The sequence below is a fragment of the Podarcis liolepis genome (assembly GCF_965112155.1).
Source record: "Podarcis liolepis genome assembly, chromosome: 11".
In the NCBI taxonomy this organism is placed as follows: Eukaryota; Metazoa; Chordata; class Lepidosauria; order Squamata; family Lacertidae; genus Podarcis; species Podarcis liolepis.
Window position 1 is genome coordinate 48,489,925 of NC_139565.1, and position 288,358 is coordinate 48,778,282.

Consider the following 288,358-nt stretch of genomic DNA (forward strand, 5'->3'; position numbering starts at 1 on the left):
TAACCTGAATATCTTCTAGCATGCTTGCAAGTTGAAGGGTGTTGAAAATATCACCGGACAAATATTGGGTGGTATTCATGTTTTACTCAGTAGACCCATTGAGATTAATGAACGTGACTAAATTTAGGCCAGTAATTTCAATAGGTCTACTCTGAGTAAAACTTTGTTGAATACCAGCCACTGTTCATTCTTACTGCTTACTGTATATTTTGGGAGCCAAAGTAATGGTGAAATAAGCATTGTTTTAGGGGAGTAAAGATTCCCATCAAGTTAATAGGTGATTCAGGTGACAACCTATAATCAATTTTTATTTTTATTTTTTGCTAGTCGCATGCTAACATTTCCTTCAAGATTTAAATACTTTTAAAAATGAAAGTATTATTATTATTATTATTATTATTATATTATATTTTATTATTACTACAACATCTTATTAGTCGCTTGTTACCTAAAAGCTTTCCAGAATTCCACTGAAACTTAAAATTATGCATGGCATGGAGACCACAGATAGAGAAAAGTTTTGCTCCCTCACAACACTAGAAATCATGGGCATGAAAGATTCAGGGCAGAGAAAAGGAAGTCCTTCACACAGTGCATAGTTAAACTACAGAACTTGCTCCCACATGTGGCACTGATGGCCACCAATTTGGATGCCTTTAAAAGAGGATTAGACAAATTCATGGACGAGAGGGCTGTCAATGGCTATCAGTGGCTATCAATAGCCATAATGACTGCGTTCTGCGTTCACAGTTGGAGGGAGCAATACTACTGAATACCAGTTGCTTGAAACCCCAGGAGGGGAGATTGCTCTTGGGCTTGTATCTTGCTTGCATGGGCATCTGGTCAGCCACTTTGGGACCAGGACACTAGACAAATCGGCCATTGACCTGAAGGCTCTTCTTCTGCTCGTAGAGTACCTATAGGTAAAGGTAAAAGTACCCCTGACCGTTAGGTCCAGTAGTGGCCGACTCTGGGGTTGTGTGCTCATCTCTCTCTATAGGCCGAGGGAGCCAGCGTTTGTCTGCAGACAGCTTCCGGGTCATGTGGCCAGCATGACTAAGCCGCTTCTGGTGAACCAGAGCAGTGCACGGAAACGCTGTTTACCTTCCCGACGGAGCGGTACCTATTTATTTACTTACACCTTGACATGCTTTCAAACTGCTAGGTGGGCAGGAGCTGGGACTGAACAACGGGAGCTCACCCCATTGCAGGGATTCGAACTGCCGAGCTTCTGATCATCAAGCCCTTGGCTCTGTGGTTTAGACCACAGCGCCACCTGCGTCGCAGAGTACCTATATCCACCTCTTAACACTGAAATTTTTAAATACCCTTTCTTCCTCTCTGTTCTTGCACCTATTGCTTCCCAGGAGTATTCTGGCAGTTGTCAATGTTTCAAGCTCAGTAAATTCTTAAGAATCTGTAGTATTCCCTTTGCCATACTGGTACCAGCCAAATACGTACAGTCGTACCTTGGAAGTTGAATGGAATCCGTTCTGGAAGTCCGTTCGACTTCCAAAACATTCGGAAACCAAAGCTCCTGCAGCCAATCAGAAGCCCCGTTAGACGTTCGGCTTCCAAAAATAGTTCGCAAACCGAAACAGTCACTTCCGGGTTTGCGGTGTTCAGGAGCCAAAACGTTCAAGAACTAAGCTGTTCGAAAACCAAGCTACAACTGTATATCTTTTAAGAAACTTGCTTTCAACTTATTTTTTACATTGCTGAAACTGTTCTGTTTTGCTCTATTGTACTAAATTTGGCTTTGTACACATTCGCTACTGACAGACATCCCATGGGAAAGATAGCACTTCCAAGTAAGATATGGAATGTGCTAAGGAGCAGTGTTAAGTTTCTGTATTTCTGTACACTTGCTCGGTCTGATTGCAGTGGATAGATCATTTAAATCTCTCCAGCTCTCTCTGTGCCTGAGCACAATACTACATTTCTTGCAAAAAGCACACGAGGGCTTCTGTTCTGCTGCTTTGCCCCTGTGTTTCAGAGAAAGCGTTTTCTTCCTGAATATAGCAAAGCCAAAGTGAAGGGAGAGGGCTGGGAGGAGCATCGCAAGCCGCAGGAACAATGAAATCCCTGGCAGGTTGCGCTAGGCCTTTCACAGCAAGCCATGTCTCCGTGGAAACAAGGTGATAAACTCTAGGCAGGGTAGCACTATGTAAACAAGTAATCTGAGATGGATGGACACTCCCGTCTTCCAGTCACCCTTCGGTGCTCTCCATGGTTCTGCATTAATTACCACAGTCTGTCCAATCAGAAGGGGGAGGTGTAGACCAGGGGCGGGAAGAGATGCTGGGAAAAGACAGGCCCACTTTCCCCAAACTGTACAAGGGAGCGTCTGTAGTTTCAGGTTAGGAGCAACAGGTAACAAATTAAAGGTAAATGGTTTTTTTCTTCATTCCTTTATTGATTGGCTCAGGAAGAGTATCCTTTAATTTAGGTTGATATAGTCCAGCTTTCCTGTGCTCTTTACTTTTTAAAGATACTGCCCATTTTAAAAGTTGATGCATATAGTAGGGTATGCTTCCGGGACCAGGAAGCTGTTTATATTTAAAGAATAAGCTCTGTGAACAAAACTGGAGGAAGAACCGATCTGGTTCTAGGGCTAGGGGAGGAAACCAAGCTGGCTTTGAATGGGACCTCCTCATGTTGCCGTCGGAGTTTGTGAGTGTGCTTATCTCTACTTTTTTTACCACCAAATTATTATTAAACTTCATTGGCATTCTGCTTTTGGGCCCCAAGGCCTGCAAAGCAGTGAAGACCAGATTGAAAATACAATAGACAAAACACAATAAAATGCAACAAACAGGCTGTCTGTCGAATTAGCAGTAAATAAATATGACCATGTAGTTGGAGATTTATGGCATGTTTTTGGAAATCAATGCACAAGGAAGTACACAGGGTTATTCTGTGTAAAGAAAGACTTTTTCCACCTTGCCCATTTCTGCTTCCTCATTTAAGACCAGACTTACTGTCGGGGGACAAAGCAAAGGCAGCTATTCATCCTGATCGACCATCTGTCTAAATCAGACTTGGCCTTCGAAGGGCTGCTGAGTCCAGGGGTTGTGCAGCACTATGTAGAAAGGTGTTTGGAAGAGATTTGTCATGACTCGGGATTTTCACCATGCCAGTGCAAAAAGAGAGACTGTGTTGGAACAGTAAAAATGGCTGCAGCCAAGGCCAGCAGCTTCCTGCTTTCTGGCAATAGCTTTCTGGCAATAGCCATCTGTGTGATTTCGGCTGTTATATAAGTATTTAAGAAGCAGGTGCATAGGACGATGAATCTGGTTCTTTTCAACTGGATCATAACTGGGTTATTAATGCACTGTTCCCAAATCACTGAGATAAGACTCACTTCTTTATAGCACGTCATCAGTTCCCAAGATGCTGCCACACCATGCTGACTGATGGTTTCAAAGCAGCAAAGAACTAAGAGCTGGTGCCTCCTTGAGGCAGCTCCTGTATTCCTCAACTTTGATTCACTTACGGAATTCACTGCCACAAGATATGCTGATGCCCACTAATATTAGATGGCTTTAAAGAATGGATAAAGGGTCTGTGCTACCCCTTTATTAGCTATGATGACTAAATGGAAAATTCATGTTCAATGGCAGCGCCTCTATGGATAACAGATGTTGAGGACAAACATCAGAAGTGAAAGCATGCACAATGGTGCCATATTAAGTGAGATGGCTCATGTAAGGATCTACTTTCTAGAACTTTTTTTTTTTAGTGCATCTGAGCCAAAACTTAAAGGAGGAATGGCTGACTTGCGTATACTTGGAGGCCATGTTATTCCAGTTGTAAGGTAAAGGGACCCCTGACCGTTAGGTCCAGTTGTGGCCGACTCTGGGGTTGCGGCACTCATCTTGCTTTACTGGCCGAGGGAGCTGGTGTACAGCTTTCGGGTCATGTGGCCAGCATGACTAAGCTGCTTCTGGTGAACCAGAGCAGCGCACGGAAATGCTGTTTACCTTCCCTCCGGAGCGGTACCTATTTATCTACTAGCACTTTGACGTGCTTTCGAACGGCTAGGTTGGCAGGAGCAGGGACCGAGCAATGGGAGCTCACCCCATTGAGGGGATTCGAACCGCCGACCTTCCGATCGGCAAGCCCTAGGCTCAGTTGTTTAACCCACAGAGCCACCCGCGTTCCTATTCCAGCTGTAGTCCTAATCAATTAATTTATATACTACATTTCCTGCAAATCCATCAGTGTTCAAAGCTATGCACATTCTAAAAACAGAAGTATCATAACCTGAAGGCCCTAAGTAGTTTTATTTTATTTGCCACACATTTTGAAATGCCTTCATAGGTGGCCATGCTCTTTAATAAATTCTCAATTGACTAGGAAACAAAACCTTTATAAGGGAAGCAACACCAAGCCTCTCTCACGCAGCTTTTGAATGTTTCCATTTGAAGAAATTTAATTTCGTGGCCATTGAAGCTGCAGTCCTATATGTACATGCATGTGGGAGTAAGTCCCACATAACTCCTTTTGAATAGACATGTATAGGCAGAGTCAACAAAGACACCGTGACACCAGAAAGACTAACAACAAATTGTTACAGAGGAGATTCAGTGACAGGGCACACGCATTGCATGCAAAAGTTCCCCTGTTCAGTCCTTGGCATCTTCACTTGAAGAGCGACGGCCAGAATAGCCAATCTTGGGCCAGATGGACCGAAGGCCTGCCTCGGGATAAGACTACTTCCCATGTTTCTTTCTTAGGGTACAATCCTTGCTTGGCGTGGGTTAACGTAGTAGTGGAAGCTGGTCAGGCAGGTTGCTGCACCAATCTGAAGCTGGCATAGTGATTGAACCCAGTTCAGGCCTGATGCTGTCTTGTGATGGCAGTGGGGCCTGCTAGAGATCCAATGGATCCCGGGGCAGCTCAGCCACCCTCACCCCCACCCCCAAACAACCCATTTCAGGGCTTTCCACTGGCTGCCTTCTATCCACCTGTAACTTCAGTGGATGGAAGCAGGATCTTAGAACCAGTGAAATGATGCTGTCGTCAATCTGCAAGCGGAGGCCAGCTAAGCTCAGCAAAGGAACATCTCTGCCCAAATCAACCCCCGACCCCAGCAAAAAAGGACGGGGTTGTTGTTAAGTTTCTTAGGTGCAGAAGTGCTTTCAACATTTTTCTTTTTTAAAAAAATTGCCACAGGATTATATTCACAATCCCTTTGGAAACTACCATATTTTTCTGTGTATAAGACGCCCCCATGTATAAGATGCCCCCTACTTTTGGGGACCCCAAATTAAGAAAATGGGCATATGCACTATCTGTGTATAAGACGCCCCCAGATTTTTAACCTTATTTTAAAGTAAAAAAAATCTAGTCTTATACACGGAAAAATACGGTACTTTCTTTTTAAACATTAAACTTTTTTGTCAGAAAAGTCTTGTGCAAGAAACGTATAAAGAAAAAAGAACAATATAAATATTTTTTAAAATATACAAGAGACAAACGAAAAATGAGACTTCCACAATATGAAAAAGATTGGGCCAAGGAGAAATTAAGCAAAGAGAAATATATTAGGAAAAACCAGGCAGAGGGCTTCCTGGTAGTGGCGCCCGCCCTATGGAATGCCCTCCCACCAGATGTCAAGGAAATAAACAACTATCTGACTTTTAGAAGACATCTGAAGGCAGCCCTGTTATGGGAAGTTTTTAATGTTTGATCTTTTATTGAGTTTTCAATATCCTGTTGGAAGCTGCCCAGAGTGACTGAGGAGGCCCAGCCAGATGGTCGGGGTATAAGTAATAAATATTATTATTATTATTATTATTATTATTATTATTATTATTATTATTTTATTATTTGATAAACTTAGAGAGTATGCTGACAATGAAGTTGACACGGACTAGGGACATAGTAAAAAAAGAAAGATGTTTTTAAATGTGCTGCGAAAAGAGCCTGTGGAACACAGAAATTCCACATGAAAGGGGGAAAATCAGTATTATGTTTTGTTTTGAGTCAGGGTAGAAAACCCCCCTTTCTGTTCCCAAATGGTTTGCCCTAGCACCCCTTGTTTGGCCTACTGCCTGAGGTTTTGTGGAGGAGGATGCTCCATCACCAGTGCTGAAGTAAGGTTCAGCTGCCAGTCCAGTCCATTTCTGTTGGGGGGGGGGGCTATCTTAACCTATAAATTATATGTATATATTATTAATTAACATTTTGGAGAAGATTTCCCCTTTTTAAATACCGCTTACAGCACCTTCTTGGGTTTCCAAGTCTAAGATGTGTTGCTACACTGAGGAAAAAATGTGTGCATCATTCAAAACCTAATTTGTTTGTACTATGTTCTTAGTAGATCTTTGTATTTCTTCTTAAGGGAAGGTTGACATTCCAGTTTAGCACAATGACCTTTTGGACTGATACTATCAGAGGGTTGCAAAACCATTTCTGAGAATTCATTAATTGGCTGTTTTGGGAAAAAAGAAATCTAGATTTCACTGCTAGCCAGATATAACAGCAGAACATATTTTGCATATTTTGCAAACATTCTTGAGTTGTACATACACACCTTGAAGAAATCCTCCTTTTCTTTTCTTTTCACTCCAACACACACATAGATTTATATTCTGGATTATTTAGCAGAAGGGAATCTTGGTGATGGATGGGAAAAGATCTATGCCAGATCCGTCCTCTGCCAAATGAAGGATTTCCCAAGTGAAGAGATGCTAAATCATTTAGGCTGCAACATAATGCACAGATTTGGTAGTAAGCTTCAGTGAAATATAGGAGTCGTTTTCAAGCAAACATTCGGAAGCTCTGGTTGTATACTTTGTAAATTACTATTGACCGAACCTCCATTGCTGTACAGTGGTACCTCGGGTTAAGTACTTAATTCGTTCTGGAGGTCCGTTCTTAACCTGAAACTGTTCTTAACCTGAAGCACCACTTTAGCTAATGGGGCCTCCAGCTGCTGGAGCATGATTTCTGTTCTCATCCTGAAGCAAAGTTCTTAACCCAAGATAATATTCCTGGGTTAGCAGAGTCTGTAACCTGAAGCGTATGTAACCTGAAGCAAATGTAACCCGAGGTACCACTGTACTGGAGAGACACGGCCAGGTTTGAGCAAGCTGCCCTTCAAGCCTGACAAACTATGCACATAAAATTCTACAAAACGTATACATTATGGAAAAGTGGCCGAATATTGTGACTGAATCCTTTTCTTCAGTTGACTGACTCACACATTGCATCTCAGAATTCATCCATTGCGTTTTTACATTCATCCATTCTGTTTTATTTTTAAAACTCCCCTTGCAAAAGCCTTTGCAACCAGACTCAGATATGTGTATGCGCTTTTTATGTACAGGTATGGACATACAAACAGAACATCTTCACTCCAGTAAATGAAACTCCTTCTTATGAGTACGGTTGCCAACATTTTTGCCATTTTTTTCTCTCCTAGATGCCCGGCACAGCGAGACACGACCGGGAGATGGCAATCCGGGCCAAAAGAGACCTTGCCAAAACTACAGATCCAATCGATAGACTTCGCCTTCAGTGCCTAGCAAGGGGCTCTGCTGGCATCAAAGGCCTTGCCAGGTAAAATGAGTTCATGAGGTAAATTATTAAACCAGCCCACATTCTTCTGTAGGCCAGGAGATTACTGAAGCACAGCTGGTCTTGCTTAATAGACATTTGGATTTCCGTGTTCTGTTTCAAGAAGCCCTCAAGCACTGATGTTATGAGGCAGCCAAACTGTCAAGAAAGAGAAAATACTTACCTGAACCAGTTGAAGGCTGCAGGGGCCTCATTACACCTGAATTCACTTCACAGCTCATGAACTCACGTAATGTTAAATATAACTGTAGAGTTGGAAGGGACCCAGTGAGTTATCTAGTCCAACCCCCTGCATTGCAGGAATGGGCAGCAATGGTAAGAGGGTTTGGAAATGAGGAATGAAGGAAGGAAAGTCATAGGCCCCAAACAACATCGCTTAAGGCAAAACTATTCATCTGTAGCTTGCAAAAGGAAGCATAAAATGCTTGGTTGTCAATAACAGCACAGCAGTACTGATGATGAGTTAAAGCAATGAAAGTAGGGTTTTTTTCTGTAGCAAACTCAAGCAACTGCCTTGAACCTTAGAAATAACATTAACTATTAACTATTTGGGGGACTATAGGACTTGAAGCTGCACATTTCATTTGCAATATCTGAAAACAGAGTCCAGATTTACTTATTGGTATGCTAGTCTTTGGCTGATAGGGCTCCGTGAATGACTTATATACAGTTAGAACAAGACAGGTCTTTTGTAATCTAAAAGGCATGACACAAAAGGAGAAAAAGAGAGGGAGGATGGAATGGAAACAGTTCAGATGAATGCTACACATTTATTTATTTTTACGTAGGAGCTGACTGAGCTGCCCTATTGGTTGAGAAAGGATTGTGTTGTTTCTTTTCTCTTGAATGCCTGTGTCCTAACTTCTTGATATCAGCGTCTGCTCTCTAGTCCTCTTCCATCCTCTTTTATTTTATTACTCTTTCCTTCAAAGTGGCCCTTCTTTTCTTCAGGGTCTTTCGAATCATGGATGATGACAACAGCAGGACTATCGATTTCAAAGAGTTCTTGAAAGGCCTCAATGATTACGCTGTGATGATTGACAAAGACGAAGCTGAAAAGATCTTCAAGATCTTTGATAAAGATGGGAGTGGAACCATAGACTTTGATGAATTTCTCATAACATTAAGGGTAAGGCTCTTTTATTTTATTTAAAAAAAACAGAAATGCTTTCTGTGTCATAGAAATATAGAATGGTAACTTTAGTGTAAAAGAGTCTTAAGCAGTGCTTTTTTCCTGGGGGGACGCAGGGGGACTCATACTCCTAAACATTTTGTGAATCTAAGTTTGGCCTCATTGAGGGGCAGTATTTAAATATGAGCTTTTTAGAAGAAAAGCACTGGTCTTAAGTGTACAGTGGTGCCCCGCAAGACGAATGCCTCACAAGACGAAAAATTCGCTAGACGAAAAAACTCGTGCAACGAATTAATTTCGTCTTGCGAGGCACCACTGTAACAAAAATATAATTTAACCATTGTTTAATAAATAAGGGCTTACTGTGATCACCTGGACTCTGTTCAGCAGCTTAACCATGGTTTATTAGCACACATAGGCCATGGTTTGTTGTTGGTTTATAAACTTTGGTTAATGTTAACAATGGCCATAGCTGTCAACTTACAGATTTGAAAATAAGGGACCAGCAGCCTTGAAAATAAGGGACCAGCAGCCAAAATAAGGGACCTGCAGCCTCACCTGTTCCAGGCACTCCAGTCTTCCTGTCCTCCTGCAGTCTGGTCAAACTCATGCTGGTAGCTTCGAGAACACTGTCCAACCAGAGGTTCAACAGAATAGAATCTGAATCACATGCACCACAAGGCCTATGCAGCCTCAACTTAAGATGGCTCCCCGGCCTGGCTTTGCACTGCAAAGATTGCAGCAGTACGTGCAACAAAATGGCATCCAGCATTCAAAAAACCCCTCAGCTTGCATTAACTAGCCACACACAAGGCATGCAAGCTCCACCCCCCAGTCGTTCTTAGACTTCTTATTGGGTGAGCAACACAGCCAAGCAACACAGTTGGAGCCTCCCTCCTCCCTGGCTGGCAGGGAGGGAGGAAGAGGAGCTGCTTCCTTTGAAATTTAAGGGACATCATTTAAGGGACATTTAAGGGACATCCATCAATAAGGGACAGTAGCAGGACATGGCGCTGGAATAAGGGACTGTCCCTTCAAATGAGGGGTGCTTGACAGCTATGACAATGGCTTCCCATTGCATGTGAGCCAGGCAATAGCTACCATATTCGCCCAAATATAAGCTGCATCTGAATATAAACCACACCTTTAAAATTGGAGGAGGGAAAAGAAAAAAAGAAAAAATATCCAAATATAAGCTGCTCCCTTCCTTGCTGTTCCTGGCTGCATACTGGGGGTGGGGTGGGGGGGCTGCGCTGCATTGCCGGCGGCCTTTCCCCTTGCTCGCTCGCTCTCTTCCTGGTCTTGGGAGAAGACGGGATACTATGCACGGGGCGGGCACTCCTTTGCCATGCTCCTGGCTGCATACCGTAAGGTTGCAAATATAAGCCACACTTTAACTTTTCACAGTCGGAATTTGGGGGGGAAAGTGAGGCTTATATTCAGGCCAATATGGTACTATAAAAGCTTATGAATTCTATATTGAAAACACACCTGCAATGTACCATTTCCTTTTGTGGATGGTGATTCATAAAAAGCTCCATCTTGGTGAAATGAAACAGTCATGAAAGGCCAAAGTAAGTTATATGAAAATACAATCATATGCAGCCCATATTCACTCTGGAGTAGGTCCCAGTATGTTCATTGGCCTCGCTCACTAGTAAGTGTATGTAGGCTAGTAGCCTCAGTATATTAACCAATCCTTTGAAATCCGTTTTAAGCTCCTTTCACATGGCTGTATGCATTCCACCATGCCCTATGTAAATGCCCATACATGAAGGGATGGTGTTCGTTTTGTTAGCTCTGCCTCAAACACTGCCTGGTTGTCATGTGCACAGGATTTTATGCCTGCCCATCTAACTGTATGCAAACTAGCCTCCTTCCGGTGTTATATTTCCCCCCTTGTGAACAGTATCGTGTGGGGGGAAGTGGGGCTGAGAGTGCTGAGCTCCAGCCCTGTTGCTGTCACCCTCCACAACTTGGAGGGCAAACCTCTGAACGCCCTGTACTCATGAAGCCTCTCCATACAATTTAAAACCCTGATCACAAATGATTATGCCTTAATAAATATATTAGTCAGTGAGGTACCACACAGCTATGCTGCTTTTCCTGCAGATGGCAACCCCTCTGATTGTATGGACACAGTGAATCACACTCCTATCCTTTCTATCATTTATCCCAGATCTATAAAGCAGGATATAAGTCCTTTATGATCAAATGGGTCCTGCAACCTTCCTTTTGGTGACCCAAAGCCCTATGAACACATTAAAGGAAACGCAGCCAATCTGCCAATATTTTTATAACAGTAATAGTGTTGGGAGGTACAAAGACCCTGCTGGACATGGGTGACGATCCAATGACTTTACTATGTTCATTTGTTGGTGTTGGTGTTGTTTTAAAGCCTCCCATGTCTAACGCAAGAAAAGAAGTCATCATGCAAGCCTTTCGAAAGCTAGACAAGACGGGGGATGGGATTGTCACCATTGAAGATTTACGAGGAGTCTACAATGCAAAACACCACCCCAAGTACCAGAATGGGGAATGGTCTGAAGAGCAAGTTTTCAGGCTGTTTCTGGATAACTTCGATTCACCTTATGATAAAGACGGACAGGCAAGTGAAATATTGCAGGTTGACAGGAAGGTGGCGCCTTTGTAACATTTAAGGGTTTTGCTTTAAAGAACAAGACAGTTGGCACAATAATTACACACAGTGCAGAAAATTAGGCATAGCTACTAGCCATGATGGGTGGTGCTGTGGGTTAAAGGGTGGTGCTGTGGGTTAAACCACAGCACCTAGGATTTGCCAACCAGAAGGTTGGCGGTTCGAATCCTGCGATGGGGTGAGCTCCCGTTGCTCGGTCCCAGCTCCTGCCAACCTAGCAGTTCAAAAGCACATCAAAGTGCAAGTAGATAAATAGGTACCACTCCAGCGGGAAGGTAAACAGCGTTTCCATGCGCTGCTCTGGGTCACCAGAAGTGGCTTTGTCATGCTGGCCACATGACCCAGAAGCTGTACGCCAGCTCCCTCGGCCAGTAAAGCGAGATGAGCACCGCAACCCCAGAGTCGGCCACGACTGGACCTAATGGCCAGGGGTCCCTTTACCTTTACTAGCCATGATGCAGATGGATGCTGACTGGCTTCTGAATTCCAGTTGCTGGAAACCACAGGAGGAAGCTATTGCTTTCTGGTCCTGCGTGCAGGTTTTTCACAGGCATCTGGCTGGCTGCCGCGAGAACAGGATGCTGGACTAGATGGGCCTGATCCAGCAAGCTCTTCTTATACCCTTGCTCTTTCATGAACGTTAGTTGGATGGGGGCAGTGGCGTAGCGTGGGGGTGCAGGGGGGGCCAGCCGCACTGGCTGCAACATCTGGGGGTTAGGGTTAGGGGGCGCAAATTACTTGCCTTGTCCTGGGTGCTGACAACCCACGGTACGCCACTGGATGGGGGGTGGGAATGGGATATGTGAACTCCATGGGGGTTTGACCAGTGAGCAGGAGTGGAGGAGACAACCTTTGTGTTTGTACGCCTTAACATGCAAACTTCCTATGGCTTTTACATCCCACTTTTTTTTACCATTATCCTTCAACAACTGTTTTCTATGTTCCAGTGCCCTGGGACTCTAAGGAGGATCAACGCACTGATTGCTCAATGTGCCTTTTACTAGCAAGGCCTTCCATTGCAAATAATAGCTGGATGACCCTCATAATGTGTTCTTTGCTGTAGGGAAAGGGAAAGAAGGACTCCATAATGGGAATTCCCATCTCATGTTCAGCTTTTTATTTTCTGCTGTCATGGTTTCTTCTCATAAGGTTCCTTCTGAAAACCGGACGCCTTCTAGATGTAGTTGGACTACCACCTCCATTGGTTCCAGACAGGAGGACTCAGTGGTGAGGGATGATGGGAGTTATAGTCCAAAACATCTGGAGGGAAAGGCATCAATACATATTCCATGTGGAGCAATTTCTTTCTTGATTTCTTGTCTGTGGTAAGACAAGGCGAGACAAATGAAGATATTAATTTTTTTCCTTTACAATTCCTCTACTTTAGGTTACACCAGAAGAATTTATGAACTATTACGCAGGTGTCAGCGCTTCAATAGACACAGATGTCTACTTCATTGTGATGATGAAAAACGCTTGGAAAATCTGATTTTGTTATTGTAATGCAAAGTTCTGCTGCTGCTGCTGCTGTTGTCATTGTAAACATCTCCTAAGCCTCATCATATACAGGACAGTGCTGCTGTATTCAGAGCAGTAACCAGCTGCACCATTCCTAGGAGTGAATTAGAAGAAGCAATAGCCAAAATTATCACCGCGCCTATTATTTTGGGAAGACTGATCTCACTGAGGAACTGTGCTTTTTGTTTCAGCAAACAGGGATTCCTAATGTAACAAATGTGAACTGGGGACAGGAGGACAGAAGTAATGCTTGAGTCAGGGATGATAAGCCCTTCCTCCACCTGCTGCTTTTCCTCAGCTCCTTTCCTTGCCCCCAGTTTCCTAGCCTCATTACTACCCCATCAGTCAGGCTCTGAGATCAGTAATAAGAGGGGGAAGCAATATCTGGGGAGGGGTTGCCGGAAGAAAAGTGGTGGGTGGGGAAGCATCACACCTGAAATTCCTCCCTGTACATTATTCAGCAAACACAAGGTTGGGAATGCTGGGTTGCAGCCAATGATGGTTTTGCCTTAGCGCAGGGGCGAGGAAGCTTTTTCACACTCCCCAGGGCCACACTCCCTTCTGGCCAACCTTCCAGGGGGGGGGCACATGGCAGTGGTGGGTGGAGCCAGAGGCAAAAGTGGGTGGAGCAACAAGTGAAGAAGTTACCTTTGTATGCAGCAGGCTAGAGTCTGCACACACATTCACACAACCCTCTTTATCCTCTAGTCCAGGGGTAGGCAACCTAAGGCCCGAGGGCCGGATGTGGCCCATTCACCTTCTCAATCTGGCCCACAGATGGTCCAGGAATCAGTGTGTTTTTACAAGAGTAGAATGTGTGCTTTTATTTAAAATGTATCTCTGGGTTATTTGTGGGGCACAGGAATTTGTTCATCCCCCCCCAATATAGTCCGCCCCCCCCACGAGGTCTGAGGGACGGCGGACCGGCCCACAGCTGAAAAAGGTTTCTGACCCCTGCTCTAGTTAGACAAACAAGAGGCGTTGTCAGAGCTGGAGGACATTTTCATCCAGGCAAAAAACACCTGGGGTTGGAAGCAAGCTCAGTGAGGGGTCTGGTCTGAAGAGAGGGGTGTGAGGCCTGGGGAGAATGTGAGGGCCAGATAGAAAAGCTTGGAGGGCTGCATTCCCCACTCCTGACTTTGTGCATGAACAAGGCCGGGCACCTGAATTTAGTTGATCCCTCATACCCACTTAATTTCCCTTTCCACTGAAAAGCTGTTCCTGAGGATTGTGGAGGACCCACTTGTCAGCATGGGGACTGATGCACAGGTTTGTGGTAGGTGAGTGGAGGGCAGAACAGTAAAAATGGGGTGCTTCGACTTGTGCAAGCAGAAGTAGGTAAAGGTAAAGGGACCCCTGACCATTAGGTCCAGTCGTGGCCGACTCTGGGATTGCGGCGCTCATCTCACTTTACTGGCTGAAGGAGCCGGCATACAGCTTCCGGGTCATGTGGCTAGCGTGACTAAGCCACTTCTGGCGAACCAGAGCAGCGCATGGAAACGCTGTTTACCTTCCCGCTGCAGTGGTACCTATTTATCTACTTGCACTTTGACGTGCTTTCAAACTGCTAGGTTGGCAGGAGCAGGGACCAAGCAACGGGAGCTCACCCCATCACAGGGATTCGAACCGCTGACCTTCTGATCGGCAAGTCCTAGGCTCTGTGGTTTAACCCACAGTGCCACCCGCGTCCCTTGCAAGCAGAAGTACTTTCTGCTAAAGCAAAGCCAGTGTTGAAATGCAACCCACTCTGATTGCTGAAGCCACAATTAGTTTCCCCCCCAAGAAGATGGGCACCTGAAGTAAAAAAGACGAGTGATGAAATCCTTGCCAGAGTGCATCTTTTGGTTTTTACCTGCCATTTCTCCTTTTGCATATGGAATCTGCTTTGGCTCAAAAATCTATGTGACCCCCTTGCTTCCAAAGTCCCTGGATTTATACAGATTTTTATGGTCCAATATGTCAGCAAAACAATTAAACGGGCTGTTGGTAGGATGACTCATTGCCTTTCAGTGAGGCAGGGAGGAGAGAGAGAAAAACCGCTTCTGGTACTCCTTAGTAATGTCAAGTGCATATGAATTAAAACTGCATTCACTGGGTAACATTGATGCCAAGAGTTTACTGCATTTTCATTTTCAAACATACATAAAAAAATAATGTAAAACATTTTCAAATGCCTCAGACCTTTTTCACCAGTAGAAAGATGAGCACATATGCATTCTAGCAAATTCTAGCATATCTGTATACGTCCGGGTGCATCTGTGTGTTTATGTTTATATACACACACAAACACACACACATATATATTAGAAGCTGAATGTGTCCCTTCTGGCCCATAAAATCAGAAAGAATATCAATACGCTGCAATAAAAACCACACAGTAATCTTTATATCCAACCCAATACATTTTCAGCAAAATCTTCAGCAGCAAAAACATATCATCAGTAAACAGCAAATGATTGGAATGTGGCTGAGCAGATAAACACTGGATTGCACTGTCAGCCTCCAGGATCCTTGGCCTTGTGAGAAATTAAGCAGCAATTCATGACAGAATTCAAGTTTTAACTGTTGCTACAGTAGCAGGCAATGAATTGGTAGCTGTATCAACCAGTACGTATAAAATGCACCAGTGAAGTAACATATGTAACCAAGAGTTATTCACACAACGCACAATTCATACACGGAATTCATTGGCGAAGTTGCGATGCCAACCACTAAGAACTGTTGCGCTTAGGCTCTGCTTGCAGGCACCCGTTTGGCCACTATGAGAACAACATGATGAACTAGATGGGCCACTGGCCGGATCCATCAGGGCTGTTCTTGTGTTCTTAAGAGGATTAGACAAATTAATAAAGGGCAGATCCATCTATCAGAGCTATGTTGACCAGCCAGGAGCCACCTTTGCAATAATAAAAAAATCCTACACAATTCAACACCATGACATGTGCCAGACCGATTTGGAATAGAGCTGTTAAAAGATCAACAATATTTCTACTGTCAGCCACTCTTTTCAGGATTACTGGAGAACTGGATTTTTGCAGCAAGGCTAAGGCCCCCCCCCCCACCAAGTGTGTACAAATCATTGGCAGCCTCCCCCACGGAAACCCCATTTCGACGAACGTGCTCTTGTGCAACTTTTCGGCTGTTTCTTCACAAAAGTCAATTGAGGTGGTGGATACAGCCAATGGGTGTCCTAAAAACTCTAAAGCGGTGCAATCCAGTATTCTGGAGGTGCAAACTTGTCTGGGTTTAATGAAATCTCTGCAAACATCCCAGTGTTTTGTACACATCAATGGTTTTAGAATGCAGCCCTTATTCTGGCAAGTCTCCATTGAAAAAACTGACAAAGCACTATCGTAAGCACCTGTTCTTTCCAGAGCATTTTTACTGCGTCGCTCAGAAGAAAATATTTTCAGTGACTCGTGTTTACAGCAACAGGCAACTTGACCTTAGGGAAATAGCTAAATGCAGACATAAGAAGACAAGAAGACCTGCTGGATCAGGCCCTGTGGCCCATTGAATCCAATATCCTGTTCTGATGAGCCAACCAGGTGCCTGGGGAAAACCTGCAAGCATAACCTGAGCACAAGAACACTTCCCCCTCCTGGTATTTGGAAGCACTGCTGCCTAAGACTGGAGGCTAGGCTAAAATACAGGTTTTTCAGATCCCACCTGACCTATAGTACTTTTTCATTCAAGAGCTTTGAAGCAGGCAGTGGTTCTGCTGGTGCAGCTTCCCAGTGTTGCTACAATGATGAGAAAACCAGAACCTGTCCCTGACCCACGTCAATTACAAAGCTGAGCAGCAAAATTCAGAGCCAGGTCAGGGCAAGAGATGCCAGCATGGAAAACCAGGCCATGCAATTCAGCCTTGCAAACAAGTCCACAAAAGTTACGAGCCTGGAAAAAGGTTCGAGCCCACCCAGGGATGGCTGCGGGCAGGATTCCTGTGTTGCAGGGGCTTGGATTAGATGATGCTCGCAATTCCAACTCTGCAATTCTATGATTCTGTGAAAAGTCGCTGGCTGATGGCTGACAGAAGCTGGACACTGAGGATAAGACTTATTTCCTCGAGCAACCCCCAAGGTTTCCATGCAGGGAGCACTCGCCTGCATGGAATTCCGAGTCACCTATGGTTACCAGGTTAGTGGTTAATTCAAGACTGGTGTAATCTTCTCACTGATCTGGTCAATGCCCAAAAATGATACTTGGAGAGCCCAATCATGCCATGTGCCAGAACTGCTAGTTTTGAAAATTCCCCTTGTTTTCGAAAAAACTCGCCATTGTGACATAGGCCTCTTCTTTATTTGGAACTGTTACATCTGCGTAAGCTTGAAGACAGTTATCAGACTCAGGTCCAGGCAGGATAGCAGCGGGATGCGTAGAAGAACTGGCATGGTTGAGGAGAGCATCACTACCGCCATCTTGGTCTCCAATACAACCTTTCTCGTATGGGTTGGCATTGATTAATGTGTCATCCTCAGGAGCGAGGAGTCTTCTGTCCACATGCTTATCCAGTGTCTCAGCCGGCCACATTCCTTCATATGCCAGAGGCAGTTTCAGCCACCCATGGTTGATATGAACCAGGTTCTTTTGTTCCAGTCCTTTCCCCATCTTTTCTGGAACATCAAAATCCCAGGCAAGCAGCAAACGTTCTGACTTGGCCCGAATGCTATCCACCTTATGGATGGGGGCGTATTCCAAACTCTCGGGACTGAAGAAGCTTACTTCGGAATTCTACCGGGATACGGGGATATTTCGTGTGACAGGGGAGGGGTGGGAAGTCAAAAAGAAAAATATAAGTGACTGTTATAGTTTTTTGTGATGTAAATTTGTTAAAACCTTTGAAAAATCTAATAAAAATTAATATGAAAAAGAGAGAGAATGGACTGCACCACTTCAGACTACTGGTGGAGAATGCTACTTCCAGATGTGAAAGCAAAACAAAACTGTGTGCAAATGGAAACTAACATCTCATGGCACAGTGGGCTTTGACTGCTGTATGGATTTATAATTTGTTGGGAGTTTTTAACTTGAAGGAACAGGTCATTCTACCACCTCAGCATTCTGCCTTCTGAGTCTACGGGATGAGTAGGCCTCTATGGACAGCAGGGCCGGATTAGGTTTGATGAGGCCCTCAGCTACTGAAGGTAACGGGGCCCTTTAGATGTCCCGCTGTCCTTTGTCAACAACAATTTGTCGCTGTTTTTTGTGTTGAATATTTGCTATATGGTAATTTATGGACCTAATAGATATCTTTTTAAAATATATATATATATTTGTTAGGAATTTCAACATAACAATTTATCAAAAACATGTCATCCTCATTTCCCCCCCCTATTTAACCCACCCCCTCCATAAAAGAAACCCCCCTCCCCCCAGACTTCCCTCAGCTCCTCTCTCTGTTTTTTTCAGCACGAGTTATTCTCTGCATATTATAAAATTGTAAAGATCCTTAATTTATCTATCTATATGTTACCAATAATAAATTTGTGTATGTTTATTCAAAACCTGCCAAGGAGTCCAGTTCATTTTGTTGGACCTAATAGGTATCTAAAGCCATTTGCACTTCACAAATAGCCAACACAACACAACAACACAACACAACACAAAACAAAACATTGTTGCTGTATGTAGGTTTTATTTTATTTGTTTTTCATCTTGTATTTTGGAAATGTGCATCCAGTTTTTCCCCCTTTAAATTTGTTTGGGGGCTCCCAAGAGAGTGGGGCCCTAAGCTATAGCTTGTTTAGCTTATACGTAAATCCGGCACTGATGGGCTGCCTCAGGCAAGCTGTGTCCTCCCAGCCTGTTCAGAGATCGTAACACTGGACCTCTTGGCAGATTTACTGCTCAGGGTAAACGAGACTACACTTTGAGCTCTCCGCATGGATTCCACTTAAACAGTTGAAATAAACAATAATCGTTTCTACTGAGAGAACTTCCCAAGTGCTGAGCGGTTCTGGGCCCTCCTCTAGTTCGTCCTCAAAATGAACAAGCCATTATTCATTTTCTGTTTCCCACATTTTATGGATAGGAAATGAGGGCTGGGAGAGAGTGACGAAGAAGACCACCCACCCAGTTCAGGGTGAAAGAGCTTCGCAGGCGGTAAATTTCCTATGTGGGAAGTACCACAGCATGAGAAACCACATGAAACCTCCTCCACTGGAAAGTAAAGGCTTGTGAGACACTTTCCTAGCCCTAAGAGCTCTCCTTTATGGAATCAGAATAAGGGCGTCATTGCTGTGGCTGGGGAAAGGCAAGTCTGTTGATTGTGCTGTCTTTCACTTTCTCATTCTTACATTTCTGCATCAGTTTGCAACAACAACAACAACAAAAACCAACCCTTATGAAAATTCGTCAGCACGTCAGTATGCGTTTCTCCAAATACACACATCTTTTAATCCTAATTTGCTTAATATGCCTGGACTCCATTCAGCCCCAATACAGTGCTTATTGGAAGAGGGAGGCAGTGGAGAGACCAGAGAGTGCAGTGGTTGAACTAATCTTGCACTTCTGCCACTGCACTTCCACCACAGCTGACAGGAAGCCTACCCAGACATGTAGTTTTATTATACATATCAGTTTTAAAACTGCAAATATTATCTACGTTTTGATATACTTTGGATCTACTTGTTTTTAAAGTTTGATTCCCCCCCCATCCATATTTTATATTGTTTTATGTAAATGGCTTGAAAGCTTTCATCAATTAAGAGGTATCTGAATCTTTTTGTTTTTTTTAAAATATAGCCAATAAAGAAAAGGCAATTTTTACAAGGAAGAAAACTGATAATGGGAGAAAATCCGCCCCAACCCCCATCCTGCCACACAAAACTGCTAAGGACTTGATGGTACTAGTTTCTACTATCCTGCAATGAGAAGAGGCAAAAGCACCAACCTTTCTTAGTTTGTGGCAGAGTTTATCCAAAGTTTTCTTGTGGTTAGGGAGAGTGGGCCACACAGCAGGCTTTATTCTGGAAAAAAGAAGAGATAACGCAATAAAGGAAGTGATAACGAACATTCTTACAACATTGCTTGTGAATGATTTATGAAGAACACCAACAGCCCTTGAGTGACTACCTCCATGGAAATGTTCTCAGCTTTCTAAATCCATAAAATTCTGTGGCAGTAGAACCTGCTGGGAACATCTTTTGGGCAGCTCCATTGGAGAGTCTCTTTTCCTCAGTGAGGAACATTGCAGGCCTAACCTCTTACTGAATATCTTATTCTATACTGGATTCTACCAATGAAACTTTCAGATGTGGATGGAAAACCCAGTGTCTACAATCCACTGGAGATATGTTTTGAGCAAACTCATCCTGGCATGCCACTTTTAGGGATGTTGCACCAGACAGATTGGCGGTGGGTTCTGCTCATTAGACAGCCCCTGGGTTAAAAGTTGGGGATATTTTTGCCAGTGTAGGCTCCCTTGTACCAGTGAAACCCTGGTTATGCCATATTCTAAACCCCTTGTGCATTGCACAGTTAGTGGTTGGATCATCTGTGGAAGTTCTTCCACACAAAACAGTCCAGGCCAGCAGTCAACTATGCCAACCCCCAACTGCTTGCTGTGATTTGTCCACCCGTACTAGTATAGGTTAAACCACAGAGCCTAGGACTTGCCGATCAGAAGGTCAGCGGTTCAAATCCCTGCGACGGGGTGAGCTCCCGTTGTTCGGTCCCTGCTCCTGCCAACCTAGCAGTTCGAAATCACGTCAAAGTGCAAGTAGATAAATAGGTACCGCTCCGGCGGGAAGGTAAATGGCATTTCTGTGCGCTGCTCTGGTTCGCCAGAAGTGGCTTAGTCATGCTGGCCACATGACCCGGAAGCTATCTGCGGACAAACGCCAGCTCCCTCGGCCTATAGAGCGAGATGAGCACGTAACCCCAGAGTCGGTCACGGCTGGACCTAATGGTCAGGGGTCCCCTTTACCTTTACCCTTACTAGTATAGGAATTGAGAGCCAGTGCACAAGACCAGCTCCCTATGGTAACACATCTCTTTTGAGAAGCACCTCTCATTACATTTCTGGGTTTGCAGTTACTGTAGTTACAATGAACTTCATGTCTGAAACAGCCGTTAGTTTGTATTGACTCCATGTTTTTCTGCTTTTTGCAACGTTCTCATTCACAACATTAAGGCTTGCATGGGAGGAAATTCCAGAAGTGAATTGTGTTCTTAGGACCACTCTTTTGATGAAGAGTGTTTAGGATTACCTGTTTTTCCAAAGTATTGGGATCAGAGCGATCACAGCGAAGAGCGCAAAGAAGCATAAAATGGATGCAGTCACCTCTCTAATGTTGCTATTATAATCTGAGGAAACAAACACCAAACAGGCTTATAGATTATGATGATGGTGATGATGACTAGTGTTATACCTAGTATATAACACTAAACATGTATGCCAAGGATGTGTGTTTTGAAACAGAACTTATTGCAGGCAACATTATTTCCTGTGCCACCAGCTCTCAGCAGCCAGGCTAGGCCCATAGGGTCAAATGAACTCTCTAAGCTACAGTCGCAGCTTAAGTACTGCCAGCTGACATCACATTAGGTGCTATAAAGTCTTTCCCTCCCAGCTAGTTCCCCAGCTGACCTCCATACCTGATCCAGTGCCAGACCTCCAACCTGTTCATGTCCTGTCTCAGGACCTCACTTTATCTAGGCTGAAATAAGACCTCCGTTGTGACCTGTTGCTCTGTTTCTTGGTAGAGCATGAGATTCTTAATCTCAGGGTTGTGGGTTCGAGCTCCAAGTTGGACAAAATATACCTGCATTGCAGGGCTTTGGACTAGATGCCTCTTGCGGCCCCTACGATTCTGCTAGGCCCCAGGCCTAACAATAGAATGTCCCTATTTTCTGAGGAATGTTGGACGTATGTTCAATACTTCATCACCTATCCAATGGTTTTGCCTTTGAAACAGAAACTGCAGGAGGGATCAGGAACCATGCCATTTCCCCGCAAAAAATTGCCCCCTAGAGCTACTCATCTCTGAGGAGAAACTGTGAGAGAATTGTGGTGTGACATGTCACACTCAATTGCCCCGGCTTTCTGCATTCAAGAATAAAGTCATACCAGGCACATTCTTGCCCAGGTGCTAATGCTTAAAGCCTTTTGTCTTGATCCAGTGCAACCGCCATTTTGTTGAGGGAGTCTAATGGACCCCATGGCCAGCTGTCCCATTAGCCACAAGGAGACCATTGTCTCATAGAATCATAGAATGATAGAGTTGGAAGAGACCACAAGGGGCATCGAGTCCAACCCCCTGCCAAGCAGGAAACACCATCAGAGCACTCCTGACATATGGTTGTCAAGCCTCTGCTTAAAGACCTCCAAAGAAGGAGACTCCACCACACTCCTTGGCAGCAAATTCCACTGTCGAACAGCTCTTACTGTCAGGAGGTTCTTCCTAATGTTTAGGTGGAATCTTAGTCAATCTCCGCCAGTGTCTCTACCCACCTACACTCAGGACTGTCCCATTTTGCCTTGCTGACCTGTTTACCAGGATGGGGGATCAAGGCGCTGGGGAGGTTGGTGCAGTGCAGATGCCAGCCTGAGGATGTTGTATTAGCTCCACCACATCTTTTAGGTGCCAGGCCAAAAAAAGGTTCCTCTTCTCCCATGCCTTTGGCTAATTAAACAATCTGTGGCCTTTTAAACTGTTGGGGTAGGGGCTATTGGTTTTGTTTGTTATTGCTTCCTGTGAAGGGCAGTATGTAAAATATAATAAATAAGCAAGCAAGAAAGCAAATAAATAAATAAATAAATAAATAAATAAATAAATAAGAAGTGCCCTCCCAGTTTCGACACAAAGCCCATCTAGTTAATGCTAGTGAGAAGCCTTCTGGGAAGACTCCAAGCAAGACCTGGGCACAACAGCGTTCTCACGGCTTAAGTTGCTCAGCAACTGGTATTCATGTTGGACCTGTTCCATATCTGCTATTGGGTCCCCGGAGCACAGATTCACACAAAGTGGCAAACGACCTTGCAGGGTACAACAGGGTTTATTTGAAATGCGTATGCATAGCAAAGGTGCAGCGCAATAAGCTCGCAATCTGCACACTCAATACTGAGCGTGCCAGCTTTTTATACATTTGCAGAATACAATATCACCTGATATCTTGTAAACCACCTGATTTCTGGGAAATCGAAAGTTATAGTAAGTTCCTATTTCCTTACATGGGCATCGCCCCCCCTCCTCCCTGCAATGGCCCCACCGGCCCCACCACGCCACGCCTCCTTATCTCTTTACAACCTTGAATAAACATTTGAGAGACCCCTAAATGCCAGCCTTGTTCTCCTGGCAGATCTCTCCTTTCTTAGAAAGGCCATTGGGCGTGGGGTGGGTTCTTATGGCCCTACATTCAGAGGGTGGGAGAACACAGCTACTAGGACCACCGATAGCTTCATCGTCCATGAATTTGTCTAAGCCCCTGAGGTGTGGAGATCAGTGATAATTTATGCAACAAGGCTCCCCCCCCCCGGTCTCAAACTCCAATCAGAATTTTACAAACTGAACGGCAATGAAGCCCTTTACTGGATGTGTCGTTACATTTAGCATATATTTGTAATGAGATACTTACACGTGATGCACTTTGGTTTGCAGTGAAGCAAAAGTCTGTACTTACTTTTTGCTGCAGTTTCGAAGGATTTCGAAGAGCTCCATTCACTCCACGTGCCCTTGAAATCTTTGCCATTGGGCTTTGACCGGGCTTTCATCTCATATGTTCCCAGCTGAAATTCCTTTGCCAGAAATTTTAATGTCAGGAATTCGGTCGGTCTGGACTAAAAAGGGGGAATAAATTTTTTGCTTATCAAAAAGTCAGGAAACAAAAATCGCTTTGAGAACCAGTAGGTTTCCAAGCTTTTGCACATAGTGAAACATTTATTTACCCCAAAGCTTCCTGCCTAAGAGAAGACTTCTGGCAGGGGGAACAACAGCCCATTACAAAGCTGTATTATTGGAATCCAGAATATAGGTACAGATGGAAGAGAATTTGATTTAGTCCCCGTAATTATGTGAGCTGACCCCACGTCCTGTGTGAGAGAGTGGCTGAGAAAGTGTGGGCTACACCAGCCCTGCAAAGTACCCCTGTATTGTTCTACCCATATTATTGAAGGGAATGTGGCCTTGTACATTTTGTTTTTTTAGAGAAGTGCAATAGGGAAAGGGCTGTGAAGTTGGTTGTAGCAGCAGTGCAACGAATGAAGGCCTAGAGGACATGAAGGGAGGCAGGGAAAGAATTCAGGGCTTCAGCGCTGAATCAGAAGACATTGTTTGGATGCCAGCTCCATCCATAGATAGAGCGCAGGTCTACCGCCTGAGAACCAACAGAGGGACAGACCTGGAATACAAATTTCACAAGGCTTGTTCTAACCAGGCCTTGGCACTGCTCAGTCACAAATAAGTGCTCTGACGTTCAGTGAATGTGTTTAATGGCATAGCTTTAGAAGCCTTGACTGGAGGGATTTAAGTGGTCCAGTGTAAGCTTAAGCAATAGTTAAATTGTAGTTGATTTCAATTTTCACATCTGTAGCCCTTCTATGTAATAGCCTCTTTCCCTGATGCTTTAATTGTTTCACACTTCCATATAATTGTATCCTAATCTCACCCTACCCTGCTTACACCGTTCCTTGTATTTTCCCTTTCCCACAGTTAATTTATGTATACAGTGGTACCTTGGGGTAAGTACTTAATTCGTTCCGGAGGTCCGTTCTTAACCTGAAACTGTTCTTAACCTGAAGCACCACTTTAGCTAATGGGGCCTCCAGCTGCTGGAGCACGATTTCTGTTCTCATCCTGAAGCAAAGTTCTTAACCTGAAGCACTATTTCTGAGTTAGCAGAGTCTGTAACCTGAAGCGTATGTAACCCGAGGTACCACTGTAAAGTACTTCTGATTTCCCTTTAATATCATTTGTGGGTTAGGCTTACACCTCTCATAAGCTGAAATACATTTACTGGTTTTCTCCTAGTGTATGCTAAATAATTTTTCCAAATTGATTTCAGCCATTGCTACCAACTGTTTACAACTCCCTCACCTATGGTGTTAAATTAAGGAGCCCACTTTGTACATAAATTAGTCCACTGTGGATATATAATTTTTCACAGGTTACATCCAGAGCAAACCCACAATCCTATAAACACACAGGGCTAAGGTTCATTGAATTAAACAGGACTTACTCCTGAGCAGTTATACATCATCATCATCATTTATTTATCTATTTATTCGTACCCCACCCTCCCCGGCTGGAGCCAGAGGATTGCATTGCAATTTAGCCACTTTTTTATTCATTGACAACAATTTGAAAAATTAGCCATGATGACTAACTCCAATCTTGTTCATTATAATGGGAACAAAGTGCAACTAACTTTTTCTGGATCTAACTGCATGTAGCTTTCAACTAAAAGCCAGATCTCAAATATTATCTGTTTTTGACACATACAGAACTGAAAATGGAAAGAGCACACTTATGGTCAATTAAAATGACACATTCTTACTCACAGTCCAGTGTTTATTTTGCTGCCGGTATGCTAGTTCATGCATTAGATGTCCCCCAAGATACCATCCATTGTGTGGAGTTGAGAAATTAACGAAATACTCATCTGCCTCTTCTTCGTAGATAATTCCTAAGTCAAATGGTGCTTCGGGTTTAACTGTAAATGAGAACATAGAAATCTAAAAAGAATTCTGGTCATGGAAGCGGACTGAGAAAGTTCTCTAGTAAGGAGACTTGTTGGAAGATGAAGGTCTTCGGTTGGCACCAAAAAGACAACAGAGATGGCGCCTGTCTAATGTTTAATGGGAGAGAATTCCAAAAGGCACGTACCACAACACCAAAGGCCTGTTTCCTATATTGTGCAGAATGGACCTCCTGATTTTGCAGGAGGTCGTCACCTGAGGAGTGTTAGTGATCAGTCGGGTGTATGAGGCACGTGGCACTTGTTGGATATTCTGTGTGTGTGAAAGACAATAATTTGTTCCAGAAACAGAGGAGAAAAAAGAAATAGTTTCAAGAAGCAGCAGAAGGCTGAGATTGTTTTGTTTATGCAAGGACATTTTATGTGGGAGCTGTTCTATGGACATGTGTAGTGTGACAGGAAGTACCAATAACAATGGTTCTGTGTAGCTTGTTGTAACTTGTTGTGAGTCTCTTGCTTGCGCCTTGCAGTGAGAGAAGAAGAGAGACTCTTGTTGGACTCTACGCATGCCTTGACCACAGCAGTGGTGAATGTCTATATATATATATTTGCTACCAATATGCTTTTATGCCCATCAAGTAATCTGAATCTTCATGGCTTCCATGAGTGTTTGTGGTCTACTGTGTGTACCTTCAACCCCGAAGATGCTCCCAAGGAAGGAGCTGTGTTGAGATGTAACTCTGCTGGGTATGGATACTGGCACACACACACACAATGAAAGTGATGCCGGACCCAAGAGGTTGATGGATTGATCCATCAATAATCTTTCAGGTACACATTCACTTGGGAATAAGCCTCAATGAACATAGTGGAACTTATTTCCAGGAAACTCCACAGAGTATGGTGCTTTATGTTTATCCAACTGTTTGCACCTATTAATCCATATAACTTTATAGGCCTCTTCTGGTAGTATCCTGAACCTCATAAGGCTTGGTTTCCAGACCCTTGATCATCTTAACTGCCAACCTCTGCACACGTTCCAGCTTGTCAATAGCTTTCTTAAATTCTCGCTCCCAGAACTGGACACAGTATTCTCTGTGTGGTCTGACCAAGGCAGAACAGAGCAGGACTATAACTTCCCTGGATCAATACACTATATGTCTGTTGATGCAGCCTAGGATAGCATTATCCTTTTGCTTTTGTTTTTTTTGCTACTGCATCACACTTTTGACTCTTGTGAAACCTGTGGTCTGCTAAGATCCCTAGATCCTTTTCACATGTACTGTTGCTAAGCCAGGTGCCCCCCCCCATCTTATATTTGTGCAGCTGGTCATTCCTGCCTAAGTGTAGAACCTGACATCTGTCCCTATTAAAATTCATTCAGTTAGTTGGGGCCCAGTTTCCCAATCTATTAAGGTCATTTTGAATCCCGATTCTGTTTTCTGCAGCATTACCTACCCCTCCCAGTTTGTTTTCATCTGCAAATTTGATGAGCACCCCCTCAATTCCGTTGTCCAAGTTGTTCAGAAAGCCTTTGAACAACAACTCGCCTAGGACAGAATGCTGCCGCACCCCACTTGTCACTTTTCCCCAGGATGACGAGAAACCATTAATGAGCACTCTTTGGGTTGAGTCAACCAGCTGCAAATCTACCTAACAGTTACCTCTTCCAAGCCCACACTTGACCAGCGTCTTTGCAGGAATATCATGGGGGACTTTGTCAAACACCTCACTGAAATCAAGACACATTATGAACACAGCCTTCCCCTGATCCACCAAACTTGTAACTCTAACAATAAAAGAAATGAGATTTGTCTGGCATGACTCATTTTTGAGGAAATCCATACTGGGTCTTAGTCATTCAAAGCAAATATTTCTGAAGACTGCATATTTCCAGATTTCGTGTAAGGAGATGGAATGTGAATGTGAATCTACAGCCAACGTTCATGCAACAAGCGGTTATGTGGGACTACATTCAGATATGGCAAAGCCTAGTAGTGTTGGAAGTGACAGCTCCCAACTGGTCACGAGCCTATGGAGTATTTATTTGTGCTATATGTATTGGCAATGTGCATCAGGGATCAGGGGAATGCTGTGGGCATAATGTGTCTTGATTTCAGTCCGGCTTTTGACAAAGTCCCCCTTGATATTCTTGTGAACACTCTGGTCAAGTGTGGGCTTGGAAGAGGTAACTGTTAGGTATAGAAATTGCAAACAAGTCTAAATCATGCACATGATAACATTGGGAAGGAGCTCACTGATATTGCTTGCTTTCAAGGTCTGGCATTCCACACATTGCTGTATCGTCGTCACGCTCAAGCAAACTTCCACGGGATTAAAGAATTCAACATTTTCGAAAGGACATTTGCCTTGCAGCTGGCTCTCCATTAAGCAACTGGAGGTTTTTTCCCCATACCTGTGAAGGATATTAGAGCTGAAATGAAATAGTTGAAGCTTTCAAATTCTATGAAAACATAACAATTTATGACTCTGTTTTTGGAAACTGACCATCAACCTAATGGTCCTAAATATACAGAATAGGAGAGGATTTCAGCACAGTCCTTTCATCACAGTGTTGGATGTGGTGTTGGGGAATCTCTTGTTTAGGTGGTTGTCAGCGGCGTTAGAGCATGGGTAGGCAAACTAAGGCCCGGGGCCCGGATCTGGCCCAATTGCCTTCTAAATCCAGCCTGCGGACGGTCCCAGAACCAGTGTGTTTTTACATGAGTAGAACATGTGCTTTTATTTAAAGTGCATCTCTGGGTTATTTGTGGGGCATAGGAATTCGTTCATTCCCCCCCCCCCAAAATATAGTCCAGCCCCCCACAAGGTCTGAGGGACAGTAAACTAGCCCCCTGCTGAAAAAGTTTGTTGACCCCTGTGTTAGAGGATATTTCTCAACGCTTTTAAATTTCTTTTAAAATGTAAAAATCCCCCTGGAGGGTTATGATGCCCCCCCTCCCAAAAAAGAGGACATGTCCAGGATTTCCCAGACGTATGGCAACACTACTGCGAATATTATTGCACATCCTTGCAGTAGCATCTAATACTGGATTAATTCTTCTTGATAAACTGTCAAGATCAAGAAATTCTAAGAAGGGGCACTGGAACATTGAACTATTAAGATAATTTGATTCAGGAATTATTACAAAAAAGTAACCACATTTTAATGCACTGGAAAGCTTCTTACAGAGTAAACTGAGTATTAGCTTCACTCAGGTTCATCCCAGTCTTCGTGATGTTGCAAAGCAAGATATTTGTTTGGATCGTTGGCATTCGAACGACACACGTGAAGTCCATGTCCATTTCACTTTCTGCACAGGTGCCTGAGGAGAGAAGACTATAAAAGTAATGCTGCGGACTGCAGTCTGACAAGTTGTAAGTACTTCTTAAGGAATGCACTCTGATAATATACCGTTAATATTTTAGTTTTTGAGTTCAGCCTCCCCCTCCCCCTTCTGTTTGCATTCTCTGATGGTCCATGGTTCCATTTTGTATTTACCTTCTTATAGATGGTGGTGGTGGGAAGCTGAGAAATATCCATTGAGATTGCAGGGGGCAAGGTTGCCCTCTGACCAGATTACCTGAATCTTGGCAGAATCACATGTTTGCCTTGAGCGTTTGCTGAGCTAACATGAAATCTTGTGTGCCGGCATCTGTGCTTAACCCTTCCCAGCCCCGCCAAATTCCATGGTATGGGGTGGCGGGAGGGGAGGGCGTTGTTAGCATCCATCATAGGCACACAGCTGGAGATGGGGATGAAATCCAGCTCGGTTCACATTTAAAGACAAGTCTACCCAATTCACTCTTTCTGCAGTCCTATCTCTTCTTAAATTTTTGTACTCTTTTTTTTTAAAAAAAGTGTGGGAAGTGCATATTTTAATAAGTACATAAATGCAATTTTTACTGCTTGCTCGCTGGAAAGGGGCTAGGCTGGGAGGTGGTGTGGATAGCTGCTTATGCACTGCCAAGAAGAAAGAAAAAAGGGCCAAGGCACTAATGTGCATTTAATTTGCATGTGCTAATTTGTATGTATAAACACTAGTTTTAAAAAATAATAATATAATTTATATCATGGGGGACTTTGTCAAAAGCCGCGCTGAAATCAAGGCACATTATGCCCACAGCCTTCCCCTGATCCACCAAACCTGTAACTCTAACAATAAAATAAATGAGATTTGTCTGGCATAACTCATTTTTTGAGGAAACCCATACCGGGTCTTTGTCATTCAAAGCAAATCTTTGTGAAAATACATCTTACCCTAGCGGGGGAAACTGGGTGCTTCCCCTGTCTGCTTGCCACCCCTTGGGGTAATTTCAAAGTGCCTCCTGTTCTTGCTTCTTATGCTTCTTTATGTTCAAACCAGACTTGGACTGGTAAATCTAAATCCCCTGACAGTCCTTCAGCTAGAGGACAATCCTCTGTTACAGCCTACCTTCGTGCCCTCCAGATGTTCTGGACTGCAATTCCCATCATCCCCAGTCAGCATGGCAGATTTCTATGGATGATGGGAATTGTAGTCTAAAACATCTGGAGGGCGCCAGCTTTGGGTAGGATGTGGGGTGCATGGCCACTTCTCTCTTAGTCAACGCGTTCCCTCTAGAAGAGGCAAGAGTAGCAAGGAAACTTTCAACAACAGATCTTTTCTCAATGACTCATTGTCCTTGCATTACACCTTTCGTTTGCATGTTTCCTAGAACGACTGCACAGCACTGTTGATCATCTTTTAATTCACAGCATTAACAAGTTCAGCACCACATGGTAAAGACGTGTGAGAGGTGTTAGGTTCCCTAACTCTAATTTAATCTGAAAGCTTTGAGAAAGGGGTGGAGAACGTGAGGCCCTTCAGGTGTGGTTGGGCTACACTTCCCATCATCCCTGACCATTGGCTAAGCTCTCCAGGGCTGAAGAGAGCTGTAGTCTGATGGGACTTTGGCTCCCACAGGGTCCCCACCTCTGGATAGGTGCTATGGTGACCAGATACAGAAAGGGACTGGGATCCTCAGAGGAAGGTGGTATTTTGGCTGAAGCAGCATAGTAAACAGGTCCCAGGTTATGACAGTGGCATTGCTTGTTAAAAGGAAGCAGGTAAGACCGCAGCCAGAGAGGTCCCTTGAGAGCTGCAGCCAGTGGGAATGGGAGAGAAAGTTTACCGTATTTATTTTTTGCATTTGAACGAGAAATAACTTAATTCGGACTTAACACAAATATCCTTCGAAAGTCTCACTTCCTTGAATTTTTCAAAGCTGATCTTCAACCAATATGCACAAAAGTGCACGTAGTAAGAAAATGTGAGCATTAAAATGCATATATTTGATAAAAATGTGCATACAGGTCATATATTATTTTAAAATGCACTGTATTAGGAAAATCTGCTTGCACAAAGTTGTGTCAAAACTGCATAGGAAAATGTGTTCATCAGGAGCACTAAAAATGCTGATGAATTTTCATGAGGATTTTTTTAAAAAAAGCAACAATGACAAATAATTGACAAATTTCTTCGGGAATATGGAGAAATCATTTTTAGAAAGGAAAAATTAGAAACAGGGCAATATCAAAGGGGATAGATTCATCCACCCATAGCTGGTACACACAACACCAGGCTAGATCAGCCTATAGTCTGACCTGGGAGCAACCGGCATCGCTTGTGCATTTGTACACTTCATGGCAAATCAAGGGCAACTCACCAGTTGCAGCATAGCATGACACACAAGAAAAGGAGGATTTGGCGTTTCAGACCAAGCTGTACCAGGACCAACAGCCTTAGCAAGGGATGAGAACATCTGCACCTCCTTGGGCCAAACTGGACATGATGTCCATCTGAATTGGGCCTAGAGTTTGCCACCAGCTTAGTTGCCCTTATGCAGCTGATGTAAAACAACAAATAGTTGGTGTGGGGCCAAGATGGATTGGGACAGCGGAGGTGGGTGGGAAGGAGATTCAAATAGGGTTGGGGAACCTGTGTCCCTCCAGTTGGGTTTATAGCTGGGGCTAATGGCAGCTGGGGTCCAATGACATTTGGTGAGCCACAGAATCCCCATCCCCAAGTTAAGCCTCCATTTCCAAACCCAATCCAGCTCAGACTCCCCTGCACTAGCTATTTTCTTGCAAAATAAATAAATAAGCGTAACAGCAATTCTTTTTGGAAATTCCACATCTAGTTTGGCCCTTTGATATAACTGTCATAGATACAAGGAGATCTGTACTCATTTGCCCCTGGTTAAAAAGCAGAGACATCACCTTGCCAACAAAGGTCCATATAGTTAAAGCTATGGTTTTCCCAGTAGTGATGTATGGAAGTGAGAGCTGGACCATCAAGAAGGCTGATCGCCGAAGAATTTATGCTTTTGAATTATGGTGCTGGAGGAGACTCTTGAGAGTCCCATGGACTGCAAGAAGATCAAACCTCTCCATTCTTAAGGAAATCAGCCCTGAGTGCTCACTGGAAGGACAGATCCTGAAGCTGAGGCTCCAATACTTTGGCCACCTCATGTGAAGAGAAGACTCCCTGGAAAAGACCCTGATGCTGGGAAAGATGGAGGGCACAAGGAGAAGGGGACGACAGAGGACAAGATGGTTGGACAGTGTTCTCGAAGCTACCAGCATGAGTTTGACCATACTGCGGGAGGCAGTGGAAGACAGGAGTGCCTGGCGTGCTCTGGTCCAGGGGGTCACGAAGAGTCGGACACAACTAAACAACAACAACAGTCTTAACAAGGATGACATGAATTCAGGTTATCAAGGAGGTTAAATAAAGTCATGGGAATTTTGGCTGCCACTAATTCTTTCCTGTGGCCCTCCAGAGCCCTATCACCCCTGAGCCTTGGCCATGTTGGCTGGAGCTAATGGGAGCTTGAGTCCAATTAAACCCGTGAGGCTGCAGGTTCCTGGCTCTTTAGAAAGGTTGGTCTGACTAGGCAGCTTTTCAGCTAGAAGGCTGGAGCTTTCTATGAATGCTTATTCATGAAGTGCTGAAGTCTGGTCTTTTCTGGCAGAACTCCAGGGTAAAACAAGTACCAGAAGGCTTGTTCACAGTTTACACTGAACACAAATGTCTCTACACATGTACCACTGTATGGGTAAAAGAGTACCCATGTTTATTAGCACAGCTTGACTTTTGTGCTGAGATTGTATATCTGCTGAATGTCAGTGTGTGAACACCCCGAAAATTATACTGTCAAGGAGGGGGAAAAACTGTGTGCCCTATTTGTTGGGGATTAGAGGGTTTTGCCCCAAATCTGACCACTCTGTGGCAGCTTGGCATAGCCAAAAATACCATTGGCAGGGCTTCCCCCCAACGGGAACTCACAGGAACTCAGTTCCAGCACCTCTCAGGTGGGTACCATTGGCATTATAAAGATAACAAGGGAGGCGTTCACGGTGAGCTCCGACACCTCTTTTTCTAGAAAAAATATTGTTACATTTTGGGTGACTGGATTCCTTTCCTTCCCAGTGGGGTGGAAGTCCAGGCCCCACCAATTAGAATGAGCAGGGGGGCCACCAAGTGGGGCAGGAATGGCATACTAGAGTGAAGTCATACACACAACCTTCTAGAGTAGGGATGGAAAAATCAATCCAGTTCCATCCACATTTAAAGGTGAACCCACCGAATTCACAGTTTCCAGCACAACATGGAAACTGAAACACTGCCATCCTCTGAATTTTGAATTTCGGAATTATTCCGCGCTTTAGAGAAAAGCATGAGATGACTCACCAGAGCCTGAATAGTCTTCCAGGCCACTTTCAGCAGCAATGGCAGGAAGGAGAATGAAGAAGAAAGCACACAGCACCGGGCTTGCAACGGCCATCCTGACTTCACATTCTTCTCTCCCCTGTTTCTGTGAGAGAGAGACAAAGGCGGAGAAACAGCTTTGCTTGCTATTTTATATCCTCGCTCTTAGAGAGAAGCCTTTGATAAGGCAAACCACAGGCGGGGGGAAACATAAACACAGAGACAAGTGGGCACAGAGCGAAACAGGAAACCAAGGAGTGTGTTCTTGTAGAGGGAAATCAGATGAAAAGATACCACCACAGTCTACAGATTCACACCCGTAGCTTTAGCATCACCTCCTGGTTCTGCACAAGAGGCAGATCATAAATTCCAGGGTCAGGACAGGAGCGGAGCTAAGTTCTGCAGCGTAGGCCAATGGATGCACTGGCAAATAAATAAATAAATAAATAGGTAGGTGCATTTAAGGGGTATTCCGGTTGATTATTTTTTTAAACACCCACATAAAATCACAGCTGCTGTGTTGCTTTGCTTTGTGTTTATGAAACCATGACAAATATTGCTTCATAAGCAAAGCAGTTTCTCCCGCTTGAACGCTCCTGTCCTCTGGTAATGAAAAGAGCATTCATTGTCCGACTGCATTGATATCTTAAGAAAGAAAGTTTAAATAGGAATAAAAAAAGGTGGTCCAAAGATGGAAAGAACATCAACAGAATCCTCAGAAACCAGACCAATATACTTCTTTCATTTTTTTTAGTTCTGTAATTAATAATAATAAATAATAACAAAAACAAACAAACAAAATATTATTATTTATACCTTGCCCACTCAGGGCAGCTCCCAACATTTTTTTTAAAAAAATATGATAAAACATCAAACATTAAAAACTTCCCAAAACAGGGCTGCCTTCAGATGTCTTCTAAAAGTCAGAGTGTTCTTTATTTCCTTGACATCTAGTGGGAGGGTGTTCCCCAGGGTGGGCGCCACTACTGAGAAGGCCCTCTGCCTGGTTCCCTGTAACCTTACTTCTTGCAGTGAGGGAACTGTCAGAAGGCCCTTGGAGCTGGACCTCAGTGTCTGGGCTGAACGATGGGGGTGGAGATGCTTCTGCAGGTATACTGGGTCGAGGCTGTTTAGGGCTTTAAAGGACAGCACCAACACTTTGAATTGTGCTTGGAAATGTACAGGGAGCCAGTGTAGGTCTTTCAGGACTGGTATTATGTGGTCTCAGCAGCCACTCCCAGTCACCAGTCTAGCTGCCACATTCTGGATTAATTGCAGTTTCCGGGTCACCTTCAAAGGTAGCCCCACATAGAGCGCATTGCAGTAGTCCAAGCAGGAGATAACTTGAGCATGCACCACTCAGGCAAGACAGTCTGCGGACAGGTGAGGGTCTCAGCCTGCATCTGAGATGGAGCTGGTAGACAGCTGCCCTGGACACAGAATTGACTTGCACCTCCATGGGCAGCTGTGAGTCCAAAATGACTCCCAGGCTGTGCACCTGGTACTTCAGGGGCAGAGTTACCCCATTCAGGACCAGGAAGTCCTCCACACCTGCCTGCCCCCTGTCCCCCCAAAACAGTACTTCTGTCTTGTCAGGATTCAACCTCAAACTTTTAGCCATCATCCATCCTCCAACTGCCTCCAGGCACTCACATAGGACCTTCACCGCCTTCACTGGTTCTGATTTAAAAGAGAGGTAGAGCTGGGCATCATCTGCATACTGATGAACACCCAGCCCAAACCCACTGATGATCTCTCCCAGTGGCTTTAGATAGATATTAAAAAGCATGGGGGAGAGGACAGAACCCTGAAGCACCCCACAAGTGAGAGCCCAGGGATCCGAACACTCATCCCCCAACACCACTTTCTGGACACGGCCCAGGAGGAAGGAGCAGAACCACTGCATAACAGTGCCCCCAGCTCCCAGCCCCTCAAGACGGTTTGGAGGATGTCATGGTTGATTGTATCAAAGGCTGCTGAGAGATCCAGCAGAACTAGGAAACAGCTTTGACCTTTGTGCCTAGCCCGCCAGAGGTCATTGACCAGTGTGACCAAGGCAATTTCAGTCCCATGATGAGACCTGAATCCTGATTAGAAGGGATCCAAATGGTCCACATCCTCCAGGTGTGCTTGTAGTTGTTCAGCAACCACCCGCTCAATCCCTTGCCCAAGAATGGAAGATTTGAGACTGGGCAATAGCCATATTGGCTGGGTCCAATTATTATTATTATTATTATTATTATTATTATTATTATTATTATTAATTTTAAGAAGTGGTTTAATGATCATCTCTTTCAGTGGGTCTGGGAAGGCTCCCTCACAGAGGGAAGCATTCACCACCCCACAGAGCCCATCACACATTCTGTTGGCTGGGGCCCACTCCCAGGCAGCCTTGACCCTCTCCCCTTAAGAACAGAATGCAAACTATACAATAAACCAGAGGTCAGCAACCTAAGGCCCATGGGCCACAAGCTGCCCACAGGGGTCGTTTAACCGGCCCATGAGCCGCTCACTCAATGAATCCCCACGGGCTGTGCTAAACTGGAACAGCGCAGTGCAGGGACTCGCTTCTGTGGTGCCGGAAATCACGTCTGCGCATGCACAGACACCGGAAACCATGTATATGCATGCGCAGATGCCGGAAATCGCATCTGCGCAGACACAGGTGCCAGAAAACTAAAACCTCAGTGCAGTGTTTACAATCAATGCAGTTTTGAAAGGTCCTGTCCACCATTTTGATTCAAAATGGCATCAAATTGTATCCAAATATAGATAAAAAACCATTCCTTCATCTCAGGAATCAGCGTGCAAAAATTATGAGATATCCAAATGCAAAGTGAACAAGCAAATTTCCAAGATGGTCTATAGTGGCCAATAACCAATCCAAGGCTGCCCAGTGAGCTCCATGACTGAGGGGTGGGGATTGAACTCTGGTTTCCCAGGTCCTGGTGTGAAACTCTAACTGATACATCACACATAAAGGTAAAGGGTAAAGGGGCCCCTGACCATTAGATCCAGTTGAGGCCAACTCTGGGGTTGCAGCGCTCATCTTGCTTTACTGGCCGAGGGAACTGGCGTACAGCTTCCGGGTCATGTGGCCAGCATGACTAAGCCGCTTCTGGCGAACCAGAGCAGCGCACAGAAACGCCGTTTACAGTCACGCCGGAGCAGTACCTGTTTATCTACTTGCACTTTGAAGTGCTTTCGAACTGCTAGGTTGGCAGGAGCAGGGACCGAGCAACGGGAGCTCACCCCGTCGCAGGGATTCGAACCGCTGACCTTCTGATCAGCAAATCCTAGGCTCTGTGACCACCTAATCACATGTAACTATAAGGTGAATCGCTGACTCCCAGAAAGGAGAGCATGAGCAGCCTAAATATGAGAAAGGAACCAAAACACTATGAGTATAAGGAGTCTGGGTGCCACCACAGAGACAGAGGACTTTCCCAAGGAAATTCTCATATATGGAAGCATCTCCTATGTCAGCTCCTATTAGGTAGTTTTGGTTCTCCATTTACTGCGTCAAGAATTGGTGGGTTTGGGGTTAGCTGCTGTCAGCCGCCCCCCCAATGTATGGTGCTCTCAGCATGGAAATCTAGATGGGCATCATTTCACAGACATTTCTTCCTGTTTTGAATTTAATACTGGTGCCCAGGGAAGGGGTTTTCCAAGCATAGGGAAACCAGTGTGGTAGATGCTCATTGCCTTTGTCTTTGGTGCAAACATGTCTGGATCTGTGATTTAGAACTGGCAGAGGATACCTCTTGCTAAGGATAACTGCTTTAACATGGCGCTTTAGTCTCTTGCAGGCGGTTCTGCTGAAATTACCCCACATGCTTAATAATGTCGCAGAGAGATGTGGTATATCGAGCAATACACATGCACAAACACACCACCCTCTTCATCTTTCCTGATGATTTAAAGGTAAAGGGACCCCTGACCATTAGGTCCAGTCGTGGCTGACTCTGGGGTTACGGCGCTCATCTCGCTTTATTGGCCAAGGAAGCCAAGCGTACAGCTTCTGGGTCATGTGGCCAGCATGACTAAGCCGCTTCTGGCGAACCAGAGCAGCACACAGAAACGCCGTTTACCTTCCCGCCGGAGAGGTACCTATTTTTCTACTTGCACTTTGACGTGCTTTCGAACTGCTAGGTTGACAGGAGCAGGGACCGAGCAACTCACCCCGTCACAGGGATTTGAACCGCCAACCTTCTGATCAGCAAGTCCTAGGCTCTGTGGTTTAACCCAGAACGCCACCCGCGTCCCAATGATTTATTCACATGCAAAAGCGAAATATGAAAACAAAGCCCATAGACTGGGTAGGAAGCTGAAGAGTGAGATAGGAAAGGAGAGATCCTGAAGACATGGGGGAGGGGAGTTGGGGGAGGAGTCTTAGGGTGATGGTGGATGAAAATAGAGAGAAACAATGGGCAGGGAGAAGAAAGGAACATAGCTGGTGAGGTGAGGTGTGCTGACTTCTGCACATTGACTTAAAATAATTCTGAAGACTCCTAGTTACCTGAAATGCCTCTAAGAAAACTGGTGCTCTCTGCCTCCCTGCCCCCTTAGCCGATGAAATGCACGCTGAGGAATGAATTCTGCTCTACATGAGAAACATATAAGCCACAGTCACTCACTTTTACCCTGCACTCGTCTGTATAATGTTGCTAATGAGCGCCAGCGGTTCTTCTGGTAAGGCAATTGTAAACAAATGTATCAACCACAGACAAGAGTGTCACATTCTGTGCGTGCACTCACACACATAAAGACACACACACACACACACACACACACACACACACACACACACACACACCTATAAGCAGTCTAAAAGCTGGGCTGGCAGAGATTAAAATTAGATTGATGTTATGGGGGATAGAGAAAAACAAGCTGTACTTTGTTTCAGATGCCCTGAAGTTTGAGAATGAAACTTTTTCAAAACTTTGATTCAATTATCTGAGGATAGTGCTACAAAGCTACACTATGCTCCATGTAGTTTTCTGATTCTCTTTTTTAGATTTAACCTGCCGCCCCTCAAACAATAACAACGCCAAAGTCGTTGTGGAAGACAGGAAGAGGGACTTTCTGCTTGCGCCATTTCCCAACTGCATGTCATTCCTCCTGGGGAAAAGATACACGGGTAAAATCCACTCCGGGAAGGCACTTTTCAATGGGAAAATAGCATATATCATTGTTTTTTGTTTTATTATTCATCAGTTGGATTTCTTATCTGCCCTTCGTCATAAGGTCCCAGGGTGTGTTACGACAATGCAAAAATTCAGTATTAAAATCAATTAAAACAATTCAGAATAGGGTGGGTCCTGAAGGAGATGAATCTCAGGTGTCAAAGGCCTGTTGTGTGCATCTTCAGCAAAGAGCATAAGCTATACAGTGATGATGCCAGACACACCTCTGCGGGGAAAGATTATTCAGTGGGATCAGAAGTACCGTACTTTTTGCACCATAACACTCACTTTTTTCCTCCTAGAAAATAAGGGGAAATGTCTGTGCGTGTTATGGAGCGAATGCCTGTGGGTGGCGGGGGGATCTGCTGCAGTCATGAGCAGAGGATCCATGGTTCCCCTTCCTTTCCTCCTCTGTGGTTACAAAGCATGGATCCACATGGATCCTCAGGATTTTTGCATTGGGCTACTCCAAACTCACTGTCAGATCACATGTCTGTGGCCACAGCATGAACCACAAAAATCATATATTCACTATTTCGTTTAGAATATTTTCCCCCTTGTTTTCCTCCTCTAAAAACTATGTGCGTGTTATGGTCTGGTGCGTGTTATAGAGTGAAAAATACGGTATATACAAGATGTCCTTCTGGCCTATAAACCTGCCATCAAGTTTAGCAGGCAGGAAAGGAGGGCTGCATAGTCAAGGAAAGGCAGCTTCTCCCCCCTCCTGCTGCGATCAGCTCCGCTCCCCCATTGTCTTCCAGAGCATGCAGAGAAACGAAGAATGTGGAACAATGAGATGGAGCCTTAGGCTGCTGGGGAAGAAACCAGGGAAGGAGCTTTAGAGAGCAATGGGAAGGTGGAGACCTTCAGTCTTGCCTCATTGGAGCCAGACCTACTGGGAAGAGTTGCTGTGATTTGTTTTGTTTCTTTGAATGAAGAGTTGACTTCATTGACATCAGGTGTTTTATTGCTGACCCTGTGCATGACTCCAGCTCCTGAGAGTGACATCAGGGGTAGAGCTCAGTCCAGCTGGCTGTAGGTGTCTGCTTCAGAATGCACTGGTGATGCCGGCCTCTGCTGCTAGTAGGATTGGGCCTTCCACTTGGTCAGCTGGTCAGCGGAGAGTGCAATCCTGGTGGCTGCATTGGTCTGGAGACCCTTTGCCCAACCCCTGATGGTCAACTTTGACAAGTGGCTGGGAACACCCAGCTTTTGGTCACCTGATGTCAGTATGATGCAAGGTGGTTGACAGGCGGATGTACCACAAACCTGTCCAAGTTGGCATGGGTGTGTGATAAAGATCTGGCCCATCATGTCAGAAAGGTTCCTTCACGTGAATTTAAGATGGGGGGAAATAAGAAACAGAGAGAAATTGAAATTCACCCATCCCTAGTAGAGTGTCAGGATCAGAACCAGGAAGATCACAGGGTTGTTGTGAGGATAAAATGTGTGTGGGGGGGGGACCATATACAGTGGTACCTCGGGTTAAGAACTTAATTCATTCTGGAGGTCCATTCTTAACATGAAATTGTTCTTAACCTGAGGTACCACTCTAGGTAATGGTGCCTCTCGCTGCCGCCTCGCCGCTGGAGCATTTCTGTTCTCATCCTGAAGCAAAGTTCTTAACCCGAGGTACTATTTCTGGGTTAGCCTGAAGCGTATGTAACCTGAAGCATCTGTAACCCAAGGTACCACTGTACAGCAACTTGAGCTCCTGGGAGGAAAGTACAGGATATAAATATAATTTAAAATAAAATAAAATAAAAACTATACATTGCTTTATAAAAATGGATTACTGCCAGTGTTAAAAGTGAGAGGACTGGTGATGGCAGAAGAAAGCAAGGAAGCGGGGAGAGCAGGAAACTTGTTTCATGCACAGCCAGAGTCAGAGGACAACAATTTCTAGTTCTATCTGATGAAAATTAGGTCATTGTATGGCTACGAACTGCCACATCGCAGCCACATTCAGAATGAGGACAACATTTATCTACCATTTCAGATCTGAATTAGGTCATCTTATGGCTGAGAATTGTTACATCCTTAGATCAAAGTAGGCCAGTCTGTACCTGTCCCGCTTTCAAGCTAGAGCAAGGAATCTAATAACATTTAAAAGAAGAGTGAAGTTCTGGTGCAAGCCTGAATTAGAGCAAAATTTAATAAAACACCAGGTCTTCTAGTTCTGGAAGTGTGTGTGGAAGGAAAAATGAGGGAGCCCAGGCCAGGTTTTTTGCTGTGGTCCTCTTGAGGAAATTGGGGTCATATTTGAACAGGAGCCTTCTGGATCAATGGCTCTTCTAGTTCAGGATTTGGGTTTCACAATGTTCAACCAGATGCCTACAGGAAGCCCATGAGGAGGATGTGAGTGCAATAACTTACTTTATATATTTTTTTGAGAAACTCTGCACAATTTGAAGGCAATGAGAGGTGTCACTTCCAGCATTTCTAATTTGATGATTTAAAGCAAATATGAGTGTGGTGAAGTTCTGAAGATGGCCTGGGAGTTTTGGCTTAGGGGTACAGCTGAATGAAGCAGAATGGAGAACAATGTGGTTTCTGCCCCAATTTAAAGCCATAAATGACAAACCATGGGGCGAAATCCAATGGTATCCATCTATCATCTGAATGGACACTGAATGGATTCATTTAGTCTGAACCAATCCGTTCTGAGCTTGGGTGAGAGTTCTCCCATAAGTACCCACAGTAAAATAAAAAGCTGTTGGACATACAAAGAAAATTGCATTAAAAAACAACAACCCATGAGGATAAATATAACCTTCTGAATTTGATCTTCACCTTTGAAACAAAAAGAGAATCACAGGGCTGGGCCAAATCAGCAAGACGATTACCAAATCATTGCAAAAACAGATACTTTTCTCATTTAAACACTGAAGATGGAGGAAAGCTGGGCTCAGGGGACAAGCTGGGCTCAAAAACACAGAACACACACATGGATGATGTGAGTTTTAATATCCGTCTGTTATGCGCAAAGTGCGGCTGACCCAACAACCAAGGCAAGCAGTTTGGTTTCACCCTTCCACTCTCCACAAGTGCGGCCTACCTCCGAGAAACCACTTTTGTGGTTTTTCTGGCACCTTTTGGATAAAAACTAAAGGTTATGGTATTTTAGACTACTGGGTGGTCCTAAGTGAATACCTCCCCCCTCCCCTTCTTCATTTTGACTGTAGCAGAAAGACATGGCTTCAGGCACCAGGCCTGTTGGCAGACCAACTCTGTGTTACAAAGATGTTTGCAAACATGGCATGTGCACTGGCAACATTAACCTCACCATGTGGGAATCCCTTGCAGATGACCACAGTGCCTGGAGAAAGTAAGTCAGGTTGTGCGTCTATAGCAATGACCAGAGGAGGAATGACTGCTGGGAGGACCGTAGAGAAGAAACGCCATGGCGCATCTGCAGCAACACAAGCGGATGCCTTCATCTGCCCCAGCCGCAACAAAACATGTCTCTCCTGCACTCCACAACCACAACAGGTGCTGCAACCATCCAACAGCTTGACCTCATCTACAAAGGCGTCCTCCTCCATTGTCTCCTGAGACAGACAGATGCCAACTGGTAGGACAGAGGTGCTTTTTCACTAGTGGCATCGGTGTTGTGAAATGCTACCCCATTGGTATTGGCAGTGTGCTGGCACAGCTGTTCAGACAAGCATTCCCTTGATCTCTGGGCTTGAGCCTCCTGTTTTAATTGCTTTTTTGGGCAACTGTTTTAAATATTATACTGTTTTAGCTGGCATGTTTATTGTACTTTTTGATAAATTTGAATGTTTATTTTAACGTTTTGATGAAATCGTTTCACTGGGTGGCTATATATTTAAAATTGTTCTTACGCTTTTAATGGCAACCAACCCAGTGGTATATAAATCAATAACTATTACTCTTACGAATACTAGTGACTCATTAGGAAGCCAGGCTTCCTTGCAGCTCCCCCACCAATAATAATAATAATAATAACAATAATTTTTATTTATATCCCGCCAAAGCTGGGCTGACCTGGGTTTTTATCACTGCATAACATGTGAAATGGCTTTGGCCCTGAGTGTTTAAGATCACGTTAGCATTGTATTGTTATTGTTGAAATAGACTTTTATTTAAAATAGAGTGAACACAAAACATTACTATGCTAATTGAAGTAAAGAGTTCCACAACGGAGCAAGGATCAACCCTCAAAATTCAGGAAAGCATTTGGAAATGCTTTTGTTGTATTAGAGAGCCTCCCCACCCCATAATATTTTAACTTGGGATGACAGCGGTATCTCCATCACTTGGATGTGCTTGGTCCGCTGTCTGCAGCATCAATTTAAAATCCTACAGGAATAAGAAAAGAATAAGTTAGAAGGAAGTCGCTATACAGCCAGCTGACTGCTGAAGGTTACTGAAGTAGGGTCCTCTTAATCAGCAATCAAAAATAGACATGTTGATCTACATAAATAATAGATAATACTTAACACTCAGGGTAATACTTAACTAATACTTAACCCTCAGGCGAATACTTAACTAATGGAAAACTAGCAAAAAACTTTCCTCTATGGTAGGAAACTTAGCACTGGAGTAAGGATCCCTCGAATACACCTAAGAGGTATTTGAAAACTTTTCAAATAATGCTAGCAACATATAATTTATTAAAGGAACATGGCTGCACCCCCTTTTACAAAATTAGAAGTATCAACATTCTCTATTACCAAAAATGATTTGGGTAATACAGAATGGTTATTGGTACACAATTATACACACATACCGTGGTACCCCCAAGGACGCAAATCACCTTACTCCAAATACTATGTAAAGGCTTACAACTAGAAAAGTAGTTATGAATCAGAGTTATAAGATTCTATTTTATCTAGCTTCTATGTTACCTGAATTCCAAACCAACATGCATTTCCTCCACCAATAATATTAATTTCACGATGTCACAATTTTGTAACGTCACGATGTCGAAACAAAACAAAACAGAAACAGGCTGTCGTGTGCAACAACCAGCCAATAACTCTACCTTTGTTAGTTCATATTTTAGAAGTTGTTACTTGTGAGGGTAAATCCTATTATTTGCCCCCTTTGAGCACAGCCATCAGTGCGCTCCATCTGCTCCACTTTGCCAGATTGAGCTTGGGCCATGTGGGCATTCCAGTTGGCCCGTAAATTGTCTGTAAAAAAACAAACAGGTAAACGAAAGGAAAAAAACCAACCAACCAAAACTCCTCCTGGGGGTGGTAGTTGCTGGATCCAACCACTTTCTCTGGGTGCAGAACCAAAGGCTCACCTGATGAGCGCAGGGTGGGCTCCAGTGGAGAACTGCACAGGCCAATAAAATAATAATAATGCACATGAATCACAGAAGGGGGTGGCCACAAAGGTGGCGGGATGGACAGTGGAGAAGGAGCCTGGCCTGGAGCATGAGGTCAAGCTCCATTGCTGGGCGCTGGGAGGCCTGGCCTGCCAATCAGGTTGGTGTGGGTTTGAAAATTCAAGGGGGAGGCTGAGTAGGAAGAGGCAAAGGATGCAGCAGGCTGGCTTGTGTGTCAGGAGCCATATTCATGGAATGGGGAGGGAAGGGATGTAGGCTTGGATCTTGGGAACGGAAAGGGAAACGACTGCTCTATGAGGGCTGCAGCACTGCCTCTGCCTGGGTATTATTATTATTATTATTATTATTATTATTATTATCATCATCATCATCATCTTACTACAAAAAATCTAAAGGAATATTCTTAGAGAACCTGTTCAACTTACACCCCAGCTGGCGCTATTATCAATATTTGACAGTAGAAATGAGAAAATAAAACTGAAGGGACTATTATTATTATTATTAGTGCCTTTGGAATGAACTACCATGTTTCAGAAGTGGAAGAACCAACACTGGAAAAGGGTGGACTAACATCAGGAATATAGCTATACAGGGAAATGCTTACATGGCACGTAAGACTTTTGTCTGGTAGGACTAAGCCAGAAGCCTTTTGGGCAGTTTGGCGAGATATTTTTGAAGTTATTAATAGGGCACGGCTGCCACACTCCTTGACAGCATATATGGAATATGTGAAAATGATATGGTTTTTGCAGAGCTATATTGATGCACACCCCTTTCCCCTTCTTTTTAGCTCATTTCCTGCATTTGTTTTCCTCTTGTGAAGTATAAGATATACTAGTCACTTATATTATTTATATCTACTATCCATCAATATGTGATTCAACAGTTCTCCCTATTGTGTTTTGTTTTCTAAACTATGTGCAAAATTAAAGAAAAGTCTTGAAGCAACTTACAATTGTAAAAAGAAAAGAAAAGCATACACCCACAAGAATGGAAAACAAACACCCAAAGGCATAAAACAACATTACTGACTGTAAGTGCTCATCCCACAATATTATAAACAAGGATAAATGCTACCCTACCCTGAATGATGAACACCAAACAGGCAGTGTCATCATAGAATATGATCCCAGTGAAGTGGGGGGGGGGATGTCCTGGGTAAACAGGAACGTCTCAGCCTGGGGCCTGGAAGTTGATAATGATGGTGCCAGGAATACTTTTCTGGGGAGAGGATCCCACAGTGGAGGAGCCACCACTGAAAAGGCCCGTTCACGTGTTGCCGTTCTCCATAACTCGTTGGAGGGGGCACACCAAAAGGCAAGGTCTAGGTATAAACTGGAGGCTGTCCACCTGTCCCTAGTACTGTGCACCTTGAGTTGCTGGCAAGGGGCAAGAACCACTTGCTGCTTTATCTCAGGGAGCAAAATGTGTTGGGCAAGCCCTGAAAAGAGAGGGTGGCTTTGTGGATGCAAGAGCAAAGGGAAAGAGCAGAGGAAGAGGGGCGTGGATGTCTCTGGGTGACAAATCGAAAGCTCCGGAGTATATTGTAAACTGATGCACATCAAAGGGAGAGTGAGTGGAGCAGAAAGAACTGGGCATGTGAACTGTGTGCGTGTGTTTGTCATGCAGCACCACAGAAATTTGCTAGAAATGATACAAAAGAGTACAACTGATTTCTTACTAACCCTTCATCAGATGTGTGCCCCGGGCAAGCTTATCGCCCAGGCTATTTTGCACACCAGTATCTATTAACGGGCAGGAGTACCTTTACCTTTACCTTTATCTACTAATCAGTACCTGCCTAAGAAGTTCTACTTCTGACACACAGAAAGAACAGAACAGTGAATGCTCTCTCTCTCTCTCTTTCTTTTTCAAGGTTGTGACTCAGAACTGAGAGGAATTGATTTCAAAGAAAAATGCCACTTCAAGGAACTGCTCCTTATGAATGAGGAATTGCAACAACCTTCAGAGTGACTCACAGCTCCCAGAAGGAAGGGATTAAGAAATTTCCACGAAATCTGTTGTTTCTCCCCACTCAGCTCCAGGGAACCCTGGGGATACTTGGAGGGCTTATCAGGAGTGCCTCAATGTTCAGCAGTAAGAGAACACGCTTCCCTGAGTTGTATCTCCGTATCAAGATGAAAGCAATATCATTAAAAGAAGAGTGATGCCATTAACCAAGAGCTGAAATAGAACTATCTATTGTATTCAAAGTTAGCCCTGCTCAGAGTGGACCCATTCAAATTAATGTCCACAACTAGTTTAAGTTCCTTAATTTCAACAGATCTACTCTGAGTAGGACTAAATTTGGATGCAACCCTATTTGCTTATACTTGTGGGTTGTGACTTGATTTAGAAGTGGGTTGCATCATGGGGCACCAAACCAAGTCCGTTTTTTTAAAATGGGGGGGAGTTGGAGAAAGAGAAGTGAAGTTATAGGGAACCAGCCAGGGGGTCTTCTCAGTAGTGGTACCCACACTGTGGAATGTCCTCCCATCATATGTCAAAGTGGTAAACAACTACCTGACCTTTAGAAGACATCTGAAGGCAGTCGTGTATTGGGTGTTTTTTAATGTGTGATGATTTATTGTGTTTTTAATATTCTGTTGGGAGCCACCCAAAGTGGCTGGGGCAACCCATCCAGATGGAAGGGGTATTATTATTATTATTATTGTTGTTGTTGTTGTTGTTGTTGTTGTTGTTGATATTGTTGTTGTTGTAATATAGGGTTCGCCACACTTTCACTTGTCCCATGCCTAGAAAGTATGGGTCCAAGTGGTTTTTTCCATTTGTTTAACACTTTCTAGGCAAGTTTCTGAGTGGTTTTGCCCTTGTCCCACTCCTTTCCTTGGGAATACCCACTATTTAGGCAATAAATCGTCTCAGGTGTCAATCCAGAGAAATCCCAATTGTTGTTTGCTCTGGTTCTGCAGTAAAGATGGGGTTTCCCAGGGGGAAAGTGGAGGGGCAAGGGCAAGTCTGGATGAGCCCATAGATATACCCAGTGATTGAAGCAGAAATGCCGTACTCCAGCTATAGAAGCGTTTCATGCTGCTTAGATCCCATGCAAAAACTCTGCATTCATAGCACTGTAGTTACCAGCAAATGAAGGAAATAGTACTAATAACATAAAAGGAAAATGTTAGCCAATGGAGGGCTGTAAATCATTATCAGTTCAAGGATGCTAGAAGAGACAGATACATACAATCAACATTTCATTAGCTTATCTCCCAAAAACCCAGTAAATAGACACATTAGTGAAAAATCAGACTTGCCCTGCTGTGAAATCTCAAACAATTAAACTTGCTTAAATACGATTATTTGCCTGTACTATACAGGATACACTTGATTCCTTAGAAACCAAAGAGGTTTGGGCCATTATTGCAAAATGATCTGGAACACAGATATATAACAAGGAAGGTCTGTTGTACTGACCAACGCAATGGAGAGAGAGAAAAAAAATTAAAGGGTGAACTACAAGCAACCAGCTGTCTTGAATTGCATATGGTGTGAAATAATGATGAACGATAAAAATAATGAGTTGTATCCAATGAAGCAATTGCATAATACGGACAGTCTAAGAATTTGGATGTACAGGAAAATTGTATACAATATTTGTATATTCTGTTGGAAGCCGCCCCGAGTGGCTGGGTTAACCCATCTCAGATGGGTGGGATATAAAAAATCATCATCACCACCAGCAATACTACCACTAATAATTATAAACTGCTTGATTAACTAGTTTAGAATCCTTCGTCTCTATACTTAAAAGCCTGCACAGACTATGACCCATCAAGGCAAAAAGTAGCCCAACATGGAGAAGATTTAAAGATGTTAATGTTTAATTTAAAGGGTATTATTGGAAAACCGCTATAAGGATATGCAATGAAATTCAACTAAGGGGAAACGAGGAAGTCATTTTACAAAGTAAATAACTGTTATTTTCAATAAGGTTATGATTTATGTTTGTTATGTTTTGTTTGTTTTATGTTTTTGTTTGTCGTTGATATTGTAAAAACTAATAAAATTTTTGCAAAAAAAAAAAAAAAAGTAGCCCAACATGGGGCTTGATGCACCTCCTAGTTTACTTTTCCTCAGAGGCGGAGCTAGCTTCTCCGGCATGCTGTGCACCCAGGGGCAGGGCTACAGGGGTGGGGCGAGCATCCCAGGAGTGCGCTGCCCATGGGGGCGGAGCGAGCCACCCATGGAGGGCTGCTTCCTGGGGGGAGAGGGAGCTGTGCTGCTTTGCCAGCAGCCTTCCTCCCTTCCCTCTTCCTTTTGACAGCTCGGGGGAGGCTCCCACCCCAGGAAGCAGCCCGGGAGTGGTCAGCAATGGCTCGCCGCCCGCCCACAACTCCCAAGCCTCCCCCGAGCTGTCAAAACAAAGGGGGAAGGGAGGAAGGCCGCCGGCAACATGGCGCAGCTCCGCCCCTTCCCCAACGGCTCAGGGTAGGCTTAGGAGTCATGGGCGGGCAGCGTGCTGAATGTCACCCCCCTCAGTGATGACACCCAGGGCAGCTGCCCCCACCGCCCCCTTCCTCTGCCCCCCTAAGACTCCATTTCCCACCTTCCTCTGCTGTTTCCCTGCATCTACCTTGGACGATAAGCCCCTTGGGGTGGAAGCAAGTCATGCCTGCCCTCTGCAAAGTGCCATGCACATAGATAGCAATATTTAATATGGGGTAATAAATAGTTATGGTGCCTGCCTGGGGCTTCAAAAGCTTGGGATCTGCCAAGCCCCAGGCGGACCAGCAAGGCCACAACTATATCGCTTCTAGGCTGGGTCACAAGCTGCGAAGTCTTGCTTAGAAGCAAGCACTTCATCCACAAAGGAGCAACGTGCGACATTACTCAGCAACGCTGCTTTCTCCTCTGGTTCCCTATCTGCTTCACAAGTGGAGATGCTGCCACCTTATAAACCACACCCGTTAGCTTCTGCTCCTTTTATCTCACAAGTGATCTCAGAATAACACAGCTCTATGGGGTTTGTTTTCGTGCACTTTTATTCTTCTTGAAAAGAAACCTCTGTTTTGTTTTGTTTTTGCATTGCTGTTTATTCGATGAGTCTTGGGAGAGGCAGGTGCAGAATACCTATCACCTTGGAACCTGACGTAAAGACATTCAACCTTGAACCTGACTGCCAGCATGCAGGACTAGCTGCAGGCTTTAGAGCTATCTAGGATGATGTGTTCTCAACACTTTGTCATAGTGGGCTTCCCCAACCTAAAGAAAACCATTGAACCCTCCCAAGCTCAAGGGCACCAAAACAATATAAAGAAATGACTTGTTAGATTGTCACCATTTATCAGCAGTAAGTATAAGGATACAGAGTGAGGAAGGTGGAGGTTGGTTCATAGCCTCCTGTTCCATGCAAAATTTGGTGATGATGTAGGGTTCCCTAGCAGCTGTCTTCTTCAAGGTTACAGTGGTGCCCCGCAAGATGAATGCCTCGCAAGACGGAAAACTCGCTAGACAAAAGAGTTTTCCGTTTTGGAAGTGCTTCGCAAAACGAATCTCCTATGGGCTTGCTTCGCAAGACGAAAATGTCTTGCGAGTCCCTGCAGGTTCCCCCCCCCTTTTCTAAGCCGCTAAGCCGCTTATCAGCTGATCCAATAAGATGATAAGCCGCTAAAAGCCGCTAAAAGCCGCTAAAAGCCGCTAATAGCGCTAATAGTGCTAATCCGCTAATCCGTCAATGGGCTTGCTTCGCAAGACGAAAAAACCGCTAGACGAAGAGAATCACAGAACGGATGCTTTTCGTCTTGCAAGGCACCACTGTATTTTAAATATTTTCTAGAAGCAGCAAGGGATGAAATTTCATGCTATGGGGGAGGGAGATACATATATTGATCTCCAGTCCTCACGAAGGTAGAGATGAATGTCCAGTGGGTGAATATGCACCTCCATCTTTGATGAGAAAGTGTGTGGGAAAAGGACATGCTTCTTTGTATGTGTGTTTCCAGAATACATCCATTGACCATCAAGTAGTAATTACTCCAAATGAGAAGATTCTGGCCTCCAGTTTCCTGACCTTTTCTCCTGTTTTGGGAAATTCTGGACACCTCTGCAAAAATATTTGTGGTTTTTAAATGCCACATTTGCCCTCATTGCCATTTAATTTAACTGAGCAGCGATAACTCATATGAATGTTGTCAATGATGTCACAATGCTATTATCTGATAAGATGGTATCAAGAATGGTACAAGAGCTGATTACGACCATCAGCTACACAGAAGGTCAGCGAGGGCAAATGAGGAAGCGGAGGAGGGCCGATGGCACTGAGAAACAATAACGAAGGGAACAAATGGGCCACCAAACCACGTGCCAATTTTGAGCTGCCTGTTGCAGAACATTCAGCATAGCCCCAGTAAATGCCCTCTCTTCCCTGTTCCAAGCAAAACGGTTGTTACAATTGTATATAGAAACTCTGTAAATGAGGAGGTCTGTTTTCACTTCACAGCACTTTGTATTTCCTGAATGTAAAAGAAAAAGACAAGACATTCCAGATCCCTGTGTACTTACAGTGAAATAGATACTTACGTGAAGCTTGTACTGCTGGTAGCTGTTAATCAAGTCTTGAATGAAGGGGTGCTGTAAAAGAAGCGCCACTGGGATGGGCGTCAGATCTTCGGAGCCAAGATCCCGGTATACCTTAATGAAATGCTTCAAGGGAACATAACAAACGGCTTACTGTATTAGGAAAGTGTAGCAATTTGGAAAGCAACAATCAGAACGCTGTCAGAAGCAGCTCACCGAGTGGGACAGAGCCTCAATGCTGGCTTCCTGGCAGCAGCATTGCTGCAGATTGCCAGCAAGGGGAAGAACAAGGCAATGGGGAGATTGAGCACACTGATGGGACCACCAGATTGGCTCTGATGGTGAGCTGTCAGCCCTGATCTCCCTACTACCCTCCATCCTAGGGAGTCGCAGTGATGCTGGGCTGCAAACCATTTCTGCAAAGCAGAGATGGACATCCTTTATGGCCACAGGGACTGCTCTATTCTACTGACAGTGGCCTAGGGGGCTGTGACTCTATTTTGCTATGCAACGGTTGGGCAGTCAGGCTCCATGAAGTATTTAGCAATTATAGAGAGTGCTTCAAATGTCTAACACTTGGCCATGAGGATGGTCACAAGCATTATCCCAGTGATCTTTACAACAGGTCTGTTAGGTCCTTAGCATTATCCCCATGCTGCAGGTAGGAGTCTGAGGCTGTGGCTTGCCTGTGCTCAAGTTCAGGGAACTGGTAACTTCCAGTCTCACAATGCTAGCTGCTATACTGTACACTCAGATTAAAGGCCATAGCATGAGACATCCGTGGAGAGAGACAACTTTTTTCAGGGCAACTGTAGAGTAGGGTAACTGTAGGGTAACTGTGCTATTTTCCTTAAAAGTAAAACTGTGAGGAAACTCTCTTACCACATCTTGATTAAAGTTGGTAGACTAAAGTCTATTTATTTATTTATTTAATTTACACCCCGCCCTTCCTCACAAATCAGCCTGAGGGGCTTCCAGCTGTCTGTCTGTGGTGAGCGTTTGACAACCTGATACTTGGAACTCTGTAATCTTACATGACACACACTGGTTTGTGTAAAAACAAAACAAAAATCCTTCCAGTAGCACCTTAAAGACCAACTAAGTTAGTTCTTGGTATGAGCTTTCGTGTGCAAGCACACTTCTTTTTCGTGCTTGCACACGAAAGCTCATACCAAGAACTAACTTAGTTGGTCTTTAAGGTGCTACTGGAAGGATTTTTTTTGTTTTGACTATGGCAGACCAACACGGCTACCTATCTGCAACTGGAACTGGTTTGTGTAGTTTTCCTATATTTATGGATCTCCCCATCTCTGGAGGTCCCAAGAGAACCCTAGCCTGGTCATATTTCAGAAGCAGCAGAAGGCCGTTTTGACTGGGCTGCTATTGGTTGACGAAAATTAAGCAATCCTGCCTAATCTTTAAAACTGTAATAAGTGACACATTACCTGCAACAAGCTTCTGGACAAGAGTAGGATACTAGATTAATTAAACAAGCATTGGAACCATTCGCTAGTTAACCAACCTCGTACGTATCCTCTGGTTTCATATAACCACTAAATCTGTGGTTGTCAGCAGCTTTGTTTGTTTCATGCTGAAACACTTTGAGTAGTGTATCCAGAGAAATGTTTCCTTCATTGGTGAAAGACTCAGCTTCCTCTTCTTTTTCCTTCTCTTCTTCTTCCTCTTCACCTTCCTCAGCAGCCTCCTCCTCTTCCTGCTCATCCTGTCCATCACTTGTTATCAGCTGCTCAGAAGAAGGAACATACTGGGGACGGAAAGTGTGACAGATTGGAATAGCTTTGCTAATGATCGGATGATTAAGCTTGGTGGCCGCTAAGGGAGGAAGGAACTATCAATTTCAGTTCTCTCTGTTTCTCATTTTTCTAATCTTAAATTCAGTTTGCCACCTTCTGCTACAATTCGTGATAGCCTTCATAAAAATTCATTAGAATTTTGTGCAAATTTCTCCTATTAACAAGGTTTTATAAGGAGTTTTGGCTAATGTGCACATTTTGGGAGCAATTTCCCCTGATATAATTAATTTTTGTATGCCTTTTTCACTAAAATATTATTTTTCCCACGATATATACATGATATTTCCCCCTGATATATGCATTTTCATAAATATTGTGTATTTGTAGAGCTGCATTGCAAAATTCAGACAAGTATGAATTTGTAATGCCAGGGTCTAATACAATTCTTTAGGGAGGGCATTCAAGACTGGCACCATCACTAGAAATCTATACTAGTTTTAAAATGGTTTAACTGGTGAGGATCCCAAGAACTGTAGTTTCGTAAGTTTGTTGGGAAGTCTATTGAGAAAAGCTTAGACTGCATTGCAGAAATGAGATTCTCACTGGTTCCTGAAGAAAGGCATGTACTCTATTATACTAATCTGATTAGAAATAGGCTGAATCATCCCTTCCTCCTAATATATATAGTGGAAACTATTCTTCTTTATTATTATTATTATTATTATTATTATTATTATTATTATTATTAACCCACCCATCACCCTAAGGTCCCAGGGCAGATTCCCTGGAATCTGTACAAACTAAATTTTATCGTTCCCTACTAGGGTTACCTACCTGTGTCTCTAACACTGCCATTAGGCTGGAGGTAGGCCAACTCCCTATTAATGCCAGGATATGGATCCTGAAGATTCACTTCTGGCTAAAACTCATATTTTTCCCAGTGGGAGTGGCTCCATTGACTCTACTAGACCCGTTCCAGTCTAAATGGAGATTGTCGCTTTATGAAAAATTGAGGGGCCTGGGGCTTTCCCCACAAGAACTCATAGCCTCAGGCTTTGAAAAGGCTAAAATGATGGTGAGCCAGCGAATAGGAGATGTAGAGCTCCAGGACCATATGAGCAAGATAGATAAATATCCAGCTATCCAAGATTATGGAAAAGGGTTTAATCTAACCCCATATTTGCTGGACCTACAAATCGCAAAATATAGGCGGGCGTTTACCCTTACCAGATTTGATGTATTGCCATCTGCCTTACTAAAGGGCAGATACGAGGGCACACCCTATGCTGAACGAGTCTGCCCATGTGGTCTGAAGGAGGTGGAAATGGCTTCACATGTGCTGTTACACTGTGACCTTTACGGGGATATCAGGTTACTGTTTATCTCCCCTATCGTTCAGAAATTTCCAGGTCGATCTGAATCTCAGCGGCTGAAAATCCTACTAGGAGATAAAAACCCAGAAGTAACACTGAAAGTGGCCAAGTTTTCTGCGGCCGCGATCAAGCGGAGGGCATTAGCTGTAAAAAAGTAAAAGATCTGACCCCTGGATAAGCCCCCCCCTTTTTTAAGCCCATACATATACTGTAGTGCATATATGAGTATGTATATGTGTGGGTGTGTGGGTGTGTGTGTATATATGTATTGTTTTTATGTATAATTTTACAACTTTTAATTGACACCATCATTCCCTTGTAAATTATTGCTGCCTTTTATGTTTTTTCTTTTCTTCTGGTCTATGACCGTAATAAATTTATTCATTCATTCATTACAACATGAAAACACAATATAAAAACCAATTTAAAACAATTTGCAACCACAAAAAATAGATGGGTCCGTGTGTGTGTGTGTGTGTGTGTGTGTTTGTGTGTTCACCATTTTCCAGAAGCCATACATTGAAAGTGCTGGGTGCACCTCTTTGCGGAGTTCTACAATTTAGGGGCTGCCACAGGGAATATTATCTCCTGGAAAGTCTCCCCCAACCCTCTGAGGGTGGAGGAACTACCAAGAGGGCCCCCCTCTGCCAATCTTAGCACCCAATAGGGTCTGACAGTTTTCAGATATAGGAGGCCTAAACTGTTTAGGGCTTCAAACACTAACGTGAACACCTTGAATTAGGCCTGGAAATGAAATGGCAGCCAGTGTGGCTGTTTTAAAACAGAGGTTGTGTGACATCTAAAAGAGATCTAAATGCAACCCTAGCCAGTAATGTAGCTGCTTCATTGTGGAGCAGTTGACATTTCTCAGCAGAAGAGATGTCCGCATCATGCCATGGCCTTCAGACACATGCAATGGGATTCTGAAAAGGCATCAAAAGCACTTTTGAACTCTTTAGTAACTGTTAGTGAGGAATATGGCGTCAACTTATGCCGTCAGGATGTCATTATTTGTTTCTCCTTCCACACCCTTTTCTCCTATATTACTGAAATAGTACAATTTCATTATCCAAGAAAGAGTCTTAAAAAAATTAAAAACATCAGAGGAAAGCAGTAATTAAAGAGGCTCTTTATCAACAACGCTACTGCCACATGCCGCAGGAAAAGACCAAAGAGTGGCAGAGCTTGCAAGCAGATTTTAATTAAAGGCATTTACGGCCCCTAAAAGCCTCCACAGCACTTGACCAGTCCACAATGGACAGGCTGACTGAACAAACTGCATTTCAATTTTTAAAAAAGTGGGGAATGGGAGGGACTGCACAGGAATCATCAGGATGCAATGGCATCAGCAACAACATCATCTTGATTCTCTAGAGAAAGTGAGTGAGCAGAAGATGGCAACTCCAGACTAAGGAGTAAGTGTGGAAACAACCCAGAACAGAAACGGTGATTAAGTGAAAAATCTGCAGAATAAGCATTCTCATTTCAGTTTGGTGCAGTTAGTGTAGACTGAAATGAAAACAATCTAACAGCCCAGCTTTAAGGAATAAGAAATTCAATTTTCACCAGCAAACCCTAAATTATTGTCAAGATCAACAGCACATTTACCTGTTGGGGAACAGGAGGGAGTTCCTGTTTTTTCCTGTGAATGTGTGTCCCTGTTGCGACACTGAGGGCCCGATAGACACCATCGACAGAATCAGGATCGGATGCAAAATAAAGGAGCAAATCTGTGTAGTTTAGCTGCGGAGGGTCTTTTTCAGGATCGGCAAATAAAGAAAAGAAAAACTGTAAAAGAAACATGCTTCAGTTAATTGATGTAGAGGATATTGTATGAGAATAATCTATGCAATGTCCGAATCACTTTGCAAGTCTTTCAGCAATGAGGAACATCTCTGCACTGGGAAAACTTTGTGTGGTTGTAATGTGCATATAGTGATCTGCAGCAATTTTGTGTTGGGTATTTTCATACTGAAGTTCACTTTCCATTCATGTGGGGCAATGTGGTTGCCACTGCAACCAGGAATGTATAAAAACTTAAGGGGGGGGGGATTCTGGAACAAATCTTAAAATGTCTGGCCATATGGCTGGCTTAGCTTTCTGCCTGTATGGTTGGGCTACCTTGTGTGTTAGTTCTGTCAGTTTTGTGTTATACAATTACACAAAGAACAAAGGAACCACATCACTATTCGATCTAAGTCTGTACTGTACTGGCACCAGCTCTCTGGGGTCGCAGATAGGTTTCCTAGATCCTGCAGGGGACAGCAGGGGTTTACCTCGGACGTTCTGACTGCAAGACATATGCTCTACCACTGAGTTATGGCTCTTCCTAACCAATGGGCAGTCTTTTTTATTTTTTGAGAAACAAAGTGTGAAAATATAGGATAGAAGGCCCTTTGATCCTCTCCAGAACTTTTTGTGTCAGACATGTAGGTTGTCAATTCAGGAAAGAACTTGGAATCAAAACCCAGTATGCATCCCAGTCAGTGCAAACTATTACCCTCGGATAAGAAGCTGATTAAAAACAGACCTGTGAGATTTAAGCCACACAGATGTGAAGCACAGACCGCCATTTTGTAGAGAAAAATATTTTTCCAGAGGTAAGTTCGCAATGCTCTCTTTCCTCTTAAGGAAACCAATCCTGATGAAGGATCTCACAGCTCAGCAAAAAAAAGGGGCACCTTTGTTATTGCTTTTTACAGTGAACAAATTATTATTATTTTGGTGGCAAGAGGTGTACATATAAGTTAAATACCACCACCTGACCAGAATGGAGAAGGCAAATGGTTCAGTGATTGAGCACTCATATTACATGTAGAACGTCCCAGGTTGAATTCATAGTATCTCCAGATAACAGACCCAGGACATTTCTATCTGAGATCTTGGATGGTGGCAAAGTTCAGCTTTTTTTGGGGGTGGTGGTGGCAAAATTGCTGAGCTTTTTTTTAAAATTGAGATTTCCTGGACATTGAAATGCCTGGTCTTAACTGTGCTTAGCAGCCTGTGATTTTTTTTTTTTACACTTACTTTTATAAGGTGCTCCTGGCGGTTAAATGGAAAAGGTTCTGTGGGGCTTTCTGGAACGGGTAAATCTTCACTGCCTTTAAACCACAGACCGACCTGGAATGACAGAACCACATAGTTGAAAGGGATTGTGTAAGTCAACTAGCCCAAACTGCTTGATTACTACAGGATCCACAATGCAAAAGGCAAAAACTATAAGCATCCCTGAGAAATGTCTGTTCAACCTCTGTTCAGATATCTCCAGCAAAGGATAACCCACCACCACATACCAAGGTAGTCTGTTCCACTGCTGAACAACTCTTACAATTATGATGTTTCTCTGAATGTTTAGCCAAATCTGCTTCTCCGCTAACCCGTTGGTTCCAGTCATGTTCTCTGGAGCAACTAAGAACAATTCTTGTCTACCATGTGGCAGCTCTTCAGTTATTTAAATACAACTACCATTCCTTATTCCACCTTAATCTCTTTCCTCAACTCTTTCCTCATAGGACTTGATTTCTATACTTCTCACCATTCTGGTCACCTAGACATAAAATGTTCTATCCAACCAAATCATTGCATGCACATGGAACAACTTTCACAAGTTTCAACAGAATTTCCCCTTCCTCTCTCTTCCCATGTGCCACTCAAATTTGGTCTGGGGCTTATCTGGGGGCGGTGCCAGGTGGTGCATAAAAGGAGGAAAGGGAGGATAAGTTCTGTTGCGTTCACAGATGTCGTTCTGCACGTGCAATGATTTACTTGGATACAACCCAAAGAATGGTTATTATTCATGACCCTCTTTGGACACTTTAAGAACTTAATACAAAAGCCCAGGAGGATCCAACCAAAGGCCCATTTAGTCTAGTATCCTGTTTCCCAAAGTAACCAGATACCTCTGGGAAATCTGCAGGCTGAGTTTCAAGGCCATAGCTTGCTTTTAACTGTTATTAAGTATTGAGGCTTATTAGGCAGATATGGAGGCCCTGCTGTTGCTAAGGTCACACAGTCACTTAATCATTGTTGCTAATGACTACAATGCCAATCTCTCTCAAGGCTCATCTGTTCAACTCTAGGATAGATATATATCCTTTGAGTGCAGTGATATATAATTGATTTTATGATTAAATTTTTTAACATGTTTGTGTGCACAGATCTATAACTGTGTGTGTATATATGTGGGTTAATATACACACACACTCCTTTTCTGGTGCAGGTATTTATCAAAACCAACATGTAACAGCAGGGTATATTCCAGGGAGGGGAAACTGCACTTAAAAAGATAGCAAAAATTGATTTCCATGCTAGGTCACATACAGCAACAGCAAGACTTCAGTGACTCATTAAATGAAACATTCTTGTGTTTCAAAATATGAGTCAGTGATTCTGGTTCTAGAAGCAAATCGGGGGGGGGGGATCAACAGCTGAGGAGGATAAAAAGAAAGTTGCAGTGGCTGGTTTTAGATGAAATGGGGCCACTTCTTCATCTACTACTCATCCAGCAGTAATCTGCAGACAGAGCTCCTTGCACAGGGGCCTAGGGAGGATGCCTGACCCAGGATGCAAGCCGGTTACCATAAGAGGAAAACTAAGCCTTAGCGGCTGTTATTGAAGAACGTTTAGGCACGCTATATTATCAGCCATCTAAATCTCGTCATGATTGCTGGTGAAGTTCTGAAGAATGTTAGAGCAGAACAGGCAACATTCTGAACAGTGAGCCAATGGAGCACGTACACAAAGTGCTCTTGCTGTCTCTCAAACTACAAGTTTTAGAATGTAGTGGTTGTGCACATGCATGCATGTATGTATGTATGACTGCAAAGATGTCTTGCAAGTTTCTTAGTTTTGCTGGCATTTCCTAGACATGAGGCAAGAAGAGCTAACTGTACTAGCTGACTGGCAACAGGAAGGAGGGGCTCACACCATAGTAAGAAGAGACCAGGTCCCCCTGTGTTATGGGGGGGGCGGTGTATGAGAGAAAAGCACAAAAGAAAGCACTTGTAGAGGAAACTCTGGGGAACAAACTTTGACAAGACACCATTCACACAATTTGCAGTTGCATGAATGGCTTTTAAATCCTGAATCCTTGTGTTGGACTGTGGGAAACTGTAATCCTTTGCTGTGTTCCCAGTTAAGGTCTCGCTCGCTCCCCTCTTGCCCTGCTATTAGGATTGAAGGGAAAGTTCCCATTGGAGTGAATTATAGCTCCATCCTAAATGCAAGCAGCAAGCATAGGAGGTTCAATACAGATCAAGACTACAACAGGAGGTGAAGGGTTAGGGCTCTCCTTGCCCTCCACACCAAAGTTCCAATTTGGATCAGGGCTTCTGCTGTTGCAATTTGCTTTCAAAAAGCCCTTCACGCAACTGCTAATTGTGTGAATTGCATTCTCTTCTAGTTTGGCCCTGCAATGCACAGTTCAAGAGGCAGGAGAGTGGCATGGCGGTCTACGTGACATGCTCACTGAAGAACTGTGTCCCAGAGTGCTTTCCTTCCACCATGAGTAGTGTGCAGAATGTGGCCACCAAAATGTGGCACCAGGAAGGCAGGGCAGCCATCATTCATCAGGGGTTTTGAAACCTCCATGGAAATGGAAGCCGATGCTGTTGATGCGCTCTGGAGCCTGTAAAACATATGTGAGTAAATGAGCTAGGCATCTGGTTTCCAGAGCACATAGAAGGACTAGCTCTAGATCCCAGGGCAAGGAACAGTGTGTAGAGCAGCTGGAATCCATCTCCCATCAACCCCAGCCGACATGGCCTGCAGGCAGGGATGATGGGAGTGCTAGTCCAGCAACATCTGGAGTGTGTGTTTCAGGTTCCCTTTCCTTGCTCTAAGTGGAGAAAGCTTTTTCTTTAGCATTTCCCCCTGCGTTACCCCAACATGCCTCTCAACAAATTTATACCCATATTCTGTAGTTTCTTCTCCCACTCTTCCCTTCACACCCTACTTTTGCCTTGTGTTGCCTGGACTACAGAGTAGTTGTGGAAAAGCTATATCCATACATGCTGTACTGTCAGCTATGGCTACAAACGCAAATCAGGTATGCATTGAGCAACAGGCTTAATCAAAGGGACCTAAAGAAGCTGAAAGGTACAAATCAACCCTATTTTTCAAAGCAGACATGGGGACCTGTTACAAGCTTGTCCCAGGCCCAGAAACTGTGATTTGTCACTGGCTGCAGCAATGGAGCTGAAGGGGGTATCATGGAGGCATTTTTGCGAATGGTGTGTGCACACTCATTCCTGTATCATGTTCATTTAGAAGTTTTGCAGTGTTTCAGACTTCTCTGACCCAAGAAATGAATGTTTACACCACAGGAAAAGATGTGTCTGCTTGGTATAACACTTTCAAGTCTCTGAAAAGAAAACCTGACTACTGTTTGTCTCCAGCATCAATCTGTTCTATGGCGAAAACGAAAGCAGTTGACTTGAAAGCTACTTATGTCAGAAGGGTTCTTTGCAAGTCTATAGATGATACTTAACATGGGAGGCAAAACCCAAGTCCACATCTTTAGTATATAAAAACAGATTCTTTTTCTTGTCAATATCATCTGGGACCAGAAGCACCGCAACTCCATTCCCAGCCCCAGTAAACTAGAAAACCCAGTTCATATTTTAGCCTCATGGACTTCTGTGGGATTTCAACTGGGAAGTAACCAAATTTTATGGGTGGATTTAGATTTTTAAAAAACATTTTTGCTCAAAAACAACATCACTTACACATTTTTCTTGTTTCACTCAGATTTACCAGCCCAAAGATCAGAGAACTGATACCAGATACTGAACCAAAGGATGTTCTACCTAGTTTCCTGTGTTGACTCTGGAGCTGTTGGTATGTTTTTAGTCTCTTTGCTGCTGAGCAAAATACCACAACTCTGCGTAGGTGGGTGAAATATTGAGAGCAGCATCTCTTTGTGGTTTTTCCATCCCTAGTGGTGACTGTTTCTTTTCCTTTTTCTGGTGACATGTGTTGCCACATGATGGGGGTTTGCTTTTCCTTTTTCTAGTGAAAAGTTGCCTTTGTACTGCCATTGAATAATGGCAGCAGAGAGCAGCAAACACAGGCATGAGCCATTAGCTGCCCAGGGTTGGCACCTAGGAAGCTGAGTGCAGAAAGGTGGGGGAGCAGGAAACAGGACTTAGCCTCTCATCTGTCTCTCCAGACCCACTTTTCCTCACATCCGCTAAGCTGTTCCCTCCCATGGATCAAAAGATATTGGGAGAAGATGCAGGAATTAGCCTTTTGGGATGACTATGATACATCTTACAGGGAATGCAATAATGTTCCTCACTCCCCAGAATGCAAAACCAACCTATTTGTTATAAATTACTACAGTGCTAGGGTGATAGGTACTCTGCAAAACTCTACCCCAGCCACATCATGCACTTCTGAAGGAAAGGCAAGGGAGCACCACATGAAACTGACCTAAAATAAGTTGGTATGAAATGTTTAATTTGAAGTAATTTAATTTATGAAATATTTTGAAACTGACATGCACTTCTGATTCGTTTCACGCATACATGCCCAGCCTACATCATTTCTGAACCACAAGCCACTTTTATAACACAGTCCTATGCCTGTCTACTTGGAAAGAAGTCTCACTGTGTTCAGAGCGGCTTGCTCTGAAGTCGGTACTCTGGCCTTACAGTTAGGATGTTGGATGGATGGGCCTGTGTTGGCTAAAATGAAATTAAAAACCACATTGGTGCATGAATGACTAGGGGCAGAAGGAGCTGCCAGTTTTGGTTCTCTCCACTTCTCATTTTTATTATCTTAAGTTTAATTTCCCACATTTCTGAAGCAATTTGTTGTTGTTTTTTAAAATTCTCACAAAACTTCATTAGCATTTTAGTACAAATTTCTTCTAAAAAACCGTATTTCTGTATGCAGCTTTGACTAATGTCCACATCTTTGCAAACTATGTCTCCTAACAGAATTCATTTTGCTATGCTATTTTCTCCAATACCTTGATATTTTTGCACATTTCCCCCTGGTGTATGTATGTCTGTGAACACGGTGTGCTTGGGGCACGGCACTGCAAAATTCAGATAAGAGGGAGTTTGGAAGGAAGCCATTGATTTGGCTTCCATATTCTGCAAATTTGGTAAACTGGGCTTTACATGTGAACGGAACTGAATTTTCCCTCCATCCCAGTTCAGGGCTTGTGGCCCAAAGGGTGTGAAGACTGGCTGGCTGCTTGTCCCACTGGTTTCATTGGGACTCACAGCCACAAAAATAAAACTGGAGAGAAGAAGAAATTGGGACCTGATCATATTCTTCCTCTGTGACAAAGCCCGATCCATCCACATCCACATCCTGGAATCTCTGCAGCGTTTCAAGCAGCTCCGTCACTGAGGGCAGAGGCCAAGGCTGGGAAGCTGCTTGCAAGAATATGCGCCAGTCCACAGTGTCTGAGTCCACTGTTAATGCTGCTGCCAGGCTCTGCAACTGTAACATCCAAAAATACACAAGTTTACTTAACACAGTAAAAGTAAGTGGAATGGGTAACTAAGGGCAGGGCCATTTTATGAACTGTGTATCTTATACAGACAGAAGAATCCTTTGGCTTCAAAATCACTGACTGCTCCCCAAACAGACAGAAAGCTGAAACTGGGCAGAAATATAGTCCATGACATCAATTGCAGGGAACTTTTTTCAAAAGAGACATTTTAACGCCTCGTCTCAACACAGGACTTCTGCTTTGTGACACGAGACAGTGCTCCAGCAGAAAGCAAGGTAGCCTTGCCTCCATTTGAATGCAGACATGTATTTGTAGCTGGTTGACTGACTGAACTCAAAGAGTGCTCACTAAAGGTTCCTTGTCATCCTGGGAAAAGTGATGAGGGGTGACACAGGGTTCTGTTCTGGGCTCCTTGTTGTTCAACGTCTTTATAAATGACGGATGAAGGAATTGAGGGGATGATCAAATTTGCAGGTGACACCAAACTGGGAGGGGTAGCTAATGCTGCAGAAGACAGAATCAGGATTCAAGATGACCCTTAGAAGATTGGAGAATTGGGCCAAAACTGACAAAATGAATTCCAAAGAAGGATATTTACAAGCTGCAATGTGTGCAGGGGAGGTTGACCAAGATGATCAAGGGTCTGGAAACCAAGCCTTATGAGGAATGGTTGAGGGAGCTGGGTATGTTTAGAAAATAGGAGACTGAGAGGAGATACGATAGCCATCTTCAAATATATAAGGGCTGTCAAAATAGAAGATGGGGCAAGCTTGTTTTCTCCTGCTCCAGAAGGTAAGACCAAAACCAACAGATTCAAGTTACAGGAAAGGAGATTCCGATGAAACATCAGGAGGAACTTTCTGGTGGCAAGAGTTGTTTGACAGCAGAACGGGCTCCCATGAGAAGTTATGGATTCTCCTTCCTTGAGGGTTTTTAAGCAGAGGTTGAATGGCCATCTGTTATGTATGCTTTAGCTGAGGTTTCTGCTATGCAGTGGATTGGACTAGCATGACCTTTGGGTCCCTTCCAGTTCTATGATTTCAACAAGCCCCCACAATTTTGCCTTACAAGCATTGGATTTTGGGAGGAAGAAATTTTCAGTGGCTGCCCGGCATACAATCAAATTGACATGGCAGCCAGGAACATATCTTTGCAGATAACAAGCTGGGTTTATTCACTAGTACTGTTGTGTACCTGATCAATTCCGTAAACAAAAGTGATGTATGCCTTACTTGTTAAACAGAAGTTGCAGCGCAATCTGGTTTGCTTCCATAATCATTTTTTTTATGCTAACTACATTTTATTGTTTTGTGGATGGCTAATGTAGTTACTTTTTAAAAATGCTTTTGCTGTATTTTACCTCTTTCTTTTTTAATCGTAAGGCCATTAGCCCTAAAGGCTATAAATTCTATAATAAAGACATGTATCCTATTCTAGCAATGTAAGCATCCATTTAAAATTGTAAGCATCTCAATTGTACATCTAGTCAACATAGCAAATGACTGTCAAAAATCACAAGAATAGCGGACACAGTGAGCACTCACATCATAAATGGAGAGGTGTAGCCAAGCATCAGGAAGCGAGTTTGAGCCAAGATTCAAAGTAATCAAGTCATAAACAATGTCAGTGAATGTTTTGCTTGGTATTAAACCTAGACAAATGACAAAAGAAAAGAAAAGTATCACATTGGGACTGATATGAACAGTTTAAAATCTGTTATAATCTTAAAATCTGACTTTTCCTGATGAGGCATATCACATCTACCTCTCGTTTTTATCTCCTAATTACACAAAGACTGTAATTGCACGCTGTAAATGTAGTTGCACACCGCATCATGGCTTTTTTGGTCAAAAATTCTATGTGTAGCCATACATGCTGTACAATTTACTCAATAACACTACAATAAGAAACTGAAAGCACAATCCTACGGATGTTTACTCAGGAGTAAGCCCCAGTGTGTCAATAAACATTCACTGTGTCTACGATTCTAATTTCTTTTTCTTTAGAACTGCAGGATAATTGGTTCTTAAAATCAGATAGGAAAATCTATGTGCAAATTAATTTGAGTCTTTCCTGACTTTGTAACACAAACAAGCAGTTTTTTCTTTGTTTTTGTTTTGCCTGATCCATCGCAAAGGTATGAAGCTAAAGATGGGAACTTGTATAAAATGCAGCTACACTTAAAGGGAAATCCTGTGCACAGCAATTTGGAGAGTAGTCCATGCTGAATACATTGCCATTGACTTCCGACTTCCAAGCAGGCGTGTGTAGGATTGAGCAGCTTGCCTGGGTGTTTTTTCTTATAGGCATCTGATGCAGTACTTGAACCTCAGAAAGTGCACCTTAAAAAAATCACATTATTCTGCATTGTGGGTGACCATTTAGGGAAGACCCACAGCTCTGTGATAGATCATCTGCTTTGCATGCAGAAGGTCCCAGGTTCTCCCAGTTAGTGCAGACAATTCTGAGCAAAATGGTCTTCGCTTGTGACCTAGCAAGTCGAATGTAGCCTGCCAGTTAGATACTGCAGCCGGCAGCCTATGTTTTGTCATGAGCCCAGGGGGTTTGTTGTAGTGGCTAGAGAGCCAGCCTAACTCCAGGGAGAACTGGGTTCAAATCCTATTCAACTATGAAGCTGACTTGAGTGACATTGGGCCAGTCTTAGCTTAACCCACCACACAGGGTGGATTAAAGCGGAAGGAGGCCTTGACTTCCTTGTAGGAAAAGTGAGATATACATGAAATAAAGTTGGGGGAGATCTGATCCAAATTAGGCAAGTTGTCATTTCATATAATTAAAGCTGAAAGCCGGCAATGTGTACAGTGGATCCTTAGAGGAAGTATGAGATGTTTGCAGAGGAATCAAAGCTGCTACAAGTAAATAATGTAACCTTATTTCTATTTTTATTTTTTTTAAAAGAGAAGCTCCCATGCAGCACAGCTTTTAGAAACTACGGATAGAAGCTTAAGCCAAGCAGTTTACAGAATAACAACTTAAGAATTATAATAGTGGATTTCCACCCAACGCAAAAAGCACCTTCAGGGGAGGTAATTTCCTCCAGTCCACAGTAGGGAGGGAAAGGGTGGTTCTAAGTTTCAGTACATGCCAAATGCTGCTTGCACCCACCCCACTTGATCTATGTGCACAATGGTGCATTTGATTATGTGACTATCTGAAATGTTGGTTGATTCCTAAAGCTTTGATTTCATGAGAGAGAAAAATGATAATGAGTTGGGTACTATTACTGTCATCCACAAAAATGTTATACATTTAAAAAAAGGTAAAGGTACCCCTGCCCATACGGGCCAGTCGTGTCCGACTCTAGGGTTGCGCACCCATCTCGCTTAAGAGGCCGGGAGCCAGCGCTGTCCGGAGACACTTCCGGGTCACGTGGCCAGCGTGACAAAGCTGCTCTGGCGAGCCAGCACCAGCGCAGCACACGGAAACGCCGTTTACCTTCCCGCTATAAAGCGGTATCTATTTATCTACTTGCACTTAAGACTGCTTTCGAACTGCTAGGTGGGCAGGAGCTGGGACCGAACGACGGGAGCTCACCCCGCCGCGGGGATTCAAACCGCCGACCATACGATCAGCAAGTCCTAGGTGCTGAGGTTTTACCCACAGCGCCACCCGCGTCCCTGTTATACATTTTACAATGTGTTAAAAGTATGCGTTTTTAAAATTATAAATTTTAAGAATGTATTTTTCTACAGTCATTTGACTACAGTGCATCTAAGTGGAAACCAGTATTTGTATGGACATTCACTATGCGAAACAGGTTGAGAAACAGAGCTATGGGGGGACCCATGCAATTTGTGCCCCATGGATTCTTCTCTGTCTTCTTAGCTACCTCTGCCAAGTAGTGACTATGGAGGGAAAAGGGAAATGGGTTTGTTCCTTTACTGCTGCTAGATAATGCACAATGACCTCTTGGGCCATGACTACTTTTAGCAAGCTCTACATTGGTCAACCAGTTAATCAAGCTACGCATGCATTCAAAAGTAGTGGCGTTCTACATCTATGGTTGCAGCTATTGAATCTGAAAGCATCAAGGTACAAGAGATGATGCTGCGATACCTTCTAGAACCAGGAACATTTAAGATGTCTTATCCGCAGGTGATATCCTTGATGTATAAAGGAGGCAATATCCTCAACTTATTTTTACTACAAAGATATTTCATTCTGCACGTTTCTGCTGGCACTGAAAGACTCATCTCTTCTTTTCTCTTGTTATTTTGCAGATAAGAAAAATTAAGTGTCTTGGCATCCTTCGTAGTTAGGCGTTTGATAAAAAGTGTTCTCTTCCATTGCTTGTTTTTAATCCAGTTAAACACTAAGTAGAACAGTTGCAGCAATTAAGAATGAAGAAATGCATGAATGAATACTGTGACTCTTCGGAACAATTTTGGAAGTCCAAATTATTGAGGGAATCAACCCTTATTTCCCTCCCACAGGCAATTATTTTTACATGTCAAATCTCCAGAAGAATGAAAATGAACAGGAAATCAGATGTCAGTAAAAACAGTAGAAATAATTGCTTATCCATAATAATAACTGTAACAGGGATAAAATAATTTCTGTAATACAATACAGGATAATAAACAGTTATTTCAAATTATTGTTTTCATTGTTCAGGATCTACCCAGAATCATAATATTCCTAAACACTTGCTATAAATATCTTGGAAAATTCCAAGCGCTTAGAAAGACAGTGATAAATTAAAATCAATTTAATTGCAGCTTAACAGAAAGAAGGAAGACTATGAAGTTCCATCAAGGAGTCAGGAGCGTACACTTCAAATTATAAAAATGAACCACACACACACACACACACATATATAGACAAAAATGATACTTGATAATTTCATATGCCAACCCAATACCACATATTTCAAAAGAAATACCTGATAAGCATATTCTGACAATACCTAGCAGTTTGATAAGAAATATATACAGCTTTTCCAAAAGACATATTTCTTATTTCTCTCCCTTCCCATCTCAGTGTATGTGTTAGTTTCATGACACATTATATGTGCTCTTAGATGTTCCATTATAATCAAGCAGTATATAAATTGTGGTTGAATAAATAAATAAATAGAAATTGTCCAGTAAATAGTTACCAAAAAAAAAAAAGGAAAAGGAAAAGGAAAAGTCAACGCACATTATTAAAAATATTTGAGGAGACAGCTGAAGAGAGTGTTTCACATCTAATAGCTTCCAAATGAGCTTTCCCTTTCCCTTTCCCATTCAGAGTCAGATGAACAATCTGGTGTCTCAGGCTTGACCACGCCCTGCTCAGCCTGTAGTCTCCTATTCCTTTGTGAGGAAATATTCCACAACTGGATAGCCTTTTGGGGGTCAAACTTCTTGATATCTGGAGAATTCATCAGAATGACCATGCGATCGGTCATGCTTTCAAACACCAGCTTTGAACGTAGCCTCATCATTGTAAGTTTCATCTGACAGAAGCCTCGTGCTGCCTCGTCAGAACTGGCAGGTAGTGTCAAGACAAGATCTACCAGAGTCAAGATGTTTGGATATTTATGAGAATAATCTGTGTTCACTGCTTCCCATGTCAATCTCCGGATGCTCTGATATCTAGAAAGGATAACAACTGTTACTAAATGTGTTTCTCCCACTGACATATTCAGAAAATTCATTTGAATTTCATGTCATCTTGCTTGTTATTTATTATACCTATTATACAGCTCTGCTTTTAACATGTTCCATTCGGTCTCCACTTCATAAACCTTCACATTGGCACATTCCAGGACCGGCTCATAATACTTCGTCAAGACCGACACTTCCACTTCACCAAATTCTGCAAGAGATTGAACATTAATTTTAAAAGCAAACAAACCACCCATGCATTTCGGAAAGAAACAATCCCTTTGGATGTAGTCTGGTTTTCTGTACCTGGCTCGATTTTGTCTGGCCATAGCTTAAAACTTCCAATAGCACTTGCTCTCAAAACATCTTCGCTAGCATCACAGAAGCAATCACGCAGCTGCTTCAAAAGATTGCTTATTAATTCTATCCGGATGGCTGATATGTCACTATCTCCTACAAGCTGGTGACCATGGAAATGTGTGATGGCTTCCACCAGACGCTCCCTTGGCCCCGATCTGAAAAAATATTACATTTAACGAATGTACTGTGTGCCTTTGATTTGGATACATCCAGTTAATATACAGTTTTGGTTAAGCATATACAACCTTGCTCGATACATTTGGAGTGTTTCCAGTGTTGACTGGCTTGTTGCGAACACATCTGCGATGGAAGAGTTTTGATCCTGGGCGACGCGGGAGAGGATGTTGAGGACATTAATGACATCAAGCAAAAAGTGAGAAAACTTGACAATGTCTGTTTTCAGAAGAAGCTTTAAGAGGTCTTTGGCTTTCTGGTGATTTGAGGAACATGGTTCTTCTTCTACCTGGATGCAAGAAAAAGAAGTCAGTAGAGCAATGACCAAACACAGTTTTTCACTTATTATTTCTTCAAATCATGCTTGGTTTTAAAGAGCCTTTACCTTACTCATGTGTAGGACAAATGCTGGGTATCCTTTCAGAAGGATCTGAAGAGCTGTCTGTAGGCGAGGAAGCCACCGTGAACCACCAATTCGAGAAGGAATGGAAGTTCTCAGATTGAGATCTTCATAGACTAGCTTGAGGTCGTTCTTGTTCAGTGGAGAGTTATAATAGTAGTACATGTTTTGCAAGAGCTCTGTTAGAATGGTGTATAGTTGGGTGCTTTTCAGTGCTGCCTTGTAAGCTATTTCAAGGTGATGCACGAGGCAATGCACACTCTGAACACATGGCTGGATTTCTTTTAACAGTTTAGCTACCCCATTGCTTTGTCCAACCATAATGTCTCCACCACCACTTCCAAAGCCAACAAGTTTCCTCGCCCAGTCTTGGCTTGGCAAATTGAGCTGCAAACTGGTCTGTAATGTTTGCACAATGGCATTCTTCACAGCAGCTGCATCACGTTTGTCTACTGACTGAACTCCAACAATCTGGCAGTGGATCTTCCCTTGGAGTGCAAAACGTACGTACACCAGGGCAGCTTCTCTTATTGTGCTGTCTGTAACGCCATCACTAATGAGTGAGAAGAACTTGCATTTTTCTAATTTCTCTTTCAAGGCTCTTCGTTCCACTTCAGCAATGAAATGAATAAAGATCCTTGCTGCCTTGTCATTTCTAAATATGGAACCAATATCCACTCCTTTCATATCATCCAGTTTACACATCCAGTCCAGGTCTGTGATGGGGCGTCCAGTTTTGGCAATGGCGTGGCATGTTCTGAAAAGGTTTTCTATTCTTCCTAAGGTTGTTTTGCTCATGCTCTTTAACATCTGCTCAGCGGTAGCTGTGTCTGGGACAGAGCCACTGGCTGCTTCCATACAGGTAGCCCATGCATGAGCTTCACTGTTCTGGTGGTCGTTGACTAATTCAAGTACAAAGTCATCAGTCCCAGAACAAAAATTGTGTGTTTTCTCCCCTAAATCCACGTTATGTTTCCGACACAAAGCACAGTACATGGTGCCCCTCTCACTGTCATGTTTTAGCCAAGGGTACTTTGACAGCCATATTTGTTGAAACTGGTGATTCTTTCCTGGTTGTTTTTGGATGCCTGGAGTTATATTCTTGCTTTTAAATTGTTTCAGTGCTGCTATGGCTATAAATATTTTAAATATAACTCAGTATTAGGATGCATTATTATTGTGGTTGCACACAACAAAAGATAGGCACAAATAAGTAGCCTAAGTGGCTAAGATCACATACTTGGAAGTAAGTCACAGACAGACACATTACCAAAGCTATGAATATGAACCTCAACAACTCATTAGAGTCACCTTAAAAATGAGGAAAGCACTAAAACCTCCAAATTCTTCTCCGGCTCAGGTTTTAACCTCAACTGCAGAATTCCCTTCTACCTATATGACTGCTGATCCAGCAGCAAAGGCAACACGGCCAGGAACTCTCCCTTTCCCTCCTCCTATCTCTGTTCCACCTCCTCCCTACCCTGTGCCTTGAACACTGGGGAGTGCAATTTTCACAGATTGCTAGACAACGTTAGTTGCTCACAGGAACTACCTCCCCCAACACTCCAGGTGTCAGGGATGGTAGGGAAGAAGAAAGGAAGGAAAAGAGGTGAGGCTAGGAAGAACAAGAGCCCCCCCTGAAATCCCACCCCCCATTTTGCTGCTGTAGGTGGAGGTTGGTGCAGGGGAGAGAGAGCACTCCCTCCACCATTTCTGAAGCAGCAGCAGTCATCAGCTAATGGTGTTTGAAGACTGCAGGAGAGTGGCTGGTGCTCTTCAGTGCTGCCTTTCAAGCCTTTTTAAGACAATGCACTAGACAACGCACCTTTGAACACTTGGCTGGATTTCCTTTAATACCTTAGCCACTCCATTGGTTTGCCCAACCATAATTGGTTTGCCCAACCATAACCATTTCAAATTCTCAGAAAAAGACAACTTCCCAAGCACTCTCCACTTTTGCCCCTAAGTACCGATTCCAATCCAAATCAATCCTGGGGGCGGGAGTTAACTGACTCCACTGCAAACAAGTCCACACAATTCTAATTAAGAGTGTGTTCAGCATCAAACTGAAAACCAACGGCAAAGCAAAAAACCAAGAGTACTGATTGCTGCAACTGTGCTCTGTAAGAGGCCAGAAGGGTTATCTTTCCTAGGCAATGGAAATGTCCTGAGGGGAAAAACACATTATTAAGATAGTCAATGTTCCACTTAATGCCATTTTCTTTCCTATAGGAAGAATCAGTAACAAGGCCGTTGGCCTCTTAAGCAAATCTGGGTGCTTTCCATGTTGCTAGCTAAGCTTCTCTGTATGATCTAATCTTCCTTTTGTGGCTAAAAGTACTCTGAAGCCACAGATATTGGTTGATTCTGAGTCAAAATACTATTTGGTATACAGCATGTAAGTTTCCTTCTACCGTTTCCCTTTTTTCTGCTGACTTCCTATATGATACTACAAATTTGTAGAGCAAAGCTCTAAAAATCCTTTCTGCTTGTTCATGCAGTACTTTTGAAGGGGTCTGCAAAGGCATATAGTGTTTTTACATATAAAAATGTCAGAAGATCTCTTATTCCTAGTTCAGATGGTACAGCAGTATGTTACACCCTGTATCAAGTTGGAGGCAAGCAAGGAGAAGGACCTCTATGCAAATAATTCTAGAGCTGAGATTATATCAACAGGGCTTGGTGTGGGGAGTGGCAAGGATGTCTTTGACCGATACTAAATATCTACCCCCTGATAGCTTTAAGCTGGGCCAGATACAAACAAGGACAAGGCTCCTGAACTTTTTAATAGTTGAGTGGAAGAGGGAATTTTCAGCAGGTGCAGCTTGCATGGTGAACTATAGCTACAGAAATCCCCCCTTCCTCACAGCTATCAAAATGTGCAGGACACCTGCCCACTTTTGCATCTGGCTACTCCAGATAGCGCAGGTGGCGCTGTGGGTTAAACCACAGAGCCTAGGACTTACAGATCAGAAGGTCAGCGGTTAGAATCCCCGCGACAGGGTGAGCTCCCGTTGCTCAGTGTTGTTCAGTCCAGACACTGAGATCCAGCGCCGAGGGCCTTCTGGCAGTTCCCTCATTGCGAGAAGTGAGGTTACAGGGAACCAGACAGAGGGCCTTCTCAGTAGTGGCGCCCACCCTGTGGAACACCCTCCCTTCAGATGTGAAGAAAATAAGCAGCTATCCTATCTTTAAAAGACATCTGAAGGCAGCCCTATTCAGGGAAGTTTTTAATATTTAATGATGTACTGTTTTTAACACTTGATTGGGAGCCGCCCAGAGTGGCTGGGGAAACTCAGCCAGATGGACGGGGTATAAATAATAAATTATTATTATTATTATTATTATTATTATTATTATTATTATTATTATTATATTATCAGTCCCTGCTCCTGCCAACCTAGCAGTTCGAAAGCATGTCAAAGTGCAAGTAGATAAATAGGTACTGCTCCGGTGGGAAGGTAAACGGCGTTTCCGTGCGCTGCTCTGGTTCGCCATAGCAACCCTAGAGTTGGTCACGACTGGACCTAATGGTCAGAGATCCCTTTACCTTTACTCCAGATAGCTTGCTACAGACCAGCATTCCCCAACCTGGTGCCATTCTGTCAGCTCCAGTAATATTTCTATCAGGAATGATAGAAATCGTGGTCCAAAACATCTGGAGGGCACCGAGTTGGGAAACCATTTAATAGACCACAGTCTCCTTTGGGAAGAAGGCAGGATAGATGTTTTGATGCTAATGCTGATGGTAAATTGTTACCAGGTCAGTGTCAATATATAAGAGCATAGCTACGTGTTCAGAAAAAGCACATTTTACAGCCTGCTTCCAGGCTGATGTCGCCTGCCCTCCCTACACAGACTGTGCAAAGAAAAAAAAGGAAGAATGCTCAATTAACAACCTTTTTGAAAAAAGTATTTAATGTTCTAAATGTAGCTCGGAATCCTACTCAACCTTTCCTGGGAGCAAGCGCTAAAGAAGCAAAGTAGGGCTTACTCCCAAGTAAACATGTACAGCAGGGATTGCCAAACTTCTTGGTCCTGTGGGCACATTTGCAAAGTGGATAAACTGATGTGGGTGCAACATGCAGGCCACAACTCTCCCCTCCTCAACTGTAATACTGCCGCCCCAATTGCTCCCAGTGCCACAAACAGACTGTAAAAAGTATTATATTGGCTAAGAAAGGCATCTTTCCAGAGTAATTTAAGAAGGAGGATAGGCAGAGGATGGGACATTGTAGACACCAGGGAAAGCCCCACATCGGTGACCCATGATGTACAGCAGGCTTCCTCAAACTTGGCCCTCCAGATATTTTTGGCCTACAACTCCCATGATCCCTAGCTACCAGGACCAGCGGTCAGGGATGATGTAGTCTCAAAACATCTGGAGGGCAAGTTTGAGGAAGCCTGATGTATAGGAGAGGACTGTTGATGTATGAGGTAACCTGCATGGCTCATGAGTGTTTTGACGCTGCACTTAGTTATAATTGAAAGAAGCATTTCCATATACTGGAACACACCATTGAAAGAAGTTCCAGAATTACTGCTAGCAGGGATATAAAACTGTTAGTAGCTTTAAATCTCAAGTCAGTATTTAATGGCAGAGATCATCTTGTTATTGATCGCTGTTAAGCCACTCTGTGTGTAAGCCTTGGTGTGTGTGTGTGTGTGTGAGAGAGAGAGAGAGAGAGAAGAACAGGATACAAATACTTTGGGGAAATAAACAATAAATAAATAACTTTTTGAAAACAACCATATGTAGGAGGTGATTTCTTACCTTTAGGTGCCACCTGCAGAAACTGCTTATGAAGCGTGCTAAGCTGCGAAATAGTTAAAGTACCATTTGTAGGCATTTCGACCGATGGAGGACGAGGTGGAGGAAGAGGATCTGGAAAGACTTTGACATCACCGTTAATGTAAAACTCTACGCCTTCCAGAACTAATTCGTACTGGATCTTGGTAGAGGTTTCGATGTGGTGGCGGGCAACCTCGGTTAATTTGTCGACACTGTAAGGATACACATTTAAGAAACAGTGGCAGAGGGGTTAAAAAGCTTCAGCAGGAGCAGCTTGTCTGGTGTGACACAGAGCCACAGCAATAGCATCTCTGCAGAAATGTTGCTTACTGAGAGAAGGGGGAGCAGCAAGGTGGTGGCAGATGCCAGGCAAGGGCACCTAACTGGCCTTGAGTTGATTACAGGTGAAATCCCAGAAACATGTTTTCCAATATAGGAAACATGGAAAGAGGCCTATATTACAGCAATCCCAAAACAAGATTCAGATTTGCTGCAAATTAAAAACTATAGGCCTATTTCTCTGTTAAACAATGATTACAAGTTGTTTGCAAACGTATTAGCTAACAGATTGAAAAATATACTAAATGAGTATATACATCAAGATCAGGCAGGGTTTCTTCCATGTAGACAAATGAAGGAGAATATAAGGAATATTTTGAATATAATAGAATACCCAGATTGGCCTTGAGTGCGCCTCTGTGCAACTCCAACCTGAACACCACCTCACCTGGTCCTGTAGAGGCTTGCACGAAATTCCTCTTTCCTCCTAAAACCTCCCGCATTACCTTGGGGTCCCTTCCAAATCTACAGTTCAATGATTCCATTATTCTAATGCTTTCATCAAAATTAACCATTACCTTGCCATTTCAGCCAAGAACCTCTCCTCAAGCCATTTTTCCATATTCCTGTATGTTACTTCTGCTTTCGTTTGCAGATCTTCAGTGAAGGCAAGTGCTTTGGCTTTCAACAGCTCAAGCCGAGATTTTGCAGCCTCCGCTGTTTTAAGAAATTGTTTAAGAACAAGTAAGAATACAAACACTGTTTTACAGGTCTGGCAATCAAGCGTTAGGTTTAGGCATTATTTAGGAAACTGGCAGTCTGATCCGATGGGTCTACAAAAGTTGGGCTGCTCCAAGTAAGAGTCCTGTGAAGAACAAAAGAGATTTGCGACTTCCGGAGGCGGCGCCAACGGTAATGGCGGTCTCCTTCTGAACGGGAGGAGAAGCTCCGTGGAATTCAGGGTCTTACCGCTACGGCGCAGCGGGGACCTGTTAAAAAAACCACAGGCGGGAGAAGCCTGTGGCCGTGGGACCCGGCGGGCGCCAGAAGCACCCCCCAACTAGCAAAGGAACCCTGTGAGGGGCTCCGGAGCGGAACGGGGGTGGCGCAGCGCTGAGGGTCGATCGCTACTTCCGTGGAGTGAAGCCGCGCAGCTGTTGCCGGAGAGCACTGTACTCTTTCCTTTGGAAATTCGGATTACAAACTACAACCCGTGAGTAAGATCTTTAAATCGGGAGATCAGAGGATTGGATTACCTTTGATCGGCACAAAGATTTTGAACTTGGCACTGAAGCGGGAAGACGCAAAAAGGAAGTCCGTCTTCCGCTATTGTAAACAGGGGTAAAGCAAAGACTTTTGAAGCCAGAGCCGGAGAAATTAAATTAAGAGGACTTAGATTTTAATGCCAGATACAAGAACCCCCTCCTGGAGTGAGGGGGAGAAGGAAATTTTGGACTTGAGAACAAGAAAGTGGAGGAAAAAGACCACTGCCTAATCCCTGATATTGGTCTGCCAGAGACAGTAAGAAAGTGTTGCACCGTTTATAAATATTTGTAACTGTTTGAGAATACTCTGCTTTTGAATTGGATGGGACTCTTTGTAACCGCTGGAACTGGAAGGACTCTTTGTAATTGTTCCCTCTTACTGAAAAGTGAAAGCAGGACAGGACTGTCTTTGGAAAGCTGTTTTGAAAGTAACATTGTTGCCAAGGTACTCCCCTAGAGGAGGCCTAGAATATAGCTGGGGATTTTCCACTACAGCTGGCCTGGAAATTTTCCCATCAGAAACGAAATTTGAACTGTGTGAGTGACCTTGAATTTTAAAGATAAAGCAATGGATCAGGATAAGCCTCAGCCAACAAGGATAAAAACTAGACAGCAGCAACGAAGACAATCAATAGTAGCACCTCCTGTTTTAGAAAAAGAGGATACTGGACAGACCGGTGCAAAAAGCACGGGTGCTGAAGAGAATTTAAGTGCATCACTAGACAAAATATTTGGAGCTTTGGAAAAATTGTCAGCTAAAATTGATTTAAACACTACAACTATTAACTCCAATACTCAGGCTATTGACAGACTGGTGCAGGAATCTAAATTGACAAGGAAAATTGCTGACGAAGCCAGAGAAAAGGTGCTGGTGGTAGAAGGAAAACTGCAGCCAATTAACAAGCAACTAGAAGAGCATAAGGCACAACTGTCCTTATTAGAATTGAAAGACAAACAGGCAAACTTAAGGATCAGGGCGGTACCGGAATTGGAAGAAGGTAATTTGAGTGATTTTCTTACACAGGAATTTGAAGATTTCTGGGGCCTTGATCCAGAGAAAGACTTTAAGATATTGACAGCCTTCAGACTTGGCAGAGGGAACAAAGAGGGAAGAAAGAACAAGGTAAGAGACTGTTTGATTACGCTTAGATCTAAAGAAGAGAGAGATAAAATACTGGGCCTACACTATCAGAAATCACTGGAAATAGAGGGTTCAAGGATAGAAATTTACAAAGATATCCCAAAATATCTACTGGACCTTAGAGCTAACTACGGAGACCTGGTGACCTTACTAAGAAGAAATAGTGTTGTCTTCCGGTGGGAATTTCCAATAAATGTGGAAAGCTGCTAGCATGGCAGTTGAAGAAGAGACAAAAACTAAACACTGTCACTAATCTCGAAGTGGATGGAAAGAACATTCAGAAGCCACAGGAGATTAGAAGCTGCTTCCAGAGATACTTTAAAGAACTCTATACACAAGGGAGCAGATGGAGTCGAAAATTGATCAATTTCTGAACACCAATGGATTACAAAAAATTTCTCAAGAAAATAAAGTTTTATTGAACTATAAAATATCCGAACAAGAGGTGGAAGGCGCGATCCAAAATATGCAATTGGGCAAATCTCCAGGACCTGATGGATTAACCTCCAAGTACTATAGAACTTTGAAATACTATTTAATTCAACCTTTGAAGGAGGTCTGTAATGAAATTATGGAGGGGGAAAAGGCACCTGAGACGTGGAAAGAAGCTTACATCACACTTATACCGAAAACTGAGTCAGAAAAGACACAACTTAAGAACTACCGCCCCATATCCCTACTTAATGTGGATTATAATTTTTTTGCAGATATTTTGGCTAGAAGATTGAAAAAAGTTTTGGCAGAGGTGATACATAAAGACCAGGCTGGCTTTCTCACTGGAAGACACTTATCGGACAACACGAGGAATATTATTAATATTCTAGAAAAGCTGCAGGTGAACATTAACACAAAAGCAGTTTTGATTTTTGTGGATGCGGAGAAAGCCTTTGACAATATTTCTTGGAGTTTTATGAAGAAAAATCTTCAGGGGATGGGGGTTGGACAGAACTTTGAAAATAGTATAGGTGCGATATACTCTGAACAAAAAGCTAAATTGATAGTAAACAATATGGTTACAGAAGAGTTTAAAATAGAGAAAGGGACACGACAAGGTTGCCCAATTTCCCCACTGCTTTTTATTTCAGTCCTAGAGGTTTTGCTAAATATGATTAGAAGGGACCATTTGATTCAAGGTATCCCGGTCGGAGTTAAACAATACAAACTTAAAGCCTTTGCAGATTATCTCGTTATGACATTACAGGAGCCGATACCCAGTACTAAGAGGGCCTTAGAAGTAATCCAGGAATTTGGTCAAGTGGCAGGTTTTAAATTGAACAAATTGAAAACTAAGGTTTTGGAGAAAAACCTGACGCCGATAGAAAGAGAGAGGTTTCAGAAAGAGACAGATTTAACATTAGTAAAGAAGGTAAAATACTTGGGGGTGAACATGACATCTAAGAATGTGAATCTATTTAAAGATAATTATGAGAAATGTTGGTCTGAGGTGAAAAAAGATCTAGAAACTTGGACGAAACAAGCTTTCCTTGCTGGGTCGAATTGCTGTTATTAAGATGAATGTATTGCCGAGGATGTTATTTTTATTCCAATCATTGCAAATTATTGATAAGATGGACTGTTTCAAGAAGTGGCAAAGAGACATATCTAGATTTGTCTGGCAGGGCAAAAAGCCCAGAATAAAACTTAAAATTCTTACTGATGCTAAAGACAGAGGGGGGTTTGCCCTGCCAGACTTAAAACTTTATTATGAGGCAGCAGCTTTTTGCTGGCTGAAAGAATGGCTACTTCTTGAGAATACAGATGTTTTGGATCTTGAAGGGAATGATAATGTATTTGGGTGGCATGCATAGCTATGGTACGGCAAGATAAAAGCGCATAAGGCATTTAAAAACCGTATTGTCAGAAAAGCACTGTTTAATGTCTGGATAAGGTATAAAGACTTTTTGGAGAGCAAAACTCCAAGGTGGCTATCATCTATGGAGGCGAAAGCCTTGAAAAAACTTAACATGGAAGCCAAATGGCCAAAATACTGGGAAATTTTAGAACAGGAAGGTGATAAATTGAAATTGCAGAGTTATGACAAGCTTAAAGAGAAGGTGTGAGACTGGTTACATTATTTTCAAATAAGAGAGGTTTATAATTTGGACAAAAAAAATGGTTTCCAGGTGGAAAAATCAAAGTTAGAAACAGAATTGTTAGAACCCAATGCTAAGATACTTTCAAGAATGTATAATCTGCTGTTGAAATGGAATACTGAGGAAGAAATGGTAAAATCTGTAATGATAAAATGGGCACAAGACATAGGTCATAATATTATGTTTGCTGACTGGGAGAAGTTGTGGACCACCAGGATTAAATTTACGGCATGTAATGCCTTAAGAGAGAATATTATGAAAATGATGTATAGGTGGTACATGACTCCAGTCAAGCTTGCAAAAATATATCATTTGCCCGATAACAAATGTTGGAAATGTAAAGAGATTGAAGGTACATTCTTTCACCTTTGGTGGACGTGCCCATGGATCAAGGCCTTCTGGGAAATGATATATAATGAACTGAAAAAGCTATTTAAATATACTTTCCCGAAGAAACCAGAGGCCTTCCTCCTGGGCATAGTGGACCAATTAAAGAAGGATAGAACCTTTTTTATGTATGCTACAGCAGCAGCAAGAATCCTCATCGCAAAGCATTGGAAGACACAAGATTTACCCACCATGGAAGACTGGCAGATGCAACTAATAGACTATATGGAGATGGCGGAAATGACTGGCAGAATCCGAGACCAGGGAGAGGAGTCGGTGGAGGAAGATTGGAGGAAATTTAAAATTTATTTGCAGAAATATTGTAAAATTTTTGAATGCTGATGACATTGAAATGAATCGCAGGGGTTCTAGCAACAAGGTAAAATGTAAGATTGGATTAATAACAGATAAATTAATAGGATATGAATTTGCTGAATTAATTTGTATAAGGGATACAAGAACGGGAGATGTGAGGAAGTCGGGAAAATAAGTTAACTGAGGATGAGAAATTAAGAAAGAGGGAATTTTTGTTTCTTTTCATTATATGTGTTTTTTCTTTTTTCTTTTGTTGTGTTTAATGTTTGCATTTTTGTATTGTATTTTGTGATTTTGTATTTTCTCTGTTTTTGTATTTTTCTTGAATTTTCTTTTATTGTTAAAACTTAATAAAATATTTATAAAAAAAAAAAGAACAGAAGAGACTTGCTGGTTGAGACTGAAAGCTAATCTTTTCCAGCAGCCTATTTCCACTGCAGCCAACCAGATGCCTATAGTGAGCCCTAAGCAAGACTTAGACACCCTAGCCGTCTCCCACAGTTGTTCCCCAGTATTCTAGGGCACAATGCTTTGGATCCTGTAGATAGTATATTTCCATCATTAGTGACAAGCAGCCACGGACAGCCTTAACAACCAGGAATTTGTCTAATCTGCATTATTATTTTATTATATTATTTTAAACAAAGTAATAATAAAAAATAAATAGAAAGTGAGGAATCTGTCTTTTAAAATATTTTATCTGGGAGCTCTCAGTTTCTGCTGCTTACTCCATGGCCAGCAGGCCCCCCACTAATCTGCTTTTAAAGTCACCTAAATTGCTCCACAATTGTGTAATGGTCTCACCCCATAAGTTTAATAGGCACTAACACGGCTGACATTCCGGCGCCAGATTAAAATGTGTTTGCTGGGCTTGCACAGGATGCTAGTTTCACTGCTTTACTGTTGTGGCTTTATGTTGGAATAATTTTTTTAATTATTCTCTATACTTTACTTCTCATTTTGTTGGCTTGCTACTGCTTTAAATAATTCCACCATGAGGTCATCCAGTGAATGGTGGGTTAAAATTGTCTTAATAATTGGATAAATGTATTTGTGGCCATTCACTTCTACTAGTTGTCTGCCTTGAAGCTACTGCCAAAATTAGTTTCCCTTAACCGTTGTTAGTTAATTAGTTAGCATTATATTGTAATACCTAAACGTTGCAAGTGTGATGTGAAACCATGGGTTGAGATGGTTTTGCAAACCATGAATTTCATTACCGATGCTTAAATATTTCAGCTGCAGCAAGCAAACCATGGTTATGGTGGTTTTCCCTGCCCCCCCCCCCCCCCCCCAGTTTCTCAGGTAACAAGGCGATAACAAGCAAGTTTATCCAATGTCATATTATATACACCTTCCTGGAGGAAGGCCTAGTTTAGCAACCTACAACATGGTTTCACTAGGTTTTTAAATCTTATCCAGGGTTATGGTAGTAAATTGGTAGTAAATAATGGATAGTGTTAAAAATGGTTAGGCATAATGACCACAACACGTTCAAGCAAATGCTGCTGTAGCATTTTGAATATTGAAAGCAATCCGTGGTCTTTCTTTCCCACTATTTTCCAGCTTAAGCATTCCCTAAATTGCAAATATGGAGCTGTTTCTGAATTTACCTGATTGAAATTTAATGCATACCTTCATGTTCCAGCGCAGCAAAATATTCCTGCTTCATTTTAAGCCTCAGTTCTAGCTTCTTCAGTTCCTCCGGGGATAAAGGAATTGGTGTTGGCGTTGGCTCTGGTGGAGAATGAGAGGCTGCAAGGAGAAGCACATATTTTTACAAATAAAAGAATCTGCAAATTTCTGTATGCATAATGCTTACACCACTGTTAGCCTAATAGGGCATTTCACAAAATGAACGCAACTCAAAATGTAGGTAAAACCGAACTTGTCAACATTTCAGAAACAGGATCTGAAATTAGAGGCAACAAGAGACAGCTTCACTTGATCATTATGTAGTGTGGCATAGCAATCGCAGCATCAGACTGGGACTGGGGAGACCTGGGTTCAAATCCCCACCCAACCATGAGGCTTCCTGGGTGGCCCAGGGTCTTTCTCAGGCTCCCACCCTCACATGGTGATGGTGAGGATAAAAGGAAGGGTGAGAGGTAACGATGCATACTCTTTGGACGAAACTTAACTTCCTAAACTTAATGCATAAACTACTCACATGTAGGACCTATCTGAGTGCAGACCAGATATCTGGTTGTCCCCTGGTAAGGTAGGTTAGGAGGAAATATGGTAAATGGCCCAAGGTCACCCAGTGAGTTTCATGGCTGAGTAGGGATTTGTCCAGTACTTCTAACCACTATATCACAATGGAAGCCAATTAAGAAAATCTTGTTTTTTTACTGCAACCTCAACCTTGCAAAAATAAAAATAAAAAAATCTGTCTGGCTTTGGATACATGTAAGGCCACTTCTCAGCAAGGCAGAAATATTCACAGAAATAAGAGGTGGGACGCGGGTGGCGCTGTGGGTTAAACCACAGAGCCTAGGACTTGCTGATCAGAAGATTGGCGGTTTGAATCCCCGTGACGGGGTGAGCTCCCGTTGCTCGGTCCCTGCTCCTGCCAACCTAGCAGTTCAAAAGCACTTCAAAGTGCAAGTAGATAAATAGGTACTGCTCCAGCAGGAAGGTAAATGGCATTTCCGTACACTGCTTTGGTTCGCCAGGAGCGGCTTTATTAGATTTCTTTCTGACTCTGGGGTTGCGGTGCTCATCTCGCTTTACTGGCTGAGGGAGCCGGCATACAGCTTCCGGGTCATGTGGCCAGCATGACTAAGCTGCTTCTGGTGAACCAGAGCAGCACACGGAAACACCGTTTACCTTCCCGCCGGAGCGGTACCTATTTATCTACTTGCACTTTGATGTGCTTTCAAACTGCTAGGTTGGCAGGAGCAGGGACCGAGCAATGGGAGCTCACCCCGTCACGGGGATTCGAACCGCCGACCTTCTGATCGGCAAGTCTTAGGCTCTGTGGTTTAACCCACAGCACCACCCACGTCCCATAATATGACAAGATACAAAATGCCAAAATACCAAACAACGTTCATTTATAACATCAAGTGTCAAATGCTGCCTTTTTGGCTTTGCTTTTTGAACTGTAAGACTTCTCTCTGACAACAGACCAAGAAAGATCTTTGGGTACAGTCTAATTTAGGAGTGGGGAACCTGCAACCCTCTAGAAGTTACTGTTTATTACATTTGTATGCTGTTTTTCAGCCACAGTGAGCTTGCAATCAATCGTTAATAATACACAGGGAAAATTGACAGCCATAATAAAACCATGCATTAAGCAATACATCATCTCCTTTGTATACTGTATTCCAATACAGTAGTGAAGCAGAGTTAGAGCTTGTAGATTACCTTAATTTTAGATGTCATTTCTAGACCAGAACCTGACTGCTTTAGTTGTTGGACTCCAACTCCCATCTGTCCCTGTTAGCATGGCAAATGGTTGGGGATTGTGCAGGGGCGCAGCTAGCTGCTCTGGCACCCGGAGTGGCGGGGGTGGGGCGATCCACCCATGGGGATGATCCACCCATGGGGTGATTCACCCACGGGGGCAGGGCGATCCGTGCACAGGGGCGCTGCGGTGATCCGTGCATGGGGTAACTGCATGCTGCCCACAGAGGCCGCCTGGCAGACGCAAGCCCCACGCTGCCATTTTGGGCAGCACGGGGCCCCAAGCCACCACATCACTCTCAGGAGAGATGCGTGGCTTGAGCACACTGCTTGCCAGGCCACACGGTGAGTGCTGCTCCCCGTGGTGTGCCATTTTGTCACCCCCCCTCAAGGATGACACCCAGGGCGGACCGCACCAGCCGCACCCCCTTTCCTACATCCCTGGGATTGTGGGAGTTGTAGTCTAGAAACATGTGAGCAGCCACAGGCTCCCTGTCCCTGAACTAATTCCTGAAAAGGGGGACCGACGTGTGTACAGGCTCCAGTAAGGGTTATACCTTAACTCCCCTCCTCTGTTTTGCTGGGCAGGCAAAGTTTTTTTTTTTTTTAATGATCAAACACAATTGTATTAATCCAGAATTCTCCCTTTCTTTTACCTTGCATCTCATTTACCTTTCTTTTTTCCTTTTTTTCCTTTGGCATCTTTGGCTTCCTTTCCTTTGGCATCTTTCCCTCCTTTCCCTCCTTTGGCATCCTTTCCACCTTTGGCTTCCTTTCCTCCTTTCCCTTTTTTCCCTTTCCCTTCTTTCCCCTTCTTTTCTGCTTGGGAAGATTTTTGGCGCTCTTTTTCTTTCATTTCTTGCTGAAGCCGTTCTTTTTCTTCCTCCGCCTCTTTTGCTTGTATTTCAGCCGTAACCTTAATTTTAAAGGGTCACACTTAAGTAAAAAAGCAGCAAGAGCATTTTGAACAAAACGATCATTGTTTCATGATTGTCAATAACCAGCATGTCGTTATGAAACAAACCACTTAACCTTATAAACTATTACTTCTCTATAGGTTGGGATCCAGAGATCATGCGGTGGCTTCTGAACTTTCTCCTTCCAGTCCCCAAGTTGCTCTAGGTGCCTGGTGGGAATCTAATATAACAGCTCCCATACTCTTCTTCTGCTCTTACATCATTCTGGAAAGGCACAGGCTGTAGCATGGGGCCTTCAACCACAGAATGAATGGGCAGATACTGGAGACGTTCCCTTGAAATAAGAGAAGAGCCTTCTGCGCACGTAAGGGACTCTTTGGATGAGACCCATAGGGCTTATATAAGAACTGCCTCTCCCCATATAAACCAACTCAAACTCTGTGTTCATAATCTGAGGTTCTTCTTAATGTGCCTCCTCCATGTGAGGTTCGGAGGGTGGCAACACGAGAACGGGGCCTTTTCTGCAGTGGCTCCCCGTTGTGTAATGCTCTCCTCAGGGAGGTTCATCTGGTGCCTTCATTATATATGTTTAAGGGCTAGGCAACAACATTCCTCTTCAATCAGGCCTTTGGCTGATTAATATTCTACAGTCTTTTCAATATGTTTGTGGGAGAGGGGGCTATTGTTTTGTTGTTGTTTTTTTAACGACACATTTTGTGGTTTTATCTTGTATTTTTGTCTTGTGAATCACCCTGAGTGCGGGTTTCCTACAGGCCTGATCCAGCAAGCTCTTTTTACATTCTTAATGGCTGTATCCAGATCTCTGTTTGAACTCTTTTAATACTTGTGGCTTTTCTTACCATGTTGGATATTGTGGCTACAATATTGTGCCACATCTCAGTAATCTGTTTTTCTTCTGGGCCAAAATTAAAGATTATGCTTTCAGAAAACACATCCTCCTTGATCTTGACTGGAATTGCTTTCATCTTGTCCTTTGGTTCTGGAGAAGCAGCTCTGTGAACACTCAGAGGAATTCTTAAAACAGAAAGAGAGAGAATGTGTGTGTGTGTGTGTGTGTGTGTGTGTGAGAGAGAGAGAGAGAGAGAGAGAGAGAGAGGCAACAGATTTACTTCTGCATTTCTCAAAACTTAAACTTGTATATTTGCTCTCCAAGAGAATATTTCTGTTCATTATAAAGGTCTCATATAAAAAAATACAAGCTGGTTCCCATGCAGGCCTTACGTTCTGCATAGAAATGGTGCATGGGACAAACCTCAAGTTTCAACATTCTCCCACTGCATGTAGGACATTTAGTACAAACCAAGGCACATAGATGGGTGAAGTCCCTGCCAAATTATCTATCCCTTTCTTCTTTTTTTTAAAGCGGATGGATAGTGACCCATACTCATCTATGTAAGGTTTACACTCAACATCCTGCCTGTACTGTTGAAGGTGAGGTGGGAAGGAACCCAAATCTTACTCTCGTTCCCTGATGGCACTTGTAAAACCTAGGCCATATCTGCACCTTACATTTAAAGAAGTTTTATACCGTGTTAAACAGTCATGGCTTCCCTCAAAGAATCCTGGAAACTGTAAGGGTTCTGAGAGGTATTAGGAGACTCCCTGTGCCCCTCACAAAGCTACAGTTCCCAGAGTGGCATAATAATTAATCCCTCCTTCCAGGGAACTCAAGCCACTGGGGGAAAGAGAGGGCAGCAAGAGGGTGATGACTCTTGGCTTGCAAGGACAGAGATCTGAGTTTAGGGAAAAGGTGTCTGCTTGGTATTCTGTCTTTATGCAAGCATTTGCACAAGTACCTGTGTTCATTTGGTGATCGTATCCGGGTTTGAATTTGCACTTTAGCAACCCGGTGAGTGTCCAGGAGCAAAGCATAGGTATTTTGTGTGTTTGTGAATGTGCACACACCTCACTGCATTGTGCATGAGTGTGTAGTGTGCATATAATCCATGATAGGTGGAGAGGGTAAGTATAGGATACATGCGCCTGCCCTCTCTCCAGGCTTTTAATTCTCATGAATTCACAGTTATGTTGATTACACGAAGAGTGTAACTATTTACTTCACTGCAACCATAATACCTAAAGCTGTCACCTTGAATTCTTCTCACAGGTGTACTATCGGAACATAAGAAGCCACTTTACACAAGATCAGACCAATGGTCCATCTAGCCCACTGTTGCTTGCTCTGACTAGTAGCAACAGATTTCCAAGGTCTTGACCAGAAGTATTTACCAATATCTGCTATCTAAGATCCCTTTTTGCAACTGGAAAGGCCAGAGATTAAACCTGGAATCTTTTGAATGCGAGGTGTGGGGTTGACTACTGTTGACTATTTACACTTCCCCATTCATGCGCATAGCTTACTCTATTCCCAAATCAGTTATATTCTCCCTTCCTCTCTCCTCCCCCCACATCCAGTGATTATTACAATACCACAATTTTAAATGTACATTCTAGTCTTGGCCTCTTCCATGGGTTGTTCTTTATCAGTTAGATCTATCAAAGGTATTCTGGCGAACTCATTGCTGGTCTCCGTTGGGATTTTGCCTTCCATCCCTCTATAGTAGTCATGCAAAAGCCTCTTGGTATCTTGGAAACGGTCCAGTTCATTCTTCATGATATACCAGGAAAAAAAACAACAAGAAATTATTCAAGTATTTCCTGACACCTTATCTCCATGGATAATTCACAAAGCAGTTCCTAAAACATCAAAATGCTATAGCGCGGGGGGGAGGAGGAATAGACTTTAAAAAGGGACCCAATATTTAAACAATTTTAGGACCAAGCATACTAAAGACACAACTGAGGACAAACCATGACTGTGCAGCAGCTACATATTTCCACCCTTTCACTTGTAACTTCAAAGTGTTATGTGATGCAATGATATCCCATTATATGTTTTTTCACAACTGGATTTTATGGGGGAAATTTGAGGAAGAGATATGGGGGTATTGCTTTTCCTTCTCTGTCTTGAGCCAAAGAATCCTAATGTTCTCTTTAACAACAACCAAGAAAGTCCTTCGCTATGCTACCCATACCAGAACTATACAGTTGTAACTGTTGCATTCCTTCCCCCAGAAACTTGAGGAACTTTTGGAAACTGTGGTTGAGGGTTTCTCCAAAAGACTGTACTCTCCTATCCCTATCCCTTTGCTTCTCATCTCCCATGTTAATTCTCCCCACCATCAATCTAAAACATGCCTTGTTGTGCACTGACTTTAACCAGGGTTACTGCTAACCAGGCTTTGCTGCTAACCCCACTTGCAGCCACCTTCAAACCCTGGTGAGGAATGAACCCTAGTTTGTGCTAATCAAGTTTGGCATGGGGGAAACCTAATGACTAGCCATGATTGGAACTTAGCAGAGGGTGGGGAGGCAAATCTGAATGCGAAATGGGAGAGCATGTGCAATCCGTTGGCCTGCTCCCATTCTCTTACCTCAGGTTAAGGGACAGGTAGCAAAGGATGTCCCTAGAAGTCACTCCTCTGCTCAGAAAAAAGAGGGCCAAACGATGTGCCATGCTGGCCCATTCACACAGAGGAATATAGGAAGCTGCCTAATGCTGAGTTGACCATTGGTCCATCTATCTCAGTATTGTCTACACTAACAGTGGCTCTCCAGGAATTCAGGCAGAGTTCCCTCCCAGTCTTAACTGGAGATGCTGGGGATTGAACCTAGGACTTTCTGCATGCAAAGCAGACGCTCTACCACTGAGCAATGATCTTCCCCACATATAAATGTGATACTGGCCCATTCACATATGTGTCTGTCCCATTCACACATAAAGCAGGAGGTGGATCTGCTTGTAAAAGCAGAGCAAATGGGAGGTGCTGAACCCTTCTTCCTCCTATGTTTTATGTTCCCTGTTGCTCCACTTTTTCTCCCTTCCTTGTTTATTTCTGCTATCACAGCTGGAAATGGAGGAGGACGTAGAGCCGTTGAGATAAAGCACAGCAAGCAGGTTCAGCTCCCTTTCCCAATATGTTCTTTTCCCTGCTTTTTATGCAAATGGGTCTCACATGTGAATGGTGGCCCTGTAAGGTCTGCTTTGGCCCTACGTCACATTTATGCAAACTCCTCACTTTCAGTCTATAAGTGTGCTTAAATGAGCAGTTGTGCCAGGCAGATTTTGGTAAGTTCAGAGCATCTCTTCCTTCAAAGTGCAGGCAAGAAGCATTATGCACCTGTCATACTTTTGATTTATTATTAGAACAGAAGCCTCTAAATATATAACTGAAAAGCAAAAACGGCGCTGTGTTTTCATGGGAAAATTCACAAAGCCACAGTCTCAGGAGGGGGGAACCCCAAACCAATCAACATGAGTGTTGCTATCCAGTTGTGAAGAAAAGCACACCAGGTCAGAGGTTTAGGCCTCGTGCTCTTTAGCTCTATGTCAGATCCGTCTACTGCCAAGCCAGAGGGTCAAGTCCTGGGATCAAAGCAAGGCTAGACAAAGTGAAGCAAAAGCAAGACAAGGGCAGAGCAGAGGAAGGCAGAAGCAAAATGAGAAAGAACTGAGCCAAAAGCTACGAACCAGCAACCAATTTGGCCTTGCACTACATAGAATGAATTCTGGAATGCAAATTGATTTGCACAGCGATAACGATCTGAATTTCATTTCCCAACTTTTTTTTTTTTTTTTGGGGTAAACTGCTTGGAGACTGATAAGCTAAGTGCAACACATTTTTTTTTTAAATAAACAAACCAGTCTCAAGCTGCATAAACACTGATGCATGGATACAAATGCTGGGAATTCTGATGAAAGCAGAAACAGGACTGGAAATTGCTGGTGTCCAGAAAGAAAGCCAATCCAGTGAATGCAATTGGTATTTGCCGTTGTTGTCGCTTTCAGTCCCCAAACAATACCTAACTGATTGCATTTCCCCTACTTTTGCACTAAAATGAATGGGGTGGAATAAGATAGTAATGTTTTGCTACAGTGGACAGTGAGACAAATAACATAGGTTTTGGAGGAAGACAAACTGCAGATGAATGGAAACGATGCTGCATGTGACAAACACAGGCAGAATGGGAGAAGATGCCTTCTTACATCCCTATGTGTGCAGCTACATCTGGATCCAGCAGCACAATGAGAATACAAGCAATGAGCAGCTTACCAGACCTTAACTCTTCAATTTGCACAGCAGAGGATGCTGCTCATAGCCATAGAGTAGCTAAATATGTTTCGCTAATGGCCTAGTTAGGTTATAGCTTCAGTCAAGGGCTGAAAACACACATCAGTGTAAAAGTCAGCCCCTCCCCCATTTAGACTATTAAAAAAAATACACTAACAACATAATATTGCTAGACCTGCATAAGTGAAAAGATGTGGTTCATCAGAAGTGCCAATCGGTCTGGCAGCCAGCCATCGCTCATGATATCATTGCGCTCTTGCTCAGCTTCATCCCTCCTGTTTTCACAGATATCCCACAGACGATCTCTTAGGTCCTGAAAAGATGAAAAATGAAAAGTACCAAAACATCAAAAATGCTTTGCCAAAACACAACAGAAATAAAAACAACAGTTAAGTGCATGTTTGATATTTAGTTCCAGTTCACACATGAGTCTCTAAATGAGGCCACACACCAGGGTTAACCAATAGGGTGCCCTCCAGGTGTTGTCATGGGCCGTCTTTGGCCTTCCAGATGTTGCTGAACTACAACTCCCATCAGCCTCAGCAAGCATGGCCAATGGTCAGGGATGGTGGGAATTTTGGTTTAGCAACATCTGGAGGGCCAAAGGCTTCCCACACTTGCCATTACTATGGCAGTTTGTTGCAATGTATTGAAAACGTGTCTTAAAACAGGAACTTTCTCAGTAAATAATAAAGCTATGCCAGTTTGGAATAAGATTATTTTACTGTTGTCTCTCTTCTTTCATAAACATGTAGCCTGCAAATTTTCATATCGCTGCACATTTGTATAACTTAGTTTCCCATTCAGATATTGATGGATGTGACTTTTATCTTAATGGCTTTCATCTCAGTGGTTTATGAATAAGGGCTGAGAAATTTTTTTTTCTTAAGAAAAAGCAGGTGCCTTCTACCACGATAAGCAAAAATATCCCCCTGAACCAAACCAAGCTTCAGGTTTTACTCCTTTTAAGCCACTCCCTTTTCCATTACTCTACTGCCTGAGTCACTGAGCTGCTAGAGAAGAGGATACCATAAATTTCTCTTCCCAGTAACTTAAACAGGTGTTGTGGTCAGCAGCCACATTAGCTATGTGCCTTTGGAGATAAGCTTTGGGTATGTCATGTGGTAGGGCTGGATTTCTAGTCCCATTCTCTTGCTACTTAATTTCAAGTTAAAGTCTCACACTTCCTCATTATTGCAATGTAAGATCTCATGCGTCTAACGTCTAATCATCCGACGTGACGATTTCATGCCTGTCTTGCAAACAGCAAAAATGGACTGATGGAAATGACACAGCCAAGTAAAATTTCTAAAAGTATACTGAAAATGGCATTTGCTCTTGTGCCACAAGAACTCTTGCATCTATGCATGCAGACTAAGTAGGTCTTAGGAAAAAGGTGCACAGCAAGAGTGGGAAACCTGTGACCCTCCAGATATTGGACTATAACTCCCATCATCTCTGACCATTCTCCATGCTGGCTGGGGCTGACGGGAGTTGGAGCCCAGCAACTGCTGGAGTACTACAGGTTCTCCACCCCAGTGTACAGGCATACCAGATATATCACACCAAAGTCAGGAGACGAGGCTCAAATATTTCCTCTTCCTACTGGAGAGCCGCAGTGCTCCTCTGACTGCAGGACACCTTTCCCAGGCATCTAAAGCAGTATGTGAACCCAAATGCAGCTATTCTTTGATATTCACATGCAGTTTTCCAGGCAAAAAGAAGCCTCCAAAAATGTGTATATTGTGGGGAAAGTATACATAAAAATGCATATATTAATAAAATTAATGTACAATGCATTATAATAATTATACTATTAATGCATTATAGTATTCGGCAAAATTGCATACGAAAATGGATGCATTAGAGGAAATACACACTAAAATGCTTGCTAACTGGTTTTTACAATCCTCAAAAAAAGAAACTGATGCAGAAATGTGTCTGATTGAAATTCAGATTGGGAAGGTGAGAAACTGAGCAAAATCAAAATTGACAGATTTGCCTGCTCTCTATCCGATAAAACACTAGAGACTTCAAGAGTCAGGCCCTTGAGAATTGCAGTCTATTTTCTTTGCATTCTTGTTTACTCCAGGGCAAGATCCAGATCGACAAAGCTCAGCAAGTGATCCAAGAAGAAGAAGAAAAAGAAGATGAGTTTGGATTTGATATCCCGCTTTATCACTACCCGAAGGAGTCTCAAAGCGGCTAACACTCTCCTTTCCCTTCCTCCTCCACAACAAACATTCTGTGAGGTGAGTGGGGCTGAGAGACTTCAGAGAAGTGTGACTAGCCCAATGTCACCCAGCAGCTGCATGTGGAGGAGTGGGGAAGCGAACCCGGTTCACCAGATTACGAGTCTACTGCTCTTAACCACTACACCACACTGGCTCTCCAACACTTTCCAACACTTTCAGATGCCACTTACAGTAACCCTTTGATGCAGCTCTTCTTTTGTTTCATCGTCTTCCCACAGGTCATCAGCCACTGAGTTATAATCGGCTTGCCACTGAGTCACAAACTCCTGTTTGTGGTCGGGGCGTGTTAAGAATTCCCTGAAATGATTTCTGTGCACAACAAAATGAGAAGAAGCCAAAGGTTCAACAAATGAAAGATGGTGGCAGGAACAGTGCATATCATTGAGTCATAAAATCCCCTTGGCTTACCTAGCATGTGACAGATAATGAATGATGACATGCTGTTCACCTCTGAGGCATCGAAGTGTGGCTTTGATGTTATTCTTATAGGTTTTCTCCACCGTTTCCCAATAAGGAACTAAAAATTCAGGCACCTCCTGTTAAGTTTTAAAAGACATTGGTTTTATGTGCCGACCAATGGGCTGCCTAACTAAAATGCTGTCAGGAAGGGGGTATATTAAGTTATTGCACCATAAGTTATTGAAGGAGCGTCTCCACCCCCATCGTTCCGCCCGGATGCTGAGGTCCAGCGCCGAGGGCCTTCTGGCGGTTCCCTCATTGCGAGAAGCAAAGCTACAGGGAACCAGGCAAAGGGCCTTCTCGGTAGTGGCGCCCGCCCTGTGGAACGCCCTCCCATCAGATGTCAAAGCGATAAACAACTACCTGACATTCAGAAGACATCTGAAGGCAGCCCTGTTCAGGGAAGTTTTTAATATGTGACATTTTAGTGTATTTTTCATCTTTGTTGGAAGCCGCCCAGAGTGGCTGGGGAAACCCAGCCAGATGGGCGGGGTACAAATAATAAATTAATAATAATAATAATAATAATTATTATTATTATTATTATTATTATTATTATTATTATTCTACCTTTTTATTTTATTTTGTTCTCCTACCTCAACTTCCATGCCTTCTTGCCATGTCATTGCTGATACTATGCTTGACACAGCCACCTTCTTGGCAAGAGCCAGTGTCATGCTATAGGCAAAGTATTATGAATGGAAAGGGAATGCCCTCATTTCAAATCTCCAAGCCCACTGGGTGGCCTTGAGCCAATTTCTGTCTTTCAGTAAACTATCTCAAATGGTGTTATGGAGGATATATGACTAAACGCCTTGGAAATTGGGCAGGAGGATACTAATAACAATCCTTTTACTTATTTTGCACTTTTAAAATTCCTCCTCCTAACTCAAATCCTTAACCACCATGGATGGGATTCATCTAACAAGCCTCATCTTGTGCAATGGGGCTTTATCTGCCCCCCCAAATTGGCCCAGGGGGAGCTAGGAGAAACCCCAGAAAAGCACACAGGGGGAGGAAAGGAGAATCGTTCCATCTGACAAGCTGAAATGCTTATGCTGACAGAACATCTGTTGTAGCTTGACATTAAATCCAACCCAATAACTTCGCTTTAAGACTTTTCTTGCCTTCTACAGCAACCTATGGGGAGGCTGCAGTGCATACGACTCTCCCTATCTCAAGAATTGGCCAACCAGTTTTGCAAAAACAAAACAAAATGCCTTTTCCATTGGAAGCCATTCAAAACATCAAGGCAAAGGTGAGGGTGGGGAAGGAAGACCACCATAATGTAATGCTGATTTTGGACTGCCATACTTGAGGAAGTGGTTCATCAACGTAAACCCATTCATCTGATCCTGGTTTAATTCGAGGTAGCTCTACAGGAGGGGGAGGCGGTACATCTTCAGCTGAAGCTGGAGCGGTCTTCCCTTTCTCTTTCCCTCGTGGAGTGCCTTAAATATAAACGCACCGTTAACATTTGGGAAAGTATTTTACCTAGGAATACTTTAATAAGTTGTGAGTAACAAACGTTGGTTGATTTCCCTGAATGCCTTTGATTGATGGACATTTTATGAGTATATTATTTATCATTCAGGTCAGGCTTCAGGCTTGAGAATGTCTTCCTCTTCCCTTTGCCAACCAAAATGTTTCCCCTGCCTAATCAAAACTTGCCAAGATGCTTTTGGAGGAAGAGGAGAAAGTGAAAGTGAAAGCAGCCGTCTTTTGTGGCTGTCAGCAAAACAGTGCTGTAAAAATTAAATAAACCCATACTTTACCTGGTTTACCTTCTTTTCCTTTGTCTCCTTTATCTTTCTTTCCTTTTTTACCCTTCTTAGGTGTCTCTCCTGGGGGGGACTCTGTAGAGAAATTCCATATGTATCAGACAAACATTCTGGCACATGGTAACTGAGCCATGTCAGTGCAGAACCACACTTCTATGGAGGGGTGGAGAGGGATGGGAGAGGGGTTTGTTTGGAAGTGGAAACCCCCATGCTCTGGCTTTGAAAACACGATGCTAGCCATTATGAGCCAAGACCAATTTCAAATTTCACCTTCGCTTGTGATGCTCAGCTTCTCTCACCTGCCTGCTTCCCTCCCACTGTCTGCTTTTCACACTTTTACAAACTGCAGGAGGGTGGTGGCGGCAGAGGAGGAGGGACAGCAGCCACTGAAGCTAAGGTTGAAGGCTGCTTCTAAGCTACTTCAGCACATGTGAACTCTAAAAAGTGTAGCTTTCCTCCCCCTATTCCTCATTGAGCAAGAGGAATAGAAAGCTATAGTCCCCACCCCAGGTTAACCCAATGGCTGTTAATCCTAAACCGGGGGCGGGGGGACGGACGGGATGGGACATGTGGCTTGCCAGCTGCTATTGAACTCTCAGTTCCCATCAGCCCCTGCCAACATGGTAAATGACCAGGGATGGTGGGAGCTGTAGTCCAACAGCATATGGAGGAACATAGGAATAAAAGAAGCTTCCTAACTAGTCCATCCAGCTCATTATTGTCTCCACTGACTCCAGGGGTTCTGGCAGGGGACATGCCCAACCCTAGCTACAGATGTCAGGGATTCAATCTGGGATCTCCTGCATACAAAGGAGATGCTCTACCACTGGGTTATGGCCTTTTCCATAGGACCACAGGTGTCCCCAACTTCCTCCAGTCCTAAGGAGTTCCTCACTCTGAAGTGAAGACTTCTGAGCATGTTCAGAGCATGCATTGGTAACTTGGGAAATTGCAGGTCTTTATTTTGAAACTCCACTCCCCAAAGTTTCTTTTGAGAATGGAATGTCTGTGCATGCTCAGAAGGCTTTTGCAAGTCTTCTATAAGACCATTTCTCCTCCTACCCCGCCACCACTTCAGAAATTTGATGTGTTTGAGAAAGTGTGTGTATATGAAGCTGTTTCAACACACAGCTCTGGCTCACATTTAGCGCTCCAGATCTCTAAACATGGTTATGAGATCAGGAGCAGGCTGTGAGATTAAGGGCACCTTTGCCTCTTTCACAATCATCTGCTCCGAAACTTCCCGCAATGCCTTAACTATGAGTTACATCTGCCCCAACTTTCACAAGGGTTAACAACAACCGGGGTCTGAAAGCAGAGCATGATGCTAATTTGCAAACCCCGATTAAGAGGTAATCTTGTCAGGGCTGGTGCAGATGTAGCCCTAGAGCTCAGCCAAAGGTTCTCAGCAGAACCTTCGCCCTTAATAATGGAGAAGGCATTTCCCACAAAATCACACCCTTCCCCTAACTAAGGCTGTTGGGGCGGGGGTAGGGAAGGCCAGTGGGAAGAGGCACAAGAGAAGGCAGGGGTTGGGGGGGCAGGAGGAAATGTCTTGGCAGCTTACTCCAAACCTCTTAGTCACAGTAAGAGACCAGGAAAATGTCAGCCATAACAGGCCACAAAGAAACATTGTCCATACTCAAGCATATCATACACTTGGCTACAGCAGGGAAAGTCATTCAAATGGATTTGGTCCAATGGCTACTTACATGTGAACTGCTTGTTTTTGCTCAGCTTAATTATAGAAAGAGATACTCAACTAACTTATGCTGAGAGTAAACCTGCTGAAATCGAATCAAAACACGTGCAGAATAAACGTCGCTAGACTTACAGAATCTCTTTTGGTTCTCCCCCAAATTCATTGATTTCTACTCCAAGCATGACTTAAGATTTTGCACCTGTGCTTGTTATATCTGTGACATTTAGAGCCTGTTTGTTGCACTTACAAGAATATATTAACAGACCAGTCACATGATCTATAAGGTCAGTAGAGGTAAAATATTACATCAGTTCAAGTAGAGCTCACTAAACTTTCATCCGCCCTGAAATCCTTCACAGTCTTTTGCTTAGGAAGGAGCTCCCAGATGAGCTTCAACTTCAGCAGCAGGCAGAATTTCAGAGGCAAATAGTTTCAAAACGAGGGGTGGAATACCTCAGAAAGGGTTTCCACACCCCTATGTTGCCCCTGGAGTGAAATTCAAACTGAAAGGAAGTTATTCTGTAGGCTAAATAGCTGAGGAATTTGCAGAAAAGACCAGCAGAATTTCTTTTGCATGTGTGCAAATAAAGAAAGAAGTTGCAGTTTGTCACTTTTTTTTTTTAAAAAAAGAGTTCTCAGCTCATTTTACGGTTCCTGAATTCACGATTGATTTACAGTGTATTTATATGATTCACCACCAACCTTTAGGTGCCGCAGGTGGCGGCTCCAGCACTTCTGGAGAGGGAGCAGGGGCAGGTTCCTCCACCTTTTCTACTGTGACTGCCGGAACCTCTTCTTGTGGCAAAGGCTTGGCAGCTTCTAGTGCTTGCAGTCTTTCAGCTTCTCTCTTTTCCTCTTCTTTTCCTTCAGCAGCAAAACACATACAAATCAACAACAAACCCGTACATCGTTATCTCTCTGCCACATTGCTGGTGCGCAACTTGAGAAAGTTACTCCCCAGGATGTCCCAGACAATGGATACAATGCATAAACTCCAAGGATTTGCTCACTGCTGGATTACTGCAATGCACTCCACCACAGGGCTGCCCTTGAAGATGGTCTGGAATGCAGCCGCCCATTCATTAAGCAGGGTAACAGAGTGGGATTGCGTCACACTGAATCCGCATGCATTGTGGGATCTCTGGCAATTCAGGTTTTGGGGGTTAATACTAAAAGCCCTGAGTGGCTTGAGGTACAGTTACCTGCAAGAGCCCCTCCCCTAATACCCGATGGCTTGAGTTTTAAAATACGGGGGATGGGGAACATTGCTCCATTTGCAGTGGTAACAGAAGACGTGGCCTTCTTTGTGGTGGCTTCATGGAACTCCCTCTTGATTGAGTTGTGCTTGTCTGCAGCACTGACATCCTTCCACCAACATTTAAAAGCACCCTTGTTTATTCATGCCTTTGGTGAGGGGGAAATGGTGTGTGAATAGCCAGCTGATTTTCCCTGCTGCATGGGTATTGTGTATTTAACCCTTTTTAATCAATCAATCAATCAATCAATCAATCATCTTGGTACACCTTGCATAAATCAAATTATGAACTATTTATAGGGATGGATGAATCTTTCACTTTCAGTTCTTCTTAACTTCTCATTCTTCTAATCTTAAGTTAAATTCTCCAAATTTCTGCATCAATTTGCATTTTTTTTAAAGTCCTCATGAAATTCTGTAAGTGAATTTCTCCTAATGTACACATTTTTGTATGCAATTTTGCTTAATTTTGGCAAAGCAATCTCTCCTAGCATAATTCATCCTTGTTTCCTTTTCACTATTTTATGTGCACTCCATCCTAGTATATGCATTTTTGTGTATATTGCTTGGCAAACTGTGGTGCAAAATTCAGAGAAAAATGGCTGTGTTTCAGTTCATTTATTGTTTCAGAAACAGCAAATTAGGTGGGCTTGCCTTTAAATGAAAACTGATTTGAATTTCTTCTTTGCCCCCAGCTAGTTACAGCCCAAAGGTCTGGGGAAGTAAAGATATGAGGGAAGGGTATTCATTGCCACACTGTGGACTATTTCTTTATCCCATTACATGAAAAAATTCAGTCAGATTATTGAAAGCCCTTTAAATATGTACATATTTGTATTTGTAAACATTCATATAAGCATGGGAATAGCATTACTTACTTTTATTTTGGATTTTAACTATTTCTTCCGTTATAATTTCTTTTACCCTTTGACACATAAGATTCTCCTCTGTCTCTGCATTGACCTTTATCAATATATTTTGCTGCTCAGAATACCAGTTTTCTAGCTTGGGCCATGTCTCCAGGAAACCTATAATTCTGTGAAATCAGAATCACACACAAATCAGGTATTAGAGAAGCTTTCAAAATCCCAAAATAAAAATAATAATAATAATGACTTAATGCCTATTGATAGTTCCAGCAGAATGTCCCTAAAACACTGGGGGGAATGGCATATTATCAGATTCCTCATTTGGCATTTATCTACTAGTTCTGTGGATTCTGATGTTCATCCAGGAAGTTGGGCCAAGTACAATTTCTCTGCCTAAAGTCTGGGAGCTTAGAATCATAGAATCATAGAATCATAGAGTTGGAAGAGACCACAAGGGTCATCGAGTCCAACCCCCTGCCAAGCAGGAAACACCATCAGAGCACTCCTGGCTGAGAGTGGACTTCAAGCTGGTTCTCTCTAGTCCTAGTCTGATACTTTGCTCACTATACCACACAGGGGCTGTTTACTCATTTTGTTCCATGGGCAAGAGAGGAGGCAAAGTGTCAAGCCAAAATAACACACAATTTAAGCAGCCGGGCAAGTTTGGGAGAAGGGCCAGGTGGCGAGGGTGGATTACGTATGCCGTGGAGAAAGTAGAACCTAGGACCATGCAGTGAAGCTGAATATTGGACAATTTGGGACAGGCAAACGTAAGTACTACTTCAACACAGCACAGTTAAATAATGGCAGGGATAGTCACTGTGGTGCCTTATAGAAGTTTTCAGACTAGAATTCCCATAATTTGTGGCTACTGGCCATAAGGACAAGAGCTGACTAGCATTGATGGGAGCTGTGGTCCAACAACATATGAAGGGCACCATGTTGACTACCTCTGAACTATAGGATCCACTCCCATGGTGATGGCCATTATCTTAGGTGGCTTTCAAAGACTGTATAAATTTGTGGAGGATAGGGCTATGCTCCACCACTAGAGTCTAAGGAAATATGCCTCAGTATACCAGTTGAGGAGACTCATAACTGGGGAGATCCTACAGCACTTAGGTCCTGCCTTCAGGCTTCCCACAGGTCTCTAGTTGGCAGCTGTGAGAACAGGACGTTACACTAAATGGACCTTTAGTCTAAATCTGACAGGACTCTCATATTGACTGTAACTGACTCACCTGTGCTGCATCTGGCTCCTCACAGAATCATCTTTTCCTGCGTCATGGAATTGAACTTCTGAAACTTGATCACCTTCTCCTAGCCTGCCCTGATGGGAGTCGGCTGTTCAGCAAAATATATAAAAAAATAACAATTTTGGGAAGGAAATTTCCAGGGAGAATGCTTCGATAGTACATGGTTTAAGGCAAGAGTGGGGAAACTTTTTCAGACAAAACTAGCCCACTGAGGAACGTTGATGAGCAAGGTATTGGCATGCTGCGCGGGGGGGGGGGCGACACCCACCCACCCCAGTGTTTACAAAAGAGCAGAGAGAGAGAGAGAGAGAGAGAGAGAGAGAGAGAGAAAGAAAGAAAGAAAGCCTAAGGCAGGAATGAGGAACCTTATGCACCTCAAGGGCAACATTCCCTTGTAAGCAACATCCCACAAGCAGTGGTGGGTGAGGCCAGAGACAAAAGTGGGTGCAACAGATGTGACTCTTAGAATGGATTATGTCAGGGGTCAGCCCACAGAGGCCATTTAACCGGCCCACAAGCTGCCCCAGAACTTAGCTGCCCGCTCAGCAAGTCCCGGCACACTGTGCTAAACCGGTGCAGGGACTTGCTTCCACGGCGCCGGAAATCGCATCTGCGTAGACGCCGAAAATCGTGGGCGCGAAGGATCTCCGCAGAACCGATCTGGCCCAGGCAAGGTAAACCTTGCTGTCCCCTGGATTATGTTCCAGCTGTGTAATGCGGGGGAGAGCCTAGGTGGGGTAAAATTGAGTGTATTGAAAGAATGCATGGCTGGCTGGCTGGCTGGCTGGCTGGCTGGCACAATGAACAGGACACTCTTTTTGAGATGTGAGGATATACTGCAACATTTGTTACAGGTCCCACTGGGAGGTAAGATTTTTGGAGTGCATTTGCTGTCTGTTCCAGTGGTTCACAAACTTCCCGTGCACACCCCACAGATAGAGGAGGAGCTAGTTGTGCACCCGGGGGCGGGGCTAGCATCCCAGGGGGGGTGCTGCCTGAGGCAAGCATTCCAGGGGGGTGATACAGTGATGTCACACACCCCCTGGGTGACACCTGATGCGGGCTGCACTTACCGCACCCCCCTTCCTCCGCCAGTGCCCACAGATGGCTTGAAAATTGGTGAGGGTCTTGGTTGATCCATATGAATATCTAATGCCATGGGTGTGCCATCTCCTGTCTTCAGCCACAAACCTACAGACAAAGCCGTAACCACAAATCCACAGGCAATAGGCCATTGTGCAATAGTAGCAATTAGCACAGTTATGTGAATCTGTCAGTACGGGTTTGTGCCTTAATCGCATGCATTGAACTTTAAACTTACGCTTGACCAATGCCACCCGGTTCAGCACAGTGTCGTCTGAAACGTCAAGCAACATAGCAAAGTCAAGAGCAGGTGGGTGCACAGCTGGCTCTTTTAGAGCTGATGGATCTGGAACCAACACAGGTTTAAAGTTTTTAGCCATTGCTTCTGTCTGGTCAGGATCTCGCCTTGTCAGTGCCTTTTCAAGCAGTTTGGCCTGGTTCAGTGTCATCGGAAATCCATCCAAGATCCAGCCGCTTTCTGGTGGCAGTCGGCTAAAGGAAAAGCAGAACCAACCTTAAGCACATTCGGAAGATTTTAACCATTGTTCCAGCACTCAAATAATTTTCCTCTGCCATTACATACTCCGGCTAGCATGGTTCTTTCAAACTCTATTAGATCCTAAAAGAGGCAGATTTAAATATTTCAAAAGAGTTCTAGAAGAATATAGACTGAAATAAAGATGTCTGAAAAGAAAAGGTGGGGCAGGAGAAAGAACATTTCAGCTGAGCCAAGGCTAAAAACAAACCACATGGAAAGACTACTGTTTTCTGCTGGGTGGTCTCCTGAACTGAATTTCATTCCATGAACACAGATGCCACACACCCAAATCAACTTCTTTGTCGACTCAGCATTGCCACATTTGTAGTGCTAGTCCAAATTTCTCTTTCTGGGAGTCTAATAGATTAGAAGAAATCTAATCTAGCAAAGTCTTTTGAATGGCTGGTATACATACAAAGGCAGAGGAGATTAAACTGATTCTGCAATCTCGTGCATAGAAAACTGCCTTCTTTCAGGTCCGATTCTTGGCCCAACTAGCCCAAACGAGGGTGCCTGCCCATGGCTTGTGCTCCCCATGCACAGCATGGTCAGCAGGTGTTTCTTCACCAGGACAAGATAACTGAAGAGTACAATCAACTATACACTTCAGTTACATTCACAAGATGATGAAAACATATTCTTGTGTCTCACACCAAGTGAGAGAATTGAACATGAGAAGGTGGCAAAGGCTATTTTTACTGTAGTCCATTGGCTATAACATTTTATACTTCGTATTCCTTAGAAATATGACCATTAAACCCAAATGAAGTACGGCTACGCTATACCCTGTTTCCTGAAAAGGGGTGTTACTAGGGTTACAAATAGACCATCCCCATATGGACATTGTGCACCTTGCAGGTAGACTAGAAGCTGGAGGCAGGGGTGGTGGTTAAGCAGCCTCTTACCACCAACACCCACTAGCAACCTCCCATGACTGCTTTTCAGAATGCCTTTTTAACCCATTACATACTCCGGCTAGCATGGTTCTTTCAAACTCTATGATTCCATGACAGCTTTTCCAAGAGCACTAATAGTTAACCACTGAACATATCTAAAGCACATTGGCTTCATTGTACAGGTACAAGAAACTGAAAGGGGTATTTAAAGGTCTTGTACCTGTACAACTTGCGATCTGCAAAGCTGAACGGATTCCACTAGGTACTCAGTAAACCTTTTGCTCTGGTTGCTTACTAGGGATGGCAAGCACCTAGGGGTGTTGTCAGGCACCTAGAAGGCCGCAATATTGGGCTGAAGGATTGCATTTGTCTTTGTGGGTCACAAATTGTGCATCTCCGTGCTAAAAAGACTCCACAAGATAGGCTCAACTACAGCTTTTGCCTATCAGAAAATAAGAATAACATAGGAATAAAAATCTAATAAATCTAGCTTCTCCAAAAATAACTGGTTGTGGTGTCTGCAATGCCCTGACGCCTCTTCACAGAAAACTCCCCCTGTCTAAATAGACAAGAGAAACCCCAAGAGAAAATCAAGAAAAAATTATAAACTGCATGGATTTTAATACAATGGACCCTTCCCTGGTATTTACACCAAGTATTTCAGGTCTGCTTAAAATCATGTAGAATTTTGCATGGATACATGCTCCTACCTTTTCTTTTAAGGGGTATGAGGAAAGATGAAAGCTTTTCAGTGAGCATTAACTGTAATGCTTTCTGATCTATATGTGCATGGCAAATAAGGTTGCTCTTCCTGGGGTGATGAATAGCATCTCCCTCTAGAAATAGGCTCAATTATTTTAATGAGTGGTTATTACCAGAGCAATTTACTCTTCATCGTAATGATGGCAAAGCCTGACCCTAACAACAGACACATTTAACCACATTTAAACAGAGTCATGCAGAGTCATCTATTCCATACCTAATAGCCTCCACCATGATGCCAACTAGCAATTCATCTGGAATGCTTTTTCCTTTCTTTAATAAGCTCTCTGCTGCTGCACCAAGCTGAGCGCGAATCGAAAGCTGTGGAATTTTATGGGAGAAATTTAAACAAGGAGAGGAAACCTTGGCAATTGTACATTAATTTGATTAGAGGAATAGAAACACACCTATTTGTAACTGAAGTTCTCTAACGTCAATAGAGAGCAAGACACTTCAATAGAGAGCAAGAGAGCAAGACCAGCCTGATGTCACTGAGGTTATTTCTAAACAACTTAAGGCCAAACTATATCTATTCCTATGGTTTGCACTTGCATGACTGGTTTTCCTTTTGAAAATAGCTTGTGAGGTGGGGGAGCCAAAGCAGAAAAATGGCATGGGGAGGAGCTTAGACCCTTTGACTCAGTTTTGATTCCTAGTCAGAATTGTTCCTGCCCTGCTTTTTCTATTCCCAGTCGGAAAAAATGTCCCCACTGACTGTATAAATCAGGGGTCAGCAACCTTTTTCAGCAGGGGGCTGGTCCACTGTCCCTCAGACCTTGTGGGGGGCCGGACTATATTTTGAAGGGGGAAAAATGAATGAATTCCTATGGCCCACAAATAACCCAGAGATGCATTTTAAATAAAAGCACACATTCCACTCATGTAAAAACACGCTGATTCCCGGACTGTCCGTGGGCTGGATTGAGAAGGTGATTGGGCTGCATCTGGCCCCCAGGCCTTAGGCTGCCTACCCCTGGTATAACTCCATGTTCTCCCAGGCCAGCCACTGACTATTCTCCACAAGAAAGGCTATAAAGACTTCATGTTAAGGCTGGAACTTTGCCTAGGAAATGATAGGTCTTTCATTGCTCTCTGCTTGTTTCCTGGTCCCGAACAATTAGCTCAGCACCCCCTGGTTTGGTTCCTACCCCTAGCTCAACTTCTGGCACCCATTCAATGACCATCTCCAGCTCACCTGAAAACAAAAATTATATGAAAACCAAGGGCCAAGCTACATGTGAGGTCAATCACATGCTTTGCCCGAGTGCAGGACTTTTCTTTTACTAATGGCCTGCACTGGAACCCTGGCTGAGGAGGAGGGTAGACAGGCTTCTACCTTTTGCCCCTCACTGCAGTTCAAATCTCCCCATGCCCACTATTTACCTGGGGAGAAGCTCCCATTAGTGTCAATGAAACTGTCAATGGAAACATATGATTAAGGCTGGGATCAAAAGTGCTACTTAGGCTGAAATGGCTTGCAATAGCAAAATATAATTGTTTTTCATATTTGAGCAGGAAAACAGTGCATGAGGGATTTTGAAATGTAAGTGGGTGGGGCAACCCATCTGCCAAGCACATGTCACAGAATGACACCATGTGATTGACAGGTGGGTAGTCATGCTAACCCAAGGGGGTGGGACCAGATAAAGATCTTGCCCATGAGCCAAAAAAGTTGCCCAGCCCTGACCTGGAGAAATGGACAATTAAAGGATGAGATACGGGTGAGTTCAGATATTCAGAAAACTCTGGGAAAGATTCTGGGTTAATTTGCTCTACCAGGGATGCAACGTGAGAACTTGGCACAGAGGTAGCGAACCTGTGGGCATCCCCATTTGGCCTATGAGGCCATTTCTTCCAGGCCACACCCTCCTATCCTGCACCTGATGTCATATATGTGTGGGACAGGTAAAGCCCCTTTCAAAATGCAGGGCACTTTAGAAAAGGCTTCTGAAAACAAATTTATGTGCACTATTGCTGAGCTAGGGGGACGCGGGTGGCGCTGTGGGTAAAACCTCAGCGCCTAGGACTTGCCGATTGCATGGTCGGCGGTTCGAATCCCCGTGGTGGGGTGCGCTCCCGTCGTTCGGTCCCAGCGCCTGCCAACCTAGCAGTTCGAAAGCACCCCCGGGTGCAAGTAGATAAATAGGGACCGCTTACCAGTGGGAAGGTAAACGGTGTTCCGTGTGCTGCGCTGGCTCGCCAGAGCAGCTTCCTCACGCTGGCCACGTGAGCCGGAAGTGTCTGCGGTCAGCGCTGGCTCCCGGCCTATAGAGTGAGATGAGCGCACAACCCTTGAGTCTGTCAAGACTGGCCCATACGGGCAGGGGTACCTTTACCTTTACCTATTGCTGAGCTACAGTCCCCAGCATAGTCAGCAAAACAAAGAAGGGTAGTGGTAAATTGTTGGGTGGCTTTTGTTTTGTAAATGAAACACTTGTCAAGACTAAAAAAACTACCGTATTATACGCTCTATAAGACGCACCACACCACAAGACGCACCTAGTTTTTGGAGGAGGAAAACAAGAAAAAAAATATTCTGAATCTCAGAAGCCAGAACAGCAAGAGGGATCACTGCACAGTGAAAGCAGCAATCCCTCTGCCTGTTTGGCTTCTGGGATAGCTGTGCAGCCTGCATTCACTCCATAAGACGCACACACATTTCCCCTTACTTTTTAGGAGAGAAAAAGTGAGTCTTATAGAGCAAAAAATACAGTAGTTTTATTAGAGAGTGCTTTTTGCAGAGGTATTGCCTCCTGAGGTGTTCACACTCAATCCCACGACTGAGTAAACAGAATTTGCAGGGATTTGTAGTACCTCAAAAACCTGCAGGGGGACAAATAAATGAGCCAAAACAAATTGTGTGTACACCACAGGCAATTTCTTTGCTCCCCATTTCTCCAACAAGATTGAAGTAGTTAATGCTGTAATAAAACACAGCATAAAACAAACATACTACTCCAAAAAAGCCCCACTCCAGATTCAAATGAATACTGTAAATAAACAACACCCGATCATTCAACAAATTCCAGCAGCACAAATGTAACACAGAAGTGAGCCAGCAAAAATATAAAGTCATGGATTTGTCAGGCTCAACCTTGTTATCTATATAGAAAGGAATTTTTTAATTAAAAAAAATCAAGTGCATACTTTGGATAGGTCATCCTCAACATCACTCATCTTCTCTTGTTCAATCATTTGAACGGAAGCTGATTGTTCCACAGGTTCTAGGAACAGCAAAATGAGTACAATTTTTAGATGACATTTATAGTATTAGCAATAGTCGATCAAACAAGCATTCACTGTGCTAGATCCTTACAATAGCCATGAGAAAAGGTCCTTTCAATAATTTTGCCAACAAAATCAATCCATTTCTCCAAAGTATGCTATAAAACCAAAGCCTTCTTCTGCATGACCTTATCTTCCAGCAATTAATGTGGAATTGACGCCTATTTGCAGTTTGGGGGAGTCCCTCATAATCATCTTTGATACTTTGGTAAAAAGGAAATTAATAAATCATTTGAATAAAGCAGCTAAAATTCCGAGCCCCACAAATATTTTGCTTTTTGTGGAAGTGTGATGTTCTGGAGTGAGAATCCTCTCCAACCTACTCCATTGTCCTGAGCGAGGTGTTTTGTAATATGGCTGCTGGTGTAAATGGTACACTTTTCCTCTTCACCTCACAAGTCTGTCCTTATGTGATGACTCATTATAAGCTACCCTAACTATTTTACAATCTTTCTTTCGTTTTACTTTTACGCCTGGGGTACTGCATTACTGAGTTACTGCATCATTGGTACAGCCTCTTTCCTTCCCTTGGGCAGCAGAATGTTTTGGTTGGTCCTGCGACAACCACACTGGAAGATAACCCACTTTGGAAGCCTGAAGAACTGGGTGCCCAGTTGCATCAGGAAAGCTCACACATTCCTGCTCAAGACCCTCCACAATCACTGCCAGTTGAAGCCCAAACCCGAAGGTACAATGTAAGTCTGGCAGCATGGGACATTGCATCTATGGGTCGCAGAAGGAAGATCCACAAACATAGCCAGGTAAGCTACAAAAACGGCGACTTGCTGCCTAGCAGTTCCAGTTAATGGCTGGACAGCTCCCTGCTGTTTTGCCATGCTGCTGGACAGCTCCACAAACTCAGAAGAAAAGCAGGGAATCTAAGCCACATAGCTGCTATTTTTCGCCCTGCTTGTACGTTTTGCTGTTCCCTTTTTGCCATGTACTGACAAACAACCCGTGTCAGCATGCCCATTGCAATGGGTCTGGCACCTGTAATTCATCATAAACTATGCCCACTCAGATGTACTCTAGGGAGTTCCCAGTTCTACTCTTTTTCTTCGTTCTGCCCTGTGCCCCAGATGCTAGAGAAAGGGTAGTGGGCCCTGGGGGGTGCCTGTCTGCCACACTGCAGGCTCAGTCAGTTGACAGTTATTGTCTCTTCCCAGGGAGCCTGGGATTTGCAGTTCCTTGAAGAGCTGATGCTATAACTCTCAAACTGAGAGCTTTTCTCAGCACCTTTCAAACCACATTACTAGAATTCTTACCGGGAAGCCGTCAGAAATAATTAACAGTGGTATATAATCAACAAGAAAAGATATTGATGGTGGGAATATATGCACCAAATGATAAAAAGGCAGACTTCTATCAAAAATTGGAAGATAAATTATTAAATTATAGTGATGAAAAAGATATAAAAATGGGAGACCTAAACGGAGTCATCTCGCTACCATTCTAGGTAGTCTTTTGTCCACTCAGAATGGTGGCATTCTAGGTAGTTTTTTCCCCACCCATGTTGCATGTTATTTCCACTGTAAACTGGCATTGATTATTTACTACAGTTAATTGTTCTTTGTTATGTGTTTATGTTGTAAATAAATTTAATAAAAAGACTACCTAGAATGTCATGGAGAAATGGATTGGGAAGTCCGGGGATGCTGGATAATAGTACTGTATGATGCATATATAAGTTGTAAAAATGCATGCCAATAATAATAATAATAATAATAATAATAATACATGCAACAGCTCGGCACCAAAAGGGCTGTTGCAAAGGCAGAACTCTAAAAGGAACAGGAATTGTTCCAAAATCTCTTGTCAGGAGTTGCAGCAACTGCTAGAGGCAAGGAAACAGTTCGAAAGGCAAGGACATTATTTTTTTGTGATCAACAAACCAGAAATAAGACAAAAATATGAAACCTTGCAAAGCACTGTAATCTTAAGTACAGAGCAAAATATAAGGCAAGCTTGTGTGTTTTTTTGCCATCTGACTTTCAGTGAGATTTAACAATATTTAAATCTTAATGGAGATTTTTATTTTTACCTTTACCTTCATTGACCTCAGGTGTCTCATCGACTTTCACATCCTGTAGTAAGTCATATGCTAATGTTATTGAAGCCCTGGAAGCTGCCTTCATGACCTTTTTGATAAAACAAGCAAACTCTCCATTAGCTTTTTATTTTCTTATTGTGACACAGGAGTAGGTATTTTTTTGGGGGGGGGTGATTAAAAGGAATAAATAAATAAATTTTATTCTCTAAACCAGACTTTCTCAACTGTAGGTCCCCAGATGTTGTTGAACTAGAACTCCCATCATCCCTAGTGAGAAGGGCCAGCAGTCAGGGATGATGGGAGTTGTAGTCCAACAACATCTGGGGACCCAATGCTGAGAAAGGCTGCTCTAAACAGGAGGCACAAATAGATAACTGAAAGCACTAGACTTCAAGAACTTACGTGGAGCCACTCTTTAGATTACTGCATACATTATTTCACTTACCAAAAAATGTGGCCTCTGTCCCAAAGCCCTGCCCCGACAACACCACTGATTCCACAAACACAACAAGAGACCTGCCAGATCAGATCAAAATTCCATCTTGTGCAGCAATTGGCTTCCCACACTGGCCAGAGAGACGAAGCTCACAAGCAGGGGACAAAGGAAGCAGACCTCCCCTGTTCTTTGTCCTGAGCATCAAACATGTTGTCTCTGGGCATAATTGCCATGACTAAGAGCTGCCTATAGAACTGACTTCCAAGAATTTGCCTCATTCCGTTACAAAGCAGCACAATCCTAACTATATGTGCTCAGAAGTATCAGTCCTGTTGAAACCAAACGGGGCTCACTCCCACCTAAGTGGAGTTAGGCTTCCATCCTAAATTGGTGACCAGCAACAAGCACTGTTCTGTTCCATTCCATACATTATGTGTTGTGTGAAAAACCACTTCATTTTGGATATCCTGAAGCTTCTATTTATCAGTTTCACAGGGTGACCATCAGTCCCGGCATAAGGAGACAAATGTCTCTAGGTGCTGTTTTTAATTCTATAAATCTCCACCGTGTCCTGTTTTGCTTGTCTGATAATCTTCAGCTTTGCTGCATATTGAAGGTACTGCAAACTCCATCTTAGTTTTGGTTGTCCTTTTCTGTTGGAGTTTCTGCCCTTTATTTCTACATTTCCAGCTCTCGGGTGGTAAGAGCTGTTCGACGGTGGAACGGACTACTTCAGAAGGTGGTGGACTTGGCCATTTAGATGCTCATCCGCCAGAGATTCTTAAGCAGCAATTCCTGCATTGCAGAGGGTTGGACTGGATGACAATTGGGGTCTATTCCAGTTCTACAATCATATGATTCTATGAATAACTTTCTTGCGTTGAGAACTACATACAGAATTATTGTACGGAGGATTCAAAACAGGACCACGTGATACATTTCTATTGCAAAAGGCCATTTAGCCTCAGAAGGAAAGGGATTACAAATAATTTTGCAGAAGCAAGTGAATGAGAATCCCTCTCTATATCCCCAGAGAAACCAGGCAGTTCCCGCCTATCATGCTCCCATTATATAGATGGAAGCTGACCATTAGTCATAGTGCAGAGGTTGCTGGTCAGACAGAACTACTGGATCCTTTTCTACAACATCCCTTGGTTTAGTGACATATGTGAACAAGAAGGGACCAAAGATCTGTATGGTTGTTAGAAATGTGCTTTAATTCCAGGAAGTTGTTTGCTTCTCTGCATGATTAAGCTACTTAATAGCAGTTGCCATTAAATTTATTCTGTGTCTGATTATAGCTATTTTGTTTTACTGAATTCTGTTGTTGCATTTGATTGTATAGTATTGGTGTGGGTGGGTTTTTATATTTTTATTGCTCAGTGAACCACCCAGAAAAATTAGTTTATGAGGGGGAGTAATAAATTTAAGAAGCAAATAAATAATAAATACTGCCACCATGCATTAAAGTCACCTGAACCCATGTGCCCTGCTATATATCCCATCATCCCTGACCATTGGTGATACTGGCTAAGGCTGATGGGAGTAGGAGTGCAAAAACATCTGAAGGGTCAGAAATTCCTTATCTCTGCCTTAGAGAGCCATATGCTAACTTCCCACCTCCTCCTGAGAATTGAATGGTGCCACTACAGACTGATATAGCAAACACCCTTTTGGAAGAAGCACTAATTCAATTAGGCAGCAGTTTATTGCTCCACAACAAATAAAGACTTACTTCAATCTGATTCCTAGTAGGCACTTCCGATTCGGCTTGAAGAGGACTAAAATCATTTCCTGGCTCATTCTCATTGGCGGCCCGGATTGCCTCTGTGATCAATTTATCAATTGACATCACCTGGATATTGCAAACTGACACAGAGAGAACGCAGCTGATATAGGCTTAGATTTTAGAACACCAGAAGAGAATACTAGTGAATAAGGACGCCAGAGAATTCTGATGCAGACAGAGAAGGAAGCAGTCTGTGGTCAGGTATGGAAATCAGTCAAGCAAATACAATCAGGATTTTTCATCGAAGGATATGCAATCAATGAACCCTTTTAAACACAGTTTTGACATTTCCTTTATACTGAAATGAATGTAAGCTACATAAATAGTTACATAAGTTAGGTGACTCATTTTAGATAGCGGACAACAAGACAGATAACATAGCATTTGGTGGAAAGAATGGAAACAGTGCAGGTTGTGATGAATACAGGCCAGAATAGAAACTGCTGCTTTCTTACATCCATACTATTCAACAGTATCACATGAATTCTGTGTGGTTTTATCAAAAGCAGCACAGAGATTCTCTTAAGGAATCCTCACTTGCTCCTGATGAAGACATTCTTGACCACTGTGTTCTAAGTTATTCTTCATTGATGGACCTGAACCTATAAACATACCATGGGGAGTTGTAGAGCACATGCTTTGAATGATCAAGGTCTCAGATATAAACCTTGGCCTCTCTTGCCATTTTAATGTCAGGGTGCTGGGGAAATACAAAACCCCTGCCTTAGAGAGCTACTGCCAGTACAGATGAAACAATAAAAAGATAAACCAGAGGTCTGCTTCAGTATAAGGCAACTGTGGAGACCCAGAACATAGATCTTCAGTTCATAAGCGACTGTTGGGATAATGCACTATTAGGAAATTCGAAGCACATCTGCATGTCATGATAATAAGTCACAAATCGTGGCTTACCATGCATGAACAAATTACTTCCACTCTGAGCTGCCCTGCTCCTCCTGGCTCATGCTGGGTGGAAACTAGGGAGAGACAAATCTGGCAGCTTTGGTTTCTTCCCATTTCCTATTTCCCCCATCTTAAATTCAGTTCTCAACATTAGTGTGTGATTTTCTTTTTTGCTGAAGTCCTCATGAAAATTCACCACTATTTTACTGTGAATTTCTCTTAATACACCCATTTTTTGTATGAGCTTTTGCCTACTATACACATTTTTGCGAAGCAGTGCCTCCTAATCAAATGCATTTTTGTATGTTAGTTTCACTAAATCTTGTACGTATATATTCATTTCTTGGCTGGCGAAGCCAAGCAAAATCTGGAGAAGTGCAAATTTCAAAGGACGGCTGTGTTTCAATATGCACATTGTTTCAGAAAGTACAAATTGCGTAGGTTTGCCTCTAAATGCAAACTGAATATCATTTCTCCCATATCCCAAGTGAAAACAAACCCCAAACTAGGAATAATTGTTTGCTTTGCTCCAAAGGAACTATGGTATACAGTCAAGATGTGTTTTTGACTTACTGATTATGCTTCATTAGAACAAAACCAACCATGAGCCCTGGTTTGGACATCATGCTAAGCCACAGATTTGTTGGTTTCTGCTTTCCTTCACTGTGCAGCGAAAGGGCTTGTCACGAGACAGGTGTTTACATTCCACAGTCTGTACTGTTGGAGTTTCTCACGGGAAAGGGAGGCTGGATGTGACGTACACTGGTTTCCTGTTTTTCTCTGTGTGATTCTCTCCGAGCTGTTGAGGAGAGAGGATGCATTTTTCTGCTCCGGCAGAGGCAAGATGTCTTTCTGTAATATACCAGCTTTGAACTATAAATAAAGCAATATAGAGTATGCAGCACGTACTCCTCATCCTTCCGCTGGGCACAGGACTCTGCTTTAAATCAACATGTGGTTATGGGCTCCAGAAGTCGAATCGGAGTGCCGGCAAAGGATCGGAAAGCAGAGGGACAGATCAGATCGGAATCTGCTCTGCGCGTAAAAGTGATTGATGAGGTATGTGCTACTGCTCCGGGCAGCCTGCCAGCTTCTAGTTAATTGCTTTATGGCTGGACTTTGAACTTTTAAAGCCGTTTTGCCGGGAAAAGGCAAAAGGCTCCCAAGCACAAGTCACTATGCTGGGGAAATCGAAAGTAACTTTCAAGTGCGCTTTTGGAATAAAGCAGCTGCAGCAGTGACGCAGCAAGATTTAAAGCAGCATATATGATGCTGAAGGCTAATGCCAGAGTCATGATGGCCCTTCAGGATGCTTGTGGGATTCCTAAGCTCAACAAGAAAAACTACCACGACTGGGTTTTGTATGCAGAGGCAATTCTGCGGAAAGAGGGATTGTTTGAGGTGATTACAGACACCCCCCCAGTTCCAGTTACAGATGCATGGGAAGCTAAAGATTCCAAAGCAAGGGGAACTCTTACATTGATAGTATCCCCAGAAGAGCTCTGTCTATTGCGTGATAAGACCTCAGCCAGAGAAATTTGGCACGCTTTGAGAGAGGCTCACTTAAGGACAGAAGCTGGATCTACTATGTTTTACTTTAACAAGCTGCATAATATGGCTCTTGCTGAAGGTGGAGATGTGCGTTTACATCTGATGGAGATGCAAAATCTGAGACATGAGCTGCAACAGAGAGGACTCAACTTTCCAGAGGCTGTGTATTCTTTCATGATACTACAATCTTTGGGTTCAGGTTGGGAGTCTGTTGCAACCCAGATTGCTGTGCAGCCAACCGCTCAGCTGACAGTGGACTATGTAACTGCCGTGATATTGAATGAAGCAGATCGCCGGGGTGCTAGCTGCATGGGCAAGGGGGAGTCTTCACAGACGTCATCCCATAGTGCAGTGGAACCACCAGATGGCGCCAAAGCTTTGAAGGCAGTGAAATGCTACTCGTGTGGACGTCTAGGCCATATGAAGAGGGAATGCAGATATCCCAGGGCCAAGACAGAGCAGCGCAGCGAAAGCTCATCGCGTGGAAAAGGCCGAGGCAAAGGCAAAGGTCCGGTGTCTAGGACAACGCAGCACAAGGCTATGGTTTCACGCTTCACTCCAAAGGTTGCAGAGGTCCAGAAGACGTCTAGATCTTTCTTCGTTGTTGATTCAGCAGCAACCCACCATATGTGCAACGATAAGAGACTGTTTGTGTCTTTTACACCGCAGGAAGGTGCGATTCACCAGGCGGATGACCACACTATTCCCAGTAAAGGCTACGGAACTGTTGTTCTTCACAGTTTGGACTTATCGATACAGAATGTGCTTTACGTGCCAGACGCCAAACATAATCTCCTCAGCGTTGGACAGCTGAATGAGCGGAACATTGACGTGTCCTTCAAGAACAAGAAGTGCATCATCACAAAGAAAAATGATTATGTATTGCATGCTGAATATGTTGATCGTTTGTTTGTTTTGTATTATGATGATGTTGTGCAGGATGACACTTGTTGCATTGCAGGTTCTAACAAAAGTTTGCATGCAGAATGTATTCATGATTTTCACCGAAAATTTGGTCATTTGCATTTTGAGGCAGTATCTAAAATGCCTGCCTTGGTTGAAGGTATGACTATTAAACCCTGCAGGTACCACATGAAGTGCAAAGCATGCGCAGCAAACAAGGTGAAAATGGCTGCGAAAGGTAAGGTGTCTAGTAGGCAAGCTACAGAACCATACCAGGTTGTTCATGCAGATTTGGTTGGACCACTAGCCCCCTCTTTGGGTGGCAATAGGTACTTCATGGTTCTCATTGATGCATTTTCTAGATATATTTTTGTGTATAATCTCAAGCAGAAATCAGAGGCTTTTCCTAGGTTCAAGGAATTCTGTGCTTGGTTGGAAAATGTGCATGGTAAGAAGATAAAGACTCTTTTCAGTGATCGCGGGGGAGAATTCACTTCTCAGCAGTTTGAAGCTTTTCTGACTGAGAAAGGAATTCAACACGATTTGTCTAGTCCTCGCTCGCCATGGCAGAATGGACTTGCGGAACGGGCAAATCAGACATTGCTTCAAGGGTTAAAAACCTTGCTGCATGATGCCAATCTTCCAGAGAGTTATTGGGCCGAAGCTCTCTCGTGTTTTGTTTACAGTTACAATCGCAGGTTATCTTCAGCGATTGGTTGTACCCCCTATGAGAAGATGTTTGGCAAGAAGCCATACATCAAACACATGAAGATTTTTGGTTCTGACATGTGGGTTCACTCACCACAAAACTCCAAGTTAGACAAGCGTGGATTGCATGGTATCTTTCTAGGTTATCAGAAAGGGTCTTACAGAATAATGATGACTGACTCTAAGACAATTAAGCTCACGAGAAGTGTTGAGTACAATGCAAAGTGGGGGGAGAATGTGGGAATTTTCCAATGTTATCCTGATGACGGTGATGAGACTGAGGATAGTCAAAAGCAACCACAACAACCCACTGATGAAGGTTCTGAGTCTGAATCTGAAACTGAATCGGGTGATTCAGAGGATTTCAAGAGTGCGAAAGCCTCTATGCGACCCTCTGAAAGCTCTGATCAAGAATTGGAGGAACCATTGTTCACAATAGGTCGCTTTTCTCCTAAGAAGGAAGAGGAGAGTGTTGAAGACTTAAGGCTAATTCGTAGGTCACAAAGAGCCACAAAAGGCAAACCTCCAAAGAGATTTGCTGATGAATTTGCTACGATAGCAGTAACAGCTGTTAAAAGCTCCAAGAAGGTATTTGAACCTTCAAGTTTCCAAGAAATCCAGGGTTTGGATTCAAAGGAAGCTGAGCCATGGTTAAATGCCATGAAGGCTGAGCTTGATTCCTTAGAAAGGAACAAAACATGGGAACTAGTTCCAGTAGTTCCAGGAATGAAACTGCTTGGAAGCAAATGGGTCTTCAAAGCGAAGACAGATCAAAATGGCAAGATAGTCAGACACAAAGCCAGATTGGTAGCCAGAGGTTTTGCACAGGTACCAGGTGAAGACTATCACGAGACCTACTCACCCACAGTGAGATATGAGAGCATTAGGCTTATGCTCAAGCTAGCTGCAGAGGAAAATCTACACATAAGTCACCATGATATTAATACAGCTTTTCTGTACGGATCTCTGGATGAATCACTTTATATGCTTCCACCTGATGGCGTACAGGTAAAACAGGGATTTGTTTGTGCTCTGAAGAAATCCCTTTATGGTCTCAAACAAAGTGCACGGTGTTGGCACACAAAACTCACTGAAGTATTGTTTTCTCTAGGTTTTCAGCAAGGGAAAGCTGATCCATGTGTATTTGTCAAAGAGGAGGGGCAAAAGAAATTGTACTGTTTGTTTTATGTTGATGATTTATTATTCTTTTGGAAAGATGTCGCAATGTACAATAACGCCCTAGCTCAACTAAAAGAGCACTTTGACATGAAAGATCTTGGTGAGGTAAACAACTACCTATCTCTGGAAATAGAGAAAGATCAAGATGGTAACATTCTAGTACACCAGTCACGGAAAATTGCTGATGTGTTAAGCAAACTAAACCTGATGGATGCTAACACTGTAGACACACCGATGACAACAGGTTATCAGGTAGATGACACTGAAGAAGCATTTTCTGACACTACACTGTACAGAAGTGTGCTAGGCAAGCTAAACTTCATTGCCAGATGTTCAAGACCAGACATTGCTGTTAGCTGTAATTTGCTAAGCAGACAAGTCAACAATCCTAGTGTCAAGGATTGGAAAGCTCTGAAACGCATAGCGCGGTATTTGAAAGGCACTATGCATTACAGACTGAAACTTAACAATCAGAAGTCTGGTGGTCTTGAAATATTTGCAGATGCAAGTTTTGGAAGTGACACTACAGACAGGAAAAGTACGTCTGGAGTTTGCTACATGTACAATCAGGGTCTGTTTGATTGGTCATGCAAGAAGCAAACAACAGTTAGCTTAAGTACTTGTGAAGCTGAACTGAACGCACTGTCTTATTCACTTAAGGATTGTGAATGGTTAGTACAATTGTGCAAAGATATGAAAATTCCTGTCAAATGTCCAATCCAGGTTTACCAGGACAACAAAGCATGTTTGGCTTTGCTGAAATCTGAAGGTTGTAAGCAAAGCACGAAACACTTGCAATTAAAGTTGCAGCATGCTAGGGAATGTATTCAGAAGGGACTCGTAACGGTGTCCTATATGCCAGGTAATGAAATTCCTGCTGATATATTATCCAAGATTATATCAAGGGATCAACACTGTACCTATGTGCAGAAGTTGGGTTTGTACTGATATTGTACGAACACGCTGCCCAGTGATGTTCACAGAAAGGGGGAGGATGTTGGTTTCTGCTTTCCTTCACTGTGCAGCGAAAGGGCTTGTCACGAGACAGGTGTTTACATTCCACAGTCTGTACTGTTGGAGTTTCTCACGGGAAAGGGAGGCTGGATGTGACGTACACTGGTTTCCTGTTTTTCTCTGTGTGATTCTCTCCGAGCTGTTGAGGAGAGAGGATGCATTTTTCTGCTCCGGCAGAGGCAAGATGTCTTTCTGTAATATACCAGCTTTGAACTATAAATAAAGCAATATAGAGTATGCAGCACGTACTCCTCATCCTTCCGCTGGGCACAGGACTCTGCTTTAAATCAACAAGATTATGGCTTGCTTCTCCCCAAAGTGAGCAGGGAGGAGCAAAACAGCCCAGCCCTTTCATATGCAAACTGGATTTGGGAGTAATAGTAGTTTCATTTGTCTCATCAATGACTTAATTCTGCTCTTTTTAGTGGCTCCTAAAGGGACGCAGGTGGTGCTATGGGTTAAACCACAGAGCCTAGGACTTGCCGATCAGAAGGTCAGCGGTTCGAATCCCCGCGACGGGGTGAGCTCCCGTTGCTTGGTCTCTGCTCCTGCCAACCTAGCAGTTCGAAAGCACGTCAAAGTGCAAGTAGATAAATAGGTACCGCTCCAGCGGGAAGGTAAACAGCGTTTCCATGCGCTGCTCTGGTTCACCAGAAGCAGCTTAGTCATGCTGGCCACATGACCCGGAAGCTGTACGCCGGCTCCCTCAGCCAATAAAGTGAGATGAGCGCCGCAACCCCAGAGTCGGCCACGACTGGACCTAATGGTCAGGGGTCCCTTTACCTTTAAGTGCAGTTAACTTTCCTTGGACTGTGCTTACCAAGTCAAATTATGTTTTACTGTATCTCATTAATTTTTGCTGGGAGTTCAGTTGGCCACAAAGAAAGCATGAACACAAAAATGAATCAAGCCAGTAAGTAGGAAGAAGGATGTGGAGGAAGCAACAGCCCTACCTTCTTCCAAGAACTTTAAGCAGGTGCTTTTCCCACTGAAGTGCTTTCCCAAAATGCACCCCTTGATAGGAAATGGGGACAATACAGGTGGAGGTGGTTCCGGCTCCGGAGGATAGAAGAGTCCCAACAGTCTATGAATGATATAGCCCAGTATTGGGTTACCCGGTGGAGGTTTATTTGCTCTGATATCTTCAGGTGGGTACCACTCCTCAATCATTTTCTGTAACAAGACAAATCACAAAATAAAACCCTGCACATTTTCCATCCAGTGCTGCAGTAAAAGAAAAAAGTGGGGTACCAATTAAGATTGCAATTCTAGACACACCTATGTGGAAATGAGTCCCACTGAACCAGAGATAACTTCCATCCGAGTAAATATATACAAGCTGGGGCTGATAAAGTTTTAGAGGGTCTCTCTATACGCAAATCATCATGATGGTTTACAGCAATCCATGGCTAACTTGTAGCCTCCTCCAGTGGGAGTGATAGCAACTTTGTGGTGTGCAGGTAGGTAACACAGATTATAGAAAAATTGGGAATGGAGGATTTAACCCTTCACTCCCCATTGTTCCCTCCTTAATCAAATTAACACAAACCTCGACAGAAACATAGATCTTTGAATAAGTCTGCAAAGAAAAATTTGGAGATCTAGTCACAGAATTTCTGCCTCATGTGTTCTTGACCCTCAGGCTATTAAAAATGTGGTCCTGCAACTAGATATTGAAATCATGTGCCTGATTCTCTTCCTGTTAGAATCACTAGCACACACACACACACACACAAAATACAGGCAACAGCTAAATAGTTCTATGCTTTGGTCTCTAAAACCCAAGTGATGCCTCTGACGTATGATTGTCTAACAATCTATTTTAATTGTAACTCCTTTTGAAGGATGAACTACATGTACTCAGACATACTAGATGGTGAATATGAAGTTACTGTTTCCTACATCTAAACTGATGAAGATTCAAAACGAATACAGTTTTTTATTTCAACAAGCATAAGAAAGCAAATGACTTTACAATCCAAGACCACATTTCAGGGGGTGAACATGAGATAAAGTAAAAAGCCTACTTCATCAAATGTATAAAGTGTTGTCCTAAGCTGGCAGGCATATATGCACATGCGTATGGTGGAGGAAAATGCAAGCAGTGAAGTCAGTAGAAATGAATGAAAAATATTGATTATTTCCTTTCCCCTCTGAATTTACCGATTTTTTCTTTCTTTCTGCATCCATACACACATCTACATAGCTAACAACTTAAGATACTAGTTCATGCATTTACTGAAGCAGACTCTAATCCAAGGGTAGTCAATGTGGTGCTCTACTGATGTTTTTGGATTACATATCCCATCATCCCTGACCATTGGCCACAATATCTAGGCAGATTAAAGTTGGCTTTAATAATATCTGGAGAGCACCATGTTGGCCATCTCAACCATGATAGCTTATGCTATAATAATTGCTGCTTTACCCCCTGGAACAGACTAACATGGCCACCCCTCTGGAAATGGGGGGACGGGACGGGACACGGAGGGTGAGCTCTCTACCATAACTTCAAGAGACACGTTGACAGTATCTTGCTTTTCAGCTCCCTTAGAAGGGTTATTTTACTAAACTATATACACAGGCTAAAAGGCCCCACTTTCAGTTATCATACCTGACCAGTTCATCCATAACATTTCTGATTCTCCAAACCATTGTTTGCCTAAAACAACAAACTATAATGTTGTGCTTTCCCTTCAAGCCAGGATTGGAAACCAGCTTCAAACTGTAGTTTCTAATAGTGATTTGATAGGCAAGTTTAAAACCATAGTTTGTTGGTTCTAAAGAAAAGGCAAACTGTATTTTACCCCAAACAGGAGTAACTATTTGACTTTGAGTATATGGAAAGAAGAGGGGGGAGTATGAGGAAAGAGAGTCCTCTTCATAGCCTGCTTCCCCTCACTGTGTGCTGACGTTGGTCTAAAAACCTGACTTGTATTAAGCCAGAATGCATCTCAACTCGGAAACTCTACCTTAATGTCAGTTAACAAATCAAAGTAACACCCTATTTTCTTGGCTGTTAGCCTACGTTATGCCATAATCCCAGGTTTGGATGTAACTGGGAATTTTGGCTGAATACAAGCCAGGATCTTTGTGGCAAAGCTGGTGCACAACAGCCGGAGAAGGAGGAAGAGTGTGCGGAAAAGCATATCAACCAGCACTGAGTCACCATTTCCTGGTTGAGATGACATGGAAATCTTCCACACTGGGCCATTATCTTGTCCATATTGTACAACTCTGTGGTTTCTTCTTCGGCACACATCAGAGTTGTAGCTTGCCTTATCATAACCTGAGAAAGCCACTTACTTTCTCAAAGCAATTCAAGGCAAGGTTTTAGATAAGTGAACTCACCGCTTATCTCCTCGGCTGAGACCAGGGAAGGAGAAGAGCTATTGGAGACAGAGGATGATGGAAAGGAGCATCTGGGGGAGGCAGACCAGGGTGTGTTTTCATAGGACATCTCCTCTGCTCCCAGTTTGTGCCTAAGTACACAACTGGAAGCATGGGAACCAGTATTTCAGAGGTGAAATATGCTATAATGTGGAATGGGTTCTCCCCATATCCAGATCACACGCTTTCATGAAACTGTACAACTGGTGAGCAGTCCATACCTACTTGCATCTGTCATACAAAGAAGCAATGAGACATTGTTGACTGTGCCCTGTCACTGTGGAGTTTGCATGTCTCAAGGGCATTGAATGGAACTCCCCCAAAATTCTAAAAAAGGAGGTATTTCCATTCAGAGCAGCTGCCCAAGCTGAAAGAATGGAACAAGCACATCTACCTTGGAAACAAAGAATCAATAAAAAGGATAGCAGAGCTGCCATAAAGTGCCTAAGAGCTCCAAGACTGAACTACATCAGGGATGGGGAACGTGTGAGCTTCCAGATGTTGCTGGACTCCATCTTTCATCCGTCCCAGAAAGCATGGCCAATGGACAGAGATAGTATTTGTAGACCCACCAACATCTGGAGGGCCAAGGTTTCCCATCCCTGATCTACAGCATTCCAAGGTCTAGGGTGATGAGGTGGAGAGGAAAAGTCAAGAGCTGTGTTGGAGGTGACAGCTGGTCTGTGTCCAATATGCTACCCTTAACTGTAGACTAAATGGACCACTGGCCTGACTATGTAAAACGAGATTTATATACATCTTAGTGAAATAACTGCATAAAACAGCAAAAAATAACACAGCCATCAGGGCCATCCTGCAGTTTAGGAGCTTAAGCAAAATAACAAATCGGGGCAGTAGGCTTGTAGAAACTAGTTGCTGGGGAACATAAATAGGAGATTGCTCTTGCAGGCATATCCAGTGTGTGCTTCCTGCAGAAATTCTGGTTGTCCACTATGGAAACGGAATGCTAAATGGGCCTTTGGATTGATTGATCCATCCAGCAGGGCTTCTCTTACGTTACATTATGGAACTGCTTTTGGAGAAAAAGATGTAACTGAATACAAAATTTAAAGCACAGCAAAAACTAAAATAGCAGCGCTAAAAAAATATAATCAAGTTTAAATAGCAATTTAAGACCATAATTTTTTCTTTTAAAACTGCAGATTAATTAGGCACCAGGTCTGAGTGCCTCTTGCAGTCTTTCTTCTTCAGATCTGGTCCCTAAAATTTGGCTCCACAACTCTATTTTTAAGCATAGAGTCTGTGGTATCAAGATTACACATGGCACAAAACCACACTTTTATTTCAGCAGAACACTCTATTTGATAAGGGCTGTAAACACATTCTGTGATGCACAGCACAGCTGTACAACAGGACAAAAACTAAGTTATTGACCCAGTGTAACTTAGAATTTTCTGTGTTAAGGAGCAGCAGTTCTCTGTGACTTCAGACTGGAGTCTTCCCCACCCAGAGATGCCAGAGGTAGAATCTAGAACCTTTGCCATGCAAAGCACGAACTCTTCCAATGAGCTGCAGTCCTTCTCCACTTACAGGAAGAGTTGTTGGACTTCAACTTCCATCAGCCCCAGACGGTTTGGCCAATAGCCAGGGATGATGGTAGTTGTAGTCAAACAACACCAAGAGGGCCACAGGTTCCCCATCTCTCCCTCAACAGACACTTGGAGAAACATCTTTGAATACAAGAGAGGTTTCACAGTGGAACCAGCTATCTAGAGGGGTGGTTGGCTCTCCCCCACTGGAGATCTTTAAGCAGAGATTGTTGAGGATGCTCAAACCCTGGGGTTTCTTGCACCAATAAGGGGCTTGGTCTCTAGCCCAGCTCTATGGGTAGTATTCAACTAAGTTTTACTCAAAGTAGACTGATTAGGCTGAACTTAGTTGTGTTCAGTAATTTCAATGGGTCTGCTATGAGTAAAACTTAGCTCAATTGCCACCTTATGATTCTATGACCATAGTGTACTGGTATCATAAAGAATGAGCTTAAATCTACAAGCCAAACACATTGAAAATATTCTGTGGGTCAATTTAATGATAGCCAACACTACTGTGGTGTTGATGTTAAGTGAAGAGAACAGTCTTTGTTCTTCAAAGGAAATCCCTGTTGAAATATACAACCTATTATGAACAACAACTTTCACTTACAGGTGTTAAAACCTAAAAAAAAGAACTAACATGCTTTGTGTTGTTGAGGCAGCCACCAAACTCCTAATGAAGACTTACTACTTAGTAGAAAATAAAATGTACCAAAATAAATTGGTTCAGGATGTGGGCACAAAGAGAACGTATAAATGTGGTATTAGTTTCCCAAGCAAGATTTTTTAAAAACTCTATTACACACAAAGACTATTTGCAAAGATGGTACTGCATAGACTCAAATAAGCTAGTAGATCCAAACCCAGAAAAAAAGGTTATTTTCTCCCTCAATGCAGTCAAATTGATAACAATGGCATTTGGAGAGTGACTGTATTTTGAAAAAAATTGTATCATAAGATACATATATTCAGAGTTCAATTATATAATCATAGTCCGCTTTTGAAACTAAGGAGAGAAAGAAACATTATGTACTTAGCTATAATTTCTCTTCTTAAGATTCCTGCATGGAGATGATAATGATAAAAGCTCTTTCTCAGAATTGCCTTATATAAAAAGTAATGATATTGAAATAAGCTGATCTCAAAATACCAGGAATCTGACTAGAAAAAACTAATCCACCTTTTTATCAGATACCAATTCTGTTGCATGAAATAAGACTACTCATTCTGTGACAGACGTGGCGTTTATTTCACATTAGATTTTGTGGACTCCTTTATGTTACATTTTCTAGCACAGTGGAATGTACTACAATTTAACTTCTGCTGAAATAACAGCTATGTAACTCATTTCTCACAAATGTGTGGTGATCCTGCATATTGAGGTTACTGCATTTGTGTGTCAAACAGCAAAACAGTTGATGACAGCACAGCCTTCCAAAATGGCAACAATTCAAAGTATCGCCTAGTCCCAGAAAGACAGATTATTTAGTACATTTAACTACGTGGGCTAAACTAGTATAAACTATTATATGAAATCTATGCAGCATCATGGACAAAAGGTGGCAGTCATGAGCAATGATTTTAACGAGCTGCATTTTCTTCCACTAGGCCATGTCAGTTGGGAGTACCTTATATTCATCATAATCTTTTTCATCTAGTAAATTCATTTTGTCCAGTTCTACTAATTGTCCTGGAGTTGGTTCCTCTGGCAAAGGCATTTCAATCTCAGCTTGCTCATAAATCGGTTTCCCTTTTAAGAACAGCTCTTTCCAGTCACGCATCAGCTTTATTGGGATTAAGCTGAGGAAATCAAGCAAATATATACATATATATATTAATAAATCTGTGGTTAGATCGATTAAAGCATGTTTTCTAAGAATTACATGGATCAATAGCAACATCAAATAGGCAACGCAAAGAAAGAATAAATTAAAACATGAACTACAGTGCCGTCGCCATATTAGGAAGCTCTGTCGGAGGACTTAAGTCTGAGAGGAGAAACAGAGAAATAGAGCTGCTTTTATATCGTGGGTGAAACTCCTCAGAGGGATTTAAGAACGACAGATCTGTAATTAATGATGGAAAGAGCGATGTTATCTATGAAGGCGATGATATATGGAAACCATCTCGATTTGAGGATTGGAAGAACGGAAAAATTCACACAGGATTATTATTATTGGTGTTTATCAGCTTAAGCAGACTATCAGAAGAGATCATAAAGAAAAAAGAGAAAATATATGAACAAGATGTGATGTGGAAACAGCAAGATAAGACTGGATAGAATTATGAACTCTGTTTGGACTGATTTGGTCTGATTTGGACAATAATGCAGTAGCAAGAAGATGATCAGAATCCCCCTTCGGATCTTGAAAAATGGGTCCAACAAAATTTAAAATTCGGCTTTGTAATTCGGAATTTATGTGATGTGATTTAATTTGATATGATTGGCCGGTTAATAAAAATTATTATAAAAACAAACAAACATGAACTACAGTGGTACCTCGGGTTAAGTACTTAATTCGTTCCGGAGGTCCGTTCTTAACCTGAAACTGTTCTTAACCTGAAGCACCACTTTAGGGCCTCCCGCTGCCGCCACTGCGCAATTTCTGTTCTCATCCTGAAGCAAAGTTCTTAACCCGAGGTACTATTTCTGGGTTAGTGGAGTCTGTAACCTGAAGCATATGTAACCTGAAGCGTATGTAACTTGAGGTACCACTGTACTCTGAAAGGAACAGAATTCAACGTGGTTCCCATGTATTACCAAGCCAAAGTGAGTAAGCATGTGCATACATTGACACACTTCACTCCTCCTTTAGTTTTCCTGCTGCCAATGCTTCCTGGAGCTGAGCCATGCTTTGGCTTAGCATTACATGTGAATCTAGGGCTCATGGTCTGCCTTTCACGGACAAACCATGAGTGGCAGCAAGCCAAGAACAAACCTTGACTGTAGCTCATGGTTTGTCTGGAGCAAGACAAACCACAAGCCCAGGTTCAGATGTTATGATAAACTAAACCCAAGTGTTCTCTGTGGCTAGGAATGCTTCTTACCACTTCTGTCTGGTTTGCCAGTTCCTAGAAAGGAGTAGCTCATGTGTTGATAACCTAGAGGCTGGATTACTACAAAAAGGCTCTATGTGGGGCTGCCCTTGGGCTTGGTTTGGAAGCTCTGGTTGGTGCGGAATGAAGAAGCAAATGTGCTGATGGGGGAACATGGCTGACAACATGAGACACCATTGTAGAAAACATCTGCACTGGCCCAACTGAGGCCAAGCAAGATTCAACGACTTGCATTAAGGATTTTTAATTAATTTAAGCCCTGAACAACTTAGGGTCTCTTACAGACTGCATGTACCATTATATCCCACCTTGATCACTGAGATCATCTGCAGGAGCATCATTCAATATCCCCCAAATTGGCGAGACTCATTTGACAGCAACAAGAAACTGAGCCTCTAGTGTCATTGGCCTAGTCTTCTGGAAGACTCTGCCAATAAAGGTTCAGCAGGGACCTTCTGTTTAAACTTTAAAGCACCTGTTGAAAACTTTCCTATGCTGCCATTCTTACACTGACAATGAACATACTAACCTTCTGCAAAAGCTGATTTTAAAATGTGTATATGGTTTTTATTGCACGGTTCAATGTATGTTTGCGGTAAACCTCTGTGATATGTACATTTTTTAAATAAATTAATTAATAGGAGATAAACTTGCAAAATGGCTTTCTCTTGACATGCAAACTATTATGAGAAACATGAACTGCATAACAAAGAAAGAGCAAATCACAAAGTTACAAATATACTGGTTTCTTACATAATTAAATGTACAGGATTTTTTTTTCTTTTTAAAAAAATAAATGACTAATGATATCACCTAGGTCAGTGATGGAGAATCTGTAGCCCTCCAGATGTTGCTGGACTCCAACTCCCATCTGCCCCAGTCAGCTTGGCCAATGGTGAGGGATGATGGGAGATGAAGTCTAAAAGGATCTGGAGGGCCACCCATCCTGAATCAGTAAGTGTTTGGACTTGGTTGCAGATTGTTCTGCCTGTGGCGTCTTGGCTGCTTTACTGTCCAAACTCTTGGGGCTCTTAATGAAGAACGATCTATTTCTGCAGCTTTGGAATGAGTGTAAAACATTTACTTTCCCCAGTTCAGTGGGGGGTAAACCAAGCCAAGTCCCGCCAGAATAAAACAACTTACTTGTTTGTCAGCGTTCGATATTCTCCTATTTTAGTTGATAAGTCAATGATTTGCTCAACCACTTCCCAACAAATTGAATAGTGCTTCTGATAGCGATCTTCAGCTCTTCTGGCAGCAAGCATTGCATGCAGCTGTTTTTCTTTCAGGGCCTGTTCCTCCTGCTCAATTTTCTCTTGCTTTGCAAGAGCCTAAAAGGAGTTGGACAAAAAAAGTAAGAAGAATGTCATCCAAATTTCATGATCCCTGGCCACAGTCCAAAATCCATGTGATCTCACGTGACTTCCTTCCACTGCAAACGTTTTCTCTCTTAATGCCTGATTAGAGGAGTGCTGCAGAATTTCAGTGGCTGTGGGTCTGAGCTTACTTTCTCACTGTGAGATGACCAAGAGTGGTGTGGTGCATTAGTGACTAGCATAGTGGGGCCGGATTGCTGACCTGTTTTCCCAACGCTGCACATTGCTGCTAATTACTGTTAGGGGAAAGGGGAGGGGCAAGCCAATAGGGAGCTCAGGGGGAAGCCTGGGCTGTTTGTTTGCCTGCACAGTGATGACTAGAAGCCAACACATACAAACATAGCACTGCTATGTGCACTCTGTAAATTAGCTGTAACCTCTACATGGGACAAATCTCCACCTGGCAGCACAAGATGAATGCATTCACATCCACAATGCACACCATTCTCAGCACTTTCAAGCTGCATTAGAATGCAACCAAACCTAACACTTTGTATGCATATATGCTACAACAGCTCATGCTTGTCAAAAAGATAAATAAAAGGCTTTGCTGTATTATTATTATTATTATTATTATTATTATTATTATTATTATTATTATTTTGTTCTGGCCTTACATCCTCTAATTCTGGCAGCAGGCTAAGAAAATAATGTTCTGGCCAGGCTTACAAAGTTGCTTCCCAGCCTAAGGGAAACTGGTATATTGGAGGAGTTGATAACCTTCCGCTTCCACCAAACACTAAGATTCAGCCATTTTCTGTGTCCTTCTATTCTGCTGATTACGTGGGTTTCTTTGGCAACAAGTTGGAGCACTTTAACCATATACCTCCAAAGCATCTTGAAGGCAAATTCAAGTCGGAATAAATGCAATTGCGAATGTAAGAGACAAGACAGACCAAGAGCTTTCTTTTTTAAAAAAAGATGATGATGGAAGAGAAAATAATGAATGTTTACCTCCTCTCTGTCAAGAGCTTCTTGGAATTCTTTGAGCCGTCTCTCTTCAAACTGCTTTTCTCTGTAAATCCTGTTCTGCCACATCACTTCTTTCTCGTGCCGCACGTGCAGCAGTTGCACAGCGATCCTCCGCTCTTGCTGGGATTGTCTCATTAGCCGGTTGATGAGCTGCTCTTCTCTATATGCCTCCTGAAATAAAATTGAAAGACAACCTACGATAGTATGCTTAACTACTTCCACCCCTTGCTATGTATGAAAAAAGCAAAAGAAGAAACTGAAAATCCATGGTAGGGCCTAAATTAACTTACTTGCGAGTAAACTCAATTGAACTGAGTGGGACCTGCTTCCAAGCAATCACACATAACTTTACACTGCACATTAGATTACCCCTTGCTAAGTGCTAAGGAGGAGCCCCTGCATGTAGTCTGAAAACTGCTACAACTGCTGCCCTTTGAAGTTTCAGCATCGTGTCAGCTTTTTCTTGCTACCATTTTGCTTAATATTAAGCCTGACGAGGAGCTCTGAAGAACAAGAAGGCTTGTCTGCAGTTTTGGTTGGACTCCATAAAAACTATGCTTCCCAGCCAAAGGAATACACACAGCAGGAAGTTAACTCTTTATTGTCAAATATAACATTGCTTCTACAGCTCTGGATGCTTACACACACTATTCCCAGGTTTGCGCTCCATGGAGCAGTTGCAGCAACAGGGGGCCAGTCCCCGTCCACCAGCTTATGTATCTTTGCCCGACCAGCTGCGCACAAGCAGCCAGAGACTATGCCTATGTGCAAACTTCCTCTGCTCATCCCTTTTCAATCCCCTCCTGGTTCTGGGAGACAGTGGAGCAGGAGAGGGTGGGGAAGTTCCCGGCCCTTCACTTGCCTGGCCTGCCTCTCCCTTCTTTTCTGATGCATCCTGTGCTCCACCCTGCAGCTCTGAAGCTTTCCCTCCTTCCAACTCTTGCCTCTTGGCTGGTACAGCTCCCCGCAAATCATTGATCCCCACTCCCAAGTCAGACTCCAGCCCCCTTTTCCGGTGCACACTTGTCAGTGTCCTGTCAGTTCCTGAAAATGCCCAACTACAGATTTCCCTCCACTAATAGGCCTCACTATGGTAGTTGTGTATCTTAGCACAAACTGATAACTCGCTGCCACTTTGTCAGTGTGTAACCCAAAAATCTAAGGCAGTACCCCTAACTCACTTCTTGTGCTTCATGGGCTATTAGTTGCTCCCTTAACATCTTCCGTCGTCTTTTCTCCCGTTGTTCGCGGGCAAAGGTATCCTCCTCAAGACGTTTCTGAATTTTCCTGATATATTCATCATCTGAGTAGGTGTTCAACAGGTCAGTGATGGCTGGCGTTGTATCCAGTTCCTGTGAAGGCACTGCCGAATGCACCATGCTAAAATAATAATTGGGGGCATCAAGTGTTATATAAATATCTATATCAGGCACAAAGGAACTGCCACCAATCTGTTTCATCAAATGTTGTGACTATTGTCAATGATTTTCACAGTGCTGTCAATCCTTTCACAGAGCTTTATAGAGTTACATAGTGTTTGTGTGTGGAATCAGAGCATTTCAGGAAGCAACTCTCCACTCTTGCAGCTTCAGCCTCCTATGGCTCTCCAGGGCCATCTTGCCCCCATGATGCCTTGCTCTGAGGAAGGGTTCTATGTCACAGATGTGGTGCCCTTCTTCAGAGGGGAGGTACTTTGAGGTGAGAAGACCCAGGAGACCTATAGGAATTCCGCAACCACCTTGCGAAGGTGGCAGAAACTGTTTAAAGAAAGGAGAAGCATCTGTTTTTTACTTACATGCTTCTATCTTCCTCCAAAGTCTTTAGGACTTTAAAGTTCTGGGTGTTAGGACATAGTTCCATTCCACCTTAAAAGGTAAAGGCATGACTGTTGTGTGTCACATGCCTGTTTACTTCCAGCACAGTCTGCTGGGAACTTCCATTTTGTATATTGCTTTTGTATTGCTAATTAGCGTGCTTGGTAGCTTCAGAAGGCTACTGAGGCTTGAGTCACTGATTGATTGATGCTGTTCCGGGAACCGGTGATCGCCTGGCTGCCGGCCGGTGGCTGGAGCCAGCGTCTCCTCGGCAGTATCCCAACACTGGGAGCCTGGGCTCTCTCCATTTTACTTCCCTACCACCCTTTCGAAAGTGCTAAAAGCATAACATTCAACAAAAAGGAGGCAGCTGCTGTCTCATGGTGCTCAAGTGTGAAACTAGATGCAATGCTAATCATGTGCCTGGCCTTTACATGCTTGGGTTTTTTGTTTAATATGTAGGGGATGTGCTGGGTGCTAGGGGTGAGGGCACACAATTCAGATTGGAAGTGGGTGGGTAGGTGATGGAGGGAAGAGAGGGTATTTAGCTCTTTGATTGTTTCATACAGTTTGTGGCTCTTATAGATGATTCAGTTATTTTTTTGAATTTTAATTTTAATTGTTTAAGTCTTTTTGGAAATTGTCCTGGGAATATGACTGAAGGGCAGTATATAAAAAAGAAGATCAGCATAGCTCCCCTATCATCCATTTGCTGCACTTGATTGAACCTGTATCGAACATGAACTGCTGGTGCATAAAATCTATTGGCAGAACAGCTTTTTAAAAAGTATCTTCAGGGGAAAGGAATATACTGTTGAAGTTCAGGATAAATCATCACTAAGGGATGATACTGAAAATGGTTCAGACTTCCAAATGGAAGAGAGGGTTAGGATTAGACAATGAAAGTGGATGGAGTGATCCAACAGAGCACACATGGTATAATAAGACTTTCAGAAAGCTTTTGATAAAATCGCTGGCCGAAGACTCCTGAGTAAATTTAATAGTCATGGGATAAAAGGACAAGTCGTCTTATGGATGAGTAAAAGCTTAAATAACAGGAATTAGAGAGCAGGTTCTCACAGTGGGAGGATGTAACAGCTGAGGTCTCAGTGTTCAGTACAGTGGTACCTCGGGTTACATACGCTTCAGGTTAAATACGCTTCAGGTTACAGACTTCATTAACCTAGAAATAGTGCTTCAGGTTAAGAACTTTGCTTCAGGATGAGAACAGAAATCTTGCTCCAGCTGCGCGGCAGCAGCAGGAGGCCCCATTAGCTAAAGTGGTGCTTCAGGTTAAGAACAGTTTCAGGTTAAGTACGGACCTCCGGAACGAATTAAGTACTTAACCCGAGGTACCACTGTATTGGTCTCTGAAGTAAGGGGTGAGCAATTAAGTTACTAACTTTGTTCATAATAATAAATTGCTCAGGGTGACAAGAACAGAAAAGGATTGCATAGAGCTCGAGAAGGTTCTCTCCAAACTGGGTTAATGGTCAGTAAAATGCCAAATGCAAATCACTGTAGGCAAGTGTAATGTGATGTACATTGGGACAAACGGCACTAACTTTACATATATCCTAATGGGGTCTGAACTGGTGAGAGACTAGCCACGAAGGAAATATTGGGATCATGCTGAAAATGGTAATTGAAAATGGTGAACCAGCGTGTGGCAGCTGTGAAAGATGCAAATTCCACATCGGTGATCATTAGGAAAGGAACTGAAAATCATACTGCCAATTATAGTTAGTGCACTTGGAATACAGTTCTGGTCAACACACTCAAAAAAGAATATTGTTGAGCTGGAAAAGGTTCAGAAAATGGCAACCAAAATTATCATGAACTAGAACAACTCCCCTATGAGAAAGAAAACTTGTCTTTACAAAAAAGACAAGTAAGGGGTATAGCAGGATATCTGGGGTGTAGAAAGTGGACAGAAAGGTTTTCATTTGAAGTCCTACAATTGCTTTAGGAACCCCAAGATACTGTGGAGTGGAAATATATACCAAAATTCTTAAACTGTATATATCACTCCAATAGCATTTGTATAATAAACCACAAGTCAATATAAAGTACTTCCAACAAAAAATTAAAACGAAGAAGGCAATGTTTCCAGCAAGCAGAATTTAATGTCAGTGCAGTAACTTCCAACACATTTTATCTGCCCATCTGCATGACAAGCTATTTGCCTAGAAAGAATGCTTATTAACCAGGTGACTGGCAGCTTCAAGACTGGGAGACCCTCACTTGCTTCAGTTTCCACGTGGAACAGCAAGTCTACCCAGAAGTCACTTGTTCCAAACATTACCTCTCAGTGAGCCTGGTAGGCATGCCACTCTCTTTCTTCATCTGCTTTTCAAACTTCTTAATTTCTGCATAGGTGATCTGAAAAACAAGAAGGCACATCTGAATTTCCTTCCTTTTGTTCAATACCCTGCAACACAGGGGAGGCATCTTCTTCAGCTCAAAGGCCACACACCCTCACAGCTAACCTGCCAGGGTCCCCAAGCCCCTTCCCAAGAGCTATTCTACCAGAATGCTACTTACACAGACATGCACACATTCTTCAAACATCATGGTACACAATGGATGATTAATTCCATAGATACATAACTGATAATTCTACAAACACTTCCCCCCCTCCGAATCACATTAAGCAGACTTTGTTTCCAAGTGGAGGAATTTGGGATGCGGTGCCGGAGCAATGAATACTTAGTGAATTCCACTGCCTATGATTTTTAAATTTCCAGTTCTAAAAGTTCAGAACTTACCTCTGCTTCCTTCCTCCTCCTCATAATCTTTTGGTCTTCAATTGCCTTGACGGGGCGCTGAAGTACTGGTTTGGGAATCTGGATAATTGCTGCATGAATTTTAGCCATTATTTCATGCTGCCTTCGATTTTCTACCATTTTCTAAATATCCAATGAGAAGGTAATGAGCTATTTAAAACTGGCTACTGACTGTTAAGTATTAATTACCCACAAAGCGCCATCATTTTCGAGTCACTTTCTGCCCACACAAAGGTCACAAACATATTACAAAATTGGGAGGAGTAAATAATGGGAGCTTTTTTGTTTAAAAAAAACCAAAGCAAAAAGAAAATGAGATATTATGAGAAGTTAAAGGGCTTGTAATCACTATAAACAGCATCTCAAATAAGTTCGCTATTTCTTACCATTTGGCATTTGTTACATGTTGGACCCCTGGACGGTTAAGTCCAGACAAAGGCGACTATGGGGTTGTGACGTTCATCTCACTTTCAGGCTGAGGGAGCCAGCGTTTGTCTGCAGACAGCTTTCTGGGTCATGTGGCCAGCATGACTAAACCACTTCTGGTGCAACGGAACAACGTGATGGAAACCAGAGCACACAGAAACGGTGTTTACCTTCCCAACACAGCAGTACCTATTTATCTGCTTGCACTGGTGTACTTTCGAACTGCTAGGTTAGCAGGAGCTGGGACAGAGCAACAGGAGCTTACCCCATCACGGAGATTCAAACCGCTGACCTTCTGATCGGCAAGCCCAAGAGGCTCAGTGGTTTAGACCACAGCGCCACCCGCGTCCCTATTTGTTACATAAGAACATAGGAAACTCCCTTATACGGAATCAGACCACTGGTCTATCTAGCTCAGTACTGTCTGCACTGACTGGCAGTGGCTCTCTAGGGTTTCGGGAAGGAGTCTCTCCCAGCCCTACCTGGAGATGCTGGGAACGGAACCTTGGACCTTCTGAATGCAAAGCAGATGTTCTACTTATGAGCATGCCCAGGGGTGGCTTCTCTGCAAGCAAATGATGGGCCGCAGGGTAGTGCAAGTCACACAGAGCCCTGCCTCCTGTTTGTCAAGTGCTACCCAGGCTGCGATAGGACATCCTACCATGTCACACAGGAGGAACTTGCTGCTGGATGTGGGATGGCACATTCCTCCCAACCTACACGGTTTTCACACTTGGTGGCAGTATGCAGCATCTTCAGGCAATCACCGGGGTCTGAGTGCCCCAGTGGGTTGCTAGTCTTAACACAGGGCCCACCGTTAGCCGACAGCTACTCTGTACTCCTCGGGTGAGAAAGCTTGGAGAAAACTGAAAATGGTGGCTCTAAGCTGCCCATAATAATGGCAGCTATACCTACACAGGGGGCCCCACAAGCTAGCACTTTGGCACGTGCCCCCTCAAAACCTGGTGCCTGTCCTATTTACTTTAATAATCACAGAGTAACAAGCTGAACAGCTATAATGAATATGTAATTGAAAAGTAGTCTGCCACCTCATGCAAGTGCACTGGAAGTGTGACTCAGCGTAAGTTGAAAAATTGTTATTTATAAAAACGCCTTTTTAAATTTCCCATAGAAACTGCAGCTAAATAACATGATTTATCACAGCAGGATTCATTTTCTTATGTTCAGAGTCAAGCTTCAGGCTAAAACCTATTTCAGGAATCGTGAAGTGTTGCATTGGAAATAACTTCCCCTCCCAGTGTTCAAAGTAGCAGGGGTGGAGCTACTGTAAGCCTAAACCCAATTGCTTTGGACTGGTGTCTTATTCCAAATGTTGACACCCTAGATCAAACTGTTATTGAGGCATATTGTTAAGTAAATGATTCAAATAAAATGCGAATAGGTAAAGAGTTTTTGCATGGATGTGCAAAGCTTGAAAAGTGGGGGCAAGATGGTATTTGACCAAAGATTTAAAAAAAACACCCAAATTCAGGAGGAAGACTTATGCCTAGAAGCAACTTTCCGCACTCGCAACCACTGCAGATATGTATCTCCACCCCACTGGTCATTTGTGCCCCATTAAACTGACTGAATGTGTCTTTTGACGTCCAAAGAGATGCATATCCCCACTCAGGGCAATCAGTTGTTCCATATGATCAATTGCTGAGGAACATAACTGGATTTCAAAACAAAAATGCAATGCAATGGAATTCAGTATAACATTTTGCTTCTTTTGCAAAAATGGCAACAGAACACATTCTTGATCTCCTACTGAAGTCTCCCTACTGCCAACGTGACTGCTTAGAAGATTTAGTGCAAATTTATCCAGGAAATGCTGGCCTTGGGTGGAAAAAGGTTTGTCCACCCCTGCTCTGGAGTCAGTTGTTTTAATGTGTTCTGTACGAGACTGCTCTTGAAGGCAAAATGGAAGTTTACAGTGTTGCATGCTGCAGCTTGTGTCCCTCATATCCTATTGGGAGGCAATAACCTATTCAGCCAGCTTTGCAAGAACTGCATTAGTTGCCAATTTGCTGCCAGGCTAAACGCAAGGTATGGGTGCTTGCTATTAAAGTCCCCTGCAGTCTAGGATTCATATACTTCAAAAGCAACCTGAATCCCACCCCCAAGCACTGGAATGACACTCCAGCATCACCTTCAGCGATATACAAATGAAACTAAGGGATTGTCCACACTTTTACTTGTCCTGTGCCTGGAAAGCATGGGTCCAAGAGGTTTTATGCTTGTCCTGTGCTTTCTAGGCACGAGCCCCATTAGTTTTGCCTTTACCCCACTACTTTCCCCCAGAAAACCCACTCTTTAATGCTAATTCGGAACAAACTGCAATCCTCCAAAAACCCAATTGCTGTTTGCTCTGATTCAGCGCTATACTACAGGTTTTGTGGGGCAAACGGAACCAGTTCTAGCTGAATTAAATGAAAACACTACAATTTATTTCTATTAGCTTTCTGTTATACATACAACACAATCCTCATTTACTTAGAAATAATTCCCACTGTGTTTGATGCAGCTGGTGGGAAAATTCATAGGCTTAAGCATAAAACAATGCACAAACATTTCCTGCAGCTTTGAGGTTTTATAAAAAAAAAAATTAAGTAGGCTTCTCACATTTTCAAATTGTTCAACGATTTTTTCCGCCTGAATTTTCTTTGCTTGCTGTTGCTCCACAAACTGCATCCGAGCTATCTGACTTTCAAGGACCTTGGCTTTGCTGTGAAAGGTGTCTGAAATCTGCTGCAGGGTCAAGTCTACCTGACGCGGCACTAGACATTTAAGGCGCTGAAATGAGAAGATTTTCCAAAAGATTTGAAGAAATCTTTATATACCGCATTGAGTCATAGTAAACTCCTTAGACGTAACTTTTTCTCCATCTAACCAAGCATTGCCTACTCTGACTGGCAGCAGATCTCTAGTTCTCAGGCAAAGAAAAGTTCTTCACATCCCCTCCTGCCAGCTTCTTTTAACTAGAGATACCAGGGCCTGAATTACATGCAAAGCAAATGCTCTACCTCTGAGCCCTGGTCAAATTAGGACAGCTTTTTACATGTCTGAAACATATTTTATCTTGGCCTAGTTTTGGATGAAAGGTAAAGGGACCCCTGACCATTAGGTCCAGTTGTGGCTGACTCTGGGGTTGCGGCACTCATTTTGCTTTATTGGCCGAGGGAGCCGGTGTACAGCTTCCGGGTCATGTGGCCAGCATGACTAAGCCGCTTCTGGCGAACCAGAGCAGCGCACGGAAACGCCGTTTACCTTCCCGCCAGAGTGGTACCTATTTATCTACTTGAACTTTGACGTGCTTTCGAACTGCTAGGTGGGCAGGAGCTGGGACCGAACAACGGGAGCTCACCCTATTGTAGGGATTCGAACCGCTGACCTTCCGATCAGCAAGTCCTAGGCTTTGTGGTTTAACCCACAGCGCCATCCGCGTCCCTTAACTCACAGCTACAGGGATGAGTGAATCCATTGATTTCAGTTTCTCCTTTTTCCAAACTTTAGTTCTCCACATTTCCACATCAGTTTGCATTTTTTAAAAATAAAAAAGGGAGGGGCTTGTGAAAATTCACCAGCATCTTAGTGTGAATTTCTCCTAATATATGCATGTTTGTATGCAATTTTCCCAAACGTACACATTTTCCATTATATAACACCTTTTAGTATGTGCAGTTAATATATGCATTTTTAATACACATTCTACCCTAAAATCTGCATTTTTTTACACATTACTTTGCCTAAGAACTGTACTCCAAAAATTCAGAGGAGTGCAATTTTTAAAGGATGACTGCATCTCCACATTGTTTAAGAAAGTGTGATCTGGGTAGGTTTACCTTTAAATGTGAATCGAGTCAAATTTCTCCCCCATCCCTAATACCATTTGCTGTACTTCATAGTTTTGCAGAGCTAGCAACGTCCAGATTAACAGCATCCACTGCCAGCTAATATGGTCGAAGCACTGTGGTTTGTAATCTGCAGAACTAAAGGTGGTGGCAACCACCTTTGATTTCTGCTAAATCAGCGAATCTGCTTACTCTTTTTTAACTGGCAGCCATGGTGATGACAGGAATGGAAAAAATTAACTGTGCTTGGAAATATTTGCTGCTTCTCAGTGACAGTCGTGTGAGATTTTGACATCTTGGATGACAATATGATTAGAAGGAAATTTCATGCCATCAGCATAATGTGCCGTTAAGGAATGTGAAGAAGACGACAGCCTTGATGCCCAAACATACATGGAATCATGGCTGTTTTGGAAAGCAAGCACTGGAATGCATCAGGGCACATATACTCTAGGTGGAGAAGAAATAAGGGTTCCAGTTATGCTTAGATTATTGTAATCCGCAAGCGACATTTTATGTAAACTCACCTACAAAAGTAATTAAATTGATATAAAAGATGGGAAATTCCATCTTCCAGATACAGTTCCTGTTCAGTATAAAAGGTGCTTCACAGAATCATTTTCACTCTCTGCTTGCTCCCTGTTCAACTCTGCTTTGCATGCTTTTGCCCGGCTGCAGGCCTGGATGAGTAGCTCTTCCAAAATGTGAATATGTGAGAGAATGTACAAATTCCATTTCACAACTAGTTGGGCTAGAGGAAGTTAGAAGGTGGCCAAATCCTTAGGACATTTTAAAGCTATTTTTTCTAAAAGTATTACATTGCTATATTGCATTACATTGATTTATTTTATTCCTATTTCCTCATATCACCATTTGCTATATGAAGATTATAATATTCCTCCAATGAAGCACTGTACACCAACCAATAGACTGATTTGCTTCAGTTACAATCCTAGTTTTTATCTGTTTCCCTGGGATGCTATTGAGCAAATGATTAGAGAATTCAATTAATGTTGGTGCATTGACCAGGAATGGGTGGTTAAGTAAGCACTGATTGCTGATCAGCGCTTCTGCTCAGCTACTAGCTGAGGCTACACACACACCTAAAGCTGCTGGATCAAATTAGAAACCCTGAGCACTACACCTATTTGTGGACATGGCTCCAGAGAGGGGCACATGCATGAATGCCTGCTTCTGCACATGAATTCTCCCTTGCTGGCTCAAGGCTACATTCTTTCAGAAAGCTTTGTCAACTATCCATCAATCTGATAAAAGAATCTGTTAATTTATTGTTTAGTGAAGCAGCCCAGCTCTACATAAATTAAATATCTCATGAAGCAAAACCAGGGAGCATAAAAGCCAATGATTTCTTTAAAAATAAAATAAATACAAATAAAAAATCATTTTTTATTTAAATCAGATTTTTTTTAAATTTAAATTGGATTTTAAAATAAAATGCTTTTGGAGGAAAAAAAATCTTTCTAAAGATAGTTTTCTATTTAAGTTACATTATCGTCCAAAGGCCATCAGGAAATAAGGATTTGTTTTGTTTTTCATGTGTGCTGGAAATTTGTCTGTTTGTTTGCTTGTTTAAAATGTTTAACCACATCAGTTAACAAACATGGAGACATATGCTATAATGTTATTGTTTTAGTTTAAAAAATTGTTTAAATTGATATTAAGGAAATGATTATTTTTCTCCTTCCAATAAAGTACAGCAGAAAAGTTGTCCAAATATAAACAGTTAACTTACCAAACCTCACAATAATTTCATAATTATCTATGTATTTCTAATGGTATAACCAAATCAGTAATTTTTGACATAACTGTATAAACAACTCTGAAAATTTATTATTCCAAAAATGAAACCTTCGTCTGGTTGTAAATATTAAGATTATACCAGCAGCAATGCTTTTCTGTAAAAAAAAGGGGGGATTTAAATCAAGTCTTACTGACTAGTGGTTTAAATCGTGATTTAAATCAAATCCACCCTGAGCAAAACTAAATCAAAGAAAAGGTTTGCAAGTGAAAAGGAATGCCAGCCACCTCAGTGTAGATTTGGCCTGAAATATGTAGCTAATTTAAAGTTATTCTTGCCCTTATGGTAGTACAGCCAGCTTATACAGAGTGAGGATGTATGTGTGAGGATGGAACATATGTTCTGAAAGATTTACAGCTCTGATCTCCTTATTTAGCCTTCTGGGCCTTTTGCCCAGTTTCAGCTTGCCAAGATAGAAACCAGGAACAAGTGGCCAAAGCTATTTGTTGTGAGACTGAAAATGCAAGGAACTATGCAGATACCTGCTGGGACACTGCGAAGAAAAGAGATCAGAGAGTTCTTAAAGTGGCTATTAGTTTGGTGAAAGCGAATTTAGAGTAACCTCTAGAGCAGAGGTAGGCAATATGTGTCTTGAAAGTGGTGCTGGACTTCAACTCCCATCAATTAAGTCACTGCATCCTTTACACAGAGATTCAGTAGACGAAACAGAAATTTAGTTTACAGGAATTCTATTTTGATCTCTCGTGTCATAGGTATATATCTAACAGGTATAGTCACATGTGATGTTCTGCTTCTCTATTGGGAAAGGTGTTCTTATCTCAACAAGCTCACCTCTCGATACATTTCAGTTCCCACGCTCTTGAGCTTTGCGGGAGCTGAGGGTCTCATTGCATCCATGGCAACTCCAGTGAGTCCTGCTTTTTTCTTTTTCTCTAGCGCCACATACAATTGGTAGATCAGTTTGGTGGCAGCTCCATGCTGCTCTGTCATGATGTTTCGGGCCACATTCTGGTCAAACTGCACGCCCAGGAGTTGAAGGGTGGGCTCCATGCGAGAAAAGTTGTTAAGTTTCGCACTGGCAAGCCTGAAAACGTAAACAGACTCTGCAGTTATATAAGGTTCTGTTTCCTTTGAAATGTGAAAATCTTCCCAAAAACTGATACCAAAGCCCAGCATTCTTCAATAAGCACGTTCATTTATAGAGAGATAGAGCTAAACAAAATTATCATTAGGAACAGATCAAAACGTTTGGGTGACCACATTTTGAAACCTAAAGATTTTGAGCATATGAAACTGCCTTATACTGAATCAAACTATTGGTCCATTTACAGGGTAATCCAATTTTGTCTACTCAGAAGTAAGTCCTACTGAATCAAATGAGGCTTGCTCCCAGGTAAGTGGGATTAGGGTTGCAGCCTTACCCCAACATTAATTACTCTGGCCACCATTCTCCAAGGTCTAAGGCAGAAATGTGGCCTAACCCTGACACATTAAATAGGTTTTTAAACTAGAGATACCTGAGTTTGGACCCCAGGACCTTCTACATGAAAAGCATGCACTCACTGAGCTATGGAACCAATCCTAGTTCCTTATCGTATCTATCTGGGTTTTGATAAGCTTTCTTGGGAGCATGGAAATCATCATTCAACAAGTATATATAGCAGGCACACGGGGAAGTGCTGGATGAAATATGTAAACACGGCTACATCCTTCCTCTCCTTTTCCAAGTGGGAAATGTAGTTGCCTAGGACTGTTGGCCAAACATCATTAGTCACCTTTTAGCAATAAACAATATCCCTATTCAGGCATTTGTTTCTGAATGCATGAAGGGGCCTGCAAAAATATGCTGGCCCCACCAACTCTACACTAAAGTGTATGGCAGCAGCATACCTTCCCATCTCAAGAATTGGAAACTCTATGTGCATAGATGGCCTTGAGATTGAGTCAATCACATGCCAGCTGGGAGGCACATGCTGTCATCAAGGGGGATGGGCTAACCCATGCATACCTGCAGATTTCCATATGCCTTCAGTATTCCTAAGCTGAGTTGGGGGGGGGGGACACACTGCGTTTTACACCAGTTGTCATCTTAATCTATTTGGACTGGCATTGGCATTCAGGCAGGCAGATGTCTAAGTCTTATGTCAAATATCCATGGTCCCTTGGCCCTCCTGGTCCTTCTCCTTTCTGCCACTGCCTGCTCTCTAGCTATCTTCAAGTACGCAAGCAGAGGCAGGAACGTGGAGGAGCAACAACCCTGGCTCTCCCTCTTGTATTGAGCTGTGATGCAGATTGGTCCCAGAGGGAGAAAGCTAATGCATCATCAGTGGCAACAGGCAAGGAGGTAGGATTCCCCTACTGAGGGCATTTTGCTTAAGCCCCCTATCCCAGGACTCGGAGCCACCACTTAACCTACTATGTTAACCATTTGATGTTGTGTATATACCATCTACTAACCTGCTTTGCGAAAACTGAGCAAAGTCATCCTGGAGTTCAAACTTGTTGAGAAGTTCTCCGATGAGGTATCCTGAAGAAAACTCCTGGGCAAAAGACTCCATTTCTGGTTTGTTTTTAAAGAGAAAAAGGAAAGGTTTTTTCCCCTTCATTTGTTCAGACCTAAGGGCTGATTCATATGTTACCACCGTGAAGTGCAAGTAACTTTCCTGCGACTTCCTCCCATGCAGTTGCAGTAACATCCAGATCAGAAGCGGCTAACCGGTGGCCCTCAATATGTTGCTGAGCTACAACTACCATCTTCCCCGACCACTGACCATGCTGGAAGGGGACATATCAGAGTTGGAGTCCAACAACACCTGGAAGGCCACAGGTTTCCCACCTCTGCTCTACACAGAGAAGTCAACATTGCCTTTTCTCAGACCAGGTTTCAGCTAGCATGGGATGAAACTACATGATCCACCTCACCAAGGTGCTTCCGTCATCTAAATCAGGCCTGTACCTGCATGACCCACCAAGTCTATTAACCACACATTGTGGCCTGTGAAACACTCAATGACACTCCCCCTTTTTTCCAGGCCCAGGCAGGCAGCATAAAGGATAGGGTGGTTATCAACCCCTGATGGGTCACTGACTTGGTATACCACATATTGCACAGATATGTGCTGGGGATTACTGACACTTGTGCACGTCTGCTCTAGAAGCATTAATGCATGAACTGGCCCTAATGAAACAAATTTTAAAAATGAAGAGTTGCACCCAACCAAGTAATATTCAGCATGTGTTTGTGGGAGGGGTTCATTGGTTTGTTTTTGTTTTATTATGTATTTTGTGTTCTCATTTTGTATTTTTATGTTGTAAACCACCCTATGATCTTCAGATGATAGGGTGGTATACAAATTTAATAAATAATAATAAATAAAATATTCAAGCCAATTGACTTAAGTCACATCCAATTATTTCAATGGGTCTACTTTGAATATTATTTAGTTGGCTTCAACCTACAGTAAATTATTAAAATAGCAGCAGTTCTCTATTGCCTCTTTTAAGTCCTAACTTAAAAGTAAGCTGTAATAATTTCTTAAATTCTCTGTGTTTCAAGATGCTTCTTCTTCTGGGAAGAGTAAGACAACCCCAATTTGCAATATGAAGAAGCCTTGAGATACAATAGTAATTTGAGAGTTTATAATCGCCTCTCCCACAACCTAAAGAGCTCTAGAAATCTGGTAGTTCAGCCTCTCATTAGGGGCATTTCATCTCTCTGTGTGGATGATATTCTTCTCTGGAGGAAAGCCATTTGTAGATCAAATAGTAGGAACAACGGGATAAACATATATCTACAAGGACTGTCTGTACTCCAGAGTCCTTATTAATTGAGGAAATTCAACAGATTTGTGTCCCTTGAAACTGCAGAGGAGTCTCTGGTGATGAAAATCATTGCCACATGGGAGCTTTAGAGGTGTGTTGTGTAACTCAGAATGAACACCATCCACTGCTTTCCTAGGACTGCCAAAAAATGTGGAGGTAGTAATGTAAAGTAGACAGGTCACAAAACACAAGGTTATTTGGGAAGCTGCTACCTATTTTTTTAAAAAAAAAAATAATTATGAGTTTGAATCAATTAGAACTGATTCAATCAATCAGAAGTGCATTGATTTGCACATGAACAAACTGAAGAAGTAAACACATTTGCAACTTCTTTTTTGATAATGCTTGCATGCGTCACAGCAGATGCTCTCAGGGGAAGAGGCATTCCTTTGTGTATGAGCAAAGAGAAGATCACACCTGCTACCCACAGTTTTTGTAAGGCTGCACTAAAATAACTAAATAATATTTTTCCAGCTATCTTCTGCCCAATAAGTCAGTCAAAAGGTTCTTGAGCCAAATAACTTGAGTTGGAAGCCTTCTTTATTTTGAACAGAGCACTCAGGAATGTAGGATTGCCAACCTAGAGAAAAGGTCCAAGGAAACAAGAAAAGAAATAGCCCCTGCTCCCCGTCCCACCCTGCTGCTCTGCCTTTCCCAACTTGCCACGGAAGCAGGAGGATGGATAACAAAGAGGGGGAGCAGTGGGAGATGACTAAAGCAGTTACAACCTTCTATGGACCTGTTAATAGTATAATTTGCAGTGATGGGAAACCCATGGTGCTCCAGATTTATTGGAGTCCAATTCCCATCAACCCCAGCCAAGGGTCAGGGATGATGGGAATTGCAGTCTAGCAACATCTGGAGGGCTGCAGGTCCACCCCTTCCTAGGTTATAAAACAGTCCCTCCCTCAAATACGGTGCTATATAGGGTCTCTAGTTCTTTTAACAAAACCACACTGAGGCCATGATATGTCTTTTTGCACATACTGGATGAGCAAACGATCATTACAGTGTGGAAAACACCAGCCATTCTGTTCATGCAACCCAATGTACAATTCAGGAGTGGGTCTTTCCTGGGCTGCATCATAGTTACATGGAAACAAGGGAACTTCTATATGTCTTGTCTGGCGTTACAAGTTCAAATTAGGAGAAGCTGCTTGTTGACATATTACAACTCTTACTGCTCTCCATAAAGTATTACTGTCATTTCATTTTTAACCAAAGACTGGTCTCCCTTGATTTCATTGCATTTTTTCCAAATGTACCATATCTAAAAACAAACCCCTCTGATCATTCTAGACTCCCAGAATTGATACAAATGCTCACAAAACATTTCAAAATCCCCAGAGTTTCAAGACCCCCGTTTCAAAATCAAGGAAGACAACCAAGCTGGATGGAATCCCTCCAAGTCCCATACATGTTATTTGCTACTATTAGTTATTACTATTGACACTTAATATTACTGCCTCCCCTGGCTAAACCCATCCCACTCCCATCAACCCTGCTGGGGCATATTGGTACTCTAGCACAGTTATTAACATCAGTAATAACTTTTTTGTTACTTGGGTGAAAGCTATTTCCACCAACAGAATAGCTGCTCCTTGTGCAATTCTGTCATGCAAAGGCAGTCAGAAAGGTGAGTCCTCCTGGTACCTATTTTTCAGTGAAGGAAAAATGAGAACTACTAATGCAAGCACTTTAAACGTAAAGCAGTTTGATCATACTGTCTGTTTTGAATGGGCTCATGCTGTTTAAATTTGCTTGTTTGTATGTTGCATTAGTCTTTTGTTGTTGTTGCTGAAGTACTTTTGTTTGTTTGTTTGTTTCTTACTACTCTGCTACCTGCCCTGGGTACGGTATATAAATACTCACACCGCATCTGTAAGAATGCAATGGTTTAGTGCGACAGTGCTGAAACTTTGTAACTTCCTGCCTATTGACACCAAACAGACACCTTCGCTGTACTGTAAGCTTTTAGCTGCCTGCCAAAGGCATTTTTATTAATACAAGTCTACCCAGATGTTTAGAAAGTTGGTGTGAGTTTGTTATGTACTGAGTTGAATAGGATCCAAACTGCAGCAGTCTGTCTATCCTACTACGGCTTTAACTTTCTGCATGTTTTTTTAATTGTGGCTGCCATTCCCCCCTTTTTTATTGCTAATTGCTAATTTTTTATTGGAAATTTCATTGTTTTATCTCTCTTGTAAACCACTTTGAGGTTTCCACCCACCCACCCCATACAATCAAGTGGCGTGCAGATTTCATGAAACAGTTAAATAAGTAGAATCTACATTAACCAGGGGTAGCTCAGCCGGTAGTGCATGAGACTCCCATCTCAGGGTTGTGGGTTCGAGCCCCACACTGGGCATTACATTAGGGAGACAAGGCGTTAATGTCGTGTTTAGCTGTAAACTCATGCACTGCAGCAGGTCGGGCTAGATGACCCGCGTGGCTCCCCTTCTTCTATGAAATGTCTGTGGGGGAAGCAAATGAATCAGCAGCAAAACCGTGCTCCTGAGCATGTGCAAAGCGCCATTCCTCTCACGAGGGGCTAAACAACAAGAACAAGAGCAAGAAGAAAAGTCTCCACGCGTCGAGGGTTGGGGGGGGGAATCTGGTTTATGGAGGGGGGCGAAGTTCCCTCAGGCGAGCCGAAATGAAGTGCCTGCCCGCCTGAGAGGGACACGGGAAGCCGGAGCCCCGCACCTCCCGGGGCTTCCCCGCCCGCCTTAGCCCTGCAAGGAGGCTCCCGCACTCACTCACTGCCCTCGAGAGCTTCACTTCTCTGTTCAGCCAATCGCACAGGATGTCCGTCATGGCCGCGAGCGGTCCCGGCTCCTCGCCCGACTGGGCTCGAGGCCGCCTGGAGCGCAGCTCCGCGTCCCGTCACCATGGCGACCCGCTCGGCCGGGGGGAGGCGGCGCCGGGAGGAGAGAGGGCGCGCCTGCGCAGCGGGGAAGTCGGGAAAGGCGTCGCTTAGCGGCGCCGAAAACATTTCCCGCCAACTGGCTGTTTAAAGGGACGAGCCTTTGGCCCGAGAGCGCATGCGCGATTTGGTGGCATGTGTGCGCGAGGGCGGGGCGAGTGAAGCTCCTTGATTTATTTATTTAGTTAGTTTAATTTCGAGTGCGGTGGGGTCAGTCCCGGAGCACGAATTGCTTTTGCGTATATCTATTATAATTTATATGTATATTTATATTACACACACATATTTATATTTATATTTATCATAAAGAAGGCTGATAGCCGAAGAATTGATGCTTTTGAATGATGGTGCTGGAGGAGACTTTTGAGAGTCCCATGGACTGCAAGAAGATCAAACCTCTCCATTCTGAAGGAAATCAGCCCTGAGTGCTCACTGGAAGGACAGATCCTGAAGCTGAGGCTCCAATACTTTGGCCACCTCGTGAGAAGAGAAGACTCCCTGGAAAAGACCCTGATGTTGGGAAAGATGGAGGGCACAAGGAGAAGGGGACGACAGAGGACGAGATGGTTGGACAGTGTTCTCGAAGCTACCAGCATGAGTTTGACCAAACTGCGGGAGGCAGTGGAAGACAGGAGTGCCTGGCGTGCTCTGGTCCATGGGGTCACGAAGAGTTGGACATGACTAAACGACTAAACAACAACAAAATATTTATATTATTTATATATAATATATTAGTCTATCCTAATATATATTATAATATATATTAGTCTATATTATAATATTTTATATATAAATTATATATATATATACACACACACACACACACACACACACACACATATATATAATATAAATGTATACACACACACACACACACCTATCTATCTATCCACCTGTGAGCAGGTATGGACTTGGACTGTGTAGAGCCTGCAGGAAGAATCCTGGACAACAGCAAACCCAAAGAAAGAGTCTAGGGAGCAACCATGTTTGCATTTGCAACTGCCAAGGGAATACAAACAAAGTTGGTTTAACGAAGAGAATGGTAATTTGCTCAGGCGCCTGGGAATATATTCCGGTACTTGATGTTAGAAACTACATAATAGAAATTGGCTGGGAGGCAGAAGCATATCCCGGCTGAGAAATGTTTTCAGGAGAATATTGCTCTCACACAATCCTTACCCCGATATCAGAGGTTGTTTTGGGGGTACAGATAGACTTGATTCTAGGAGCATGTAAGGAATGGTTAAACTTCGCTCAGGTGTAAAGGAAAGGCTACAAAGAAGCAGCGTATCTTATACTGTACAAGATTTGTGTGTGTGTGTTACATCTATATACAGTGGTACCTCACAAGACGAATGCATCGGAAGACGAAAAACTCGCAAGGCGAAAGAGTTTTTCGTTTTTTGAGTTGCTTCGCAAGACGAATTTCCCTGTGGGCTTGCTTCGCAAGACGAAAACGTCTTGCAAGTTTGTTTCCTTTTTCTTAAAACCGCTTGAAGAGGTGCAGTTGCGACTTGACCGTGCTTCGCAAGACGAAGAATTCGCAAGATGAAAAAAATCGCAGAACGAATTAATTTCGTCTTGCGAGGCACCACTGTATAGATGTAGGGATATATCACTAATAGGTATGGGTGAATCATAGCATTTTGCTTAATGCATCTTACTCAGTTTTGTTAAGGGAAACTATTGACTATAACTTTCTTGTTTAAGCATTGCCTAACAACTTGCATTTTGAATCCTGGATCCCGATAGCTCTTCGCTAAAATATATCTAAATATACTATCAGCATTAATGGCCCCTCAATATTCTCTTTATTGTGCATGTATGATGATTTGTGCTTTCGATGTTATCAAGTTGACTATCTAATTGGTGCGTGCCCTGCAGCTTTTGGCTGTATCTCAGGGACTTTTTGTACCACAAATGTTTCTTCTGGGTAGATTTTTTGGATTTTTGGTACCGCTTTTGTAGTGCTACAGCCCAAGGAGCCACATTTTTGCTGTCTGGAGGGGCTAACAGTGGGGAAGCATCTTGGAACAACTAATAAAGTGGGATGATGTGTAGATAAATCTGCACTATTATTGCATCAATGGCATGTTACAATAATACCGTGTGTGTGTGTGTGCGCGCGCGCATGCGTGCACACACACACACACACACACACAGAGTCTGGAGGGGTCCTAAGTGTTCTAACAATGTGTTTTTAGCTTGGTAGTTATAGGTGGAACTATAAAGGATATGCTAAATTCTCTGTAGTATCAATACACTCTGTATGTTGCATGCTGTTATTGCACCATGTCTTACTCCACCAGTAGAGGAGCCGGGATGGGGAAAGGTACCATATGATGTCATCACACCACAGGTTAATTTGATGCTGCAGGGAAGGAGAGCTCATCAACACATAAGGTTGTTTTTAATGGTAGCTCTATATCTTGTGTGCAATTTTACCTACAGAGTTGCCATGAAGAAATCTTGGTTCATCAAATGTCTTGGAATCTATAGTATTGTTGAAGCTAAGTATTTGTGGAGTTTATTATATTCTGGGCTGCTGGAAATCCCATTTAACTGTTCTACATTTTCTAAAGAAAAAGGATGAGAGAGGGGTTAAAAAATAAATAAATTCCTGCTTGCATGTAACTATTGCTAAGTGCACTACACAGCTTCATGGGGGAGAGAATCAATAGACATTAACAAGCATGATCTGCAGTCTGAAAGACTTCTGGAAATAAGTATTACTGAAGTCAATTTACTATCTCTGAGTAAATTCGGTTAAGATTGTATTTATGTTGTAACAAACATAATAGAAAGGATGGGCTACTGGCATATGTCAGCTTGCTTGTGTTATGTCTTGTGATGTCCTGGTACAATAGAAATAGCTGGAAATATTGCCTTGCCTATTGTTGTTTAAAACAAAACAAATATTGACTTACTGGGCTATGCCAGGGATAGATCCAGGGCAGGTGGGAACAGGACAAAACCTAGTGAATCAGATATGAACTTAGGGAAGATTGATGGTTTGGGTGTGGAATTAGGGTTGCACCTAGTGATTCAAGGGTAAAGCCCTGGGTCTGGCAAAATTTGGTGTGCCTCTCTGTGTATGTTACTTCACTGTATTGGTTATCTGGCAAAGCATGGTTTATTTTTTAAATACTTACTGTTGGTACCCCTAGGTCTTCTCCCTGAAAATGTTGCCATGGGAGCTGGGTATGAAAAGTGAATCGCTTACTGACCTCCATTACAGGGATAGATTGTTCATTATAGACACTGAATGGTCCTGAGGATTATTTCATGGCAACTATTTTCAGCTTCCAGCCTGGTACACAGAAGAGCAGAAGACAGAGTTTGGTGCTTCAAAAACCAGTATAAATTCAATCTTGCAAGTTGGTGGGTTGGGCAGAGAATTTGATGGAGATGATGCAAATAGTAACTACTTTCCATTTGTTAGGGCTTTTGCAATAGTAACTGCTTTGTGTTTCTAGGGCTTTTGCCTAATTCCACTCAAGGTTTTGGGCTTGGCTCAGAAATGGTACAACTGTCTCTTGCTCAAGGCTGGAGCATTTCCCAGAGCCTAGTCCATTTCTATTCATTAGTCACTTGGTGGCAATGAATATTAACCAGCCCATGTAGAAAATCCCAGTTTCTGCTAGATGCTTATGCTAGTGCTCTGATGATAAATGTCCTCCAATTTTTCAAAAGTTTTTCCCCCTGTGAAAGAGGCTTCCATTTTTCTGCTTCTTTCTCAAAGCCCTTTAGAATTTCCCTTAGCTGAACCAATGGTCTCTGACTCTGTACAAGGCAGGATTATATGCAATCCCAACGTAAAAGTGTTGTGTATTGAGTCAAAGGATTTTATATCTGTATTAGTATTGTCTGTATTTGCATTAGGGTAAAGTAACTGCCTTTTGGTTTCAGAGGGTACAGCTACTATTGGTTCATTTAAGCTGCTGTATTTGGATCCTCTGTCTTATTGGATCCTCTGTCTTATTGGTTTCCTCCAAAAGGCAGGACTGTGATTGCCTGATATTGTTCCCTCCAAAATGTATCCTTTCTAGCTAGTCCCCTGTCCCTATAAATGTAGCTTTCCCCTCCTCAGTCTTCAGTCTTGTTTGCTTTAATAAAGAAGTGTTACTAGAGAACTGTCTCCAGCATATTATGTCAAGAGAGCTGAAATCACAAACCCCACGTCACAACAAAAAGTATTTCAGAACGTTGTACAACTGCAGCTTTTGATAAACCATATTTAACTTCTTAATGCAACAGGCAAGAATCTGGCAGTGTTTGCTTCAGCATAACTTTCAAGGCAATCCGTGTAGCATAAATCCTACTTTCGTAGGCAGCTGCAGAACTCTAAGAAGCACAACTTTTCCTGAGATGTTCAGAGACCTTCAGGAACTCCAACTCCCATCAGCCCCAGTCAGCATGGCCAAGGGTTAGGAAGTATGGGAACTGAAGTCCAAGTATATCTAGAGGACTGCAGATTACCTATCCCTGGGCTAAATACATATGTTATGAGAAGATTCAGTTCTACCCATCTTTTGGCATAGAGCTAATCCAGATATTGCTATCAAGCTAACCCCCACAAATAACTGCCGCTGTGACCTTCCACAACTTCTGATGGTAATTGAAATATGGAAAAAATACAAACATCTGCCAGAGCTCGAAAAATAATTTTTGTGTCACATTTGTAGGGTGTTGAGTGGAATAGGGGATTATAAGCATAAGAGGATGAGCAAAGAATTGTGAAACCATTTAGGGGAATCTGCAGTGGCACAGAAGAAAGAAACCTAATAATAGCATGCTTTCCATATGTCTACAAACAAAAGTATTGTGAAACAAAATTGATGTCTTCCCATGACACTTTTGCAAGTTTTCACTTGCGTTCCATCCCAAAGCACTGTTTAAGGTTGGAAAGTTCGAGGGATTTATGGCAGAGGGAAAGGTTACCAGTTCACTGAAACGTTAGCAGTGCCAGTTTTTAAACAATGTTCATTGTTTGACGTTTGTTCTCTCTCTAAGTTGTAGGTATTGAGTGCCAAATAGCAATTTGGAGAGTCCAGCTTGCTTCCAAGTGCCTTCCTCCACATCTCCCCATGAAGCCCAAGTAACATTTCGGCATGCATGGGGGAATTCAAAGGAGCGGTGGCATTTAAAAGCTGTTCCTTGCAGCAACAGATCACGTATTTGTGCATTTATAACAAGGATGGGGGAACCTGTGGCCCTCCACAAGATTGTTGGACTCCATCTCCCATCAGCCCCAACTGGCATGGCCAACGGCCAGTATGATAGGAATTGTAGTCCAGCAATATCTGAATGACCACATGTTCCTTATCCATGGTTTATAAAATGTATTTGTTGCCCAAGTAGATCATAAAAGAAAGTTTAGCCCATGTTCTGTGCCCAGCACACTAGCGATGAAATGCTGGATTTTCCTGTCTCTTTCAAGTCACAAAAATGGAATGTGTTATACCTAAAGTAATCCATTTTCTATTAGCTCCTGTAATTATTTTGTCTTTTTGGATCAGACAGATACATCATTAGTCATAAGAGACTATGTAATGAGGTTTTTTTAAAAAAACCCTTCCAAACTAATTATTTTACATGAATGACTTTTTCTAACTCCTAGTTACAGTTTTGATGGGCTGATTATAACCTAAGGGAAGACCTGCCATCCTTTGCATTTCTTCCTGGGTTACGTGTGCAATTCATCACAGGCAAGCTGCCTCCCCAAATGCTCACATGGCTTGGGATCTTTGCTCAAGTTGCTTATATACCTTGTCCTCTTTTATAGGCTGCTTTCCTGTAAGCCTAGAGCTGTTTGCAGAAGGTAAAATAACCCTTGAAAAATGACAAAACTGAGGGGGGGGGAGAGCTAGAAAAGCTAAGAACAGAAAATTACATTATCAAAATAAAATAGAAAACAGGCACCCACACTTCCAAATTGTTCAGCACAGCTCATTAGCCAACCAGTGGCTGCAAACACAGTCATGATGGGTGCCAAGTTGAACTTTTTGTGCGGTTTATTGATGTAAATCATGGCATCAGTGAAGCTGGCATGATTATATAAAATGATTATGATCTATTTTATCCCATTATGACCTATTTTAACCTTGGTACTGGTTCTTACCTTAAACATGACCTGGAAGACATGTGTAAATATCCTGAAGTCTTAGTACCTAAAGTAACAATCAGTCCACTAATCCTGCGTTACCGGTAAAGTTTAATTATCACCTGTAGGAAACAATGGGGTTCTGCACAGACAATGGAAACTTCTTCCCAAAAGTCATGATTAAGGAAGCATATAAGACAACCAGTTAGTCTTGTAGGTATTGTTAACTTTCATATGAAAGGTGCTATTTCTAATCCCTGACCTTATGGATATAACGTCAAGGGGAGATACACATAGCCATAACACAGGCACATTTAACACCAGTAAAAAGCCCTAAGCCTCTTGCGCGGCGTAGCTAAATGTGTGGGTGGCGGACACACTTGTGGGTTCAGACATACACCTTGTAAGAGTGTGTGTTGGGGCTATAAACTCATCAGATGCCTTTGGCTACGTTGCTGCCCTGATCCTGACCGTATCTCCTGCCTCTGCTCACTGGAGCCTCATCTTCCTGTCTTGGTACCCAACTACTGGCCTGATAAGGGCACACCTTTGTCCCTCTCTCTGCTTGGCTCTGCTAAGCTTATCAGCTCATATTTGCACCACAACCCAGGTGGAATTTACTTTAACTGACCATGTATACTTTAGCCTCTTAATGAAACACTGCAAGGACAGAAGCCTCCTCCCTGCACCAGTTTTTGGTGCTTTACCAAAGCACCAGCAAGGTTGAGTGGTACAATACCAGCACCTCCAAGTGTCCCTATTTTCCAGGGACATTTACAGAAGCCGTCCTGGTTCCTGATTTGATCCCAGAATGTCCCATTTTTCCTTAGGACGTCCCTATTTCCATCAGACAAATGTTGGAGGGTATGCAATACCACCTTCACACACCTCCTCTTTCTGTAACTTTGTGTGATCTCCACAATGTGCTTCCGCCCCTAGGGTGGGTCCATTTTACAATGGCAGTGACAAAGCCTTGCTACTTTCGTAATTGCAGCCTTGAGCCAAGGACCGCCTTTACTTTGGCACAGAAGCACCCTTGGGGAGGATGAAAGCCCATATGTTCCTCTAGAAACAAAAAGTGCTGCTTCACAGGCAGTGAATAATTTCATCAATGTTTTGACAGCTATAATTCTTCACTGACTCTGTGCCAAGTCCATGCCTATTTTACCAGAGCAAAGCAGCGGGAGGGGACAGATTTCCTCACTGGGGCAGGAGGAGGCACTCTTGCAAGCTGGTGGCTCTGCCCACAGCAGAGGTGTAGCCCTCTATTTGAATGGTCGACCCTTAGAGGCAGAGGAATCAAATTGGTTTCCAGACAGAACTGCACTCTTTCCCAGCTGACAGATCTAGCAATGCTGTCAAAGCTCAGGAAAGATGATGAATAATGCCGATGGGCATTCTGACCCAGTGCAGATTCTACATTCTAACTGACCAAGCAAGGGCTACTTTGTTGTGGTTTAGTCGTGTCCGACTCTTCGTGACCCCATGGACCAGAGCACGCCAGGCACTCCTGTCTTCCACTGCCTCCCGCAGTTTGGTCAAACTCATGCTGGTAGCTTCGAGAACACTATCCAACCAACTCGTCCTCTGTCGTCCCCTTCTCCTTGTGCCCTCCATCTTTCCCAGCATCAGGGTCTTTTCCAGGGAGTCTTCTCTTCTCATGAGGTGGCCAAAGTATTGGAGCCTCAGCTTCAGGATGTGTGAGCACTCAGGGCTGATTTCCTTCAGAATGGAGAGGTTTGATCTTTTTGCAGTCCATGGGACTCTCAAGAGTCTCCTCCAGCACCTTCACGGATCACTGCCTTGGCGTGGCGAAGGGGCTTGAATAACTCAGAGAAGCTATGAGCTATGCTGTGCAGGGCCACCCAAGATGGACAGGTCATAGTGGAGAGTTTTGACCAAACGTGATCCACCTGGAGCAGGAACCGGCAAGCCACTCCAGTATCCCTGCCAAGAAAACTCCATGGACAAAGGGCTACTTTAAGCCTCCTTTAATCTTGCTAGCATAACCAGCATAACCACAATAAGTATTTTAGAAATTGATTGTCAATGCAGAAAAATATTTGTGTGCTCTTTTCTCTCTTGCTATGCCCCAGTTCTCCCCCCCCCCATTGGCAATTTAGCATTTATGAAACTACTCATAGTTAAAATGCCCCAATTTACCTGCCTTGCTTTTCTTGATTCAAGGGTTCTAAGAAATGGCACAGTGGCAGCTTCACTTTGGCTGTGTGTGTGCATTCTGGGTGGGCAGAGTCTGTTATTAACTTGTCCTTAGTTGTTTTATGTAGAAAGGTTGGCTCCACATTCTAAAAACAAGGGATAGTAAGTCCTTGCAGTCTAATGCAGCAATGCCCATAACATCGCAGACTTGGGAAGTGAAATTGCTTTTGAGGGAATGGACAGAATCCCCCAGAGATCATTAGTCTTACCGAAATTAGTTTTACTTCCTTCTTCAGCTTTCATCTCCCAAGATGAAACCTCCAGATTTGACACAAAGGTTCACTTTAACAGATCCATAAAGCTCCAAGTGTGACTATGGGCTCTTTCATATAGGCATTTATTCTGATTTGCTTCCAGAAAGCTTGTGCAAAAGTAAGACTACATCTGGTCTTCACTGATCATACTGTCACGGCTAAAATGGCCGCTGTTTCTTTAATGCGAATAAAGCTGGGTCAGCATGACTCAGCGGTCTGCACCAAGTTGTATATATAAGTGAGAAATGTTAGTTTGTGCTGTTGGGTGGCTGGTGTTTGGGTTGGTTGGTGCTGGTGTGTATAGTTATTCAGTCGTGTTTTGCACAAGGACTTTTAAGAATAAAACTCTGCAAGGTTATTCTCGTGGACTCTTTTTGTGCCAACAAGGAGGCTGAGGAGACAAAGGGAGGTCAGAACCCTTTCCTTCTTTTTTTGCTTTCTACAAACACTGACAGGTTATGAGCCCAGTGTTTCTGAGCATGTGCAGAGTGCAAAACGACTAACAGCATTTCAGCAAGGAGCTGGTGAGTCCTGGTGGTGTACGGAGACAGTGGCTGTGTGTTGGAGCAGTTGGTGGCAAGCTGTAACTGTCTGCAGCGACGCTGGAGCGGCTAGGATCTGAGGATCAGGAAAGCACTCAGCATCGGCTACTGGAACAGTTTGAACTGCTAGAGGACCACAGTAGGCGACTCACAGAGCGGCTACACCAGTTGCAGAGCCAGGCGGGACCTGAGGGTCAACAGAGGCAGCAGCTAGAAGCCGGTGAGTGCCAGCCAGGACCATCTAGTTGGACTCTAAAGAGAGAGTCAGGAGAGATTGCTGGAGACCCCACAGAAGGGGCTCAGCAAGCACCAGCAGAGATGGCAGATTTCCAGTCTTCCCAAGTTGTAAATATTGGGGGAGACATCCCTTTTGAACTTCTCTCAGAGAGCAACTGGCTGAGTTGGTCAATTAAAATGCAGCAGTTGTTAAGGAGAGATGGACTATGGGACTGTGTTGAAACTGAGGTTTTGAGGACTGACTCTGCTGAGAAAAAACGGCTAGATGAAAGGGCCCGTGCCCAAATTATGCTGTGTTTGAGCAACTCTCAGTTATTGCATGTAGCAAATGCCAGCACAGCATTTGAGTGCTGGAATTTATTAAGGGCAATGCATGTCAGAGAAACTGCTGGAACTATCATTTCTCTGACCAGAAGGCTGTTCAGGACTGTTATGAAAGAAGGTGAGAGTTTGGCAACTCATCTTCAAACGCTGAAATCTCTGTCTCTTCAACTACAACAGAGAGGTAAGCGTTATGATGAGACTGACCAAACCTACATTATCCTTTCAAGTTTGCCTGAAAGCTGGTTGCCCGTAATTAACAGCATGGAGAGTATGCGTCCCCGAGATCTGACCCTTGAGTATGTGGTTGGCAGATTGACCGAAGAAGCAGAAAGAAGGTCAGATAGACAGGCTGAACTCCAAGAGAGGAGGAGTTACAGCCGAGGGGGCCAGCAGCAGAATCTGCCAACGGAGCAACACCAAGGTTTGGACTTGGCCATGGCGGTGAGGAGATGCTATAGATGCAACCAACCCGGGCATCTCCAACGTCAATGCAGGGCAAGACTTCCAGGAGACGACGTGGAGCAGAGGCAGCAATCAACGCAGAAACGTAAGCAGAAGGGGTTCTCTTCAGGGAAGCAGAACACGCGTTCTGCTCAGTTTGTGTCTGCATTTTCTCGGGAGGAGAGAAAGATACCTCGGGGAACATGGTTGCTGGACTCTGGCAGCAGCAGGATTATCTGCAATAGTCGGGAGGACTTTAAGACCCTGGAGAAGCCAGCTGATGGAAAAGACTCAATCTATCTTGCTGATGGTCGTAGAAGCAAGATTGATGGCCAGGGAACATGTTTCCTGCAGTGCTTGAACACTACTCTACCAGAGACTCTGTTTGTCAGCAGTTTGGACTATTGTTTACTGTCTGTAAGCTGTTTGATTAATGCAGGGTATAGTGTTAAGTTCACGCAGGATGGCTGTCTGATAAAGAATGGAACTCAGGTATGTGGCCATGCAAAGTTGGAAAATGGGTTATATGTAATGCAGGACAAGCCTGTTAAAGCAGCCCAGGTGGTTCAGGATAATTTACCAGTTCATAAGGGGTGTGTACATCAACTGCACAGAAAACTGGGTCACGCCAATTTCCGTGTGCTTTCAGAAATGCAAAAGGTGTGCAAGAACCTAAAAGTAAATAGCTGTAACTGTTTCCTAGATTGCAATGTATGTAAAATTGTCAAATCTAAGAGGAAGCCTGTGGCTTCTAAAAGCGACAGAGTATCTAAAGAGGTTTTAGAACTTGTCCATTGTGACGTGATAGGCCCTTTTCCACAGAAGACTGAAGGGGGCGCCAGATATGCTTTTCTGGTAATAGATGACAAATCACGTTTTAGTTGGCTGTTTTTGTTAAAGCAGAAATCTGAGTGTTTCCCCACATTCAGAGAATGGGTTGCCCAAGCTGAAAAGCTCTTTGATCGGCCTGTTGTGCAGCTGCAAACAGATAGGGGCGGAGAATTTCTGAACAAACAATTTGGGGCATGGTTGCGACGTAAGGGGATCACTCACCGTTTGACTAACCCTTATAGCCCTGCTGAAAATGGTCTGTGTGAAAGACGTGGGGCTGTGATACAGTCAGTAAAGGACTGCCTGCTAGTGGATGCAGGATTGGGCCACAACCATAGGCTGTGGGGCGAGGCTTTTCTGACTGCGAACTTTTTGATTAATAGAACCTGGTCTAGCTCTATAAAAGATATTCCATATCGTGTGTTGTTTGGGAAAGAACCAGAGTGGACAATGCTCCATAATTGGGGTTCTTGGGCACATGTAAACATTCCCAAAGCTCAGCGCCAGAAAGGGGGCGCTAGAGCGCAGAAACTGCGGTTTGTGGGATATCAGTCCTATGGCAAAGGGTGGCGTTTCAATTTGCGCCCAGGACGCGTGGTTCTGTCACGAAGTGCAGACTTCGCTGACCAGGACAGATGGACTGCGATCCATGCCAACCCTGATTGCCTACTGCCCCTGCAAGTAAGAGAAGAGGCTCCTTCTCAGCCATTGGCAACACAGGAGCAGAATGAGGAGGAGGCACAGATTTCCCCAAAAGATGTGGCAATAGATAATACTACTTCTCTAGAGGAAGAGGAAGAAGAGCCAGAGATAAGGGGGGAAGAAGAAGTAGTTGTGCCTAGGCGCTCCCAGCGTTCAAACAAGGGTGTACCTCCTCAGCGTTTGACCCTAGGAGGAGTGAGAGTATGCAATGTGAGTTGTGTGGAACCACAAAGTTATAATGAAGTCTTAGACTTACCCCCTGGGGAACGTGCTTTGTGGGAACAAGCTATGAAAGAAGAAATGGACTCTTTTAAACGTAACAAAGTGTTTGAGGTCATAATGCCGCCACCTGGTGGCAGAGTGGTGTCATGCAAGTGGGTTTACAAAAGGAAAACCCTTGCATCTGGGGAACCACGTTTTCAAGCCAGATTAGTAGCCAGAGGGTTCACTCAAATTAAAGGGGAGAGTTATGATGAGGTGTTTTCTCCCACGGTAAAGAGTGAAACTTTTCGTTTAATGCTTTCCATTGCTGCTGTAAGACAACTAGCAGTGCACCATTTTGATGTTGATGCTGCATATCTGCATGCAAATTTAGACCATGAAGTGTTAATGAGACAACCCCCTGGGTTTGAAGAGGGGAATGGTGCAGTCTGGCGTTTGAGAAAGGCTGTTTACGGTCTCAAACAAAGTGGAAGGTGTTGGAACCAGTGTTTAAATGAAGCCCTTGTAAAAATTGGTTTTAAAAGGAGTGTGGCTGATCCATGCTTGTACACCAAGGGGACAGGCAACAAATATCTAATGCTCTTAGTCTTTGTTGATGATTTGCTTGTGGCAGGGAGTTCCACAGATGAGATCCAGAAGCTCACAAGTCAACTGGCAAAGAGGTTTAAGCTTAAAGCCTTAGGGCCTGTAAGCAATTACTTGGGAGTAGAAGTAAGGCAGGAAGCAGATGGAAGCTTCCTATTGAGCCAGAAAGAGGAAATTCTTCATTTAATAGAGCAGTTTGGCATGGAAAACTGCAAGCCAGTTCAGACTCCCATGACACCAGATTTCCCAAAGACACTGTGTGATGATGAATTTGATCAGCCTGAGTTGTATCACTCAAAAATAGGATCACTGTTGTATTTAAGCCAGTGGTCAAGGCCAGACATTGCATGTGCTACAAATGTTCTGAGCCAACGTGTATCTAAACCCAGTACTGCCGATTGGTGTGCTTTGAAAAGGCTTATCAGATATCTAAAGGGGACATTAAATGTATGTTTAAAGATATCTAGTACACAAGATGAAAAACTAGAAGTATTTGTTGATGCGGACTGGGGAAGCTGTGTAGCTACCAGAAAATCTACAAGTGGAATGGTTATTGTCAGGGGTTCAGGAGCAGAGACGCAGAGAAGGGAGGAGACAGAGAGCGAGGGGGAGGAATACGAAGGAAGGATGAGTGGGGATGACGACCCGAGATCACCGAGCCTGTCTAGCGAGTCCGAGGATTCCCAGAAGGGAGCGCCAGCAGCCAGAGCAAGGGGGGAGAGCAGGGGGACACCCCAGGAAGAAGGGTCCAGAGAGGGATCAGAAAGCAGCAGTTGGAGATCGGGACCCACGTTCCCAGCCGGGAGCAGCGGGGAGAAAGGGGACCAGATATCGGGCTCCGGAGACTTTCAGAAGGAGGGAGGGCATGAGTCAGGAGTAGTCACGCCCACCTCGGGGAGCGAGGAAACGATCAAGAGGAAAGTGGAGAGTTGGGCGCGCGCGCCAAGTTCAAATGTAACGGAAGCTGGCGCAGTCAGCAGCCCAGAGAGTGAACCGGGTCCCAAAGCCCGCCGCAAGGAGGCGGAAGGGTCAGGGGGGTCCGCGTCAGAAGAGAGTAGGAAGGGAGAGACCCAGGGGGGCAGGAGGACCCAGAGACGGAAGGAAAGGCGCAGGAGGTGGAGCAAGGCTAGGGTATTAAGCTGGTGCGCTAGAGGCGGAGACTCAGACGGGTCTTCGTCGTTCTGACCTAGAAGAAGTAGGGCTGCACGTTGCAGTTTGGAAATGGAACCTGTAATCCAATAAAGACTCTTTGAAACTGAACGCTGGCTGACTTGGTCCTATGTGAGCTGGGACTGGGCGGCAGCCCTGACAGTAAGACCCGTCACTCAAGCTTCTGACACCTGATACCTCGCAGCGGAGACAGAAGCAGCTGGAGGAGGGGATCGGTGTGTGGGAGCAAGCTCACGACGGTTGGCAAAGATGACGGAAGCAGAGAAAGTTTCAGCGCTGCAACAGGCAGTTACCCAATTGAATGCGGAGGTACTGGCATCCAAGAAAAGGGAGGAGGATGTGGCAGCCGCCTACCGAGATCTCCACGCCAGGTTTGAAGCATGGGTTAAGCATGGGCAGCCAGGACCCAGACCGGAGGGGGTTGGGTTGGCACGGAGAGCAGGAGGGCTGGTGGCTCACTTCGATGGGAATTTACAACAGTACCCCAACTTTCGAGCAGATGTGATGTGCGCACTGCAACTGCTGGCAAAAGACTTTAGAGATGAGCAAGAGAAAGTGGGGTTTATACTGTCCCATTTGCATGGGGATGCGAAGGCGTGGCTGCGCAATTTGTGGAGGGATAAAGATCCGGCGCTTCAGAGTGCAGATGCCTTTATCAAAGCGATGGATGCATGTTTTTTGTCTACCATTGATGTGGATCTTGCCCGACGGGAGATTCATGGACTGAAACAAGGGAGGGCGAGCGTCCGGCAGTACCACGCCCGCTTTTTTGCGCTGGTCAGTGCATTGGAATGGGACCGGGACTCGCCCCCAGTCAGGGACCTGTTCTGGGAGGGTCTCAGCTCTGCTGTGAAGGATGAAATTGCGAGGGGGGAGAGGCCCCGAAGCACGCAGGAGGTGGTCCAAAGGGCGCTGACTGTGGGGGTGAGGCTGGAAGAACGTCCATGGTGCAGAGATGAAGGACGTGGAGGGCGCGAAGCAGCGAGAAGTTTCTCTTTCGTTCCAAGGGAAGCAGCGCGTGCGCAATCCACACCTCCGCCAGGAGGGGGAGTGGAACCTATGGAAGTGGGAGGCGCCAGGGCTCAGTCAGCTAGCAGAGCCTCTGCACCGACAGCAGTCAAGACTAAACCTCCTAGAGGGACCAGGAAGTGTTACATATGCGAGAGCCCTCAACACTTGGCGAAAGAGTGTCCCCAGAGGAGCTCCAAGCACACTGCAGCCTCCGCAACGGTGAAAGTGGCCACACAATGCAGCGAAGCCCAGCAGGGAAACGACGATGTCTGGCTGGAGACAGAGGCACTGGGGCCCAGCCAGACGCATCAGTGAAGCAGTCCCCAGCGATATTGCAACCCACGGACCCCCTCCCACCCAAACCAGTAGTGCAACTCACAGCGTCTCTCCAGCTACCCAATGGAGTCACCATCGAAGTGCCGCTTTCTGTGGATTCTGGAAGCAACGCAGACTTTATAGCACAGGATTTTGTGGAGCAGCACGCTATAAAGCTGCTGCCTGCCACTCTGCCCCTGCAAGTCGTCACAGTGGATGGCAGAGAGTTGCTAGGGGGGCAGGTGGTGAAGCAGACGCCACCAATGGTGATGCAACTTGGTAACCACAGGGAAGTCATCAGTTTTAATGTCACCCGACTGTCGGACACGCCCATTGTGTTGGGCATGAGTTGGCTGGACAGGCACAGTCCAACGCTGGCTTGGTACCAGAGACAGCTGATCTTCGGCTCCTCTTACTGCGCAGAACACTGCATCCTGCCCAGGCAGGAGGGGGAGGAGGAGGACTCACAACTGCAGTTGGGAACGTTGCAAGCAGTTCCCCACAAATACGCGGACTTTCTGGAGGTCTTCTGCGAGAAAGAGGCAGACAAGCTACCACCGCACAGGCAATATGACTGCAAGATTGACCTTCTGCCAGGGGCGACGCTGCCGAAGGGGAAGCTATATTCCATGTCTGAGGACGAACTACAGGAACTCAAACAGTTCATCGATCACAATTTGCAGCGCGGTTTCATCCGGGAGTCCAGCGCAGTAGGGGGCAGTCCTGTTTTCTTCGTGAAGAAAAAGGACACGCCCCAAAAAAGATTGGTCGTGGATTACCGCCTCTTAAACAGAATGACCAAGCCCTCCGATTTCCCTATGCCCGGGATTGACGACCTGCTGGCGACGGTGCGCAAGGGACGCGTGTTCACCAAGTTGGACCTGCGAGGAGCGTACAATCTCATCCGCATGAGGGAGGGCGATGAGTGGAAGACAGCCATGTTCACGCCTCTGGGCACCTACGAATATAGAGTTATGCCTTTTGGATTGCAAAATGGCTCCCACGTTTTTCAAGCTTTTATGCATCACGTGTTGGCGGGACTCCTCTACAAGAAGTGCGTCTGCTTTCTGGATGACATCCTGATATTCTCTGACTCGCAGCAAGCACACGACCAGGACGTTCGGGAGGTGCTGAAGAGGCTGCAGCAGCATAGACTGTACGCCAAACTGGAGAAGTGCCAGTTCGACACGACGGAGGTGGATTTCTTGGGTTACAAGCTGTCGGACAAGGGGCTAGCCATGGACAGCGCCAAGGTTCGTGCGGTGTTGGATTGGAAGAGCCCGCGCAACCGGAAAGAGGTCCAGAGGTTTGTCGGATTCGCCAATTTCTATCGCAAGTTTATCAAGGGGTTCGCGATGCAGACGGCAGCTATTACGGACACGCTAAGCTCCAAGAAAAAGAAATTCATCTGGACGGAGCAAGCGGAGCGGTCCTTTCAGACACTCAAGCGTCTCTTCGCGTCGGAAGAGCAACTGCTGCATATCGACCCCAGCAGACCGCTGAGGGTGGAGACAGACGCGTCCGATAGAGCAGTGGGAGCGGTACTGCTGCAGAAGGACCCGCAGGGGGTCTGGAGGCCGGGGGCGTTCTACTCCAGAAAGCTCAGCAAGTCGGAGCAGAACTACACCATCTGGGATAGGGAGCTGCTTGCCATTCATGCAGCTTTCAAGGCGTGGAGGCACTTCCTGATCGGCGCCAAGCACACGGTGCAGGTCTGCACGGACCACAAGAATCTGGAGCACTGGCGCACGGCTCGGTTCCTGAACCAGAGGCAGATCCGTTGGGCGGAGTTCTTTGCTGACTTCAATTTCCGAATTGAGTACGTCCCGGGCGACACCAACATCATGGCGGATGCCCTGTCCCGAAAACCGCAGTACCTCGAAGAGGCGACGCCAGCGGCGGCCATGCACATCTTCGCGCCAACAGCGTGGGCGTGCGCTTCAGCCACAGTAGACCTGGATGCGGTGCGACGGGCGTTGACGGACGACTCATTCGCGCAGGCGAAGATAGCAGAGGTGCACAAGGGCACGGCGAAGGGCGACGAGTTCCAGATACGAGACGGCTTGCTCTTACGTAAAGGGGCCGTCTACGTGCCGGGAGACGAACTTCGCGCCCGGGTACTGCAGCAGCTGCACGACGCACCCACGGCCGGGCACTTTGGCACAGAAAAAACGGTGGAATTGGTCGCAAGAGACTTTTGGTGGCCCAGACTGAGGGGGGAAGTCGCGGACTACGTCGCGAGGTGCGACACCTGCCAGAGGGCCAAGCCGGTGCACAAACCACCGGCGGGACTGCTGGAACCGCTGCAAACGCCGTTTGAACCATGGGAGAGAGTGGCCCTGGACTTTGTCACGGATCTACCCAGTTCGAGAGGCAAGACAGCTGTACTAGTGGTGGTGGACTTGTTCACCAAGATGGCACATTTCATACCGTGTGCGAAGGTGGCCACGGCAGAACAAACAGCCAAATTGTTCATAGATCACGTGTTCAAAGTGCACGGGCTGCCGCGGTCTATACTGTCCGACCGCGGACGCCAGTTCATCTCGAATTTCTGGCAAAAGCTGATGGGCTTCCTGAACGTCAAGATCAACCTGACATCGGCAAGGCACCCGCAGACCAACGGGCAAGCGGAGAGGGTCAATGCCATCATGCAGCAGTACCTGAGATGCTATGCCAATCAACAGCCTGCGACGTGGGTGGATTACCTGCCGCTCGCCGAATTCGCCTACAACAACACGAAACACGTATCCACAGGGGTGACGCCGTTCTTCGCCAACAATGGGAGGAATCCCAGAACCTTCCCGGGACTGGACAGAGTGGGGGAAGGGGAACCACAGACGGCGGACGCTTTCGCATCCGAGTTGCAAGAGGTCCACGATCAACTCAGACGGCAGCTGGAGCTGGCGAAGCACGCATACAAGGTCCAAGCTGACAAGCACAGGCGAGTTGGCGAGGAGATCCAAGTGGGAGACTGGGTCTGGTTGGCAGCCCACGCGGTGCCGACCCGATCGTTAGCCAAGAGGAAGCTAGGGCACAAGCAACTCGGTCCATACCGAGTCGAAGCGCAGATCAACCCGGTGGCTTTCCGGCTGGTGCTACCAGAGGGTTCCAGGATGCATCCGGTGTTCCACAGGTCGGTGCTCACTCCCTACAGGGCACCGCACAGGTTCCAGGAACCAGGAACGGCACCGAGTCAGTCTCCGGAGCGGACGGAGGTGGGAAGATTGCCACAGCAGGACCCCATCAACGAAGTCACAGAGATTTTGGACTCCAGATGGGGGGAAGACGGAGTAGAATATCTACTAGCAAGGGAGGGCACCCGGGCCAGTACTAATAGCTGGGTGCCGGACTACGCCTTGGAGGAACCCCTGCTCAAGGATGAGTTTCATGCCCTTTTCCCACACAGACCTATGCCAGCGGGCTTCTTCGACGACTGGTTATTCACGCCCACGCTCTCCTCCAGCACGTTCCATGGCTTCGACTCGGAAGGGGAACCCGCACCGCGCACACGTTCCCCAGAGGGGTCACCGGAGGGTTCGGCGTCCGACAACTCGTATTGGTGGGACGATCGGCCAGAGGAGCAGTGGCGCCGGAAGTGGCAGGAGACACCAGGTCCAGCGACAGACGCAGAGACGGACATGGACGTTTGCGGGGAGGACCTTGGTTTCGAGCACGGCGGCACCGAAATGGAGGCGGAGGAGACCACCGTTGACGAACGCGGGGAGGAAGACTCGGAGGTCTTCAGTTGGCGGCCAGCAACGGGGAGCGAACTGTATCCGACATTCACTCCCGTGATGACGGAGCACCCACCAACCACCCTTGAAAGCGGGGAGGGGGGAAGGGGGGGCTTCGAGGGGGGGATGGATGTCAGGGGTTCAGGAGCAGAGACGCAGAGAAGGGAGGAGACAGAGAGCGAGGGGGAGGAATACGAAGGAAGGATGAGTGGGGATGACGACCCGAGATCACCGAGCCTGTCTAGCGAGTCCGAGGATTCCCAGAAGGGAGCGCCAGCAGCCAGAGCAAGGGGGGAGAGCAGGGGGACACCCCAGGAAGAAGGGTCCAGAGAGGGATCAGAAAGCAGCAGTTGGAGATCGGGACCCACGTTCCCAGCCGGGAGCAGCGGGGAGAAAGGGGACCAGATATCGGGCTCCGGAGACTTTCAGAAGGAGGGAGGGCATGAGTCAGGAGTAGTCACGCCCACCTCGGGGAGCGAGGAAACGATCAAGAGGAAAGTGGAGAGTTGGGCGCGCGCGCCAAGTTCAAATGTAACGGAAGCTGGCGCAGTCAGCAGCCCAGAGAGTGAACCGGGTCCCAAAGCCCGCCGCAAGGAGGCGGAAGGGTCAGGGGGGTCCGCGTCAGAAGAGAGTAGGAAGGGAGAGACCCAGGGGGGCAGGAGGACCCAGAGACGGAAGGAAAGGCGCAGGAGGTGGAGCAAGGCTAGGGTATTAAGCTGGTGCGCTAGAGGCGGAGACTCAGACGGGTCTTCGTCGTTCTGACCTAGAAGAAGTAGGGCTGCACGTTGCAGTTTGGAAATGGAACCTGTAATCCAATAAAGACTCTTTGAAACTGAACGCTGGCTGACTTGGTCCTATGTGAGCTGGGACTGGGCGGCAGCCCTGACAGTTATGATGTTTGCCAATTCCATAATTGGATGGAGGTCAAAGAAACAAGGATTTGTTGCGACCCCATCCTGTGAGGCAGAATATGGGAGCCTGTCACTAGCATGCAATGAAATCATGTGGTTTATACAGATACTAAAAGATCTAGATTGTAAAGTAGATTTGCCTATCCAAGTGTATGAAGATAGCCAATCGTGCATTGCATTAGCAGGCTCGGAAATAATGAAATCCGCATCAAAACATATTGCTATCTGTCATGCGAATGTGAGAGATTGTGTACAGAATGGGGTAATCAAACTGGAGTACTGTCAATCACAAGATAATATTGCTGATTTGTTTACCAAGCCTTTGCCAGCAACATGCCATAATGAATTGATGACAAAACTGGGTTTATGTATATAATGTATTGTTGTAATGTATTGTTTCTGTTGGGGTTTTTCGCATTTAAGAAACAGAAGGGGTGTCACGGCTAAAATGGCCGCTGTTTCTTTAATGCGAATAAAGCTGGGTCAGCATGACTCAGCGGTCTGCACCAAGTTGTATATATAAGTGAGAAATGTTAGTTTGTGCTGTTGGGTGGCTGGTGTTTGGGTTGGTTGGTGCTGGTGTGTATAGTTATTCAGTCGTGTTTTGCACAAGGACTTTTAAGAATAAAACTCTGCAAGGTTATTCTCGTGGACTCTTTTTGTGCCAACAAGGAGGCTGAGGAGACAAAGGGAGGTCAGAACCCTTTCCTTCTTTTTTTGCTTTCTACAAACACTGACACATACAACAATCAGCCTTCCTCCTGCATCCATTCTGATTTCATTGTGGAGTGTTTATATGACTTCCCATGAGAAATGGGAGAAATTCAACTCAGTTCACATTCAAAAATGAATATATTCACACTTCCTGAAACAATGTGTCAGCCAAATGGCAGCCATCTTTCAATAGTTGCACTTCATTGAATTTTGCAGTGCAGTTCTCCAGATATGTAATATGGGGGGGGGGGGAACCCACATACACTAGGGTAGAGTGTGCATATAAATGCATATATCTGTGGAAATGCATGCAAAAATGTCTATATTTGTCAGAATTGCATAACAATTGTGTACATTATGAACAATCCACACTAAAATGCTGATAAATTTTCATGAGGATTTGCTTTACAAAAACCTGGCAAACTGACATGGAAATGTGGAGAACTGTAAAATTGGAATAATGAGAAATGAAGAGGAACCAAAATGGAAAAATCCCCCTACCCCTATTTCTCATCATTCATCCCACGCATTTCACCCCATCACTTTCCTAGGTGCATAAAGCAGAACTTTCCAAACTCTTTGTTCTGGCAACACTTTTTAGACATTGATCATTTTGCGACACAGCAATTAAGTTTTAGTAAAAGCCATGGTTTTCCCAGTAGTGATGTATGGAAGTGAGAGCTGGACCATAAAGAAGGCTGATCGCCGAAGAATTGATGCTTTTGAATTATGGTGCTGGAGGAGACTCTTGAGAGTCCCATGGACTGCAAGAAGATCAAACCTCTCCATTCTGAAGGAAATCAGCCCTGAGCGCTCACTGGAAGGACAGAACGTGAAGCTGAGGCTCCAATACTTTGGCCACCTCATGAGAAGAGAAGACTCCCTGGAAAAGACCCTGATGTTGGGAAAGATGGAGGGCACAAGGAGAAGGGGACGACAGAGAATGAGATGGTTGGATGGTGTTCTTGAAGCTACCAGCATGAGTTTGATCAAACTGCGGGAGGCAGTGGAGGACAGAAGTGCCTGGCGTGCTCTGGTCCATGGGGTCACGAAGAGTCGGACACGACTAAACGACTAAACAACAACAACAAAAGCCAACTGGAGGTTAAACTAACCCTTTTCCAGCCTTGGGCAGAGCGCAGGGAGCATTTGCGCAACACACCTACACACTGCAACTAACATGTCACGACACACCGTTTGGAAAGCTCTGGCATAAAGTATGGTATTTTTTAAAGGTGGGTTTTTTGCACTAGGTCAACAGAGTGCTGCAGTCCATTTGATTAACACAAAGCTACATTTCTTGGCATGGGCTTGAATCCTTCCAACAAAATACTGTCTGTCAAACCTAACCCAAGCTGCTGAAATACCTGCTCACCTTTGGAGCTTCTTATTTTATCCTCTATTTAAATGTTATGGCAGGTTTGATGCTGCTCTGTACACCTGCATATCACCCCAGGCCTCTGACTAAGGCAGTTAAATGTCACAATAATATAAAGAATGCATATTTCATTGAAATGCTACCCTGGCAGAGATGAGCTGCTGAATATATTTCCCCTCCCCCAGGTTTTGCATTCCCGTGGTATGTCAGCCTTGTCACCAGGCATAGAAAATAGACTCATCAATGTTTGCCCCTTGATGGCAGCTGGATGCACTTAGACTCGCATGCCAGCAATTACACAATAACATCTCCCGTTCATATATTTTACCTTTGCAAGCTGCCGCTAGTTTGGCAAGAGAATGTTTCTGCAAGTCACGCACAACGCTGATTGTTATGCTTCAGTACAGCATTTCTGTAGAGCATTGCAGACCCAGCAAGAGTTAAGCCAAGGGCAGTTCCAAGACAGAAATAACTGGTCTCCTAGTGATGGGACTGGAAAGGTGAAAATATAATGTCAATATAGTTTGCATCTGGCAACCGATGTGCCCCTTTGGTTTCAGATAGTACATGGGTACTCCTGGGCATTGTCGGCCAATCGGTGTTAAAGAAGGATAGAACTTTCTTTTTGTATGCAACGACAGCAGCAAGAATACTTATTGCAAAGTATTGGAAGATGCAAGATTTGCCCACTTTGGAAGAATGGCAGATGAAGCTGATTGACTGTATGGGACTGGCAGAAATGACTGGCAGAATCCGTGACCAGGGAGAAGAGTCGGCAGAAGAAGACTGGAAAAAATTTAAGGACTATCTACAAAAATACTGTAAAATTAAGGAATGTTGAATGATGTTGGATTGAAATTAAGTGGTTTCTAGCTGTAATGGTAAAAGGAATATGATAAAATGGTTTTCTTTTTGTAAGCAAGAATTTAAAGTTATAATAATCTAAGATGTTGGAGAGAAAATAAGGTGTTTTCTTTTTTTTTTTAAGCTGTAATGCTTTGAGATAAGGATTTGCTGTATAAATAATTTGAACTGGATATACAAGAAGGGGAGGTATGAGGAGGTCGGGGAAATATGTTATGAGAAAATAAGTTGTGAAATTTATGTGTTTTTAATGTTTTTTATGTTTGCTTTTTTCTTTTTGTTTGTAAAAAATTGGAAACTCTAATAAATATTTTAAAAAACAAAAAAAAGATAGTACATGGGTAGTTGAGTCTGAAGAGCCCGGGACACAAATTTCCATGGCCCTCTAGCAGCTATGATGGCTCTTTTACCAGAAGTAATGTATTTATCTCCCCAAAACACCAAGCCAGCATTCCTTCTTGAAAGATGCTGCTGGATAGAGGAAGAAAGGGCCAAATGAAAACCAATTTTAGCTAAAGCTTGTAAGAAAGAGAGAACAGGCCAGAGAATGAACCTTCTCTGTGTGTTCCCTAATATAAAATCCTTCTAATTTCAAATTATCAGCCATACTCTCTGATTTGTTCTCTCTAGTTTCATCCCCTAAATAATTTTGCTAATCATTTTAAAAAACAGCCCTTGATTAATTTATTACTTGCATCAAGATTTGGGATCTTATTTCTTCTTCTTCCTTTAATTGCAGCGGAGATACCTTTAGTTTTCAAAATTGAGTCATATCTCACCTTTTTTTCCAGGGCACCCAAGATGGTGTATGCTGCTCTCCCTCTGCCCATTTTATCTTCACAACAATTCTGTGCAGAAGATCAGGCTAAGAGACTGTGTCTGGCTGAAGGTCTCTCAGTGACCTTCATAGCTGAATAGAGATTTGAACCCTGATCTCCCAGATCCTAGTCCACTCACTATACTGCACAGCTTCTCACTGGAGGTATCACTCAGTACTTTTGCATGCCAATCACTACCTTCCAGTGGATGCTAGCCATTTTATGTTTCATTAATATTTACTTAAACATTCAAGTTTTGACGCTGTCAACTGGAATAATTATGGAAAACTCCTTTACGGTAGTGTTGATGTCTCAAGTAATTAGTACAAGTTTTGCTTTGATTTTATAATGAAAGGTCAGTGAACCTCTGAGGGATGCTGTTTCATCAGATCCATTAGCAGTACCAAATGGAGCTGAAACAGGGGAGCATTTGAGTGCCAAAACCAATTTCTATAACCTTTATGCAACAATGGATGGTTCTGCTTCAGATATGGCAAGAGGAATTGCTTTAAACTTGAAGCCAGTTACTTCCTGAGAGCAAATAGCAAATCAATGTGTTACTTTATAATTCTCTGGCTAGCTGGTTTCCCCATTGCAGTCCTGATTAAGGCTGTAACGATCAATGTGAAAAAGGAACAACACAGATGAATTGCTGGAGCTTTTTACAGTCTCTACAACCAACCAGACTTCAGGTGTCTTTAGCTAGTGTCATCACCATGGTTGAAAAAGCTCTTAGCACTTCTTGTATTTACTCTGGCTTCTTGTTGTTTTCTATAAACTCTACATATATTTTTAAAAACAGTTACCAAACAGAAAGTTGTCTTCTGAGACGAACACATGTACACATGTGGGGCTACCTTTGAAGGTGACCCGGAAACTGCAATTAATCCAGAATGCAGCAGCTAGACTGGTAACTGGGAGTGGCTGCCGGGGCCACATAACACCAGTTCTGAGAGATCTACATTGGCTCCCAGTACATTTCCGAGCACAATTCAAAGTGTTGGTGTTGACCTTTAAAGCCCTAAACGGCTTCGGTTCATCCCTATTGTTCAGCCCGGACACTGAGATCCAGCGCCAAGGGCTTTCTGGCGGTTCCCTCACTGCGAGGTTACAGGGAACCAGACAGGGGGCCTTCTCGGTAGTGGCGCCCACCCTGTGGAACACCCTCCCTCCAGATGTGAAGGAAATAAGCAGCTATCCTATCTTTAAAAGACATCTGAAGGCAGCCCTGTTTAGGAAAGTTTTTAATATTTAATGCTGTATTGTTTTTAACACTTGATTGGGAGCCACCCAGAGTGGCTGGGGAAACTCAGCCAGATGGGCGGGGTGTAAATAATAACTAATAATAATAATAATAATAATAATAATAATAATAATAATTACAGTGGTACCTCGCAAGACGAATGCCTCGCAAGACAAAAAACTCGCTAGACGAAAGGGTTTTTGGTTTTTCGAGCTGCTTCGCAAGACGATTTTCCCTATGGGCTTGCTTCGCAAGACGGAAATGTCTTGCAAGTTTGTTTCCTTTTTCTTAACACCGTTAATACAGTTGCGACTTGACTTCGAGGAGCAACTCATAGAACGTGGTGTGGTAGCCTTTTTTGAGGTTTTTATAGACTTTGGTGATTTTTGAAGCTTTTCCAAAACTTTCCCGACACCGTGCTTCGCAAGACGAAAAAAATCGCAAGACGACAAAACTCGCGGAACGAATTAATTTCGTCTTGCGAGGCACCACTGTATTATTATTATTACAGTCTTGTATGCAGCCATCCACATGGCATCAAAACAAACGGGGGGGGGGGGTTGTTACAAATTCAGCTCACATTCACATACTGTGGTACCTCAGGTTAAGAACTTAATTCGTTCCGGAGGTCCGTACTTAACCTGAAACCACTTTAGCTAATGGGGCCTCCCGCTGCCACTGCACTGCCGCTGCACAATTTCTGTTCTCATCCTGAAGCAAAGTTCTTAACCCAAGGTAATATTTCTGGGTTAGCGGAGTCTGTAACCTGAAGCATATGTAACCTGAAGCGTATGTAACCCGAGGTACCACTGTACTTCAGTGTAAAGTGTTAAGATAATTTCTCCATAGTAGCTGTTGCAACTGAGGTGGAAGGGAGATTACGGTACGTAAGTAAGCGATATAAATGGAGACTATGCGGAGTCAAACCCATCTTTCTTTGTTATTCCTCTTATCAACCTTTGATGGTGAGTTAAACATTCCATAAGTGTCATATTCCACACATATTGGGTCCATGTTTCTGTGATGTTTCCTCCTACTGCAACCAGCTCCCCCCTCCCCCCGCAGAGTCTCCTAGAAATTTAGACAAATGAAAAGAGCAGAGCAGAGGTTGCTTGTGTGCAGACACAGTCTACAACTGCTTGGGGAAAACCCTGGAGACGAGGGAACTTAGGCAGCTATGGGCAGGCAGGGACCTTCAGTCCTTGCAACCGCCTCTTTGGGGCAAAACCTACTGGGAAGAGTTGCTTGGACCACTAGGCCTGCACTGTTTTGGTTGCTTTGAATGAAGTGTTAGCTTCACTGACACTGTGTTTTTATTGCCGACTCACTTGACTCCAGCTCTTGACAGCTGCTGTCATAAGAAAGAAGACGTAGCTTGGCATTTCTATTAAGACTGGGTTTAGTCCATTCAAAGGTGTTGTGGTGTTTCCCTACTGCCTCCATGTGTCCTGAGCTGCTGGATCTGTATACATTCCAGTACATTGTTTACCAGGCAAATATGTTTTAATGTTATTTTCCTGGGCAGTTGGGCAACACCAATCCAACATTATATTGTGCTGCTAAATCTGATACTGTGGTTTCATTATTGTATTTTCTTACTTGCCTGTAAATTGCTTCAGGAAGTCAATAAACCTAACCTTATATAATGAATGTCCTTGATGCAGCAGTTCCTGTTATTACCTGAGGGAAGTTCACCTCAAGTAACTTTTAGATCCAGAACATACAGTTTTGGTGAAACACTAGTTCAGGGAAACAAGTTTCTTTCGTGTATTTATCACTTAAAACTATATTGCAGGAGAACTCAGTTTTGAACACTAAATGCATTACTCTACAGAACCATTTTACCCCAAGGTGTAGCAGTTAGCATTACAAGAAACAGCTAAAATATATTTGTTCATGATGAGACTGGAAAGCTTTACTGTACTGCATTTCCTATTTCTTATAAGTCCCCTGACTGGTACAGAGCTAGAATGTTGCTCTGAATGAAGTCTTCTGTCCCGTACATATTTACCCAGAAGTAAATCTTATTGGGGACGCAGATGGCGCTGTGGTCTAAACCACTGAGCTTAGGGCTTGCCGATCGGAAGGTCGGCGGTTCGAATCCCCGCGACGGGGTGAGCTTCCATTGCTCGGTCCCATCTCCTGCCAACCTAGCAGTTTGAAAGCACGTCAAAGTGCAAGTAGATAAATAGGTATTGCTCCGGCAGGAAGGTAAACGGCGTTTCCGTGCACTGCTCTGGTTTCACCAGAAGTGGCTTAGTCATGCTAGCCACATGACCTGGAAAAACTGTCTGCAGTCAAACGCTGGCTCCCTTGGCCAGTAAAGTGAGATAAGCGCCGCAACCCCAGAGTCGTTTGCAACTGGACTTATCTGTCAGGGATCCTTTACCTTTACCTTTTAAAATCTTATAGAGCTAGGGATGGGTTTCTTTCCATTTCCTAAATCTTGAGTTTGATTCACCACATTTCCATATCCGCTTGCGTTTAAAAAAATATTTTTAAAAACCCCAGTTACTTTCTCCTAACATACACACTTTAGCAGGCAGTTCCCCCTAATATACACATTTTTGCAAAGCAATTTCCCTTGCTATAATGCATTTTTTTATTATTTTCATTATATTGGGTTGGAAGTTACAGTACAAGCATAATTGGAGACAGCTCCATGGAGGGAGGCTGGTATATGAATGTAATAAACAAACAAGACATTATGTGGTAACCACACAACCAGCCTCCCTCCTTCTCTTCTGCATTACTTCATAGAGCTTCAGCCTTGAGGTCAAGCTATGTTGTACGGGTACATTCCACAGAGGAAAAGGGATGGAGTTAGGCACATGTTTTCTGTTTGCAGCAATTGCCCCAAGTCTAAAGTAATGTCTAGTTTTGTAATTACAGCACTGGCATCTCAAACATTTTTTCTGTCTGAGCCCAGAGGCTAGTGAGAGTGTGAGGCAAATCTCCTTAGCCCCAGCAAAACTGGTGATGACCTTCTGCCAAACTTATTGTGCTGACCTTATCATGGCTGTAAGGATATTCTCAGCCTTGCCTGCTGTAGCCAGATTCTTTTGTGGCAGAATGCCTGGCTTCCGCTTTCTGCCTTAGCCCATAATATTTAATCTGTGGAACTGATCTTAGACCTAGAGGGAAGGAAAAGCAAATTCCTCCAGTGTGCTGTAGTGGTTAAGAGCGGTAGTCACGTAATCTGGGGAACCGGGTTCGCATCTCCGCTCCTCCACATGCAGCTGCTGGGTGACCTTGGGCCAGTCACACTTCTCTGAAGTCTCTCAGCCCCACTCACCTCACAGAGTGTTTGTTGTGGGGGAGGAAGGGAAAGGAGAATGTTAGCCGCTTTGAGACTCCTGAAGGGGAGTGAAAGGCGGGATATCAAATCCAAACTCTTCTTCTTCTTCTTCTTCTCTAGACTCCCCGATCCTACAAAAGCAGGAATGGCCATGAAATTGCCACCAGTCCTACAGATTGGGCTCAGCACACCCAGGGCCCTTAGAACTCAAAGGCTTCCACTGCCAAACTTGATGGTGGCAGAAGGCCCAGTCTCTGTTTTTCATAAACCCAAACGACTGATGGTGGAATAATATAGATAACCTGTTTATGAAAATGAACGGGTCATATCCTGAGCTTGCATACAACTCTCGCAGGAAACTTGATGTAAGCTTACATTTCTTTATATATTTAGTATCAGCCATCAGTTCCTGGATTAAAGTGTGGGAGGGGGCTTCCTCTGACCTAAACAAGGAAAATTATCATTTTTAATTTGACAAGCTGGAAAATTGGATTCAAAGAGGAAATTACAATGCAGATAAATATGTTTTTCCTGGAACGTTGCCAGATGGCGGAATAAGTTGATATTCAAGGGTTTTAGCAAATATATACTGTAGCTCTGCTTCAATGGGGGTGTGTGTGATGGTATCAAGCAGCCCTTTAAGCAAGTTTCTTCCAGATCCTGGTAGTATGCAGTTAAGCACTAAAACCATATATTTATCATAGAGACTAACAAAACAGGAATTTTAATTTCTTATAGTAAGACATTTCAGCTTGCGCCTTCATCAGTTCAGTTTGTGCCTCTGATAAAAACGATTCTGTTCCCAAGGTGTTTGTTACAAAGCGTTGAGGATGGAAATCTCAGAAGGCCTTCATTCTCAGAAGCTAAGTGATGTTTGCACTGCCATCTAGGCTGAGGCCATGTGGTGTTAATGTGTCCATTGTGTGCATCCAGTTCTCCCTTTGGTTTTTTTTTTTTTTACTAACATTGTTGGATCTCTTGGCATCTCTGAAGCAATTAATGGTAAATCCAACAGGCTGTCGTTCTCAGAATTAAAGTGATTAGCAACCAGCTGCTCCACTTTCTCTGCCTCTTGCAAGAAACATGCTTGTTCGACGTAGATCACATATACTATTATTTTCCTTTATTGTGCTGTATCTGTTCTTCCAGCAAATAAGAAAGCTGGGAGAGGAAGAGCTAATCACCCAATTTCAAGTAATTTGGAAGGTTTTATGTAGCAAGCCCTCCTTGTCACAAAATATCACGGCTGGTTAGGACTTCAGGCAGCCTTTCCTAATGGAGCAATTTTGTTTTGCATAAATGTTTGTCCTCCACCTCAAGGATGAAAAGATTAGGAACATGACATATGGGCTTAATTACACAGTGTAATTTCAGAAATCCATGTTCTGAAACCTGATTCTTAATCCTATTAGCAGTAGCAGATGTAGTGGATTTTGTCAAGGTAAAATGAGGTATCTTTGTTTCTCCAGCATTGCGAGGTTTTAAAATGAAATCATGGTTAATTTATTTATGGAGCATAATTGTACTCAGAAAACTGAAGCTGTATAGAATATCCTGGCCGTATTCAACTACTGTGCTTTGTTAGTGCAAAGATTTCCATTTGTGCAATGGGACATACCGTTCTACTCACCCTGTGCATGTCCTGCCCCCCCCCCAAAAAAAATCTGTTCCAGTGCGAGGAGGATTAGATACAGGAGTTTCTGTTAGAGCAGTCAAGAAAGAAACTTAGCAACAGTGGAAAGCAGACTTGAATTCATTGAAATGAAGACTTACACTGGGGGAAATATCCCAGTGGTAGGATGAGTAAGCGTCCCTGTTACATATAATCGGCAAAGGGGAGGGGGGAAGACTTCATAGTAAGAGGAGAAAGGTCAAACATGGCTGAAAGAGTCTAGTAGATTGGGACGAAGCATATAATTTAGATGTCAAGGAGCTATTGACAAACCGGGTCATCCACAGGGCAGGCGCGCGCGCGCACACACACACACACACACACACACACACAGAAGGCACGGAATGCAATTAGCTTTTTATTAGTAGAAAACAACAACATAGCAATGTCCCTGGTTCGTCTTAATGAAGGTGTTGCTGAAGCAAAGCTCTAGGCACGGCATTCCCTCTCTAGACTTTCACTCTGGACCCCTCCTGAGCAGATGAAGGCTGCGTCAAGGGAGAGAGCTCATCTTCTGGGCCTGTCTGGTGCATTGCTCAGCAATGTGCAGGACCCTCCTCAAGAAGGGAGCGGGTCTGAGGGGGAAGAGAGTCAGCAGGACTGAGATTGTCTGCATGCACACTGTGACTCTCAGCTTCTAATTCAGTCCTGGAAGGCCCTCCTCCTGACAGTCCTTGATTGCTCAAGTCTTCTGCTTCTGTCATCTCCCAGCTCGTCTCTTCTGCTGACTGCTCCTCAGTGTCCCACCACTAGACTCCAGGCCCTAAGATGTCATCTGTGGAGCTCTCCCTGGGGGGTTCTTGGGCTGGCGGCTCCCAGCTCTCCTCCTCATCCAACCAGGCCCTGACATTAGATGCACAGAAAGTTCCAGCCCTAGCAGGAATTATCAGGTCCTGCCAAGAGGTCTTGAGTACATTGAGGGGAGTGAAGGCCAGGATATAGATCCAGGAGGTCAGCCAGCCCACATTTTCCCCAAAAAGCCAGAAGAATTCCATATGCCCTCCAACAGAAAACAAAAACAGAGCTGGAGAAATTAGAATAGCAAAGCATCATCTCCCTGATGTGGTTTTCTGAATGGGCAACATGCATAGTATCCCTAGTTCGCCCTGTTGGTTGTATCCATATTTAAAAAGTCATATTCAATCAAGGCTTTAAGTTCAGACAAGGGGGCCCCATTTTACAGTGATGGGAGAAGGCCAACATCTGAGCGAGTTTGATATGCACCAGGTTTACCAGCAGATAAGGACGACCATAAACCCATAAATACCCAAAGGGTTCTAATGCAATAGATTGCCCAGTGCAGTTTCATCAGCACCCAGCAAAGTCCCAAGGGCTGTGAAAAATCTCTTAAAGAAAGACATGGATTGATGACACTCCCAACACAGATCAAAATGATAAAGAGCACCTCTCTACACGAGAGTATTTCAGAGACTTGGGGGGGAAAGGGAGGAAACAAATCAAAAAATATTTTGCAGAAAGAGTGAAGCATAGTACAGTACTTACACAATGAGATTGACCACAATGGAGTTACAGGGTGGGCCGTCAATATGGCAGTGCTGATGCTCTGAGCAGACTACTACTCCTGGACTCAGCCCCTATTGAAGAGTGCCTTGAGGGAAGAGTATTTGTTGGAACATCTGGAGTGGACCCTAGTGAAGACTTTCCAGATTAGAACATATACTAGGCAGGATCCTATCCTGTCTAGGATATGCATTACAAGTTATAGAGCTGACCAGAACATAATCCTGAAGGATACCTTTCATTCCTTTTGGACCCAGGAATAGAGAGTTGATGACTATATTTTGTCATGGAAATTGTGGTTCCTCCTCATGGATGACATAAAGTTCCAATGGAATTGCATAAGGCACATCCTGGAATATCCCAGATGGATGTCACCAGCCCTGTGTTGGTACCCTGGCCACCATTTTTCATCCTTCACCTGGACGGGACATCATTCTGGGGCATTGTGGAGGGGAAACTGTGGCCGTCACAAAAAATAGGGTGAAGATTCTTTGGAGAAAGTTATATGAAGTGGCCTTCTTTTTCTATCGGTGTGAGAAAAAGAATATGCTCAGTTTTTCTCAGAAAAACATCTTCTGAGAAGTATCTATTTTCAATGCACATCTTACTGGAAATTATCTTGTCATATTTGTTCCATTCTTTTCCAGGTTCCAGAACATCTGCATATTACACCTTGCCTTACCCTGGAATGATTTAGAAGCAGAAAAACAAAGGGGAAAACTGGAATGACTGCATTCGTTAATCCTGCCCTTCAGCAACTTTGGTGCAGATTATGGGGTAGCTAGTCACGCCATACCTTGCTCTCGCTCTGTAATGCCGTGTTTATCTATTCAGGTTCCAGCTACTAATTGGATTAAATTATTGTAAGTCACAAACACGTTCATATTTGATTTCACACTTGGAACAAGCCTCATTATGTGTGGAGAATAAACCTACTCCATAAATGCAGCCTGCTTTAAGAGGATGTGCTTATATGTGCTTTTCTTCAGACAGCCCAATTCAGCTTTGGACTACATTTATCATGTACAGTTTTTGTTGTGCTTAATTAAACAGTCGTACTGAATTCACTGGGGCTTGTTTGCACACAATAGGGGCCTTCTTCAGGCACTCTTAAGTTATGTCGCTGGGATGGGGCCACCTGTGGCAGCCCCTCACCTGACCTTCTCACAAAGAGCGGGAAATACTTTTGCTAAGAATTGGGCTGGTGGGAGTCTAGAGGGCACCAGATCGGTTGTTGTTGTTTAGTCGTTTAGTCATGTCCGACTCTTCGTGACCCCATGGACCAGAGCACGCCAGGCACTCCAGTCTTCCACTGCCTCCTGCAGTTTGGTCAGACTCATGTTCGTAGCTTCGAGAACACTGTCCAACTAACTCGTCCTCTGTCGTCCCCTTCTTGTGCCCTCAATCTTTCCCAATTTCAGGGTCTTTTCCAGGGAGTCTTCTCTTCTCATGAGGTGGCCAAAGTATTGGAGCCTCAGCTTCAGGATCTGTCCTTCCAGTGAGCACTCAGGGCTGATTTCCTTCAGAATGGATAGGTGTGATCTTCTTGCAGTCCATGGGACTCTCAAAAGTCTCCTCCAGCACCATCATTCAAAAGAATCAATTCTTCGGCAATCAGCCTTCTTTATGGTCCAGCTCTCACTTCCATGCATCACTACTGGGAAAACCATAGCTTTAACTATACGGACCTTTGTTGGCAAGGTGATGTCTCTGCTTTTTAAGATGCTGTCTAAGTTTGTCATTGCTTTTCTCCCAAGAAGCAGGCGTCTTTTAATTTCGTGACTGCTGTAGTTTCCTTAAATCTTGACTGAGATTGACTGTCAGTAGGTTCAGGGTTGACAAGTCTCCTGGCCACTAGCCTACGGGGACTTTAAATAAAGGAATAAGCAATTACAGGAGTGGGAGAGAAGGAGTCAACGGGAAGTCTATATGCAGGGAGGAAAGGCTTATCTCTTCTCTCCCCCACCATGATCTGGAGATCCGCCCTGCTCCATTGTCACAAGGAGTATTGAGGCAGGGGAGAATCCCCACAGGGACTTTTTCAAAGGCTTCTAATGCCCACTGTCCTCCCAGTAGGAATCAGGCCTTGCCTGTAATTTCTTTAGGAAAAACAAAATGTGTGCTATGGAATAAGTGTCTAGCTCAGTCCTTAGCTCAACTTCTTTGTCCTGGCGGTGTGACTGCTTTTTGTTTCTTTCTGAAGTGTTACGTTGTGTGGGCATAAAGTGTTCTGCAAACATGATGATCCTCAGCTGGCTTGATGTTCTGTGCTATAAATCAGGGCCCCATGCTTACCATACATACATTCTTTCCAGGCACTGTAGCCTACAAAACTCCAGGCTCCTGTTTGCAACCACACAACTGGTACTTAAGCTGTCACATATTTTACACAGCTGGTTCTAAAAACATGGCAGTGAACTACTTGCCGTTTTTATTATGAAACCTATAAACTGAGACTGAGATCTCGCAGCATCTATACCTTAGAAGAGGGTCCTATCTTACGTCTGTCTTTCTGCATGAGTTGTAAAGGGACTCTAATGTTATTCACTATCTTCTTCTTCTTTGGCGATCACTCATAGCCGAGTAAGATTGTCTTCCATAAACACAGTTTTCACTGTCCATAGTGACAGTGGAGAAAATATTCACTATATCCTGAGCTAGGCTGATACTGTCCAGATATTAAGGATCTTTATCTGATCCCAATCTGGTAGCAAGAACCTGTGTGTCAACTCTGTCTTATTAGTTGGTATGCTTAATTAAAAACACACCCAAGGCATTTAATGCTGTCAGGTTATATTTTGTAGCCGGCGTCTTGGGGGCTATGTTTTGCTGAATGAAGTCTTTTGCTGAATGGAAGAACAGAAAGTTCCTTGGAGCTGGGAGTGCTTGTTTCTTTTGTAGATTTTAGTGAAACTGGAAATGCTGGTTTTATGGAACAGGAATCTTCTGAAATATAGTATATATAAAAAGTGATCACTCAGAAAGGTTTACTCTTCCATGCTGAGTACATGTTGTCAGTCTAAGCCTGTCCTCATGGACCTGAGGGAGGACTTTATAGTTTCTTCTGCTGACTTTTGGTTATAAATACACACATCAGGATTGTGAAAAATCCAGTTCTTCTCCAACCAAGGGCACAATATGTTTACTTCTTTCCCTTTTAAACTTCAGTGTTACCTGTTCACACTGTCACGTGGGTAATTAGAGACGTGAACAAGTAAATATATCTGTGGGAGGGGCTAGAAACAACTTTCAGCTGCTGAAGAAAAAGGAGTAGAATAAGCAGCATATCATCTATGGCGACTTGTGGAACTTACAGTGGTACCTCGGGTTACATATGCTTCAGGTTACAGACTCCATAACCCAGAAATAGTGCTTCAGGTTAAGAACTTTGCCTCAGGATAAGAACAGAAACCGTGCTCCGGCGGCACGGTGGCAGCAGGAGGCCCCATTAGCTAAAGTGGTGCTTCAGGTTAAGAACAGTTTCAGGTTAAGAACGGACCTCTGGAACAAATTAAGTACTTAACCTGAGGTACCACTGTAATGAGGGGTGTCGCTTAGAACACCCCACTTTCCTTCATGCTTTGAGTAACACCCATGTTGCGAACGATTAGCATACTTAGGAAGTATTCAATGCTTGTCCTGCTCAGAGTAGACCCATTGAGGTTAATGGATATGACTAACTTGGGTTCATTAATTCCAGTGGACTAGGGTTGAATACAACCCTTAATATCATACTTTATATATAGATATACATATAGATATAGGGTGGATCTACACACATGAAAAACCACTATAAATAAGTCAGAAATTAAATCATTATAACAAAAGGAAAAAAAGCTTTGTAAAAATTGCATAGAATATTTTTTTTGCTCTCTGGTGCCACCTGGTGTTGCATGTTTATAACACATTCAAAGTGTTGATTTTTTTACTAATGTAGCTGAGTCCATAGATAGCTATATGACAGAAGGGTGGATTCAAATTTTCGCCGTGCTGCTCGTTGTACCAGGAGAAGCATTTTTTGGCTTGCCAGATGGAACAAACCCCCCTCTTCTCCCGCCCATATACAGTTCCAGGGGTTCTCCCAATCTCCCCAAGCCAATTTTGGGGTGCATGCAGGGGGGAGATTGGGAGAAAGCCCCTTTGCAGAAGCAGAAGTTCTTGCGTGGGGCTTTCGGGGCTTTTGCTGATAAATCTCACCCCTATTTTGTAACTAAATTGAAGTTTGCACCTTCGAATGTTATAGCTGGCAGCCTTCAACAGATTTGTTGCAGTAGGCAGTGTTTGAAATTGATCAAAGTGGTTTTTTGGGGGAAAGGAAAGCAGACTATGTTTCTAACAGTGCTAAATAAAAAGGATAAATGGCAATCTCTAATCTGATGCTTTTAGTTTTGAGAGCTGTTACAATGAAGTATAATTAGGGTAATGAAACTGAATTTGGAATGACAATGGGGGGAAGCTGTGGATATGATAATGTAACGAGAAAGTGCTTGCAACTTGGGGCTTGGATCACATGGCATTTGAAATGATGCTAACAATAGGGCGATATGGATACTGCAAAACACATTCAGATAACATTTTAATCCTGGGCCAATGATAAGCCAGAAATGAATGCAGGGTCTGTAAACACAATTTCCACTTCAAGACCGCAGGCTTGGCTGGTATATACACTTAGCTGAGATTTCCAGTCCTTCCCTGCTGGACTTTAGAAGAACTTGCTGAATCAGGCCAAAGTCTCATCCAGCCACAGCATCTTGTTCTCACAGTTGCTAACCAAATGCCTGTGGAAAACCCAAGGGCAAGACCTGAGTGCAACACTATGCTCCCCTTTCTATGGTTTTCAGAAGCCTCTGACTGTGGCGGCAGAGCATTACTTCCACAGACTCACTTCTGAGTAGATATGCACAAAATTGTGCTCCAATGCATGCTTGTGATCCCACAATGAACACTCATCTGGACGCACTCTAGGTTTGTGTTTCAAACACCAGCCATAGGGGGAGCTCTCAAACAGGGCATGAGGCTAAGTCCTTGAACTGTTTGTCCTCAATGTCCAGCATCGAGAGGTGTATTGCTTCTGAAAATGAAAGTGCCATTTAACTCTTGTGGGAAATAGCTGCTGGTCCATGAATTTGTCTATTCCTTCTTTAAATCCATCTAAGTAAGTGGCCTGTTGTCTTTGTCCATGGAGTTTTCTTGGCCGGGATACTGGAGTAGCTTGCCGGTTCCTGCTCCAGGTGGATCATGTTTGGTCAAAACTCTCCACTATGACCTGTCCGTCTTGGGTGGCGCTGGACTGCATAGCTCATAGCTTCTCTGAGTTATTCAAGACCCTTCGCCATGGCAAGGCAGTGACATCTTAAAAAGCAGAGACATCACCTTGCCAACAAAGGTCCATATAGTTAAAGCTATGGTTTTTCCAGTAGTGGTGTATGGAAATTAGAGCTGGATCATAAAGAAGGCTGATCGCCGAAGAATTGATGCTTTTGAATTATAGTGCTGGAGGAGACCCTTGAGAGTCCCATGGACAGCAAGAAGATCACACCTATCCATTCTGAAGGAAATCAGCCCTGAGTGCTCACTGGAAGGACAGATCCTGAAGCTGAGGCTCCAATACTTTGGCCACCTCATGAGAAGAGAAGACTCCCTGGAAAAGACCCTGATGTTGGGAAAGATTGAGGGCACAAGGAGAAGGGGACAACAGAGGATGAGATGGCTGGACAGTGTTCTCGAAGCTACCAGCATGAGTTTGACCAAACTGCGGGAGGCAGTGGAAGACAGGAGTGCCTGGCGTGTTCTGGTCTATGGGGTCACAAAGAGTCGGACACGACTAAACAAATAAACAACAACAACAAGTAAGTGGCTACCATCAGGACTTGTGGCAGTGGATTACGCTGGATGTGTGTCTGTTCAGAATCTATTGCTGCCCATTAGTTTCATTGGGTAGCCGCCTGGCCTTAATATAATGAGATGGATAATTTTTTCTCCCTATCCAGTTTTAGAAATATTATATTTATGTTCATATGACCTTTGATGTCATTTGTCTGTAATTATTTGCTCTATTTTTGTCATGTTGCTCCAATTTATTTTTGTGCTGTGCATTGCATCCTCTTCTTTTCTACGATTTGGCAGATGCACTTGCTTAGAGAAATCTTGAATCCTAGCAGGGCCTAATTACTGCACTCACAGTCATGGCTGAGCAGCAATACGGGGAAAGAAATGTCGCAGCTTCTATAACAGAAATCTGTTACCTCAAAACGCTTCCCTGTGTTTTGATGCAAAATGGATATTCCTTTATCTCAGGATAATTAGCGTAATTGTTAGTTAATTGTGGCACTTGAGGTGGGCAACAGCAGTAAAATGCATAACTAGTAAAAAAAGAAGAAGATAAAACAACATCCAGTTAACACTTAATAACACATTTAGGCTATAATCCTATGAGCATCCCATGGGCCATAGGATAGTATGAAAGAGTCATAGCTCAGTGTCTCAGGTATAGCATCTGTTTAGCATTCAGAAGGTTCCAGGTTCTTGGTAGTTCCACCATATCAGCAGCTCCAGGAGAGGGGTGGTCCAAGCGCTGGCATTCTCATACCCTCCAACATCCCGCTGATCGATACTGGGGGGATAGTTTTTTGCTCCCGAATTCTTCTGGGACTCACGCCAGAGTGCCGGACCAAGAAATAGGACATTCTGGGATCCAATCAGAAGCTGGGGTGGCTTCTGTGATTTCAGGATGTCCCACTGAACTTGGGACAGTTGGGGGGGAATGCATTCTCTGTGGCAGCCGCAAAGTTGTAGAATTCTCTCCCCACCTTTGATATGGTTTTCGGTGAATGCTGAAGATGCACCCTGACCTTTGACCCCTGAGAGGTGTGTGTTTTCAGGATTCACTCTATTCCTGAGACTGTAATTTGTTTAGGTAAAGGTAAAGGGACCCCTGACCATTAGGTCCAGTCGTGGCTGACTCTGGGGTTGCGCTCTCCTCTCGCTTTATTGGCCGAGGGAGCCGGTGTACAGCTTCTGGGTCATGTGGCCACCATGACTAAGCCGTTTCTGGTGAACCAGAGCAGCGCACGGAAACACCGTTTATCTTCCCGCCGGAGCGGTACCTATTTATCTACTTGCACTTTGCCATGCTTTTGATCTGCTAGGTGGGCAGGAGCAGGGACAGAGCAACGGGAGCTCACCCCGTCACGGGGATTCGAACCGCCGACCTTCTGATCGGCAAGTCCTAGGCTCTGTGGTTTAACCCACAGCGCCACCCGCATCCCTTGTAATTTGTTTAAACTGCTTTTAATACTGAATTTTAAATTGTCCAAACTGACAGGGTGGTCCTACAGGAAGCCTGGAAGCAAGACCTAAGTGCTCTTCCCTACTTGTGATTCCCAAAACTGATTCTGATAGTGCAGGGAGGACATAGCCTAAAATGGAAGACTTGAGTCTTAGGCTACCACCATCACCCTGTGTGGAACATACCTCACACTGGTCTTGACATTTTACGTTTCCTCACTCTCACCCTCAGCAGTCAATGATATGGAGCTGAGAATAGGGGACCACTCAATTGCTGTGATGTCCATGATGCCAGGTAAGCTCTACTACAGAAGAAAAGAGTGGAACTAGACCACCACCATCTTCTGTGGAGCTGCTTTTTATCATTGCCTCAGTCACTATTTTCCAGGCTGCAATCTCAAGGACACTTATTTGAAAAATAAGTTCCTTTCAAATAAACAGGTCGTCAGAGCAATTGTCAATACTTCTGACCTGGGACTGATGTGTTTGCTTCCTTGTATTTACTAATGAACTTGCAATGCATTTCCCAGGCAAATAAGACACAAATAATTTCCAGAATGGGAAGGGGGGAAACCAAAGAGTAAAAAATTCTCTACAGAGAGAGAGAGAAAGAGCGCAGGCAGATGTACACATAAATCATAAAGTAGTAAGTAGGGGTTTTTTATGTTGACATCAAACCTTGACATCACATGTGGCCAAGGATGCTGTAGCAACTGCAACTGCGTTGTCAAGGAAACAGCCCTGTGCTAAGCAGGCAAGACCAATGAGGATTAAGCATTGCTAGATTCTAGCTAAGCCTCAGTGACCTTATCAGAGCACAACACAATCTATCTGATATATACTATGCAGGTATTCCCCTGGAAGGTGGAAGCTATCTGCAAACTAGACAAACAACCTTGTGCTGTGTACTTAACTGAAATGTTGAAGGTGGATTATTCAAACAGTTGACTCGTTTCCCAGCTGAGATGGACACTTTCTGTAAGTAAGACAAGTGTTATGAATGACCGGTTATTGTTAAGAAAATTAAAGGTGCGGTAATGGTTGATGACTGAAAATGTTATTTAGGAAAGTCTTGGCAGAGTTGTTGTTTTTAGAATGCAAGTTTTTGGGAACTTTATGAAGCAGTTGTGATAAACTTAGGATGAACCAGCGCCTCCCAGCCAGAGAGAGCCAGCAATGTTTTCAGGCATGGAATCCGAAAACAGTCAAGTCAGAACAGGAAAGCATAGAAGAGCGCAGAAAGGCAGCTGAGTCAACTAGCCTCGCTTTTCCTTTAAGTAAGCAGTTCATTCTTAAATATTGACTGGTGTTTTGCATTTGCGGTGCTGAAATAATAAGCTTACACCCCTCTGGGTGACACAAGTTTATTTTATCAGGAGATTGACAGCTTGTTTTTGGAGAAAAGGCACTGATATACCAAACTCAGCCGTTGCACCCTAATATGCACAAAAGAGAATATCGTGTTGGAGGGGTGGTTGTGGAAAGATATGCAGAGAAGTATTTTTGGTATTGAAATAACGACACAGTGTACAAGCAGTGACTTTGCCTGCCTTTACTCTTTTGCTTTCTTTCTTGTTTCAAATGCTCCCTTGCAACGCAACATGCCTGGTATGCCTAAGAGCATCACAGAGGCATCTGTAACTGTGCAGATTATGAACTCTCAGTCTTTGTCCACTCTCGTGTGTTTATATCTGGGAGAAGCAGCAATTCATCTGGACATAAAAACCAAACATACTTTTATGATCCTCCAAGAATGTTAGCGCTTAGCTATTCGTAATTTGCTTAATACAGAGGGTGGAAGGGATTGGCTGAAAGCCAGTAGGGAAACTATAATCAGCCACACTCTAGTTGCTTACGATGTGAGCATGCTTAGCACAATCCAGCCAAAGTTAAGCGCTTTCAAGTCTGGAAGAGTTAAGCAGCAATCCACTAACCCGGGAGTAAGCACTGTTAAACTCCATTGACAGCTGATATGATTGGAAAATGCTAGAGACTGGTTGGGTCGTATCCATAGTGATACTGTTTGTTGATTCCTCTTCTGTTAAATTTAATAAAAGCTAAGAATGCCCTTGTACCAATGATCAGGGTACAAAAGCGATATTAATTGGTAAAAAAAAGTAAATATGAATTTGGTGGGGTGGGAAAAGAAAAGAGTACAAAAGATGTGAAAAAGAATTCTAGAAGGGAAGAAAAGGATCTTGTTAAAAAGCATTGGGGTGTGGAAAGCTTGGCATATGAAAAGTCAGTCTTGAAATATGAACTTGCACATGTTAGCTCTGCTAACAACTCTCAGTACCCTTCAGACACTACAGTTTCTTTGTTTACAGAATTCTTTGGGGGAAGTAATGACTGTATAAAGCAGTATCATAGTTCTTTAAATGGTGTAAATGAGATTATAATGGTACGTATTGCTTTTATTGCAATTATTTGTATGGTTTGATAGATTTTATATATGTTTATGGGGACACGGGTGGCACTGTGGGTTAAACCACAGAGCCTATGATTTGCCAATCAGAAGGTCGGCGGTTCGAATCCCCACAATGGGGTGAGCTCCCGTTGCTCGGTCCCTGCTCCTGCCAACCTAGCAGTTCGAAAGCACGTCAAAGTGCAAGTAGATAAATAGGTACTGCTCCGGCGGGAAGGTAAACGGCGTTTCCGTGCACTGCTCTGGTTCGCCAGAAACGGCTTAGTCATGCTGGCCACATGACCCGGAAGCTGTACGCCGGTTCCCTCAGCCAATAAAGCAAGATGAATGCCGCAACCCCAGAGTTGGCCACGACTGGACCTAATGGTCAGGAGTTCCTTTACCTTTATATATGTTTATAGTTTTACTTCTAACAGTGCCTAATAGTTTGGTTTCTAAAATTATTGCTTTTTCTATGTTGTTATTGCTTTGCATTTTTATGTTAGCTTCCTTGAGTCCTGTCAGGGAAAATGATGGGGTACAAATAAATATATCATAATACAGTGGTACCTCGGGTTACAGACACTTCAGGTTACAGACGCTTCAGGTTACAGACTCCGCTAACCCAGAATAGTACCTCGGGTTAAGAACTTTGCTTCAGGATGAGAACAGAAATTGTGCGGTGGCAGCAGGAGGCCCCATTAGCTAAAGTGGTACCTCAGGTTAAGAACAGTTTCAGGTTAAGAACAGACCTCCAGAACAAATTAAGTTCTTAACCCGAGGTACCACTGTAATGATGATAATAATAAATGCGGTGTTTTTAAGAGAAACAAGCTTCTGCATGGTTCCTTCTGTTTTTAATTCCAGATCATTTTCCACATTACAAGTTCATGACCTCCTGATATCTGGGTTTTTTGGCTGTGTGCCTAATGCACATTAACTAGCTCTAACTCCCTGGCGCAGTGGATCCTGTTAGCTTACTTCAATCATTCTGAATCCCAGTTGCAGTATGTAAAACTCACAATCCCACCCCGCAGAACATGCTACTCTCATAATTTTTCTTTACCCACAGGGCTCTTGCTACATCCTCCCTGTCCCTCATTTTATTATTTGTTTTATTTATTTAAGCTATTTACAAGGTGGGGGGGGGCATTTTTCAGGTAAATCCCTCCCAAAGGCTGCCTTCACATGGCAGTTTATCTCATTTCCCAAACTGTTTATTTCTGCATTATATTTGAGTTTTCAACGTGACGTAAAAGCAACTTCTGGCAATCTAGTGGATGTTTAACGCTCATTTCCACATTAATTGCTTCCAGAAAAGAAAAGGAAAAAAACCACCAGTTTCTAACCCCATTATCCCAAAACATTATGGGAGTAAAGTGATGAAATTTTGAGGTGGTGCCCTTTCCTTCCACTTGCTTGGGTGACTCATGGGAAAAACAAAAGCACAAGGGTGTGGGGGGGGGGACTTGTGATGCTATCCAATGGCGTTTGTTGTTCTGTCATACCAAGCCCACTGTTGTCAGTGAAATTTAGCACAAGATGCTGGTGAAATTTGGCTCAATACAGTGGTACCTCTGGTGGGAAACGGGATCCGTTCTGGAGCCCCGTTCGCAACATGAGCAAAATGCAACCCGCATCTGCGCGGGTCACGATTCGCCGCTTCTGCGCATGCGCGTGATGTCATTTTGCATGTCTGCGCATGCGCGAGCGGCGAAACCTGGAAGTAATCCTTTCTGGTACTTCGAGGTCGCCGTGGGACACAACCTGAAAATACGCAACCTGAAGCAAACATAACAAGAGGTATGACTGTATGTTGGTGTATCAGTCAAAAAGCCACAGTTTCACACAAACTGGATTTATTTTAATCAAATTCATACAAGTAAGTCCCATTTACATGAGGGTTAGGTTTCCGGGTCCCGCATGTATGCGTGAATTTGCATATAGTGGAAACACCATTGGGTTCATTGGCCAGTGGGATTTCCCGGATACCCACCCCCTTTCCACCCCTTTTTATTTTATTTTATTTACCAAGCACATAAAGCTGAATGTACACAAGTTGAACCCGTGTAAGCGGGGGGAGGGGAGGGTGCCTGTAGTTTTATTATAAAAGAACACGTAAAGACACAAGCTCTGAGACTCTTAACACAATTTGAAAATTTATTAAGCACAGTGGATGATTGTGGGGGGGAGGAATTAGTTTCTAAATTGTATTAATGTAACTTATGGATCTATGGAACCCCTTAAAAAGATATAGGAACTGTTGTTGTTGTTTAGTCATTTAGTTGTGTCTGACTCTTTGTGACCCCATGGACCAGAGCACGCCAGGCACTCCTGTCTTCCACTGCCTCCCGCAGTTTGGTCAAACTCATGCTGGTAGCTTCGAGAACACTGTCCAGCCATCTCGTCCACTGTCGTCCCCTTCTCCTTGTGCCCTCAATCTTTCCCAACACCAGAGTCTTTTCCAGGGAGTCTTCTCTTCTCATGAGGTGGCCAAAGTATTGGAGCCTCAGCTTCAGGATCTGTCCGTCCAGTGAGCACTCAGGCCTGATTTCCTTAAGAATGGTTAGGTTTGATCTTCTTGCAGTCCATAAGACACTCAAGAGTCTCCTCCAGCACCATAATTCAAAAGAATCAATTCTTCGGCGATCAGCCTTCTTTATGGTTGTTTTTGTCCACGGAGTTTTCTTGGCAGGGATACTGGAGTGGCTTGCCGGTTCCTGCTCCAGGTGGATCATGTTTAGTCAAAATTCTCCACTATGACCTGTCCGTCTTGGGTGGCCCTGCACAGCATAGCTCATAGCTTCTCTGAGTTATTCAAGCCCCTTCGCCACGACAAGGCAGTGAACCATGAAGGTATACTAGATATGCACAAATTCTTTCCAAGGACTGGAATGAAATTTGGAAATTGCAACCCTTAAAATCTGCTTCCAATGTTCTAAGGGAAAACTTATTAACATTATTACACAGATGGTACTGCATTCCTTTGCAAATGTCAAAAATGTTCTCTTCTAATCTATATCATCTAAATGTTGGGGGGGGTGTTGCAATAAAAGTGGGACATATTATCATTTATGGTGGAAATGTCAGTTGATGCAAGATTTTTGGGATTTAATTTCAACCGAAATGATTAAAAAATAACTAAATAAACTATTGTTTGTTGTTCACAATTAAAGTTACTGAATATTTTTGATGATACCAATGTAAATGTCAAAAGAATTGGTCTACTCTTACATATGATATTAGCAGCACAAATAGTAATTGCAACTCAGTGGAAATCAGCCCAAAATCTTACACGGGATGCTTGGTATCACTTATTCTGGAATATAGCTATAATGGAGAAAATCACACATAATTTGAGTTTTTGACAAGGACTAGCCTCTCCAAACATTTTTAATGCGATTTGGCATTCCTTTATGACATATACAGTGGAACCACAGACAGCCCTTGTCACAAGACTGACAAATCTAGAGCTATACTTGCCAATCTTATAAAGTTGACAGTCTATACTTGGACGTTGTTATTTTAATTCCTGTGCAACTACTCATTCAACGTGCCTGTTTTATAGTTTTGTTTCTCATCTTTTAATGTTTGTCTGTTGTTATAGTTGTGTTCTCCATTTTATATACATTATAAAATGGTTAAAACAAAAAAGCCACTGCAGTGCGAAAGGAACATTAGAAAATGAGACAGAGGCACTAGCCAGGAATATGAATGCAGTATTTTCCAATATGCACCCAAACTATGTAAGAGCTGGAAAAAGAATCAAGAAGGCAAGGAGAGAGATGCTGATACGTGGATGATAATCAGCTTAGTTGATTGTCCATACTTCAAAAAGAGTCCAAAACAGCTTCGGTTTAATCAGCATGAGCACCATCAGGCAAGTCCCCCGTGATAGGCAGTAAGCTGCATTTAGTTAATTTTAAGTGGTGTGCTAGGTGCTGTACAGAGCTTAGAAACAGCAGCCTTGATGTCTGCAGTATAGATGTTACCAAGCCATCTATTTTTAGATTCTGGCTGTCTGGCTGTAGTCCAGGGTCATTTGTATTTACAGCCTAAACCCTCTTTTCAAAAGATTTGCATAGGAAAACAGGTTGCGTGTTTAAGTCAGCGCACAGTTTTAAAAACCAACAACCGCCCGTGCTAAATAGGTTTTGCCTAGTGAACTGAGGTTCACTGGTTACACTTGAAAGTTTATGCTTGCTATCTGCATTTCAGGTTGTGATAGGGAGTTTTCAGGTGCTTGGAAGCTCTCTGAACGGTGGTGGTGACAGGCTGGTCTTTATTAAACCAGAAGGGTCCCCATCTTGTTTTGTTGATGGTACAAAAGCAATAGGCTATTGTTGTCTGTTTTTGACAGAAGACCTTTGAGCATCTGCAGTGCTGGCATATCCTGTGGGCACAAACCGCCTAAAATCATATTAAGCAGAGAGTCTCATCTGCTTTCTGTAATTGCATGAAATGTTTTCCCCTTTTTGCATATTTAAAGCGCCCACGATTCCCAAGAAAATTATGTTTGTAGCTGCTCATTAAGTCTGGCATGGACTCTGATGCATGTTTTTTCCCTTTACATGGTTCTTCTGCATTTGGACTGAGATCCTAAGTATATTCGTTTGGCAGTACATTCCATGTGAAAGCAAAACGATTCCAAAATAAATGTGTTTGGGATCAGAGTGCCAGAACGACCTGCCTTTCTTTTTATTTGAGACCTCAGATCCCAGAGATTTGAAAATTAATTTTGGCACTTTTTAACTGTTACAAATAACACTTTCTTGTGAATTTTTTCCCCCATTAGAGATGTGCAAAATGTTCATCCATGAAAATTCAGGGGTGAAGAAGGAGCTTCAAATGATAGAAAACCTTTCTAGCATCCTGTCATTTTAAAAAAGCTCTTTACCATTTGTTTGCCGCTGCTTATTTCCCTGCTCTGTATACTGAAGCATATTGGACTCCACATTGTGGGAAGACACTGTCTAATACAGATAAATGCTGGAGGTGTAATGTTGAGAATTAGTATTTTTTATACATTTAAAAATCTTTTTCTTTTCCCAGTTCTCCTTTATCCCCTTACTTCTTCCTTTCCTTTGTCAAATTAGCCAGTAAAAAACCAATGAAGTGGTGGGAGCTAAGCCTATACCACTCCTCCAATGGGGACCCCACAAAGGGTACCCCTATTTGATGTAGGGCAGACATGTCCAAGACATCGATCGCGACCGACTCGTCGATCCTGGGAGTGATATTGGTCACTCTGCATTGTGCTCTCGGGAGTTAGAGCTCCAGCGGTGGAGTGAGGGGGACTTGCTGAAGGGGGGAAGGCGGGAAATGAAAAGCTCTGTGCCTGCCCACCCACTAGTTGAAATGCAAAGAAAGGAATGAGAAAGGAGCCCCCCCCCCCACAAACAGTGAGGAAGGCAAAGAACAAAGCACATGAGGGGGAAACCCCTTAGCGCTCCATGAGCTTGAGCAAGGGAAAGGCTTTAACGCCACAAGGCTTTAAAGCTGCGATTTATATATGTATACCTGAAGGAGCGTCTCCACCCCATCATTCAGCCTGGACACTGAGATCCAGCGCTGAGGGCCTTCTGGCAGTTCCCTCCCTGTGAGAAGTGAGGTTACAGGGAACCAGACAGAGGGCCTTCTCGGTAGTGGCGCCCTCCCTGTGGAACGCCCTCCCTTCAGATGTGAAGGAAATAAGCAGCTATCTTTTCTTTAAATGACATCTGAAGGCAGCCCTGTTCAGGGAAGTTTTTAATATTTAGTATTTTAATATTTAGTATTTTAATATTTAGTATTTTAATATTTAGTATTTTAATATTTAGTATTTAATATTAAATTTTAACACTTGATTGGGAGCCACCCAGAGTGGCTGGGGAAACTCAGATGGGTGGGGTATAAATAATAAATTGTTGTTGTTGTTGTTGTTGTTAAAAGCAACAGTAGGAGAAAGTTGTAGATCACAGCCTACTTGAAGTTGGACATGCCTGATGTGGGTCATAAGCCACTCCCTGCAAGATGTGGTTTACCCTTAGATACACTTCCAGCAGACAGGCTGGAGTGGGATAGCAATGGCTTAACCCAGTGCCTACGCCAAACTGTTCACTACTTTAACCAGTAATAGTTGTGCCCCAATAGGCTGTTGTCCAGCGTGTGCACATTCATTTCTCCAGGGAACTGTGGGGTCATAGGGCCTTGGCATGCAACTGAACTTGGGGAAATTAGAAAGTGGGAGAAATGGAAACTAACACATTTGCTCACCCCTACATGCAAAAAGACCTCATTCTTAAAGTCTGACCAACTCAAGAACCAGTTTGAAAAACTGGTAGAAGCGAGGATTGATTTTCTGCACTACTGGTAAAAAGCTCATGAGAGTTGCAGTGCTCATCTCCAGCATCAAACCCTTAAAAAACATGTATTGAAGCTGCAGCTGCTTCAATGAGCTTCTTCCAGCTTCATTTTCTGACTGCCTGGGACCATTGAGGATTCCCAGAATGACTCCTGCTGATTTGCACAAGTATAAATGAGATGAGAATTGAGACCTCTTATTTTGCAAGCCCAGAAAATAGAAGGAGCCATAAATTGCTTGTATTGTACTGGGAAGATTGTGAAGAGTATGCCTCTCAGATTTCATGTTCAATCCATTTTTGACTTTGAAGAACTTCTTTTGTGCTCCTCCTCCTGTTTTTTCTTCTGCTGCTGAAGATTATAGATGAGGCACATTTAAGGGCTCCAGTGTATAGAGCTGCTGCCAAACCACTGCTGCTTTTGATATATAGATGTGCTTATCTTAGATCCCTCAAGCATTATGTCTGTCTTCTGTACCATTCTTGTGTATGAAGGATGGGATTTCTTGGCACTGTTGACAGCGTGGTATAGATTAGTCTCCTGGGAAATTGCTTTTAAATTGCAACCCAGATGTGTATATCTTTCAGTGCTTTTGTTCAAGATCTAAAAGGTGGGAAAAACACATTTGCCTTCTGTACACAGCTATTGGCAAGGCCCTAACACAACACCCACTAATAGCCAATACTTTGGGGAATTGGTAGGAATGTATGGATGTGGAAATAGCCCTGTTGTGTCTGGAAGCATCTTTTTTTTTCTTTCTCCATGCAGAATGTTCTGTACAGCAAGGGTGGCCTTTACCATGAATTAGGAAAAAACTACACAGTACGTCAGCAGCATAGAACATTGGCTAGGAAAATGTGTCGTGCAATGAGAGTCGCGGAATGGGTGCTTTATTGGGGTTTAAAATGAATAATAATAAATATGGTTTTTAAAATAGCCTGCTCCCATAGTTATGTCACTGTGTTGCCGAAAGGTTTTTTGTGGCCCCTTAAGTCCCCTGTACGCAGGTGTCTTTTATTTTATTTTTTTTAATAATTTTTATTAACAGGCCAATCACATCACATTATCCAAATCACATTAGTTCCAAATTATACAGCCAAATTTTAAATTTTGTTGCGGGTACCCATACATCAAGCTCCGCACGACTCCAAAGCTCCGAACGAGTCCAAACATCACTTATATTACTGCTTTAATTAGACAGTTCTATCCAGTTCAATCCAGATAGTCCTTTATTACTTTCTTTCTCTTCTTGTTGTTGTTATTATTATCGTATATTCCTTTCTTTGCGATCTCTGATAATTTTCACAAGCAGATTAGCAGGCATCCTTTGTGTGGGTTTTGTACTCTCCAAAGATCATATCACTCAGGGACAGCCTTTGTTCAACGCTTCCAAAAAATAAATAAATTTAATCTTCGGTCTGTCCTTTACTTTTCTCAGGCTTGCCAAATAAATCAAATGAGTCAGGAGGCTCTGTCAGGTCAAGCTTGCGTTCCAACATTCCTTCTCTTTTGAATGATCCCGATTCTCCTCCCCCTGTCCTTCTTTCTCCGGCAAGCCTGTCTTGGCGAGACGCCATTTTTTAACTGCGTCATGAAAATTTTCCTCTTTCTCACCGTTCACCAATCCTCTCTCCTGTTATAATCCATCCCACACAGTTCTTGAATTCCTGCTTGTGATTAGTGAAAACGCAACGATCTTATATCTATCTGGGGTGAAGGGTTATTAATATCACATCGTGGGGGAAAAAAAAGTTTTTTCCTCCACCCCCCCTTCATTCCAAACATACAGCCTCCTAGTGGTGATTCATCAGAAGATGTACTTATCCATCCGTCACTCCCAGTCACAGAGATCCATTAATCAGCAGTCTTATCTCTCGAACATTACTTGATATATGTGCTTCAGCTTCATTCTAATCGTATGTTTCCAATTATAGTTCCGAGCTGAAGCAACCAGCACGCGCTAATTGGAATCGGCGTCAGGAAGATCTGACTTCACCGAGGGCTCGTGCCAAGTGTTCGGCACCCCCATCTTTCGGATCAGGGGGTGCATTGTGAACACCGCTGGCAAGGCAGCACCCCCCCATCTCCTGGGGGGGTAGGAAGACTGCATATTTCCCATAGCAGCCCCTTGATTACCTCGTATGGGTCAGAGAGATGTTATTGTCGGCCATCTTCCAACGCGCCACCTGGTGGCCCCCCGTACGCGGGTGTCTTTTAAGGGACGCGGGTGGCGCTGTGGGTAAAACCTCAGCGCCTAGGACTTGCCGATCGTCAGGTCGGCGGTTCGAATCCCCGTGGCGGGGTGCGCTCCCGTTGCTCGGTCCCAGCGCCTGCCAACCTAGCAGTTCGAAAGCACCCCCGGGTGCAAGTAGATAAATGGGTACTACTTTATAGCGGGAAGGTAAACAGCGTTTCCGTGTGCTGTGCTGGCTCACCAGATGCAGCTTGTCACGCTGGCCATGTGACCTGGGCGTGTCTGGCCCCCGGCCTCTTAAGCGAGATGGGCGCGCAACCCCAGAGTCGGACACGACTGGCCCGTACGAGCAGGGGTACCTTTACCTTTACCTTTAAGTCCCCTGTACAGTGTTTCTATCTATCTATCGATCGATCGATCGGCCATTCTGGTAGATACTCTGCTGTGATTCAGTGGTTTTCAATGCCATCTAAGCTAGTGTCTATCAACACATTTTGTATACCAGATTTCATAAGTAGATTGTGCACTGTGCAAAGAAAGTGCCATACTTCCTTTTCTTCACCCTGAACCTCTCACCAACCAACCTGATAGGGTAACCCCAAGTTCTAGAATTTTAAGAAGAGGAGGGAAAACGAAGCTTAATAATAATAATAATAATAATAATAATAATAATAATAATTTATTTATACCCCTCCCATCTGGCTGAGTTTCCCCAGCCACTCTGGGTGGCTCCCAATCAAGTGTTAAAAACAACACAGCATCAAATATTAAAAACTTCCCTGAATAGGGCTGCCTTCAGATGTCTTTTAAAAATAGGATAGCTGCTTATTTCCTTGACATCTGATGGGAGGGCGTTCCACAGGATGGGTGCCACTACTGAGAAGGTCCTCTGTCTGGTTCCCTGTAACCTCACTTCTCGCAGTGAGGGAACTGCCAGAAGGCCCTTGGCGCTGGATCTCAGTGTCTGGGCTGAATGATGGAAGTGGAGACGCTCCTCCATCTTTTTCATTCCAGTAAGTGTTTCTTTTGTGAGGGAGATCTGCTGTGTGATGAAGTTTAATGGGTAGGAGAGGGCATATTAACTGCAATTTATTTCTCTGGGCACCCACTTATGTGGGTGCAGCAGAGTTTCAAAATCCCATCCTTGGCAACAAAATTAGAAGCATAGGAATTGGGCTATAAAACCTTGTTTTGAGCAAGTCCAATTATGAATTAAGCTGACTTCCCTCTTCCTACCCTGCTTAAGAAAGAATCAGGCAACAACTTGTAAAGTAAGTTTTAAACTAAGATTTGCTTACTTTATAATCATGCATTGGTTCACAGCAATTGCAGCAGTAAAAACTATGTGGGCAAAATACTTATACTGCAAATGTAAGTACCTAAAACATGTACATAAAGCTGGAGCAAGTGGATGCATGTCTGCATCCAACACTGGTGAAAGGAAGAGAGAAAGAAGCAGGAAATACTATGTGCTCCTTCCTCTCTAGGAGAGGAGGGGAAATGACATCACACCGAGCCCTCTCTACCAATTGTATTTCTATGGTCTGAGTATCTGCCTGTCAGCAACACAGCTCTAAGCACTTAGCCCATTCTTGTGCTAACTAGCAAGAAAATGCATTTGTTAGGTTTGGCTCCTAATCTCCCACAAAAGTCTCATCATATGGCTTAAGAGAAACAGGAAGTAGAAATACCCTGCACTTCCTGTTTCTTGTGCTCTGAAGTGAAACTTTCACATATACCAGTAACTTATAAAATTTGAGATTTTCACAAAAACATGAGACCTCTTAGAATTTTAGAGACTTTAAAGGTCAGGGTTGCTAGAGTGGCACCCCATGGCACTCTAATTCTTGATACCCAGAAAGTTCAGAGTTTGTGTCAATATTCCTTGCATCCCTGCATTCATTGTCTGTCTGTGCAAATGAAGGGGAGGATCTGCAACACTTTTCTCCTTCACTCCAAGCAGTATGGGTGGCATGTAACTCACCTATTACACCAGGACTGGCCCAAAATATTTTGCTGCTTCAGGCAGAGCAACAAATGACTCTCTCTCACACACACACCGTCTGCAAGTCATGGTGCCATAGCTGTCAACCGTCCCTTATTTGGCGGGAAACTCCGCTATCCCAGCGCCGTGTCCCGCTGCTGTCCCGGATTGATGTTGTCACTTAAATTTCCCGGGTTTCATGCTCGCCCGGCTCGGCAGGGAAGCAGTGACACGAGGTCCTCCACCTCGAGAGAGAGCGCGCATGAGCTGCCGCGTCTCCGTCTCTCCCTTTTCCCCCTCAGGGGCGTGTCGTGAGGAGATGGGTGGCAGTGGGCGGGCAGGCAGCCCCTCTCTTGCGAGACATCTGCCATGCTGCCAGGGGAAGCCGGAAGAGGCAGTGGCTGAGGAGGCGGCCTGAGGGAGGAGAAGAGGAGGGGATGGGGAGAGACGCAGAAGGGCGCTTTAGCGGCTGCCGCCGTGCCGCAACCACCTCGTGCCAGGCTCACGGGCGGCATGGGCGAGAGTCTCTCCCCCTCCCTCTTGGGCAGGGAAGGGCTGATGGAACTCATAAGCGAAGCAAAATCCCTTATTTTGGCTGCTGACCCCTTATTTTCAAGGCTGCTGGTCCCTTATTTTCAAATCTGTAAGTTGACAGCTATGCATGCTGCATAGTATCCTAAGTCATCCTAGTTACTTTGGCAGCTGAGGTAGAAAAATCCCTTTGCATCTCCCTGTTTGCAGTGAATTAAATAATACCCATCAATTTGCTACATTTTGATCTCACCATAAATCAGCTGCTTGGGGCAGCTGCCCCACTCTAGCCAGAGAGCAGTTGCTGGACTGGAGTGTTGAGTGCTTTCATCCTTGGTGTTGAAATTGTTACTTTGAACGCACTTCTCATCTGAAAGAGCGAATTCATAAATCCTGGAGAAAGAGGTTCAGGTTGATGAGGAAGATTTGGAAGGCTGCATGGCAAAGTCTCTGGAATGGCTTTTCATTAACAATATATGCCCAATTACATCCAAAGAGCTCTCCTCAAACGGAACGTATAATTGCACACGCTGGCTAAATAATACATGATGGCTTACCATAATGAAGAACCCATCATTTCTTTTCTACATCTTTGGAGGGTCTGTAATTAAGCTGGCCTGCCAAACATTTCCATCTTGCACCTTTCAAAGAAAATTATATATGCAATGCTCAATAGGGAAATTGTGACATATGTAAAATAAAAATAAAAACCAGCCCTTTAATAGAAAGTGAAAGTTGGTCCCCCTGTTCTAAAGGAACTGAATTGTATGAATGTTTTCCAAATACAAAACAAAATAAAGCACAGTCGTTCATGTTGTTATTATATATGTCATATTTAGCACTTTAATTCTCCTTCTGCCGTGTCATCTTTTCACAGCTATATTACCTGTTATATTTGACCCTGCTGATCTTTCTTAAAAACTTCCCTAAAATGTCTGTCAAGAGCTGAAGGAAATGGCGACTGCAAAATCATTAAATGACTGTGATGTGTAGCCGCTCTCTGTAATTGCATAGTGTTTTTAGTTACCGAAATATTTCTGTGCACTCCACCTGGGCTGTTCAGGGTGCAAACTCAAAACAGAAGGTGCCTTGTGATGGTATAAAGCTGGTGTCCCACAACCATTTGCAGTCTGAGGAAACATTTACAGTAGATATCAAAGAAACTGTCATGGGCACTACAAAAAAGAAGAAAACTCTGCAGTGCCTCCAACCACCCCTCAAAACACCCCACATACACACAAAAGGGGGGGAAATGCAGGGAAAATAAACAAATCAGAAAACTTGCACCAAAAACAAGCAACCTCTCCCAAACCCTCTAGAAACACGCCCCCCCCATCTTTAAAATAAATGAGAGTGAGGAAAGTGGTCATTGGCAGGAACCAAAGGGGGAATTAGGAAGAACTGTTCTAAAAGACCTTCTAGTGCTTATGAAGCAATACGTACACAGAAAGACTGTGGATTGGATTACCGGTACATGTCCCTGTCTGCATCCTGTATCCCTGAGTCCTACCAGCAAAATGAACCAGTCTTGTGACACATATTTTTACCATCTTGGTTGTGATTTGCACAGAACTGTACCCCAATATCCTTTTTTAAAAAAATGCTTTATTTTCAGCATTGTTGTTGTTGTTTAGTCGTGTCCGACTCTTCGTGACCCCATGGACCAGAGCACGCCAGGCATTCCCGTCTTCCACTGCCTCCCGCAGTTTGGTCAAACTCATGCTGGTAGCTTTGAGAAAACTGTCCAACCATCTCATCCTCTGTCGTCCCCTTCTCCTTGTGCCCTCCATCTTTCCCAACATCAGGGTTTTTCCAGGGAGTCGTCTCTTCTCATGAGGTGGCCAAAGTATTGGAGCCTAAGCTTCACGATCTGTCCTTCCAGTAAGCACTCAGGGCTGATTTCCTTAAGAATGGATAGGTTTGATCTTCTTGCAGTCCGTGGGACTCTCAAGAGTCTCCTCCAGCACCAGAATTCAAAAGCATCAATTATTCGGCGAGCAGCCTTCTTTATGGTCCAGCTCTCACTTCCATAGAGCCAGTGTGGTGTAGTGGTTAAGAGCGGTAGTCTCGTAATCTGGGGAACCGGGTTCGATTCCCCGCTCCTCCACATGCAGCTGCTGGGTGACCTTGGGCCAGTCACACTTCCTTGAAGTCTCTCAGCCCCACTCACCTCACAGAGTGTTTGTTGTGGGGGAGGAAGGGAAAGGAGAATGTTAGCCGCTTTGAGACTCCTTAAAGGGAGTGAAAGGCGGGATATCAAATCCAAACTCTTCTTCTTCTTCTTCTTCTTCCATACATCACTACTGGGAAAACCGTAGCTTTAACTATACGGACCTTTGTTTGCAAGGTGATTTCTCTGCTTTTTGCTTTTTCCCTGCCAGCATAACCCCTCAAAAAGAAAAGAAAAGAAATGTGCCTCTTTTTTAGAAACACATCCTGATGAAAGCTGTGCTTTCCCTTTAAAAAATAAAATAAAAAATCAACGAAAACAATCTTTTGCTTCAAATGGGTGAGGTGGAGAGGGGTGTGCAGAAGACAGACAAGCAGAGTTGGAGGGACAGACATTTCTGGTAGATGACAGGGTGAGTATCGGCTCTGTCTTCTTACACAGCATTGTAGAACTGCATCAGTGAAAACACTCAACACACCGACATTCTGACTCAGAACGGCTTCTGCTTACAATTCCAAGTGTCTTCAGGGCCCTCGCTGTGAAGTGCCCTCTGGCTTCAACATTTGCCGGAGGGCACTTCACAGTCCATGCTCAGGGGCAGTATATCTCTGAATAACAGAGGCTGTGGACAAACTAGAGTGGATGGCCATTGCCTGTGAAGTAATGCACCAGATGATGACTTCCTCCTGTGCTAAGTTAAGTCCTGCTGTACCATTCAGATACCAATCCTTGTCTCTGCCTGGCCCCCTAATTTCTGCCGCCTGAAGCAGCATGCTTCCCTTTGCTTCACAGTACAGCTGCTGCTCCTTCACGTTCCAGTTCAATGCTGTCAGCACTGACAGGGCTGAACATTAGCAGCCGTACATGGAAACTGAACCTGGGACCATTTGCATGCAAAATTTGTGCTATACCACTGACTGAGCTTTGACTGTGGATTTTTGGGTTTTTTTCATGTACAGTGGACGCTCAGGTTGCGAATGTGATCCGTGCGGGATGCATGTTCGCAACCCGCAGAGTTCACAACCTGCAGCAGTGCCTCTGTGCATGCGCAGGTTGCGATTCGGCACTTCTCCGCATGCACAAAGAGCAATTTAGTGCTTCTGCACATGCACGAAACCCAGAAGTAACCCATTCCGGTACATCTGGGTTTCGGCGGGTCAGTAACCTGAATAATAATAATAATAATAATAATAATAATAATAATAATAAATTTTATTTATATCCTGCCCTCCCCAGCCGAAGCCAGGCTCAGGGCGGCTAACAACAATAAACAGTACAACAGTACAGCACAACACAACACAACACTCTAAAATCATTCATTATAAAATTAATTCAGAGCTCTGCGAAGATTGCCGAAGGAGGGAGTCAGGCTGTGCCCTGGCCAAAGGCCTGGTGGAACAGCTCTGTCTTGCAGGCCCTGCTGAAAGATTTCAAGTCCCGCAACCTGAAGCGTCTATAACCCGAGGTATGACTGTAGACTGACACAGCAGCCTTTGCTGGTTGTGAATCCAGATGCTGAAACAGGGGAGACAAAATATCTGAGGGATTGTGCAGTTATTTCATTGACACAGACTTTACTTACAGGTGGGCCAAATTTTCCATCATGTTAGTCACGTAGCCCTGCCCTTAAATGCAGGGTTTTGTGGGGGTTTGTTTTTGTTTTTGCAAATAACTAGAGAAAGGAGCCCGGTTCATATTATGACCAACAAATGGACGTGAGTCTTTACCAAATTGCCCCCTCAGCCTGTCATTGAAACAAAATGCACACACACACACACACACACACACACACCCTCTTTTGGGTAGTTCAAATGACCTGCTTAACTGCTTACCCCTATTCCTCATCCAACAACAACAACACACATTGGCAAATGTATGTAAAGGTGTAACTATAAATCCTACTTGTCTTTGTGCAACAATTAAGATCCAACACTCAGATACAAAGTGTTTCTTAGCTAGGCCGAATGAGAAAACATGTAACTATCTGTACTGCAAAATGATCCTTTGCTACAAAGCGCTTCCCCAGAGAACAGGTGTTTATCTAGAGATTATTAAAGAATTAAATGTAAGATCAGTGGATAAGGCAAAATCAGTTACCATACCCTTTCAGCACTCTGCAATTTTAAATGCTGTGAACCAAATCGGAAAATTTACATACAGAGTTAGATCCATGAAAGAGGCTTGGCAAAATTAGGACTAAGGCTAAACCAAGACAGAAGTAGGTCATGGAAAATACAGATGCCACGATCCAAGGACAGTAAGAACAAGGAGACCCAGGAATAGGAACAGGGGAGACATCTGATTTAAAAGCAAACCTACCCGACCCATGGGACACGGGTGGCGCTGTGGGTTAAACCACAGAGCCTAGGGCTTGCCGATCAGAAGGTCGGTGGTTCGAATCCCCGCAACGGGGTGAGCTCCTGTTGCTTGGTCCCTGCTCCTGCCAACCTAGCAGTTCGAAAGCACATCAAAGTGCAAGTAGATAAATAGGTACCACTCTGGTGGGAAGGTAAACAGCGTTTCTGTGTGCTGCTCTGGTTCGCCAGAAGCGGCTTAGTCATGCTGGCCACATGACCCGGAAGCTGTACGCTGGCTCCCTCGGCCAATAAAGTGAGATGAGCGCCGCAACCCCAGAGTTAGTCACGACTGGACCTAATGGTCAAGGGTCCTTTTACCTTTACCTTACCCGACCCACACTATCTGAAACAATATGCGAACCAAAGCACAGCCACCCGAACTTTGCACAGTGCTCCAAACTTTGCAATGCCGTTCTCCTGCCAAGCAATGTCTTGCAAAAATGCATGTACTAGGCTGAAGTCTGTATAACAAGGCAGGTATGTGTGAAAATAACATACAGGAAATGCAGTACAGTATAGTCAGAAAAATATGTGTTGCGAAGTGTGCATATAGGGCAGAATAGCAGGCCAAGGCTCTGCAAAGAAAACTGACCTACTTTGGCTTCATTGAGTTTCACACACCTGGTAGGCTAGCTCTTGCAGGTAAGGGTGTGTTGTGTGGAGTTTCATAAGCAGGTCATCCAGGAGTCCTGAGAATACTTGAATTTGTTTGGTACCATCTGTGGTTTAGCAGCTTCCATCAGGGTCAAGCTCTTCCTGTTCCCTTCCAACAGCCACCCCTCATAACGTTAACACTGTTCCAGCATTATTGGCAGGGCTGTGCTCAGAAAATCCACATAATTCATGGGCGTCCACACGTGCTTCTGGAATCCATGTAAAAACTTGTTCCACAGATAGATTTACTCCTCAGTAACCGACACAGCATGTGGAGCCTGAGGAGCTGTAATGTTTATGAATGTACTGTCACTCTCACTCTTACATAACCTGAAATTGGCGTTGATCGTTGTTTTAATCCCTTTACCTCTCCCATTTGCAAGCTGTGCTTCATCATTCTTTGCTTAACCAAATTTAATATTTACATATTCCTTTGGTGAAATTTAATAAGCATGCAGGAATAAAGTGATGTTTTATGGTCACTTCTGGTTTTGGTGCCATGCATGAATGTGTGATTGCGCATCAAACAGACATCGTGTATCAGTCGTTGCCTGTATACAAGTATTTTTCATGGAAGATCAGCTGTTTACCTTGCATTGATTCTGATTGGGGTTGGGGGGGCGTATTCAACATTGCATCAAACAATTGTCCCATGCTTTCTAATGCATTTTCATCTCCCTTGCCTTATCTAAAAACCTCCAATGTTGACGGGAAGCGAGTTCAACTTTAATTTTGCAGCCTGAATTTGCCAGCCTGAAATCTGGAAGCGCCCAGTGATCCCCAAGCTTCCATTCCACCCCTCCAGTGTGTGTAGTGGTTAAGAGTGGTAGTCTTGTAATCTGGGGAACCGGGTTCGTGTCTCCGCTCCTCCACATGCAGCTGCTGGGTAACCTTGGGCTAGTCACACTTCTTTGAAGTCTCTCAGCCCCACTCACCTCACAGAGTGTTTGTTGTGGGGGAAGAAGGGAAAGGAGAATGTTAGCTGCTTTGAGACTCCTTCGGGTAGTGATAAAGCAGGATATCAAATCCAAACTCTTCTTCTTTTCCCCCTACTGTGCATGAAGATCCCACTAAATCAAAATGAAGGTGAGCATCAGAAGTGCTTACTGAATTTCTGTCCAGGCATAGGCAAACTCGGCCCTCCAGATGTTTTGGGACTACAACTCCCATCATCCCTAGCTAACAGGACCAGTGGTCGGGGATGATGGGAGTTGTAGTCCCAAAACATCTGGAGGGCCGAGTTTACCTATGCCTGTTCTAGTAGTTCATTCCTTTTTTAATTAAGTTTTGCTCTTTGACTTTAAAAAGCAGAACAACATGCTTTTAACAAAACATTTAATGTCACTGACATAGCTTTGGGGTGTGACAACAAAAGGCACTGCCTTGCTCAAGGAATCCATAGGTTGTGTTGGTGCAATTGTTTGATACCTGTTTCTGTCTCCTGGACATGAGTGATTGGTGTTCTTCAGCATCCATCTGATACTACAGTATGAAGAGCGAAAGCACTTTCACCGTAGGATATACCACTGTCTCCCACCTGCCAATTTGTGCAGCCCTAAAAGAAAAAAGAAATTACATCCTGAGCATGATGATTACTTTCTTTGCACTACAATTTTCCAGAAGAACACTTTTACACTGTAAACACCAAGAATATTTTCCAGACCTTGAAGAGCAGAAAAGCTTGCGTTGTCTTGTAGAATGGAATATTTACCTTCTCAAAATGTCTGCTGTTCTTTCTGTGTGGGTTTAATTATGGGAGACTGGCATTGAAAGCTTTTTTTAAAAAACAACCCTAATTTAAATGGCTTAATGATCCTTCAGTAGAAAGTAGAGATACTTGAAGGCAAGCCTGTCTGGCACATATGAAGTTTTCAGTCTCTTTCTCTTACTGCAAAGTAAGGTGGGGTAAGCACATGCACACACACACACACACACACCCCACTTTCCCTCTAGTCATACAATCATATTATTGTAGAGTTGGAAAGGACCCTGAGGGTCATCTAGTCAAACCCCCTGCAATGCTGGAATCTTTTGTGCAATGTGGGCCTCAAACCCATGACCTTCAGATGAAGAGTCTCATGCTCTGCCAGCTGAGCCAGTCACTTAATTGGGAACTGGGAAGAAATTGCCCATGTCATCTGGATTGGTCAAGGAGGTACATGTTTTGTTATGTTTCCTGGGGCAATACCTATGAGTTTATGCAGTCCACAACTGTCACAACTTGAGCAGGTAGTATTCTATGGGGCCTATTCACTTCCAAACCCTATTCAGGGTATTAGTTTTTAAAGCACCAACCGGTTTGGGATCTAAATCTCTGAAGGAATGCCTGTATCAGAATGCCCATTCCTTATGACTGGGCTGGGGAAATCTTTGGCTTTCCAGATGATGCTGGACTACAACTTTCATCATCCCTAACCATTGGCCATGCTGGCTGGGGTTGATGGGAATTCATCCAGAGGGCCAAAAATTCCCCAGCGCTGCCTTAAGATATTCAGAAAGGGCATTGTCTCCATTTCAGGATACCATTTTGTTTTTAGCTGCCTCTATTTTGTTCTGAGGGACGCGGGTGGCACTGTGGGTTAAACCACTGAGCCTAGGACTTGCCGATCAGAAGGTCGGCGGTTCGAATCCCCACGACGGGGTGAGCTCCCATTGTTCGGTCCCTGCTCCTGCCAGCCTAGCAGTTTGAAAGCGCATCAAAAGTGAAAGTAGACAAATAGGTACCGCTCTGGCGGGAAGGTAAACGGCATTTCCGTGCGCTGCTCTGTTCCACCAGAAGCGGCTTAGTCATGCTGGCCACATGACCCAGAAGTTGTACGCCAGCTCCCTCGGCCAATAAAGCGAGATGAGCGCTGCAACCCCAGAGTCGGCCACGACTGGACCTAATGGTCAGGGGTCCCTTTACCTTTATTTTGTTCTGATGTAGCATTTGTCTATATTATGCATTGTACCCTGCCCTGGTATCTACATAGATTAAATGAAGTTTATAAATATACTTCATAGAGAAGGTGAAGGCACACTTTTCAGTGATAAGAGACAGAGAAGTTGTATGAGGACTAACAGGCATGAGCAAGTGTGGGAAAATGGGTACCATGTTTGTTCTTCAACTAAGAATTCAGCTCACGGAGTTACAATTTTCAGAGTTCCCTGGGTGTCATGATCTGTCAGCACGACAGGGAGGAAGAAGAGGGGCCCCTGTCCCCATGAACACGGTGGGCTCTGAGGCGTAGGGAGTAGCAGGAGGGGCGCACTAGAAGGCTGAGGCAGGCAAAGGCCCACAGCCCAGCTCCCTAGCTGGCCAGCTGGGGCTTGCTAGCTCTGGGAGAAAGTGTGTGATTCCTCAGCTGGAGTAGACTTGGAACAGGTGAGAGTCACATGCCTCATCAAGCCCAGATGCTGCAATCAGCATGCAAACTACAAAAGGGAAGCAGAGCTGAATTGCTGTGTCTGCTCAACTGCCCATGTTGACGGACCTTGGCTTGGGTGCTCCTGGACCTCTGCAGGAGTTTGCTTTGGGTTTGACTCTGGACAGTATCCTGGCAGCTAGACTTCAGACTTGGCCTGTATGGATTGACCCTGGACTGTGTTTCCTGATCTTTGGACCTTGGACTTTGCTTGTGTAGATTGACTCCTGGTTTTTAAACTTGCCACCAGGTAGGCCAGGGGTTTGGGGCACTGGGAGAGTGACTGACTATTAAACTACTCTGGAAATTGTAGCTCTGTCAGTCTCTGAAACTCACTTGGCACCCTTAACCTAGATTTTCCAGGATTCTTGGAGGGAAGCCATGACTATTAAAGTGGCGTAAATATATATTTTGGGTGTGATATGAATAATCCATAAGTATCAATGCCTTTTCAGTCTATTGGGCATAGATAACAGTATAAGGAATTGGACATTTTTGGCATATCCCTTTTTTCCATGGAAGATAATTCAAGGTGACTACTGTTTTTATAATCCAGGTGTCTGCATCTGGAAAATGTGCTTATTGCAATCATTTTAAGTCAGTGCCTGCTGTTGCTTTTAGATGTACTTGATCTATTGGAATAGGGAAGGTAAGCAATAAGGTTTTGTCTTTCTGGGACAGACTCATCCCCAAGGACTCTGGGCTGCTTTGCACATTAATCTCCATGCTGGGAGAGGTTACTTCTATGTTGGGAAGAAAATGTTATTTCTGTGCTAGGGGAAGCAAGTTTTTTATGTGTTTGTATTCTCTTGGGTGTGGTTGTTGTTGACGACCCATTACAGGACCACCTTGGTGGTGGCTCTCTTTTGTGGTGTGCCCTTCCTGGTGACTTGCATTTGTCCCCCTCATTAATGTTACGGAGGAATTTAAAACATCGCCATTTAAATAGGCATTTGATGGCTGGAAGATACTCTTCTCAGCAATCTTGAAACTGCTACCTTTGAGAGTATGCAGTTGTTTAGACCAGTGGTTCCCAAACTTCTTTGTGCCACTGTCAAACGTTAACAATTAATTGCACATTTACAGTGGTACCCCGCAAGACGAACGCCTCGCAAGACGGAAAACCCGCTAGACGAAAGGGTTTTCCGTTTTGGAGGCGCTTCGCAAAACGAATTTCCCTATGGGCTTGCTTCGCAAGACGACAGCCCATAGGGAAATCTCCGGGACAGCGGGGAAGCGCAGCGCGTCTTCCCCACTGTCCTCGGACCTCCTCCCGCCGCCGGCTTCGGAACGAAGCTCCGATGCCGGGCGGCGGAGGGGGAACGTCTCCTCCCGATGCCGGGCGGCGGAGGGGGAACGTCTCCTCCCGATGCCGGGCGGCGGAGGGGGAACGTCTCCTCCCGCCGCGCGGCATCGGGACGAAGCCCCGATGCCGGGCGGCGGAGGGGGAACGTCTCCCCACGCCGCGCGGCATCGGGACGAAGCCCCGATGCCGGGCGGCGGAGGGGGAACGTCTCCCCACGCCGCGCGGCATCGGGACGAAGCCCCGATGCCGGGCGGCGGAGGGGGAATGTCTCCTCCCGATGCCGGGCGGCGGAGGGGGAACGTCTCCTCCCGATGCCGGGCGGCGGAGGGGGAACGTCTCCTCCCGATGCCGGGCGGCGGAGGGGGAACGTCTCCTCCCGCCGCGCGGCATCGGGACGAAGCCCCGATGCCGGGCGGCGGAGGGGGAACGTCTCCCCACGCCGCGCGGCATCGGGACGAAGCCCCGATGCCGGGCGGCGGAGGGGGAACGTCTCCCCCCGCCGCGCGGCATCGGGACGAAGCCCCGATGCCGGGCGGCGGAGGGGGAACGTCTCCCCACGCCGCGCGGCATCGGGACGAAGCCCCGATGCCGGGCGGCGGAGGGGGAACGTCTCCCCACGCCGCGCGGCATCGGGACGAAGCCCCGATGCCGGGCGGCGGAGGGGGAACGTCTCCCCACGCCGCGCGGCATCGGGACGAAGCTCCGATGCTGGGAGGGGGAGGGGGAAAGCCTTCTCCCGCCGCCCGGCATCGGATGGCTTTCCTGAAGACTTGGGGTGGGAGGAGGGTTTTCCTTCCCACCGCCAACATTCAGAATGCTGTTCTGAATGTTGGCGGTGGGGAGGAAAAACCCTCCTGCCACGCAAGCCCCGGGAACAGAGGGAAAGCGCTGCGCCCCTTCCCCTCTGTTCCCGTACCTGTCCTGAAGGCTTCCGGTGCGGAGAAAAGCCCTTCTCCGCACCGCCAGCCTGGCAAGCGGTTTCCCTAGGAACGCATTAATTGATTTTCAATGCATTCCTATGGGAAACCGTGCTTCGCAAGACGAAAAACCCGCAAGAAGAAAAAACTTGCGGAACGAATTAATTTCGTCTTGCGGGGCACCACTGTATTCAAAATCCAATTAAAACTATTTGGTTTATTTAATTCAACAAAACTGATGTCATTTATACCTCCACCGCCCCTGATAATCCCACAACCTCTCTTTGGGAACCACTGTTTCAGACACATTAGATATTATAAATATGCTTTATCTTATTTTTAATTGCATTGTTGTATCACTTATGCGCTTGCTGCCCTGGGATACTTAGGGAGGAAGAGCAAGGCATAAATTTCATTAATTTATTCCACATTCTCCCATCTCTCCTGCTGAGTTTGCTAGCAGAAGCGGCAAGGTCCTGCATAGTCTGCAATGTTTTTCCTATCCAGTAGCTTAACAATCATTATTGCAGGGGGAGCTGAGCTCTTGCAAGGCGCCAGACTTGGTCTGACATTTCAGGTTTTACAGTGCTGTTGTTGTTGTTTAGTCGTTTAGTCGTGTCCGACTCTTCGTGACCCCATGGACCAGAGCACGCCAGGCACTTCTGTCCTCCACTGCCTCCCGCAGTTTGATCAAACTCATGCTGGTAGCTTCAAGAACACCACCCAACCATCTCATCCTCTGTCGTCCCCTTCTCCTTGTGCCCTCCATCTTTCCCAGCATCAGGGTCTTTTCCAGTGCTATTAATTTGCAAATATTATGTCAGCAGCTAAAGGAATTCTGTGAATCGCAGAGCTTAGATTCATGTATCCGTAGAAGGTGTCAATTTAAATTCCTAACTTTTTCAAACTTAAATTAAACTTTATTTCTTCATCAATGTGAGTGCATTTTTGCCTAATATCTGCATTTTTGTATGCACGTTTTGGATCAAAGAACTGCATGGCAGCATTTGAAGGAGCGTGCATTTTGATAGCTGTGTTTTAAGTTTATGTATTTGTTTGGGAAACGGGAATGTCTTGCCCATTCCTTTCTTCCAAGGGTGCCAACCTGAATAAAATATGAAGGGCTAGGTAAGCCCTGCCCCACATAATTGATCACAAGATGGGGTGTGTGCAAACCATCTAAATGACGATGCCCATCAACTTCAGTGGGGTCCAGCCCCCTCAAATATTTTATGGGGGGCCAAAGAGACCTCAGCCCCTAGGAGTTGGATCCTATGCTTTCTTCATCACCATTGAAGAAAACTCAGTAAAGCAATAATAATTTTATTAACTATTTTTGTGAACCTGGTCAGAACTCAGATCTGGTTCCCACTTCCAGAATGGATCGGCTTTAAATCAGCTGTAAAAGCTGTCATTGTGGTGATGGGCAGCAGGAATGCCAACTTGGCCCTGCGATTGCAGGTGCCATGCAGCGTGCATGGCCCTGGTGCCAAAATTTGTGGGTGCCCAGCTCCTTCATGGGGAATTTTGTGGGTGCTTGGGCACCCAGGGCCCCAGGGAATTGGCACCTAGGATGGACAGACTGAGGAAAACTTATTTGAAAAGCATGTGGAGTTTAGTATCCTGACATGACCCCAAATCCCAAATCTTGCGAAGCAGAAACTAAAAAAAAAGGGGGGGGTCAGGAGAGTTATTCTCATGAATGGTAACATCGTGCCATGTTCTGAGGACAGATGGTTACAACGGTAACGAGATTAGCTGCTTACTCAGCATCTGATGTTGGGATACTGCCAGGGAGACAAAGTCCATCATGGCCCCCACGTCGTCTGCCGGACGATCCATCGATCTCCCGTAGGCACACAGTAGCAGCAATTAGCGACATGAGTTTCTAGAAAATATCTTGCCACATTCCAGAGCTCATGCACACTCTATCAGCAGATAATGCACAGCAAAAGTCGCACTCAGGAGAGCATTATTTACAAGTTTTATTCAGCGTTGGTCAGAACAAAGAAAGACATGACTGCCAGCGTCAGTGTCTCCAGACACAGAGAGAAAACGAAAGCAATAGAAAACATAAACATCCTGTGAACAGGAAATACGCAGACTCTGTGACTCTCAGCTCTTTTAAGGTGGAACGGAAATACCCTAACATCTGCCACCCGACAATTCAGCCTAAATTCCAAGCCAGCTGAAAAAGGTCGGGCACACAAGTAATCGCAAGAATTTTTATTTAAGCAACTGTTAGTTTGTTTTTAAAGAAAACCCATCTGTTTGTTTACTTATATAAAGTATGAAGGTTAGTGGGTGAACCTGAGCCATTCTCTAGGCCTAACCTACATCACAAGGTTGTTATGAGGATAAGATGAGGAGGGGAACCATGTACCCCACGTTGAGATTCTTAGGGGGAAAGGGGGTGTAAATACAATGAATGAATACAACATATTATGTTGTAATGGAGGGACGCGGGTGGCGCTGTGGGTTAAACCACAGAGCCTAGGACTTGCCGATCAGAAGGTCGGCGGTTCGAATCCCCACGACTGGGTGAGCTCCCATTGCTCTGTCCCAGCTCCTGCCAACCTAGCAGTTCGAAAGCACGTCAAAGTGCAAGTAGATAAATAGGTACCGCTCCAGCAGGGAAGATAAACGGTGTTTCCATGTGCTGCTCTGGTTCGCCAAAAGCAGCTTAGTCATGCTGGCCACATGACCTGGGAGCTGTACGCCAGCTCCCTCAGCCAATAAAGCGAGATGAGCGCCAGAACCCCAGAGTTGGCCACGACTGGACCTAATGGTCAGGGGTCCCTTTACCTTTTATGCTGTAATGGACATGCAGCCACAGGTACTATGGAACATATGAACTGTCTTAAACAGCTGCTGCTTTCCAGTGTGGCCGGCTGCGTTTCCCCACAAACGGGCACAAACCTTCAGACGAAAGCCTCTCCTAGCTCTTGCTCTCCCAATGAATTATGTTCCTTCTCCAAGTTCCATCGTGGGTTTTAAGTGGTCTCCCTCGCAGTCTCTAATTGAGGCATTAACTAGGATAGCTACATCAAGTGCTCTTATCCATTCTTTTGTCCCAAAGACAGCAACGCTGCAATATTTCATAAACCTCCTCCCTAGCTTTGTTTTGGGAAAGTATTGTTTTATGAAATGCTTTCAGATCTGGTGGACAGAACGCTTCTTTATTGCTGGGGAAATGGCCAGCATTGGATGGATCCAGCCTTTATGGATATATATTTTCCCCCCTACTATATCTGTAATAAATGAAAAGATGTCCTTGGTTAGGTAATAAAAAGCCCAATAGGGATGCCAAAGTGATTATACAACTTGTTTTCTTCTTCATCACATCAGACGGCTGTTTGCTAGAGGATTCTCTAACACAGTGCAAACATGTACAAAGAGCAGTGGAACGGGATCAAGTAAAACTCTGGCTTATTTCAAGTCTGTGTCCGGGATGAAAACATTCTGCAGACGGGAAAGTGTATCTCCCTTCTGCTTTTCAGTCAGAAGGATGGGCAGAACTGCCGCTCTTTCCACCAGAAAAATTACAATGGGACTGGGTTTTGTGTCCAGATTCCACCAAGTCCTCTAGGTTGCTTTCTAGGTACTTTCTAGGTACTGATGGGACTCTACCATGATGGGAAAGCAACAGCTGTCACAGGTTCTGATGCTGGTAGCTGGCAGAAAGAGTTGGTGTGGGAGCCCTGGAGACTTCAGAACGACAGGGAAAAGGAGCACCCGAGAGCCATTTTTGTCTCATTTCATTCAAAAATGATCTCATTTTTGAAAACATAAAGCCTGATTGTCACCCAGATGTGTTTCACACCTTAAACAAAGCACACAGGTTAGCGAAGGCGTGAGAAAGATCTGAGTAACAACCAGGCTTTGTTATCAAAGATGAGGATCAATCACTGCTTCTTTATCCCAGGTTCCTAAGTGTTAGCCAATATATGCAGCACCAATTCCTTCTGCAACCATCTTGGAATGGAGTCTTAATACAAATCTTAGGACTGTAGCATCCAGCCTAATTTTTGTACTGTTTTCTTTTTCCCTCATCCCCCTCCCTTTGCTTTGTGTACCACCTAACCTGATAATATCTTTATTTAAATATTTATAATCTGCACTTTCATAAAGTATACCAAGGCAGCTTGCAACATACAAGACATCATAAAACCAATATTTATAAAACATAATCAAAACATCAATAAAGCATCTGTAAATACTGGTCAGCTGAAAGACATCTGAAGAGCTTCCTGCCGAAGTTTTGCTGGCAGGGAGTTCTGTGGGGCAGGGCCTGCCACGCTAAAGACTTGGCCCCTAATGGAAGTCAACCGAAACTCAGAGGCATGGGGAGCCACTAGAAGTGCCCCATTTTTAGGAGCAAGCCTGCAATAAATCACACTGTGCATGTTGGAGTTAACACTTTATTAGCAAAAACATGTTCTGCACAGTAGTGTCAGGCCTAATGAAGAAAAACTCAACTCATTCATTGCAGACATACCATTGGCAGGAATGAGACAGCAATAAATCACACTGAGCAAGTTGAATTTAACTCTTTATTAGCAAAAACAGGATCTGCACCGGGGTGGGTGGGTAAGTCCTAATGAGCACAGCGATACATCACTGGTAGGTCTTGCCCCCATGAAGCAAGTGCTAAGATTGAAGGTCCCCACCTCCCCACAGCTGCCTAAGCCCCCTCCTCTCCGTGGTTTTCCCAAGCAATCTGAGACTGCGCCTGCGCATGGCGAACATCTCCTCTGCCCTTTTCATGCCTCTTCTGGTTCTGGGAGACAAGGCAGGAAGGGAACTGGTCACAGCAGGAGGGGAAGACATCCATGACATTTCACCAGCCTGACTCATCTCTGCCTCTTGGCCTCTGTCCTGCCAACCTCTTGCTTCAGCTTCTGCCTCTGGTTCTGAACTTCTCCCTACCACAGGCTCTCCCTTCTCACTAAGCCCTGTTTACTCCTTCAGCTTCCTCTATCACCTCTCAGTCTTCTTCCTCTTCTCCCTGTGACCACTCATCTTTGTCCCACCACCAGTCCCTGGGCTCTGGGCCTTTCCCCCTTGGTGGTTCCCCAGCTGGTTCCTCCCATGATTCCTTTGCATCCAACCAGTCCGTAGCACCCAGCAAAGGATATCGGTGATTGAGGTGGACTATGAGAGATCAGCTGATCCTTAGGCCACAATTATTTAGGGTTTTGTGAATTAACACAAGAATCTTGAACCTTGGCCAGTAGTTTCTGATAGACAGTTCTGGAGAACCAAAAAGCTCACTCACTGATTTGTTACAATTAGGTTGGTCCTACTAATAAAGGTATTATATAGCTGTGGATTTAGCTCCTTTTTCATAATTCTTGGTTGCAAGGAGATAATCTTCCATATATACACTTGTATGTACACATAATATTATTTCAGACTTGCTAATGAACAGGGATTGGAGCGTTAACTTCTTCTGATCCTGCTCCCTTCTTTTCACACTTCTCTATAGGTTCCATGACATCCATATCTGAAAATGGCTACTAGGATACACAATTCTGCTACCTGGGTGAACAAAACTTACCTGATTATCCTGGCAAAAATTCTGCCCGGTGTTGACAGCTGTGGCTGTTTTTCCCCCTTACTGACAGAGTCTCTGCCAAGCCTCTTCAGATAAATTCTAGTCCTGTTCCTTTCACATCTGTGCAGAATGGCACACAAATCACTATCGGCCCCTTTCAGATTCGAAAGGCTTTGCTATTTCTCATGTGTATGATTTTTCCTGCCGTGCATAGTGATGTCTACAAGCCCTTTGTAGGGAAAGTACATCGACTGTGAATTTAAAAGCATACACACAAGTTTCTCTTATGCGCTCGGACATAAACACAGGCACCTTAAAAATGTAAATCTGAGGCTTAAAATATGTCTCCATTGCTACATCCATGTACAGTAATCTGTCCTCTGTAACCTTGTAAAGCTGTCAGTCTCAGGACATTTAGCATAGTGAAGAAAATCATTGTTTTGCCTGCAGCAAGGAACATTAATGTTGCAATCCTGGCTCCTCCTCCATTTCCCACTGAGATGATTGGCTGAATATCTAAGGCTCTAAGCTCCAAACTGTACAGATTTTCTCGTTCTGTCTGTGGTCGTGCTCCTTTCGCTTCTCCCGGGTCTTGCTTTCTCTCTGGATTTACTGAATCAACTGAAAACTATCTTACCAACACTGGGTTTTAATTTTCCCCGTCCAGGAAGACTTTCCCGAGCTGGCATGGATCGAACCAGACTTTGTTACTTGAGTGTGAGTACTGTGGTTTTAACCTAGTCTTACAGCTGGTCTGTTCCTTTAAATAGAGAGATTGCCTTTTAAATGTACGTACAATATAACATGGTCTGTAATTTTACTGACAGAGCAAGGGAGGCTCTTTGTACCTTCATAAAACGAATATCAAAGTGTTATGAAACAGCACGGAGTGTGTGTGATTGTCGGCAGCTGGTTAAGGATCTAATCGTTTGCTAGTTTGGTGAGCTCTGCTAAAACAGCAGAAAGCAGGGACCTGTTGCTTGAACTGTTCGCATAATAATTTGTGAGGCTGCATTGACTTCCTTTAATCATTTAGGAGGCATTTCTGGGTTGTTATTTTTTAAAAAAACACACATTGTGCCTGTAGGCATCTCGTGACGCCACTACCTTCTGCACCCCATACGGGTGTCACTTGAACTTGCTGAAACTGCCTTCATGACCTCAGACTTAACAACCGATGAAAATAAGTTGGAGGTGAAAAACACACAGCTCCTCCAAAGGTACAGGTGGAACTAACAGCTGCTTTTCACCTCCCCAGTCTGCCCGAACATTGCAGTCGTCATCAGAGACCTTCCTCCATGTCTCCCCACCTTCTGAGTAGTGACTAGAAAGTGGACCTTTCTGGCCATATGGTCCAAGGAAGCTACCTCTGGAGATATTTGGGGGACAGGCACAAACCTTTCAGTTTTTCCTGGGTATTCAAGATACTCTGGAACACCCTCTCTATGGATCAAGTGTGCCAGGTCCTAGGGGCCAAGTCACTTCCCCGCAATTTTTTTGCGGGGCTGGGCTGGGCCCCCTCAATGCTCAGGGGGTGTTTGGCTCCGCCCCCTGGCTCCTTGTGTGACATCACAAAGTTGCATTGCGCCCCCTCAATCATCTTGAGAAGATGGCCTCTGCTGGGAATACTTCCAATTCCAATTTTGAGGGCCGCCGTAGGCAAATCATTTATAGCTTGCAGCTCTTTCAGTCTTAAGATTGCTGCACCCATGGTTTTTCCCCACACAGAGGTGTGAAGGAGAAAAAGAGTTGGACGCTTGTGTGCATGTCTAATATCATTCATGAAGATATACGGGGAGATACTGATAGACATGCAGACCATTCCTCTGTCTCACTTGGAAGGACAGTATCAGTTGAAAATGCACTCAGTGTCTCCACTGTTGAATTTTTAGGAAGTTTAAAAACATTCCGGTTTACTTGGGCACCTGACGGCTGAAAATCCTGGGAACCCTCAGATTATTAGTTCAGAGTAGGCGGTTGCTTTTCGGAAAACTGTTTCAATTGTATTGTTTTAGTATGCTTGTCACCCTGGGCTCCTTTGAGGGAAGGTGCAGGGTGTAAGTTCAAGAAAGAAATACTGCTATTGTAATGCAATTTTCTCCCAGAGCATTTTCTGAGCATATTATTACACCGAAAGGTAGTTCAGCAAACATCTGGCAGGTACCACATTACAGCTCCCATCAGCCCAATGGTCAGGGATGATTGCCTCTGAAGTCCAAAAATATTTGGGGGGCAGCACCATTGGCTGCCCCTGCTCTAAATGATGGATGTGCTCCATAAGGTTTGTGGATGGATGTGGGTGTTTGCACGCACGCTAGGAATACCCAGACTTCAGTGATTTGTATGTAAGCTTTGAAAAAAGGGAGATAATGGTTCTTCTTACTTAGCTTCAGAGTCCCGCCTTTACTAATATTGTTTCAGATGATTGGTTTTGTGTTTGAGGTTTCTTTTCCATGTTTCTGCATTAGAACAGTTTCCCTGGGGCCTGGAAAACTTCATATTTGATTAGATCTCCTTTGAAACATTGTAGCTGCAAAGCCAGATAGAAATGCTGCGAACAATTAAATTAAATTAAATCAAATCAAATCCAAGATAGGAGTTTTGCTTACTTTCAAATTACTTGCATTATGGAGTCGTCTTGTTTTTAAAAAGAGGTGATATGATGATAATGTGTTAAATAAGTTTGATTTAGAATGGTTAAATTGAACTTTTGCCACACTAAGGAGAATTTTTTATGACATGTTAGTTGCAATGTAGGAAGGTAATAATGACACGGACTGAGCATTTCCACAAGAGATTTAAAAATGCATCTGAGCCTCTCCTGTACTGTTCCAGGTGTGAGTGTTACTGTGGGGTGGAAAAGACAAGGAATATTGGGTGTGTGATCCAGTCAATATGTATCTAACTTAGTGGTGCAGGCATTCTAGATCAATTGGCACGAATCTGTTTTAAATCTCATCTGTAGGCAAGGGAAGATTGCTTTAAGGCAGGCATAGGCAAACTCGGCCCTCCAGATGTTTTGGGACTACAATTCCCATCATCCCTGACCACTGGTCCTGCTAGCTAGGGATCATGGGAATTGTAGTCCCAAAACATCTGGAGGGCCAAGTTTGCCTATACCCGCATTAGGACTCCTTAACACAACCTGTTTACTGTGCATGCTGATCTGCTAGCTCAAAGCTCATGCAGAGGTTAGACTGTGTCCAGACTTTACTGAGCATTTGTTCTGATTTGATTGTGGTGAGGTTCTGCAGGGATGGTCAGACATCCTGATTTGCTTGTCTGATGGTTATACATTTTCTCGTTAACCATCCATTCATCCTACATTTTTCTGTGTTCTTCCTCAATACTTTCTTAAACACAAAGAATCCATGTCTATCTTTTTCAAAAGTGGATTTGTTCTGCTAGGGCGACAAAGCACTTTATTCCACGTTAATTGCGCGAACCTACCATAAATTTCCAGCACGTGCTTCCTTGAATGCCTCCTGTGAAATGCTGTCTGCCTGGGGGCGACCTTAGAGGACGTCAATGCAATGCTTCGAATTGTACCTTCCCCCAATCGCAGTGTTGGACAAGTTGCAAGGAACAGCAGCTGGGGGAAGGGGTTGCAGGGGAACGTGGCGGGTGGGGGAAAGGTTGAGCACCCTTCTTCCCACTGGCTTCTTTTCCCCTGCAAATCGCTTTCTCCCTTGCCCTGACCACCACGGCTTCGCAACTGTCCCCAAACCTGTGTCTATTTGCTCCTATCAAAGAGGTGTTCAAAAATATATGCGTCACATCAGTGCACTCTCGAGACAGTGGCGGGATTAGCGGCAGTTCCCTGTTGAGGACCTGGCGAGAAATGTGGGTTTGTTGTCTAAACCACTGAGCTTGCTGATCAGAAGGTCAGCGGTTCGAATCCCCATGACAGAGTGAACTCCCGTTGCTCGGTCCCTGCTCCTGCCAACCTAGCAGTTCGAAAGCACGTCAAAGTGCAAGTAGATAAATAGGTACCACTCCAGCGGGAAGGTAAACGGCATTTCCGTGCGCTGCTCTGGTTTCGGTGTTCCGTGGCACCAGAAGCGGCTTAGTCATGCTGGCCACATGACCCGGAAAAACTGTCTATGGACGAATGTCGGCTCTCTCGGCCAAGATGAGTGCCGCAACCCTAGAGTAGTCTGTGACTGGACTTAACTGTCAGGGGTCCTTTACCTTTTTTTTTAATGTATGAAATGGCCCTTAGGGAACCAGATGCAATTGTGTGATGCACAGGATTGCTGCAGCCCATCGCTTGCTGGATAGCATGCGGGGGGGGGTGCAACCTGTATGAGTCTGCAATGTCTCTTCCTGCCCTGCCATTCATAGTCTGTGATATGCGATGTCTTCAGGGGATGGGAAGAGTAACTCTTACTGCCACCATTTGTGCCCCTGACGTTCATTACTTCTGCAATTCGTATATCAGCTCTGTAAGGTAGGGTCACTGATATTATTCCCATATTACAGATGGGAGGGCTAGTACTGAGGCTGAAAGAGAGTGCCTTGCCTAAGGATGTCTAGTAAGTTCATGGCAGAAGCCAGAGTTGAACTGGATTTCCTGTGCCACAAAGTTGCTGCTGTGCTGCACAAGGGCTGCAGGGAGCTGATGCATTTGGCCCCCCCTCAATCTTTTGTTTTTTTCTGAGGAGCCAGCCCCCGCCATTATTTTAAAATTTGTTTTTATTCAAGATTTAATTGGGTTACAAATGTACATAAGGCATCTGTTTTCCATTCATAGAATCCTTCCTACAGATCTGTTACAGTGGTACCTCAGGCTACAGACGCTTCAGGTTACAGACGCTTCAGGTTACAGACTCCGCTAACCCAGAAATATTACCTCAGGTTAAGAACTTTGCTTCAGGATGAGAACAGAAACCATGCAGCGGCAGCAGGAGGCCCCATTAGCTAAGGTGGTGCTTCAGGTTAAGAACAGTTTCAGGTTAAGAACAGACCTCCAGAACGAATTAAGTTCTTAACCCGAGGTACCACTGTATATTCGATGTGAGACATTAATGTTGCAAACAGTATAAGGTTGGGGAAGAAGAGAAGTGTGGGGTGAGAACAGGGGGTGAGGGGGGATAATAAATGTTCATTCCCTTATATGGTGTATGTCAAAGGTTTCGGTGTCCGCATAATGTGGATAGGTTCTTTTTCTATTCATTTGTTTGTTTTCATTGGCATGAAGAGAAGTTGGGGACCCCAGGACCTGGTTGCTTGCCTTCAGTTGACTGCAGTGTGTGAGAAGGAGGGGTTGTTGGGTCAAGTTAGCCATATCAATTTATATGCTGGGTTGCTGTGGGTTCCTGTTGTCGTCTTGTTGGGCTGCGTATGCAGTAAAGGGGAGTCCTCTTGTATGGGTCCCCATGCTTGTTTCAATTTGTTGTTGTTGTTTTTAAAAAATATTTTTTTATTGCAAGTTTTTAACAAAAGAAGATCACCAAACATATAAAATACCATCACCAAATAGTAACAAACAAAGAAAACATAATTAAACGAAATCATAGACATACATAAAAAAAAGATCATAACCGTTCATACATTGTTTTTTCATAACTATCTCCCTTTCCTGCGTTCTCCAGAAAAAAGTTGTAAACAGCAATGTATTACCTTATTTCAATCCTTATTTTCTAATTCTCATATATTATGCCTCAAACTTTAAGTATTTTTATCAAATGGTTAACTGATTGGTTCAAACATAACATTACCTCAAATTTCATCTTTATCATTCCACTTATTCTCATATATCTCTTATCTAAATTGCTGATGCCATGTTATTTCCTTTCATGCACCTTCTTAGCATTCATACAGTTTATAATGTTTTTGTAAATAGTCTTTAAACTTTTTCCAGTCCTCTTCCACTGCCTCTTCTCCCAGGTCTCGGATTCTGCCAGTCATCTCGGCCAGCTCCATGTAGTCTATCAGTTGCGTCTGCCATTCTTCCAGTGTGGGCAAATCTTGTGTTTTCCAATGTTTTGCAATAAGTATTCTTGCTGCTGTTGTTGCGTACATAAAAAAGGTTCTGTCCTTCTTTAGCACCTTCTGTTTCAATTTGTTGATTAGCTTTTCTAGCAGGGCTGTTTACCAGACGGTTTGGTACTGGTAGTCCATGTTCACTCCTGACTGGTCCCTCCAGTGTCTGGTTATGATGCTCCTGGCTGCTGAAAGTAGGTTGCTTATGAGTACTTTGCAGTGTGAGTGTGCATTATGGTCTTGGGAAATATTCAGTACAGCCCCTCCTGCATTGTTGAGGCTGAACATGGAGCCATTGCACATGCAACTTCAGGGCATTGTGTGGGGACCCCTCAATATTCTTGGGAATATGGCGTCTGTGATGCCACGCAAGTTATTAAGCAATGTGAAACTGCATGATGACGCCAAACATGCATCATGCATGTGTGAATCAGGCACACATCATGTGTAGGCAGCCCCACTGTCGTCTTCTCCACAGGCAAGCCTCCAAGTTGCAGAATATCACGAGACTCTTTCAGCCTTGTTTTGAGAGATGAGTCCCTTAGTGCTGAGACACTCCCTTTCTCCAGGGCAGAAGAGTGGATTGCCTACACCACACAAACAAGTCTAAGCAGTGAGCAATATCTGGCATGTAAATGTGCGATGAATGCCATCACCTACCATGTGTTTCAAGCTGGCACTGCTGCCTGATCAAACTGATACCTAGATGAGCCATTGGCATCCTATACGTGGTTTAACACACTCATTTAAAATGAGTTCATCTGAGGATTTGGAGCTGCAGGTCTTGCAACCAGTTGATTATAGGACTTGAAGGGAACGGATTGAAGGAGCTGGGTTGAATGGGAAGGTAAAGGTATTTCTTTTCTTTTTTTTTCATGTACAGTGGTACGTCGGGTTAAGAACTTAATTCGTTCTGGAGGTCCATTCTTAACCTGAAACTATTCTTAAGCTGAAGCACCACTTTAGCTAATGGGGCCTCCCGCTGCCGCTGTGCCACCACCACATGATTTCTGTTCTCATCCTGAAGCAAAGTTCTTAACCCGAGGTACTATTTCTGGGTTAGTGGAGTCTGTAAGCTGAAGCGTCTGTAACCCGTGGTACCACTGTACACATGGGCTGGAAATGTTGCTGTTGTTTTTGATGTTAAATGTATTACCTGCTGTTCACCAGCAGGTTAAGATTAGTTTAGATCTCACAGATGTAGAACTTGGAAGTACCATTCCATTTTTGAGATGGCAAAGTGCTGGTCTCGGTGGAATACTTACTTCCGAAGGATGCTTCCAGACTGTTGCTGTGTTTGGGTGGAGTTCAGTCACATACCAGCAAATTCAGGTTGTGCAATTAAAGCTGGTTTCAAGCTCTTGCACAACAAAACTGCCCCAAAGATGAGACTTTTTGCAATAAGGAAGGTGATGAGGAAAATGCACCGGTAAGTGGGAAATAAAATATATTGACTCAACGTCTTCTAAACTCCCCACAAACAAATCAGGATGAATTCTCAATAAACAGGTCACCTGGAAGCAACACAAGTGTCTCTCGGAATTGGGCGGTAGCCACCTTGAGGGAGGTATCCCCAACAAATGTGAAATGTACCCCTCTTCTATATAGAATGCCTCTGGCTTGGTATAGCTGAAGCACTATGTTTCTGAAAACCATATCTCTGCCCAACAGATGAGGTTTTGCCTTAAGGCAAAATAGTGCATACTCCGTATTACTCTTTCCCTTCTCCATTCTTAAGTGTGCCTTTGTTGTGCTCTGCAGCACGGCAAGGCCCCACCAGAGCGTAAGGCAGGGCAAATTTCAGACAGGAGGCAAATCGCAGCGCAAAGAATCATGCTGCGTTCTGGGGAATGCGGAGCTGTGAAGTTGCTTGGGCAAGTCACAAGCTGAAACTGAGCCTTTCTGTGGTAGCAGGTGCAGTCTAATGGTTCACACCACCTGGGAGATGCCGCTCTACTGAAAAGAGAGCATCCTTCTCCAGTAACCTTCTACTGCAATTGAGCAGGAGAGGCTCAGGTCTTCCTTCTGCAGTGGAGTCAGATGATGGCAGTACCACATTCTCCAGCTGGGGGGTGGAGTTGGTCTTGCATGCCTTTCCCCTTCCACTCCAGAGTCCTCCCCTTCCTCCCCGTAATATCTTAGAATTGTAGACTTGGAAGGGACCATGAGGGTCATGCATGAATCTTTTTGCCCAGTGTGAGGCTCAAACCCATGACTCTGAGATTAAGAGCCTCATGCTCTACTGACTGAGCTAGCTGAGGGGATATTACTCCAGGGTCATGGCAGCCTTCTTGGCACAACAAGCGCAGCATGTTCCCTTGTCTGGCTGCCTGTTTGACAGGGTCTTTAAGTGCTCTCCAGCATGGGATCCCTTCGTTTTCATTGGAACAACTTACATCCTTTGTCACAGGTGGGTGAGCTGGCACTTTTGTGTAATAAAGAGATTTTGCTGGAAGGAGTCCAGCGCAGTGGATGAGCTAGATTGCTCTGCTTCTGGATGGCCTGTTTTCCCCATTAATTACGGGCCCATCAGTTTATGCAAAATATGAAAACATTGGCTGGCAAGGAATCGCTCTGCTCTTCCACCTCACTGCTAACAATATTGACTCAGACTGTCAAGAAGACAAACAGGAATAGTCCATAATTAAGGCTATATCTTTCTCTAGCTTCAGGACCTACTGGATCGGAACTAGGGACAGAGGAATCTCTCGATTTCACTTCTCCTAGTTTCTCACTTTTCCAATTTTAAATCCAGTTCCCCACATTTCTGTGTAAGTTTGCAATTTTAAATTCATCACCATTTTAGTGCAAAATTCATTTGATACACACATTTTTTTGCAAGCAATATTTTCTAATATAATGCATTTTCATTAAGATGCACATTCTTGTCCATGTTACTTTGTTGGAGAACTGCACCACAAAATTTGGAGAAGTGCTTTTTTTTTTTAAGGAGAGCTGTGTTTAGGTTCACTGTTGTTTTGGAAAGCACAAATTAGGCAGGTTTACATTAAAATCATACCCAAACCAAATTTCTACCCCATTCGCTAGTCGACACCAAGAGGCCCTTCCTATATTTATGTCAGGATCCATACCACTTATTTTCTCCCAGTTCTGATAAGAGTGTGGTAATGGCTGCAGAGGAAATGAAGAGAGATCTGAAAGACTGCAGGAAGTCGGTAGATCAGTCTGACTTTTTAACCGGAAGGAGTATGAAAATCAGGAAATTGTAAAGAGTTGAGGCCTGAAAGGAACTGTGTCCTTATGTTGAAGCTTGTGGATATATGATCAACATGGGGCGTTACAAAATACAATTAAGAATTTTGAAATGTATTTCACCACATAATCTCAAATACAGCTTTGCTGCTAATTATACTGGGGTATATTTGTCTTTTTCCCTTTTAGAGGTTCTAATATATTTTGACTAAGAACTCCTGACTGCACTAAAACTGCCGGCCAGAGGGCCTCCTCTGGAGCCCCATAAAGGAGCCTTTTGTTTTAAATAAACACTGCGAATACCAATTTATCACTGCTGTTGATGAAAGAGACACTTGGCTCAGTTCACAAACCAGTTAGGCAGAAGTACTTGAGTTCAAGCCAGATTGATCACTTCCATTAACTTCAAGTGATGATATTGCCACTGTATTTTGGACAGCCCAGCATATGAGGCTGACCAAATCATTTTCAGCCCCAAAACAACAGGACAAAACTACAGGTAGCCTCCCAGAACTTCCCCACTGTTGATGTGATATCGGATCAGATTCGGTGGTGGAAGGGGAGCATAATGAGTGGGAAAACAAAGAAAGAAAGAAAGGAAATTCAGGAATTGCTCCTCCCACTTCTCTTCGCAATAACTTCTAATGCTGGTTTTTCATTCAGAAGACACCAGTTGAGATGTTACCCATGTTGAGATGTTACCCATGTATCTCCTACATGTTGTCTAGTTTAACTTGTTTGAGGATTAAGTGCTCCGGCAGCTTGTTAACATGCTTTGCCATCGTGTTGTGATGATCACTGAACTCACACCAGTCTGATTTGCTCACTCCATGTCGGGCAGGTGTGGCTAATAATCCCTGTGGCTCTTCAGATGCCCCTGAACTACAACTCCCAACAGCCTCAACCAGCTTGGCCAGCCATCCTGTTAGGAGGCTTGTTACTGGTTGTTGTTCATTTAATTTTACTATTGCTGCATTTTTATTCCCAAGAAGAAGGACACTGACAAACTGGAACGTGTCCAGAGGAGGGCAACCAAAATGGTCAAAGGCCTGGAAACGATGCCTTATGAGGAACGGCTAAGGGAGCTGGGCATGTTTAGCCTGGAGAAGAGAAGGTTAAGGGGTGATATGATAGCCATGTTCAAATATATAAAAGGATGTCACATAGAGGAGGGAGAAAGGTTGTTTTCTGCTGCTCCAGAGAAGCGGACACGGAGCAATGGATCCAAACTACAAGAAAGAAGATTCCACCTAAACATTAGGAAGAACTTCCTGACAGTAAGAGCTGTTCGACAGTGGAATTTGCTGCCAAGGAGAGTGGTGGAGTCTCCTTCTTTGGAGGTCTTTAAGCAGAGGCTTGACAACCATATGTCAGGAGTGCTCTGATGGTGTTTCCTGCTTGGCAGAGGGTTGGACTCGGTGGCCCTTGTGGTCTCTTCCAACTCTATGATTCTATGATTCTAAGAGCCACGTGTCAGATTCCCCCCCCCCCCCGCCTCAGGTGTTAAAACAATTTAGCTAACCTTGTGCACCATTTGACCTGGACCTTGGACAGAGACACCATCTCTGCTTTTCTGCTTCTGGCAGCATAATGTTCTTGGCTTGGCTTGGACTGGCAGAGTGGCGCAGGTCTAGCCAAACACAGAAAGATACTAATACAGGTTGGTCATTCACATTTTCACTCACAATAAGCTGCACTGAGTGCAGTAGAGCCGGCTTCCTAGTACGTGTGCTTAGGACTGTGCAGCCTATAGAGCAGGCATGGCCAAACATGACCCTCCAGCTGTTTTGGGACTGCAGTTCCCATCATCCCTGACCACTGGTCCTGTTACCTAGGGATGATGGGAGTTGTAGTCCCAAAACAGCTAGAGGGCCATATTTGGCCATGCCTACTATAGAGCTTTTCGCTTGATTTGATTTTGAGCAAGGCAAATACAGTAGTTACTCTAGACTTTGGGGGGAATCTAGATATCTTTCATGGAGAAAGCATTTCTGTGATCTGGAAACGTAGGTGAGAAAAATCCCATTCCTTTGCAATTTATCATTATTATTATTATTATTTATTACATTTGTATGCTGCTGTATAATTGTAGATCTCAGCGCAGTTCACAACATAAAATCACAATATACAAAAAGAAAATATATAATGAAAACAAAAACAACCCAATAAACCTCCCCTTCCACATTTTAAAACCTTCCCCACTCTATAATTCTACTAGTGAGTGGAGTGTTAATGGCTCAAGCACCTATTGGATGATGCCTGTGATGTCACACATGATCGGTGCTAATAAACATCCACTCACATTTAAATACCTGTGCTATATTACAGCAGGGATGGGTAACCTGTGGTCCTCCAGATGTTGCTGAACTCCATCAACCCCAGCCAGCCAATGGTCAGGGATGATGGGAGCTGGAGTCTAGCAATATCTGGAGGACCACTGATTTCCCATATCTATTTTATAGGCTTAAATACTCCACCACTGGCACACTGCAATGTGCTGGTATCCTCTTTCAGAGTGGGAAGGTACTGTGTTAGCTGGATCAATGTGGCAGCATCTGGCCTCATCACCACTATGCTAAGGCCCCTCCAATGATGGAGGCCAGAAGCTACCAAGCAGCTATCAGGTGACTCAGGGGGCAGTAACATCCCACTTAATCCTGTAAATCCTCAGATTTGTGCCTGGCTTGTTCTGAATATCTTGGTGCTAGAGAAAGGATCTGACTGTTCTCCGGCTGGGCCCACTCACTCATCTGTTTATCTATGGACTTGCCCAGTGGTGGAAGGAGACTCTCTGGCACCTGGGGTGGTGCAAACCGCCCATAGGGGCAGGGCGAACCGTCCATAGGGAGGGACGGGGAGCACAGCGGCCATTTCCGCCCCCTCTGTTTTTGCTCGTCTGCCTTTCCCACCCTCTCCCCTGCCTGCCTGCCTCCTCCATGTGGGAGCGTGGGGTAATGGCACCCCCCGTGACTCCTGACCCAGGGGGTGGGGCAGCCATGCCCGGGGGGCACAATCTGGCCCGGCGACCAGGCCAGGGGGCGCTCCACCAAGGCAGCCAGGCCAGGGGATGCATTCTGACCCTGTGGCCAGGCTGGGGGGTGCGCCCCACTGCAGTGGCCATGCTGGGGGCACGATCCGGCATGGTGGCCAGGCCGGTGTGTGTGATCCGGCCAGGCCAGGGGGTGCAATCCAGCACAGCGGCCAGGCCAGGGGGTGGGATCTGGATTGGCCGCAATCGGACTCGGTTGGGATTTTGTCACACCCCTCAGGGATGGCGCCACCTCCACCGCCTCTGTACTTGCCTGCTTACTCAAAACTCGCCTCTGGACCGCTAACTTTGACAGTGCTTGCTCTGCAGGAGGAAAAGCTGGGCTTTATGACTGGGCTGGTCTTGATTTGTGATGGGTAATTTGGAACTCTCCCAAGCAGCTTTCAAAAGTCAAATGGGTGCATGTATTTTCCTAGAATTTGATCTATCACATGTTTCTGCTTTTCAGAAATTATAAAAGATGAGAAAGATTAGCTACAGCAGAGAGACTTCTAGAGAAGTCTGGCCTTTGTATTCAGGCCAGATGAGCTGCCTCAAAAGGCAAATAGCCCTGGGGTAATTATGGAAATGGGACACGGATGGCACTGTGGGTTAAACCACAGAGCCTAGGACTTGCCGATCAGAAGGTCGGCGGTTTGAATCACCACGACAGGGTGAGCTCCTGTTGCTCGGTCCCTGCTCCTGCCAACCTAGCAGTTTGAAAGCACGTCAAAGTGCAAGTAGATAAATAGGTACCGCTCTGGCGGGAAGGTAAACGGCGTTTACATGCACTGTTCTGGTTCACCAGAAGCAGCTTAGTCATGCTGGCCACATGACCTGGAAGCCAGTAAAGCAAGATGAGCACCGCAACCCCAGAGTCGGCCATGACTGGACCTAATGGTCAGGGTTCCCTTTACCTTTACCTAATTACGGAAATGTATATATGGGGAGGTGCAGAAATGAAGAACAACCTACCTATGCAGACTGGTCCTCAGCCCTCTTGGATCATCTGGCTTGTGTCTAAAATAGTGCTAGGTCTTCTTCTACAATGGAACTTCCACAACCCTTGAAGGGACAGCCCAGATTTACAGAAGCCATCTTGGTTTCTGATTTGATCCCAGAATGTCCCACTTTTCCTTAGGACGTCCCTATTTTCATCGGAGAAATGTTGGAGGGTGTGGAGTTATCTGACCCCCGAGCCATCTGAAGGCAGCCCTGTATAGGGAAGTTCTTTCAGTTATTTTTAATCTGATCAGAATATCAAAGAAAAAAGTATTTGTGTGGTACTATAGCAATTTTACTACAGAATGCAGTGCAAAAATCAATATGTCTTGGTTCTACTGCCCACTTGGAGATAATAAAGCTCTCTCTCTCACACACACACATCTTTAGGATATTTTAGGAAGGAACATAAGGGAAGGATCTTTACTTCATGTACCAGTGAGTCAAGCATGCAGTAATATTGCCATTTTGATGACACATCCATACATGTTCAGCCTTGTTAACCTTTAGAGGAACATGAGGAAGCTGTTGAAACTACAAGAAAAATGTATACACTGTTGGCATTTGTCTGCAAAATGAGTTTGTAAGCTTTAAAAGGTCTTGCTGGCTCCAGTCCAAAGTACTTTGTGCTCCTACATTTGTAGTATTTTTAAGTCAATTTAGTGGCTCAGCAAGGTTGTATGGGCAAAGTGAATGACAGCCGTAGCTCTTTAAGAGAATTGTGAATTAAAGTTAGAAACTAGCACTAATAATAATAATAATAATAATAATAATAATAATAATTTTATTTATACCCCGCCCATCTGGCTGGGCTTCCCCAGCCACTCTGGGCGGCTTCCAACAAAATATTAAAATACAATGGTCTGTTAAACATTAAAAGCTTCCCTAAACATTCTACTTAGAATGTAGAAGGTTTCAACCTTAGTGCTAGGGGAACTTCTGATACTCTCCTAATCAGAATTTCCTCCTTGATCTGGGAGTTCTGAATGAACTGGGTTTGTTAGAATAATAGAGTTGGATGGGACCTCAAATGTTACCAGGTCTAACCCCACATCTTCTCTGATGGATGCCCTTCTAGTTTCCACTGTCGAATCAAATTAACTCCATCTGTTTGACAGTCCTTCATATATTTATCATTTATTTCATTTAAAAATATCTATATGCCACAATATAGAGAGCTATTATTGTAAACTACTTTGTTTTTTTAATAAGAAAAACACATACAAATTAAAACCAGAGGCCATCAATTAAAGACCACCAATCATAGAAAGATGTGTTATTAGTTGCTTAGAGAAACTGGGTAGAATAAAAAAGTGTTCAGCCTGCGTTTTAAAGATTGAAAGAGAAGGCACCTGCTAAATCTCTATTGGCAGGGTATTCCATGACAGTGGGAGGAAAAATGGTTTGAACGTGGTTTGAAAATTGTTAGCTTTTGTCTCTTAATCGTCTCTTCTCTAAGCTAAATATACGCTGTATGAAACTTGGTCTACCGAACCGAACCAATACTTTAGAAAGCCTCCATAGTTCTGTTGGTTTTTTTTTTCATTTCTGAGAGAGTGTACGCACATTTTATTTTAGACGCAATGAAGCACACATTTCTTCTATATAATCCACAAACAATCTAGATCTATTGCATATTTGTTGCCCCCTGGAAAGTGCTTCTTGAGAAACAAGTTCCTTTCCAAAAATGAAAGCTCGTTGACGATTGATTTTCGCGTTACCCCACTGCATATCCATTTGGGGAAAAAGTTGGCCGTCCCAGCAGTGGGAGTTGTATCCTCCCCTGCCCAATGGCATTGTGGGTGGGAATTTATCAAGATGGTTATCATCACTTCCTCCTTCCCTCAGCTGGGGCAAGTACAGGAAGGAAAAGGCTTGCATAACCTAATCAAGGGGAAGGTTTTCAAATGTGTATCAAGTAACTACACCCATCCTTGTGGACAGCAGGATCTAGGATCAATCTAGATTGAAAGCAACATGCTGAGGACAAGCATGAACGGTGCCAGAATGAGGAAAAACTACATTTCTGTGCTACAAGCAAGTTAGTGTGAAATATTTTGAGTGTGGTATAGACTGCTGTGAGAGACCTGTGGTTCAACAGGGCCAGTTCTGGGGTGACTTCCAATACATGTTTGGTTGTTTTGCTTATTTCTTGCAAGAAAATCTGTAATCATTTATTTTTTAAAGCAAACTTGATGAGCATATTTACAAGCTTGAAGGCAGTCAGAAGAGAGGAATGTTAATGTTAAAGGCTTGAATAGGTTCCCCCTTAAAATCAGTGTGGAGAAGGAGCTGGATTGCACTCCATAAGTTTGAAATACTTGGCATATGGGGAAAAGTTGAAAGGAATGAGTGATGCTTAGATTGGGAAAACAGAAAATTGAGACACTATTTGCAGCATCAATCATTCAGCTAGCGAGATGCAAAACACACATTCTTGTCTTTTTATCATCTTGCAGATAGGCTCCTGTTTGGCTAATTATTTCCCTGAGGTGGGAAGAGACACTTTGATTTGTGGTGACTCATAACATGATGAACGATGGCAGAAGCTTATTCACACTCTTGGAGTATCAAATGATACCTCCAGTTACCATATGAATAACACCTTTAATGGTATAGCTATAAGGGACTGCCTTCTGCTGTAGCCCATCTTGGCTGTTTACACAGGCTCTCCCCACACCCAGAGCTGAGTGACATTGAAGAACGGTCATTAGCGCTGTCCTTTTGCGATCATAATTTTGAATGCTGCTCAGTGCAAAACAAATAAAAAGCCCAGCATCTCCTATCATATAAAAAACAAATCTAGCAAGGTCCTAAGCAAAGATAGTGATGGGACACCTACCTGCATAGAGTGGACATCAAACGGCATGTCATTCTGCAACAGTTTGGAAGAATCAAATCAGTTGTCAACGTAGGATAATAAGCCTCGTATAACCAAAATGCTTAAGTCTAATTAACACATGAAGGGGTTAATGCCATAGAGTATGTTGTCCTGCCTGGCTTAACTAAGATTACTCCCCCTCACCTTGGGAGGAATGAAGTCAAGCCTATTGTTTCTCTGTCTGCCATGTGAACTCTGGGTGTAAAGAGGTCTGGGCTGGTTGCTCCAAGCTCTCAGACCACACGAGGTTAAGACAGAATCCTTCTGCCTGATATGCTGGCACTGGGAGTTATGGATGGTGGTGGAACATTCAAAGAGGGTGATGGATCCTGCATGGATATGCCGCCTTCTTCTGGGATAATGTTCTGGTGGCATAACTCCCAGAACTCCCAACTGTGATTGGCAATAGTTTAACTTGGGAGTCGAGACTTCTAGTCAGGGCAAGTCCTGTGAGAAGAGCCAAAGAGGATGATTGCCTAACTCCTTTGAGGTGTGCTGTGTTTGTGCCACATCTTCTGTGGGTGCTGATTTTGATTTACAAATCCTGTGGATAGTTACAACTTGGCAACATGCAGAGTGGCCCTCTATGCACTGGCTGCAAAAAAAAAAAAATTAGGAAAAGGGAGCTAGATCAAATCACTGAGTTGTTTTGGCGATACAAAGGTTTAATCTGAAATCAAACTAAATTTAAGCTTGTTGGTTTCTCTGGTATCTTCTCTTACATAATGGATGTCAGCTTATTATGGATTCCTAGGTAAGATCCTCCCTCTATTGTGTGGGCAGGTAATCCCTCCCCTACCTGGCCTGGTCTCCTTGGCAACGCTTCCCCCAGGTGGGATTGGACAACTGACTGAGGTAGGCGGAGACCTCCAGGTATCACACCTGAGGGAAGGTAAAGCCAAGCCTATGCTGTTGGGGCCGCTCCAGATCTAGGGGCTGCACGCGTCCACGCAAAGGGCGCCCCCCGTTTTAAGCGGGGAGCGGTCATTATGGATGGATGTTTTGTATTTTATTAATATTATTGCTACAAGTTTGTCATGGCCTTTGGCTAGAGCAATAAACTACTGAAATGAACAACAAGTGAAAAGAAATGGCTTGCAGTTTCAGGTAATGTTGAGTGACACTCACAACAGCAGTGCAAACTTGAATAGCAATGAGAACTGAGTCAGCTTTTGGGAACTATTGCGAAAAGGTGTGTGTGTGTGTGTGTGTGTGTGTGTGTGCGTGTGTGCGCGCGCGCCTCTGTTTGTATGCGTTTAAATGCAATTAAGCAGGTTCACAGTGTATTACATAAGAAGAAACACTGCCAGTTTTTCATACCTGCAGTAGCTAATTGTAACTCCATTCCATTTTTTATATGTATTTTGACTTGGCAAACTTTGAAACACTTTGATCCAACATCAATTTTCTCTTTTTTAATGCATGAGATTTGTTCTTACAAACACGTAATAAATATTGTTTCTTGTCACATGGATGATTAGAAAAGAGGCATGTTTCTTCAAAAAAGAAAAGAAAAACCCACCATTTACAAAGGCACTTGGACAAGCACACACTAATTGCATTACAATTGCATTCTGTACAGCGCTGTACTCTTTGCTCAGAGGATAAGCTTCCCAGACAGTTGAAGGTGGTTTTGAAGATGGGTTGCGGCTTGTGGTGTATGTATATTTTTTCTCAACTTTTGCCTTTGATAAACAGATATTTATTGTCTCAAAACCTGCCTGGCCTGTTTAGCTACAGTGGCAGTCAGATCAAAGATGTGCTCTGTCATTTTTTTCTGAGCCAAGTACTGTATTGCAAAATTCAGAGACATGCAAAAATCTTAGCATAATTATGTTCCCAACCACACATTAGTCCAAGGGGGCCAGTTTGCTTTGCAATTCACAGAAACTGAAGTCTTCAATCCTTGACATAGGTGACCCTTTGCTGCTCTGCAAATGGCTTCAGTTCAGATTTGGTTCTGCAGGGACGTTATATAAAAGCCTATTTTGACATGAAGTGGTATATAAATTAAATCATTGTCATCTTTTTCTTCCTTGGGCCTTTTAAGAACCCAGTGATTGGAGGTCAAACTTGTATCATTTTCCTGCCTCAAAGATCCTTGATCGTTAATGGAAATAGCCACATGTGGGTTCATCTGTGTGGATCTAGAAGAGGCCCTTAAAGGAACAATTAAGAAAAGAGCTGTGAACCTGCATGAAGTGAAAAATCCACAACAACAGCTAAAGCATATGACAGAGTAATAAACAAGTAAAGGACTTGAAACAATGAAGTGCCCAGGTGCTCCAAAAACAGTGTTCAAAAGACTAATCTACCTGAATATAAACACTGCCTTGGAAGCACATCAACTTTATAACCAGCACTTTTTCTGCTTGAGAACAACAAACGAACAAAAAAACCCTTCCTTTCATCTCCCTTACAAACTAATGTAGCAAATGGCATCAGTATGGAATTGGCAGTATGGAATCTGCTTAGTTATTTTACCTTTTTTACTGACAGAGCAACTAATTAGCCCCTTGGAGAGAGAAAAAATAAAATCGCAGTTGGGATATTGCAGGATAATGCCAAATTATAAGTGTCCATAGTGCTTTCTGTTGACTAAATAACATAACCATATCATGAATCCTTTTAAAGGCTTTGATTAACACGGTTTTTTTGAATTCAAGTGATGCCCCTAGTTTCCTTGTTGGATGGTGCCAGTGGAGACCTATACTTTAAAAGCTGACTAATTAATGTGAAGTAATTAGGATACTGTTGAATTTTTCATTGGAAGTCCCTTCTCACAGGTTCCACATCATGCTTCATGTTCATATCACAGTTCAAAATGTTCCAAACACAACTAGATAATGCAGGTAAAGTAATTGTTGCAACAGCATAACCCTGTAAGATAACACTATATTATTATACTCATATTGCAGATAGGGGAACCGAGGTCGGTGAGCGCCACGATTTGAACCAGGGACATCCTGATTCATAGCTCAGCCTCCATACACATTTAAAGCACATGACTTCCCTCAAAGAACCGTGGAAACTGTAGTTTACCCTCACAGATCTACAGTTCCCAGCACAGTTCTTAGTGGACTACTGTTCTCAGGATTCCTTAGGGCAAGTTGTATGCTTTGAACATAAGGTGTGTACAGTGGTACCTCAGGTTACATACGCTTCAGGTTATAGACTCCGCTAACCCAGAAATATTACCTCGGGTTAAGAACTTTGCTTCAGGATGAGAACAGAAATCGTGCTCCGGCAGCACGGCGGCAGCAGGAGGCCCCATTAGCTAAAGTGGTGCTTCAGGTTAAGAACAGTTTCAGGTTAAGAACAGACCTCCGGAATGAATTAAGTACTTAACCCGAGGTACCACTGTACTCAGACTCAGTCTCTTAGCCACTGTGCCAAACCTGCAGCACATTCCTTTGTGGCTTCTGTTAGCAGATTTGTTTCCCATTTGGGGAGAAATGGGCTGTGAATATTTGAACTACATCAGCAATTAAGTACTGACAACAGCTTCACACTTCAGCAGAGTCGTGAACACATCGCTTACAAGTTTCCACACATTAAATTGGCTGATCTTCAGGAAAACAGCTGATGAACAGCCCTTTGTATCGCTACTTCTGGTGTCGTTTTACGGCTGCCGAATGGTTAAACTTTTTCGGAATCTGGTTGCGTTTAAAGGCGACCTTATCTTATTTGCACTTTTTAAAACAACACAAGAACTAAAACACAACCACCCTCCAGAATTCTGCAGCTCTCTGACTTTGGCAGTGCTTTTCTCCAGCCAAGTAATGGGTACTAAAATGCACATACCGTGCCTTAAAATGCGTAATGAAAACAAAATAATATATAGGAAATGCATTATATTGGGGGGGGCTTTGGAAAAATGTGTGCATTCAGCAAAATTGTCCATAATCAATGTATGTAGTAGTGGTGGTAATAATATTAATAATAATAATAATAATAATAATTAATTAATAATGTAATAGAAGAAAACTGTACTGAAATGATGATGAATGAAGTGATGATGAACAACAACCACAAACTGATGTATTTAAGATTTGGAAAATGAAAAACTGAAATTGACAGATTTACTCCTCCCATCCCTGACACTTGACCATCCTAGCTGGGCCTGGGGCCGATAGGACTCGGAATTCAGCAACATCTGGAAGGATACAAGTTCCCTATCCCTGGCCCTAAAGCATTATCCAGACCTTACAATTCCTTGTATGCTCACCTCTGCAGCAGAAAACACTCCATGCTCAAGGATCACAACTGAATCTTGGCATTCTCAAAAAAGAGATGTTCTCAAAAAACATGCTACACTAAACATAGTTTGGCAATGAGCGCTTGTTCTTAAAACTTTAAATGCAGCCAGTTTGGTGGAGGAGGGTGGATCAGGACTGGTGTATAGGGTTAACCCTTTCCCCGATGTCAAATTATTGACCCCAAACCCCCCTACTCTTCCCCCAAAGCCACTATCTGACACAAGGCAAAACTACTCACTCAACTTAACAAGCAGTTTGGCCATAAGCTCTGACACAAATTTATTGCCCCCTTTTGTTACCACCCCCTCCTCTCAGTTTAGCAGGAGTTGGGTCTGATAATGTGGAAGAACATTTCCAACAGCACGTGCACTGATACAGTGCTCGTTACTAACTTTGAACTCCAAGAACTAAAAAAAAAGATGATGTCAACGTTGACGTTTCCCCTTTTTTAAGGGAAATTCCCTTATTCCGAATAGGATTCCTCGCAAGAAAAGGGAAAAGTTGACAGCTATGCAGAGACACCTTGTGGGTGAAGATTGTGTCCAAGATGGGATCATCCCAACCTTTTTTTGGTTTTGAGGTAAACTTTCTAATTTGCCCAGGATTTTTAGTTTTGCTTTCTGTTTTATGTTCGGTTGGTAACTCTCTGCAGAAATGCTTTTTGTTGCGCTTTCATGTTTCACGATGTGCGGCAGGTATGGGAAACTTTTTGGTTCTTCATACCTATCGGGATCAGCCTCACAGGTCAGATCCTGATAGGTATGTGGAATCTATTGGCATGTGGTCAAGCCAATCACATGCCATCGTTATTCCATCACACAATCAACAGGTGGGTGGCTTTGCCAGTCTCTGCTTAAAAGGAGAGCGCAGGGGGACTTGCAGAGCCTGCAAGACAGCCACACACTCCTGTTTCAGCCTGAAATGGGGGGCACAGGGGGCTGCCTTTAAGCGCTTCTCAAAAGTGCTCTTTGAAGTATCTGCCTTCCTCTTACATTTAAAGGAGAAGGGTGGTGGCAGCTGCCTGAAGCAGCACTCCTCCTTTAAGAGTCCTGCAGATAAGCAGGTGCTTTTGCAAAGACTGATTATCTCCTCTCCCAATCATCTGATTGGGAGATGAAGAAAGCAGCTGCCTTTGGGAAGATCACCTGCGTGTGGGAGAGTCCTGCATGCAGGCAATCTTCCCCCAAAGGCAGCTGCTTCCAAAACAGGCAGCTTCCTTTGGCAGTGGGTGCCTGTTCCCAGGGGTGCACAGACAAATGGAGCCCTGGGTGAGCTGATGCTGCTATCAGCTGTTGATTTCAGAAGCTGGAAGGGAATGCAAGGGACACTCCAAAGAGCAGAGCAGGGCAGGGAGCAGTCTCCACTGAATGGAAGCCGCTTCCCCTTGCCAGTGAGAGCCAGTGTGGTGTAGTGGTTAAGAGCAATAGACTCGTAATCTGGTGAACCGGGTTCGCTTCCCCGCTCCTCCACATGCAGCTGCTGAGTGACCTTGGGCTAGTCACACTTCTCTGAAGTCTCTCAGCCCCACTCACCTCACAGAGTGTTTGTTGTGGGGGAGGAAGGGAAAGGAGAATGTTAGCCGCTTTGAGACTCCTTCAGGTAGGGATAAAGCGGGATATCAAATCCAAACTCTTGCTTGAGCAGGGTTGCACTCCTGCAGCCCATCAGGTGATGGGCAGATGGGATTGTGCTTTGCTCCAGCAAGGGAACAATCAGGAGACGATGCTAAGCTCCCGGTTGTTTCTTTGAAACCCTGGCCTAACCCATCACACACCTGACATTCTAGAATCATAGACTTGTAGGGTTGGAAGGGACCCTGAGGATCCTCTAGTCCAATCCCCTGCAATGCTGGAATAGCTTATCCAATGTGGGGCTCAGACCCACAACCTTGAGATTAAGAGTCATATCATGTAGGGTGGGCAGGCATGGTATCTCCCAGACTGCCTGACAGGCCAAATAGGGGGGCATGACAGGCCAATATTGGCCCACAGGCTGGAGTTTTCCCACCTTGATGTAAGCCATTCTGAAAGTGGCTAATCGAAGTTTGAAATTAAAATGCATGGAGAAAACCAGGCACATGAGCGCTCCCATGCTCATAAGCAGTCTCTTGTATGCAACGATCTTTGGCACAGATTTAAATTGGCTCCTACTCCTTATTCAACACCAGTTGTTTTCACTTGTGCCTTATCTAAGAATGTAATAATGTTGGGGGCTGAAGGGCACTGGGCAATATCTGGAGTAGTTTAGGTGTAGTTCAGTGTGCTTTCCTCACAACATAGCATCAGGTCTCTTGAGGTTGCAAAGCACAGCACTTGCTCTCCTCTCTATTCAAATCTCCCTTTGTGTAGAGATTTTCAAAGGGGATACAAGACAAATCTGAAGAATCATGAATTGTGCAGGCTGCTTATGTTAGCCAGATTTCATATGTTTCCCTCGATGATAGTGAGAGGAAGATATTTAGCTCTCACAGAATCAGAGCGTCTCTGCAAATGTAGTAAACAGGAACCTGATACTTTGGAGCATATTTTCTTTTCTTGTGATTTTGGCATTTATGCCAGAAGACAATTATTAGAGGCCTTACAACTCAATAGGCTGATTTCTATGCTACCAACGGTTCAGGACCTGCTTTCGGACATGAATGATCAAATTACATTAATAGTGGCTGAATTTTTGAGTGCTGTCCATGTAGAAAGACTGGACCATTATAAAGAGATTTAGTGGTTCTTAATTGATCAGTGATGTGGTAGTGTTGTATTGTATTATTTATGCAAATTGATTTTCTCTGGAGTTAAAGATCTGATTGGGACAAACCTTGTGATGCTGAGCTCGTAGTTTGCACAATTTGTATACAGTGTCTGTTTGATAATGTGTTGTTTGCTATGCCCAATAAAGGATATTTGATTGAACAAGTGGAGAGGTATTAAACTAGGGCACAGGGAAGGCTGCAGCTTAATGATTGAGGATGAGGCATGGGCTTTAGAAGACCCCATAAAACTTGAACTGCAGCCTTGATCAAGTTGAAGTCAGGGCCGTCTTTACCCGGGGGTGCAAGAGGTGCAGGGCACCTGGGCATCAAATTCGGGGGGGGGGCAGGTGCTCACCTCTGAAGCTGCTTAAGTTCTTAACTATCTACCTGTTATCAACAATACTTAGAAGTTTAAATGTGGTGGTGTGGCTGGCGTGCAACTTCTGTGGCCTATGCTTTTGTAACCTCTACGATGGACTTGTGTAATGCATTATATGTGGGGTTGCCTCTGAAGACAGTTTGGAAACTTCAGCAGGTGTAAAATTTAAGTGGCCAGATTGTTCACCAGGACAAGATGATTCGAGCATATAACACCAGACCTGGCTCAACTGCGCTGGCTGACAATTAGTTCCCAGGTTTCTATATATATCTGGAAATTTTCATGTTTTCACAATTGTTCACATTTCTTGTATCTGTATTGGTGTTTTTTTTGTTTGTTTGTTTTTTGACCAAATTAATCTTAACAATTATTATAAAACAGTATTTCTTTCCCTTATTATCACAGAACTTCTTGAAAACCTACAAACGTTAATTGACCTTCATATGTATTTTTAATATACTCTCTAAATTTATTCCAGTCCTCGGTAAATCTCTGGTCTCGCTGATTCCGAATTCTCCCTGTTAGTTTGTCTAATTCTGCGTATTCCATCAACTTCATTCTCCATTCTTCTTTCGTCGGAATTTCTTCTTGTTTCCATTTTTGTGCCACCAAAATTCTTGCCGCTGTTACTGCATATAAAAACAACTTCTCATCCTTCTTTTTTATGTCATTTCTTAATATTCCTAACAGAAAAGTTTCTGGCTTTTTAACAAAGGTATACTTCAACATTTTTTTCAATTCATTATAAATCATTTCCCAGAAACCTTTCATTTTTTTACATAGTTCCCAGGTTTCAAGTCCTCACAGACCTTATGAAAATGTCAAGGACTGAACCTGGGATTGACACTCTACCTTGGAACTGCAGCCCTTCATACAAATCCTGAAGGTCAGGGCATGGTATATTATTAGGATTTTTTAGACAAAGTGTAATTTCCCTTCTTTCTTTAAACATTTTTTTTAATTAAAGATTGGTTTACAACAGTATGTGCAATGTCTCTTTTTCTTCAAGTTACATTTTCTGCAGATCAGTTTCATTTGTTGAGACATCAGTGTAACATTAGGAAGAAAAAGGGGGGAAGAGGTGGAGGGGCCATGGTGGGTGGGGTGGGGTTGGGTGGCGATGTTTCTATTTTACTTAATGTATGTGTAGGGTTTTGTGTCAGCGTCGCTTGTGCGGGTCCTCTTTCCTATTCGCTTGTGTTTCTTTGGTGGTAAAAGAGGTTGGGGTTGGCCTAGGGTGTGGTTGGTTGGTTGTGATTGTCTTGTTTTCATGTGTGAGTGGGATGGGTGGATGTTTTTGAATCAGATTAGCCATATTGATTCATATGCTATTGGTGGATTCTTGTCGTCGTCTTGTTGGGCTGTGTATGTGATAAAAGGGAACCATAAGGGGTGAAGACATCTTCTTCCATTTCAGTTTATTGGTTAGTTTTTCTAATAAGGCTGTTTCCCATACTATTTGGTACCATTGGTCCATGCTTACTCCTGACAGGTCTCTCCAGTGTCTGGCTATGGTGTTTCTGGCTGCTGATAGTAGGTGGGTTATGAGTTCTTTGTGATGTGAGTGGGCATTATTGTCTTGGAAGATGTTGTAATCTCCCTTCTTATTTATGTTAACCCTGCAAACAGCATTCAGTCATCAAAGGAGCTACAGAGCCCAGAACTATTTATCCACTTGTATGTGCCTTTTTAAGAGCATGTTGTGCCCCACAGCAAAATAGTCAAGGCAGGATTTGCCGAGTGAGTCACTGAAGCTTTAAATCAATTATTGCCTTCTGAATCAATCTCATGGTTGCTCAGCTTTAACTTACTATATTCATTGCTATAGCAACTGCTAGATATATGTGTTTTCCTGAAAGCAAAAACTGCGCTCTTAGATTTTATTGTTTTAGACTTGCTTGGGTTTTCTTTTTTAAAACACCCCCCCCCCCGATATTCTTGTAATACACTTTCAAAATTCAACTAGTTTGTTAGTTTTGAAAGCATGTGCCACAAGGATGGTGGTGAAAGAAGAATAAGCACATCAGTTTGGAAATGGATACATGCTTAAGTGTAACTTGTACCTAATAACTGTTTTGTGCCTTGATTTGTGATGGCCCCGTGCAAAGTCAAAACAGGCAGGCAGTTCTGCCATTCATGCTTTGCGTGTCGTCATTAAAAGCAGGAAAGAACAGGCCTGAGGCATATGTTCTCTGTGGTTTGCTAACAGAGAATGCCTCTAGTTCAGCTACAGTGGTTGCTATCACTTAAGCACATCCCGTTTTAAACACAGATTAAGGCTAAAGTCCTAATTCCGATTAGGAAGTCACTCCCATTGACCCTGGCTGAACTTGCTTGAAAATAATCATGCATCCAATTGGGGTACATGTCTTTAAAGTCTATTTAGAAGTGTCCACTTCTGGGAGTTAGTGGCAAAAATAATCAAAATAAAATTGACAAGTTGATTTCTCTTTCCACAAGACCCTTAACTTGAAACTCTAGTCTTACTCAACAGAAAAAAGAGGTTTTCACAGTTACAGTGGTACCTCGGGTTGCATACGCTTCAGGTTACATATGCTTCAGGTTACACACTCCACTAAGCCAGAAATAGTGCTTCAGGTTAAGAACTTTGCTTCAGGATGAGAACAGAAATCGTGCTCTGGTGGCGCAGCAGCAGCAGGAGGCCCCATTAGCTAAAGTGGTGCTTCAGGTTAAGAACAGTTTCAGGTTAAGAACGTACGTCCGGAACAAATTAAGTACTTAACCCGAAGTACCACTGTACTTTGCATTTTATATGGGTGTTACTGTTGGTTTTAAGGTGTCCACTCTCTTTTAATAGAGATTTCACCGGACTTGAATGCAGCTCCATCCAGCCTGGAAGGTTGTCAGATGGAGCTTGCCTTGAAATCTTGCTAAAGTCTTCAATATTTCCAAGATGAAAATTAGCCTCGGTGGCCATCTTCATGCCATTCACACATTCAGGCCATTTCACATTTTTATTGGCTGGAAATGACATCACACACACACCATCGCCCAATAGGAAATACATGCAGCACAGCAAAGTAGCCAGGATGTTTTCCACTGTGCTGAGCAATACAGACAGTTGTGTGTGTTGCAAGGCTGCAGAATTTTATCTGACACACATTAAATTACCTTGAATGTAATGTCCAGCACCTGGTTCTCATCATGGGCATAGGTCAACACTGTGCACTTGTGTGTCTGTGCATAAGAGAGGGCAATTAAGGCTCACTCAAGAGGCATATGACTAATGGTTGCAAGAGCCTTGCAAAACTGGTGCCATGAAAGGGAAGCAGGGCCTTACTAAAGAGTTGCTGTTAAAGGGGCCTTTATAAACCTGGAGCAATTCATGAGGCTTGCCATTTGAACCCAAATGGGCCTCTACCATAAAGATCTCAGATAAATGGTGGATCTCTGAATCCACTTCTTTCCACCTCTCAGGAATGTAGAAGACTCATACTATGGGAGAATGACTAGAAGCCTAGATGTGATAGCACTTTTGCCCACTGTGGACCTCAAAGTTGTTGCTAGCTTCCATCAGCCACCTGATGTTGCATCACTCAGCAGCTCCCAGAGTTGTCCTGGCTTTTCCCACAAGCAAGACCTGAGCGCAAGGGCATTCTTCACACTTGGGATTCCCAGGAACTGGATTCAGAGGCATATTGGAGGTGGAACACCTCAGAAAGAAGGAAAGGGAGGAAGAAGCTCAATGAAGCTTCAGAAGCAAGCACATGTTTGTTTTGCTGATAGTCACCAAAAATTAGGCTAGTCGGGGGGAAATAGGCAAGGAAAGAATCCCACAGCTGTGATTGCTGCCATGAGAAGATATAGCTCTGTGTCAGTCTAGTCTCTGATGGTGGAAACACAAGACCTAACTGGGTCAGTTTGAGTACAGGCTGCCTTCATCAACAAATTAGATGCTATGCTTCTTATGTGGTTTGCTATTCTATGTTTCCTTCACAAATAGTTGGTGCAGTCTGTGTGTACAAGAGAGAGAGCTGAATTGGTACTGTATTGTTGCAGAAAAGGGCGTTAACCCTTTGCCCCTCCATGGTCCTGATCCATGTGTTTCCATTAGCGCCATTCCACGGAATATTGTAATAGGTGCTAGAATTTAATTAAGGTTTGGGGTGTCAAAGCTAAATTCCATGGAGGTGAAAGCCAGACTCGTATGTGTATTTAAGACAGACCCAGTCCCAGTGTGTTTTGAAGCCGTGTGCTAGACTTTGCTAATCCCTTAATTAAGCTAAATGTCAAAAGCCAGAGCCGTTAGCACGACAAAGGACGGAAGGGCAAATCTCTCATTTGCAAACGAGTGGATTTCCTCCCTCTTTCATTTGAGTTTAGTTCATAATAACAATGCCACTATTTTAGGTAGGTTAGAGTTGAGAATGGCAGTTAAGAGTTAAGCAACAGAGTTACTGGAGCGAGCTGGAAAAACAGTCAAAAAGCAGAATGCTTATGTCTGTTTTGAAACCAATGCAGTGGCTATGGGAGAAGCCAGAACCTCTTGTGGGGGTTAATGCTGTGAACCCCTCAATTGCGGGCTTAGGTTGTATATATGTGTAAATAAACAATATATCATAAAGACACTGCGGTCTCCCCTGTGCCTCATTTCCAAAAGGAAACACAGACCCTCGCAAGGACATCTGCAGCACCTGGAATCTCGCACAGCTCATAAATTGCAGTGGCATATAAAAATATTTTGGGGAAACTGTGGAGGGAGGCTTGGCCTAGTCCTTATATGCAGAATATTGGGCTGCACATTTAGTACGGGTTAAGAACTTAATTTGTTCTGGAGGTCCGTTCTTAACCTGAAACTGCTCTTAGCCTGAAGCACCACTTTAGCTAATGGGGCCTCCCGCTGCCGCTGCGTGATTTCTGTTCTCATCCTGAAGCAAAGTTCTTAACCCGAGGTACTACTTCTGGGTTAGCAGAGTCTGTAACGTGAAGCATCTGTAACCCGAGGTACCACTGTAGTTACTTTAGTTTAGATATGTTTTCAATCCAACTCCCATTAGTCCCAGCCAGCAGGACTAATGGAGTGTCTTGTGTGCAAACTGAAATGTCGACAGGACACTCCTAGATTAGAGGAAGGGGCACCAGGGAGTGGGTGTGCAGTTCCACCCATCCTTGGGTGGGTTAAACTAACCTGGGTGAGAGCCAGATGGCTGTCAGGAACAATATAGCCATGCAACTAACAGGCAGCCATTTGTTTCTACATTCTTTTATGGTTCTGCCAGTGAATGCTTTCATTGTCTCATTGTGGGTTTTGCAATATATTTTTATTGGAGCAATAGCAATAATTGGTGGCAGTGGTTTGGTGATTGAGAAGGAGATATTGGAGTGACTTGAGGTGGAATAGAATGGGGTGAGTGATATTGAAGGAGTCGTGGATTGGCTGGATGGAGAGGAGTGGTGGGAGGAACCAGCTGGGCCAGGGCAAGAAGGCTCTGAGGTAGAGATTGGTGGTGGGACAATGATGAGTGAGAAGAGGGAGGAGGAGGTGTCAGAAGCTGAAAAGGCAACAGGGTTTAGTGAGCAGGAAGAGAGCAGTCCAGACTCAAAGGCGGGAGAGGAGAGGGACCAGGCGACAGAGATGAGGCAGGTTGCTGAAGAATCTAGGGCATCTTCCTCATCTGCTGCGGCCAGCTCCCCTCTCCACTGGTCTCCCAGAATATACAGAGAAATGAAGAGGGTGGGATGATGAGAGACAAGATGATGGAGCCTTAGGCTGCTGGGAAAGGAACCATGGAAGGATCCTTAGAGAGAGGTGGGGACCTTCAATCCTTGCAGCTGTCTCATTGGGGCAAGACATACTAGGAAGAGTTGCTGTAACCACTAGGCCTGCGCTGTTTTCATTTCCCTGAATAAAGAGTTAACTTCTCTAGCTCCAGTGTTTTTCTTTATTGCTGACCTACTCCTGACAAGTAGATACTGTATGATTTGTGTAAATAAGACAGAATGTGGGTGCAATGTATATGTGTTTTGGGGTGAATCTTGTATATTGTGAATCAGGATGTCCCTTGGCAAGAGGGAGGCTGGAGAAGGAAGGAATCCCTGACTTTTAAGATGTTTTCAAAATATACTGCTATGTATTTTATTGTTTTATATTGCATTGCAAATTTTAGTTTTCAGTTTCATTATTTTGTAAACTACATAGTTATTAAGTATGAAGTAGTAGATAAATATACTAAACCAACCAAGCAAGCAAACAATGGTCAGGGGATTTGTCCAGAAACATCTGTAGAGCTACAGGTTCCCCATACCTCTTTTAAATAGAAGTTTATTGTATAAGTTTCTACAAAATTGTTTTGCACATACTTTTGTTTTTAACAGTAGTGACTTCAGTCCAATTTTTCGCTCTTGGCATTTCCAGCAGAAGAGAGCTGAGCACATTTTTTTTAATTCTCTCACACATCCAAAACAATAGTACTTACATGCATTTAACTTTGGCTGGACCCACCATTTTCATGAAGCTTGTTACTTAGCCTGGATGGAACCAGCAATGAAACCTGGATGAATAAACCGTGTCTTGGCCAGAGTTCCTTTTGTGGGAAGTGCCAGGCCGATAAAGATCAAGGCTGCCGAGACAACCTCAGGAATTGGAGGTGTGCCTTGGGTAAACGTGAGCATCCAGTTTGAACAGCCCACAATCATGAGTTGGCTGACCCATCAAGATCTTCCAGGCCAAACCATTTTTGAAAGAATACTTTTCACTTAACCCGTACACCTTTCTGACGCTACAGGAGATGCTATCAGCTGCTCCAGATTCCAGGACTGCTGTGTCAAAAGCACAAAAGGTTTCCACTCTGCCCAATCTGATAAACACCAGATCTTGCAACGCTGCATGTGTCCCTTACGGGATCCTCGCTGCGAGATCACATTCACCCGGTATTATACCAGCTGTACTGGCTCCCGGTGGGGTACAGGATCAGGTTTAAGGTGCTGGTTTAACCTTCAAAGCCCTATACGGCCTAGGACCCTCGTACCTATGGGACCGCCTCTCCTGGTACGTCCCACAGAGGAACTTACGGTCTTCAAGCAAAAACATCTTGGAGGTCCCAGGCCACAGAGAGGTTAGGCTGGCCTCAACCAGAGCCAGGGCTTTTTCAGCTGTGGCTCCAATCTGGTAGAACGCTCTGTCACAAGAGACTAGGGCCCTGCGGGGCTGACATATTTCCGCAGGGCCTGCAAGACAGAGCTGTTCCACCAGGCCTTTGGTCAGGGCATAGCCTGACTTCCTCCTTTGGCAATCTTTACAGAACTTTAGCCTAATGGTTGCCATCAATTTGAGCTGAATTAATTTTAATGAAATGATTTTAGAATGTTGTATTATTTTATTGTTGTTAGCCACCCTGAGCCCGGCTTCAGCTGGGGAGGGCGGGATATCACTACATTATTATTATTATTATTATTATTATTATTATTATTATTATTAGTGATCCTATTAAAGTTTGATTTTCATTTCTGGGGCATCAGTCCCTGGGCCTACTCTGAGGTGAGGTGATGTCAGCCCCTCCACCTGGCAGCTGGGAATATGGAGACTAACGACCCCTAACTCTAAAGAGGGTTGTGGGTGGGGTGTCAGTTGCAGCAATGGGATTTGCCAGAGAAGGGCTGCTGGGGCCTTGGCTCTTTCCCACATGGCCTTTCCCAGCCCTTTGGAAGCCATAAAGGGGATTTTACAAGCATGCTATAAAAAGTGCACGTCTCACCCAGGTGAGCAAAATGAGAAAGTGAGCACATGTCCTAACAAATACAAATGTACTAAGATAATAAAACAAGGAAATAAAGCAGGTGAGGAACAGATTACTACAGTCATAAAAACAACCACGGGTTTTTCTTCCAATAAATCATGTACCAGGGAGGCAGTTCAAGGACAGAAGTGTGAAATAAATACTGAAGGAAGGCAAAGAGGTGGTTGAGAGGTGTACAGCTGGATCCTAAGTATGTGTACTTGGAACTCAGTGGAGCTTTCTTCTATGGGACTTAATCCCTTATGAATTGCTTATCCATGAGCAACTCTCCTGCATCTTGAAAAACGTCTAAGGGTGTGTCCACATGAACATTTGCTCCAGCCCAATCCCATCACTAGTTGTTGTTTTTTAAGATACCCTTAGCACGCGGGTGGCGCTGTGGGTTAAACCACAGAGCCTAGGACTTCCTGATCAGAAGGTCGGCAGTTCGAATCCCCGCCACGGAGTGAGCTCCCATCGCTCAGTCCCTGCTCCTGCCAACCTAGCAGTTTGAAAGCACATGAAAGTGCAAGTAGATAAATAGGTACCACTCTGGCGGGAAGGTAAACGGCATTTCCGTGTGCTGCTCTGGTTCACCAAAAGCGGCTTAGTCATGCTGGCCAAATGACCCGGAAGCTGTACGCCAGTTCCCTCGGCCAATAAAGCGAGATGAGCGCTGCAACCCCAGAGTCGGCCATGACTGGACCTAATGGTCAGGGGTCCCTTTACCTTTACCCTTAGCAATAATTCATCTGTATCTTGTAGAGAAATACTCTTTGATGCACTTTTTTTTCAATCCAGCTTCCCTACAGTTCAAAAATGGAAGCCACGGTTCAGCTTTTGCACATGCACAGATGACAGCGCATGCACATGAAATCATAGAATTGTAGAGCTGGAAGCAATCCCAATGGCCATCTATTCCAACCCCCTACAGGAATTGCCCCTATAGCCTCCATGACAGATGACCAACCTACTTCTGTTTAAACACTTCCATTAGCCATCTTCAAATATCTAAAGGTCTTTCACATGGAAGATGGAGCAAGCTTGGGTTGTTGTTGTTTTTGCTCTAGAGGGTAGGACCTGAACCAATGGATTCAAGTTATAAGATGGGAGATTCTGACTAAACATCAGGAACTTTCTGGCAGTAAGAGCTGTTTGACAGTAGAACAGACTCCCTTGGAAGATGGTGGATTCTCCTTCCTAGGAGGTTTTCTCAGCAGAGGTTGGATAGCCAGCTGTCATGAATGTTTTAGTTGAGATTGCATCAAATCTCAGATCTTTGGAGGGATTCTGTTCCACTGCCATCTGTTTTCAAACGGACACACTGCAGGGTAATGCAGAATCAATCTGTAATGAGCTTCAATCTTTGGAATGAAACCCATTTCTTGAGAAGCATTTTTCAGGGGCAACAAATATGCAATAGATCTAGACTGTGTGTGGACTACAGTGGTACCTCGGGTTAAGTACTTAATTTGTTCCGGAGGTCCGTTCTTAACCTGAAGCACCGCTTTAGCTAATGGGGCCTCCTGCTGCCGCCGTGCAATTTCTGTTCTCATCCTGAAGCAAAGTTCTTAACCTGAGGTACTATTTCTGGGTTAGCGGAGTCTGTAACCTGAAGCGTATGTAACCTGAAGCGTATGTAACCTGAAGCATATGTAACCCGAGGTACCACTGTACATGGAAAAAATGCATGCTCAGCCTCCATTGAATATAGAATAAAATGTGTGCATGCAGCGGCAGAGCGTCTTGTACTTAAACAACAATGTGCCCATGATAGGATGGCAGCATGCGTTGCCATCCAGGTTTACTTATTGCATACCTGAATGTGCAATGAGAGCTGATCCAATGGAAACAGCCTGTGGGGTTCTGTAATATTTGGGTCTTTCTCTAATATCATGAGGGATACAAACACTGTTATGAGGCTAAGAAACATCTGGAGACGATTGGGTGGTGACTGTGGTTTTTTCCCATGTTGTCAGCCAAATTAATATGGCTGGCACAAATGCACCTGCTTGGTGGACATAAAATGACAGATGCACTGCATATGAAAAACACCTTACTAGTTAAACTACATCCATGTGATGCACATTGCTCCATGTGCTGATTGGCTGAATAAAGAATTGTTCTTAAAGTAGCCACTAATTTGAAGGGTTTTGCAGTACAATTTTGTATCCTCCTATGTCCTTCCAGACATGATTCCTGTTTTGCAGCATCACAGATCTGCAGTATATGCAGGTGACTATATGCAGATAAAGCCTTTTCTGTGTCTACACACACACTTGTGGAACTCTCTCCCAGGGATCATCCAAGTTGTCCCCACGGTTGACTCATTTAAATGAGAATTGAACATTGGTTTTATAAGAGTTTCATTGGTTGCCTGTTTGCCAGCGAGCCCACGTCAAGGTGCTGCTATTGACATAAAAAGCCCGTAGCAACTTCTGAATATAAAAAGAGCCTGGTGGGTCAGGTCATCTCATCCCATACCCTGTCCTTATAGTGGCCACCCTAATACCCATGGGAAGCCCAAAAGCAGATTCTGAGCACAACAGCACACACCCCACTTGTGATTCCCAGAAATTTAAGTGCCTCCTGCCTCTGACTGAGGATGGAGGAGATAGCCATTATGGCTAGTAACCACTGACTGGGACCCAAATACTTGAAGAAAAGCCTCTCCATATATTAACTTGCTCAGATCCTAAGACAGGCAAGAGAGCTCTTTCTGGAGGCCCCAATCAGTAACCTTGAGTGGTGACTTGAGATAGGACCTTGTCTAGTATAAATCTGCCACTGAGCTGGTTTGCGTATCTTGCACACTGAGTAAACATGGCCCACAATTAGGGGTTTAGGGGAGGACATTTAAAGATGAAAAGCAACCTCTGATGCTGCTCTCAGGAGTGGAACAGCACTAGTTAACTTTCCTCTCCAGATTTTGTTAGCTCAAAATCAACCCACCTCCACGGCTAGTTTTCAGCCTATGAAGAAAAGATACAAGTTCCCACATCTTACAGAATCTCCCTTAAAAAGATAATCGGGTTTTTTTTAAAAAAGTTAAAAATCCAATATTATGTGGTCCATTAAAACATTTAAAGAAGCTCTGAAAGACAACATAATTGATTGTTTATACAATATCATCCCACGCCGTCCTGTTTGTTTTCCCCATTCTGGCATTTTGCAAGGAGTTGTCATTTATGCCGAATCTTCTGCGAGAGAACTTTTGTGTGCTAATTAGAATAATTCAGATTCCTCTGACACTATCAAACGGAAAAGAAAAGTGTGGTTGAACAACACTTCTTAGCAGCCACAGTCGGTTGTAATTTGATTGCATTCCCACCTGCCCCCATCACTCTAGCCTAAACCTCTCATAATTAAGCATTGCAAAATATCCATTTTTCATGGACATAACTTGTATTGTCAGGTTGCCTTTAATGTCTTTAGTTAATGGGTGCTGTAAAGCACTTTGTCATTCTGCCTACATTCTGTGAGTAAGATCCGTGATTAAGAGCTCCTCTACATACTGTATTTTTTGCTCTATAAGACTCACCTTTTCCCTTCTAAAAAGTAAAGGGAAATGTGTGTGCATCTTATGGAGTGAGTACAGGCTGTGCAGCTATCTCAGAAGCCAGAACAGCAAGAGGGATCGCTGCGCAGCAATCGCTCTTGCTGTTCTGGCTTCTCAGATTCAGAATATTATTTTTTCTTGTTTTCCTCCTCCAAAAACTAGATGCGTCTTATGGTCTGGTGTGTCTTATGGAGCGAAAAATACGGTAATCAGGACTGCCAGGTGGGGAACCACCTGCTTGAACTTTCCTCCCCATTGCAAAGACCTTGCCTGCAGAATGCAAGTTCACACCCACTGCTATCCAATTCGTACATGTTTTCTAAGAGGGTCATTATTTTCTTTCTTACTTACCTATTTACATCGGGAAGCACTCAACCTATAACTTAAAAAGGGTAAAGGGACCCCTGACCATTAGGTCTAGTCGTGACTGACTCTGGGGTTGCGGCACTCATCTCGCTCTATTGGCCGAGGGAGCCGGCGTACAGCTTCTGGGTCATGTGGCCAGCATGACTAAGCCGCTTCTGGCGAACCAGAGCAGTGCACGGAAACGCCGCTTACCTTCCCACTGGAGTGGTACCTATTTATCTACTTGCACTGCATGCTTTCAAACTGCTAGGTTGGCAGGAGCAGGGACCAAGCAACGGGAGCTCACCTCATTGCGGGGATTCGAACCGCCGACCTTCTGATCGGCAAGTCCTAGGCTCTATGGTTTAACCCACAGCGCCACCCGCGTCCCTGCTAACCTATAACTTACCCACCAGAAATATTACAGCCCTGGACTCTCAGCAGAAACTAGTTACACAAGAAGAGCCTTGCTGGATCAGCTCAATGACCTATCTAGTTTAGTATCGACTGCAAGAGCACTCTCGCCTCTCCTGCAGTTTCCAACAACTGATATTCAAAAGCATTGCTGCCTCTGACCATGAAGGCGGAACATAGTCATCATGGCTAGTAATCATAGGAGCCATAATTCTATGGACTGAGGACCCTTCAGCCTCCCCCCCCCAATAAAATATTTGTGGGGGCCAACCCTCCTCCCAAGTTTATGGGCACTGCCATTCAAATGGTGTGTACCTGCTGCATCTTGTGGTTGATTATGCAGGGCAGGGCTTACCTGCCCTCCCCCCAATATTTTATTCAAGTTGGCACTGCTACTAGTAGTCACTGATTTTTTTATTTCCCCCCCCCCAACAACCAAAACACAGTGAAAACCCCCAGGCGGCTGATACATTGGGTATACATAATCAATAATAACATATTCAAATCAACCATATGTACAATTCTATATACCTTAACACTCCTCCCTCCACAGGGTTTATTTAACTTTTTAATATTTTAATTGCCCCAAATTGTTCAAACCTGCCCAAATAATTCAATATCTTCTCAAACCAATCCTCCTCCTTCTCACTGGCCTTAAACCCCTTCATTCTATGTATCTTCACAGTTAAATATTCTAAGGTTATGATATTTTTCATTTCCCCCCTCCATTGGTTCACCCTTAGCGCTTCTGCATTTTTCCAATTAGTCGCTATAACCTGTCTGGTGTGTGCCTGCTGCATCTTGTGATTGGTTATGCAGGGCAGGACTTGCCTGCCCCCCCCATATTTTATTCAAGTTGGCACTGCTACTAGTAGTCATTGATAACCTTTGCCTCCATGAATTTGCCTAGTCCTCTTTTAAAAGCCATCAGTCATCCCTGTGCTGCCACAGTTGTATCATGGAACATGTTCATTCGATTTAGTCATTTTGAGACATGCAAGGGATACAGCTCCGCAAACACTCAGGTTGGTTCTTCCACTCTTAGCTTTTGCCTCAAACTTCGTACTATTTTTCTTTTGCCTTCCAAGATAACATACATTCCAAAACAACTGTAGCTGCTCTTCTGTAGAATAACTTGGTATCTGAGTAGATCAATACCTTTGGAGCATTGTCATTGCTGGGTAAAGGTAAAGGTAAAGGGACCCCTGACCATTAGGTCCAGTCATGACTGGCTCTGGGGTTGCGGCGCTCATCTCGCTTTATTGGCCGGCGTTTGTCCGCAGACAGCTTCCAGGTCATGTGGCCAGCATGACCAAGCTGCTTCTGGCGGACCAGAGCAGCGCACGGAAACGCCGTTTACCTTCCTGCCGGAGTGGTACCTATTTATCTACTTGCACTATGATGTGCTTTTGAACTGCTAGGTTGGCAGGAGCAGGGACCGAGCAAATGGGAGCTCACCCCGTCACAGGGATTCGAACCGCCGACCTTCTGATCGGCAAGTCCTAGGCTCTGTGGTTTAACCCACAGCGCCACCCGCGTGCCTTCATTGCTGTGATGCAGCTCTAATTGGGCATTCAACATTATCTGGGTTCTAGATCATGTGGGGAACCTACAAATGTAGTGTATGCTCCCCTCTTCAGGTCTTCACCTTAACACATGGGAAGCCGGGTGTGAGGTGTGATACGGGGAGGGCCATCAAATGCAGCCTCGCTTTCCCTTTCACACAACCACAGCCACAGGATAGATAAACACCCAAACAGCATGTATCTTGCTTATTATTGCTGGACTAGAACCAGTAGGTTAGAGAAGCAAATTTTGGTGAAACATGAGCCGAAACCACCTGACATTAAGGACACAGCAGGCTACCTGTGAACACTCCTATGCTGGGGGTATTTAAGCAGAGGACAGGCAGTGTCACCTGTCAGAAATGCTGTAGTTATAGCCATACATTGCAGCAAGGAAGAAGAAGAGGAGGAGGAGGAGGAGGAGTTTGGATTTGATATCCTGCTTTATCACTACCCTAAGGAGTCTCAAAGCGGCTAACATTCTCCTTTCCCTTCCTCCCCCACAACAAACACTCTGTGAGGTGAGTGGGGCTGAGAGACTTCAGAGAAGTGTGACTAGCCCAAGGTCACCCAGCAGCTGCATGTGGAGGAGCGGAGACACGAACCCAGATTATGAGACTACCGCTCTTTTTTTATAATATTTTATTAGGTTTTATCAATAGAAAAGTTTAGAAAAACACAAAAAACGAAAAAGATACAAAATTACAAAATACAAAAATACATACATTAAACACAAAAATAGAAAAAGAAAAAACACTTATATAAAAAAAAAACAAAAATTCCCTCTTTCTTAGTTTCACATCTTTAGTTAACTTATTTTCCTGACTTCCTCACGTCTCCCATTTTTGTATCCCTTTTAGCAAGTGGTTCAGCAAATTCATGTCCTATTAATTTATCTATTATTGATCCCGTCTTACATTTTACCTTGTTGCTAGAACCCCTTCAATTCATTTCAATGTCATCAGCATTCAAAAATTTTACAATATTTCTGCAAATAAGATTTAAACTTCCTCCAATCTTCTTCCACCAACTCTTCTCCCTGGTCTACCGCTCTTAACCACTACACCACACTGGCTCCCAGTGTGAGAGAGTTGGCAGGAGGCTTGACAGGACCATCTTAAGCATATCCAGCGCCGTGGTACAACGATTCCTCCGTCCCCCCTTTCCCAGAGTTGTGGACCTTTTTTGAGGGGGGAACCCCAAAGTTATTGACCTTTTTAAGGGAGCTGACACCACACTTACACATTATCTCTAACAAGCCCTTAGAACAAATGGAAATGAAATGAAAAGGCAGAAGAAAATCTAATGAAGTCCTCAGATCCAAAGCAAGACTCATTCAAGACTCAGCAGTTCTTTTAATTCATCCTCATGATTCAAATCACCACATATCAAAAAGTTAAAGCAATCACCAGTTTGTGTCTTTATTAATTTATTTAAAGAACAACAGACAATGAAGTTCCCGGCCAATTTGTGTTTAAGTACAAAGCTGACATTTTCAGATATTGTGGGGGTGGATGTAAACACAAGCAGTGACACCCTGAACCTAAAAAGGACCCAAAACTTGGGTCACAAAGGGCTGCAGCCCTAACTGCACTTACCTGAGAGTAAGCCCTGCTGAATCTAATATGACCTTGTTTCTGAGTAGACAGTAGGACTGCAGCAAGAAACACAGTTGGGAATTAGGGCTTTCTGTTTTAAGTCTCAACCAGAGGAAAATATAATATTGGAGATTAGGGAAAAAGGAGTGTGAATAGATCGGGGGGGAGGGGGCTGACGAGAGACCAAAAACCACAGGGAGCAAGACAAGGCACACTTTCTGGGGAGCAAGTCACACTCAGTTGCTTGGGGCGAGGACTGCAGAGGGACCATAGTTGGCTTGTGTGTGTGTGTGTTTTTCAGAAAAACGTAGAATTGGAAGGGACCCTGCTGGTCATCTAGCCCAACCCCCTGCAATGCTTTTTAGCTTGCATTGATCTCAAAAACCTTCAGTGTCTTTTTTTTTTTACTTGGATAGGCAATTAACAGGCTTGTTTCACAAATAAGGGAGAAGGAGCATTGCTGGCTTTGTTTGCTTTGCGTGGACAGGCGGAGTCCCCAGATCCCACGCAGTCCCCCCCATCATGTGAAATAGCGACTCATGACAACGTGCTATGGGATTAAATTGGCCACAACTTTATTAAATTTCAAATGTGGGTAGACCTTGGCTCAGGCATTGGGCGTTCTCCCTCCCCAGTCCCCAGCCGGGGACCTAGGGAGCATCAGGGTTATCCAGTGGGGGGGATGGGCCGGCTCTGGAGAACATATGTTCAAGCAGAGATAGCCGTCCCCATTACGCCGCCGCCGCAGGGGAGAGCAATGACGACCTTTCGGCGTACGGTCAAAGCCTCCCTTCAGAAACCCCTTTAACGGGGAACCCTGGTATCGCCGCCGCAAGAGGAAGATGGACTAAAGGATTCCGCCCAAGGCCTGATACCGCCAAAGTTGTGACGTTTTGCTACGGGAAAGGCGAAACCTGCCAATGCAGGGAAATTCCTTTCCGGCCCTTTAACAGCGACCTTAACGTAGCAGCGCCCGCATACCTGTGAAGAAAATTTAACCTGCAAAACCTGTGAAGAAAATTTAACCTGCAAATAAGACATTAACTGAGGGTGGGTAGGGTGGGAGAAGCTCTGGAGCCAAGTGAGAATTCCCAGGTAAGATCCTCCCTCTATTGTGTGGGCAGGTAATCCCTCCCCTACCTGGCCTGGTCTCCTTGGCAACGCTTCCCCCAGGTGGGATTGGACAACTGACAGAGGTAGGCGGAGACCTCCAGGTATCCCACCTGAGGGAAGGCAAACCAAGCCTATGCTGTTGGAGCCGCTCCAGATCTAGGGGCTGCGCGCGTCCACGCAAAGGGCGCCCCCCGTTTTAAGCGTGGAGCGGTCATTGCCTTTGTTCTAGTTTTTAGCATGTGCTTAGCACTGTAGTTTCAGGCTGTGAGCCCCCTGATATCTATGGGTGGAGGGCAGTAGGAGTAGTACTAGTAGCAGTAGTAGTAGTAGTACAGTGGTACCTCGGGTTAAGTACTTAATTCCTTCTGGAGGTCCGTTCTTAACCTGAAACTGTTCTTAACCTGAAGCACCACTTTAGCTAATGGGGCCTCCTGCTGCCACTGCATGATTTTTGTTCTCATCCTGAAACAAAGTTCTTAACCCGAGGTACTATTTCTGGGTTAGCAGAGCCTGTAACCTGAAGCAAATGTAACCTGAAGTGTCTGTAACCCGAGGTACCACTGTAGTAGTAGTAGTAGTAGTAGTAGTAGTAGTAGTAGTAGTAGTAATTAATGGTGATGATATTTTTCGCAGGGCTTGGAGTGAGTGGGTGATGGCCAGCTGCTGTAATGAATGGGGTCGGTGCTAAATTATCTGGCGTGCTTTACAACCCCTAGGGACCTTGTTGGTGGGGGGGGGCGGAGAAGGAGCCCACCCCTGAGGAAGAAGAGGAAGAAGAAGAGTGAAGTAAGGAGGCTTCCCTTCCCCGGGATAGATTTGCCCGGGCACGATTCCAGGGAGAGAGAGAAACCAGGGCGGCAGCTGCTGCTACTCATGGCTAGGGCTAGATGTAGCTGAACAGGACGGGCAAGGGCACCCTGCAAGCAGGGCTGCCAACCCAGTGTGGAGGCTCTGCAGGCTGGCTAGAGGAGGAAGAAAGGGGGCAAGTCGGGGGGCACCTCTCTTCTTCTTCTTCTTCTTCTTCTTCTTCTTCTTCTTCTTCTTCTTCCCTCCTCCTCCTCCTCGCTCTCTGCTTCCCAATCACCATCACTTGCCTCCCTCTCCCCACAGGGTGGGCAGGTGAAAGAGAGAGAGAAAGAGAGTGCTGCACGCCAGCCAGCCATATAGTTGGCAAGGCACAGCTGGGGCGCCCCTGAGAGGCCAGCGCCCTGGCGCAACAAACCACTAAGCCCTATGGGAAAGACACCTCTGAGGGTTGGGCTGGAGGACATCCAAGGTCCTAAAATTAAGTCACTGCCTTCCTAATCATTTGAGACAGGACTGTACTACTATCATACTCACTTTATGAAAGGGGAAGTGAGTCACAGAGATACTGAGTGGCTTGCCCAAAGGACAATTAAGGTTTGTGTGTCAGGATTCTGAAAGCTTTGCACATATGGATCATTCCCATACTACCATTAAGGGGTTAAAAAAATCGCTAAAAGCAGAAACATGCAAATTAATGCCTATAAAATCCAGAATGATGCACAGAAAGGCCAGATTTTCCAGACAGGCACAGCAGAGATAGAAATAGAGATAGTTGTATTTAAGCCCATGGGAAGAGGAGGAAGAGTTTGGATTTGATATCCCGCTTTATCACTACCCGAAGGAGTCTCAAAGCGGCTAACATTCTCCTTTCCCTTCCTCCCCCACAACAAACATTCTGTGAGGTGAGTGGGGCTGAGAGACTTCAGGGAAGTGTGACTAGCCCAAGGTCACCCAGCAGCTGCATGTGGAGGAGCGGGGAAGCGAACCCAGTTCACCAGATTACGAGTCTACTGCTTTTAACCACTACACCACACTGGAAGCACACCTGTTTGGGATTTTGGCCCATATTTCTGGTTTGTGTTCCTCCAAAGTGCTCAGAGCAACTTATGTCTGATTCCAAGGAAGCAGAACAGACGGGACCAGATGCAAGGTGAGGCGACTGCCTCAGGCGGCTGGATCCACAGGAGCGGCAGGTCCCAATGTAGATTGTTATTCCTGCCCATTGTTCTTGATATAGATCCTCACTCACCCCTTCTTCCCTGGCTGGAAGATCTGGGTGATCTGCTGTTTTGTGGTTCACCTCAGGTGCCAAAATGTCTTCGGCCAGCCCTGAGAACAGAAAGAAGACAGGCTCCAGTGATTAAAGAAATAAGATCTTCATTTAGCTCAATTTGTTTCCAAGCTGAAGCTCCTGGGGAAGGAGTTATAAACAAAGATGGTGGTGATTTGTTTTTATCTTTTTTAAAATACTCTGTTCTACTGATCTTGGGTGGAATCTACACAAACAAGTTAAAAATGTGAAAAAATGCTTTTTCAAAAAAATGTTCTGAAAAATGCATTGAATCTGCTCTAGCTCACAGCTGACATTTAGTGTCACAATTGTATACTGCACTTTACAACACATTCAAAGTGTTTTATTTGCTGCTGTATAGCTGGGTCCTGGGTGCTTTCCCCCCTCTTCCTCAGGCATAGGAAAACTCCAGCCCTCCAGATGTTTTGGGACTACAAAGCCACTCCCGACATCCGGAGGGGGGGGTTGCGGGCTCACGCCCCATTCACACCCTCGCGGGGCTGGCTGCAGCCCCGCGGGACTTGGGGAATCCCGGGATTCATTAGCATTCATCATCCACCGCACCAGCCAATCGGCTGGCGGCAGAGATGGGACTAGTAGGGGGCATTTAAGGTCGGGGCAGCCCATGCTCGCCCCTTTTTCTTTCAGCAGCTGGGGGTCTGGAATGCTTTCTAAAGACACTGTGTCTGTCAGCTGTCCTCCCTGCCCCAGGTGCTTCTTCCTCCTTCTCTCCCATTAGCTTTTCCCTTCATCTGCCTCTGAGCTGTGACCTCCCTCAAACCCCTGTTGTAATTCTGAACAGGAAGGGTCAGGCTGGGGTCTCCACCATTCCTCCTCTGCCCTGTCCCTGACGCCATGCTCCTGACCCCCTGCCAGCCCCACGCTGCTTTGTGAGTCTAGGGTGTGGAATCGGACTCGCAAAGCAGTACAGTGGCACCTCGGGTTAAGAACTTAATTCGTTCTGGAGGTCCGTTCTTTGTTTTTTAAAAAAATAATAATTTGATTTTCCACAATCATAACAAATATCACATAACAGAACAACAAACAAAGGGGGGGATACATCAAAGAAAGAAAAACATTACAAAAGACCCCATCCTACCCACCACAATACTAAAAAAATAAAGACGAACTTAGTCCTTTAAAAACCCAACCTTAATTACATGTTGACTTCCTCTATTCCCTCCCTTCTGAATTTCTGTGTATCTGCATATAACAGCTTTCCAATATCATTCTTAAACAAACGTATTTCCAACTGTTATCTATCATATTCACTTTTCTTACCATCTAAATCACATTTATATAATTACATCCTAATTTAGTCCTAGGCCTATTTGGTACTTTCAAGTGACTTCTAATTATTTATATTACAATATTTATTCAAATAGTCCTTAAATTTCTTCCAATCTTCTTGATATTCTTCTTCTTTCTGGTCGCGGATTCTTCCAGTCAGGTCAGCTAGCTCCAAAAAGTCCATCGTCTTCATCTGCCAGACTGAGGTCCGTTCTTAACCTGAAACTGTTCTTAACCAGAGGTACCACTTTAGCTGATGGGGCCTCCCGCTGCCACTGCGCCGCTGCTGCACGATTTCTGTTCTAATCCTGCAGCAAAGTTCTTTACCTGAGGTACTATTTCTGGGATAGCGGAGTCTGTAACCTGAAGCGTCTGTAACCTGAGTTACCACTGTACGGGGCTGGCAGGGCCAGCATGAAAAGCAAAATGCGCCCTCAGTAAACACGTGCCGAGGCAACAACCCCCCCTTGCCCCACCCACCCAGAAATCCCATCATCCCTGAACACTGGCCATGCTTGCTGCAGCTGATAGGAGCTGGAGTCTGAAGCATGTGGAAGTCTTCCTGTTGTCTACCCTGGTTATAGAGACATCTGTTTTGCTGCAATTAGAAACGGCATGCTGGAGGTTGAGGTCTGCTCCAAGCAAGGCAATTTGTATGTTATCAAATTATACATTAAGTGGCTCAGAAAGCCAATAAAATAATTTGTGAGGTTGCCACCGCCATGTGGTTCAGCATCACGTGGTTGGTACTGAGTGGTATTTGCTCTTTCTACTGAAAGGAGATGCAAGTTTTACAACAGCAACATCAAAAAAAAAACCCCACTAATGAGTTGTTTACAGTCTGAATTTAGAAGAAGCAGTCTAAGGTGACGAGCAATTGCTGAGGATAATTTGGTAACTGCCTTCTACATTTCTTGGAACTGAAGGCTTATTCCTTCTTCCTGGAAGGATTATTTTCTTGCAAGCATCCTTTCCACACATGTAACAAAGCCAAACATGGAAAGATGCTATCTTTGTCACTTCTGCAGTGTGGCTGCCAGAATCCCCGCTTGGTGGTTCCATCTAGCCTGCCCTGTGACTCTGGGCTAATGGCTTTCCATGGTTTGTTTAGAGTGCTTTTTCCACATTCCTTTCAGAAAATGAGGCTTTGTTTGGCTTTCTTGCTGCGTCCTTGTGTATTAGAGTCTTAGAGATGACATTGTATTGGAAAAGAAATTCTTCATTTAAAAGAGCGGTTCATCGAGCTATGGGAATCGGCAGCTTTAAGTAAAAAAATGAACAAACTTGGATTTTTGTAGGCCAGGCGAGGAAAGAAGGGAATTAGTCAGCCTGAGCAAAAATGCTAAGGTTTGGCTTAGCATGTTGTCCAAACCCAGGTTCTGGGTTAAGCTCTCTGCTCCTCATCTAGGAGCTATAATCAAGAACAAACCTAGATTGCAACTTGTGGTCCGTGAAGCGGGAGCATAACCTTATGAGCCTCAGATTAGACATTTGCCTCCCCACCCATAAGAAATAAATAAATAAAGCTTATATTTACAGGGAGAGAATGGCAAAAATAAAATAAATGGCACTGCACGCTGATGGTCAAAAGTGGTTGAAGCAGAGGGACAAGTGCAACCTGTTTAGCAAACATTTTTAAAGACTATCTTTTCCCTCTGTTTTTAACTCAAAGGATCACCCTTTTTTTTTTTAAAAAAAGGACCTGCGTTTAATTTCCATTTTACTTAAAGAATTGGAAAATTAATGAGCGAGAGGAGTCTGTTACTTTGTTGTTTAGTCATTTAGTTGTGTCCGACTCTTCATGACCCCATGGACCAGAGCATGCCAGGCACTGCCTCCCACAGTTTGGTCAGACTCATGTTTGTAGCTTCGAGAACACTGTCCAGCCATCTCATCCTCTGTCGTCCCATTCTCCTTGTGCCCTCCATCTTTCCCAACATCAGGGTCTTTTCCAGGGAGTCTTCTCTTCTCATGAGGTGGCCAAAGTATTGGAGCCTCAGCTTCACAATCTGTCCTTCCAGTGAACACTCAGGGCTGATTTCCTTCAGAGTGAATAGGTTTGATCTTCTTGCAGTCCATGGGACTCTCAAGAGTCTCCTCCAGCACCATAATTCAAAAGCATCAATTCTTCGGCGATCAGCCTTCTTTATGGTCCAGCTCTCACTTCCATACATCACTACTGGGAAAACCGTAGCTTTAACTATACGAACCTTTGTTGGCAAGGTGATGTCTCTGCTTCTTAAGATGCTGTCTAGGTTTGTCATTGGTCTGTTACTTAGGTGCCAGTTATGTTGCAGATTGTGATGGATCTAAATTAGCCAGTAGTACTCGAACCAATGGCTTCAAGTTACACGAAAGGAGATCCCAACTAAACATTAGGAAGAACTTTGTGGCATTAAGAGCTGTTCAACAGTGGAATGGACTTTCTCAGGAGGTTGTGGGTTCTCCGTCAGCGGAGGTTTTTAAGCAGAGGTTTGATGGTCATCTGTTTCGGATGCTTTGGCTGAGTAGGGCTGCCATATTTCAAACATTTCCAGCTTCACAGAATCAATTCTATGATTTTGTTTTGTTTTTTTAAATAATATTTATTAAGATTTGAAAGGTTACAAAAAGAAAAAATAGAAAACAGCATACTAAGCCAAAACAGAACCTCACATCACAATAAAGGAAAAAAGAAAAAAAGAAAAAAGAAAAACAATACAATGAATCTTCCCATAACTTATCTTTCATTTGCTTGTTTCCTTGACCTCCTCACACCTCCCTTTTTTGTATTCTAGTTCAATTAGCTATTTCAGCAAGTCCTTTCCATCCTTTCCAGTTTTTGTCCTCTATTTTATCTTAATATAATGTAACTTTACTTTCCCTCCTTTCACCATTTAACAATCTGTTTTTTCTTAATCCTTTAGAGCATCTCTGCTAAAACCACATTACTTCATTCCAACATCCTTCTAACATTCCTTAATTTTACAATGTTTCTGTAAGTAAACTTTAAATTTCTTCCAATCTTCTTCCACCGACTTTTCTCCCTGATCTCGGATTCTGCCAGTCATTTCCGCCAGTTCCATGCAGTTCTATGATTCTGTGATCCTATGACATTCCACCAGCCCAAAACCTCATGCACTGTGTGAAAGGCTTCTGTGGAATTGAATAACTTCAGTCATTCCTGTTGTGATCTGCTTGGGAAACTCTAATTTAATTTCTTGTAAGATTAACCTTTGCAAAAGATGTGTTGCATCTCATTAGTGGGGGGTTGGATTAAGTCATCTATGAGCTTCACTCTAGCTGTCTTAATCTGTGGAAACATTCTGTTTACTGCATCTGTGGACATCATGTCTAATTTCCATGAAAACCTTTGCTCAATGATGGCCTGTTAATGTATTGCCAACCAGTTGAATAATCCAAGACCATTAAGCAGAAGGGATGCCTGCCATGAATCTCTTCCTATTTCCTGGTAAAGGTTTTTCGTTTGCACTGCCACTTTTCCCAGGAAAACCCGCTGTTTACTGCTGAATCGGAACAATCTGCAGGTATTTGTTCCAGTTCAATTGTAAACAATGGGTTTTCCTAGGGAAAAGCTGTGGGACAAGTGGAAATGTGGGTGAACTCTAAGTTTGCACTTTGCATACTTTTATTATATCACCATAAAACTGGGGAGGGTAAAGGAGAGAATAGCAAAACTGGGTCAGTCTACTTTGGCCTGAAATTGCTTGGCCAATTACATATAAAATCTCCCCCGTATACCCAGAAGAGGTTAGAAGGAAGTATCTCATACCCTCCAACATCCTGCTGATTAAAACCAGGATTCTAGTTTTTTGGTCTAGCCCTCTCATTCGTCTTTTGGCCAAAAACACGAGTGCCTTTTGATCCGGCGTCGTGGCGCAAGACCAAAAAACAGAACATTCTGGGATCCAATGAGAAGTCAAAATGGCTTCTGTAATCCCAAGGTGTCCCACTCAAATCAGGACTGTTTAGCAGTATGGTATTTCGTCCCACCCACCCCTTCTTATTCCCTACCAGTTCATTCAGTTTGTATATTTGGCACTAGTTGTTGTTAGCTGGGCCTGTTCCCACAAGTTAATGAACCTGAGGTAAAAACCAGGACATTCTCAGGAAAATGGATTCACCCTAGTTGACCTGTCAATGTAAGCATTGTAATCCTTGAGTTAGAAGGAATTACCATTGACAAAACCCTGAGTTATTTCTACTTGACATCCCTTGGGAAACTTTATGATTCCTTTTGTCTTTTCTTGGACAAAAAAATGGGGTTTCACAATATTTATTTGACTGTATTCAGTGTGACTCAGTATATATATGCCAAAGAAGGCAACGGGCAAGACAGTGCCAAGACTGTGCTGTAAGGAACTGTTGGAGGTGAGATAGGAGTTTATCCAGGAAGTCAGTCCTGAAGGAGTTTTCAGAAATGTAGAGGGTCAGGGCTAACTTGCTGCCTAGCCATTGGCTCAGTAGAACAGGAACTCTTTTACAGAAATTCCCCCTGCCCAGTCTAGATGGGCAGGTCCTTTCCAAAGATGCAGGAACAAACTGCATGTTTACAGGGTCAGTTGTACCCCAGGTGGAGAAACTGAGCAGCAGAGAACACAATTACAGTGGTACCTTGGGTTACAAACTTAATTCTTTCCAGAGGTCTGCTCTTAACCCAAAACTGTTCTTAACCTGAGGCGCGCTTTCGCTAATGGGGCCTCCCGCTGCCGGCGTGCGATTTCCGTTCTCATCTTGGGGCAAAGTTCGCAACCTGGAACAACTACTTCTGGGTTAGCGGACTTTGTAACCCGAAGCGTTTGTAACCAAAGCGTTTGTAACCCAAGGTACCACTGTAATTACTGTTCCACAAGTTTTTTTAAGTATCGTAATCTTGTAAACTGCTTTGAGGTTTTTCTTTAAAATCGTGTAGTGTATAAATTTAATGAACTAAATAAGAGAAATAATTAGCACACAAACAACTTAACATATAAATCTCAGTCAGCATAAAGACATATCACAGTTGGAATAAGTATCGTAAGTAAGATTAATGGAATAATAAACATCCATCCTAGAAAAAAATGTTTGGCACAATTACCATAAATATATGCTATCCTTAATTCCTGAACTCTCACTCATTTTTCATTTTAAAAAGGTTGTTATATTATTCTCTTATGAGATCTGAAAGAGAAAAGAATGTCTTATTCTCTCTTAATCCAATAAACTCAGTTGCTTCAGACACCTTGGCGAACAGATTGTATGTATTATCATGCAATTGCTAGATTTCTTGCCTGGATCAGCCTGAGGTAAGTGGAACAGCAGAGAACAGGGCCAGTTTAATTCCCACAATGAAATTTCTTTAGGGCTGTGTCCACATGGGGGCAAATTCCCACAAACAGGTCATTTAGATTTGATTTTTCTGTTTTCATTTTTGGCTGTTGACAAATACCTTGGGTATGGTCTTTTCTCCTACCCGTCAATCACAGTTAGCTTACATTATTAATCCCCCCCCCCACAGCTCTGCTATGCTAGATCTGTAATAATAAAAACCAAAGGGGGTTGTTTAGTTCACTAACTGGGTGTGCATGTGCCAAGCCAAAGTAACTCCTTTATCCTAGCCTTCTTCAACTGATGTTCAATTTTGATTTAAAGCACCTCAGGATTTGATTGTGGGGAGGAGAATACATTCAGTCCCGAACCTCTATTTGTCTTGTTTTTCAAACCTCTTCTAGAGTTTCCTGCAGCACTGGAGAGAAAAAACATGAGATTTCAATGCCGCTTCCTGCCGCACAGAGATGCTTGCCTCTTCCTTATGTTTTTTTCTCTTTCAACTATCATCAGACAGCCCCGCTCAGCAAGGAAGAGGCCAGGAAACTCTCAGAGAAGCTGGGGAAAACAGTGAGAAGAGGCTCAGCAGTCAGGACCAATGTGACTCCCATTCCCATCTCAGCAATGCACCCAAGTTCTGTGGTGTTTGCAGCTGAAATTGAACGTCAGTTGGAGAAATCGGGGGGAGAGGAATTATCTTAATCTGCAGAATGTTTGACACAAAGATAGCATCCCCACCACCACCCCACACACTCAGAGCATCAAGCAGACGCAAACATTTGTTTTTATTATTACAAGACCTGCATAAATCTGCTCATGCAAGGAGAAAACAGAAATAAGGGTGTAGCAACAGAGGTGGCTCATTGAAGCATCGCCCACCAAAAAGAGGCTTCCACAGCATTGGACTTTCCACAGGCAATTTCAAATTAAATGAAGGAAGTATATTGGCAGCAATGTTATGCAGATGCTGAGGAAAATTTCTTAGCACAAGCAGTGCAAAGTCCACAGAAAACTGCTGTGTGGATACACTCTATTTGATTTTTTAAAAAATAATAATAATACAGTAGTACCTCGGGTTAAGTACTTAATTTGTTCCAGAGGTCCGTACTTAACCTGAAACTGTTCTTAACCTGAAGCAACACTTTAGCTAATGGGGCCTCCAGCTGCCGTTGCGCCGCCGGAGCATGATTTCTGTTCTCATCCTGAAGCAAAGTTCTTAACCTGAAGCACTATTTCTGGGTTGGCAGAGTCTGTAACCTGAAGCGTATGTAACCTGAAGCATATGTAACCCGAGGTACCACTGTAATCCATAATTTGGTTGCTGCCATAGTTCATTGCTTCCCACTAGCCCAAAGGTACTTATTGTTATTTTTGTAAGTTTTTGTTTCTCTCAGTCCACAGTTTTCTCAAAGAATATCATGATCTGTTCTGTTTTAGGTAAAAGCAAGCCCTCTTTCAGGAAGGCTCCTGGAAGCATGATATTTCCACATGAATTACAGATTCATCATATCTGTCTTTTAAAGAAGGTCCCTCTGGAGACTAGCTGCCTTGTTTACAGGAAATCACTGGTGAAGTTGTGTCTCCATCAACAACATAATTAGAATTCAGCTGAGGCTGCAGAATAATTCAGCTAAGGGTGAACTTCTGCACACCTTACCTGGGGAGGAAGTCCCATTGTACGCAGTGGGACTTGATGCTGTGGGTAGATCTATGCATGAAGGTAGATGCAGAGTAGCTCAGTTGGTAGAGCATGAGACTCTCAGGGTTGTGGGTTTGAGCCCTGCACTGGGCAAAAAGATTCCTCACCGCAGGGGGTTGGACTGGGTGATCTTTGTGGTCCCTTCCAATTTTACAAGTCTATAATTAGATATGAGCATGTAACAAACCCTCATGGACACCTCTTCCAGGAGCCCTTCCATATGTCCTTTTTATTGTGCACCCATTATTATTTGTGCTCATGGTGCTATTAGGGCCCAATTCCAATGCCATTTACGCCTGCTAATGTTGTGTGGTGTTTTCAGTTCCGGTGTATACCCTTTAAAGTCCTGCTGAAATCTGATAACTTTTTGCACCAGGTTATTTGAAGAATTGTCTTGGGGAGGTTGACAAGATCTTTTTCTAAGTCACTGCCCTTTAATTTAGTCTTCAGCACATTTTTCCGCTTCATACCGCATGACAGAATCTCTGTCTGCTGTGTCTTCCATTATCTCTCCCTGTGGAATTTTGACACTTTAATCCAGTCTTCAGCACATTTTTCATGCTGTCTCCTGCTTTGGCAGGGTTGCTAGTGAAGCGCTTGTATTAAATTATCAAATCATATGTCAGCAATGTTCACAGAGGCCCCAGGGAGGAAATCAGTAGTCTTCACCTCTGTTTTTAATTAACTGCAGGTTGCCATGGCGCCTGAACCTGGCCGAACAGTGTTTGACCTTAATTAACTATTATTTATTGGAACTTCAGACCTTGGGTTATGAAGCCACCTTGTTTCAGCAAACCATAGTTAATATTAACCACAGTTTAGGGTGTGTACATATTGCTGAACTCTGATTTATCAAGAAATGCTTCCAACCCCATCACAGAAGGAGAGGGGAGGTGGTTATCAGGCAAGATTAAGCTGGCTGCTGCTTGTTCCTATACATAAACCACGGCGTATTACTGCAGCTGTATGCTTTCCCAGTCTGAAATAAAACTTGGATGTCAAAATAGCTTTTATTTGACTTAATAATAAAGGAGGTACACAGCCAGGGGAGGAAAGCCTGTCATCGAGAACAGAATATAGGCTCTTTAAACCAGGGATTACACAAGCAACTGACCTTTTCATGTGATATAAAAGTATTTTTTATTGTAAAAACTGAATCCACACCTCTAATTTGCTTGCATGACTGCCTCCTCACCAGTTTTAGTTTCAGAGTTTAGCAAAGTTGCCTTTTATAGCTATGTGTTCTATTACCTATCTGGAATTGTGCCCAGGCTAGTCTCGTAGTCTTTGGGACTTAGGAAACAAAAGGATACCTTTCAATTTTAATGGCCGTTGCTGTAATCCCTCTACATAAATTACTGCAAGAAACTATGCTGATAAGTAGATATTGCTTGATATGCAGAGCAACTCTCAAACATTTTTTCTGGTGCTGGTAGCTTAATTGAGGTGTGACCTATGATTAAGCACAGCGGGTTCTTCACAAAGGCCCAGTAATGCTCAGTCAAGTAGAGGGATGGTGGAGAGAGCTGGTTCAGTGCTCATTTAAAGATGAATCTACTTAATTCACTCTTCCTGAAACAATATGTAAACTGAAACAGGGTCATCCTTTGAAATTCAGACTTCTCCGAATTTTGCAACGCAGTTCTCCAACAAAGTAGTTCGTAACAAAATGTATGCATTGCGGGAAAGTGCACAGATTCATGAAAAGAATGTCAAAAAATACATTATATGTAATTGCTTGCAATGATTGTGGATTTTACAAAAATCACATATGAGGAGAAATTTGCAGTAAACTGCTGGAGACTTCACGGCGACTTTTTCAAAAAAAGAAAATGAATTTGCAAACAGATGTGGAACTGTGGGGAAATGAGCTTCAGGTTGGGAAAATGTGAACTGTTGAGAAACTACAGATTCACATGTCCTTCATCAGGTATAGTTTGGCCATGAATTTATGCTTCATCTTTTTCAAAATGCAACTGCAGAGGAGGTTGCATTCTGAAGCAGAAGGCTGTTATAGGCCGAGGAGGAACCCAACTCCTTTCCCCCCCCCAAAAAAAATTATTGGTTTTCACAAAATTATAAACAGACAAACAAACAAAAATCATAACCTTATTAAAATTACACTTATTAACATTGTTAAGTGACTTCCTCGCTTCCCCTTGGTTGAATTTCAATGCATATCCTTTTATCGGTTTTCCAAATCAGAGTTCTTATAAACTTAACTTAGTCACTTAACATCATTCTATCTTTTCAATTCAGTATTAAACATATTAATTCATCACTTAACTTATGTAGAATCCTAAGCCAATCTAGTACCTGCAAGCTATTTCGAATTAGTTTAACTTAATGTATTTAACTAAATAATCATTAATTTTTTTCCATTCTTCCTGATACTCCTCCTACTTCTGGTCACGGACTCTTCCAGTTAGGTCGGCTAGCTCTGAAAAATCCATCATCTTCATCTGCCATTCTTCTACAGTTCTTGCGTTTTCCACTTTTTAGCTAGTAAAATTCGAGCAGCAATTGTGGCATACAAAAATAATTTAACATCTTTCTTGGGCAATTCCAGACCCGTTATTCCAAGAAGAAGGGCTTCTGGTTTCTTTATAAATGTATATTTCAACATTTTTTTCAATTCATTATAAATCTTTTCCCAGAACTCTTTCACCTTGGGGCAGGTCCACCAACTCCTTTCCCCAGAGCGGCTTTTTAAAAAACTGTTTCTACCCATATTGGCCTTTCCATTTAAGATTACAGCCTTTTGTAATCTCACTGTTAGGAACAATCTGCATGTCACAAAAGCATCACGTGTAACTCCCAGAGGACGTGTTCCTTTTGTAGGCACCTGTATTCATTCAGATATTCAGCTGTGATTTACTGTGGCCTTTGGCTACAACTATGCATTTTACTTGAAACCATAACTCGAGAGGAGAGCCTTTCCCACTAGCAATATTTTCTGTGTCCTTTAGACTTTGGCCTCACCAATCGCTATGGCAAAGTTTATAAAACTTCCATAAACACCTTCTCAACCAAAGTTCATTGAGTATATTTGCTGGGTTGAGGTTTGAGTTCAAAGGGAGAAACGTCTCAGCAATAAGTCCTGAGGAGTAAATGGAATGAGTCGTGGACACTCACTCCTGCAAGAGTGATTTGCTGTTATTCTTCACATTACTGAAAAAGACCACAAGCCAGACCACTGAACCTGCTTCAAAAGCAAACTTGAAACTTTGGATTTCTCCATTCTACTATAATTCATTTTCTCCTTTGGTCTCTTTAGTTCCTAGAGGAAATTTAAGAGGAAGCCCATCACACAACATGATGGAATTTGCTACCATGAGATGTAGTTGGTGACAGCTACCAGCTTAGATAGCTTTGAAAGATGATTCAATAACATCATGGCAGATAAGACTATGAATGGCTGCTAGTCATGGTGATTTTATAACCTCCAGTGTCATGATGGCTGTATCGTCTCCAGTTTTAGAGGTCATATGCCTCTGAATTTCAATTGCTGGGGATCACAGGCTGCTTATTGAAGCATCTTTCTTAAAAAAAAACAACTGGATCAGAAATTTGTTAAATATAAATAAACCTTGTAATGTCTGGTTTGTTCTCAGGCAACTACAAAAGTACGACTGTGGAGACTTTGAAATGAATATCACTTTATTTGTTTGGTATCTTGCCTGACCTTTACCATATGGCCCCAGAAAAGTTTGCAACAATAGAACACACAGTTATGAAACAGTGAAAACCAAAGAACAAGGAAACTGTAAAAACAATTTAAAAAAAAAACAGTGCTGTGTCTAAAACAACTAAAGCTATTCCACATTTTAAAACGATGCAAAAACTTGAAAACAATTGCATATATAAAAAGTTAAAAAAATAGTTCCATTCTATATATATATATATATAGTCCAGTACAGATGCAGACTGGGATAAATATCTCCACTTACAAGGTTTCTTAAAAGAGGAAGATCTTCAGCAGCTGCCAAAAAGTCAACAGAGACGACAGCTGTCTAATGTGTAGTGGGAAGGGATTCCAAAAGGCAGATGACTCCACACTAAAAGCCCAGTTCCTATGTCATACAGAACAGACCTCCAGATGAGATGGAGAGTGCTGTGATCAACTGAGTATATGAGGGGTGAGACAATATTTTAGGTATCCTGGTCCTAAGCTACACCAGGCCTTGTACACCAGTACCAGCACTCCTCCTAAGCAATCCTTAAATATATAATAGCCCCTCTATAGGAGTTTGTGCTTGGCAACTTCTTAAATGAAGCTTCTTTTAAAAACCGAAACATCCACCTCCCCTTCAAATGGTCTGGCAGTCGCTTAATTCAGTACTGCTGAAGAACAGCTCTCTCGTTGTTGCAGAACTGCAAGCCTGAAGCATACTTGGATTGCACTGGATTTAATTTTTTAATAGCAAAATAGAGGGAGGCTTTCATACAGAGATCCACTTAAGGGAGGGAATGTTTGAGCAAACAGCAGTCAGATGTGCCTGGTGGCTGTTGCTAAGATCTGGGCATGTTTGCGCTTGTAAAAAAAGGCACCTGGTCTTTCACAGCCTACCTCCTCTCTCTTTCCCCCTCCCTTCCAATATTTTCTCAGTCCTCTGGATCTAATCTAAAGTTTATGAGGCTGGGCATGGCAGGAGGTCATTGTGCAAAAATGGCTTTTTAAAATAGCCGGCAGGAATAGCTGGCCATTTATGGATCTGTTTGCTGCAAGTTGGCATTACACAGCTAAATTATGCAAATGCATCCCCAGCAGAACCAAACATGCAAATTGCACACGACTTACAATATGATTAGGTTGTGTAAGTTGCCCCCACTGAGGCAGTTCTGTTCCTTACTGCAAAACAACGCAATAAGAGGAAGGGGAGAAGAAAATGTATCTAACTATTTTTGTGAGGTTTTTATTGTACAGTGGTACCTCAGGTTACACACGCTTCAGGTTACAGACTCCGCTAACCCAGATATAGTACCTTGGGTTAAGAATTTTGCTTCAGGATGAGAACAGAAATCATGCTCTGGTGGCGCAGCAGCAGGAGACCCCATTAGCTAAAGTGGTGCTTCAGGTTAAGAACAGTTTCAGGTTAAGAACTGACCTCCGGAACGAATTAAGTACGTAACCAGAGGTACCGCTGTAAAAAAAAAATGGCATAGTAAACTTTCTCAGGTGATAGACTTCTTCGCCAGACACTGAGAAAAGTGAGGTGGGAAAAGTCAGTTAAAAGCTAACCAAGGGGGGAAAGGCATTCTGAAGTTCTTAATCACAGCAAGTTGCCTTATACCATTAGTCCATCTAGATCAATTTTCCCCACACTGATTGGCAGCAACACTCCAGGTTTCCCCAGCCCTACCTGGAGATCCTATGACAAGGCAGATGCTCTACCACTAAGCTACAGCCCTTCCTTACCCTTTTAAATGGTCAAACTAGTATAATAATAATAATAATAATAATAATAATAATAATAATAATATATTATACCCCGCCCATCTGGCTGGGTTTCCCCAGCCACTCTGGATGGCTTCCAACAGGACACTAAAATACAATAACCTATTAAACATTAAAAGCTTCTCTAAACAGGGCTGCCTTCAGATGCCTTCTGAATGTCAGGTAGTTATTTGTCTCTTTGACATCTGGTGGGAGGGCATTCCACAGGGCGGGCGCCACTACTGAGAAGGCCCTCTGCCTGGTTCCCTGTAACTTGCCTTCTTGCAGCGAGGGAACCGCCAGAAGGCCCTCAGCGCTGGACCTCAGTGTCCGAGCAGAACGATGGGGGTGGAGACGCTCCTTCAGGTATACTGGGCCGAGGCCGTTTAGGGCACCAACATTTTGAATTGTGCTCGGAAACACAAGGAACAGTATGGTGGGTGTAGGGCAGAGGTTGGTCCAAGGCTCCCTTGACCAACTACATTCATTCTGCAGCACCCCTGTGGGTCTCAGGAGCCCAGTTATGTCATGTCACTCCCTGCCTGCAGAGCTGGCAGCCTCTCACCCTTTTGCGAACACGCTCCCATGTGAAGTGTTCCCTCAGCTTCCCCTCTCCTTGGGAGTCGTCTCAGCAGCCACCCTTGGTCTCTGAGCATCAGAGGAGGGAGAGAAGGAAAGGGGCAGAGGCCAGTGTTGCCCACGGCACCCCTGACTATCATTCAAGGCACCCCAGGGTGCCACAGCACACTGGTTGAAAACCACTGGTGTAGGGTGCACCTGTTGCTGCTTCCTTTGCCCTGTTGCCTCTTCAGCTTCCATCACCTCCTTCTCCCAGTCTTCTCCCTTTTCTACCCCTAAACACTCATCGTCGTCCCACCACCAATCCCCTGGCTCTGAGCCGTCTTCCCTTGGGGCTTCCCCAGCAGCTACATGCCGCCAGTCCATGACAACAGAAATCTGAACTAGATAGGTCACTGGCCTGATCCAGCAGGGTTTTCTTATGTCCCTAAGTTGTTTTTCTGAACTCTGTAACGCATAATCTTTCAGCTCGGGCTACATCAGGCGAGATTGCTCAAGCTTTTGTCATAACATAAACACAGCTTATCATATTCCATTTTTATTGCATCTACTATACACAAAGAGGCTCGCTGCACACACAAGACTTGCACGCACAAGGTGCTTCTGTCAACTAACCCGGTTTCACAGTGTGTTGTACTTTTGGGGGGGAAAGCTGGATTTCTTATCCTTACCACCAAGTTTATTGCAGGGGTGCTAAACACACTGAGATCTGGTAACTTATTGTTTGAGTTCCCCAACCCTTGCCTTATATGGTTTGCGTAGAGTGTCCGGGGTGGTTGTAAAAACTCATCTTGATATGAATAATGTTCTAGTGTAATGGCTGAAGGATCTCAGCTCTTTCCCAATGCACTCTTTGCCCTTTCTCTAGCCACTGACCCTTGCACTGGTAACTTACTCGCGCATGAAAAAGGAGAGAAGGGCTATCGCTTCAAGGGGGGTGTAGGACAGAGGAAGAAAGAGGTCAGCAGAGAGCTGTCATTTTCTGAGCACTGGGAAGAGGGAGTTCCCCTCTGATCCCCAAAATTGGAGTAGCCTGTTGCTGTAGACCAACATAGTGCCTGTCGCAAATACCAGCTGTGGAAACAGATCAGGGAGCAGTTCTTGCTATGACAAGTGGCCATTGCCATAGAATGAATGGGGGTAGGTGTGTTTCCTAACCCAACCTGTGCATTAATTGCCTGCTGCATGGTAACTATAACTTTGCACCTGACAAGGACTCGGCTGGGCAGAGGGTGGCACACACTGAGCCTTCTGGCGCGCATGAGCCCTCTAGAGGACAGGAGAGGGCACTGCATTGGAAGCGAAATGGGATTAAGGATACAAGTCCTTGCATGTGCGTGTGTTAAGTGGAATCTTTGTGTAATAAAAGAACAGTGAAAATTGTAAGCCATGGCCATGTGAATACCCAGTTGCATTCATGAGCCAGCGATATATCTATACGGTGGTACCTCGGGTTACGTACTTAATTCATTTCAGAGGTCCGTTCTTAACCTGAAACTGTTCTTAACCTGAAGCACCACTTTAGCTAATGGGGCCTCCTGCTGCCGCCACGCCGCCAGAGCACGATTTCTGTTCTCATCCTGAAGCAAAGTTCTTAACCCGAGGTACTATTTCTGGGTTAGCGGAGTCTGTAACCTGAAGCGTGTGTAACCTGAAGCGTATGTAACCCGAGGTACCACTGTACAATGATACCTCAGGTTACATACGCTTCAGGTTACAGACTCCACTAACCCAGAAATATTACCTCGGGTTAAGAACTTTGCTTCAGGATGAGAACAGAAATCGTGCAGCGGCAGCAGGAGGCCCCATTAGCTAAAGTGGTGCTTCAGGTTAAGAACAGTTTCAGGTTAAGAACAGACCTCCAGAACGAATTAAATACTTAACCTGAGGTACCACTGTATTTATTTTGCTCCATTTTCCATTCATTTCTAATCTCTAGGGCCATTTCCAGACTGCCACTGTTTTCGGACAGGATTCGATCCCATACTAGCAAATTCAAGTTGCACAGTGAAATCTCTGGTGCAAGAAACCTGTTTCCTCCAAAGAGCAGACTTTTTGCAATAAGGAAAGTGACAGAAAAAGGCACGGAGAAGCATGGGACAATTACTGGTTTGATGCCACGTCAACATGTAGGAGTGAATGCTCATCAAATAGCCATTGTCACCTAACTTCCCTCCCATCACATCAGGATGAATGCTCAATAAACATTTTCCGGGAGTGCCCTATATCTGTCTGTCTATCTAATTATGTCATTTCAAATGATGCTTTGCAAATCTTCGTCATTTGCAATCAATGTGACTATTGTGAAATGGGGAAACCCAGCCAGATGGGCGGAGTATAAATAATAAAATTGTTGTTGTTGTTAAGTCAAGTCCTTTAAGTGAACTTCACATATGGTTTGTGCCAGAAAAGTCTGAGTGAATTCAATAGGAATGTTCAGAAATATCTGGATTGTAAATTTTATGGTCCCTGTGTTTTGTATATAAAATGAAATTGCCTTTCATAAAGTCAAGGAGCTAAAACGCACACATAAATCTCATGGTTTTCTCTATTTCAGTTTTTCTCTTCTCTTCCATTATAGAGAGGGAACTAAACAAAATATAGTGCAATGCTGTATCTGTCTACTCAGAAGGAAGCTCCAGTGAGGGTCCTGGGGCTTACTCCTAGTAGATTAGTGTAGGATTGCAGCCTTGGGGTGTTTTGGTTTTCCTCTAAGGGACAAATCCTTGCACATCATAAATCAACAAAGCTTTATATAAGCCCATGGAGTTTCTCCCCTGCCACCAGTCCCATCTACTTTTGAAAAGAAAATGAAGTTCTTTGACTTAAACATAAATATTCAAAAAACTTTCCCTCCTCCTTTCTAGGTAGTCATCTGATTTGGCAGGCCCCCCGTGAAAAATCTGAAGATGAACAAGCACATTAATCCGGTAAGTTGGCTGGTTTCTTATGTATTAGTGATGGGCACTCTTTGCATAAGTACAGAATGATGCCTTGGTCATACATTTGCACGGTAGAGTCTTTATACAAAGAAGGCTTGTATGCACTCAGGAAATGCGTAAATAGCCAGACATATCACCCCCACTGACTTCTGTAGCATGGGGATTGAGATGTGCATGTTGAGATCACCTGAGAATCAATTCATTCATTATCAGCTTTGGAGGATTATTTTACCTGCCTCTTGTCCCTGATGCGCATGCATGTATATATATATATGTGTGTGTGTATGTATATCCAAAAAGAAAAAAGAAAAAGAAAAAAATACATGAAATTGTAATACAATACAAAATATGAGTATATAAGTAATGCAGTTATGCAAACTAATGTAAAACTAGTAACACAACTTTATATTTTTTAATAAATACATTCCAAATATCATTGTATTTATCTATACACAATCTGCATCTAAAAGCAATCCGTTTGTCTATTGCAAGAGTTGTCATATATTCTATCCATTGATCAAAGCGTGCCATAGTATTATCTTTCCAGCGAATCAATAACAGTCTTTTGCCAGAAGTTTGGGCATGGAGAGTCTATCTATGCTGACCCACTGTCAAACGATGTATTTAAGTGATCAACACCACTATCCCATTGCAGCTCTAAATGAGGAGGAATATACACTTCCTGGTTTAGTATCAATGCTGAACAAAACAGGTGAAGGTTGTGCAACATTGACCTTCCTGATGTACGCCATTTCTAGTCATCGAACGAAAATTCAGATTTATAGGTAGCAGTCATTGCCAGTGGTCATTGAGGCAGATAGGGTAGAAGACAGGGAGGTCACCAGTAGGTGGCGCCTGAGGAACAACAGCTCCTCTTAATTTTATCTCCTTCTCTCTGTTGAGTTCTGCAAGGGCAGTACTGAGACTGAGGAGGAGGAAGCTGACTAAGGAGGGGAAAGAAACTCAAGCAATGCTTTAGTCTAGTCTAGTCTAGTTTAGTTTAGTTTAGTTTAGTTTAGTTTAGTTTAGTTTAGTTTAGTTTAGTTTAGTTTAGTTTAGTTTTATATCACCCTTTATCCAAAGATCCCAAGATGGCGTACAACATTAGGAACACAATGTTGGGAAACAAGCAACTTGTGGCCCCGGTTTCCTTTGAAGAACAAATTAACTTTCCCCCCAATACTGCTTTTGATTGCAGCCTGTTTATATTGTTCCATAATGGAAGCCATTAAGAATTACACCTACTCATTTTTAAATAGCCCTGCCCATTTATCCATGTTCCATTTCTTGATTATGTCACAGTGTGACACAGGGATGCAACAAAGACACAGAACTCAGGAACAAATGGAACACTGAGTACCAGGCGAGGGCTCACCGACACTGGCACTTGTCCCAGGCCAATCATCATAATTAATAATAATAACATTGCCCATCTGACTGGATGCCCCACCACTCTGGGTGGCTTTCATCAGATATCAAAACATAATAAAAAAAAATTAAACCTTAAAAAAACTTCCCTCTACAAAGAAAGCACGGGTCCGAGCCTTTGGACTAGATGACCCTCATGCTCCCTTCCAACTCTGCAATTCTATGAGTTTCCAATAACCATACTGCCTCCAACTGTGGAAGTAGATCATAGCCATCATGGTTGGGAGTTAAACCTTCTCTCCCCGTCTGCATTGGCCCCGATACCACCACCACCTTTTTTTAAATGTATTTAAAATCTGTTGTTGCTGTAAATCAGGGGTAGCAAACTTTTTCAGCAGGGGGCCGGTCCACTGTCCCTCAGGCCTTGTGGGGGCCCGGACTATATTTGGGGGGGGGAATATGAACACATTCCTATGCACCACAAATAACCCAGAGAATTCATAGCTGTCAACGTTTCCCTTTTTTAAAAAAGGGAAATTCCCTTATTCCAAATAGGATTCCTCACAAGAAAAGGGGAAAGTTGACAGCTATGCCAGAGATGCATTTTAAATAAAAGCACACATTCTACTCATGTAAAAACACCAGGCAGGCCCCACAAATAACCCAGAGATGCATTTTAAATGAAAGGACACATTCTACTCATGTAAAAACACACTGATTCCCGGACCGTCCATGGGCCAGAATGAGAAGGTGATTGGGCTGGATCCGGCCCCCGGGCCTTAGTTTGCCTACCTACCCATGCTGTAAATGTTGCACTTAAAGAGGCGTGTTTTGAGGAGAGACTTGAAGGAGGAGGGAGACATGGAGGGAGGCTGAGGGGCATACTAAGCAGTTGTCTGTGGGTGGAATTAGTTTTTGGGCTCTTTGTTCTCCAACAACTTCCACTTTAAGAAAATAAATACCGAGAGGTGGGACACAAAGAGATTTGGAAAGTGACTAATACAATGTTCAGGAACATACGACCAAATTTGAAAGCAAAGAGGAAATTAGCAAATGGAAATTAAAGACACTAAGTGCTCAAATAGGGGGAAAAAACACACAATACAGAATAGTGCTGTTGAAAAGAACTGTAATTGCACAGGGAAGTTATTAGTGCCTAAGATATGCCTGATTCAAAGTATCATCCCACAGACCACTTATTGCATGTTTGCATTATATTGTCTGTCGGCCTTTTCAAGTCGGCCTGATTCAAATTAAAAGGAATAAATCAGGAACAGAGGCTTCCCTGCTGGGAAATGGAAAGTAGTCTTCTAGACTCTAAGGGGCCTTCTCTTTTAATTAATTGGGAAAGGAAGGGCTGTGCATAACCGAAGTAATTACAGTGTGCTGGTCCTGGGGGCTAACCGAGAGGCGAGGTCCGAGTCCAGTCCAAGGTCAATGGTGCAGTATGGAGGCTGTCCGTCAAAGCTGTACCTGGGTCCAAGGCGGGGAGTCGGGAGGAGTCAGGAACTCTGGCAGAAGAGCAGGACAGGGTGCAGGCAGGAACAGGCTAGCAACAACATTGCTCCCGCAACCTGGGACTGGGTCTGACTGGCTTTTATCTTCCCCGAGGCATAGGGCGGCCCCGATCCTCTGGTGACTCGCCTCTCCTGGCCTGGAGGCGAGCACTCCTCCTGCGGGAACTTAGTTCCCTCCGCTTCTCTGCCCTGAGCCTCTGCAGCTCAGGAGAGGCTGGAGGACTACCGGACCCAGAGGCAACCTGCTCTTCCCCTGACAGGGCTGAGAGTGGAGCACCTGCAGGCAATGGGTCCTCCATCACCTCAGGGGCCAGAGCAGACTCAGCTGGTGCCTGCACCTGAGGATCCAGCACAGGTGAGGACCCTTCAGGCTCAGGCCCCAGCCCCGGCTCAGCTGGTTCTGGAGGCGGGGACTCCTGTGCAGGCTGGGATTCCTCAGGTTCAACCTCTGAGTCCGAATCCCAGGCCATCACATACAGACAAAAACCTCTACAGCCCAATATGTTGCAAAAAGCTGTGTTTGCTCAGTGGGTTGTGTCACCAGTGCACACACCCCTTGTTGTCTTGGTGGAGCCTGGTATTTGTGGGGAACGGTCGTGCCCGATTTTCTAACAACACACGATTCAGGAACTCTAGCCCACTCTGTTGTTTTTGCTTATGAAGCACCCGAATGCCACCCAGGTCCAACAAAATCTAAAATGGCACCCCTGCTTCCAGGGATTGTTTGCGAAGACTTGCCCAGCAGAAACCCGAGTTCTTGTCTTCTGTGCCTGTGAGCAAAGGGAAGGGAAAGGAAGACAGTGGAAAGAAAGAAGCAGAAGAATCAAATCAACTGCTCTTGTGCGTACTGAGTAGAATGTAGATTGCGCTTGCCTCAAACGTTGTGGCACCTACCAGATACCACATGCAACACCACTGGCAATGAACAATACACAACTTTTCCCTACCCACCTCCACTTTCCTAGGGGTACACCATATTGTTTTTAAAAATGTGTGTTTGTGTGTGTTGTATCTGGATTAGGGCTTAATGGGGGGCCATAACAGTTTCAGGAGAAGGTGGTTCTCATCTGGAAAATGGTAAGAAGGAAAGGGTTAAGCCAGCCTTCCCAGTGCCATGGTTCTGATCCAAATGCAGGGTGACACAGAGGGTCTGTTCTTCTACCAAAAAATAAAGAGATAGAAGACGAGAGCATGGATTTCCATGAGCTCATTATGTCAGCTCATGGCAAAGGGAGAAGAATGCCTCTCTGGTCTTCAGACACCTTTCCTGAAAGCATTGGATTCAGTTGTGGATATCAGTCCAGAATCTTTCACAGATGCAAGGAATTAATTAAGCTTCTCTACAATCCCTTGTGACTTGTTAATGTTAGGGGAGGGAGTAAGGTACTTGCTTGATCAGTATTTCAGAGAAAAGAAAATTGAACTTTCTCTAAGTGCTACGAGGAAAATGTGAGACAGTTCATAAATTAACTGCGGCTTGCTGATGACTGCCTTTGAAGAGAGGAGAGAATAGCTAAGGGGAACCAAAGCTGTAGTTGTTACCAACAAATTTATATTGTAAGTGCAAAATAAATAACAAATCTAATTCAGAGGCCTTTGCCAAAGTACTCCAAATTCTACGCCAGTCAATAAATTCCATTTAGACTTCCATGTAAGTGTAATCATTCAGCTTTATATCAATTTTAATGGTCTCCAAAGATACACCCTTGGGCTTGGAGCCCAACCACCCCTTATGAATGAAAGAGTTCCTCCTGCTTTTGAGAAGAGGCTGGGATACAGAGAAGACACCTGCTAGAGGTGCAGCAATAAAACTGTGAGCACATTTGCAAAGCTAAGCAGGTTCTGGTATGGTTTCAGATAGGATGGGAGACCATGCATTGAGATTCCTGCACTTCAGGGGATTGCATGAGTTGGCCCTCAGGGTCTTTTGCAACAATACAGTTCTATGGTTCTAGAGCAGGGTGGCCTTTTTCACCCTTCTCTGCTTTTCTCCATCAACCACCTGGACCACCTCTTATAAGAAACTTATAACAAATCAGACCTTTGGCCTACCTTGTTAATATTGTCCACACTGACTGGCAGTGAGTGGTTTTCCAGGATTTCAGGCAAAGAACATTCACTGGAGATGCCAGGGATTGAACCCGGGACCTTTTGCATGCAAAACAGAAGCTCCTTTCCCCTTTTATCCTGCTCCAAAGGACCCCACTGTAGCAGAATTTTTATGTGCTAAGAGGGTTAAGGAGTGAATGGATGTAAAAAAAAAAAAAAGCCACTCTCCTTTCACTAGTAGAAACATCCCTTAATGCAACTCTGCTCATGGGACACACTTGGCAGCTTCCATTCATATTATTATTATTATTATTATTATTATTATTATTATTATTATTATTATTATATACCACCCTTCATCTGAAGATCTCAGTGTGGTTCATAGGAGTAATACGCAGTTTAGAAATTAACCAATGAACAATTTTGCTCATTTAAAAAACAACAACTTTTGCCTTCCTCCAAGAAAATGGATTGTTCATGACTAGTAAAGTTGGACTGTGGATTTAACCTGGTCTTTGAGCCTCTCTAATTCAGCCCTGGAGTCTCCTAATATCTGGCTGGCTTTGATGATATTGAACAGAATCTTTCACCTTCATTTTCTAGAGCTAGCAATTCTGTCTAAAACACCAGCATTATGAATTGTTGGGGGACACCTGGGTGTGTGAAAACGATTCATTGGCCAGAAACGTTATAAAATGAATGTGTGCCATCAAGAAACTTTAGTAAATGTAGCTGGTTATTATTATTATTATTATTATTATTATTATTATTATTATTATTATTAATTTCCTAGTGAGCTATCCTTCCTTGCTGGAGGTGGTAGAAGAGGAAAAGGAGGAAGGTGAGGCTGACTTGCGGCTACAGATGTCACCATCAGGTGCACTGATTCTGCTGCTTGCTCTAAACACATGGCTTGTTAACGGTAAGCATTCAAAACACCCTTTACCTTTTCGAAACTTAAAATCGGGAAAGTGACCTTGGGGATCTTACCATCTTCCATTCTGTGGCCATGGTCAAGCCAGCGTAAACGTCATGTGGGCTTGGGAGAGCGCATATTTGTTGGAAACGCCGTCCTGCCATGTGATACCCAAAATTTTCTTCATCCATCACATGTGGAAGATGTTGGGGCATGGCTCCTGATGGTTCTAAGTTGCCCATGACTCACTTCCATAAAGCAATGTGCTCAACACACAAAACGGGTAGACCTTCGTCTTGAGAGCCAGCGTGGTGTAGTGGTTAAGAGCAGTAGACCTGTAATCTGGTGAACCGGGTTCGCGTCTCCACTCCTCTAGCGTCTCAAAGCGGCTAACATTCTCCTTTCCCTTCCTCCCCCACAACAAACACTCTGTGAGGTGAGTGGGGCTGAGAGACTTCAAAGAAGTGTGACTGGCCCAAGGTAACCCAGCAGCTGCATGTGGAGGAGCTGAGACGCGAACCCAGTTCCCCAGATTACGAGACTACCGCTCTTAACCACTACACCACACTGGCTCTCACCACCCAGTGAGATTTAACTTGAGTCTTTCTGATGTGCACTCAGTTCTTTGACCACAATACTGCACTGCAATGGTTCTCTCCAAAAGCAGAGGGAGGAAAATAGAGCCTCAGAACCACCATCGCTGTCGAAAATAGACTTAAACCATGACTCTAGGCCCTTATCTGCTCAGAGCCCCTGTGATGGTAATTTAATTTGTGATTGCATTTCCTCAGGTCAGTCACTGCCTGGAAAGCCCACAGTAAGGAGTTGCCGAACTTCAGGAAATGAAACATTTACTTGCTGGTGGAAAGCTGATTCAGATGGTGGACTTCCTACAAATTACACTCTGCTGTACAACACAGAAGGGTAGGGAAATGTTTGAGGTTTTTTTAAAAGTCATTTGTTGTTCCTTGCACAGATTCAAGAGAGGAAGACAACACATTCCCAGTTACAAGGTGAAGAGATGAGTAACTGTGCCACCTTCTTCCCTCTGAGATCTTTATTGAGGTTCCAGGGTTAATCTGTTTTCCAAGAACTGCAAATAAAGCATGTTTTCACATAAGAGTTTTGCTGGAGTCCCACTGCTTTAGGTGCAATCAAGGGTGTCCTCAGCTTGAATTGAGATATGACTTGCCCTTTTCCATACTACTTTCAGCCAACCAAAGACATGCTGTGTAGCCAGTTACAGCTCCTTGACAAACATATTGGTACATATCAGTGGCGTAGCGTGGGTTGTCAGCACCCGGGGCAAGGCAAATAATTTGCGCCCCCTAACCCGTGGATTTGTGCCCCCTAACCCGTGAATTTGCGCCCCCTAACCTAACCCCCAGATGTTGCGCCCGGTGCGGCCGGGCCCCCCTGCACCCCCCACGCTACGCCACTGGTACATATTCAGAAAAGGGCAACGGAAATTATCAAGGGGCTGGAGCAACTTCCCAATGGAAAGAGGTTACAGCCTTTGGAGCTTTTAGTTTAGAGGAAAATGTAAGTAAGGGGACATGATAGAGGTGCATAAAATTATGCCACATAATTTGGTATATAAGCCACTTCATATTTGGTCACTTTTCTTTGGCTCCTTCAGATGCCCTCCCTCAAAAAACCAAACATGCTTCAATCACAGGTATATCTTTAGCCACTCCTGCAGTGGAGACCAATGCATATTGATTTTCTGCATATTTGTTAAGAAGGCCAGGGTACAGTTTACTGTTCTTATTTAACAAAATTGTATATACCACTTAATTAACGCCCCCCGCCCTGTGCCCCATGATAGACTCCCAATTCAGATTGTGTAATTTACTTTTTTTTAAGCCATTTATGCAATTGCCAACATTTTGCACCAAACCCAAGGGAAGGACAGCTATTGCCTTTGTGCTCTCCTTCCGGGTTTTCTGAAAGAACCTGTCTGGCTATTGTCCAATAGACTAAACCTAGACAAGCATCTCCCAGAAGGGCATTTGGTTTGATCTGGTATGGCTCTTAGGTTTTTATAAAATTAATCCCCACTGACTCCAGGTTATGCATTTGCAATGGTGAGTTTATTAAGCTGAATCTGACTAGTGAGTTGAGTATTTGCATTTGTTCTTACTTGTTCTGTTGAGTGTGGACAGGTCCCTATTAACTACTATTTTAAATTATTTTATTTCAGAGGAAAGCATGCATTTGAATGTCCAGACTATACAACCGGGGGGCCCAATTCATGTTATTTTGATAAGAGCATCACCAGACTTTGGAAAACGTACAATATCACAGTGAAAGCTACCAATGGCATGGGAAGTAATGTCTCTGACCCTCATTATGTGGATGTTCAAAACCTAGGTAAGGGGGGAGGGCAGGAAGCCACATGGAAACACAACTTTCCACTCTACTCTAAAGCAACACTTTGGGGCAGGGGGTGGATGGGGACTGACTGATTTATCAGTACCATGATTTTTTCAAACATTGTCCAAACCTAGAGGCCAAAGGTGTTTTGAGGAAATGCAATATTGAAACAAGTTAGTTGTTAGTTTAATTTAACATCAGAAGAGGGAAGACTATGGGACCTAGATGATTTCCTGATCTAGAACTAATGCAGTGTGTCAGATAAGGTAGATAATTCACATCTTCTAAGTCCCAAGTTTGGTTCCTGACCTCTTTGGCTAAAAAGCCTGTTGGAAATCAGTGCAGGGCAAGATCTCGGTCTGAAATTCCGAAGGTCTCTTGCCATTCAAGATAGAAAGTACTAGGGATGGGGAAAGAAGTTCAGCCCAGACACACTGAGGTCCAGCTCATAGGGCCTCTGGGAGATTCCCTCATTGCAAGAAGTGAAACCAGGGGGAGGACAGCCTCAGTAGTTGTGCCCGCCATGTGAAACACCCTCCCATCAGATGTCAAAGAAATAAACAAATATGACCTTCTGTAAACATCTGAAGGCAGCCCTGTTTCAGGAAGTTTTTAGTGTTTGATGTTCCGATGAGTTCCTTTATATTCTGTTGGAAGCCACTCAGAGTGGCTGGGGCAACCCAGTCAGATGGGTGGGCTACATGAAATAAATCACCATCATCATCATCATTCACTTCACATTTAAAGACAAATTCACACTTCCTGAAACAAGGAAGGACCGAAACACAGCCATCCTTTGAAATTCACCATTCTCTGAATTTTGCAATGCAGCCATGTTTTATACACATACACACACGAGAGAGAGAGAGAGAGAGAGAGAGAGAGAGAGAGAGAGAGAGAGAGAGCGCATTGTATTAGGGGATATTGCTTTGGAAATGTGTGTTATTAGGCAGAATTGCATGCTAAATGGTACATTAGAAGAAATTGGCACTAAAATCCAATGAATTTTCATGAGGACTTTAAGAACAAACAAACCACAAACTGATGGTGGAGAACCAAAACTTAATGGAAAAATCAGAAACTGAGAGAAACCAAAAGTGACATATTTTCCCATCTCTAGATAGTACTGGCCTAGACAAACTATTGATCTAACTCAGGAAAGGTTAACCAGATGTTGTTGGACTCCAATCCCATCTTCCCTGACCACTGGCCATTCTGACTGGGGCTTTTCAGAGTTGGAGTTCAATGCCATCTGGAGAGCTAAAGGCTCCCTGTGCCTGTAGCTCAGTATGCAGCAGCTCCTTGTACATGTTCTCCCTGTTGTCTTTTGATTTGATTCTATTAGTTCACATACAGAGTAGCCAAAAGAGGTGTCCTAGGCAGAAGAAGCAAACAATACTGACTTATGAATGTTTCCTTTGTACAGCTAAGATCGGCCCTCCCACAGACCTATCTCTGGAAGTCAAACAGCTGAAAGAGAAAACGTATGTGTGGGCAAAATGGTGGCCGCCTCGATCGGTTGATGATGGAACAAGACAGCAAATATGCAACTATGAATTGCGATTGAGACCTACAGGAGAGAAAGAATGGGAGGTAAGCAAGTTCCATTCTTTCATTCACAAGCATCTTATAATAGGAGAAAGGCAGGTGCTGTTGCTGTCCCCTTATTTACAAAGGAGGCCCTGAAACACAGTGGCTAGTGGAAGTATGCCATAGGCAAAGCAAGACTTTAAAAACCGCCATGTACATTTAATTACACCCATCAAGTTTATCCAGATGCACCGAACTGACTTTATTTTGGACATCTTCGATCCAGACGCTCCAGACATACCATTTGTTGTGCTATAGCTGTGGTTTTTCTGTATCTTTACACATGGCTTCCTCCGCCTCCTCAGCAGTGAGGGGGTCCCGGCCCCCTTCCAACAGATTTTTAGGGGGTCAAAGAAACCTCGGCCCCATAGAGCTGGTACCCCTGATCTGACTGTGTATATATAACAGTCTGACTGTGTACGTGTGTCTATAACAGCTTTCCTGTATTCTGTGTTCCAATCTGGCCTGCTGTAAGGTAGTTTCTCGGTGTTCCTAGGATATGTATTTGCATATGGATCTGTTTGATTGCAGCTGGGGTTCTGTTTCCAGGATGGAGAAAATAAAGGGAATAAATCAGGTGTTCTTGCCAGCACCAGAAAGTGACTCAGGCATCATGAAAGGAATATGTGGAAGTAGTTATGATTAATATGTTAGGCGCAGAGAGAGCTATGGAACAGGAGGCCACCCTTCATTCCAAAGCTTCCTCCGGAGAACTGTTTAGATTAATGAGCACTGCAAAGCTATATTTGTCATGTTGGCAATAAGAAAGAATAATGTCCATTAGACTGGGAGCGCTGAAATGTGCTCCAAAAGTAATACAATCAGAGAATTGTAGAGTTGGAAGGGACCCCAAAGCTCATCTAATCCAAGCCCCTGCGATGCAGGAATCTCAACTCAAGCATCCATCACAGATGGCCATCCGATCTCTGCTTAAAAACCTGCAAGGAAGGAGAGCCCACCATCTTCCGAGGGAGTCCATTCTACTGTTGGACGGCTCTTACAGTCAGAAAGTGATTCCTGATGTTTAGTCAGAGTCTCCGTTCTTGTCACTTGAATCCATTGGTTCTGGTCCTAGAATCTGGAACAGGAGAAAACAAACTTGCCCCATCTTCAATGCCCTTTAGATATTCGAAGATGGCTATCGTATCTTTTCTCAGTAAAGTACAGTGGTACCTCAGGTTAAGTACTTAATTCGTTCTGGAGGTCCGTACTTAACCTGAAACTGTTCTTAACCTGAAGCACCACTTTAGCTAATGGGGCCTCCTGCTGCCGCCGTGCCGCCGGAGCATGATTTTTGTTCTCATCCTGAAGCAAAGTTCTTAACCTGAAGCACTATTTCTGGGTTAGCGGAGTCTGTAACCTGAAGCGTATGTAACCTGAAGCGTATGTAACCTGAGGTACCACTGTAAAATGTAAGCAGGGACACTGAAGCAAGTTAAATGGTACTGCAGAGATACCGGCCATCAGTTCATTGTGAGATGGGTGCAAATGTTCCTCTCAGGAAAAGTACCCAGTGGTCACCAGAAAATTGTGCATACAGTGGTACCTCCGGTTGCGAACGGGGTCCGTTCTGGAGGTCCGGCCACATTCTGAGGAATTCACAACCGGAGGTGCCGCTTCTGTGCATGCGCTTGGCACGTAGAGCACTTCTGCGCATGTGCACACGGTGAAACCCAGTAAAGTACTTCCGGGTTTGCCACGTTTGCATCCTGAAAGATACACAACCAGAGGTGGGCGTATCTAGAGGTACCACTGTATTTGTATTTTTCCTGGCAAAAAAATGTCCCTTTAAAGGTCTCTAAAAAAGTGAGGCTGGCTAAATTGTGCAGTGGTGCAATGAGTTAATTTTAGACTCTGAATTTAATGCTTATATGGGGAGCACCTCTTTAGATCGCAATGTTGGTTTTCACAGGTAACAGCCTATGTTCTTGACTTAATAAATCCTACTGTGCATACACTGCATGTTGTCCATTTGGCCTGATCATTTCTATGTCACTTTTCTGGTGCAAGAAAAGCCACAAAGGCATTATATCCAAACCTAGGATCATGGTTTGCTTTGACCTGACAAACCATGGTTGCTCATCAGTCATGATTTTCTTAGGGTAAAAAAACCCATAATGTTTTTCTTCACATTTTATACTAAGCATTTGTTTCTTGGTTTGTTTACTCATTCGTGCCAGGGCAGGGAGCAATCAAGCTGCAAGTGTACCAGCACATTAAAAAAGTATGGTCTGATGATCCAATAACCTTGGCTTGCAGTTTTGCGCAAATACACACAATGTATATTTATTTCGCTTACTCCTTGGGGGGGGGCTCCTCATTTTGCTCTCTTGACCCCGCAATGTGCGCCCAAAAGACCTGACCTGATGGCACCAGGGGGAATCGTGGTCCTTAAAATGGGTTTACAGCTCATGGACCCAAGCAAAACAAATCACACACGTCATGATAAACCTCCTTGACAAGCCATAATACATGATATCCGTGGGCTGGTTTGGAAAGATCACACATTGCACGGACTTCATCCTTGATGTATTTTATTTATTTACAGTATGTATTCCCTCCATCCTGTTCTTCAGTCTTAAAAAGACTAGGACTTCTGGAGTCACAGATGTTGCAGTGCCAACTGCCCAGTGTGCCAAAGATTCCTGCTTGTATAGAGGCATCCTTGCAAAACCTGTGTGCTCTACAATTCTCTTAGTTTCCCTTGTCTTTACTGCTTCGCAGACTCGTTTTGTTGGAGAGCAAACACAGTATGAAATATCCCAGCTGCACCCAGCAGTGAAATATACTTTTCAGGTTCGCTGTATAACAGAGCATAGTGAAAGGAGTGAATGGAGCCCGGAAACTTACCTCCAGCTCCACAGTGGTGAGTCAATCATTCATCATTTTCTTCTGTTTTGAAAGGCCAAATAAGCTAGTAAGAACATGAGAAGAACCCTCCTGGATCAGAGCAATGCCCCATCTAGTCCAGAACCCTGTTCTCACAGCCGCCAACCAGATGCCCATTGTGAGAAGCCTAGAAGCAGGACTTGAGAGCAACAACTCTCTCTCTGCTTGCAGTTCCCAGAGGCAGAACTAGAATCAAATGTGTTAGGAGTAGATTTCAGCTAAGCACCAGGCAACTTCCTAATGGTAACAGCTGGTAGACAGTGAAACAGACTGCCTTAGCAGATGGTGGGCTCTCCATCATAGCAGGTGTTGAAGCAGATTCTGGACATCCATCTGTTGGGGTTTCCCCTAGTTGCGTCCTGCATTGTAGGTCCTGAATTAGCAGGGCGTTGGACCGAATGACCTCTGTGACCCCTCTTTGTCTCTGACCCTATTGGCCTAAAGGACTTGTCTATCTCTTCCTTTCCAGGCCAACCTCCTGGGAAACCAGAGTTAATAAGATGCCGCTCACCTGAGAAAGAAACCTTTACTTGCTGGTGGAAGCCCAGTTCCGATGGAGGTCTGCCGAGCAATTACACTCTGTTCTATAACAAGGAAGGGTAAGGCATTACAAATGACTTTACGGTTGTCTCAACCTGCACCTCTGAGAGAAGCTGGATTCTTTTCGAAGTGATGTGTAATGAGAATGCTGTGTTTGTATTTCCTTCTCAATCTTTCCTGCCAACTATTCTGTTTTTCAGAGACAAGGCATACTATGAATGCCCGGACTACACAACAGCGGGACCCAACTCCTGTCATTTTGATAAAAAACATACTTCGCTTTGGATGACATACAACTTTACCATAACAGCGACTAATGAGATGGGGAGTATTTCATCTCAGCCATATTATGTGGATGTGGCTAATATAGGTATGTGGTGCAAGCATAAATGTGCAAGGCAGACCTGGGGCAGGGGGCGGAATCCCAGCAGTCATAAGAGTTGAACCAGAATTCTATATGCATCTTACATACCATCAGCTAAATATGACCAGTCATGTGTCTTGATAAGGGATAGGGGAGAATATTTGTTTGCATTTTAATGAGAAACTATCCAGTTTGCCCTTCGTAAACTGAAACGCACAGCTATGCTTTGAAATTTGCACTTCTCTGAATTTTGCAATGCATTTCTCCAACAAAGCAAAAGTGCAAATACTAGGCAAAAGTGAGCTTAAAAATATACCTATTGAGTAAAAAAAACCAAAAACATAAAATACATATGCTGGTTGTCAGGGGACTGCCATTGGAACAGGGAAGAAAGGCAGAGGGGCAGTTGGGATACAGGGAACCTCTGAAAATCCTGAGAAGCAGTTCCTCTTCCTGCGGCGGGGAAAGTCACACCTCCAGTGGGGAAGAGGGGAAGGGACCAGAGGATGCTGCTGGGAGCCCCAGTGCCGCACATTGTCAGTCTGAGGGTGGGGAAAGCCACACCTCCTGGGTAAAGGAGAGGAAAGGGCTAGAGGATGCTGCTGGGAGCCTCAGCACCGCTCCTGGCCAAGCCAGCCAGGAGGGAAGCACGCCTCTTCTGTCGCCCACCTTGCGCAGAGGTGTAAAACTCAAAGAAGGAAGGAAAAGGCTGGGGGTGACTAAGCTCTTATGCTGGGGGGGGGACCCGGAAGGGACCCCTCCCGGATTCTGCTAGCGACTGAGGCAGACATGAACTTGTGGTTCTGCACACTAAATAAAACCTGTAAATGACAGGTCGGAGTCCTGGCTGGTTACTCACGAGCAACCACCATTGCCATCTGACACTAGTGAAAATAGTATACAAAAATGCATTATATTAAGGCAAACTGCTTGCAAAAATGTGTGCATTAGGAGGAATTCACACTAAAATTCTGGTGAATGTTTATGAAGATAAAAAGAAAGAAAGCTGCTCTTGATGTGAGATATTTGAAATGTGCCTCTGTTTCTATCTATGAAGAAGGGCATGAATTTAATAAATAATCATATTCTCTTTTTTTGTACCAAGGCCTTTTAAGACAAACTCTAGGCCTTCACTGTTTTAATGACATTTTAAACAAAACTTACGCTCTCATACTTGCCACAGTATGCTTTTAAACTGAGCTTTCTCCGCTATCGAGGAATTTTTGCAGTTGCTTTTTGCTGTTTAGAGCTCTTGTACTTTGCATTTTAAAGTATTGTGATTATATCTGCTGTGTAAGCCTCCTTAGAGGATTGGATTGATGGCCGTCCATATACATTTGATCAATAAATATTCTTTCATCCTTCTTTTTTCCAGTTCAGCCAGACCCTCCCGAAAACCTCTCCTTGGAATTTGAGAAAAAAGTATATGGAAAATATCTGTTGTTGAACTGGTCTCCACCTTCTCTGGGTGACATCAGATCTGGTTGGCTAACCCTCGAATATGAGTTACATATCAAGCCTGAAGGGGGACAAGAATGGGAGGTGAGAATGGTGAAAACTCTTGAAACACTTCCAGATGTGTAGATTTGCCAGTTTCAGCCCTCTCGGCTTCTCATTTTCCCAATTCTAAATCCAGTTCTCCACATTTCTGCAGCCATTTCCAATAAATAAATCCTCATGAACATCCACCAGCATTTTAATGTGAATTTATCCCAACAAACACATTTTTGTCAGCAGCTTCAGCTAACCTACACACAGTTCTGCAAGCCATTTCTCCGTAAAATGATGCACTCTTGCATGCTGCTTTCTTTTTTTTTTTACAGATAAGTATTTATTAATTTTCCAAAAGTAAAAACAGAAAAAGAATAAAGAATAAAGAATAAGATTTCAAAGCAAAATTTAAGAAAAAGATAGCAACGCAAAATAGATACTCCATATATACAATAAAATTTTTACATCTGTCAAATTAACATAGTCGTCTCTTTGTGGACTTCCTTCAGCCCGCCCGTAAATCTTCCACAATAAGAATCGGAAGTACACATTACCTATTATGTATTGTCGTTAGATACTCTTTTACCTCTATTTTCCTTGGACAATACCTCTTCCTCTTTTACAGTGCTTCTCTGAATCCCCTTAACGTTATTTGACCTTCACTAAGGTGTTCCAAGTAGTCTACATATTTCCCCCAGTCCTTGACAAACTTTTGGTCTCTTAGGTGTCTAATCTTTCCTGTTAACCTGTCCAAGTCTGAGTATTCTAATAACTTCGATCTCCACTCCTCTATTGTTGGCATTTCCTTTTTTTTCCACTTTTGAGCAAGAACTATCCTTGCAGCTGTTGTTGCATAGTACATAAATTTATGATCTTTCTTTTTAATTTCATTCCCTAATATTCCTAACAGGAAAATTTCGGATTTTTTAGTGAATGTATACTTTAAAACCTTTTTTAGTTCAGTGTAAACTTCTTCCCAGAATTCTCTCACTCTCCTGCACTCCCACCACATGTGGTAGAAGGCACCCTCCTTCTCCTCGCACTTCCAACATTTGCTGTCTACTTTATACATTCTTGACAATTTCACAGGTGTTATATACCACCTGTGAAACATCTTCATGACGTTCTCTTTCACAGTCATACACGCCGTAAAATTCAGACCCTCCTTCCATAAATTCTCCCAATCTTCAAATTGTATAGCGTGGCCCACATCATTAGCCCATCGAATCATTACTGTCTTAACTTCTTCATCTGCCAAATTCCAATCCAACAACATTTTATACATTCTAGATATTATTTTCTCCTTGCAATTTATAATTTCCCTCTGAAATCTTGATTCTTTATCTGCATATCCTCTATCTTTGGCCTCTTTTCTAAACATTTCGTTAACTTGGTGGTGGTGCAACCAGTCATACACATACCCCTTAATCTGCTCATACGGCTTTAATTTCCATTTCCCATTCTCTTTCATTAGCAGTTGCTCATATGTTGCCCAATCCCCACTCATGTTGATTTTCTTGAGGCTCATCACTTCGAGGGGTGAAAGCCAGTGTGGTATCTTAGGTTCCAGTATGTTCTTATACTTTTCCCATACTTCGATAAGTGGGCCTCTGAAGATATGGTCTTCAAACCCCTTATGTATTTTCCTCTTACCACACCACAGATAGGCATGCCAACCGAACCTGTTATTAAAACCTTCTAAATCAAGTAACTCCTTGTTCTTTAGCTTAACCCAATCTTTTACCCAATAGAGGCATACTGCCTCGTAGTAAAGTCCCAGGTCCGGTAAGGCAAAGCCTCCCCTTTCTTTCTTATCTGTCAACAGTTTGTATTTTATACGAGGTTTTTTACCCTGCCATATAAATCTTGATAGTACTCTCTGCCATTCTTTAAACACTCTACTCCCCTTAATTATGGGAATGCTCTGAAATAGAAATAATACCCTCGGTAGTACGTTCATCTTGATAGTATTAATCCTTCCCCAGAAGGACAATTTCAGTCTTCCCCATATTTCCAGATCTTTTCTTATTTCTCTCCACACCGGCTCATAATTGTTTTTATATAAATCTATATTTTTAGGCGTGAGCCAAATCCCCAAATATTTTATTTTCTTAACCACCTGTATCTGTGACTGTTCTTGGATTATTTCTATTATTCTTTGATCTATATTCTTAACCATCATCTTTGTTTTCCTTTTGTTTAGTTTGAAGCCTGCTATTTCTCCAAATTGATCTATTTCCTTTAAAATTTCTTCTATTGTAGTTATTGGGTCTTCCGTCATTATGACAAGATCATCTGCGAAAGCTTTGGTCTTGTAGGCATGTTGTCCAATTGTCACTCCTTTAATTTTCTCATTTTGTCTGATTGAGTTTAGAAGAACTTCCAGGACCATTATGAACAACAACGGGGAGAGTGGACATCCCTGTCTTGTACCCTTCTGTATCTTTATTTCCTCTGTTACAATGTTATTTATAATCAGTTTAGCCCTTTGCTCTCTGTATATTGCGTTCACCCCATTATAGAAGTTCCTGCCTACTTCCAGGTGTTCTAAGTTCTTCAACATAAAGTCCCATGCCACATTATCAAACGCTTTTTCGGCGTCTACAAACATCATTATCGCCTGCTTATCAATTCTCACCGATAGGAATTCAAGCATGTTAATTATATTTCTTATGTTGTCCCTCATGTTCCTGCCTGGGAGAAACCCGGCCTGATCTTTATGAATAATTTCCACCAATATAGACTTCAGTCTTCTCGCTAGGATACCTGCGAATATTTTATAGTCCGTATTCAACAACGAAATTGGCCTATAATTTTTAACCTGGGTTGGGTCTGCATCCTGTTTCGGGATGAGGGTAATGAACGCCTCCTTCCAGGTCTCCGGGATTTCTCCTTTTCTTAAAACATTATTCATAGTCTCCTTCAAAGGATTCAGAAGCACTGATTTCATCTCTTTGTAGTAACTTGCTGTGAATCCGTCAGGTCCCGGAGCCTTCCCTCTTTTTAGATCTTTAATTACCTCCTCTATCTCTTCTATTTCGATTGGCTTATTTAAACGTTGCTTTTCATCGATTGGGATTTTCTGTATCATTTTCTCTTTCAGAAATCTTTCTATCTTCCTTAGGTTGTTTCTATCTTTCTTTTTGTAAAGGCTTCTGTAATAGTTTAGAAACTCTTTCCTAATTCCTTTTGGATCAGTAACCTCTTCCCCCTCTATTACAATTCTATTTATTGT

General features: G+C 43.8%; 4 protein-coding genes across 13 annotated transcripts in view; 2 read left to right on the top strand and 2 right to left on the bottom strand.

Moving 5' to 3' along the window:
* The first annotated feature begins 2,195 nt into the window (after positions 1-2,195).
* Positions 2,196-14,995, top strand: CAPSL (calcyphosine like). The gene is made up of 5 exons (XM_083466261.1): positions 2,196-2,387; positions 7,433-7,569; positions 8,539-8,716; positions 11,118-11,327; positions 12,766-14,995. Exons 2-5 carry the CDS (start codon positions 7,433-7,435, stop codon positions 12,865-12,867), a joined length of 627 nt encoding a protein of 208 aa, XP_083322387.1. The 5' UTR covers positions 2,196-2,387; the 3' UTR covers positions 12,868-14,995.
* Positions 14,993-33,589, bottom strand: IL7R (interleukin 7 receptor). Of its 2 annotated transcripts, XM_083466131.1 has the most exons (8): positions 33,251-33,589; positions 28,726-28,861; positions 27,794-27,951; positions 25,399-25,550; positions 23,523-23,679; positions 21,110-21,206; positions 19,792-19,867; positions 14,993-17,630 (listed from the first exon to the last, which is right to left on the bottom strand). In XM_083466131.1, the coding sequence occupies exons 1-8, from the start codon at positions 33,342-33,344 to the stop codon at positions 17,136-17,138; spliced, it is 1,365 nt and encodes a 454-aa protein (XP_083322257.1). In that variant the 5' UTR covers positions 33,345-33,589; the 3' UTR covers positions 14,993-17,135. The 2 variants fall into 2 exon arrangements, with proteins under 2 accessions (XP_083322257.1, XP_083322258.1); XM_083466132.1 differs by lacking the exon at positions 33,251-33,589 and having other exon boundaries at positions 28,699-28,801.
* Positions 33,590-42,543: 8,954 nt separating this feature from the next.
* On the bottom strand, positions 42,544-142,653 carry SPEF2 (sperm flagellar 2). Of its 4 annotated transcripts, XM_083465655.1 has the most exons (38): positions 142,465-142,617; positions 138,341-138,443; positions 136,715-136,967; positions 132,875-133,045; positions 129,806-129,946; positions 129,343-129,419; positions 126,405-126,603; positions 125,206-125,394; positions 124,019-124,206; positions 121,447-121,618; positions 115,829-116,048; positions 108,564-108,697; positions 106,384-106,480; positions 104,205-104,281; positions 101,275-101,378; positions 99,100-99,353; positions 97,764-97,866; positions 96,532-96,689; positions 95,101-95,262; positions 92,691-92,771; positions 92,230-92,366; positions 90,865-90,992; positions 90,627-90,765; positions 88,377-88,514; positions 85,517-85,677; positions 83,909-84,083; positions 82,804-83,047; positions 80,359-80,478; positions 74,101-74,239; positions 73,226-73,455; positions 63,453-63,559; positions 61,713-61,895; positions 56,469-56,561; positions 55,050-55,229; positions 51,837-52,079; positions 50,318-50,440; positions 43,466-43,616; positions 42,544-42,780 (listed from the first exon to the last, which is right to left on the bottom strand). In XM_083465655.1, the coding sequence occupies exons 1-37, from the start codon at positions 142,520-142,522 to the stop codon at positions 43,515-43,517; spliced, it is 5,583 nt and encodes a 1,860-aa protein (XP_083321781.1). In that variant the 5' UTR covers positions 142,523-142,617; the 3' UTR covers positions 42,544-42,780; positions 43,466-43,514. The 4 variants fall into 4 exon arrangements, with proteins under 4 accessions (XP_083321781.1, XP_083321782.1, XP_083321780.1 ...); XM_083465656.1 differs by lacking the exon at positions 43,466-43,616; XM_083465654.1 differs by lacking the exons at positions 42,544-42,780; positions 43,466-43,616; positions 50,318-50,440; ... (3 more) ...; positions 61,713-61,895; positions 63,453-63,559 and adding exons at positions 66,626-67,505; positions 67,605-67,728; positions 67,824-68,032; positions 68,123-68,340; positions 68,437-69,584 and having other exon boundaries at positions 106,390-106,480; positions 142,465-142,653.
* A 39,158-nt stretch (positions 142,654-181,811) lies between these two features.
* The window catches only part of PRLR (prolactin receptor), a 117,094-nt gene continuing 10,547 nt past the window's right edge, over positions 181,812-288,358 (top strand). Inside the window, exons 1-10 of one of the 6 annotated variants that reach the window (XM_083465866.1) lie at positions 181,812-182,006; positions 269,949-270,011; positions 275,751-275,879; positions 276,665-276,797; positions 278,077-278,246; positions 279,676-279,842; positions 282,564-282,705; positions 283,198-283,327; positions 283,469-283,638; positions 285,008-285,174. In XM_083465866.1, the coding sequence (XP_083321992.1) occupies positions 275,822-275,879; positions 276,665-276,797; positions 278,077-278,246; positions 279,676-279,842; positions 282,564-282,705; positions 283,198-283,327; positions 283,469-283,638; positions 285,008-285,174 (1,137 nt within the window). In that variant the 5' untranslated portion in view covers positions 181,812-182,006; positions 269,949-270,011; positions 275,751-275,821. Of the gene's footprint in view, positions 182,007-203,112; positions 203,319-211,359; positions 211,566-269,948; positions 270,012-273,630; positions 273,749-275,750; positions 275,880-276,664; positions 276,798-278,076; positions 278,247-279,675; positions 279,843-282,563; positions 282,706-283,197; positions 283,328-283,468; positions 283,639-285,007; positions 285,175-288,358 lie in introns of those variants that run through there. The other 5 variants (XM_083465868.1, XM_083465865.1, XM_083465867.1 and 2 more) reach the window with 5 other exon arrangements.

Coding starts and splice junctions, on each gene's coding strand:
- CAPSL (XM_083466261.1), top strand. CDS start 7,433: ATGCCCGGCACAGCGAGACACGACCGGGAGATGGCAATCCGGGCCAAA. Junction 8,717..11,117: donor AATTTCTCATAACATTAAGG/GTAAGGCTCTTT, acceptor GTTGTTTTAAAG/CCTCCCATGTCTAACGCAAG. Junction 11,328..12,765: donor CTTATGATAAAGACGGACAG/GCAAGTGAAATA, acceptor CCTCTACTTTAG/GTTACACCAGAAGAATTTAT.
- IL7R (XM_083466131.1), bottom strand. CDS start 33,344: ATGGCCGTTGCAAGCCCGGTGCTGTGTGCTTTCTTCTTCATTCTCCTT. Junction 25,551..27,793: donor CTTGAAAGCAAGCAATATCA/GTGAGCTCCTTC, acceptor TCTCATTTACAG/TTAAACCCGAAGCACCATTT. Junction 21,207..23,522: donor CTTCGAAACTGCAGCAAAAA/GTAAGTACAGAC, acceptor TTGTTTCCTCAG/ATTATAATAGCAACATTAGA.
- SPEF2 (XM_083465653.1), bottom strand. CDS start 142,522: ATGACGGACATCCTGTGCGATTGGCTGAACAGAGAAGTGAAGCTCTCG. Junction 97,867..99,099: donor CCGGGTGGCATTGGTCAAGC/GTAAGTTTAAAG, acceptor TTTGCTGAACAG/CCGACTCCCATCAGGGCAGG. Junction 92,367..92,690: donor AGGAAAAGAAGGTAAACCAG/GTAAAGTATGGG, acceptor TTTATATTTAAG/GCACTCCACGAGGGAAAGAG.